Source organism: Zalophus californianus, chromosome 5 (genome assembly GCF_009762305.2).
Source record: "Zalophus californianus isolate mZalCal1 chromosome 5, mZalCal1.pri.v2, whole genome shotgun sequence".
In the NCBI taxonomy this organism is placed as follows: Eukaryota; Metazoa; Chordata; class Mammalia; order Carnivora; family Otariidae; genus Zalophus; species Zalophus californianus.
The window spans coordinates 49,550,214-49,838,571 of NC_045599.1; the positions used below are offsets into that span (position 1 = coordinate 49,550,214).

Genomic DNA, 288,358 nt, shown 5'->3' on the forward strand with positions numbered 1-288,358 from the left:
CCCCATTTTGCCAAACAGTTCTTTTGCTTGAGTGAAAAATCCTATTTGATGAACGAATTTTTCCATTTCATGTCATAAATTTAACATAATCAGTACACCTAAAAACACATTGCCAGATGTCCTTTTTTTAAAAGCGTGTTTTAAATTATTAGCAGGATACCATCTGATACTCATTCATCCTCTTCATTCATTACTTTAAAAAAGTATAACTGTCTTCTTCCCTATTACTACTTTGCAAATTCAAAGGTATCTCAATACTACAGAAAATGTCTCTTTTAGCAATAATAGTTTATAGGCTACACCTAAGTTTTCTCAGACATTTTCAAAAATAGTACTTAAAATTTAAAAAACGAGTTTCACTTTGTTTAATGAAAAATTTTAGTTCTATCAAAACATTAGCTAGAATATTAAGTGCGGCTTACACTGTAAATACAGAGTAAGTTATTTCTAAATCTTTAATAAACTACAACTCAAATTTGACATGCAAGTCAACCCCTACCCCATTTTGTTTTCTTTCTCTTAACCACAGCACAAATACAACTTTCTTAATTGGTTACTAGTTATACTAGTAGATGGTACACGAAACAGAATTTTTAGAATAATGATAGGACTTCTTTAAAATGATTTTAACATTTTATTGCTGTCTATATGTAATGCAAATAATGGCTTCTGGTGATGATAAAGCATTCCAGAATTACAGACCAAGGCTACATACTTGTAAAACCTGCTTTACATAAACCATACAGTATATTTAGGCTTAATACAGAAATTGAGAGCTAGGAGGCAAATCCTAATAGACTGGATTTAAAACATCTCTCTCATTATTAAGTTTGACATTTCCCAGAGGGAACTAGCAAAATCTTAACTAATGATTAGTGAAAGAATACCACCACAAATAGTAATAAGAGCCTGAGAAAAATATTTCTTAAAAAAAGAAATCACACACAAACACTATTATGTACATTATAATCAGGTCTAAGCACAATTTTTACATTGTGTTTAGTAATATGCTAAGAATGTGAATTACAAAGTTTAGCAAAATTGGTGAAATGAACTTAATAATTTACAAGGAAAACAAGTTTACATGTTAGTGTTAGACTTTTTTTTTTTCCAATTACCTAGTAGAGAAAACAGGTCAAGGGCTCACAAGCAAATGTTAACATGTTTTTTATTTTTCACAGTTATTGTAATTATTAAATAATTTAATTCATAAGTGTTACTTATATGCACAAATTACACTTGTAACAGCATGACTTTTACTTGAAAAATAAAGGATGAACTATTTACTTATTTACATACTGCCCATAATATTGATGGACTTCCTTTTAATGCTTTGTTTTCTAAAAGTTTTTGTTTATTTTAAACAAACAAAAGTACAAACAAAAGAACCAAAACAGTGCCACCTAAGAGGGACATCTCCTAGCAGTTCAACTAATAAGACTCAGGATTATTCAGCTTCATCCTAAAGGGTGAAGAGCATATTAAAAAAAAAATAAAACCTAATCTAGCTATGTTTAAATATAAATCGTACTGCCATGAGTATCCTTAAAAAATGAAAAACAGTAAAAAGCACAGAATTTTTAAACTTTTACAACACTGCATAATAAATGTGACGTAAACTTTCTGAACATTTCCTTCCTTAACTTCTCAAGGCCTTACCATGAAGAGCCTTAATAATGTCTTATTGTCAAGACAAATGTACTTATATTTTTGGGAAAGCATTTAAAGTAACTGATTCTCCACTGCTTAAATGACTTTTCTTAAGGTAAATGTAGTTTTCTACTTAGATCTCTTTTATGTAAGCCAACCCTCGTTCTATGTGTAACTTACATTTTACCTATAATCGTTCCCACTAAGGATGTGGTATTTTAAAAAGAAACTCTACTTTATACCTGTTGAAAATAGAAGGACCAATTTAGAGCTGTGACCTAGGAGATAATACATCCAGATTCAACCCTGGAAATGGGTCTTTCATAAGTGAAGATTAACTACAACATAACTGACTTTCACAGTTTTACTATTAATTGTTCTTCAGTTTAATACTAATCTGGCAGTCATACCTAATTAGATAACATTTCATCTGACTCACTGGGTTTTATACAAAAGGGCTTAGAGAAAATTTCAATAAAACATTATAAAATATTAATTTTCTGTAGCTTATAGTTCTTAGCATTAAAGGTATTCTGTTATACTGAACAAAGAAGTAAATTAATCCTATTTCTCCAAGATGCAGTCTGGATTCTATTTCATTAACTCACTGCTGTTTTGCTACAAATACTGCCAAAATCCAGTGAAAGGGCAAGATAAAGAAGCAGCTATGATTCACCTGCTTCCCACAGAGGTTCCATTAGGCATTCAGAAGTTGGTTATTCCTTTTTCATTGAAAGAATAAACCTTCACCTTACCCTTTCTCTGACTACTTCTTTGCCAACATACGGGTCACACATAATGTGAAAAACTTAAATAAAAACGTATGTTTTTTAAAAATGTATATTCAAGTCCCTATTTAATACAATTTAATTTGCTCAAATATTTAAATTTTACTAGAGTAATTTTTTAAAAAGCAATATTGTACTGAATTCCCCAACCAAGATCCCTTTTAAATATATATCCTGAATAAACTATCTTTGAGATGTAGAATTTCTTACAACATATTATGTGCAAAATAACTCTTAACCACAAAACTTTAAATAATTTCTGCATTTAAAATCAAGCAACATCCAATACTCCAGCAGCCACAAGTTGCCTTGAGAGCCAATCTAACCCCTCATATAGTCCCATGCCACTTCGAGCATCACAGCCCTGAATATACCAGCTACGGCCACAGCACAATTTATGCAGACTGAGAAGTTCAGTGATTTCTTCCACTGACAGAGCTCCAGCAACATCCTGAAAGACAGATACATATCAGACATTTTTTTATAATCAGCCCATCAAAATTACCATTTATAAAGAATTCTGTTGGTACCATTCTAAAAGAAACCTCAAGTTAAAACCTAGATTCACCCTTCAGTAATTATTTTGCGATTAATAAGTATAGAGAAAAGTACGGTTGTGATTAAGATCATTTATAATATAGTCTGTAAGAATAACCTTCAGTGAAATCAATATAGGTGATGAAACCTGAGCAAAAGATACTGCCTGAGTCATAAGGCATCAACTTAAAAGAAAAAGGTTAACACGTGTATCACAAAAATGGCTTATACATAGAATTTATATAATGAACAGTTATTAAACTCCCACTCCAAATACCTGAGCACCCCTACTTCCTAGAAGCAACCACCAATTATTATTTCTTATATATCTGTCCAGATAATTTCCATGCACATTCATGCAAATAAACACAAACAGAAACATACTTTAGCTTTTTTTTTTATTTTTTACTTAATACATCTTAAAGATAGTTATCTTTCCATTATCTGGACAAGAAGAACTTCTACATTATTTTTAACATCTGAACTGCATTCCAGGGTGTGGATGCAACATAATTTTCTTAACCAGTCATATATTTAATATTTAGATTGAGGTTCTGTTTATGTGCTATTACAAACACATACATATACATATGTAACATTTTTAATTACATTCATTTGCAACATTATCTGCAGGATAACCTTAGGATATTTGTATGCAGAATACATTGCTAGAGGTAGAACTGTGGAGTACAAGGGTATATGCATCTAAAATTTCGATATGTATGGTACTGTCAAATTGCCCTCCAAGAAAATGTCTCTGTTTAATAATCACACCAATAGTATGTGTGAGTCTGAAGATTATGAAACATTTTTATCTTTAACAATTTACGTGGAAAATGATATTTCACTTTGCCTTATCTGTGTCTTTTTCAGTAAGTAAAGCAGTGTATTTGCCCTTAGTGGTTTTTTATTAAGAGGGAAATCCTTTATTCTTCATCCTACCCTTCCCTTTAATGACATATTAGCCCCTCTACTGCACTGAAAAGCATTCTCATCCTCCTAGAAGCATAGGCTCAAGATCTAGGAATATGTAGCTTCTCCCTATCCTTTATCCTCCCCACTTGGACACCAAATTCTAACAAATCTACCTTCATAAACTCTTTTCAATCTACTTCCACCCTTCTATTCCTTTAATTCAGGATCTTGTTAACTCTCACTTGAATTACTACAGCAATTTACTGTATCTGCCTGTCTCTAGTCCCTTCCCCTGACTAATTCTATATCCTACCCCCAAATTACAGTCTTAAAACACAGATATGAGTCCAAAAACCTTTTGATGGTTTTCCTTTGTCAGAATAAAACCTAAATTTCTCAGTCTAGACCTCATCTGTTATTCTAGATTTTCTTCATCCTCTACTTGCCCCTCACATATAGATCTGCCGATGCTCCCTTTAAACACTCATGCTTTTATTTTCTCTGCCTACAGTGTTCTTTCTTTCACATACTAACTCAAAGTCCCATCCATAATTTCAACTCATATCATAATTTCAACTCAAATCCCACTTTTTACACATCTTTTACAAGATGCCACCTTTAGAACTATTCTAATTTTCCAAGACACGTTGTTACTATTATTGAAGTTACTTACCAGTTTTCTATGTATTACAATCTCATATACAGTCACTTACATGTTTTCAAACATATAAGAGTTTCTGGTAAGCATCAACCACCTTATTTCTTTCTATATACTTCAAGGTACCAAGTAGAGAACTTTCTATATATACTGTATTTAAAATACACGGCACAAACTTCATAAGTATCTACTGAATTATCAGTTTTGAAATGACCTTATGTTACCTAATGACAAAGGATGCACAAAACTACTAAATAAGTATTCTGAAATACAAACGGGTTACCTGTTTGTTAGCAAAAATCAGGAGCAAAGCATCTCGGAGTTCTTTTTCCGTTAACAACTTTGCAAGTTCACTATGTGCTTCACTAACTCTGTCTCTATGACTGCTATCAACAACAAATACAACAGCTACCAAAAAAAAAAAAATAGAATTAGTCATTTTAACTTTCAGTAAATGGACCAAATATTTTAATGCTCTCATTATTTTATTATGGTTAGTCTACTATCTACTGTTTTTCACAGAAACACTGCCTACTGTAAGAGCATCTAGAAATACTTAACAGTATGACTTCAAGTAGTTCACCTAACTTTTCGGCTCTCTTCATTTCCCAATCTATAACAGGATTTACAACACTTGTTCTACCAAACACAAAGTGCTGTATATATGAATTAATATTTTTCTTAATTAATGAGAATATACCTCTCATGACTTCCATAATCATGCTACTTGTTCCTTTTTTTGTAAGTTTTTATTTTAATTACCCGATGCTCATCTTGACAAGTGCACTCCTTAATCCCCATCACTTTTTTCACCTGTCTCCCCATATAACTCCCCTATGGTAACCATCAGTTTGTTCTCTATAGTTAAGAGTCTGTTTCTGGATTTCTCTCTTTTTTTCCCCTTTGCTCATTTGTTTCTTAAATTACACATGAGTGAAGCCATATGGTCTTTGTCTTTCTCTGACTTATTTCACTTAACATTATACTCTCTAGCTCCATCCATGCTAATGCAAATGGCAAGATTTCATTCTTTTTTATGGCTGAGTAATATGCCATTATACATACACACACACACACACACAAACTTCTTTACCCATTCATCAATCAATGGACACTCCAGCTGTTTCCATAATTTGGCTATTGTAGATAATGCTGCTATAAACATCAGGGTGCATGTATCCCTTTGAATTAATGTTTCTGTATTCTTTGAGTAAATACCTAGTAGTCCAATTGCTGGATCATAGGGTAGTTCTAATCTTAACTTTTTGAGGAAGCTCCATACTGTTTTCCAGAGTGGCTGCACCAGTTGGCATTCCCATCAACACTGGAAAAGGGTTCCTTTTTCTCCACATCCTCACCAAAACCTGTCATTTCTTATGCTGTTGACTTTATTCTGGCTGGTGTGAGATGATATCTCACTGCAGTTTTGATTTGCATCTCCCTGATGGTAAGTGATGATGAGCATCTTTTCATATGTCTGTTGGCCATCTGGATGTCTTCTTTGAAGAAATGTCTATTCATGTCTTCTGCCCATTTTTTAATTGGATTATTTGGTTTTTGGATCTTAAGTTGTGTAAGTTCTTTATGTATTTTGGATACTACCCCTTTATTGGATATGTCATTTGCAAGTATCTTTTCCCATTCCATAGGTTGCCTTTTAGGTTTGTTGATTGTTTCCTTCACTGTGTAGAAGCTTTTTATTTTATGTAGTCCCAGTAGTTCATTTTTCCTTTTGTTTCACTTGCTCCAAGGCACCTATCTAGAAAAAAGCTGCTAGGCCAATTCCAGAGAAATTATTACCTGTGCTCTTTTCTAGGATTTTTATGGCTGCAGGTCTAGCACTTAGGTCTTCAATTTATTTTGAATTTATTTTCATGTACTGTGTAAGAAAGTGGTCCAGTTTTCCCAATACCATTTGTTGAAGAGACTGTCTTTCTCCAATTGGATATTCTTTCCTGCTTTATCAAAGATTAATTGACCATATAATTGTGGGTTTATTTCTGGGTTTTCCATTCTGTTCTACTGATCTGTATGTCTATTTTTGTGCCAGTAACCATACTGTTTAGATTACTACAGCTTTGTAATTTAACTTAGAAGTCCAGAATTGTGATGCTTCCAGCTTTGCTTTTCTTTTTCAAGATTCCTTTGGCTATTCATGGTCTTTTTAGGATTGTTTGTTCTAGCTCTGTTGAAAAATGCTGTTGGTATTTTGATAGGAATTGCATTAAATGTGTAGACTGCTTTGGGTAGTACAGACATTTTAACAATATTTGTTCTTTCATTTTTTTTAAAGTTTCTTTTTTAGGACTTTATTATTCATTTGAGACAGAGAGAGCATAAACAGGGGAGAGGCAGGGGGAGAAACAGAAGCAGACTCCCCACTTAGCTGAGAGCCTGATGTGAGCCACGATCCCAAGACCTGAAGATCATGACCTGAGCCGAAGGCAGATGCTCAATCATCTGAACCACCCAGGCGCCCCATATTTGTTCTTTCAATCCATGAGCATGGAATGTTTCCATTTCTTTGTGTCATCTTAAATTTGTTTCATCGGTGTTTTATAGATTTCAGAGTACAGGTCTTTTATCTCTTTGGTTAGGTTTATACCAAGGTATCTTATTATTTTGGGTGCAATTGTAAATGGGATTATTAACTTCTCTTTCAGCTGCTTCACTTTTGGTGTATAGAAATGCAGAATTCTGTAAATTTATTTTGTATCCTATGACTTTACTGACTTCATTTATCTGTTCTAACAGTTTTTGGTGGAGTCTTTCAGGCTTTACACACACACACACACACACACACACACACACACACACACACACACAGTCTCATGTCATCTGCAAATAGTGAAAGTTTTACTTCCCCTTGCTAATTTGGATGCCTTTTCTTTTTTTGTCTGATTGCTGTGGCTAGCCCTTCCAGGACTCTGTTGAATTAAAGTGGTGAGAGTGGACATCCTTGTCTTGTTCCTGACCTTAGGGGAAAGGCTCTCAGTTTTTCCCCATTGAGGATGATGTTAGCTGTGGGTTTTTCATAGATGGTTTTTATTATGTTGAGGTATGGTCCCTCTATACCTACTTTGTTGAGAATTTTTATCATAAACAGATGTTGTACTTTGTTAAATGCTTTTTTTTTTTGCATCTATTGAAATGATCATATAGTTCTTATCCTTTCTCTTATCGATGTGATATATCATGTTGATTGATTGGCAAATACTGAGACACACTTGCAGCCCAGGAATAAATCCTACTTGGTCATGGTGAATGATTTTTTTTTTATATTGTTGGATTCGGTTTACTGGTATTTTATTGAAGATTTTTGTATCTTTGTTCAGATTGGCCTGTAGTTCTCTTTTTTGTGTATCTGTCTGGTTTTGATATCAGGGCAATGCTGGCCTCATGGAATGAATTTGGAAATTTTCCTTCCTTTTCTATTTTTTAGAATAGTTGAGAAGAATAGCTATTAATTCTTCTTTAAATGTTTGGTAGAGTTCACCTGTGAAGCCACCTGATCCTGGACTTTTGTTGGTTGGGAGTTTTGGGTTTTTTTTAAAGATTTTATTTATTTGAGAGAGCACGAGCAGTGGGGAGGGGCAGAGGGAGAAGGAAAAGTAGACTACCCATTGAGCGGGGAGCTGGTGCAGGGCTAGATCCCAGGACCCCTAGATCATGACCTGCGCCGAAGGGAGACACTTAACTGACTGAGCCACCCAGGCACCCCTGTTTCTTGGGAGTTCTTTGATTACTGATTCAATTGCTTTGCTGGTAATCAGACTGTTCAAATTTTCTATTTCTTCTTGTTTCAGCTTTAGTAGTTTATGCTAGGAATTTATCCATTTCTTCTAGGTTGTCCAATTTGTTGGCATATAGTTTTTCATAATATTCTGTTTGTATTTCTGTGGTTTTTTGTTGTTACTTCTTTTCTCTCATTGGTGATTTTATTTGGTTCCTTTCCCTTTCTTTCTTTATAAGTCTGGTTTATCAATTTTATTGATTTTTTTTTTCAAAGAACCAGCTCCTGATTTCATTGTTCTGTTCTATTATTTTTTTTTTTTTAGTTTCTATATTATTTATTTCTGCTCTAATCTTATTATTTCTTTCCTTCTACTGGTTTTGGGCTGTGTTTGTTTGTTCTCTTCCTAGCTCCTTTAGGTATGAGGTTAAGTTATTTGAGATTTTTCTTGCTTCTTGAGGTAGGCCTGTATTGCTATTAAGTACCCTCTTAGAACAGCTTTTGCTGCGTCCCAAAGGTTTTGAACCACTGTGTTTTCATTTTCATTTGTTTCCATGTACTTTTTGATTTCTTCTTTGATTTTTCAAAATGACCCATTCATTGTTTAGTAGCATGTTATTTAACCCCCACGTATTTGTGGTGTTTCCATATTTTTTCCTGTGGAGGACTCTAGTTTCACAGCTCTGTGGTCAGAAAAGATGCATTGAGGGGCTCCTGGATGGCTCAGTTGATTAGGTGTCTGACTCTTGATTTCAGCTCAGGTCATGATCTCAGGGTCATGAGGTCAAGCACCACATGGGGCTCTGCAGGGAATCTGCTTGAGATTTTCTCTTTCTGTCTCCCTCTCCTTCTGCCCCTCCCCAACTCACACTAAGTAAATAAATCTCTTAAAAGAAAAAAAAAGTAAAGAAAAGATGCATTGATCTTTTTTTAATTTGTTGAGGCTTCTTTTGTGGCCTGCGATGCTACTTGTTCTCTGATTACTACTTCCTTTGCCAAAAAATAATCTAAATAAATCACCATCTTTATCTCTCCAAAGTATTCTCTCTAGGTGCCTAGCACAGCACTTTCCACATATACTGTACTCAAAATACATAGCAGAAACTTCACAAGTATCTACTGAATTAATGCTCTTTTGAAATCTTTCTAGCTACCTTATGGTAGCTAAACATCTCAACTTTTCAACCATTCCTCACGTTCAAAATCCCATTTTTTTCCCTATTAATCACTGTATCAAAATCCTAATGTAAAAATAATTATCTAGTTTCTCTGCTAGGTGGAAAGTATGATGATATACGAAACACGTGGCATGAACATAAATTTCATGTTGGATATAGACAAAAGCATAGAATGGGGCCTAAATATAAAGTAATAAATAAATGCTAGGTGGAATGTGTGATAAAACACAGTTTGGCCAAAGCAAACCACTGCAGGTACTTTTGGAGCTACTGAGAGATTATAATGAGATAAATATTTTACTGTATTGAAGAGAGCAGCAGAAACATACACCAAGAATTCTACCCTTCATCACAATATTGCCAGTGATCACACTCATATGAATAGTAACAATGTACTTTAACTGTTAAGAGCAGCAAGCGGTATGTACTCTTAACTGCCTAGATATAAAAGGTAAGTATGGTTTTAAGCTATAATTATGATTTCTTCATGAAATAAACCAAAGTACATATCCCAGTCTTCCCACCTTAACGTTTTTAATAAAATAAGCTTCACTAGTTAAATCAATTCCACAGAAAACTGGCATCCTAAAATTCTGAAAAATTAAGATATCATTTTTCACTCTTACCTTGGGTATTGAGGTAATAATGTTTCCACAATGGTCTTAATTTGTGTTTTCCACCTACATCCCAAATAGTGAACTTTAGATTTTTATATTCTACAGTTTCCACATTAAAACCTGTTTTTTCAAAAAAAAAAATTACTTTAATACTGAACTTATATTTATAATGAGTAACACACCAAACACAGGTGACCCACTGTTTAGAATTGTGAAAATAAATTAATTATCTTCATACAGCAATATCTACTGCTGCCCAACCAACTCCACTCCTAATAAACCTATATGGGGAATATATACTTTTAACAGCTATTAGCCCTCGAAACCTCCACCAGGATCCTAATATCCTGAAACTCAAATACCTAACAGTTCTGCACCACTACCACTCTCTCCCCCTAACCTTCACCAATCCTTTAATCCTTCAACTGTCCCACCAACACTGTTCCTTCTTAATATCCCACCATCCACATTTCAATCCCACAGCCCTGAACCTTGCATTTTTTCTCAGACATGTTAGTGTCTTAGAGCCAGTGAAAAGCCCACCACAATGCCATACTGGCATAAAATAAGACCCCCAAGATCTCAGCTGTAAGCTAGGGTTTGTCTATAAAACATCCATTAAAGTAAAAAGCAGTACTCATACTTACCAATTGTTGGAATAGGCTGCATGAATTCATCCTGTTTTAACTTAAACAAAATAGTAGTTTTTCCAGCACCATCTAATCCTAACGTAACAACTCGAATTTCCATTTTTGGTCCAATGTGAACTCTATTGTCCTGTAATTTTTAAAAATTTAAATCTTATTTTGATATGGAGTTAAAATATATTAGCATTTATACTTTTATTTATAATACCTTTGTTAATTATTTCATCTCCTACACATTCCTCTGATTCCATGGACAAATACCAACCCGTCTTATTATAATTTTGTGGCATAAATCTATTCCTTAGATTTACAAACAAACGTTAAATAACCTATAAGCCTGTGGTAACAGGTATAAATGTACAAAGATGTAATTTGTGACATTAATAACAAAGTATGGGGGGTGGAGCTATAAAAAAATAGAGGGTTTATACGCAAAAGAAGTTAAATTGTTATCACCTCCCAATAGAATGTTATAAAAAGATGTTCTTTGTGATAGCAATGGTAAACACACAAAAATCCATAGAATATACACAAAAGGAAATGAGTAGGGAATCAAACCATGACACTATAAAAAATCACTGAGACACAGAAGAAGGCAGTAAGACAAAAGGAAAGACAAAAAAGCTATAAGACATACAAAAAACAATAAACAGAATGGTAATAACAAGTCCTTACCTATTAATAATTACTTGAAATATAAATGGGTTTAATTCCCCAATGAAAAGACACAGTTTGACTAAATGGAAAAAAAAAACAAGATCTAACAATATGCTGTCTATAAGAGACTCACTTCATATTTAAGGATACAAGAAGGCTGAAAGTGAAGGAAAAGAAAAAGATATTCCATGCAAAACATACTCAAAAAAGAGCAGGGGTGGCTATCCTAGAATGAGACAAAATAAACTTTAAATCAGAAACTGTTATAAGAGACAAAAGTTCATTATATATTGATAAAAGGGTAGATTTACAAATAACATATAACGATTACAAATATTTGGAATTTTTTTTAAGATTTTATTTATTTATTTGACAGAGAGAGACAATAAGAGAGTGAACGCAAGAGTGGGAGAGGGAGAAGCAGGCTTCCCACTGAGCAGGGGCTCGATCCCAGGACCCTGGATCATGACCTGAGCCAAAGGCAAACGCTTAATGACTCAGCCACCCAGGCGCCTCTGCATTTTAAATATATGGATAAAAATTCGAAAATGAGACCCAAAACTATAAAACTCTTAGAAGAAAACACAGTGCAAAATCTTCATGACAATGGATTTGGCAGTGATTTTTTTTTTATATCACTCCAAAAACACAGCTGACAAAAACAAAAGTAGACAAATGGGACCATATCAATTTTAATCTTTTGTGAATCAAAGGACACTATCAACAAAGTGAAGAAGCAACCTACAAAATGGGACAAAGTATTTGCAAATCATATATCTAAAAATGGATTCCCTTCCAGAATATATAAAGAACTCCTACAGCTCAATGAAATAAAAAATCAAATAACTCAGTTAAAAAACAGGCAAAGGACTTGTACAAAATTTCTCCAAAGAAGATACAAACTGGCCAATAAACATATGAAATGAGGCTCAACTTCATTAATCTTCAGAGAAATGCAAACCAAAACCACAATGACACCTATCAGGACGGCTACTATCTAAAACAAACAAACAAAAATTAACATGTGTTGATGAAAATGTGGATAAACTGAAACCCTTGTGCACTGTTGGTGGGAATTAAAATATGGTACAACCACTATGAAAAACAACGTAACATTTCCTCAAAAAAATAAAAATAGAACTACCATATCCAGTAATCTCACTTCTGGATGTATATCCAAAAGAAATGAAAGGTCTCAGAGAGATATGTGTACATCCATGTTCACAGGTACACTATTCATAATAGCCAAGATGTGGAAGTAACCCAAATGTCCATCAATGGATGAATGTATAAACAAAATGTGGTATATACAAACAAGGCAGTATAATTTAGCCTTAAAACAGAAGAAAATTTGGCACATGCCACAACATGGGTGAACTCTGAGGATATACTAATTGAAATCAGCCAGTCATAAAAAGACAAATACTGACTATATGGGCTCCACTTATACGAGGTATTTAGAATACTCAAATTCAAAGAAACAGAAAGTAGAATGGTAGTTACCAGGAGGTGATGAGAGAGGGGGAAAGGGGACTTATTGTTTATATGGTATGGAAGTTCAGTTTTTCAAAATGCAAAATTCCTGGAGGTATACTGAATGTGAATATACTTAACAATACTGAACGATACAATTAAAAATGGTTAAGATCAGGGGTACCTAGGTGCTTAGTCAGTTAAGTATCCAACTCTTTGATTTCAGCTCAGGTCATGATCTGAGGGTCATGAGATCAAGCCCTGCATCAGGCTCCCTCCATGCTGAGCATGGAGGCTGCTTGAGATTTTCTCTCTCCCTCTGCTCCTCCCCTCCCTCAATGTTCACTTTCTCTTTCCAAAAAAGGTTAAGATGGTAACTTTTATGTTTTTACCACACACACACAAAAATGTGATATATCTGCACAAAAAAGTGCCCTGAAGCTGTAAAAAAAAAAACAGAAAATGTCACTGAATACTGCTATGGAGTAATCTCCACAATGTACACTTATGTGAAAAGAACATAGTGAAGAAGTGTGTAATGTTTTCTACCTTTAAATGTGATGAATGTACATACAAATATATAAATAAATGTATTTCTCTATATTTTTTTAAATGAATAAAACTAAGAAAAAATTCTTGATGGTTTTCTATGGAGAAAGGAGGAAAAGTGCGGAGGGGTTAGGGATGGAAGCTGAACTTCTCTAAATGAATCCTGCTTTTGTAGATTTGACTCTGGACCATGTGAATGTTTCACAGAATTATAAAATAAGATTAAGTTCTAAAAAAAAAACAGACCCTAAAAAGGGAAAAAAAATGAAAACAAATGAACCTTTTAAATTAGGGGCAATTCACTTTAAAAGAGACCAAAATACATCAACTAAGTACAGGCCTTATTTGGTTGGGTTTTGTTGCCAGAAACAAAAAAAATCTCTTAGCCATCTGGGAAATTTGAGTAACTAACTGGATAATGGAAATATTAGAGATTCATTATTAAATTTTTTAGGGTATGTTTTTAAAACAGTCCTTACCTTTTACAAATACACACAACAATATTTCATAGATGAAATGATATGCTGGGATTTGTTCCAAAATAACCTGAGAGACTGCAGGTAGAAAGGGGAATGGGGAAAGGATCGATGAAATAAAGTTTTTAATTGTTAAAGTGGGTGACAGGTACATGGAGATTCATTACACCACTTTCTATTTTCCACTGATAAAAGTTTTTTTCAAAAAAAACCTATGAATTTCTTAGTTGTCTCTTCAAGCTGATTATCACAGAATGTAAAACAATTATGATTTATAAGAAGTCATACTTAAAAATGAAGTACTATACATTACCTTTGTAAAAGTGACAGGGATACTGGCATCCAACTGAATGTGATCTGCAACCTCTGTAAACTGCTGTTGCTGTTTTTGCAATGTTTCCAGTAACCTTGTAATTTCCTGTTTTGCCAAAACAACTCTACAATCATCCTAGAAAAGAGAATATAGTTTTCCGGTAAACTTGCTATTTGCTCTCTCTCTCGCTTGCTCTCTCTCTCAAATAAATAAATAAAGCTTTTTTAAAAAAGAGCCCTTCAATTGTAGAACGGATAAATTGTGGTATATTCAGAAAGGCAACACTATACCACAATGAGAACGAGCCACAGTTATACGTGATGATATAAATTTCACAAACATGTCGAGTAAAAGAAGAAATGACAAGAAGACTTCATACTGTATGATTCCATTTTTATTAATTACCAAAAGAGACAAAAATTAGATATGCGTTAGAAGTCAGGGTAGTAGTTTATCCTCAGAGGGGAAGGCAGGTGGTTATGAGAAGGGAGTCTGAGGGGTTTCTAGGGGTGCTGATAATGTTCTGTTACTTCATCTGGGTGCTAGTTACACAGGTATGCCCAGTCTGAAAATTGAGCCGGATGAACACTTATGCACACTCTATGTCCTTTGTACTTTTTTTAAAAAAATCTAATATATATGTGTAATGGTTTTTAAAAAATTGACCTAAGGTCAAATTGAAAAGCCTCCCTTGCCCTCTAGATCTCCAGACTCTCTTCAAAGTCAAGCACTTTCTAGTTTCTCAAATATTAATCCAGAGATATTCTACACACATACCAATATATTCTTCCTAAGACAGAGATCTCCTAACAGTACGTAAGTCCCATGAGAGCAGCAGTGTTTACAGTTTTTGCTCACTGTTGCATATTTACATTAGTTGGTTATGAACTAATAAACTTTGCTTATTATTTGTATGTTGTTCCAGGGGCTCAGAACAAAACCCCTGCAATTCTTGCCTTCTACTCTCTCATGCCCCACATACAAACAAGTCCTACTGGCTATCCAGAATCTGGACACTTCTCCCTCCTACTAGCCAAGCCACTATTCTCTCTCATGGGGAATTCTACAACAGCCTCCAAACTCCTTCTTTCCTTTAACTCCTTCCCTCCATCTTGGCCCTCCTTCAATCTGTTTTTTACACATCAAAGTCATCTTTTTAAGTAAGATCAAGTCATTCTTGTCAAAATTTCACAATGGCTTCTCCATTTCGATCAGTAAAACCTGAAGTCCTTCCAGTGACCCACAAAGCCTTCCTTACAGATAATTCCCTATTACTTCCAGATTTCAGCTTCTATTACCATTTCCTTTACTTACTCTGTTTCACCCACAGTGGCTTCTTTTGCTGTTCTTCAAATACACCAGGCAGACGGCCCTAGGGTTTCTGCTCTCATCATTTCCTCAGCCGGAGTGTTCTTCCCCCCATGACAGCGCGAACAAATCCCTTCACCTTCTTCCTTTTTGAGGCTTTGCTGAAATCTCACCTTTTCTTAATGATGCTTACCCTCACCATTTAATAATGCAGTCTGCTGGACCCTCATTTTTTTTGTCCTTAGTTCTTACCACTTTTTAACATGCTATATAATTTACTTATTTAGATATGGTTATGGTTTATTGTCTATCTTCTCCTTGCTAGAATGCTAATTCCACAAGATTATAGCTTTTTGTATGTTTTGTTTACCAAGATAGTCCATGTATCTAGAATGTACCTGGCACATGATAGGCACTCAAAACATATTTGCTAAATTAATAGACAAATCCTCACCACTTAGTATCATGCCTTGGACTTAGATGATGCATCATTTTTTTGGAGGGAAGGATGATTAAGCTTTGTTCTCAAAATTGGTAATAAATGTGTGATGTTCTATCCATTCCTCTGTTTAATTATCTCTGTGGCAGGAACTTTTAAGAGGACACCTGGGTGGCTCAATCAGTTGAACATCTGTCTTCAGCTCAGCCAGAATCAAGCCCCATGTCAGGCTCCCTGCTCGGCAGGGAGTCTGCTTCTCCCTCTCCCCCTGCTCTTTCTTTCATTCTCTCTCTCCCAAATAAATAAATAAAATCTTAAAAAAAAAAAAAAAAGTACATTGGTTGGGGTTACGGTTCTATGGCCATAAATCAAAGCAAAAGTTTGGGCACCTGCCTGGCTCAGCTGGAAGAGCATGTAACTCTTGATCTGAGGGTTGTGAGTTCGAGCCCCATGATGGGTGTAAAGATTACTTAAATAAATAAAACTTAAGTTGATATGAATAATGACTGTAATACCCTAATTTCATTTGCATTAACACAGTGAGATATCATATCATTAACAATTAGCAATCACTCTGATGAAATGCTTCAGAAACTCTAAAATACCTCTAAATATTTCAGTAACTATGAGCATACTTTTTAACATAATAAATATAAAAACACTTTGAAGTATTCAAGCAAATGAGATCTAGACATAATCCATTTCTGATTTTGCTGTGTAGCTTGATTACCCATCATGAGCCAAACAAGTATTTATTAAGCTCTTTCTATCCAGATACAAAGATAAACAAGATGCATCCGGTCAAACATCTAGAAGGATAAACAATGCCTATTATATCATTCAGGTTCAAATCAGGAGAGAATAACCATACCAGTTATGTGAGCAGAAAGAATTTAATATGAAGAACTGTTAACTGGGTGTAGTTACTAACTAGGTAACTGAAAGGGTAAAAAGAACTCTGAGGTATCATGGGGAAAGCAACTGTAAGAAACAGCTATCACTCCCAGGGCTGGGGGAATAAAAGGCACATGCTAGAATAATTAAAACTTAGAAACTTACAGGAAGGCCCCCATGAAGCCTAAACTCACGTCTCTAAGGAAAGTGGTCTCCTCATGTGAGCAGTAAAATTCACAGGAACCCCAAGCAAATGGGAACCCCAAGGAAACCACCCTTACCTTCCAGCCTTCTTCTCATGTCTCCTATTAGTGGAGCCTAGACTAACAAGAAGCCAGCTGGTAAAACACATTATGTGGTTTGTGGAGTTCCAGTCCCAAAAATCACAGAGCAGAGGAAAGAAGACTAGGACTGAAGCTCAAAGACAACTTAATAAATGGCATGTGATAAGGGCTAACCAACAGTTCAAGGCTGTTGTGTTTATAGCCTGGCCACACTCATATATAAGTCTAATCAGGTATTTAAGAGAAAAAGCTCTACTGATTTTGTAGTAAGTTTAGCTCTACAATGATTTGCAATCAACACAATTACTAGTAATATGTCAATCAAGATGAGATACACTACAGCTTACTGGGAATTCCTAGGGCAATACCCTTACATCACCCGCTCATGAGAGCAGATCCAAACAGAAATGAGTAAGACTGACATTTTTTGGCAAAATAACCTTAAATCTAATTTATTTTAAAAGCATATCATTTGAAAAACTGGGTAAACAAATTGCTTATGATACCTCAACCATCAAAAAACATAGGATGGGGCGCCTGGGTGGCTCGGTCTGTTAAGCATCTGCCTTCAGCTCAAGTCAAGATCTCAGGGTCCTGGGATCAAGCTGGCATTGGGCTCCCGGCTCAGCGGGGAGCCTGCTTCTCCCTCTCCCTCTCCCTCTGCCCCTCCACCCCGCTCATGCTCGCTCTCACACACTCTCTCTCTCAAATAAATAAAATCTTAAAAAAAAAACAACAAAACATAGGATTACCATGACATCAAAGTCAAGAACCAGTGAATTAGAGCAGAGATAGGTAGTACATGCTAGAGGGGCACCCAAGAAAAAACAGCAAGGAAGAGACAGTTTTAAAGAATAGCAAACAGGGTGCCTGGGTGGCTCAGTTGGTTAGGTGACTGCCTTCGGCTCAGGTCATGATCCCGGAGTCCCGGGATCGAGTCCCGCATCAGGCTCCCTGCTCAGCGGGGAGTCTGCTTCTCCCTCTGACCCTCTTCCCTCTCGTGCTCTCTATCTCTCATTCTCTCTCTCTCTCAAATAAATAAATAAAATCTTTAAAAAAAAATAAAGAATAGCAAACATTTGAGCTAGACTTTGAAGAAGGATTTCCACTATCAGAAAAGGGAGATATAAGCCCCCCAAGCAGAGAGAATAGTGCATGCTTAGCAAAGGAGAGTTAAAGGGCTTGGCATGAGTGAAGAACGACAAGATGTTAAAAAGCTTCTAGAACCTGTGGTTTTATGGTGTGGGGGGCACATGAAGGAGAGGACACTGATACTACTGGTGGAGCAATTCAAGGTTAGAGACCATGTCCTAAGCACAATGTTAATGCATACAGTAACATATAGTAATAATAAAATATTTACCAATAAAACAGACTAATGGTAATTATCTGCTTAACCTTATAAACCCTCCTTCTTAAAGTATGTACTAACCATGTTTAATCTACCTACCTGTTGCAACGTCTTTTCACAATGGAGACATGCTGTTGAAACCTGGGACAATAAAATAGTCATATCTTCTTGTTGCTGCCTGAGCCAAATCAGTTTTTCTCGAACATGAGCATCAACAACACTTAGAGCCATTTCTTCTTGACGACACAAAGTTTCATGTAGATCAGAAAAATAAGCTCGGACACATGACCGGGCATTCTCTGCAGTACCTGGCACCTAAGGAAATTAAAATTAGTTTAAAACAACCTTAAACATAACAAAGATTTTATATGTGAATTAATGAAATTTTAAATACTGTCTATATCCTTAAAAATTCCAAAATTGCTATCTCAACACTTGATCTTTCTCCTTAACCACAGCCTTTGGATATCCAACTGTAAGTGACATCTGAAGCAAAATGGAATACCCACTCTCCTGTCTCTCTCACGGCCAAACCTAGTTTCCTCCATCTCAGTAACTGGCAATGCCATCTTCCATGTTGTGCAAGCTAAAAAAAACTGGAGTCGCCCTTAATACTTCTCTTTCATATTCCATAACTAGTCCCTCAGAAAATTCTGACTTCAAAGTATATCCAAAATCTGATAAAGCTTCATCTCCTCCACCTCTACCAACCTGATCTATGACATTATCATCTCTCACCTGATTATAACAGTCTTCTAATTGGTCTCACTAGATCTACTCCTGCCCTCTACAGCGTATTCTCCACCCAGTAGCCAGACCGATCCTTTAAAATGTTAAGTCAAAAACAATTATTCTTTTGCCCAAAATTCTCCAATGGTGTCCCATTCCACTCAGAGTAAATGCCAAAATCCTTTTATGTGGGGTGTTCAAGGACAGAAGCCCTGAGAAAGGAACATCTGAAGATCTGAAGAAGCTAAGTGAGGAAACCACATCAGTATCTTGAAGAAGAGCATTCCTGACAGAAAGAATAGCAAGTACCCAATAAGACCCTTTCTGATCTCAACTCCTGCTACACTCTCTCTGTCATCCTACTCTAGCTGCATTTAGTCTCCCCACAGTTGTTTTGTTTGTTTTTATTGAAGTATAGTTGACATACAATGTTATATTAGTTCCAGGTGTACAACATAGTGATCTGACAATTCTACACACTACTCAGTGCTCACCACAATAAGTATAGTCACCATCTGTCACCATACAACCTTATTACAGTATCACTGACTATATTCCTTCCTATGCTGTACTTTTCATTTCTGTGACTTATTTATAACGGGAAGTCTGTACCTCTTAATCCCTAAAAATATGGAACACTTCGTAAATTTGCAAATCATCCTTACACAGGCGCCATGCTAATGACTTTTGCTGTATCATTCCAATTTTAGTATATGTGCTCCTGAAGTGACCACTCCACAGTTTCTTAAGTGCATCAGGCACCTCAGGGCCTCTGCACTTGCTCTTCTCTCTGCCTGGAATGCTCTTCCCCCAAATATTAGCATGGGTCTCATTCTCATCTGCTTTACCTCTTTGCTCAATGTTCCTTTTTCAGGAAGTCTGTCCACGAACACCCCATATAAAAGCGTACTCTCCCTTTCTCTTGTTTTTCTCCAAAGCATCTAATATACTTTTGCCATAAGTACTGACCCTTTTCCCATATTAGAATACAAACTGCAAAGGCAGAACTTTTTGACTTTTACAGCAGTATCTCCTTAGCTAGAACAATGCTAAAAGAGCGTCTAGCTCTTGTATGTGTTCAGTAAATATTCACTGAACAAAATATTTCCACTCTAGCACAAAATGTCCAATAGAGCCTTCTGTGATAATGGATACATTCTGTATCTGTGTGGTCTAATATGGTAGCCACTAGCTATACGTACTTGAATATACTTGAAATGCAGCTAGTGAAACTGAAAAACCAAATTTTGTATTTTATTTGATTTTTAAATAATTTAAACTTAAATAGCCATATGTGGGTAATGGCTACTATATTTGACAAGGCAGTACTAGTATTATTCCCCAATGACTTAGCTTTAAATTTGTTTGATTACCAAAGCAAAACATTGCATTATTGTATGTCCCTGTATATTCCATCTGAAAATACTTCTTTCTCCTCCACAATTCAATTTTTTTAAATTTTTTTTTAAATTTTATTTATTTATTTGAGAGAGACAGAGATAGCGAGAGAGAGCACAAGCGGGGAGGAGAGGGAGAAGCAGGCCTCCAGCCGAGGAGGGAGCCCGATGCGGGGCTTGATCCCAGGACCCTGGGATCATGACCCAAGGCGAAGGCAGACGCCTAACTGACTGAGCCACCCAGGCATCCCCACAATTCAATTTTAAAAAAGCAAGCCCATAACTACCCCCTTAGTTCCTTCCTTCTCTTTACAGCTAAACTTCTTAAAAGTTAAACACACTCACTTCCCAACACCCACTTACTCTTCAATTCACTGGAGGATATCTTCCTTATTATTTCACAGACATAATACATTCAGTATCTTAATTAAACTTATTACCTTGGTCCCATTATCCCTCCCAAAATTCTTCCTCCTCCCCCATTAATGCATGATATTACCATCCATTCACTCGGGCAAGAAAGAAATCCAGGCATCATGCCTGACCCTTCAAGTTACTTACGTAATCAATACTATCAATCACTAAGACCTACCTATTCTACTACTCTAAAATCTCAAGCCCATCTACCTCTCTCCATTCTCACTACTGTAGTATTATAGGCCATAAACATCTCTCAACCAGATAATTTCAGCAACCTATTAATAGGTTTTCCTGCTTCCAATTCATTTTCTACATTGAAAAGCTACCTTTCTTAATGCAAATCTGATTATTTTATTCCTACACTAATTTTTCAATTGCTCATCACTGCCCTTGGGATAAAGTCTAAACTCTTTAACATAGCTAACAAGATCCTGCATGATTTGGCCCTTAACTCTTCAGCATTTTTTTCTTGTCATGCTCCATGCAATACTCAAAGATCCAACTGTAGTGAATTGAGTTGTTTCAATAATGTGTCCAATTCTCACTACCAGGCATTTAACCTGTGCTTCCCTCAGTGGGACAATTCACTCTCGAGCCCACTCTTCTCCCTGACTAAATTTCTTCAAATCTCAATTTAATATCTTGTATTCTGGGAAGCTTTCCCTGACTCAGCTAAATTAACGCCCCTCTTATGCAATGCTAAGGCATCCTATACTTCCCCACAAAATAAAGTTACCACACTTAAAACTGGCTTTCTTCTACGATGGATTATAAATTCCATGAAGACAAAGCCTTTTTTAAAAACTTATTTTCAGTCACTAGTGCAGTACTAGCACAGTATAATTGCTCAATAAATATAAAAAGATGAAAAGGTTAGAAGTAAAAAGGGTAAGAATGTAAAGAGAGAAGAAAAGAATTCCATACATGTTCTGTGTGGGCCATTCCAATTCCATCTTCCACTATTTGTTCTCCTCCTTCAATGTGCTGAACGATTCCAACTAATTTTCTGGAATAATCTGAAATTTCCTCAGTGAAGGTCCGTATGCAGTGAGCCATATCTAAAATTGATGCTCGGATCTGGTTAGCTTCTGGTTCCAATACTGAATGCTAAAGTGCAACAAAATTACAGAAAAGAACTCACAGTATTGACTAATGATATAAAATGCTATTTAAATCACTCCAATGATAAAAAAAAAAGGCATCAGCCACAAGTAGCTTTTATAACACATTTACAAAAAGCACAAGAAAATAAATACTAATTTACTTTCACCCCAAAACTATTTATCCTCCAAAGAAATAATTTAGAATTTGGGAGTCCATTTATTGCTTAATAACAGTCCAAGATGGGGTACCTGGGTGGCTCAGTTGGTTAAGCATTCAACTCTTGATTTCAGCTCAAGTTGTGATCTCAGGGTTGTGAGATCCAGCACCCCCAACAGGCTCCACACTGGGCATGGAGCCTGCTTAAGATTCTCTCTCTCCCCTGGGGCACCTGGGTGGCAGAGTCCGTTAAACCTCTGACTCTTGGTTTCAGCTCAGGTTGTGATTTCAGGGTCGTAGGATCAAGCCCTGCGTCAAGCCCCACGTGAAGCCCTGCATCTGGCTCCATGCTCAGCACAGAGTCTCCTAAAGTTTCTCTCTCCCTCTTCCTCTCTGCCCCTCCCCCTAACACGTTCTCTTTCTCTAAAATAAATAAACCTTAAAAAAAAGATATTCTCTCTCTCCCTCTCCCCCCGTCACCCTCCTTCTCTCCCTCCCTCTAAAAAAAAAAATCCACGAGACTCACTATAATTTCACCATAAACAGCAGTTCATCAATAGACATAAATATTGTCAACACAATCCAGTGCATTATGAAAACATGTGCACAAAGAAATTTTGTTTCCTATTGGAAAGCTATTTTTCAGTGAAGAAAGAATGATAAGGCCTCTCTGAAATTTTTGTTAGGATATTCAAAAATTAAATCTCTCATTTATTTTCATGCCAAGCTCAACTCATTCATTACTGAACTCTTCTTCAATTCCTACTTGTCGTAAAGAACCAAATCAATGGAAACAAATGGTAGGTTGGTAAACTAGGTAGAGTCATCCAGTCTAATTATATTCATACCTTGTGACCTTGATGTTTTCCATATTCTTTGCAGACACAGCACATAAGTGGGCTAGTTTGACAGCCTTCTTCCAGGCAAACAAACTCAATGGCATGTACCTGATGCTGAGAGCACATGGTTTTCTCATGAGGTTTATCAGCTAGAGGCACCCGTCTGTGTTTTGCTAATGTCTTTGTAGAATGAGTAACTTGAGAACACTCTGAGCACAAATGAGTTGCACATACAGTGCAATATACAGATGCAACGTGAGCTTCATCTTCATCACAACGAATGATGCTCTGATAAACAAGAAATTAATGTCTTCAAACTGAACCTCAATCATTATACATGACAAATTTTAAAATATAAAAGCCCATAATCTTTTTTTAACTGACCAAGCTTTACATATGAAAATATGCTGGTAATTAAGTAAAAAGGTCATTTATGACTCATCTAAGAAAGTATTCATTTCTATAGGTAAGTGAGAAGCTATTTCCAAAATTGATTATTAATATGTGCTATGAATTTGAGGCCAAAAATAAAACTGTTCTCATAGGTTCACAGTCAGTGTAAAGGTATCTTCCATGAAAGCCCCTCATTTAAAAAAAAAAAAAAAAGAAAGCCCCTCATTTTATATAAAAGAAACTGAACAATACAGGCTAGAAATCTTTTTTTTAAGACTAAAAAAACTGATAACAAATACATCCCCACTTGCTTAAATTTTTTTTAAGATTTTATTTTTCAGTAATGTCTACACCCAATGTGGAGCTTGAACTAACAACCCTGAGGTCAAGAGTCCCATGCTCTACTGACTGAGACAGCCAGGTGCCCTGCGCCCCTCCTTCCCCCCAACGCTGCTTTAAATATTATTTATCATGGTGATGTATAGAAAAAAGAGAAATGCAAATGCTATTTTGAGAAGCAGGTGTATGCACAAGAATCAGCTGCAAAGTTTTTAAAAACATAGATGCCCAGACTCTAACCTAGGAAATACTTATTCCAATAGATTGTAGAAGCTTGAGCTGTGTATTTTTTTCTAAAACTCCACAGGTGAGTTCACTGCACAATCCTGGGTGAAAAAGCACTGATTTAAGCAAATAAAAAATAAACAAATAAAACCTATGTTATATATAAGCTTTTAAATATTATTTCTAATTTTCATGAGTTACTGAAAAGCACCCAGTTTGAAAACCTTTATATGTCAGATAATCAAGAATGTTTTGAAACTTATGCTGAATATTAAAAGGCCATAAATGGAAAGGGAGCAATCTGGAATAAATTGTTCCAGAAATAAAAATTAGAAAACACATCAATGGTGTTATTAAATATCACATTAAACTAAAAAAAGAACCCAAAGTTAAACATTTTTTATTTGCAATTATGAGAAACAGGTACATGTAAAATTAAAAATTCATTTCGTTTTCCAGACATGACAAATAATTTATAAGGTCAACATTAGACAATATTCTAATGTCTTTTGAAAGATAAAAGATATAGCACATGAAAGAACTACAAAAATTTTAGAAAACAGTGCTCCCTGCAACTGTATGGTCAACCAATCTTCAACAAAGCAGGAAAGAATATCCAATGGAAAAAACACAGTCTCTTCAACAAATGGTGTTGGGAAAACTGGATAGCAACATGCAGAAGAATGAAACTGGACCACTTTCTTACACCACATACAAAAATAAATTCAAAATGCATTAAAGACCTAAATGTGAGACAGGAAACCATCAAAATCCTAGAAAAGAACACTGGCAGCAACCTCTGGAACCTCAGCCACAGCAACTTGTTGCTAGACACATCTCCAGAGGCAAGAGAAACAAAAGAAAAACTGATAAAAAGCTTCTGCACAGCAAACAATCAACAAAATTAAAAGGCAACTGACAGAATGGGAGAAGATATGTACAAATGACATATCAGATAAAGGGCTAGTATCCAAAATCTATAAAGAACTTATCCAACTCAACCACCCAAAAATAAAAAAAATCCAGTTAAGAACTGGCAGAAGACACGAACTGACATTTCTCAAAAGAAGACATATAAATGGCAAACAGACACATGAAGAAATACTCAACATCACTCATCATCAGGGAACTCACACCAGTCAGAATAGCCAAAAGGAACAAATCAGGAAACAACAGATGTTAGTGAGATGCAGAGGAAGGGGAACCCTTTGCACTGTTGGTAGGAATACAAAGTGGGGCAGCCACTCTGCAAAACAGTATGAAGGTTCCTCAAAAAGTTAAAAATAGAAGTACCCTACACCCAGCAATTACACTACTAGATATTTTAAGGATACAAAAATAGTAATTTGAAGAGGCACATGCACCCCTATGTTTAGCAGCACTATCCACAATAGCCAAAATATGGAAAAAGCCCAAATGTCCATCGACAAATGAATGGATAAAGATGTGGTATGTATATACAATGGAATATTACTCAGCCATAAAAAAGAATGAAATTTGCAATGACATGGATGGAACTAGAGGGTATTATGCTAAGTAAAATAAATCAATCAGAGAAAGACAAATACCATATGATTTCACTCATGTAGAATCTAGGAAACAGAAAAGATGAACATGGGGGAAGGGAAAAAATACAGTAAGATAAAAACAGAGAGGGAAGCAAACTATAAGAGATGCTTAACTATAGGGAACAACCTGAGGGTTGCTGGAGGGGGGGTTGGGGAGGATGGGTTAATGGGTGATGGGCATCAAGGAGGGCATGTGATGTAATCAGCACTGGGTGTTATATGCAAGTAATGAATCACTAAATTTACCCCTGAAACTAATACTACACTACATGTTAACTAACTTGAATTTAAATAAAGTCTTGAAGGAAAAAAAATAAAAAGAAAACAGTGCTCCAGTTTGAAATTCACTTCAGTGATTCACCTTACATAAAGAAATCATGATTTAATGAGAGAAGCAGAAATCAATCAGATATTTTTTCCTTGATACTAAACCTGTTATTTTAAAGTTGATTGCCAAAATCATTACTGTTATTTACTACAACTATTCTTATATCTAGTACAGTAGTATGAGCTATGTGGACAATTCTTCAAGCATTAAAAATGTATTTTAAGGGGTGCCTGGCTGGCTCAGTCCATTGAGCATGCAACTCTTGATCTCAGGGTCATGAGTTCAAGCCCCACATTAGGCGTGGAGCTTACTTAATTGAAAAAATAAAAATGTATTTTAACCTGTGTTAATGAGCTTCGTTCTAATATTTACTGGACGATCAGCCTGTTGGATAAAGAGAGTATACTTATATACAATTTAAACTTTTCATGAAGATATTTAATAGTAGTGATTCCCTCAGGAGCTACTGCTATTTTTAAAGCATTTGGCCTCTATACTACCTGGCCTCTTTCAAGGAGTTCTCTTTCTTTGTGCTGTACTATTTATTGTTGATTCACTTTTGCACACTCTGGTTTAATATGTAGCTTATACCTTCTTCTTACCCTTCTGTAACCTTCTTCCTCTTTGACTTTATCCTTGGGTAGAAGTGAATTACAATAAGGAAATAAGTTTATACATAAAACATACTTTGGGTATAGTATTTTCAGAGAATTCAAGTTTAAGTTTTACTGCTGTTCAGCTAGGAATATTGTTGCCTACAAAACTGTAATGTAATGAAAAGTTGTGTTTCTGGAATCCTATCTGCTGGAGCAAGTGAGGTAAGATTGTGCTTTTAATGGCAAATACTTTAAATTAAAAGAAAAAATTCATGCTCATAATAAATATTTCACCAAGTTCATCAATACCTCTCCAGATATCCCAATGGCTTCTTCTGCAGCTCCATACTGACCAATATGTCCATTCTGCAGTCGTTCCAAAAGCTCCAATAAAGCAAAATTTTTTTTCAATCCCCAAACACCTGAATCTCCTAGAATATAAAAATAAAAACTAAATCTAACAAAATGGAATATTAATCATTTTATCTCATACCTCAATAGTAATTTGTCATATATTTTAATCATTAATAATGTCTAAATCTTCAAATTCAAATTTTCCCCATTATTTTTCTCTGCTAGAACTATTGTCTTGTTAAAATTCTCTTTAAAAAACAAAAACTCCTCAGCATTGTAAGTAGAAACATACTTAAAGTTCTACTATTTTTCTATCATTTAACTTTATAAATCCTAGTTTGTCAATGACTTTTAATATATATTAAAACAAGTGCTTTACAATATTTTTTACAGCAACCTACAGTAAGAAATACATTTTCCATTACAACACAGGATAACGTACATTTATTTATACATAAATATTTTTAAAATGTATATATTTACAGCTGAAACAAAAGTTTCACACACCAGTATTCACTCTAACAGTGTGCATACACCCACATTTTTTGTTCTATTTCTTCTTTAAAATACCTACTCAGAGCCAATTAAAGTGATTTCATAACTACAAATAAGTTCTGATTCATGTTTGAAAACCACTGTATGAAACATACACTTAATCTAAAATAACTCCTCTCAGTAAAATGGAACTCAAACAGCTAAAGATAACCTTTTTCTCCATCTCTCATCTCACCTAGAAGCTGCAGCGATCAATGACTATACAAACTCCTTTTCATACAAATAAACCAAACAATTTTAAATCTTAAATACACACAATATATTTTCCTACCTAGATCTGTTACTTGTCGATCAAAAGGGCAACGAATTGCTCTTCCATGAAGAGGGAGGCGGGTAAGGCAGTCATGACAGACTGTGTGGCCACAAAGCAGAAGGCGAGGAACTTTGTCTCCTTGCAAAGAAAAGACATCTTCACAAACTCCACACTCCAGCACCTAATATTTGGAAAGGAAACATGTGCTCTTTAAATGATTTTAATAGCACACATACTTTAGGCTAAAAAAAACTCAATCTAATATATTAAATCAATCTCGTTAAATTATCCCTCCATGAAAAAAAGTCTAGAGTGTAAAACTTTAAATCACCTTTTATCATTTCATCTGACAGACCCCATAAAAATTACATCATAGTGAAATCTCCTTGAAATGTCAACTGTTAGGGATCAAGATAATGTTGTAAATTAACATCATCTTTATCTTTTGAAAATTATGTCTTGATTCATTATATCTGAATCTGTACAATATGTAATTCTACCAAACTTGGGTTCTTAAACAATTTCTCTGCAATCACCTAGCCCCCAAAAGACCATCATTAATTTGAACAGAAATCATTTGAAATATGTACTAGGGTACAGTTACCCTTGTAAATGATCAAGAACTTGTTCAGAACAGACTGTAAGTAATATTCAAGTATTTTCTAGTATCCATTTATATTACATAATGTAAAGTTAAGAAAGCACTCAGCTAAGACTTAAATTTCAATTCGTTGTTCTCAATTAATAAATATGCCCCTGGGTTAGAAAGTATGTTGTCTATATAATTCCAATTTCAGGCACATTACTTGCCCAAGCCCAGGTGGTCAGTTAAAAGAAGTGACAAGAATCAGCATATTCTGATTCCCAAGCCCATGAGATTGTTTTATAATTAGTCAACAAACTACATTTTTACCAATGAAGCACTGTTGGTACCTTTATCCCCCAATATATTCAAAGTGTCATACAATTTTAATTTATTTTTTAAAAATACCCACACTGAACTGTTCAATTATATCAGTAACTACTATGTCAGCCATCCATGACCTGCTACAATCTGGCCTGCATCCCACTGCTTCCCTGCCACCACCTTCAGACTCTATTCTCAAACTGTATCAAACAATTTGTAGTTCCCAGAACATGACAAACGGTTTGTTGCCTCTTTTTTATGCTAATGCTGAGGAAATAGCTAAACAGACATTTTCCCAGTAGATTGTTCTTTTAACATTAATAAACAAATTTCTAAACAACCATATCTCCCAGTGTACCCACAGCTCATTCCAACTGAAATGACCACACCACCCTTTGGGCCATCATGCTTGGATAAGTGTTCATCTTAACACCCTAAACATGTTAATTCCATTATTGGCTTCCAGCCTGTCTTTCCCTCTTAAATCAAAAAGCCTTCAGAAACAGGGCATTACAAACAACCCAGTAGTAGTGTGCTTATATAAACAAAGTCTGACAAGATTAAAAATTAAAAACAGCTCAGGGCGCCTGGGTGGTTCAGTCGTTAAGCGTCTGCCTTCGGCTCAGGTCATGATCCCAGGGTCCTGGGATCGAGCCCCACATCGGGCTCCCTGCTTGGCGGGAAGCCTGCTTCTCCCTCTCCCACTCCCCCTGCTTGTGCTCCCTCTCTCGCTGTCTCTCTCTCTGCCAAATAAATAAAATCTTAAAAAAAATAAAAAATAAAAATAAAAACAGTTCAGCCCAACCACCATCCCCCAACAAATTCACAATGCAAGGTAAAAAGCAGAAAATCCACAGTGGAAATCAGATTAAATCCATTAAAAATTTAATACTAACTCTGTAATTAATTTGGACTTAGTGCATGAAATACAAACATCTTTCACTGTAAATTGATAATTCATAATTGACTTGCATCCCAGTATGGTTCAAAAGAGGCTTAAATGTAACACACAACTCACAAGAAAAGACATAAAAACAGCTCTTTAAGTATCTGAAAAGATGTTCAATCTCACTCAAAACACTTTGAAATGCACTTAAACCTAAACCAATATACTTTTTTCAGATTAGATCAAACAGGTTGATAACCCTTGTGTAACCCTTTGTGTTGGTGAAGATGTGGGAAAACAGATATACTTCTGCCTGCTGTGAAATATTTAATGACTAATATAGGCTTTATGAAAGGCAAATTGGCAATACCTATCAAAAGTTTACATAGCTTAGTAATTCTATTTCCAGGAATTTATCTGACAAATATATCACACATGTGTGTCAAGATCTCTATGTTATTCCTTACAGCACCATTTGCACTTGCAAATGATTGGAAACAAAATAAATAGATAGCAATACAGACTGGAAAATAAACTATAGTATATTCATATAAGGCAAAACCATGTGGTTTGTTGAGAAAAAGGAAGTTTCTTATGTATACACACAGAATAATTTCATATGAATAAAGCAAAGTGAAAAATATATAGAATATTTAGCTTTTGCATAAAACTGGGGAAAGAGAACATACATTTATATGTATATTTTTTACGCAGGCATACTATCTTTCTAGCAGGATACACAGGAAACTGATTACACTGGAATAGTGGCTCCCTATAAGGAAGGAAAATAGATGGGAAAAGTTACACATAAAGTGTATTATACACACTTAAATGTATCCTACATTTTTAAAAAAGGCAGAAGTTTCATTTAAATGGTCTCACTTAAATATCAAATTCATTCAATACAGAAAAGATATAAGAGAATTAGATATAAAATAAATGCAACATTTTTATAATGTCCTCATTTCTGTAACACCATAATTATGACCATAAACTCCAAACAATCAAATTAAATTTCAGTCCATTTATATCTTTTACCTCTGACCCCATAATTACACAAGATAAAAGAACTTAAGTTGCCAATACAGGTTTTTTCAAAAAGCACTAATAACATACCACAGATTTATAAACTAAACACGGGTCCAAAAATAAACTTACTAGACTATTTTGTATCAACTCAGTAAACAAAAGAGTAAGAAATTCTTTCTTCAGTATTTATGAACATGAACTGTGGCTAACAGCACAAGGAATTAAACCCTAAATAAGAAAAAAAGCTCTTAATTTTATCAACTTCACAAATATGCCAAAGAGAGCTTCAAACTTATTACATGTAGACCAAATTTTAATAAACCAGACCATATTTAATTTAAGTTTTTAACTTATTTTTTAGTAATCTCTACCCCCAACATCGGGCTCAAACTCACGACCCTGAAATCAAGAGTAGCACACTCCTCCAACAGAGACAGCCAGGCACCCTAACCAGACCATATTTTAATGGACTAAGAAGACTCACTCTTCAAAAGAAACTTTCCTGATTCTTTTTTTTCCTCTCTTTTTTTTAAGATTTTATTTATTAGTCAGAGAGAGAGAGAAAGAGAGAGCTCACGCACAAGTAGGGGGAGCGGCAGGCAGAGGGAGAGGGAGAAGCAGGCTCCCCAGTGAGCAGAGAGCCCGATGCAGGGCTCCATCCCAGGACTCTGGGATCATGACCTGAGCCAAAGGCAGATGCTTAACCACTGAGCCACCCACATGTCCCTTTCTGACTTTTTTGAATGTAAATAATTTCATAATATCAGATTTTTGTCTTTGAGTTTTCTAATGAAAAAACCCTCATTATCAACTTGTTCATTATTTTACCTTTTAGCATTATATACTTCAACTTTCACCTTCCAATGAATAATTTCTGCTTTCATCTATGAAAATGACAATGAGTTTTTTTTTAATTTATGCCACCATCCTCCTTACAAATTATGGCATAAGGATCTTGCCAAAAAGGACTACCCTACTGCACAACTCAGGCACATTTTACATGTGAAGATAAAAACAAACTGAACCTCTAACATATCAAACTCTGCTGTAACAAATTTGAGTAATATAAGGCTTTTGTGTATTTTTTGAGATTTTAAGACAACTAGGGTAACAAAAGTAGATACAGCAATAATATCCATTCTAATTACAACTTCTTGATTCAATCTAAATCACAAAATAATCTTTAGGTATTCTCTACTTAGGTAAAGCACAATTTAATAAATAAAATCTCAACCATGTAACATGCCTAGTAACAGGGCTCCTCTGTATCTCAGATATGCTGTGTACCTTCAGAATAACTTCAATATAAAAAGGCCAGATGAATCAAAAGCCATCAATAATTGATAATATACCTGTGAGCAGAAATGTAGCATTTGTTGTCATATAAAACCAACATTAAGTGAAAAATCATAGGTGCCTATTACCCAAGATCTTAAAATAACTTCAGATATTATCGGGTATAGTGGTTCTCAACCTTGGTTGCACATTAAAATCACTTCTGGGAATGTTTAAAAAATATAGTGATGTCAAGTTAATCAGAACTTGGAGAGAAGGAACGTATCAGTAGGGTTTTTTTTTAAGTCCTCAGTTATTCTAAATATGTAGCCAGTAATGAGAATTACCCGTAACTCAGATTACAACAATCCTGAAAGTTATTCTACAAACCGATGAGATCAGTTCTCCCTTGCAGATCTTCCATATGTTTATAGTGGAAGGGAAATGTGAATCCCACATATTTCAATTGATTTGTTAGTAAATACATTTTGAAGCATTTACGCATGGTAGAATTTCAAACCTGAAGCACAGGGCAATTCGTATATCCTAACGTTAATGTTCAGCCATGCTGCTGCAGGGACACTTCTCAAAAGTGTTGACAGACTATTCTAATAAAAGAGGAGTGGGCAGATCAACCATTACTACATGTCTGGTTATAAAAGTAGTGCAATATTGAAAACCAGATTTTAAAGGCAGTCAACCCTGGATCCATGACATACTGTGTTAACGTAAACCTGAGTTTCTTCACCTATCAAATGGTAATTATCATATACCTCATAAGTAGATATCAACGAGGTAAAATACTTAACATAATATCTGGCGATAACAATGGCTCAATTTAATAAAAATAAACTAATGCCTGTTAAGCTTAACAAAAAGGAGAGGACCTAGGCAAAGACCGGTCAAAGTCAGTCTCACAGGCCCAAAAAGCTCTTTTCACAAATGTCCCCATCGGCCAAGGAGAGGACTGGTATGAGCGGAAGACCAAGCAACTCCAAGCCCGAAGAGATAAAAATCGCGGAGGGGACGGCATGGCTTGTAAAGCCTAGAGGGGCGCAAAGGCCCAAAGACGGCCGGGGCGCGGCCTCCAGACCTCAGGGATGAACCGAAGGGAGGCCGATGGTGGAGAACAGATCACGCAATGTCCCTCACCTTCACCACGGCCGTCCCTCGGCTGCCCTGACGGCCACTGTCTAGTCCCGCTCCAGGCTTGTTTACAATCAGGGTAGCCATCCTACGAGGAGCGGTGCCGCAGAAGCAGCCGTCACGGCCTTCAGCTGAGGGGCGGGGTCGAGCCACCTACCCAGAGGCCTCGGCGTTCGCCGCCGGCGCACAGGCGCAGTAAGACGCGGAGCGCCGCTGGGTTGACCTCTGGGCTCCTCCTCCTGCCAGTCACTAGCTCTTTAGTTGCACAGCCTTGTCTATATGAGCGCTTTGCTATTTGTATTGGTATTATCCGGGAGTCTGTAACTGAGGGCAGGAATAAAATTAAAGGGAAAAAGAAGGGCTAAAGCAAGAAGTAAATTTGCGGGGTGAAACTCCCGTTTCAGTAACGATCTCTTCCTAATTGCCGAATAGACGTGGGAGCAAAGGGGGACTACATCTCCCTGCATACAATGCGGTTTTCTTTAAACTACAAATCCCAGCATGCAAAATCCGTTTCTTTTACTCCGCGTTGTACGGATTTGGGAAGCTACGTATTGTCACCGAGGAGTGGTTTCTTGAAGTCATGCTGTTTGACTGTGGCTTGAAAATAGGGAAGTATGTTATGTGTAGGTCTCTAAGAAGCAAGAGATGGCTTTGGTGAAAAGAAGCCTTTGAGTCCGTAAAGGACGTGCTAAGAAGAGAATTTACGGCATCACCAGCGCAGAGAGCCCGTTGGGAGTGATTTGATCTTCCCGAACGTCCGCTTTTCTGTTTTCTTCCGGGCTGCATTGAACCTCTTCAGCTGCCGTAAGCAGTGGGTCGAAAGTGCTGATCAAAATGGAAGTGAATCCCCCCAAACAGGAGCACCTGCTGGCCCTGAAAGGTAAACTTTTATGAACCTGAATCCCTTTAGTCTGTTTTCTCCTCTTCTCTCACTAATTCTCGAAGCCTTTGCCACTTAGATCTGGTCCCTGGGATGTAGGCCTCGTTTTTCTTAAACACTGTTAGTGCCTGCCCTCCTGCTCTGTCCTTTGGCGCCGAGTGGAAGGAAGCAATTTCTTCTCTTTGCTTTTTAGGTTTGACAGCCTCCCTCTAGAATGGAATAGATACCTGGCAAATCACTCATTGTGTGATATGCTTCAGTTACCAGACTGGTTTTAACCGCAGAAGCTAAGGTCCCTACCTTACCCGGGGAGAGCCCAGTGAACCAAGATGATTTACAATAGGCATCTACAGTGATTTCTCCTTGTCTATTGTGCCTTCATGTGGCACTGATAAAGTTACTAGGCTTCAGCTTCATCTGTAAAGTTAGTCTAGTATTGCAGTAAGCAGTGCCAAGGATTTGGAAATACATAGTACAACAACCTATAATTTAGATTTGTTAAAATTTCAGTTTACTTCAAAGTGTTGTGGATATGGGAAAATTAATGCCAACTTTCATTTTCTGCACACAGCAAAAATCTTTAATAAGTTTAATGATTTAATTGTATTTGGGGAAAACCAACAGGGCAGAGTTTTTCTGGAATTCTTACTGTTTTCTGAAAACCTTTTATTTAAAATGCTTTCAGCTTTATTTCATCTGTTTTCTACTTCCACGAACGCGCTTCTTCTTTCTTGGATGCTGTACTGTGTGGTTACCAGTAACTTCTTGGACTGAGCTGAGAAAAGGCTCAAGAGGCATTTGAATTCAGTTACACTGCACTTAACCTTCCTGGTGGCATCCATTTTGAGGGACCCTTATCCCCTCCCCAGTTATGATGTAGGCATCACACATTCTAGAAGCTTACCAGTCCCATCTGTAACATAAAATCATATACTGATAGCTGAATTTAATAGGGTTGTCTCTGATCATAGAACTAAAAAACAATATTAAGTAATACAGCAACAGGACCTGTAAGCTTAGCCTGAGCAAATGAGCTAGACTAAAATGGGTTCTTCTGGAAAAAAAGGAAAAGTAACTTGTCATGTTTTTTCTTAATCTTACATCAAGTATGTGGAATAGATTTTACTTAATATCTATCAGAAATTTAAGAAACTTTTTCAGGGTCACAAAGCTAGTAAGTGATTGGAGGCAGTATTTCAACAAGGCCTTCATCTTTCCAAGACTCCTTATTGCCTTCTAATGAAGGAAACAGCATTTTCAGAGAACATTCCTTCATCAATTATTTTGATGGGAATTTGGAACAGTTCTGTTAGCTCCTAGGTATGATTTTATGCAAGCTGGAAGCTATTAAACACAGTTATATTCCAGTGATGTGGAAGCTAATTGCCATTGGGTATTTTTAGTTTTCTATTTTTCTTTATTTTCTGAAATGGAAGATAACCTGGGAGACGATTTTAGCGGCCTAAAAGGATGAGTCCTTTGAAATTCATGAATAATTTCAGTTTTATTAAAGCTCTTTGGTACCATTGTTCTCCCTTGTTAATCAAGAATTTTCACAAGCTTTGGGGCGCCTGCCTGGCTCAGTCTGTGGAGCATGTGACTCTTGATCTCGGGGTGGTGAGTTCAAGCCTCACATTGGATGTAGGGATTTCTTAAAAAAAAATAATTTATTAAAAAACTTTTCACAGATTTTAATTTTATTGATTGTTGGATGCCAAGTATATCAGTTTATGTGATAATTTAAGTTTACTTTCTTATCTGTGTAAAATATTAAGGAGCTCTCAGAACTTCATCATCCTCAGAGTATGACATTGACTAAGTTCACAAAATGAAAGAATTCTCAGTGCCATATCTTACAATGTGAAAGTATAAGGAAGAGGAAAGAAAAAATAAAAGCATTATTAATGCTTTTAAGAATAGGCTCTCTATGTTTAGATTCATATTAAAATTATGGATGTTAAGGATCACAGTTATTTATGAATTTAAGTTGTCAAATCTGTTAATGGACATTAACAGTAGGTGAAAAGAATCATTATGAGATTAATTACTTCTGACAGAATCAGTGGTCAAATGAGTATTGTGACATCATGACAGGGGTCCCCATCCATGGTCATTCTGGCAATGGGAGAACCCCTTTAAAAAGTTCTCTAATGATTTGGGGGAGAAGAGATACAACCTCTTTTTTTTTTCTACAGTATTTAGGATTTGAAAGAGTCTGCATTATGGCTCATGCAGCTTTGGACTTGGTTAGGAAGCCTAACTATATGCTGGAACTTATTATCAATGACTTCATTTGGGGCAACTTGAAGACTTCTTTGTTCTAAGAGGACAAAAAAAATAGGGAAGGTCTAGTCTAGCCTTCTTGGTCCTCCTCCAAAGTGGAATTCAGGAGTCATGGTACTAAGGTCTTGATACTGTGAAAGTCCCCCATTTATACAAAGGAGACTTCGTCACAAACCCATTCCTAGCCTGTTTAAAATCAGAGTTAAACTATTTTCATGTTACTAGTGTTTACTACTGCGAATGAAATAAAATCATTAAGTACTCTGTCTATATATTTGGTAGAATTCATATAATTTTAAAGTATAAAATTATTTTTCTCAAGGCATTAAAAATTACAATGATTTTCATTGTCCTCAATTCAGAGTCTCAAATTTTTAAGTATTACTACATTTTTGGTAACTTCAAATGAATCTCCTATTCTAAGAATCACTAATTTACCCTTTGTTTCTGCTAGTCTTAATGTTATTCACCTAATATATTAGTAACAATAGTTCCAAATCCTTTATATCTGTTAAGTTAGACTTGTTGACTCCTAGCAGTTTTAGGCTGGAAGTGATCTTATAAGGCATCTAATCAGATCCCTTATTTTGGTGAGATAAAACATTTCCGGTTTTGTGGATTACATTCACATTTACCAATAGCACTTGGTAAAATATCATATTGGGATTGGTTTTGTTTTTTCTTTTTCCCTATTTGTGTGTAGGCTATCCCTACTATATCTTACTCTTTGCAATACTTCCACTTTAGGTCCTGTTTTCCTCTGATTTGGAAAGAGTCTTATAATTAAAAATTACATTCTAGCGCTGAGGAGCGCATCTAAGAAATGTTTTCTTCATTAAGAGTAACTGGATTACTGCAGAATGACTACAGAAGTAATATTACATTATCGACCATATGAGAATGATCCCACACAACTGCCAAAAATTGCAGAGAAAGCAATTCAAGACTTTCCTACACGTCCGCTATCGAGATTTATTCCTTGGTGTTTGCATGATGGGTCCAAACTTCCACTCAAACCTAAAAGATCACCACCTGTGATTTCTGAAGAGGCAGCTGAAGATGTGAAACCGTACTTAACCATTTCAGAACGTGATGTTAAATCACAGAGTTATGATTGCACAGTAGATCTTTTGGAATTTCAACCTAATTTAAAAAACAGGAAGCACTTAATCCGGTCACACTCACTGAATGAGCAGACTAATTCTGGAACTCTAGATAAACATTCAGAAAAGGGAAGACAGCACAAGAAGAGGTTTTGGAGTGTTTCACTTCCCAACAGTAATTGTACTGAAAATATTTTTCCTTTGTCTAAAAAATTGCAAGATAGTTTAAAGGCACTGAATTTGCATTCACTTTATAGAGCAAGATGGACTATAGAGCATGCTCTTTGTAACAACCAAACTCTGGAAGACATTTGGGCAAAACTCAATCAAATCATCAGGCACAATGAACTTCCATCTTGTAATGCTACATTTCAGAGACACTTAGGCCAAATTTGGGTGTTCTGTGATATTATGTACTGTGAATATGTGGGAAGTCTTCTTAAAGGAAGGTTAGCTCTTGCTGGGAAAATGAATTTATTTGTGCATAAATATGGTGTTATTTTTAGTATGTAATGAATTTCACTGATTGTTCAAGAGAATATTCTGAATGAACTGAGTATGATCTGAAATAATGAGATCAATTTTTATGGGATTTTAACTTTTTAACTTTTTAATTTGACCTCTCACTAAGATAGCCTATTCATTCTTAATATGGTAAAAAAAAAAAAATTGTGTGGTAACTTGTATACATTTGTTTTCCAGAAATAAATGGCCATCAGTTGAGTTCCTAGACATCTCTATTAACTCAAGAGCTTTCTGGGTTATACTTTTAGTAGTCTTCTAAAAGAATTGTGCTAAGTTGTTATTTATATTGAGTTTAGAGATAAAATGTTCTATCCCTTTTGTTCTGTTACTTTTCCAGTGGTTGAATTAGATATTACAATGAATTACAGTGGATAGTTTGGATTTTGGTAAAGCCCCAAAATGTAATTTTATAGTGTTTTTCCTTTACTCTTCTAAAGTGTAATGATTTTTTTAAAATAAATAAAACCAGTTCATGGCAAATGCTATTCAAGTAGCATGAACATAGTTCAAATTGGGAAACTAGCCCAGATTCTACCAATGTTTCCAAAAATCTGTAACTGACTATTTGATGTGGAATTTTGAAACAAAAGTACAAAATGTATAATTTGCCTAAACCATAATGTATCTTTAAGGATATAACTTATTTTGAAGAGAAGTATCAAATGTGGATAAGAGATCGTTATTTATTTAATCTATTACAAGTAGTTCAATCTTTATGATGGTTAATGCTGATTGCTAGTTGACTGGTTCCTAGAGTTATTGTAAGTTTCCCATAAGCAGAATGTTATAAATTGGGTTTACACATCTCCTCATGAAAATACCCAAAGTGATTTTACAATAAAGCTTGTTATGAGCAGTTTTTTAATCCAAGAACCATACTTTAATTCTTTATTTAAATTCAATTTAGTTAACATACACTGTATTATTAGTTACTGGGGTAGAATTTACTGATTCGTCAGTTGCATGTAACATGCAGCTCATTATGTCAAGTGCCCTCCTTAATGCCCATCACCCAATTAGCCCTTCCCCCCATTCACCTTCCCTTCAGCAGCCCTCAGTTTGTATCCTCGAGTTCAGCATCTCTTACAGTTTGCCTCCCTCTCATTTTCAGTTTATTTTTCCTTCCCTTCCCCTATGTTCATCTGTTTTGTTTCTTAAGTTCCACATATGAGTGAAATGATATGGTGTTTGTCTTTCTCTGGCTTACTTTGCTTAGCATAATACCCTCTAGTTCCATCCACTTCGTTGCAAATGGCAAAATTTCATTCATTTTGATGGCTGATTAATAATTCCATTTTATTTGTATACCACATCTTCTGTATCCAATCATCTGTCAGTGACTATCTGGGCTCTTCCCATAGTTTGGCTATCGTGGACATTGCTGCTATAAACATTGGGGTGCAGGTGCCCCTCCGAATCACTATCTGCGTATCCTTTGAATAATACCTAGTAGTACTATTGCTGGGTCGTAGGGTGGCTCTATTTTTAACTTTTTTGAGGAACCTCCATACTGTTTTCCAGAGTGGCTGCACCAGTTTGCATTCCCACCAACAGTATAAGAGAGTTCCCCTTCGTTTGCATCCTCGCCAACATCTGTCGTTTCCTGAGTTGTTAATTTTAGCCAAGAATCACACTTTATTAAAAAGAGCTTTGTCTTCACATGTGGCAGATTTAAAGTTTTCTCATTTGTATTGATTGCTTTCTGCCTCTTTCAGAAGCAGTGAAAGGGTAATTCAGACCTGGAAAACTCAAGATTGAGTTTTACTGCAAATAGTGCAATGATTTCAAAAGGAGGAGAGATCATTTCTCATCTATCTAGACAATACTTAAGAAGTAATCAAGGCCTAAGAATTTAGAATCCACTGCTACTCAAGCTTTTTTGGAGTATTTAGAACCTTAGGACTGATGATTCTAGCACAAGCTAATAGTAGGGCTCAGCAATATTTCTCATTTCTCATTTCCACTGTTAAGTCATAGATGTGGAAGTAAATTGGGGACACAGGAATGCTTACAGAAAGGTGGATCTGTAAGACCATTTGATAAAATACCGATGGCATTTTACTCTCTAGGAAAGTGGCAGCGATACCATAACTTTATTTTTCCCTGACAACCTCTCTACCATCAGATAAATGTTAAATTCAACCAAAAAAAAATATGTGGAGGGTATCATACGAATTTAACTTTCTTTACCAATTTATCAAATAGCTTAAAGACCATTTTTTGAGAATTTCAAAATGAGCTCCTGCATAATGATCACTTTGATAGAATTTGCTCAAAATGCCCAGGATTCACAGTTCACAAACTTGAAATCATTCAGGGACTAGACAGGCAAGACTAGAACGTAGTTAAGGACTTTGAACTTGGAAGAAGATTCTCCTTTAATTTTTTTATGTTCTTTTCAAGCAAAATGTATACACAAATTGAACTTGGCCCAGGTCATTAGTTTGTAACCTCAGGCCTATCTCTTTCATAAATTATTGAAGACTTATAAAAGTTTTTTTATAAGATAATAGGTGGAACCTGAATTTCATAAATGTGTTTTGTGAGTTCCAATTAAAATGGCACTACACGTGACACTATTTGCTGTGTGTAGTGAATATTTGATTTGGCACTTGGCAGAAAATCACATATTCTTTTTTGCCTCTTTAATTTTTGACAAAGAACCTGTTTTTTTAACATTCAACCTGAATATAAGATTATCATTTAATAACCAGTGCTTTATTGGGGCACTTCGGTGGCTCAGTCAGCTAACCTCCAACTCTTGATTTCGGCTCAGGTCATGATCTCTGGGTTGTGGGATCAAGTCCTGCTTCAGGCTCCATGCTCACTGGGGAGTCTGCTTCTCTCCCTCTCCCCTGCGCCCCACCGCCCTTGTGCATCTATTCTCTCTATATATAAAGTAAATAAATCTTTTTTTTTTTAAGATTTTATTTATTTATTCGTGAGAGACAGAGAGAGAGGCAGAGGGAGCAGCAGGCTCCCAAGGAGCAGGGAGCCCGATGCGGGACTCGATCCCAGAGTCCTGGGATCATGACCTGAGCCGAAGGCAGATGCTTAACCATCTGAGCCACCCAGGCGCCCAGTAAATAAATCTTTAAAAAAAAAATAACCAGTGCTTTATTATAGTTCCTCTGCCAGGTTTCTTAAGCCTTGCTTTTGTTGGTAGTTGCTCTTTTCCAACTAACATTACGTGTAATATTTGAGGTCCATTAATTTGCTATAAGACAGGAAACATTGAGTTTTGTTTTGTTTGTAGTTTGCAAAGCAATGCTCTTTTTTAAATTAACATATTATTTGTTTCAGGGGTACAGGTCTATGATTCATCAGTCTTACACAATACACAGTGCTCACTGCAACAATACTCTCCTCAATGTCCATCACCCAGCCACCCCATCCCTCCCACCCCCCACCACTCCAGCAACCCTCAGTTTGTTTCCTGAGATTAAGAGTCTCTTATGGTTTGTCTCCCTCTTTGGTTTTTGTCTTGTTTCAATTTTTTCCTCTTTTCCCCTATGATCCTCTTCCTTGTTTCTCAAATTCCACATATCAGTGAGATCATATGACAATTGTCTTTCTCTGAATGACTTATTTCACTTAGCATAATACCCTAAAGTTCTATACATGTCATTGCAAATGGCAAGATTTCATTTTTTTGATGGCTGCATAATATTCCATTGTGTGTGTGTGTGTGTGTGTGTGTGTGTGTACATATACACACCACATATACCACATTGTATGTGTATATATATATACCACATATACCATGTTGTGTGTATGTGCGTGTGTGTGTATATATATATATATATATACACACATATATATATCACAATGAGTTTTAATATGAGATACTTTTACATTACTAACTGGGCTTTCCCAGTTTGTGTTTAAGAATCTGCAGTATGACGAACTGTGCTTTATAGTAGTTTTCTTTGAGTCCATAGGATGATAGTATTTCTTACCAACTGCAGTCTCCCCCCACTAATTTTTCCCTCTTTGAAAATATGATGGAAACAGGTATTTTTAATACCAGTTTGGGAAGTTTTTATTTTTAATGGAGGGTTATTCTTTACCCACCCTCTATTATCTCATCCCCTAGAAAATCATAGAATCAGTAAAACTAAGTTTTGTAAGACTTTTGTACACAATGGAAGATTGAGCATATAATAAGCAAATAAGTTGGCTACACATTTGGGTGAACTCAAAAACACTTTGTTTTTTTTAAGTTTTTATTTAATTTCCAGTTAGCATACATTTAATATTAGTTTCAGGTGTAGAAAAGCGTGATTCAGCACGTCCATACAACACCTGGTGCTCAATACAAGTGCACTCCTTAATCCTTTTCACCTGTTTAACCCATTCCCCACCACCTCTGCTCTGGTAACCATTAGTTCTCTATAGTTAAGGGTCCATTTCTTGGTTTGTCTCTCTTTTTTTTCCTTTTGCTGGTTTGTTTCTTAAATTCCACATATGAGTGAAATCACATGGTATTTTCAAGGACACTTTTTTAAAAAGAGTGTTTTAGGATTCCCTTGAAGAGTGTATTTTTATCAAGATTAGGTTTCTTCTGGGGGCACCTGGGTGGCTCAGTCAGTTAAGCATCTGCCTTCAGCTCAGGTCATGATCCCCGGGGTCTGGGATTGAGCCCGCATCAGGCTCCCCGCCCAGCTGGGAGTCTGCTTCTCCCTCTCCCTCTGCCGCTACCCCCTGCTTGTGTGCTCTTTCTGTCTCTCTCTGTGTCAAATAAATAAATAAAATCTTTTTAAAAAAGATAAGGTTTCGGGGCGCCTGGGTGGCTCAGATGGTTAAGCGTCTGCCTTCGGCTCAGGTCATGATCCCAGGGTCCTGGGATCGAGTCCCGCATCGGGCTCCCTGCTCCTTGGGAGCCTGCTTCTCCCTCTGCTTCTCTCTCTCTCTCTCTCCCCACCTCTGTCGCTCATGAATAAATAAATAAAATCATTAAAAAAAAATAAATAAAAAAAAAATAAAAAAAAAAAGATAAGGTTTCGGGCGCCTGGGTGGCTCAGTCAGTTAAGCGACTGCCTTCGACTCAGGTCATGATCCCGGAGTCCCAGGATCGAGTCCCGCATCGGGCTCCCTGCTTGGTGGGGAGCCTGTTTCTCCCTCTGACCCTCTCCCCTCTCATGTACTCTCTCTCTCAAATAAATAAATCTTAAAAAAAAAAAAGATAAGGTTTCTTCTGAAATGAAAAATAAATGGGGAATAGAGAACACCACTTGGTGTTAAAAGTGAGCTTAGAGGGGTGCCTGGGTGGCTCAGTTGGTTAAGCGTCTGCCTTCAGCTCAGGTCATGATCCCAGGGTCCTGGGATCAAGCCCCCCCCTCACCCCCAGACAGGCTCCCTGCTCAGTGGGGAGCCTGCTTCTCCCTCTTCTCCCCGCTCGTGCTCTCTCTTGCTATCTCTGTCTCTCTCGATATCTCTCTCTCTCAAATTGAAAAAGAAAAAAAAAGTGAGCTTAGAGTCTTAGATATTTAGATTGTGAAAAAAAAAACTGTCTTTTCTTTATCATTTCTAGAGCCCTTTATTATCCCCTTCAGATTGTGCTTAATTTTAATCTGCTTTCCTAGTTAGAAATGAGTGAAGTAGAAAGTTAGAAAACCTCCCTCAACCACTTCCAGTGCCTCGTCAATGACCTGGTTAATTGGTTAATACTCTGCTTGACATGGAGTCCTATTTTGAATTCCCATAGGATGTTTCTGATAAGGCATGACATTCCAGGCCTTGACTCCAGTCTTATAATGAATAATAGATTTATTTTTGAACAAAGTGAATTTATCTGAATTCAGATCTAATTCTGCCACCTATCTGCTATAGTCTTTTATATGCAGATTACCTTCTCCAAGCGTCATCCTTATGTATAAAAGGTAGATAATGGTACCAAATTTGTAGTCATGAGAATTTAATATGTTGGTAGTTGTGAAGTATTTAGCATGTTCTCTAGCACTAGTAAATGCTCAGTATATATCAGTTATGCAAGTGACTTGAGAAATTTTAAGGTTAACATTTGTTGCCTGTTTCAATAGCCATCTATTTATATTTATATTATCTGTTTTTATTTTATTTTATTTTATTTTATTTTATTTTATTTTATTTTATTTTATTAAGTAAGCTCTGTGCCCAGCGTAGGGCTTGAACTTAGGACTCCGAGACCAAGAGCCAGCCAGGCACCCCTCAACAGCCATCGATTTAATATAACATTGTTTAATGGCCTCAGTTCATAAAACTTAACATCTTCAAAATAATACCAGTTAATGAGGATTTGGGTGAGGTGCTAATTCATTCAGCAAAGATTTATAGAATATACTATGTGTCAGAAACTATGTCAAGCAACAAAGCCAGAAAACTGAATATAGTACATAAGAGCCTCAACCTCATGGAGCGTGGATCAGAGTGCTGTAAATAAGTACATATATCAGTTCATGACAAATACAAGGGACTATGAGAGGGACAAGGTGAGCTGTTACTTCTTTTTTGGAAAAGATGACATTTAGCCTGAGACCAGGATGAGAAGGGCACTAAATTTGGTGTGAATGATATAGCTAGTTAATAGTTAGGTTGTACACGTTTACATATGCTAATGATACCACTTATATTGTGAATTGACCATTTAGGTCAATAGTCTTTAAAGGTTTTTGGGTTTGGGCTCCTGGGTGGCTCAGTTGGTTAAGCGACTGCCTTCAGCTCAGGTCATGATCCTGGAGTCCCGGGATCGGGTCCCGCATCGGGCTCCCTGCTCGGCAGGGAGTCTGCTTCTCCCTCTGACCCTCTTCCCTCTCGTGCTCTCTGTCTCTCATTCTTTCTCTCTCAAATAAATAAAATCTTAAAAAAAAAGGTTTTGGGGTTTGATTTGAATGAACATTTTTAATAGAGTATAAAGAAATAGTCTATAATTAATTTCCAGAAATATTTCACAAGTTTATATGATTTTTAATGTTATATTTTTGTCTTTATTTTGATGTGATCAAAGGTCAGTCTTTAGAAATAATTGAAAAAGATTTTTTTTTTAGTTAGAAAGTCCTAACCTTACTTGACTCGGTTTCATAAATTTTCACTTTTTAAAGTTTTTTGTGGCTTAATTTTTGCCTCTTAACTATCTGATACATAGGCAATTTATTTGATGCTTGAATTGAATTTGTAAATTAAATTTTTTATTTTTCCCAGATAGCCAACCAGTGTGCTAGCACTTTATCATGTTATTTTTTTTTCTGCATCCTAATCTTTTTTTTAATTATCTAATGTATCTGTGTGGTCTTGCATTAATAAGCCAATTAGTTGATTATAGACTTAAATCTTGTAATATATGGTAAATCCATTTCTTCCTCATTTTTTCCCATTAATTTCCTTAGCTTATTTTTACTTGTTTTTCTAAATTTCAGACACATTCTGTCATGTCCCAAGAACAAATCTTAGTTTTGGTTGGAATTTTACAAAGCTATACATTAAGTGATACTTTTGTAATTTCTATACAGAATTAATACTACTTAAAGGTCCACTTACTGAACTTCCAGTGGCCAGTGATTAGAACCGAGAGATGAAGCTCATAAAGATTCGTTTTTTTTGTAAAATTACCATCTCATATTCAAGATGGTGAATCAAAACATTTTTCCCTTTCAGGAAGATATCTTCTTGATATTGTTCATAGTCACTCAGGATTTTTCTTAAAGCCTATTCTCATATAACGTAAGCTTTAAAATTCCTTTATTTTTCAGCTTTTCTATAATGTGATATTCTACATTTACATTTAATTTTTATAATATATTAGGTTTTAAATAAATCATATGGAGATTTTCTGTTGTAAATTAACATTTTTAGTAAATCATTGGTGTGTGATTTTGGGAATACTTACTATTATGTTTAGGAAGCTTTAGGTTATATTTGATTTTAGTATAGAATTGATGGGTATCATACACTCAACTTGGAATGCTAGCCCAAAGCAATATTAATATTTTCTTCTTTTTTTCTTAATTCACAGTGATGCGGTTAACTAAGCCTACTTTATTCACCAATATTCCAGTAACATGTGAAGAAAAAGACTTACCTGGTATGCTTTGTTCTGCTTGCACCTAGGGAAAAGTTGAAACCTGGATTGCCTATATTACCTTGGAATAAGCATAATCTTGCCACTCTTATACTAACTTTTTGCTGCATTCTTTGTTGTCTCTTTTTGTATGATGTAAGTGGTGGCCGTCTTAAGTGTAGTAGGTCTTACTCATAATCTCTAAGTCAAGATACTGTTGATTTCCCATGGCAACAAGAAACTTTTAATTTTAGTAAGGGTACATTCATAGTCATGATATTAAAATTTTATTTATCCTCACATGTTCCATCAACATGTGTGTTAGCCATTCCCTTTATTTAAAATTATTGGAGCTCTCTATAATATATTTTGTATCTGATGACCTTCTTTTTCCTTTGTTTCTGAAGTGTTCATTCTCCATGAAAATAGAATTTTTTGGCATGCATTTGTTGTAGTGAAGATTATAAATTAGATATTTGTAATATAATTTTTGTTAAGATTCTTTTTTTTTAAGTATTTCTCCCAGCTGTTTCTTTATGGAGGTAAAACTTATTTACAAGATAGATGTTAGAATTTATGTTTTTCTCTTTCTATAGGAGATCTCTTTAACCAACTCATGAGAGATGATCCTTCAACTGTAAATGGTGCAGAAATTTTAATGTTGGGAGAAATGTTGACTTTACCACAGAATTTCGGGTAAGAATGAAATGTTGACATAAACCATTACAAATTATGTTTTCACAAAATAACTAATGAATGGAAAAATACTCATACATTTAAGTGGTTAAAAAAAAGGTTTTACTAAAATTATACTTTGTGATTCTGGGGTTTTTTTTTTAATTAAAAAAAATAAGATAGAAAAAAAGAAAAGGGGAGGGGCTCCTGGATGACTCCATCAGTTAAGTGTCCAAGTCTTGCTTTTGGCTCAGATTGTAATCTCAGGTTGGTGGAGATCAAGCCCTGCATCGGGCTCACACTGGATATGGACCTGCTTGGGATTCTCTCTGTCCCTTTCCCTCTGCCATCCCCTCCAAATCACCACCACCACCCCCCGCAAAAAAAAAAAAAAAGATAATACCAAAGTATGAATAATGGTTTCTAGAATGATAAAATAACTTTCTTCCTTAGATCTTACTGCATTTTTTAATGACCATGTATTCCTTTCCTTTTAACTGACTTAATCTAAATGTTTTTCAGAAGTGACTTTCTTGTTCAGTTTCTTAGTCCTCTCCCAACATAAGGTGTCAGACTTGTCAGCTCATTAGGAACTGTCAATTTTTATTCTTTCTCTTATTCTTAGCTCTTCTCTTATTCTAGGCTACTAATGAGGTAGAAGCCCTTGGTTTTACTCTGTTTGCAACTGAGAGAATTTAAGACCACGTGGAATTTTTCAGGTTTTTATTTATTTATTTATTTTTAAGATTTTATTTATTTTAGAGAGGGGGAGCACAGAGAGAGGCAGAAGGAGAAGCAGACTCCCCGCTGAACAGAGAGCCTAAAGCAGGACTCGATCCCAGGACCCTGAGATCATGACCTGAGCTGAAGGCAGACACTTAACTGACTAAGCCATCCAGGCGCCCCAATTTTTCAGGTTTTTAAAAAAGGTTTAGAGAATGTGGTCACTGACTGGTGTCTTGAAAGCTTGGAAATATATTCATATTAAAAAAATTACATAAACTATATTTATAGATTTTTGTGTAATATATATTTATAAACAGGTATTCTTATAAATTTTTACAAAAATATAAAGTAGTCATTATTTGTATTAGAATAACTTAGAAAAATAAAACAAATTGGTAAAAAATACTCAGATCAGTTACTAGGGTCTCTACTAGATTTAGGGCATAAGCTATTTCAAAAATTGCCTTTTCTAGTCTCTTCAGTAATAAATCCTAAGACTTTTAACATGGATCTGATTTCAGTGACTTATGTCTAGAGAAACAGGCTGTTTGTACAGTAGTTGAGCGTCAAGATATATATCATGTTTTATAGGCTATATCAGTATTTTGAACTGTACTGGGTAATGAATGAGCAGCCTAAGGTATACAAAGGAATGCTGAAGCAGTATTTAAGCAGATCACTATCCTTTACTAAATTCTTCTCCACTTTAAGTTCTCAGTGGTGCTTATATAGAATATTTGTGTTAAAACTTGAGTGGATTTTTGCCTAAAAGTTTATTTTATTTCACAGGAATATATTTTTGGGAGAGACCTTTTCCAGTTATATCAGCGTTCATAATGATAGCAATCAAGTTGTAAAAGATATATTAGTAAAAGTAAGTGGCATTCTTGTTTGGGATATATTTTTTTTTAACTTTTTAATTTGTATTCCTGTGGTTTTGAAACATCATTAAAATGCATTTTGATACTGGACTTTTTAATTGTCATTAAAAACAGGCATTAATTGAACACTTAAAGGTATAAGATAATATTCTGGGCACAGAATCATTTTTCCTTATCCTCAAAGATGTGATCACTTGGGTGAGAAAGTATACCAAAGGTTTAAGTTTTTATTAATAATTTGTGATTAACATGATAAAATTTGGAAGAAGAGGAAAGATCACAGAGAATTGCATCAATCACGAAGACTTATTGGAGAAGGAACACAACAGGATCTTCAAAGAATGGTAGGATTTAGAGAAAAAGAGGAACATGATACTCAGGAGCAGAGGCATAGGCATCCATAAAGTGTGCTTGTAGCAGAGAACAGAATTCACTTGATAGAAGAAGTAGGTAAGATACAGAGATGTGTAGTAGTCATAAAGTGGAGCATCTTAAAAGCCAGGTTATAGCTAAGGGTTTTAGCTTTTTTTTTTAAGGCAGTGGGCAGTCAGTGGGGACTTTTGAGCAAAGGTATTCACACCGTGTTGGAATTGGAAGACTGATATGAAAGCATTGTATGGGATAGTTTGTAGGAAATACACCAGTGAGATTTTTGCAGTCATTTAGAAATCAAAAGGTAGAATATGCTAACTCAATTAAACAATCTGAAATTTATTCAGAAAGAGAAAGGGCATAAAGAAAGTAAAAATTTACTGTAGGTCAGGGGCACCTGGGTGGCTCAGTTGTTGAGCATCTGCCTCGGCTTGGGTCGTGAACCCAGGGTCCTGGGATCGAGCCCCGCATCAGGCTCCCTGCTCGGTGGGAAGCCTGCTTCTCCCTCTCCATCTGCCCTTGCTTGTGTGCCCTCTCTCACTGTGTCTCTCTGTCAAATGAATAAAATCTTAAAAAAAAAAAAAAATTTTACTGTAGGTCAGGGAGAAGTCATCAAAGCTATTTTCACATGGTAACTTTATGTTACTAGAGCATTGCCAAAAGGGAAGTCCAATTAAAATGAGTTTTAAAACGATCAACAAGTATTAGAATTGAAAAGGTCCTCATAGAGTCAATATTCCAAATTTCATATATGACTCAACTACCAGAAACTGGATGCAAAATTTTTCATAGATGTTTGTATGTTTGTCATAATATGGATGGAGTTTCTGCCTTTTATTAAACTGCGGGTTGTCAGACTATAGCCTGCAGGCCAAATTTGGTCTCTTGCCTGTTTTTATAAGGCCTTGGAGCTAAGAATGGTTTCTACATTTTCAAATGATTCAAAAGAAACAATCAACTTTGGATGTGAAAATTATATGAAATTCAAATGTCATTGTCCATAAATAAAGTTTTATTGGCACACAGCCACAGTCATTCATTTATGTATTATCTGGGGCAGATATTAAGCTGCAACTGGGAGTACAACTGGGGAGTTGCAGAGTTGCAAAGAGATTGTATTATGACCTATAAAGTCCAAGTTATTTGCTATCTGACCTTTTAAAAAGTTTGCCAACCTCTGCATTGATATGAAAAGGTCTGACTGTGAGAACTTGGAGAACATATACTTTTTTCCTGGCATACAGTTGACATTCAGTAATTGATTAATTTATTTTCATAAGGTGAATAAATCAACAAGTACATATGATTTAAGTCAGTATTTAAAAGAGTAATATAATAGCATACTTAGTATAAAATATCTATTTATATTTATGTTGGCTTTATTCAGCTTTAATTTCCATAAAGGTAGTGGTATTTAATAATAATAGTAGCTAATGTTTATTGTGCAGTGCCCACCAAGAGTTATCTTAGTTTCTCAGATAAGACATTGAGATTCATGATTTACATATAAGCCATTTTTTTTAAAGATTTTTATTTTTTTAAAGATTTTATTTATTTGAGAGAGATAAGAGAGCACGAGAGGGAAGAGGGTCAGAGGGAGAAGCAGACTCCCTGCTGAGCAGGGAGCCCGATGTGGGCCTTGATCCCAGGACTCCAGGATCATGACCTGAGCTGAAGGCAGTCGCTTAACCAACTGAGCCACCCAGGCGCCCTCATGTAAGCCGTTTTTGACATCAGATAACTTAAGAGGATATAGGTAAGGAAGCACAGCATGATACGGGTTTATATTTTTCTTTTCTATGTTGTCTATTAACTTTTAGATGTCTCTATTATGGTTTCTTAAAAAAAGATTTAGGGGGTGCTTGGGTGGCTCAGTCAGTTAAGCGTCTGCCTTTGGTTAAGCATCTGCCTTGGGCTCAGGTCATGATCTCAGGGTCTTGGGATCGAGCCCTGCATCGGGCTCCCTGCACAGCGGCAAGTCGGCTTCTCCCTCTGTGATCTCTCTCGCTGTTAAATAAATAAAATCTTTTAAAAATAAATAAGTAAAAGATTTAGGTAATTTTCCTTCATTTTCAGTGTCTTGAAACAATGTATTTGGAGCATTTAGACTATCTGCTTTTTGTAGGGTTTAAAGAATTCTGTGAAATCATGTGAGCTTGTATGTCTAATGGGGGAAGTTTCTTAACATTTGCACTTTTTCCTGTGGAGATCAGTTTAAGCTTTTTGTGTCTAATGGCGTATAACAGTTTGTTAAACTTTTATTCCTGGAAATGATCCACTTTAGGTAGTATTTGCGTACAGGTCTAAAAGTAGTCTCTGAAAAATTTCTTCTCTATTGGTGTTATTTTTCCCCTGGTCATTTCTTATTTTGCATAATTTTGCTTCCTTTTTTTTCTCTCTTCGTTAAACTAGCTTTTGTTTAGTATATTTTTTTTTCAGAAAAGCTATTTTCATTACTTACATTTAATGTGTTTTTATTCTCTACCTCTTTGATTTTTGCTTTTAACAAGTTCCTTTCTTATGCCTCTGATTTTTTACTTTGTTCTTTTCTAGCTTTCTCAGCTGGGGATTTAATTTTTAAATTTTTATTCTTTTATTTCTGTTGATAAAAGAATTTTCTTCTGATTGACTACTTTAAACATATCCTACAGATTCTAATATGTAGCGTTTTCATTCTGATTACTTTTTGAAGAATTCTATAATTTTATTTTTATTTCCTCTTCTACCCAAGAGTTGTTTAATAGGTTTTTCAGATAGAAAGGAGGGTTTTTTTTCGGTTAATGATCTATAGTTTGTTTAATTGCATTGTGATAAATTTTGTTCTTGTTTTATTCCTGCTTACAGAACTTGATAGTGTTTTCTTTGTGACCTAATATTAATTTTTAATGAATATTCATGTGTACTTAAGAAGAAGGTGTATTTTCTATTATCCATTGTAAAGCTAGATACGTAGATCCATAAGATTTACCTTACTAATGGTGTTGGTAGGGCTCCCGTATCCTTCCTCCCCCCCCCTTTTTTTTTGGTCAACTTGATCTGTCTTGTCCTGAAAGTGACATGTTAATCTCATATTATTAGTGTGCTTCTATTTCTATCTTAAACTTTGTGCTTTATGAAAGGCTATGCTCTTTGGTTCATAGATATTTATGCTTGTTATTCTTCATTTTGAATTGTGGTTTATAGCACTAAAAGTTTCCTCCTTTGACAGTTTAATGCTTTTTGGCTCGAGTCTTGGTTGGGGTGTCTATATCACTACCCGGTTTTGTTACTGTTTCCATTTGCCTGGTGTGCCTTTGTCCATCTTTTTATTTTTAGCCTTTCTCATTTTGTTTTTATTTATGTTTCTTTTATATTACACATAGTTGGGTCTTGCTTTGTGAGCCATATTGAATATTTTTATTAGATGAATTAAGTCCATTCACATATATCTGTAAGTTTATATGGTCAGTTTCGAATATGTCACATTGTTTTCTATTTAAATAGTAAGTGTATTATGTTATATCTGCTATGCCTTTTTTCTCCACACAGTGTGTTTTCATTCCTTATTTTTCAAATAATTTTTGTGTTTAGGGAAGTTTATATTTTGTTTTACATTTTGCCTTTGTATTTATGCCTTTTATGATATTTACCCCCTTTGCTGTTTCTTACTTGGCTGCTTACTGTAGGGCTTTTAGTCTAATAGCATCCTTTAACTCTACCTATTGCTTAGACCACTTTCCTTTGCCCCCTTCTCGTATCTTCCCATTTTTATTTGCATGTTGATTGGATGGAGATTTCTCAAGTAGATTGCTCCAGACATGCTTGTGGGGGGTAATATCTTCAGAGCCTTGAAATGTCCAAAAGTGTTTTTATACTTGAAGGACAGTTTGGCTGGATATAAAATCCTTCGTTTACATTTTCCTTCCTTATGTTTTCTGAAAATGCTACACCTTTGTTACTTAGCTATATATATGCTGTTTTTGAGAGGACTGATGCCAGTCATATTCTCTTGCCTTATAAGTTATTTGGTAATTTTATCTGGAGGCCCTAGGGATTTTTTTTTTCCTGTATGTTTTAGAATTGGTCGTTTGATGTCATTTCTCTGATAGCAAGTGGACCCTTTCAGTATGTAGATTTAGATCTTTTATTTCTAGAAAGTTTTCATGGATTTTAATAGTAGTTGTATTCAGTTATTTCGTTTGTCATTTCACCTTTCTAATATGATTTGTGTCCTTTTCTTTTTTTCTTTCCTGAATTTAATCAACTATTTACATTCTTCTCTAAAAAAATTTTAGCTCCATGCTAAAACAACAACACCAACAAATTTAGCTTTAGTTTTAAAATTTCTCATTCTAGGTGTTTTTTTATATTTCATATGTTCTCTTGAGAGTATTTAATTCAGTTTGACTATTTTACTGTAGTTTTCTCTTAGTATACAGTAGTTAGTTCACTATTGGTTTTGGGTGGCAGTTTTTATCAGTGAATTGTCTCAGTTCTCATCTACTTTTATAGTATTTTTTGTATAGATGAAGACTATTGGTAGCTTTGCATTCTGTGAAATGTAGTTTGGGTGCTTTGATATTCCTAATTCAAAAACACCCTCTTAAAGCATTGTGAACAAAGTGTGGTTTCTTTACTGGATGGCTTTTGGGAAGGCTGATGAAGGAGGAAGGGGTTGTGTGTTCCTCAAATTTCCTTTTTTTTTTTTTTAAGATTTTATTTGTCAGAGATAAATAAAGCAGGGGGAGCGGCAGGCAGAGGGAGAAGCAGGCTCCCCTCTGAGCAGGGAGCCCGACGTGGGCCTCGATCCCAGGACGCTGGGATCATGCCCTGAGCCAAAGGCAGACGCTTAACCAACTGAGCCACCCAGGAGCCCCAGATTTTCTCTTTTCATGTGAATTGTAGTGTCCTAAATTTTTCCTCTTCCCTCCACAGTTTCCAAAAGGTGTCTCTCCTTTTAACTCTTTTTCAAAATCCTGATGTGTTTTCTTTCCTGTCAAACAACTGTTACGTCCCTTTCCTATAGACCATGCTCTCATCTTCCAGTAATGCCCTTTCTCAGTATTTTCACGCTTAGAATAGACTTTGTCTTTGTGGAAGTGGTTTAGATCAGTGTTAGACCTTCTCTTTCTCTTCAGCTCAACTTTTCCTGAACTTCTCTTATTCTTTGCAAAGGCTTATGGCAAGAGCGTGAGAAATAGCTTGCAAAAATTTGATATCGTCTCCTTGGGTAATTTGAAATTTGGACATTTGCTGCTTTCTGCTTACACTAACACAAGGTTTAGTATAGTTTTATTTGTTTTTGTCTTGTTTTTTGTTTTTGTTTTTGTTTTGTGGATGACTTGGGAGATCGTAATTATACTGCTACTATTACTTCAGCTACCCAGACTTCTGCCCTCAAAACTTTTTTTTATAATTCCTGGAATTTTGAAATCAAGAAGAGAGATTGTGAATCTGTACTTTTTTTATTCTTTTGCTGTCAGCTTAGTGTTGTTTTTGTTTTTTGTTTTTTTTTAAGATTTTATTTATTTATTTGACAGAGACAACCAGAGAGGGAACACAAGCAGGGGGCGTGGGAGAGGGAGAAGCAGGCTTCCCGCCAAGCAGGGAGTCCGATGCGGGACTTGATCCCAGGACGCTGGGATCATGACCTGAGCCGAAGGCAGATGCTTAACCAACTGAGCCACCCAGGTGCCCCCCTCTCTCTGAAACCCTCGGTTTGTCTTCTGGGGTCCAGGGTCCCTAGTCTCTCATGGTTCATCTCCCTTTCTTTTTTTTTTTTTTTTAAAGATTTTATTTATTTGAGAGAGAGAGAATGAGAGACAGAGAGCACGAGAGGGGGGAGGGTCAGAGGGAGAAGCAGACTCCCCGCCGAGCAGGGAGCCCGATGTGGGACTCGATCCCGGGACTCCGGGATCATGACCCGAGCCGAAGGCAGTTGCTTAACCAACTGAGCCACCCAGGTGCCCCATCTCCCTTTCTGACTCTTGATTTCAGCTCAGGTCTGGATCTCAGGGTTGTGAGGTCAGGCCCCTCTTGAGAAAAAAAAAAAAAAATATTCCCCTATCCCAAGCCAGCCTTCTATTTCTCCACTACTATTTTCCCCAAACATTTAAATTCAACACAGGTAGGAATTTTGGTCTGTTTTGTTCACTGATGTATCTCCAGCTCCTGGCAAAGCCCTGGCCTATAGTAGGTAATAAGAAAGTAAATGTTTGGTGCAGCATTATTTATAATAGCAAAAAAGAAAAAAAGATTCAAGTGTTCAGCCGTATATATATTAATACTGTAGTTATAACACTTAAAAAAATGACATAGAGGAAAACATACTGGACAGAAAGCCCATGGGTTTGAGTGTTTCTTTTTTTTAACCCCCTCTTCTCTGATTTCTAAAATGTTTAAGGAATTTTTAATCTTAGTTCCATTACTTACTAGTTGTATAACCTTAGGGAAGTTGTTACTTCTCTGTGCCTTGGTTTTATTCTGTGTAAAATGGGAATCGTATGACTGCCTACTTAGGATTGTAGATATTTTTTTTTAAGATTTTATTTATTTATTTGAGAGAGAGCATGAGAGGGGGGAGGGTCAGAGGGAGAAGCAGACTCCCTGCCGAGCAGGGAGCCTGATGATATTAAATGAATAATGAGCTTAGAACAAGGCCTTGCACATAGAGAGTGCCCAATAAATCTGAGTTCCTGCTATTTTATAACTGAATATAACGACCAAAGGGATAGCACAAATAAATATCCCGCTTCCCAGTGCCTAGCTTTAAGAATGTTAGATTAGAATTAACTGCAGAAAACCTGTTAGGTTTTTAAAAACAAAGACTTAATAGAATCCAAGCTTTTATTTTTTTATTTTTATTTTTATCTTTTTTAAGATTTTATTTATTTATTTGACAGAGAAAGACACAGCGAGAGAGGGAACACAAGCAGGGGGAGAGGGAGAAGCAGGCTTCCTGCCGAGCAGGGAGCCCAATGCGGGGCTGGATCCCAGGACCCTGGGATCTTGACCTGAGACGAAGGCAGACACGTAATGACTGAGCCACCCAGGCGCCCCAGAATCCAAGCTTTTATATAAAAACTTCCCCTAATCCTTATGACCTAGCATGATCTTTACTTTCTCTGAATTTTTTTTGACATTCGCCTCAAAGTTTCATCATAACATCATTCAGTATTCAACCCGTGTTTATTAATTACCTAGTATGGTGTCAGGCATCAGGTTGTAGTAGTGAGCAAGGGAAGACAAAAGAGGTTTGTGCCTCCATAGACCTTACATTTTCGATAGGGTGGGCAGAAACAGGTATACAAAATACTATAAATAAGTAACTATAGATTGTGGTAAATGTTAAAGGGAAGTTAAATTTGATTGTGACACAAAGTGAGATTAAGGGAGGATGCCATTTATGACAATTAGAGTGAAAAATGTTCGAAAAGAAATAAAGGGGGAATGTAATAGAAAGCAACTGGGTGTTATTTTAGAGAAGATAGTCCTTTGTTGGTGACCTTAATGCTGATCTCTCCTTCTACAAATAACATATGATATTGTTTTGAATAGTAATTTATCCTTTAGTGTTACAGAGTAGCACATGTGTACACATCTATCTCTGTTTGTTCCTGGGATACCCATCTGTATGTATGTTTTAAAACCATATATTCATATTGATGCCTCTAATTCCAACTCAATACCACAAGTTTTGTTGCAGCCTTCTCCCTTTCCTTATTTGCACCTTTTTTTCTCCAGAGGTGAGAAGCTTCTCTCTTGTTATCCATAGTATTTTTTTTGTTTGGTCCTGGTATACACATAACTGTTGCAGAATTGCTAATCCATACCCCTGTGAACAAGCAAACATACTAGCTAAAGTACAATATTTGTGTGCCATTCTTTTTGTCTCTAGCTTTTGTTAGCCAAACTAACTTAGGTTAGTTCTTTTTTTCCCCATTCCTCTTTCCCACTGTGGTTGTGTTCATTTGGTATTATTTGTATTCCATTACCTCTTCCCCCTACTTCCTGGCTGATTTTTATTTATTTAATTTGGGTGTGCATGTATGAAACATGAATGTGGTTTTAAGCTACAGAGCTCTATAGAAAGATTGACACCAAGAAGTGTTGCTCCCCGTTAACCCTGCTTCCTTGTTCCTGCTCCCCTATTTTTACTCATACCCAGTCACAACCTGTAGGTAACCAGTCTCATTTGGATTTTTTTTAATCTCTTTTTTTCAAGGCTGATCTTCAGACAAGTTCTCAGCGTTTAAATCTTTCAGCCTCCAATGCTGCAGTGGCTGAACTTAAACCTGATTGTTGTATTGATGATGTCATACACCATGAAGTAAAGGAAATTGGAACACACATGTAAGGATTAATTTGACTAGTTCTCAAAGGCTTTTACTTATGTATGCCTTTATTTGAAATTTTCGCTTTACGTACTTTTAGCATTAAGCCTAAGAGTCTACTTAGGAAGGAATTTAATGTTGTAAGCTTACGTGCTTACCACAAACAAACTTTAAACAAAATGTTTGTTTTATAGGGGAAAATATGTTAATTTATTTTCCTTTATTTCTGTTTTCATGTTTGCATCTACAGACAATCTTATCCAAAAAATAAAAAGCCGTACAAATGTTTAAAACCCAGGTACCACTCTGACTGAAAGTACATTTATTATTTTTTGAAATGCTAGGAACTGACATTATAGTGTTTATTTTTAAATTACAACTTTTCAGTTCTGTATTTAACTGTGTATATACACTTTACCCTGAGAATTCAGAAATACAGAACCAAAGTAAGACAAGCTATGAGAAAAAAATCTCAAATTCTGTATTCCTGGCCTATGTATGTATTTCAGTGTGAATCCTCTATTTTTCTTTGTCTGAGAGGCAAATATGAAAATTTCAGCCATTTAAAGTAATTTTAGACTTCATCTGCCTTACCATCCCCACATACAATCAATTTACAAAGTCCTGATAGTTCTAACTATATGTCATTATCTCCCCCTTCTTCATCTCCACCCTTGTCACCATTTTTGCCTCTCTTCTGTGACTTAAAGAAGTATATATCATTAGCTGTTAATCAGTTCATTGTGGTGACGTCTCTTTTGTAGGCACTTCTTGGTATATATTCTGTGGTTGGTATAAGCTTTGGAGTCAAAATTTAAAGAGTTCAAATTTCACCTCCATCATTTAGTAATTACATCGTCTTGGATAAGTCACTTAACTCTTCAGTGACTACCACTACCCTTAGAAAATTCTTTGTATTGGCTTTACAAAGTTCTCTAGAACCTAATCCTTACCAGCCGCTTTAGTTCTTACCTTTTCTCGCTCCTCGCTCCTTTATACTGTCATATTGGAAGTCTCTTTCTTTTGCACTCCTCTATGACTTGAGATAAATTCTTCCATTCCTAAGGAATGCCTCTGTTCTTTTTCTAGCTTACTTCCACTTCTTCATATCTCCGATTCACCATGACTTCTTGAAGAGGCTTTCCTGACCTCCAAGACTAAATTAAATATCCCTTTTAATGTATTCTATAACATCCACAACTTGTCATTTTTTTCAGTCTTCTACTTAAAATTAATTACTTAGGGCCTGTCATTTCCATTAGAGTATGAGTTCCATGAAGTCGGCTGTATCTCCATGATCTACCAGAGAAGAGTGGTCAGCATTTGTTGAAATAGAGTTTATTGAAATTTATTAAATTTTTATTGTATTTATTATAATGATTAAATTTTATTAAAAACTTGGTAAGTTTATTGAAGATTATTAAATGTTTAAAAACCTTTTAGAGAAAATGAGTCTTTTGTAGAATTAAATAGCAAATAATGACACGGAACTCAAATCTAAATCTGGCTTCAAAAAACCCATACCCTGCTATACTGCTTCCTACTGTGAGCACTTGAAAGCAGTTACTGTGTTTTTGATCAACTCTGTATCCCTAGTACCTGGCTTATGTACACTTAACTTATAAAGGAGAAATTGGAGTTCCTGTAATGTCACCACAGAGTGTAACCACTATTAAAATATTAATATACGATTTTCTAATTTTTTATGTGTGTTTATATAACAGATTTGTATAAATAATTTAAATAATATTTTTCAAAATTTTGATCAGATCAAGATGGTTTTATCTTTCCCAGTGCACTGTGAACATTTTCCCACTTGAATCAGTGTTCTTTGAAAACATTATTTTTAAGATAGTTTTATATTATATTCTTGGACCATATACTTTAATTTGTTTACACCAGTGTTGGACTTTAGATTATTTCTAGTCTCCTGCTATTATAAATAACACAGTGATGAGCACCTTAATATTTCCTGTGGTAGATTGCTTGTAGTGGGTTTACCACTTTTTTTTAAGATTCTTACTTAAGGCTTGTTTTCTAAATCTCTTATAACCACTAGCAGTGTAGAGTCAGTTTCTCTAAACCCTCACCAATCATGGTAACACCTGTAAAGAATTTTTTCCAATCTTAAGAGGTAGAAAAATTATATCACGTCATTTTATTTCTTTGACTTGTGAGGCTGAACATTTTCACATTTTTGTTAGCCATTTATGGTACTGTGATCTATCTATGTATCCTTTTCTCCTATTTTGAGCAAGATTCTAATGTTTTGCTTACGAGATTTCATTTTGTTAGAAGTATTTTATCCCATTTTGTCTGCTTTTTGTTTTAATGTGGTTTTGATTTATTCAGTTTATAAATTTATAAGACTCTTTTCCTTTCCATTGCCCATTTATATTAAAGTCTTTCCTCATCCTAGGATTTTTTTTGAATTTGTATTTTTTTCTTCTAATTTATATGAACACTTAATTTGTACATTCAACTATTGGATTATTCTGGGATTTGTTTTGGAATATATTTCACCATGGTATATTTAATTTTGCTAATCAGAGCTTTCTTGTTCATGGAATTATATTTTTATCTGCTAAAACTCTTTTTTTCCTACTCTAGGCTCATTTGGCTTCACTTTTACACCATTGGTATTAATATTTTCCAAATTTGTGAGTAGAATTGAGGTGTATTAGATTTATTATTAAACAAAATCAAAGATGATTCAAAGATACCTTTCCATTTCAGCTTGGTGTGTGCAGTGAGCTATACAACTCAGGGTGGAGAAAAAATGTATTTTAGAAAATTCTTCAAATTTCAGGTATTAAATGTGACAATGTAAATGGTTTTTAGATGCCTTTTTTCCCCCTATGAAGTTATTCCTATTAACTGCAGTGGAAACAGGCTCCAAATAAAGCAAGTAGCTTCATATGTTTGGATTTGTCATATTACTAGAAGTCTAAACTCAGACTAAAGTAAAAGCAGAGAAATTATCATTGTCAGTGTAATATTTCACCTGAAGTTTTTTTTGTTTCTTTATTTATTTTTTTTTTTTTGTAATCTCTGTACCCAGCAAGGGGCTCGAACTCCCACCCCCAAGATCAAGAGTTGCACACTCTTCTGACTGAGCCAGCCAGGCACCCCTCATTTACGGATTTTTATCCATAAAAAATTGTCCTCTTTTTATGCCTTGACAAAACTCACAAGAATAAACAAGAGGGATAAAATGAGTGTAAAGTCCAGATAAATTAAGTGTAAATCATATCAAATTTCTAAAGAAATATTTAAATGAGAGATAATTGACTTGGACTGAGTGGACCAAGCTTCCTTCCGGTATTCCATGAGTCACCAAAGTTGTAGGTAGAGTTCTGTATTATACACAGTTTTCACTCCATGATTAAAAATAGTTAAAAACCACTGGTTTAACATAGGCAAGTATATGCGAGAAGGGATGAGATGACCATATATAACTAAATTAGATCTAGATATTATGCTATATATATTTTTCATACCTGTTTTTAAGTGGAAGAAAAAGTACTATCGGTAGGAATAAATACATACATACATATATACATACATACATACATACATACATACATACATAAAATGTACCCAGATTTATTTTGGGGCACCTGGCTGGCTCATTAGGTGGAGCATGTGACTCTGGATCTTGGGGTCTTGAGTTCAAACCATGGTAGGCATAGAGATTACTTGAAAAAACAAAACTTTCTAAAAAAAAAAAAGGAAAAAAATTTTGCTATTGCTTTGCTGTATTGCTAAGATTTTGCATGCCTTTTAAAAGAAAATAAAAGATTTGTCCGCTTATTTTAATAAACATTTTTGTGGAATACATAGAGAAAAATACATAAAATACATGTATTCAGTTTAGCGAAATATTATGAAGTAAACACACATGTAACTCATGTGACTGTCACCCAATTAAGAAATGATGGTTGTCTTTTAGAAATGTATTTGAGATTGTTTGGTTTTCTTGTTGTTTTTGCAAAAATGTTGCATAGCTATTAAAAAAGCTTTTTACAATTAAAATTGGAAAATGCCTTTGACAGATTTAAGCCCGGTGATTTAAAATAAATAAACAAAAATAAATGGTCAAATGATAATCTCCTCTGATTGATATGCTTTATTCAACTAGGTTCTCAAACCATTGGATGTGAAAACCAAATTTTACAATGCAGAGGTAAGTGTTCAGCACTTAATAGGAATTCAGATTAAACAGTAAGATCTTATTTGACTAAAATTCTGATGTATTACATTTCATTTCATGTTGAAGTAAATTGCTGAGAGGACTGAATTATTTGTGAAAAATGAGCCTAAAATTCAATCAGAAGAAAATAATTTCATTGTAGATCTTTTAATCTGCTGTTTTTAAATTACATAGGATCAGTATATCATGAATTTTATTCTTGTTAATTTCATGATGCTTTCACCCCCTTTCATTAAATGATTGCCCTAAGCTTCCATTTAATGATTATTATTGCTGTCTAAAACATTAGCAATTTGTTAAATATTTACAGTGTGATTCTGATACCATAAAAAATTGAAGTAGTCAATCTAATCCTGCAAAAATTATTTAATATTCTTGGAAAATACTGATAAATAGAGCTCAGGAAATTAAATTCTTTGTCCTGGGAAATCAGTGTGTCAGCTGCAGTTTGGTTCTTAAGTTCAGTGAATGGTTAGAAATACTTTTTGGGAGAAACAAGTTTGGCAAAAATAGAAATATGGTAACTTTTAGAGTAGAAGTTTATCTTCTATTCGAACAAAAGAGGTAAAATAGACTTTGCCATAGAAGGTTTTATTGTTCAGATTTCTTTTTTAAAATTCTACTTAAAAAAAATAAAATAAAAATTCTTTATCTTGGCTTCTAGAGTTCCACAAAAAGCAGATTTCCTAATGGGCCCCTTACTCCTGCAAAAATCGTATCTTTCATACCACAGTGATAAATTAAAAAATATTAAAATACAGTATTTTGAAGTAAAAATTCTGTCTTTATTACTCTAAACCAAATGATCAGAAATTTGTAGTACCATGTCAAATTTGGTATGTATTTTTACCATCAGCATCTGAGTTTTTATTCAATGTAGTTTGTACTACAACTGGGCATACTAAGAGGTGTCTAAGATAAGGAATCTGACCTGCAGTAAAGCAGGAAAAAAAAAAGTGCATAAAGTAATTAAACTACCTAATATAGTATATATAGTGAATTTGAAGTACTATAGGAAGTCTGGGGCTGAGATTTTACAGTACTCTTCAGAGAAGATGAGAAGGGGAACTGGAGTGGAGTCTGGAAATAATAGATGTTGGAAACATAAAAGTGTCAAAGCAGTGAAGGCATTACAAACAGAATTACAAATGCACATGGAATATTGAGTACATAAGTGAAGAATATACATATTTCATGGGAGGATACAGTCTCATCAAGGGGATTACTAGATGTTTAGAGTTAACATTTCAGGGGGTAAGGGAGGTGCCATACTACATGTGTGTTCTGCCTTTTTTGTTTTCCTGGAATACTTTTGATTAATTATAGTATAGCTATTCCGCTTATTGAATTTTAAGTGGTCTTAATTTATTATTTTGCTGGGAAAGAGTTCATCCACAGTATGAAGGAAGATAGATAACTATTCTGCTAGAATACATATGTTTGCAAATTAGAAGCCAATAGGGCTATAGGAGGTCTTTTTCTTATAATTGACTCTTAGGAAGGCACATATTAAACTCTTTTAGGTTTTCTTTGCTGCAAATGTGTCATGGTACATTAAGATACTTGTCAAATAGTTTTATAACACTAATATTCAGAGTGATTTTTGCAGTTTTTTAAATTACTAATTATTCCATGAATAATATTATAAATGTGATATACTCCCCAAAAGGAAGGGGGAAAAATCCCCACAATTCTACCACACCTAAAGAATAATGGGCTTTTCATTAATCCATGTTCTCTTTCAGATTTTAGTCACTTATGTTTAATATTGGTTTTTTAATCATAGTAACAGTTTGCTGCTTTTTTCAGTTAACATTATAAGTAATTTGTGAAATTCTGAACCTTTGAAAATAGAGATTTCTTTAAAAACCAGGAGCGAACAAATAGTATTTTTAGGGTCTCTAGGATATTCAGTATTACTTATTAGGCAAACAAATACTATTCAGCCTGTAGGACCAAGCAGATTCTGTTGACCCCAACTAGAAAATTCAGGTAAATTATAGGAGTTCACAAACCACACTGATACCAGTAGGTGATGTTTATTACTCTGTGCCATAGTTCTTACACATTGACTTTTATTAGCCCCACATTTGTCTCAAACATGTTTTTTTACACTGTTTCTAATAATTCTAGTAATACGTGAATCACTGAAAGGAAAACAAGTTTTATGAGAAACTTTGTTGTAATCTTCTAAAATAGGAAAGAAGATTGGTGACATTAGCAACTAGGATTCAAACATTGGGTCACCTGCTGGGAATAGGGCTCCATGCCAGGTACTAGAAAGAAATAAATATAAACTGGACATCTTCCCAATCCTCAGGGTACTTAGATCTAGTGGAGGAGACAAACATGAGAAAATTGCAATGCAAGCACCACCTCGTAGATCATAAAGTATACTTAGACTCTGGGAACATCAGAGGTGAAAAAGTATTTTTAGCAATGGGTTGGACAAAAGAGGCAACATTTGAGATGAGCCTTGATAAATAAGTAGCCTTAGAAGTAAATATGAAAAAAAGACAAAACTATAAAATATATTAACAAGAAAAGAATAAACTCTCAGTTGTCTGATGTGGTCTAGCCCAGCATTTCCTGAAGAGTAATGAATGGAACTCTAATCACTGAAGATGCTCCTTAAAAAAATGCTTCCATTAGTAGATAAATTTAGGAGAAGCTGTACAGTACAGTGTATAACTACTCTGATTGTGGAGGAGAGTGTGTAACCATCCTAAGTAATCCATGAAGAATTGCAGTGTAGGTAAAGAATTTCTAGAACTAGAAAGGCATGCAATATACCTTTCTCACCCAAATGTATCCTTGAATATTTGCTCCTGTTTATATATTCACCTAGAATGTTCTTCTCTGTTCGTTTAACCATAGCAGTTTCACCTGTTTAGAAAAATGATGTCATATTCCTTTGTTACTTTGTTTACTTCTTTGTTTTACTAATGCTGTCTTGTTTAGAAAATTTAAAAAAATGCAGAAATGCATTTTATTTTAAAGTTAGTTATTCTTTTTCTTTAACATTTAATTCTGATTTTTCTAATTTTTCTTTTTTATTTTTCCATTAGAGTGACCTCAGTTCTGTGGTAATTTGATTTTTTATTATAAATTTATATGCTTTTCTTACTTACCACTTTTTGACTCTGCCTAATTAATCTCTGTTTACAAAACATAGTGGAAAAACAAAGTTAGTTGTGAATACCACCTATTGTGACTTTAAAAGATGTATCTAATTTGTACTTTTTATATTATATTGATTATCTTCCTCTCTGGGGAAAAATTAAATTGAAGATTAAATTATATTGAAACAATTATGCTCTCATTTTTAGTGTTTTTCCTTTGGGTGTTTTTTAAAAGAGGCATGTTAACCTTGTTAAAAATAGCCTTGGAATTTTCAACATTTTCCTATAAGATTCTTTACTATACTTTAATTCTTGGAGGTAAACTCTAGTTGAAATTTATCTTCAAATGCACAGTGGTTTTAGTTTTATGTCTGGGTCAGGTAAAGTTGGCCCCTTGACATTAGTAAACAGAAGAACCTCAAATGTCCCCAAGTTGACTAAAGTCATATATTCAAATTTCTATTTAATATACGCAGCATTTGCTTATCATATATGACTTACATAACAACATCAACTGCTGTAGCACAGAATTCTTAATCTTTCAAGTGTCAAATTACTTTGTACTAACTGTTCAAACTAACTTAATTTTCCATTATGCTGCTTTGTTTTTCTTTCATTTTACCTAAGCTCTTCCTAAATTTAAGCAGAAAATTGCATTTTTAAATTTGAAATGTGGGCTTGTGGTTATATTTTTAAAAGCAATGGATTGATGGGATATATTTACCTTTTTTTTTTTTTTGAGAAAAAGCAACAGGATAATGCCTTTAAGTGGCACATTCTTTTAGACTGATAAATCATTGTATTTCAGTTTTCATTTGAGCACATGTGCCAAGAACTAAAGAATCTGTTTTAGTTTAGATGATAATACATTACACTATAACTTCATCATTACATTTTTGCAAATGATTTCCATTTTCCTGGATTTAATATTTAAAATGTTTATTAGTGCCAGATTTCTTGGGTCATATTTTATTTTTTTATTTCCGTATATATATTACTCTGAAACTTTTGAACAAAATAATTATTGAATATCCTTAGTGTGTCACTTTCTATATAGGTTTATTTCGAAAATGAACCAAGTTCTGTTACCCTTCACTTATACACAAAAAAAGCCAAATCACATAAAAAGGATGTTTAATATAAATAATCTAAATTTAATCCCTAAATTTAGGAAATAAAAATTTTATATAAAAGTACATATTTAAATTACCCACTCATTAAAATATTGCTGAATAGCATTAGTTTTCAAATCTAAGGCTACAGAATACCTTATGTTTGATTTAGAAGCTCTATGACTGTCAAGTATAATTCACATACATTTTTTAGCCCTAAGTGTACATTTTAAATGAACCAAGAAATCACTAATGACCACTAACAAATTGCTTTAATTAAAAAGTTAAATCCTTTAAGATTATAGAATAGACTGATTATTCACTGTACTGGTGGTCCCTATACTTCCTAAACTGAAATAATATGACCATTGAAAACTGTATTATGATAGAATATATAATATATGTTATATTAACATGTCACTGAAAGGATAGGTACATAGGTATATTCATCTTACTAAATGGCATTTTAACATTTTAATGACTTACTAGAAGAATTAGGGTATCTGTGAATGAAATTCCAGTAAAATAACTATTTTTGGATGTTGATACAAAAAGTATTACAGTTATCCCCCATCCATTGTTTGACAAGTTATCAGTTAACTAACACTTGACTTTGCCCCTGTTAATTACGTTAGGATGAAGATTTCTTTTCTTGCATTAATTATGATAACTTTGATTTGCAGGCATGAACTAATCACAGTTGTGGTTAATATTTTTTCTTCGTATAGATCAGATATTTTTGTTGAGGTAAATATTTTAAATACCATTACACTTTGGTGGATATTTTTTTCATACCCTCAGACTGATGAAGTATTTCTCGAAGCCCAGATTCAGAATATTACAACCTCACCCATGTTTATGGAGAAAGTTTCATTGGAACCATCAATAATGTACAATGTAGCAGAATTAAACTCAGTCAGCCAAGCTGGAGAATGGTAAATATGAATTACAAAGTGTTTCTTTTTAAGTATATGAACTTTTCTAACACTTTTATTCTTGGATGGTTTGTAATTTGTATTTTAATTAATAGACCTTATTTTTCTTAGGGAAGTTTTTTTTTTAAGATTTTATTTATTTGAGAGAAAGACATGATCATGAGCAGGGGGTGATGGGTAGAGGGAAAAGCAGACTCCCCACTGAGCAGGGACACCCCCCCAACCCAACCCCACCCCCCGCCATGCCACTGGATCCCAGGACACTGGGATCATGACCTGAGCCAAAGGCAAATGCTTAACCGACTGAGCCAACCGAGCGCCCTCTTAGGAAGTTTTACGTTCACAGAAAAATTGATCAGAAAACAGAGTTACCACATGCCCCTCCCTCTACTCATAGTTCCCTTATTATTTACATCTTGTTCTAATGTGGCACATTTGTTACAGTTGAACCAATATTGATAACTTTTATTCATTACAGTCCATGGTGTCCATTCGGGGTTCACTCTTTATGTCCTACATTTTGTGGGTTTTGACAAGTGCAATGACATGTAATCACCATTACTGTATTACACAAAATAGTCCCAGTGCCCTAAAAATCAACTGTGCTTCACCCATTCATTCCTCCCTCCACATAAAGATACAAAGATCCTAGCCATTTGCATTTTATGTTTTGCTGTTGGAAGCACTCAGTCTTTTAATTTTTATAATTCAGTGAGGTAAATCTGAAACTGTTCATCCTTTCCTGCAAATGATAAAATTGAGGCATGGGAAGGAATGATGGAGAGGTTAGAAAGGATAAAGGTGAAGGGTGAGTTTTAAGAATATTCTGTCAACATTAAAAGGAGTGGGCACAGGAATAGATCTAGTATTCTACAAAAATGAAATACATATGTCTTTCTGTAGGTGATTTAAAAGAGGAAGAATAAATAAATATAAAGTTGACTTTAATATGGATAAGAAGGTAATAGCTGGAGAAAGTACCTGATTTCATTCATAAAGAATGAAACATTTACTTTTTATCGTATTATGATGGTTAAATGCAGTAAAGTTTGTAGCCTTCCAAATCCCCCCTGAGGACAACAGTAACTTTCCAGTCTTCCCCTGATCTTTTAGTTCATTTAAAAAATGATCACTTCCTTTACAATGGTATGTTTCTTTTTCCAAACTATTTTCTTTGAATTATAGAGAAACGGGACAGAATACTTTAGGTTTTGATTTCTGTTGCATTTTTTCAGGTAATTGATACATATCCAGTATTTTAGGTAATATATTGCATTCTATTATAAGGAACTTAAAGATTTTCCCTGTCACCTGAAAAATTTAAAGAAAAATAAATCCTCTCAGTTCAAGTCCTTTTTCATTTGTATTGAAACCACTGATCTGTTCTATTGAAGATATTTGGATGGTAAATCATTCAGTTCCTGTCCAAAGGAACAATCACAGCCATGGTTTTTCTTTTAAAAGACGCTAGAGAATTTTCTCCGTCTCTCTCTCCACCCCTCTCAGTGTAACTACGTTTGGGTCAAGAGCATATTTGCAGCCCATGGATACACGCCAGTATTTGTACTGCCTAAAACCCAAGAAGGAGTTTGCAGAAAAAGCAGGCATCATTAAAGGAGTAACAGTAATTGGAAAATTGGATATAGTGTGGAAAACAAATCTAGGTGAAAGGGGAAGATTACAGACCAGCCAACTTCAGCGAATGGTGAGTCTAGAAAAAACGGAGGGGGTTTTGGTGTTTGGGGGGCAGATAGTTAGAACAGCTTAAATTTTCCTAGGTGCATCACCAAAAATCAGCACTATAAAAGGCATTAATATTATCCATAAATAAGAGAAACAAGACTAATAATTTTACTGATCTCTAGGTAGAAACTTGGTATTGAGATGAATGAAAAATGTTCAAATGTTAATTTATCCATAATACATGGATTGTTACTCTGCCAAATTAAGTTACTGCTCACCAATTTTTCCCTCCTGTGGTATCTCATGCTCACTGTTCATCTGACTTCCACTACGTTAAAGGTTTTTTTTGCAAGGTCCTGATACTACATTCACCAACTCAGTTCATACTTTTTTAAAGACTTTGGGAATCTGAGTTGTCTGAGATTCAGAAAGTGAGTCCTATTAAAGTTATCTTATAAGCGTTACTTGAATATTTTTACCTAATTTCTGCTCTTAAAGTAGGGATGGCTACAGTCCTTTCTCTTGTGCTAGTGAGAGTATGCTACAGAATCTTCCCTTTATACTCAATATTAAATATTGTGATACATTCGTTAAAAATTACTCTTCTTTAACTATTTCAGGTAATAAGTGGGGGGAAGAAAGATTATCACTGAGCCTATTTTAAAATATAGCCGTTAGCTATCATCTTGCCATGGATATTCCAAGCTTTGATGTTTCTATGGTCTCTTGTGTATGAACATGTTTGTTTATTTTCCTGGATCTTTTCAAAGCAATCTTACTCTATGTGTTTAGGCAGTAACCTTATCTTTTTAGAGTTATGTATATATAAGCTATAGGATCTTTCAAAAGCATCCCTTTAAGATCAGACCTATTGAAATTTCTTTACTATTTTACCTATTGATCCTTGCTGAACATGGAATAATCATCGCAAACACAGCCAGGGTCCATAGTGTTGTTCCACAGGCAATAGCAGCAAAAGAAATTAGAACGGAGAACAATAGAATGACTGGGAAGTATTTTCTCCAAACATCAGCTTGGAGACACGCCAGCTGTTGAGGAGTGATTGTGCTAGTGGGGTACCTTTATTAAAGTGGAAAGGTTTTATAATAGATGTATGTTAACTCTGTTGCTTTTTCTCTTAGGCTCCAGGTTATGGAGATGTTAGATTGTCTTTGGAGGCAATCCCAGATACCGTAAACCTAGAAGAACCTTTTCATATTACCTGTAAAATAACAAACTGCAGGTAACGGCGGTGTTTGTGGATGGGTGTCCTTTCCTCCTCGCCTACGTCACAGAGAATTAACGTCTTTTGAGGATGCTGTCTTAAGTCTCCTCTTGATGTAAACCTCCTCTTATGTTGGTGTTGAATACTGTGAAGTCCTTCATCTGGTAGCTGTATACATTACATTTTTTGAGGTCCTACTTTGTTGGGCATTTTCTTTATTTATTTCATTCATGCATCGTACCCTGGGAGGTAGGTACTAGCTATTCACATTTTATGCAAGAGAAAATCCAACTTAGAGGTGATGTGACTTACTCAGGCTGAGAGAGCTAGAAAAGATGGGGCCAGAATTTGAAACCAGGTCTATTTGGCTTCAGAGTCCATGCTGTTTCCATTGTTTACACTTCCTCACACTTCAGATTACTAAAGCATGAACAAGTTACATTTTTATGGAATAATTATAGATTTAATGTAATTAGATTTTTCTGAATTATACTTATACCTGAACTGTATCTTTAGCATTAAGAAAGTAAAAATTGGTTATGAACTTAATACGAGGGCTCAATCAATCATAGATTGGAAAATAGGGCCTTGATAACAGAGTATAATCTAGCTGTTGGACGCAAAGAGCACGGGGCTTTGAAGCCAGAAAAGCCGAGGATCAAATCCCAGTCCTATCACTTGTAGTAAAACTCCTATTATTACTTGTTGGGGCATTTTGAAATTATTGCAGTGATGAATCCCATCCCATGTAATCTGAATATATAATCTTTTAAAATTCCATTTCCACTCCAACTTTATGATACAGGAAATATTTATCCTTCAGAATTACAAAAATACCTTCCTCCCTCTGAAGCTAGCGACCCTCGCATGCAGCTATCATTCCTTTCTCTGTCCTAGCAAATTTTTATATACTTTTTTAGTGACATTCATAGATTGCTATATAGTCTCTCCCGCACTAGATTATGCATTATTCAGCAAAAGGGATCATGTCTTACCTACCATTGGAAAAGCATTGCCTGCCACATCATGGAAGTTCACTAAACAGCAACATGCACAGGGTGAAGACCCTGTGTGTATAGGTGTGCTTTGCTTAAATTTTTTGAGGTATAGCAAATCAATTAATGGCCAAAATAAGGAGCCAACTAGGAGGAAAAAGAGCTAAAAACAATTGAAAGTTGCCAGAAATGGTGGTAGAGCAGATAATTTACTTTGAGCCTTGGTTATTTAAAAAAAAAAGTGTATACTGTCATTGAAAGTGTTTTTTTTTTAACATGTTTAAGCCACACTGATGATATCACTTAAAAGCAGAAGCAGTCCTATCATGTGACCAGTGAACAAACCTGAATAACATTTACCTAGAAATCTTGTCATTTTCTGTGTTATCTGCATGGTAAAGGAACATAGGTTAAATAGTAGAAAGACTCAGTTTATCTTTTTCTTTCCTGTAGAGTACCTAACAGAAATAGGAAACAGAACAACGAGATTAGACACAGATGTCTGGAAGTCTCCCAGAGAAATGGCAGAGCTGTTAACAGATCAGCACCAGGGAGCCAGGATTCAATAATAGAACCAGAAGGCTTATATCCAGTCAGGCAGATCAATCTCAGCACCACTTTAAACCCTAGAAGATGCCATCTCTTTTTATTTCCCTGATTCTACCTTAAGTGAAATAAAAATGACATTACAGCTTTCTATTTCTGATTCTGCTTTTTATTCTCCTGGATACCCTGAAAACAAATTCACTGCCACTAGTGGAAGAAATACCAAGTACCGCTGTGTGAAAGGAACAAGATTTATTCCTGTCTTTCTGATTCCTCCAGCAGTGAAAGGACTATGGATCTGGTTTTGGAAATGTGCAATACCAATTCTATCCACTGGTGCGGCATTTCAGGAAGACAGCTTGGGAAGCTGCATCCTAGTTCCTCCCTCTGCCTTGCCCTCACTCTGCTGTCCTCAGTACAGGGACTGCAGGTGCGCGCTCTTTTCAGTCATTTCGGTATCTGGGGACTATTAACCCATGGGCATTGACTCTCTACATTTTCTCTGGTAATTACCAATGAATGAAAATTCATGCCTCTGTCTTTCTCTCAATAGAGTGTCTCCGGCTTAAGACTAACAGACACGTTCTTAAAGAGAACATATGAATATGATGACATCGCACAGGTCTGTGTGGTATCTTCGGCCATTAAAGTGGAGAGCTGAAGAAGATTTCCAATGTTATGCTTTTCATTGAATTTCACAGAACTTTTTGTATTTTTGTCACCTTTGTGAAATGATCAAGTCTACAACAAAAATAAGTACCTATTATTTAAATTTCTTTTCTGCCAAAGTTAAAATATTAAATACTTGTGTTGAAAAGAACCATCTACAGATTTTATCTCGTGAGTTACATTCTGAATGGACATTTGTACATTTTCTACACTCAGCCTATTCCATTTTTAGATAACCATTGGACTTTGTTCTCCAAAAGCTCTGTATTTGAGGCTGTTTGTCCCTAGCAAGTATCTGGAATGGGAGGTTAGCAAACATTTTATGTAAAGGGCCAGATACTAAATATTTGTCTTTGCAGGAAATGTGGTTTCTGTTGAAAATACTCAACTCTGCTGTCATAGTGGGTCAGCAGCCAGGAGGCAAAAAGAGCAGGCAGTATTTACAGAAACAGGCAACTGGCCAGATTTGGCCTGTAGGCCATCATTTGCTGACCTTGGTCTAAAAGATACAGTTGTTTAAAACTTTCGACTCTTATACTTTATTTAAGTTTCCAATTAACCCCAGTTTTTTTCCTAACTCCTCAGTCAGCAGAAAAAGCTTAAGACAAAGGGAGTAGGGCTCATGTAACCTTATATTGCTAACACAGTATGAGTTCTCCTCAGTTTTCAGTTATTCTGTTTGTATGTACCTATGTTTGTAGTTACATATTAACCTACATGGTCTAAATTTCAGTTACTAACAGCAGATCAGAATTGGTTTAATTTCTTGGATTGTTGATTACTCTGTTAACTTTTAACTAAGAATCCTGATAATTTTCTAATTCTAAGCCAAAAAGTCCTGGTTTGTTTTTTTTTTCCACATTGAAAAATAAGCTCCTTATTTTCATAAGGCATGTTTAAAGGATTTCCACCTCTGCTATTTGATTTTGAACTCTACATCATGTATTAATACTATAAGACTGTCTCTGTATGTAATCACAGTGATTTACTTATTCCAGGAACAAAAGAGTAAGAAAGTTAAGATTGTAAACAAGTTTGCAACATGAATATATAAGTTTCAATATTTTGTAAGGAAACCAAAAGCTTATGCTGTTAAATAAAAGCTTATTTTGGTAAGTTGAAATTCAAGGATGTAAATATAATTGCTTAAATGTTAGAGTGCATTAAGTCAAATATAAAAATTGGTTTTTCTTAAATGCATAATTATTTATTGCCATGACAAATTATTTGGTCCAGAGTAAAGCTATATTCAAAATGAGATTTGCCCCTTAAGTTGCACTAATAATGAAATATCTGTGCAAAATAAAGTGCAAGCAGTATAAAGCTGAAGTCTGTGTTTCTTCCAGAATGAGTAAGGATGATTGAATGATAAGACTTTATATCCACTGCACTGTGTATTTCGATTGTTTTTTTAAGCATCTTGTCATGCCTGAACCTTCTGTTTCATTGTTCCAGATTTTAAAAGTAACATAATGGTCACTTGGAATCTGCTATATAATTTGATTTAATTAGAGTCTCTTTTTATGATACATATTGCCCATTCTTTAAGTAAAGGTTAGATAATGTCATCTTAGGATCTGTTTAAGCCATATTAGAAAAATTAGATAAACAGTTTGGCACATTAAATGAAAATGTCATTTGCATAAAAGGGACTTTTTAAGTTTTCCATAGCATCATGACAGCCACAGCTATTACAATGAAGTGTGGTTAACAGAAGCCAATCATTCCTAAGTAGAATGTATATAAAGATTTACTTTCATGTCCTCTTGTTCAGGACAAGCCAGCATAGTATTTGGGGCATCCCTTAAATTTTAAGAGTAGCTAGCACAATCCAACTGCACAAAACTTCCTTGAAATAATTTGCAGTGATTCCAAAGTGATGAAGGTATACGTAGATTGAATTTGTTATAGGTGGTATATCAACCAAGAAACAAACTAGAAAGTTGAAATGGAAGGAATATACCAGCTCTTCATGTAAAAAGAATGGCTTACCCCAACTATAGATATTAGCAAATCAAGACATTGTTTTAAAGTGTTTTTTCTTATAATGCCTTTGTCTGACTTTGGTATCAGAGTAAATAACTAAATAAAATGAGTTGGAAAGTGTTTCCTCTTCTTCTGTTTTCTGAAAGAGATAGTGTAGAATTGATATTATTTCTCCTGTCAATGTTTGGTAGAATTTACCATTGAAATCATCTGGGCCCGTAGCTTGCTCTTCTGGAGGATATCTGTTTCTTCACTGAGCTTTGGTAATTTTTATCTTACAGGGAATTAATGTTTCATGTAAGTTGTGCAATATATGGACCTAGAGTTGGTCATTATATTTTCTGATTATCCCTTTAAAGTCCGGAAGGCTGTGGTGATACCCCTTTCACGTCTGGTACTGTTGATTTGTATTTTCTTTATTTTCCTAGTCAGTTACCTAGAGGCTTACTAATTTTATTGATCTAAAAGCATTTTAATGCACTCGAGATAGTTCTGCTAGAAACTTTTTCTTACCACTGGATAAGAGTAGCTTTTTTTTTTTTTTAATTAAGCAAGCTCTATGCCCAGCGTGGAGCCTGAACTCATGAACTCATGACCCTGAGATCAAGAGTCACATGCTCTACCTACTGAGCCAGACAGGTGCCCCAAGAGTAGCTAATTTTTTAATTGTGGATCACCTTTTACTTTTTTTTTTCCAGAACAGTCCTACCTTTCATGTGAATAGTTAGTACCTCATTCTGTGTAACACTTGAACACTAGAACCTGAATTTAACTTTATAAAAAATTAAGTTGGCTTAGATAGAATATAGGAGATTTCATTCAGAGGGCCTAAAATTTTAAGTCCTGCTCTTCTCTGGCCAGAACTATAGATTTATATGGGTCTTCCTTGTAGCGTGAACACAGGCAGTCATGTATTTGCTGTTCTGAGGAGAAGTCTAAGAACTTAACTGTTAAAACTGTTAACTTAACTGTTCCTCTAAATTAGAGTCCTTGGACCTACATCAGAACCACCTGGTATGCTATTTAAAATGGTGATTCCCAGGCCTTACTCCAGGACCCATTAAAACTGCATTTTTAATGAATTCTTACAGTGAAATTACAGAACCACTGTTCTAATCTCACAAGGGAAAGAAAGGAAAAGTTGGTTTTTAAACTTACACATACCAGGTCTTCTGAGGACAATAGTTATAGTAAAGCCCTCATCATGAGCATTACTAACTTAATTTTGTATTACTTTTTCAGTTGTCTCTCACAACACTTGTGAAATTGTGTGTTCACCCAACTTTACCAATTCTGTAATTAACAAAAGAAACTCCAGTTAGAATGGTCTTTCCATCGCTGTAGTTAAAGCCATGCCATTAATACTTAATGCCACATTTCTTCATTAACTACTATGAGTTCTGATTTCAGTGAAATATTTTAAGTCCCCTGTTATGTTTACATTGCATCAAATTAAGATTAAGCATAAAAGCAACATGCCAAGCCAAATTACAGCAAAGGTCTACATGAACAAGCAATGTTAGTGATAGAAGCTTTTCGTAATCCATCAGATAATTAGTGAGTTTTTAAAAAATCAGTATTTATATGCACATAATTAAATGCCACTTAGAAAATCCTTAACTTGAGGGTCAAACCACTGGCTTATTTAAATGTAAATATATTTGAGAGTTTCCATGGTAAGGTCACCACTGGAGAAATTGTGTACATTAAATTGAATAGTTATACAAAGGACCTAAAGAACCATTAAGGATTTCTAAATGTATTTTATTATGTTCTTAGAGTAATTGGCCATGCTAATGTTATCAAGACCAAAATGCAGGCAAGATGAATTAAGAACTATGCAGAAAACCTGAACATCCTACCTTCACTCTCTGTACATTCACAGCATCTATTTTCCTTTTCAAAAAACAACCCCTGCACCAAATTCTGCTTCCCACCAGCTCTCAGTATTCCCTGTTACCCATCAGAACAAGCAGCATTAAAGATAGTACTGGCCCTGTGATCTATATTCAGTCCTGAGAGCACTTTCCAAATGAAATCTAGACAATAAATTTCTTCTCTCCAGACACGCTGTTCAGTGGCCAGGATATTTCTCCTAAACCAGCATGAGAAACCTTTCCTCTTCATCATCTCCATCTTTCAAAGAAGTTTGCTTAAGGGAATCTGGAGCTGGAGAGCTCACCAATAAACAGCCTTACTGTTCAATAAATATACTCTGCTATTAGGTCTAATATACAAATATGACGATGAAGATTTGAAAATGGAACCCTGTCCAGTACTACACTGGCACTCCACAGGGCTACTGATCATTTGTTTACAAAGGAGTCATGTTATGTTCAAGTCTTTATGATAAACCTATCATCTAGACAGATTGATTCTTTAGGTGTCTTTGTTTTGGCCACTATCTACAGCAAACACTCAAGAGCCATAATCATTTGTGCTCTGGGCCAGGGTTCCTGGTCAAGTCACGAATGTTCTTCAGTACTGCTGCTGAATGATCTGCTCCGGATGTGATTTCTAAGTTGCTCTATAAGTTCAGGATTCTGTTGCTGTATCTGCTGAGCAAACTGTTGTCCCCTATAGTAAAGAGGCAAAGTGGTATGAATTAGGGAACTTGTAGTCATATCATACCCATGCAAAGAGAACTGCAGAGGATGTGGGTATTACTCAAAGGGAAATTTTTCTACAAAAACAGATCTTAGACTCTGGATTTTAGTATCTTCCAGTTACAAATAACCTCCATATAGCACTACTACAGTGCAGTGTTCTTCATAAGAAACAAAACAACCCCACGCTAAAAAGTGACTTCCTGAAATCAGGGTGAAATCCACCCCCTCTAGGGCTTAACCACAAATAAACAAAGGGCTGAATAGTACATGCTTTCGTTGTAGGTGCTCAAATACAATGCAAGGAATTTTTCTTGTCATCAGGTATGATAGGTGCCACACCCATTCTCATCACCTATATGTCACCTGACATAACTGATTTTTACAAAGGCAAAGAATCTTAATACAAATTCCTCCGTGTGTAGTCTTCAACTGCAAGTGTTACATATCACTATAATCATGCCATGTAAAGATCACTGTAAAAATGCAATCTTGTAAGCGGGGTTACATAGTTGCGATCACAAAAAGCAAACGGTCCTTGTGTCTTCATATAAAATTTCCAATGGCAACATGACACACAGATTCAAAAGTCAATTCAAAAAGCAGAGTATCTTAAGCAACTTGGGTAGAAGTGAAGGTAGTGTGCTCAAGTAATGAGAAGATCAAGGAGTTCCTTTGGTGATGACATGCACTGAAAAAGTTCAAATAAAATAGTTTCCTAAATTGTAGGGACATTAATATATGGAATACATGATTTTTAAATATATGAGTCTACCTAAATTAATACATACTTTAAGCATATATTTGACTTTCATCTACATCCTTGAGTAGCTATTCAAATCTGCCAAAAAACTTTTTCATGGGTACAGATCTTCTGAATTCCTGCCCTTCAGTCTGAAAATTCCATGTTATGAATTTCTTTAGATTCAGTAACTAATGAGGCCACTGATACTAAGAGTCAAAAAAAATTTTTAAAAGAAAGCCCTGGTCACTTCAGAGACAAACTGTAAAACATAAACTTTTTTACTATTTCTATCTTAACACTTACGCTTGGATGAGGCTAGACAGGTCAGTTAGTCCCCCAACTCCAGCAGCAGGTCCCCCAATAGCATTTGTCATCATTCCTGACATTCTAGAATAGGCAAGAAATACATCACTGAGATAGGCATATATTCCTAACAAGTAGGACACTGGCTAAGGAGAAGTCAGTTAAATATACCCGCGCTGTGTAGGAAGGCCAAATGTGAATGGCTCTAAGTTCTAATTGGCTGGCATTCATCTACCATTTACCACTTATCATGTGGAGCCGATGTGCTCAAATTAGGAGCCTGGCAGATGGGAGGGGAAAATATACTTACAGCTGCTGAACTTGAGGATTCTGCATTAAACTTGCTGCCTGGAATTTAAAAATGGCATCTCCCATTAAAGGCAGTCAATATTTTAAGAGGCTTTAACAAAGATTTAAAAAAAAAAAACAGGAATGAAAGCTAAACCACACATGTTCTAACATTCTTTAGAGTTTTAGTGTACTGTTTTTGAGAGAGAGAGCACTTGTGCATGAAACGGGGGTTGTGGGAGGGGACAAGAATCCCACACAGGCTTTGCACCCTATGCAGGGCTCTATCTCATGACCCTGAGCTCATGACCGGGGCCAAAACCAAGAGTTGGACGCTCAACCGACTGAGCCACCCAGGCGTCCCTAGTTTTAGTGTACTTTTAAACAAAGTGAATGAATGTAAAAAAAGAGGAAGTACTAAGAAAAATGGCATTGAAAATACGTTGCAAATGGGACGCCTGGGTGACTCAGTTGGTTAAGCGTCTGCCTTTGGCTCAGGTAACTTGTAAAACTTTCTATTTTGAAAGCATATCAATTTTTTTTTTTTGGCCTCAAATGTTCTTGTAAAATTTAAATCTTTGAGGACAGTAATTTCGATTTACTGACCCTAAATGAGGTGTTGGAAAAAGCCATCACTCGCTTCATTGCCATAAAGAGAACTGTTTGACTTACTTGCAAGCAATTCAGTAACTTTCCTCAAGTCTTGGTTAGGATTGGTGCCTCTGCACCAACACACAAGTACTATGGGTCTTTACACAGAAAAAGCAGGATTTATGAGCTATAAATATAAAGCCTTTTGTTTCACAATCCTTTTAATCTGATTCTGCAAAAGCAGTTCATCCTCTTCTAGATTCTAGGACCTAGAAGAAATACAGAGCAGATTCTAGGGCTTTTCTGGTCACCTTTAAGTAAGCAGTCCTCTGGCTGCTTTCTTTTTTTTTTTTTAATTTATTTATTTGAGAAAGTGAGAGGATGAGTGGAGGGGCAGAGGGAGAGGGAGAAGCAGACTCCCCTCTGAGCAGGGAGCCCGATGTGGGGCTCAATCCCAGGACCCTGGCATCATGACCTGAGCTGAAGGCCACTGCTCAACCAACTGAGTGACCCAGGTGGCCCCCACTAGTCGCTTTAAGTTAGAAAATGACCTCCGGTTCAGTACTGCACGTCTTGCTCACTGTAATAACCAAATACCTAAAACTTCATTTACAGGCAAAGCGTTTCCCCTCCCTGGCCTGGGCCTACTTCACATGGGCCAGTTGCACTGGAAGAGAGAGGCACAACGGCCCGCTCTTTTTCACCACAGTGCTTCTACGCCTCTCCCCCCAGCTCGCTAGGCAAGAGTCCTGGTCCTCGAGGAAGCCAGAGAGTCAGGGCTACAGGAAAGTTATTTGATGACTGGTCCTATCTCAGTGGTTTTGCATTGGTGCTCTTTGGTTGTGCAGATTGTTTACTCGGGATCTCTCTTGGGGCTCTTTCTAAGGACCTTCAGAAACTTCTCCCACCCCTGCCCCTCTGGACATTTCTCATCTATCCTCTGAGAAGGATAATTTACTCTCTACATGGACACTGTGACTTTCCCTTTAGTCCCAAGTCCTTTGCAGTCCTCCTCTAGAGACTCTGTCCTGTCACCTTCAGGAGGCCTTTCCGGGCAGATTGCACTGGACTATCTTATGAGCAAGTGTGCTCACCCTGGTCCACCAAAAACACCCCTCCACTCCAATGGCATCAGTACAGTTACTTGCTAAACCACACAGGCTCCTTTAGCCAGCAGGTCAGACACCAGCCTACTGGGGGCCATCTGGAAAGCTCTCAGGAGTGGGCCAGAAAAGCCCTTTCTCTGGAGGCTTGAGAGGAGGACAGGCCCCCTTCACTCCCTCACACATGGAAAAAGGCTCTGTAACTCCAATAGCTTTCTCCAAAAATCCTCTTACTGCCTATCAACCTCTTTTTTACAAGTCACACAGTATGTTTTTAACTGCCACCTTTTGCAACACTTCACTTTGGTACATAGCATCTTGAGGGCTAAGACAAATCTGAAACTAGAAGAAATCCATTTTCACATCCTACTACAATAGCATAACCTGAGGCCTGGAAATGGGTAGCAATGCTAAAAATGTCACAAAACCTACAAAGAGCCATATAAATGCTGGCATGTACATAAGAAGACCAACTTAAATGTGATGGGCTCAATCCTGAGACTTGAGAAGAGTTACTGAATTATTTGCAAATCAAATAATTATCTCTCTGATAATAAAAGCAAGTAGTAGCTTTCCCAACACCTCAGTTAGAGTGAGTGATTCAAAAATTAACCACTGTCTACAAAGATCTCAACTACCAATTGTAAACTGCCAATTGCTACAAACCTACTAATTGTTTAAAAGACTTCTTTATCTCACTGAGAATGAGCCATCTGTGCATTTCAATTCAATGATTCCGTGGATGCATGACACATTTTTTTAAAGAACCAAAGATGAATTCAAGGGGTACTGCTGCCTTCCAAGGGCATGGCATGTGGTAGAACGAATCATTCTCAACCAGAAATAATCACTCAAGGAGCTTTATATGCCCAGGTAACATCCCAATCCACTAAATCAGAGTTTCCACAAACTGGACCAGAGTATGTGCATTTTCAAAAAGATCCATGGGTCATTTTGTTGTTTTTGCAGGATGGAATACATACATCTGAGGATTATACTAAAAGTTCAAATAAACTCTTAGGATAGAAAGGAAGCAGACCATGAGAGGAGAGCTTAGGGTACCACGACAGTCAAACTACTCAGACTTGAATTATTAGAGATCTTCCTAGGGCTGCTTTCATGGAAAAGAGTTGTTTTTGACCTTTTGTAGATATGCAGACCCCTTTGCCACTTGGATGAAAAATATGGTTCTCTCCATAGAAAAGTGCATATGTGCACATGTATAAAAAATTTTTTATACATTTTCAGGGAATCCATGGGCTTCCTAAAGTCTCTCCATGGCTTTCTCACAAAGAGGTACATAGGCAGGTTAAAAACCTGAGCCAGAGTGCTGTATCCCCACTCCACCATCACCACCACCACAAAAGCTTTCGTATTTGTTTCTAGAAGTTTGGGAACCATAAAGCTCTATGGAAAACAGAGCCAGCAGAGCAGAAAAGGAAATATACTCACCATACTAATGAAGGCTGGATTATTTATTAAGCTAGCCATGTCAAAGCTCAATCCAGTTCCTGTCTGTAAAACAATTATATCTGAGAATTAGTCCAACCACTATAATTTGATCTTAATAAATTGAGGATGACAGAAAATATTTCCCTCATCTGTCATTAATAACTTACAGGACTGGATACCTCTCTTAACTTCTGTTCTGCTATTTTCAGATTCGACTTATAAGAATCATTTTCAGGGTCAAGATCTAATGCCTTTTGGTAACTTGTAACTGCTTCTTCAAATTTATTTATGGCAGTGAGGGCCAGTCTGAAAAGAATAAAATATAGGAGTGTAAGATATATGATTGAAAAACATCAGGACATCACCAACAGTCAAACGTCTGTCTTGGTAATCAATTCGAATACAGACTACGCTTACTTGATTCACTGTACTATGTGATTCAGAGGAATATCACTAGAATTCCTTCTAATTCCAAGATTCTGTAAGTCTGGACTCTCTCCATTCTGCTTGCTGACAAGCTTAGCTGTCCTACAAGTCATGAATTTAATGCTTAGAAATGAAACTTACCTACTCTTCCAATTTTAAGCCTAGTATGTGAAGTAATTGCCTTATGAATGATAAAGCTCCACAAAGATGTGAGCTGACCAACAACCTGTGGCCATTATAACTCATGATGCTAAAACCATTTTAGGGACTCTGAATTAGATGTGTGCTTCCTAATGTCCCATTTTCTTCCTTCTTCCTAACAAAGACACTGAGCCACAATAAATATCAATTTGCCATTAAAAAAATAAAAAACAAAAACAGGCAATGGGGAATCAGTGGACTACTCATGAAGAAGACATCTTAGCTGTGAAGTAGATAAAATTAGCATCTTTACAACTCAACACATTTTTATCCGAGGCACAGATCAAAGAGTTTGTTATTAAATTTTGTTTTCCTCTTCCTAGTTAGAATTGATTTATCAGAAAATTACTTCAGAACTATACACTAATGGTATATACGGATAGATAGTATTGAGGTTTATTTATAGTATAGAGTTGTTTTTAACAAATTACTCCACTTCTTTCTTGGATGACTTACCTCCCAGGCTTCTGATCAAGACAGAATACAGTGTCTAATCACAGAAAAATTCTCAAAACCTGATTTGTTTTCTTCCAGTCAATGAAAGATACTTTTTCAGAGTCCTCAATGAATCAACAGTCAATAAATACTTATTAAAACCCTATTGCGTACCAGATGCTATTTCGTAGTTCACAATGAGAAAGATAAAGTCCTTGAGTTTAAGAAAATTCCATCCTAACTGGAAAGATAAGTAATAAACACACAAATAAAATCATAATATTAAAGAGAGGGGGAGCTCCTCAAAGGCAGCCACAACGAAATGATGTGAGTGATGAGTAGAAAGCAGTCACAGGAAAGTCAAAGGAGGAGCATTCTAAACAGAAGACACGGTAAACATAATGGCCCTGAGAACAATGTGTTTGGTGTACTTCAGGAATGGGACAAAAGCTGATGAGGAGGGAGCACAGAAAATAAAGTGTGGAAAGATGATGTCAGGGAATAATCAGATGCCAGATCATGTAAGACCATGGTTTGGAGTCTGGATTTTATTCTCGTCACAATGGAGTGACAGATCTGATTTATGCTTTAGAACATTCACTCTGGGGGGTGCCTGGGTGGCTGTCGGTTAAGCCTCTGACTCGTGACCTTGGCTCAGGTCATGATCTCAGGGTTGTGCGATTGAGCCCTATGTTAGGCTGCGTGCTGGGTGTGGAGCTTAAGATTCTCTCTCCCTCTGCCCCTTCACCCTTCTCCTCTCTCTCTCTCTCCCCATCTCTTTTTTTTTTAAGATTTTATTTATTTGAGAGAGAGAGAGAAACAGCATGAGAGGGGAGAGGGTCAGAGGGAGAAGCAGGCTCCCCGCTGAGCCAGGAACCTGATGTGGGACTCGATCCCAGGAGTCCAGGATCATGACCTGAGCCGAAGGCAGTCGCTTAACCAACTGAGCCACCCAGGCACCCTCTCCCCATCTCTTAAAAAAAAAAATAGAAGAAAAGAACATTCTGGCTTTTCTGCAGATGATCAAGATGGGTATGGGTAAAATGGTGGCGGGGGGACCAGTTATGAAGCTACCGCAGTAGCCTACATAAGAGATAGTAATTTGGACTAGGGTTAGAAACGAGATAGCATTCAATGCTTGCAGTAGCCTACGTAAGAGATAGTAATTTGGACTAGGGTTAGAAACGAGATAGCATTCAATGCTTGCAGTAGCCTACGTAAGAGATAGTAATTTGGACTAGGGTTAGAAAAGAGATAGCATTCAATGCTTGAGTTCAAGATACATGGAAACCAGAAACGACAGGACTTGCTGAGAGATTACTTGTGTCAGGCACAATAAGACTGAAGGATGACTCCTAGGCTTTTGACGTTTTGGCACTGGTAGGTGAATGATGGTACCATTTACTGAGCTGGGAAAGATTTAAGAAGGGAACAAAAGTTCTTTTGGGGGCATGTTAAGCTTTAAATGCCTATCAAACATCTAAGTGGAGATGAAAAGTGGTTGAATATATGAGTACGGAGTTCAGACATATAACCTAAGAGCTGCATCATCATATACAGTTGAGACTCATTAACAACAGTAGTTATATTCTATAAAGTCACCACAAACAATAAATTAGCAAATAATGAACAACTGCTCCTAGAGGAAATATAGGGTTGGGCTCCTGTGAGTTTTTGGTCACAACATTTTCATCAACAGATCAAAACCTAACCTTACTTTATGTGTGTTTCTTTTTAAAGAAACATTATTTAATATATACTAATGATTCATTAGTGCTGAACTAACAGCCAACAGCACTAACTCATGTCTGATAAAAAATGATCTATATTTTCTTCATAAGGCACATAGTAGCCTTCTTGCGATTAGGAACACTAGACAACACTTCAGCCTACATTTGGGGGCCACTGTAAACAGCGAAATCAACCACAAAAGGCATGAAAATGCAAAAAAAAACAAAAACAAAAACAAAAACAGCTCCAGAAAGACTGTGAAAACAACGCTCATTTACAGCATGAGAACTAAAACAAAAAGGCAGAGCATCATCTTACCAGACCTCTGCTGAGAACTGGCATGACAGGTGACTCAAATTTTTCACCCTTCTGTGAAAGACCACAAAAGCACAGTGATTACTGATTTGGAGGTTACAAGAAAACTTCAGCATGTAGGCAAATCCTATATACAGAATCCATGAATAATGAGTACTGACTGTAGATGGAATTTAAAAGCATGGGACAGGATGGAATCAGAAGAAAGAACAGAAAAATGGCAGCAGCAGAGGAGAGAGCCCTGAAGTCCGCCGTTATTTAGAGGCGGTACAGAAGGAAGAACCAGCAAGGGAGACTGGGAAAGAGCAACCAGTGAAACAGAAGGAGAACCAGGAAGTGTGATGTCACAGAAGTGGAGAGAATGAAGTATATCAAAAATCAGTTAATCGTGCCAGGGCGCCTGGGTGACTCAGTTGGAAGAGCATGTGACTCGATCTCGGGGTCGTGAGTTTGGGCCCCACATTGGGTAGAGAAATTACTTAAATAAACTTTAAAAGAAAAAAAAAAGTTAATCATGCCAGATACTAAAACATGGGGTAGGGTAAGGACAGAGACATGAACACTGGCCCTGGGAAAATATGGACAACCGGGGACTGAACGGCGCTGTCAACAGAGTGACAGAGATGAAAGCCCTATCAGAGCGAGCGGAGAGCAAATGAGACATGAGGGAGATGAGACGGCAAACACAGGCAGCGATGGCAGCGATTCAGAGAAAGAAGAGCTGGGAAGTGGCCTCTCTGGGAAAAGGACAGCTCCAATGGGTGATTTTCTATGACCTTTCCACATGGAGTCATTGTCACTGATGGAAGTAGGAAGTCTGGTGTTGCAGAAGATAAGGAGAGGATTCCAAGCATAAAGTCCTGGGGAAGGTACAAAGGGATGAGATATAAGGCATGAGTGAAGGCAAGTCTTAGAAAAGAACCCTTCCATTTGAACAGGAACAAAAGGCAGTCTGTGAGGATACAAATGCAGGTGGATTGGTTAATTGAGAAGCAGGAAGAGGAGTTACTTTTCTTCTAAATGCATCTATTTTCTCAATTAAGTGCAAGGCAAACATGAGCTGAGAGTCACCATGGAGCGTGTGGTGGAAATTTGAAGAGAGAAGAGAACGTGGGAAGAAAGTGGTAAGGTGAATATAGAAGGAAGTATAGTAGGATTGTCCACCAAAATACTGAGTGCCCATTTGAGATCTGTGGCCTTGAACATGAAACGGTTGTATGATTTTCTCCAACAACCAACCATTCATCATACAACTGGTCACCTCTATCCCAAGTCAAAGAAGTTACAGTCATTTCCTCTCTCAATGGTATATTGATCTTCCTTGCAATATTTAAGCAGGAAATTGGAAACCAAACCATTAAGAACAGCAAATCTGATACTCCCTAGTACTTCTTTGAACATTTTGCCAGAACTTACCCCATTCTCCCATATGCCTTGCTGTATTTTGAATCAATTGCTATTGCTTTCTCACAATCCTTTATTGCATCTGTGTAGTGACCTAATTTACTCTGAGCGGCAGCCCTAAGAGAAAGAGAAGAGATTTTTATTATAGGTAGCCCTCAAGGCACTAATTTAGATTGTCATAAAACTACATTTTCCTTGTCCCAATTTGTGTATCACTGCCAGTAAATATCTAAATCAAACTAAGATAGTTCTATAATCAAACAAAAAGGTAATTCAAAAGTAAATCTCAGAGAAAATATGCAGGCTGCCTTTCACCGTTTGCTTTGCTAGAGAAAAGACAAATAAGTGAAGCATACCAGTGATCTACCTACTTATTGCTTTTCTAATTTGCCCAAACAGAAAAATGAAGGCACCAGGACATGTGGGATTACTAAGGAAGTGTGCAGAGTGATGGCTACCCAGTGTTATGCTGTAAAATGGTCACTTTACTAGTAGGGTTAAGATCATTATCGGGCAAGTCTAAGATCAAAATTTAACCTAAATCTGGCTGCAAATGAAGGATGGCAATGCATTCCATCCACTTAGCACAGAATCTCAGAGCGATTAAATACTGTTGAATCCTTTCCAGTTACTTCTTTTGTTTATTTTGTTTTTTTTATGTTAATCACCATACATACATCATTAGTGTTTGATGTAGTGTTCCATGATTCATTGTTTGTGCATAACACCCAGTGCTCCGTTCATTACGTGCCCTCCTTAATACCCATCACGAGGCTAACCCATCCCCCCACCCCCTCCCCTCTAGGACCCTCAGTTTGTTTCTCAGAGTCCATAGTCTCTCATAGTTCGTTTCCCCCTCCGATTTCCCCCCCCCCTCCAGTTACTTCTAATGGAACTCTCCTGGAATAACTTGATTCCAGGGTGTGATGGTATAATGAAGCTACTTCCTACTCCTCCACACAATCCTGATAGTAGATAGCCCTCTGTTTCCCTGCTGTCACACTCACTTCAACCCTCAGGGCCATTCTAAACAAGCAAAATGACTGTCCTACATGCAAGCTTCTTCAAACTAAAACATTCCACCATTTCTCCTGCCCTCCATGCCACTCCCACTACTGCTCCATTCACTCTTCCCCAGACTAAATATTTCTACTTATTCATTCAACTAATACATCTATTGAGGTCTAGCTAATACACAGATACTTTTCTAGGCATAGAGCAGTAATCAGAATAATATTCCTGGCCTCAACAGTGCTTAGGTTCCTGGGAGGGGTGGGAGGTAGCTGGCAGGCTATAAAGGAAAGGTGGTGTGGTCAGTCCAGTTTTCTGTCAATTTTTCTTCATAGAGCATGACTGAGACTCTCTTTCCAAATTAAGATTATAAAATATTTTAAAAAAATAAACATACAGTCTCCTTTCTTTCAGTGAAAAAAAATTTAGTGTCAAAGTCCAGAATTCAACAAACCTCATTTGGTAGTTCATATGAAAAAGAGGCATGGGTTTATTTGAACATTCAACACACACTAACCAGCATGAGAAGGATGGCCATTAAAAATGACCATTAAAAGAAGAGATATAGAACGTATCACTTCCAAATAGTTAGAAAGAAAAAAAATGAACTAAAAATAACTCAATACCATAGAAGGCAAAAAATAAAAAATAAAAATAAAGAGCAGGGAAGGGGGAAGGGAGAGGCAGCCAAATAATATCATAGCAGAAAACCAATTCAAACATAAAAGCAACTACAAAGTAACGTAGATAAAAATCAGTTTCTCAAATTGTATGCATACCACCTAAAACATAATCACACACAGGTTAAAGGCTAGAAAAAGATAATCAGGCCAACCGGAAACAAAAAAGCTGATGTAGGAACACAAATATAAAACACGAAGCAAAAAGCACTGTTGAGGATAAAGAGAATCATTATTACCGACCATCCTGTCTTGTTTAATTTTATGGAAAACATTTACATGGCTCAGAAATCAAACTTATATGAAAAGTCTCACTCTCATAGATGATGGGTGGGCATGGGGTAGATGGGACAAAAATGGGAATAAGACTTCAAAAAGGATGAAAAAGCAAACCTTCAAAGTGAGTAAAAGAGAAACAAATGATGCTAACTGTAGATCAAAAAGAATTCAAGTAACTTGCAAGTAGTATTCTGAGTATACATCTTTAATGAGACGGATTCTAAGGAGAAAAGAAATTGTGAAATTTACTTAGTAGGCTGGCTAGTGGCATAATATTGGTATTATACTATCAGCTGAAGAATACTGAAGGGTAGCCCTAATGAGTAAACATACTGGTGGTGTTGGAAAGCAGGGTTTTCACTCTGGAAGAAAAGAAATCCACATAAAATGGGGGAAGGTGACAATGGAATACAAATTGAAGGTATCTGTATAAACCGATGATTTTTCAAAAATTATATTTCCTAGCTCTGTTCACTGAAGAAGCAATAACACTTCAGTAGCAATGATCATGTCTTGCGACCAGAACTTGGTTCCTAAATACTATTCTCCAATAACAGGAATAGGGGCTACTTGTAGAAACAGCTGAGCTCAAGGTCTAGGGCAAAGTACGTGCAGGACAATTGTGGAATACCTTGCTTTCTCAGGAAGCAAGAAAATGTTCAAAACAAAGTTATATAAAAGGACACACAGCAAGTTTAAAGGGGCTCGCACTAGCCAAATATGGGATAAATTTAAGTGCCAAAAATAATAATTTTGGCAATTTCTTATAACACATCGAATAGTGATTTTAAAAATTCATTAGTCCATAATGATACTCAAAAAAGTTGGGGTAGGGGAAAGGAGGAGGAAAGTGGAAAGGGGGGGAGTGGAAAGAAAGCTCTTCTTTACAGAAATATGTGAGAAAATAAATGTAAAAGAAATGATAAAATTAGAAAATCACCATTTTGTAACCATCAGTGTTTTAATGATTCAAGGAAAGATCATGAACGTATGGTAAAACATTGAGTAAAAGATTGCTGGGGAATGGGATATTCACACGATCTGACCCTAAAGACAATTTTTAATTATAAAAGGAATAACAGAGATGATGGTCACCACCCTAAGATATCAAACTTAGAATCACCACTAATGGACACTTTGAAATTATGTGCCTCCTATTTTAATGCAATACATGGTACACATAATTATTTATGTGGGCTTAATACCACACTTCAACCTAAAATTAATCATGAGGAAACAATCACACAAGTCCAGATTATGGCACATGCTATAAAATCACTGGTTGGAACTCTTCAAAAATGTCTATGTCATAAAAAAATAAATAAAAAACCAGTAACATTTTCTAGATTAAGAGACAAAAGTAACATCTCAAAATGCAACACACAAACATTGATTGGCTCCTGGATCAAAGACATAAGCTACAGAAAGTATTCTAGGGACAAATGAAAAAATGTCAATGCTAATTTTCCTACATGTGAATGGTATAATTATGCAGAGTATATTCTCATTCTTAGGAGATATAACTGAAGGATTTAGGACCAGCAAGAAAATTTTATACACCCACTTCACAAAACCCCCACAGAGAGAAAGAAAAAGAGGAAGTAAACATGGCAAAATGTTAGCTATTTTTGACTCTAAGGTAAGCATATATAGATGTTCATGTATTACTCTTTCAGTAAGTTGAAAGAGGTTTTAAATAGTTTTAAATTTATTTTCCTAAATATTTATTATATAACAAATTTACGATATTATTTATAATACGTATTTATGTGTGTGTGTATATATATATATATATAAAACATGCTGACATATAACTGCTTCACTATTAGAAGTCTTTCAAGTAGAGGCAATTCTCCCTCCTAAAATTCACGGTATCAGTTCAACTCAAACTTTTGTTGAAAACTATAATATGCTAAACCCTGAAATCCAAACCAAATACACAGAGATGAAGAGGATACATCTCTGCCCTCCAATCTTTCACTATCTACTAGAGAAAAACAGATGTAAATAAATAATAGTGTGATAAGTGCAACAATGGAGTCAAAAGAAGTATCAACAAAGTATCAAAGGAAGAGGCAACATGAGAAAAGTATAGTTAACCCTGTGCAGAGCTAAGAGAACTTTCTGTGATAAATAAGTTCTTCATCTGTGTTATCCAGTACAGTAGCCCCTTGCCCACATGTGACGAAAGAGCCCTTGAAATATGCTAGGGCAACTGAGGAACTGAATTTTTTATTTTATTAAGTTTAACTTACATTTGACCAGCCACATGTGGCTAGGGGCTACCATCCTAGACAGCACCACTCCACAGGGCATGGTAGGGAAGGGCGCAAGAGTATGGACAAGAGCTTGGGAAGAGAAAAAATTAAGAAAATTTTTCCAAAAGTAACACCTAGCAGGGTCCTGAACGATGGCTGGCAGTTGACCAGTTAAATAAGGTATGAAACATTCTAGGCAGAGCACATAAAATCATGGAGAGATGTCTCAACATGGTACTCTTAAGAAGTCAGCAAATACCACAGAGATGAAAAGTACAGTACAAGGGAATATAGCCAATAATAATGTTATTATATGGTGACGGTCACCATACTTATCAGAGTGAGCATTCAGTAATGTACAGAATTGTTGATCAATATGTTGCCCACCTGAAGCTAATATAATATTGTATGTTAATTATACTTCAATAAAAATTTAAAAATAAAATAAAGAAGACATTAAAAAAAGAAGTCAGCAAATTTCACATTCTATGTGCATAAAGTAGAAAGAAGAATGGAGTAGGAAGAAGAGTGAAAATAATAAAATTTTAAAAAGTAAAATGACAGGACACCTGGGTGGCTCAGTTGGTTTAAGCGTCTGCCTTTTGGCTCAGGTCATGATCCCGGGGTCCTGGAATAGAGCCACACAATGGGATCCCCGCTCGGCGGAGAACCTGCTTCTCCCTCTCTCTCTGCCCCTCCCCCCACTCGTGTTCTCTCTCTCACTCAAATAAATAAATAAATAATCTATTTTTAAAAAAGGAAAAAAATGAATGGCTAATAAAAACAGCCAAATATTTTTTAAATGCCTAGATTATAAAAGATCTTATGCTGAGGAGTTTAAATATGATCATATAGGTACTTGGGTCTAGCAAGAAGAAAGCAAAAATTAAATGATTAAATTCACATTTTAAAAAGACCCTTTCGTCAGAAGACTGGAGCAGGGAGTGCAAGTAGACACTGGAAGCCAAATGAAGTTACTATAGCACTAGTTTAGCAAAATTTAAGAATCTGGACTAAGGGAGTAGTGACGGAAATGGAGGAGGGAACAAATGAGCTGTCGGGAGGTATACGGAAAAGGTAAACTGAGCAGAAGACACCCTGATCTCTCACTTCAGATACTGATAACGAGACAGAGAATAAGGCAGGGAGAATTAGACCCAGGAAGAAGAGTGGGCAGAAGGGAAGAAGATGACTATTTCAATCCTGATAGCTTTAGCTTTAAAAAAAAAAAAAAAAAGATTTTATTTATTTATTTATTTGACAGAGAGAGCACAAGCAGGGGAAGAGGAAGAGGGAGAAGCAGGCTCCCCGCTGAGCTGGGGAGCCCGATGCGGGGCTCGATCCCAGGACTCTGGGATCCTGACCTGAGCCGAAGGCAGATGCTTAACTGACTGAGCCACCCAGGCACCCAATAGTTTTAGCTCTAGATCACAAACTGCAAGCTAGGATCTTTCAAAAGAGGACAAGCACCTGAACCTCTAAGGCCAGGAAAGGGAAGAGAATTTGGACTATATTCAAATCTTCTGTGAGATGAAGCCAAACATGCCAGTGTCTGAACTGAGTATCAATGTGGCCTGCTCTCTCTGCCCCTGCTGTCTGGTTATCAGGGCATAACTAATGAAATTCCAACAGAACAATACAGCCAGAGTCACCATGTTTTCAGACACCTTCGCCTACTTTACCCTGTTAGAGCAAGAGCATGAATATAACCTGTGTTCTAGTTTTATAGAAAACGAGGCAGGAAAAAAAAATCACAGGTAACTTAATCTCCCATACCGTAGGTCATGCATAAATAAGTTACAGCAAAAATTTATTTCTACAACTAGGAATTACACTGTTTTTAAAAGAAACAAATATTGAAAGCCTAGAACTATCCTAGGTAATTTATATAATTATCACTCCTCACAACTACCCTATCACAGGGTTAGTATTATCTCTATCTTACAAGATAGGAAACTGAAGCTCAAAAAGGTTAAGCGGCTGCCCAAGACCACAGAGCTAGTACATGGCTGACCTGGGATTCAACTCCAAATTCAACGAACCAAGTTCAAATCCAAGTGAGCCTAACGACTACATGCTGCTTATGGAGGTGAAGGAAAACAAAGTGAAGAACAGCACGGTCTCTGTTCCAATCTTTCTCAGAGCTCACACTGTCACTAGCATTCCTAATTGTGCCTTTTAAACTAGGTTCTCCAACTTAAACGCCTTCCCCTACCCCTATCCTCCACCTAAGTTCTACCTGTCCATCAAATCTAGCTCCATCTCCAATTCCCCATCACCTGAGAGGCCTCTGGATAAATTCTCTCAATCATGCTCTCTCTCCTGTACACCTTTAATTCCATTTATTGTCTCAGTCATTCAACCATCCATCCATCCCAGAAACATATGACAGTTATGGGTAAAGTAATGTACTCAGCAATGAGGTTGTACAAAAGAAATATGAGTACAGTTTAGGGATAGAAGACATAGAAATTTAGCTAGCTTAATATAAAATATCATTTGATATCATAAAGCACTTTAAATGTTTTAGATCTATACTCAATCATTTGTTGTTTTATGTCTACAAGTGTTAAAGCGAGTGTCGTCGCTTCAACATCACTGGAAATTTCTTATAATTCTTCTATAGTCCTCCAGGCATCCAACAAAAACTGGCTGAAGTCCTGGGAGGAACAGTGCTAGGTACTATAAGAGATACAAAAAGATACAAGATCCAATCTCTGCCCTTCACCTGAAGAAATAAAATAAGTGTGCAAATAAAATAAGGCACAACATATGATAAACTGACATAAATGTTATATATCATGGTCAGTGAGTAGAGAAAAAAAAGCAAAAATAAAAAATAGGTTTGCAAGGAAGGACTCAGGTTTTCCTGGTACCTAAGCTGAGCCTAAAGCATCCTTAGGATCCTAAAAGCTAAAACAGAAGATAAATACTAGAAAAGAAAGGTTTACGATTAAGAAATGTGCCAACTGATTATTTTCTAACATATAAGAAAGTCACTTCTATAAAAAGAAAACTACAGTTCATGCTAGCAAGTTTAATATATGAACAATATTTTGATTAGGAATAAAACTGTGAAAATGAATATCAAAAGGAATATTTAGATCTGCTATTCCAGGCTTCCAATTCTTGGCAGCCGGCTGGCTAATAAAAATGCAAGGGGTAGTTGGCAAGACTATATAGGCTATTGAGATATTTACAACTACTAGGGTCTAAAAAAATTTTTTTAACTTTTTTTCAATATTTGTATTAAATATACAAAAAAAGTGTTCTAATTATTTAATATGAAATTTCTTGCTCTATTACTGAACTCAGGAAAAAAAGATACTATTTAAATGGAAAAGATAAGCATGATTATTGATTTCAACTTAAAGACAGCTAAATGAAAAGCAAGCACAGGTATTGCCAAGAATCTCTTTCAGTCCAGTAGTAGTCAACATAAGACTATTCATGAACCCTAATCTCATTTGAAATAAATGATTTATTTAGGCTCCAATTTATCATATTCATAGTTAAAAGTGTACGGCTTACTGTGGTCTTTACCAGCAATTTTCTGATAACATCTATATCTGGTCATAACATTTAGTGACATTATTCAATGTTTTTGTTTCAGATATTTCACATGCTAAATTAAAACATATATATCCATCTGGGGACAGAGAATAAAAAACACAGCTTGCAGAATTCATTTTCCACAAATTATTTGGATTTTTCTGGGCTAGATTATTAGCACACATTAATAAAGGGATTTTTTGGTAAAGGAAATGTAGATTTCTAGTATGTACAACTAACTTCCTTATGGATCCAACTCTTCCACAAATAACAACTATAATTTCTGGACAAAATGCAAAACAAACAAAAAAAACCAAAAGCACCCAGGTGACCATAAATAGGAAAACGGCTCGGCAAACTGTGGTACACGCAAACAGCAGAGTATGACTGAGCAATTAAAAACAAGAACCACTGAGACAAGAAACAACATGGTGAATCTCGAAACCATTAACGTAAGCAAAAAGAGTCTCACACAAAAAAGTACATATGGTATGATTCCTTTTATGTGGAACTCTCAAAGAAACAAATCTAATCTATAGTAGGGAAATAAAGCAAAACAGTGGTTGCCTCTGGTGTTTTAGGCAACTGACTCTGAAGGGGCACGTAGAATTTTCCGTAGTTTGATAGGGGGTTTTGAGTTACACAAGTGTATGCATTTGTCAAAACTCAAGCAAAGTACAGTTAAGATTTGCGTACGTTATGACCTATAAATTTTCCCTCAAAAGAAAAAAATGCAAAATATTGAACTCTATTTATGACATGCATGATAAAGTATTTAGGGGGACAGTGTACTGATGGCTGCAATTTACCTTGAAATGCATCAAAAATAAGACAGACTAATGAACAGAGGGGTACAAACAGATGAATAAACATGTGACATAGCAAATATACTAAAATATTAAAGGCAAAATCTTGGTGTGGATGGATATAAGAATATTTACTGTAAACTCCTTTCAAGTTCAAAATTTTTCATAAAAATGTAAGAGGCCCTCCCCCCCAAAAAAGAAGATAAATGGCACTAGATTAATTCAGAACAACTCCTGTCTGACTAACATCATTTCCTTTCTTATTTTAACAGGCTTACTACCAGACTGGTAAATCGAGAAACACAACTGACAACATATTTGGACCTCAATAAATTTGGATCTCTCTTTATATTCTGATCAAAGCAAAAAAACCCAGATTGTATAAATAATGATAATATTAAATATATTATAACAGAATTAATGATACAATAATATTTAGTTAACAATATAATATATAATTAATAATATATAATTGTAACATACAATTATACAGTATTATTATATAACGATAAAATTGTTGTACAACACTCTTTACTAGACCGCCTCCTAGCCCTTCATATGTATTAACTATTTAATCTCTGCAAAAGTCCTCTGGGGTAAATACTATTATCCACATTTTACTAACGGGGAAACTAAGGCACGCATATGCTAGGTCATTTGCTCAATGTCACATACTTAGTAAGTGTCAGAGCCAGAAATTAGAATTCAAAGAGTCTGAGTCAGAACCCCTGCTCTTAACCACTTCCCTGTGATTGCTCTGTTAGTTGACTTCATAACTGACATAATATATGGCATTCTTAAGTTTGTGGATGACATGAAACTAGGAGCAAAAGCAAATATGTTACTTTACAAATTATCCAAAAAGATTAAGGGTCATACACATAAGAGACTGTAACAAGATAAAATTCCATAGGGATCAAATATACGATCCTGCATTTGAGTACAGAAAACCAACTATACCTCCAGTGAGAGCACTGGTACACAGCAGGTTTTTGGCAAGAATCTGTCAAATGAAAATATGATTGAACGACAAAATAAAGAGAATGTGTGAAATAGAGACACTTTAATAAACCAAAAGCAAAATATGAACTTAATAAATAATGCTATAAAATGCTAATATGTAATTATGTTATCTAGCAGTAGGTTAAATGAGAGCCCTACTACAAGACTATTGGGGTCAGACCAATTCCAGAAATACTGTGTAAATTCCTGGGAACTACATATACAGGTAAACTGGAACAAATTTAGAGCAAAAGTGCAGAACATAAACTGCATTATTTCAGGTATAACTGAAGAAGCTGTGAACATATAATGTGGAGAAAAGAATTCAAGTGAACAGGGTAACAAACTTCAAAATGTAAGGTACTATTATAAAAAAGGATCATAATTATTCTGTAATTGCCCTTAAGAATAAAAATAAAAACTGCCAACTGGGATTAGCTACAAGGGTTTCGGGAGAACAAATTCAGTGCCAACACAAGGAAGACTTTTCCGACAGATAGGACCACAAAAAAAAGGCGGGGAAGAAGGAACAACCTCACAAGGGTATGAATACCCTAAACGGGATAAGGATAACTCAGTGAAAGATTAGACCAAAATAACCTAAAGATCTCGCCCAAATCTAAGAACTTACTATATAATAAAAGGTAATTTTTATACATTTCTGTCACAAAGAGTTCCAGGTTGGTTAAAATAGATACCATTCACCAAAACACACTCGCGATGATAAAACTTAAATGTGAGGAAAAAAATAAAAGTTATTTGTCAAGTCTGCAAATGGGGAGAGCTTGAAGATGAAAAACATCGGAAGAATATTCAAAAGAAAGGAAAAACAAACTTGTCTACATCAATACTTAAAACTTTTACATATAAAAATATTAAAAGGCAAAGAGTAAGCTGTGCAATTAGGACAAATGGATTATATCTAATATTCAGCTACGCTCTACGGGACAGTAGCCACAAGCTACACATGGCTATTGCAATTCAAATTAATTTAAATTGATCTTCAATCGATTAAACACTAAAAATTTACTTCCTCAATTGCACTAGCCACATTACAAGTGGTCAATAGCCACTTGTGGCTACTGTACACTCTGACGAGTGGCTACTGTATCGAACACTGAAGATACAGAACATCTCCATCATTGCAGAAGTACTATTGGAACTTTAATATTTAAAACAGATTAATTTAGTTCAGGGAATTCACTATATAGTTAATCGGAGAGCTGAGACGCCGATAGGCATTGTTGTGCAGGAATCCAGAGACGAGGAACAACAGGAAGCCATTACTATCCCTAAGACAGAGGACAGAGTGCAGAGTCCAAAACCCAACATCACCTGGCAAAAGCTGGGATCACAGCAGGTGTGTTGGGTGGGGGCTGGAAACCAGGATAGGAAGCAGCCCCTGCTGGATAAACACCCTGTCGTAAAAAGAGGGGAAGAGATATCCCGACTTCTCTCCTCCTCTGCCCTCCAATCTCCTGCCAGCACCTTCTATGGCTGAACCCAGACACGACCCAAGAGGAGCGTGGGAAATGCAAACCATTAGGGTCAGACCCTCTGTTAAAAAGGGCAGAACAGGGAAAAAAGAACTAGAGTGTCAAACAGGCTAAAGCCTGGCACAGGTACAAGGAGAGAATTTAAAGAAGAAAACCCACAAATGCCCAACATCTAAGAAATGTCCAACCTTACCTGTAATTAAATATAAATTAGAACAATTACTATTAAAACAAAATAATATTAAACTAACAATAATAAATGATAATGCAGGTACTTCGTGCTGAAAAGGATATGGCAAAACCAGACACACTCATACACTCCTAGGGAAGGAAATCAAGTCTCAAAATTTTTCAGAGAACTGTGAACAAATTTGCAATTAGCGTCAACAATATTTTCACTGTTTACACTGTTAAACCAAATGAAAGCAGGTCCAAGGATAAAATCCAAAGTCCAGAAAATCTAAATTTCAGAAAATAATTTGAGAAACAAGGTTGCTCACAGCAGCTCCATCATATTGAAAAAAAATGAACAACCTCAAAGTTGGCCAGTAAGTCAGCAGTTATGTAAATTAAGGTACATTAAAAAAACAACAGTAAGATAAAATAAATTAAGGTACATTTATCCATTTATCAAAAAATAACGAGTGCTTCTTGCCAGCCACAATGATAGGTACTGGAAGTATAAAAAAATGAGCAAGTACTAATAGACTAATTTGTATCCATTTAAATAATGTTTAGAGAGTTTCAACAAAGTAAGGATGTGTTTATGACATGCCTACTGAATAACATTGAATCTGAAATTGATTATACTCACATTAAACAAAATATGCCGGAAGGTTAGTGAGTAACAGTGATTAGCTCTGAGCAGTAATTTTATGAGGTTTTATTTTTCCTTCTTTATACTTTTCTGAACTTTCAAAATTTCAAAATGAATTTTACAGTTCTCCTTCAGAGCTATTAATGCAAATTACAGTTTAAGAACTGTAAACTCTCCACAATAGTGCTAGTTTACCTGTTGCAATAATAAACCGCATTATTTGGATCCAGTTCTATTGCCTGTGTGTAACAATCCACAGCAGCAGCAAAATTCTCTTCTTTCATGTGGTTATTGCCTGAAATAATCAATATGTACAGTAAATACAATATACACAAAAAATATAAAGTCCAAAAGATAAATGTGAATCACAGAAACTACAATAATATGAAGGTCAGCAAGATGATTTTTCTTTTTTTAATTTTTTTATTTTATTTTTTTAAAGATTTTATTTATTTATTTGACAGAGATAGAGAGAGAGAGCACAAGTAGACAGAGCGGCAGGCAGAGGGAGAAAGAGAAGCAGGCTTCCTGCGGAGCTGGGAGCCCGATGCGGGGCTCGATCCCAGGACCCTGGGATCATGACCTGAGCCGAAGGCAGACGCTTAACCAACTGAGCCACCCAGGCGCCCCAATTTTTTTTTAAGTAAACTCTGTCCACAATGTGGGACTTGAACTCATGAACTCGAGATCAAGAGCCACATGTTCTAAACTGAGCGAACCACACGCCCCATCAACATGATTTTTCAGTGGCACTAGAGATAAATGTTATATACGGCTGATACTCCTCAGCCGTCAGTGTGTTTGGATGATTTTAATAATGCAAAGTCTTAAAATAATTAATGTTTGCATGCCTTATAAAATCCAGGTTTCAATCAGTGAGTAAATGCAACAATTATGAATATCTCGTGGTAAAATCGAATCTCTTCTCACCTTCCTTGTCTTCATCTCTCTCCTTTCTTTTTAGAGCTGCCCACCCCATTCCAGATGCAACACCCTTCTCAGCCATCATCTCAATCTGGACCCCCTTTTCCACTCCTTCCCTGTCAAAACATACACCTGCTGAAAAGCCAAGCCCTCAGAACTCTGTTGTGTGGGGAAGCTGGTAAAATTAATCATGTTAATATGTTATTGGCAGATATTTTTATGTGCTACTCCTTCCAGAGATAGATTTTTAAAAGGGGATTGTTGGACATTAATTTCTAGAAAGAATTTCAGATACCAGGGCTAGCCCACAGGGTACTAATCATCAAGAAGGGCATCTACAGATACATCTGGCAATAATTTAGCTAGTGTAACAACGGGCCAGCAAAATAAGGGATTTCCTATGGCTATCTTCTGTATTCCATGAAATGGAAGAAAGTGTCCTGCTCACTGAAGAACCACTGTTCAAAATCTAAATTTTAAAACACTGCTTAAGAGGAAGGATTAAATCACAAAAACCTGAATTATTCCTTCTGACTTTCTCTAAACCAGAAACTCTCTATTAGCTTGGTCTTTTAATAGATCATTGGCTACTTAATAGGAAGAGGAGGGTATATAACTTTATGAGGAACAAGAGCAGGAAGATTAAAGGAAACACAGATAGACAAAAGCATCTAAAATTATGCAAAAGTAGGGTAACTGGGAGGCTCAGTCTGTTAAACAAAGTCTAACTCTTGATTTCAACTCAGGTCATGATCTCAGGGTGAGATCGAGCCCCTGCATCAGGCTACACGCCTAAAATTCTCTCTCTACCCCTCCACACCTTTCTCCCCAAAATAAATAAATAAATAAATAAATAGATAGATAGATAGATAGAAAAAATCATGCAAAAAGTTACTGCAAATTAAGAATCAGAAATGAATATAAAGAGTGACCACTAGAGGCACCGGGGTAGTTCAGTTGGCTAGACATCCGACTCTTGATCTCCACTCAGGTCAGGATCTCAGGGTGGGGGGATTGAGCCTCACGTGGGGCTGTGCACTGAGCGTGGAGACTGCTTAGGATTCTCTCTCCCTCTCCCTCTGCCCCCACTCACGCTTGCACAGGCTCACATGCACTCTCTCTCTCTTAAAAAAAAAAAAAGTGACCACTAATAGCTACATGGTTTCTTTTTGAGGTGATAAAAATGTTCTATAATTGTGGTAATGGTTGCACAACTCAATGAATATACTACAAAACCAATGAATGTGTACACTTTAAAGGAGTAAATTGCATGGTATGCAAATTATAGCTCTTAATAAAGCTGGGGTTTTTTAGATTGATTTCTTTATTTTAGATAGAGAAAGAGCGAGTAGGAGGAGGGACAGAGACAGACGGAGAGAGAATCTCAAGCAGACTCCCCCTCTGAGTGCGGAGCCTAAGGCAGGGCTTGATCCCAAGACCCGGAGATCACGACCTGAGCCAAAACAAAGAGTCAGATGCTCAACTGACTGCGCCACCAAGGCGCCTCTCAATAAAGCTGTTTTGTAAAAACTCAAAAAAAAAGTAATTTAGATCCCCACCCCCCAAAAGTAACAACTATAAAACCTCTAAGGAAGCTAAGAGGATTACATAGTTTTTATGACAGAGCAAGATAATATTAACTACATGAGCCTAGGTACTTAAATAGGTTTGTTTTTCCTGTGCAAGAGGAATTTTCTGGGTTATGTGGATTTTCTTTTTGCTCTTGGACGTTTTCATCTTGGGTTCTTAGGGAGTCCTCTGGGTCCATTATAGACCCCAAAAGTTAAAACCAGAAATAGACAGGACCACTTAACTCATGTTTGAACTAAAATCCATTGTGCTTATTTCTTTTTTTTTTTTTTTTTTTTTTTTTTTTTTTTTTTTTTTTCCAGGTTCAACATCTGCTTTATTTGGGTCCGGGTGCCCAGAGGCTTGGGTAGCCTGTTTCACAGGAGATTTGGCAGCTGAGGGTCTTCCCTGCCCCCCGCAATCAGGAACACCACCCCTCCCCCAGGGATGGAACATCAAAACTCGTCTTTTGTGTCAAAATGGGGCTGGTCTTCAGGCTTGAAGTCCAGGTTGGGGCTGCCGTCCTCATTGAGAATCCTCCGGGCCGTGTAGCCCACGATGGGATACTTGGCTTTGTAGACTTTGGTGAAGACATTGTCCAGGGATTTCAGCTCCTCGGCCGTGAGGCCCGTAGTGTCATGGGTGAGGTCTGCGGGATCAAGGGACATCTTGGCCACCCCTCTGGTGGAGTCCTTCCCAGTCAAGGCATTGTAGGGGGCTCCTCGTCCATAAAACTCCTTTCCAGAAGTGACATCAAACACCACGCCTTTCACTGCCATGTAGATGGGCTGATCCTCCTCCTCCCCGCCGTAGCGGGCCAGCTCCTCCTCCGTGAAGAGCCGCACCGGGGGCCCCCGCTCGGCGGGGCGCGGCGCCTGCCCGGCCCAGGCTGCGGGCGGCCCCGGGGCCAGCGCCAGGAGCAAGGCCAGCGCTGCCAGCCGCCGCCACCGCCGCCGCGACGCGGGGCCCGCCATGGTGCGCCCATTGTGCTTATTTCTTACCACACTTTCTTGAGGCAACGATGAAGGTGTTGTGCAATGACCAGAACATTTCCACCGCCAGGCAAGAAAAGCACTGATAGTAAGGGAATGCCTAGAAGACCACACACCGCAAGTCCCCTTCCCTACCCATGATCATGTGCTGAAAACATACCGATCCGCAGCTGTGATCACGCACTCCCTGCCTGCTCTCTGGCACGTACTCCCCTAACCTCTCCCTGTAAAACTCTAGGTGTCCACCTTGTGGGCAGATAGGTGGGTTGTTAAGGCTTGAGAGGCCACCTCCCCTAGCTGCCGGTACCTGAAATAAATTTCTCATTTCTCTTTTCCAAACCCTCCTCTCTTGAGTTATTGGCTACTCCCGCAAGAGTGTGTCCGAGTTTGTTCGTGACAGTGTTGGCAAACCCAGCCAGGAGCTGTGCTTCTGATTGTCCAGTCCCCTTGGTGTTCCCAGAGACAGAGAAGCTGGTCCCAACAGCACCAGGGTTCACCCACTCCTTTCCTGAGTTAGCAGTTGTGACAGATCGTTCGCTAATAGGGTGGCATTGTTATCATCGTCATCATCATTATTAATTATTAAAATCTATTGTATGTCTTTTCCTGTAAACCAGCACATCAAATGTCTACATACTATATGTGTATATATATATATATATTTATATACATTAACAAAAAGCCTAAAGTCACAAAATATCTAACCTACAAAACTTCAGGACACAGATGAAGAAATTTGTAAAGATAAATATAACTGAACATTGTGTAGCACTTTATGCTTACGTGGTACTCTCCTATAAAATTGTCTCCACTGATCAAGACAACCTGTAAGATATGCCTAGACTTTTGTGATGTGTCAGGGAATGACAGAAATGAAACCATCTTGGTTTTGTCTGATCTTACTGAGGCTCTTCAGAAATAAAACACACAAAAATATTTGAAAGCAGCATTTCAGGAAGGTACTAGCTGGTTAGAAGCCTTGATTAACACAGATAAGTGGAACACACAGTCTGGAATAGCCTAATGCTTGACAATCTACAATGGCCTTGTGGGGCTCTGCACTGGGTGTGGAGTCTGCTTGAGATTCTCTCTCTCCCTCTCCCTCTGACCTTCCCCCTCTCCCCTCTCCTCCTTCCCCCCAGCACACACTCAAATAAAATAAAATAAAATAAAATAAAATAAAATAAAATAAAATAAAATAAAATAAAATAAAAAATAGTAATTGCTTTAACTTTGTGTGTAGCGTGTCTTAGATGTGACATGTCTTAGGGAAAAGAAAGAATAAAAGCTTTTGGTTAAAGGCAAAAGCAAGAGTAGTTCAGTTACCCATTCTGGAACAGTAAATGACTCTCTGCATATCCTCCTAATCCTCATCTTACCAACATTCACTATATCATAGCAAACTGTGTGGGCAATGCAATCTCCTGTAGAGGGAGTAAACATGAGGGACAAAAATAAAATTTCAATTTGCCATTTATTCAATATTACCCTCAGTGATTTCACACACTCCAAAACTGAGCAAGAAAAAAAAAAAAACATCAGGTTAAGTTGTTTCAATTAGAAACTAAATATATGGAAAATGTATTTCTATCTGGATAGCTTAAATTCAAATTCTTTGGAGAGTACTCTTGATTCCAATGACAATAAGGATCTGCTTCTTGCTTAATTTTTTTTAAAAGATTTTACTTATTTATTTGAGAAAGAGAGAGCACAAGTGGGGGCAGGGGGGCCTGCAGTGGGAGAGGGACAAGCAGACTCCCCACTGAGCAGGGAAACCGACGTGGGGCTCAATCTCAGGACTTCAGGACCACGGACCTGAGCCAAAGGCTTAAATGTTGAGCCATCCAGGCGCGCCTGGTTGTTGCATATAATTTGTGAAAGCCATCATTCTAAAATTTTAAGTCACTATAGTAGTATTTCTTAGAGGAAATAAGAAATTGAAAATCGAAAGCAGTGTGTTTGTTGGAAAGACAGAACTTTATGATGCAATCCTACGACAATAATCAAGTAATAGTAAAATGCAAAGATGTTAAGACAATGTTATTTAGGATTACAAAATTATCTATCTAGGTAAGTCAATCATGGTCTTACAGTACCATGGAATACTATGTGGCCATTAAAAACAGTGATATAGGTATGTATTTATAAATTTAATAGAGAGGTTAAGTCCTGAGGAATAGGAAAAGCATTCTCTCTTCCATATCTACCACTTTAGACACAACTATTTTTTTTTTTTTAATAACTAAACTACCTTCTTCAGTGTAAAGAAAAACTACCTCCTTCAGTGTAGGGAAAAGTCCAAAAAAATGGTTCTGAACCAATTCCGTATATCTTCGGAACGTGGCATATTCCCTAATAACTCTCTGCCTATAGGACAGGGAATTTCTTGGCTCTCATTCACTGCTAGTATCAAAACTGCTCCCCAGTTTCTTAGTACAAATCTTGTATGCCTGACCTGACTCTCCTCTATAGCTTAACATAAATGACATGATAGAAAAATTGAACACAGATCCTCAACAGCGACTTATTTATTAGAACCAAGAATGCTTCAAGAGCCACTATTAGAAGATGTAGTAATATAGTAGTTAAATGTGCTAGCTAATAGTTAAGTGCCATATACATGCATTAACAAATTTCAAAGAACTCAAAAACACTAAATATACAAGAGTTAAAATAATACTGAAAATTATTTTCATCTCTTTAAGCATAAAAATAATTTGGGATCCTAGAGTACACACAGCAAATTCAGTTATAAGTAATCACCCCTTAAGTTACTTGTTTTCCAAGTTTTATTCACAAGAGATCTGCTTCTCTTGAAGCAAAGCATAACTATATTGCTCACAAGCCATTCTATGTTTCTAGGCTTCTTCCCTATCACATCTATCTGTTTCACAAATGCCATGTGGTCTTATGACAATCCAGTCTTGGCAGTATAAACCAGAATCTTATCAACTGACAGTCATTTTCTCCAGAGTTTCAGAAAGTTTTACTAAATAAGTAATTTCTCTATGAAATCCTCACCTTCATCTTTTAATGGTCAGCTTTTTCCCACATCTTCAGGCACTGAGTTTGAGAGAGGCAGAATGTCATTCTGAAATTAAATAAAAATCAATGTATTTCCATTTAGCTACATAAAAGAGTCATCCCACAGAACTATAAATAATAATGAATAACTAGTACAGTAACTCATCTGTAATTACATGTAATGAAATTTAACTTGTAAATAAATGGGTTAGAAAGAAATAGGGTAAAAGTCCTCTCATACATACTTTTATTAGAAAAATGAATATGTAGAATTTCCCTAGAAAATAATGGACTACTGTGAATCAAAATTTTTTACTTGCTTTTCTGAGATCAAAAAATTCTACTTCATGCACAACAAATATAAATAATCAGTACACTTAAAATACTATAACCATAGGGCGCCTGGGTGGCTCAGTTGGTTAAGCGACTGCCTTCGGCTCAGGTCATGATCCTGGAGTCCCAGGATCGAGTTCCGCATCGGGCTCCCTGCTCGGCAGGGAATCTGCTTCTCCCTCTGACCCTCTTACCTCTCATGCTCTCTATCTCTCATTCTCTCTCTCTCAAATAAATAAATAAAATCTTTAAAAAAAATAAAATAAAATACTATAACCATAAAATAAAGGCAAATTATAACATGGGTAATGGAAATAAATTGACTAGTTTACATTTATGCTACAAGTTTATTATGTATTTTATTGACAAATACATTTTTAGTGAATGGAAATGCTTCACTGTTTTTATTTTTTTTTTTTTAAGATTTTATTTATTTGTCAGAGAGAGAGAGAGCACGAGCAGGGGGAGCTGCAGGCAGAAGGAGAAGCAGGCTCTCCACTGAGCAGGGAGCCCAATGCGGGACTTGATCCCAGGACCCTGAGATCATGACCTGAGCCGAAGGCAGTCGCTTAACCAACTGAGCCACCCAGGTGTCCCTGCTTCACTGTTTTTAAATGAACATGCTGTTGGAAATAAATTCATTATATTTATAAGTAAAAACAGGATATTTTGTTATCCAGATTATGTATTAGCTATAGTCGTGAAGCTTTGTTTTCTGAAATTCCTAATAAATTCTATTAAATTCTGGTAAAATAAATAAATAAATAGCTAACCAGTATACAAAGACTAGGAATAGAAATATGTTCAAGAGATTATTTATATTAGTGAAAATCTTGAAACATAATGTTTAATATCCAAAGAAATATCCTAGTAAGTCAAATTCACAGTTTACAAAAAGAAGCATTAATAATATGACCCTATTATTTAAATATGTGCACAAACACATACACATGCACACAGGCTAAAAAACAAAGACAGGAAAATTCTAACACAAAAGGTTAACTGTAATATTTGGAGGTAAAATTTTCAGTCTCTTCTTTATATCTTTCCACGTTGACTAAATTTTTTTAAACAATGGACATATATTAATTTCACCATAAAATAAAAAAACAATGTAAATTTCCTGTTTTCAGTAGTTACTATCATCCTCAAACCTCCTTTGCATTCATAAGGTTCAAACCAAAGGTGCATGCAGAAATATCTTGAGTGGCACTGGGAACACAATGCATTTTTCCATTTTTGAAAGATCTTTTTTAAAATTGTGCTCCTTTACACTTGACTCCGAAGTTCATGAGTGAATCTACAGTTTTTCAAGAAAACATAATTTGTAACTAATATACCTATGTACTACATTTAGAATATGTCCACCATGTTCTTTGTCTTGACTAAGGTTTCACAGAACTTGATAACTCTAATGATGGAAATATACTTCTCTAATTACACAAAAATTTCCACAAGTATAAAATCATTCATCAAGTACATGAGTTCTTCTTATTTTTTGTAATCTTTCTCTACTAATCAGTTTTTCTAAACATAAAGTATCGGAATAAAATGGAATAAAAAAGTACAGAATCGAAATGGGAATCCTTGTAACTAGAGGTCACTACTTAAAACTGACTATGGTCTCCTAGGATGTAAGTGTAGTTCAAGGACACAGGACTGCCCTGCGTACTTGCTGCCAGGGTTTCTTCCATTTCACATTCTTCTAACAAGGCTGGGCATTTAATACATGGGGAAAAAGTGGCTTTTTTGAGTCACAAAAACGGCATATTGATAAATGGACTCTAATCAGTTCTGTCTTCTAAATCCTTCTGAATTATTTTATGAAATTGCCACAGTTTTACATCTTTGAAAACTAATTCTCACATTCATTCAGTACATTTGAGCAGCCCATAACGTGGGGACGAGGGTTATCTACTTTATATAAAAGGAATGAATCCATTTAGTATATAAACTTAACTGGGGAGCAAAAACACAAGAGCAGTATCCTAAAACTAAAATGACCAACATAGCAACCAAGGACACTTGGTGAGACGAATAATTTCTTTTTTTCTAAAGTTTTTATTTTAATTCCAGTTAGTTAACATACAGTATTGTATTAGTTTCAGGTGTACAATATAGTGATTCAATAATTCCATACATTACCTGGTACTCACCACAAGTGCCCTCCTTAACCCACCACCTGTTTCACCCATCCCCCACCTTCCACTCCTCTGGTGACCCTCAGTGTGTTCTCTATAGTGAAGAGTCTGTTTCTGGGTTTGTCTCTCTTTTTTTTACCCTTTACTTGTTTGTATGCTTCTTAAATTCCACACATGAGTGATATCATATGGTCTCTTTCTCTGACTGACTTATTTCGCTGAGCATAATACCCTCTAGCTCCATCCACGTCATTGCAAATGGCAAGATTTCATTCTTTTTGATGGCTGAATAGAGACAAATAATTTCTTTAATTATAACAATTTTGATGCTGCTTCGGGCAAGTTTGAGACTCTCTCTAAGGTACTCTGCTAACAAACACGTATGTGATGAAGTTGCTGCTGTTAAATAAGAATAACAAAGAACGGACACCACAGATAACACTATGCAGACACACAATGGAGCCAGTTCCAGGAAATTATATTTTAAAAATAGTAAGTAAAAAATTTTTACAATTAAATATAATCAGAGGGAAATAGTAAGAGAGAAAGAAAACAGAGCCCTACTTAAACAGAATGTAAAGTCAATTTGAGCCTACTGGGAGGTAAAGAAAAAGTTCTGATCTCTTTAGTATGAGGTCAACAGTGACAGGCGCTAAGGAATGAGCAAATCCAAATGTTGTCTCAAGCACAGGCCTCTTGGGCATCTAGGAGTTAAATAAAGTCAGCTTCAACCATGGGCATATCCAACCACTGAAACAGGGCTCCCTAAGGAGGCCAGAAGCCCAGACAATCAAAGAACCACAGCAACCGAAGCAAAGCAAAGAGGAATTCTCTGATGGGGAGCACATAGACACGTCACTATCTCCTTACATCTTTGTCATAGAATTAGAATTAATCCGTCTGATAACTGCACTATTCTTTTTTCTAAGTACAGAAAGAGAGAACAGTATATTGCCAATTGCCATCTTCATTGCAACTCTCAGAACCTCTTCCAACAAGTTCTAGAAACAGTCAATGTGGTAGTCTCAGCAATGTCCCCGCCAGGCTGAAGCATACACTACATGCTGTAGCCTCTCGCCTCAGTTCCTCATTCTGTATTGAAGCTTGAATACAGAACTAGAATAACAAAAGGAGTTCATGAGGCACCAAAATGTAATGAAAAAACACAGGGGAGGTCACCCTGGGGCCCTAAAGTCAGTAACCTTAAAATTTTTCACACAGTTTAAGGACACCTGGGTGGCTCAGCTGGTTAAATGTCAGACTCTTGATTTCGGCTCAGGTCATGATCTCAGGGTTCTGAGACTGAGCCCTCCACAGGGCTCCGCACTAGGCACGGAGCCTGCTTAAGATTCTCTCTCTCTCCCTTCTCCTTCTACCCCTCGCTGCTCCCTGCTTATGCTACTCTCTAAAAATCAATCAATAAATAAAACTGTCTTTGAAAAAAATTTTTTCAGGCAATTTTATGGTCCATGTTCCCTAAAAAGGCCAGAAACCAGAGACCAATGTAAACAGTTCTCGAGAGCACGGATATCAGAAAACTTGGTTTTCAGCGTTACTTTTTGCACAATGACCTTGAGCTTTCCCCTGTTTTAAAGAGCCCTATCAATGGCCAAATTTGATGAAATCTGCTTCAAAATGATGATTCAATTCCTGACGAATCTATTTTTACATAGTTGCTTCGTAAACAGGAAAGTTTTGTTTTTAACCTGTATTCCATGTCAGAAATCTAAAAATGCTCAGATACTATAAAGGACGTAAAAAGCAACTAAGACAAATCATTAAATATAAAAGAAGGTGAGAGGATGTGAATAGCTACTAATATGAAAATCTAAAGCATGTTAAAATTATATTTTAGGTCCCCAATCACGTCCATGTGACTATCTAACTTAAACCCAGGAAGAAGTTAGTTACGTAAAGGCCTAGCCGCTCAAATGTTAACAACTCAACATAATTATCATAGTCATACTTAAATCAGATACTAATGAGAAAACAGTGACAGCTTACCTTACAGAAGGAATTGGTGAACATTTCTGTCAAAGGCTGTGACACTGCTAGATGGGTATCTTCTGGGCTGATTTTAAAAACTGTCTCCAAGCACTGAATTGCAACTTGAAATAAATTTGAATAGTGAAAAAAAAAATTAGCAACCTAAAAAAAGAAATGACCTTTTTTTCTGGTAGAAATCTGCACTCAGTGCAATCTGTGGTAATTCAGTATTTATGATCAGAGAACATAAGGAAAAAACTAAATGGTTCAGCTACATAGAGATTCTGTTTATAGACCAGCTGCTAAGGGAAGACAACTTGATTTCTTATTCCTTACTTAAGGAAAAATGTTACCTAGAATATAATTTCTCAATATATCCATTACCTCATATTCTTATTGAAGCAGGTCATTAACAACAACTGATTCCTCTCTGCCAACATCTGATTAACCACCACTGTTCTAACGCCTTGAATAAAACAAAAAATCTTCTTTTTAATGTGAGAAACAGAATTCTCAACCTGACCAAAAATAGTAACAGAAACAAATTCTGGCTCATAGGAGGCACTAAATATTAATCCTGGCATATTTACTTAGGTGAAAATAGGTGGCTTTAAAAAAAATTCATTCATGCCTGCAAATTTACCCCAAGCTCCTACGATGTGCAAGGTGCTGTTCTAAGGTGGTAGAAACACAGCAGTTAACCTGAAGACAAAAATCGCTATCCATGTGATGAAGCTTACATTTTAAGAGAGGTGGCAAACAAGCAGAAAAATACATGGCATGCTAAATGGTGATAGGTGTATCATCTGCATTCGGTGTATGACAAGAAAACTGATGTGGCCAGGGTACGGATGGGATGGAAAGATATGGTGGGAGATTATGCTAGAAAGCAAGTCTGTTGTTGGATGACAAGGTACCTTATATAACGCTCTCAAAGAATGTGCACTTCACACTACAGGCAAATGGAGAGCCATTAAAGAATTCACTGAAGAATAATATAACTGGATTTGTGTTTAGAACTAAAAGTCTGGTAGGAATGCTGAGAATGAATTAGACAGGGAATAAGATACAGGCCTTATCCTCAGAGACAGTCTAATGTGGGAGACAGACAGTTAAATGCATGTAATACAGTATAATAAGTTCACTAAGAGAAACATGTACCAGCTACACAACAGAGTAAAGGAAATGACCCCTCTGATCGGGGAGGGTTCCCACTTAAATGATCTAAACAAACAAGGGGTCCAAACCAGGGCAATTACAGGAAAGAAAGCTATCCTATCATTTCTACGAGTACTCATGGAGGGGAATGGAGGCAGAGTCTCATCTTAAGGATGCTCTCCTTTGAAAAGGAATTCTCTTCCGGTTCCATAAGATGAGAATGAAGCCCAAGTGTCCAGTGTACTTCCAGACAGTGTGAAAGAGATTCACTTACATTTGTGGAGGACTTTTTATTATTTGTATTCAATATAAGTTAAAAACAACACAAAAACAGTTCACCCACTTCTCTCACCCCACTCCCCACCTCTGACAACCACCAATCTCTTCTCTCTATCTATATGCTTGGTTGGTTTGTTTATTAGCTTCCATATATAAGAGAGATCATACAGTATTCATCTTCCTCTGTCTGATTTATTATAGATTCACTTACATTTGTGTATGACTTCTAAAAGATACATTATGTATTAATTGTGGTCTTGACAAAAATACCTCTGTCACAAAAGAAATACTATTATTTTTTCTATCCAGAGAACAATTCTCCTTAGAAAAGGGACTGAATAAGCAACTAAATTACCAAGTATAAGAAGTCAGAGTGTCTTTTACATAGAACATAATCCACTGTTTACCCATTCCTCATTCTCTCAATTTCTATTCTTGCCAAGCGGCTGTTCTCAAACTTCAGTCTGTACCAGCACTAAAAACACTGGGCCACAAGGAAACAGGCTCCCATTGCCATGAAGACAGTCAATGTAAACAACGACAATAATAATAATGGTAAATGTACGTGGGTGTTTATGTGTATATATTTATTCTTGATCAGTATTGTTCCTCCCTGATCAGAATGGTTATTGCCTTTACTGTGCCATGTTGTTGGTACCTGTTTCTACTATTGAACCTACCATACTATATTACCTGCGTTTAAACGTCTGTCTCCCACATGAGAGTGTCCCCGAGGATAAGGCCTATATCTAACTCATCTCTGACTTTAACAGATCTGGCAAATAATAGGTGTTCAATAAATTTAATCTACGTCTTTGTTTACAGTGAAGTAATAGTTTAATTACAGAGGAAATAACAACAATAAAATCTGTAGAGAAAAGCACTTCTCGCCTCCAGAACATTAATGCACGGCCATGGGAAAGAGGGATAGTACACAACCAAGTCCGTAGCCAAAACCCACAGTATGTAACTTTACTGTTAAACACTGACGGGTGGAAAGTCCATATGGTAACTGAGGGATTTTTATGCTCTATCCTGTTGAGGAAATTCAGTCCAGCTCCTTTATCTCTGCTGCCACTAACCTTAAAACACAGATCTGGTACATAATAGACACAATTAAATATCATTAAAGGAGGTGGCTGTTCTGTTTTGAACACAATTATTTGGCCTGTGTTTTTTCAAACCACTTTACTGAGGTATGGTTGACATATAAAAAGCTGTTCGTGGGGCGCCTGGGTGGCTCAGTCATTTAAGCGTCTGCCTTCGGCTCAGGTCATGGTCCCAGGGTCCTGGGATCGAGCCCCACATCAGGCTCCCTGCTTGGTGGGAAACCTGCTTCTTCCTCTCCCCTCCCCTGCTTGTGTTCCCTCTCTCGCTGTGTCTCTCTCTGTCAAATAAATAAAATCTTTAAAAAAATAAAAAGCTGTTCATATTAATGTCTATAACTTCATGAGTTTGGGGATAAGTATACACCCATGAAACCATCACTACCGTTGAGGCCGGAGACATACTCATCGCCTCCCAAAGTTTCCTCTCACCACCTTTATTCTCGTGTGTAGGTGCGTAGTAAGAACACTTAACCTAGATCTACCTTCTTACCAAATTTTTAGTACAGAATACACTTGGTGATAGGCACTAGGCAGACTAGTAAGTCCTCAGAACTCAATTATCTTGCATAACTGAAACTTTGTACCCTCTGACCATCACCTCCCTATTTTCCCCTTCCCCAGCCCCTGGCAACTATCACTCTACTCCCGATTCTATGAGTTTGACTATTTTAGATTCCTTATATAGGTAAACAGAATTGTTTGATAGGTAAATCCAGTTGCCAAAGTGTTTAGCCTTGATGATGATGGTGTGGGTGGAGAGACTGAGGCAAAGGCCCAACTGGAACAGGTTCAAAAAAGAATAGGAGAGGCATTAGAAAAGGCAAGTATAGACAGCTCTTTCGAAGAGTTTTCCAGCACAAGGAACACAAAAAGAGTAAGCAGTAGTGGCGGGGGTGGGGGGGAGGGGCTGGGAGAGGGTAGTGTGACAAGAACTCAGGACTACCTCATTACCATTTTTCATCCAATCAAAAAAAATCAAATAACCTAGGTGCAATAATTTATCTTATATTACCTCAAGATTCTCATTTATGAAACAAGGATTATTACATTTGATCCTCCTTTCAGGAGGTCATACTCAAGAATAAGTCATATAAATATAAACAAATACGGTATCTAATTACTGTTCCACTTTAACAACAAACAATAATTGTGCATTTGTTACTGATGAGGAGCAGGGCAAGTGAAGAGTTCTATTCAACACTACCATATCCCATCTGTACAGCACTTCATTCAAAAGCTACCATATGCTAGGTACCTGCCATCACTGATTCTGATTCTCTTGACAAATCTATCAGATGGAGAGGAGGCAGACAGCTTCACCTAACAGACTGAGAAATTAAGATACAGACCAACTGAGTGATAGGCCCAGGATCACTTGACTCAATTCATCAATTCAATTCAACAAATACTTACTGAGCACCTACCGTGTGTCAGGCAATTTTCTACATGCTTCAGATATATCAGTGAATAAAAGAGAAAAAATCCCTGACCTCTTGGGGCTGGCCTTTTGGGGCAGGGGTGGAGAGGTAGGCTATAAGCCATAAAAAGTAGAGCAGGGCGAAGAGATGCAAGTATGGAGAGCAGAGCAGGGAAGCAGGCTGCAGACGCAAGAGTGCCCAGCATAGGCCTCCTTCAGAAAAGAGATCTGAGACTCAGACTTGAGTCAAAAGACTCAAAGAAGATGGGGGGTATTACCATTAACTGGAGGAATAACAATCTAAGCAGCAAAAAACAACTACAACAGAAGCCTTTAGGAAAGAGGATGTCATGTATTCAGAATTAGGAAGCTAATTTGCCTCAAGACAAATGAGAAAGGGGAAGAGTCTGTGAACAACATATCACAGAAGACCAAATTATATAAATCCTTTAAACCATGACTAAGTAACATGAGGAGTCACTGTAAGATTCTGAGGAGAGAAACGACAGAATCTGACATACTGTTATACTTTTTAAAAATTTTTTAAAGATTTTATTTTTAAGTAATCTCTACACCCAACGTGGGCCTTGAACTTACAACCCCAAGATCAAGAGTCACATGTTCTACTGACTGAGCCAGCCAGGCACCCCGACCTACTCTGTTTTAAAAGATCACGGGCGGTTGTGTTGGGAATATTCAAGAAAGCTGCAAGAACAGAAGCAGACAGACTAGTTAGAGGCTACTACATTAAAACAGATGAGAAACACTTAATCCTACCCAGGGGTGACATAAGTGCACGTGGAGGAAATGGTAAGACTCTAGATATATTTTGAAGGTACAGCCAACAGGATTAACTAAATGATTAAATGCAGAGTCTGAGAGAAAAGAGTCCAGAATGATGCCCAAATTTTGGGCCTAAGCAACTGAAAAGACAGAGTTGCCATCAACTGAGATAAGGAACAGATTTTGGGTGGGAGGATCAGGAGTTCAGTCTTGGAAATGTTCAGTTTGAGATGCCTATTAGACAGAGAAGCAGAGATAACTAGTAGGCAGTCAGATATAAAAGTCTGCAGTTCAGAAGGAAGGTCTTGACTGAATGCCGAGAAACTGAAGGATACCATAAAGAAAGTGAGTATGGATAGTGAAGAGAAGACCAAGCACGGGGCCCTGGGCACTCCAGGTCAGGGAAAAGAAGAGACTAGTAAAGGAGATGGAAGGAGCAAGCAATGAGATAAGAAGAAAACTAAGAGAGTGTGAGGAGGTATCCTGAAAGCCAACTGAATCAAGTACAGGGTAGTGGCGGTGGTGGCGAGTGGGGGGGAGATGAGGGAGATCATCAGCTTTATCAATGGCAGCTAGTAAGACAGATGGAGACTGAGAACTGACCACTGAAATAACCCAGAAATCACGGATGACCTTGATGAGAACAGGGTAGAGAGACTGAGGATAAGGCCTAACTGGATTGGGTTTAAGAAAGAATAGGAGAGGAATTTTTTTTCTATTTTTTTTAATATTTTATTTATTTATTTGAGAGAGAGAGCAAGCGAGCACACAGAGGAAGATGGAGAGGGAGACGGAGAGGGAGAAGCAGACTCCCCGCTGAGCAGGGAGCCTGAAGTGGGGCTTGATCCCAGGACCCTGGGATCATGACCTGAGCTGAAGGCAGATGCTTAATGACTGAGCCACCCAGGTGCCCCAGGAGAGGAATTTGTAAAAGCAAATATATACAATTCTTTCAAAGAGTTTTCCAGCAAAAGGGGAAGACAATAAAAGTAGGCAGTAGTTTGGAAGCAGGGGGCTAATACGGCAAGAGTAATTAGCTGCTGTTTTTGCTTTTTTAAGAAGGAAGAAATGATGAAAAGTATATTCTGATAAAAATGATCCAGGACAGAGTGAAGATTTGCTGAGGTACAACAAGAAGGGTAGAATAACTCGAGTGATACCCCAGAGTAGGTGAGACAGGACAGAATCAGATCCAGTGTGCCAGTAGAGAGGTTTCATTTAGAAAAGACAATGGATGGTTCGTCTATGGTGTCTTAGTCTGTTTGGGCTGCTCCAACAGAACACCATAGACTAGGTGGCTTATAAACAACAAAAATTTATATCTCAAAGTTCTGAAGGCTGGGAAGTCCAAGATCAAGATACTAGCAAATTCAGTGTCTAGTGAGGACCTGTTTTCTGGTTCCCAGATGGTGCCTCTTCACTGCGTCCTCACACGGTGGGAGCAAAGGAGCTCTCTGGGATCTCTTATAAGAGCACTAATCCCAATCATGAAGGCCCCACCTCCTAATATCATCACAATGGGCATTAGGTTTCAACATATGAATTTCGAGAAAACACAAATACTTAGTCCATGGCACATGGTAACAGCTAGGCAGGCAGGCAGAGTGTGTGGGTGTGTAGATGCTGGTGTGTGGATAGGGGGGCTGGGGGAGTCTGTGGAAGTTATTTTCTTATTACTTTAATTCTCTTGGTGGAGTAAGAAGCAAGGTCATCAACTAAAAGTGAGTACAGGGGAAAAGGTTTGAAGGCTTGAGAAGACAGGAGAAAGTGTTAAAGTAGTGGTCTGGGAGAGCACAAGTATGAAAGAACTTGGAAGAGACAGTGTGATTGCCAGGCAGCATTAAAGGTCCACCTGAGGCTCATGGTCATGAATTAAAAGTGGGACCAATCGGCAAAGTTGTATGTTTTGTTCCATCTATACATAGTCACATGGATATGAACACAGAGTTGGTGGAGAGCTGAATTTAAGCAAGGTTGGGTTTTACAAGAAAGGGAGAGATATACAAGGGCATGAACATAATGATGAACCATGGAATCTAAGCAAGGGAAGAAGAGGGGTGTGAAAGGTAAGGGATCAACAGACGGGAGGTACCACAGGGTCAAAGATTGTTGAGGTAGGGATTATAGGGGGAATGAGCAGCACAGACAGGCTGTAGTGGTCAGGAAGTGAAATGTTTACAATAGAGATCATGGAGAGAATGCAGTTTCAATAATGAGAAGGTCCAGGGAAGAGTTTCTCACCCTTGGCACTACTGACAATTTAGACTTTGTTCTTGGGCCATCCTGTGCCTTACAGTATGTTTAGCAGTATCGATGGCTTCTACCCACTAGATGCCAGTAATACCAGCCCTCAGTGGTGACAATTAAAAGTATCTCCAGACATTGCAAAATCACCCTGAGTTGAGAACCACTAGTCTAGGGTATGACCATGCGGCTGAGTAGTTGAGATCACCGGATGACAAGGAGGTCAAGGAACAGATTGCTGAGAGAACTGAAAGAAACACCTATGAGGTGGTTGCAATTGCCAAGAATTCAGACAGAGTAGTACTAGAGAGAGTGACAGGGAACAGGAGCACATAAAACAGATGTCAGTAGGTGACAACAGTTAGGAGTGGGTGACACTAGCTGATGAAAAAGCTCAAAGCTGATAAGACTATAAGACCTTACCACTATGGTAAGCCTGGTACTAGAACTTTGGCTCCTTTTCTAGGGGTTTTTTAAATGTCTAGAAGGTGGGCAGACTTCTCCACATGATTTCATACTCAATTAAATTAGACTCACAGAGTCAAAAATAGGGGTCGGTCAAAAACAATTGGCACCATTTCTGACTGCCATATATAACAAACAGCTGAAGGCACATATTTTTGGCTGAAGACCATCCTAAAATTAAGACATAACATCTTGATTTTTAAAAAACCTCTCAATTTTCTTTCTGGCCCTTAGAAGGATGTATTATACTGCCTTTGATTAGAAAAGAAACATCTTTTATTAAATGGTTGCTTTTATCTGTTTGCTACTGAACAACCATAACCAGTGTTTTCTTTAGATAACCAGTCACCTTTACCTTCACATAGTTTAACCACCAAGGAGGACAAAAAGATCTTAATATGAAATGAACCGACTGCAATGCTCTCCAACTGTGTGTCACCTATTCCTCTGACTGCCACCTGGAAAGATAGCGTCTCACCAGATTGCAAGCAGATTTAGAGCAAATGCCCAATTTTCATCCCCACCTCTTAAAAGCATATTCACAATGAAAGTGCTTATTGAAATTAATAGATGCATCCCCTTGATAGGAGGAATAGCTTCAAGATGGCAATTCAAATTGTATTATAATCTATTAAATTCTCCCAAATGCAGTCTCATTGCAATAATTAAGTCTTTAAGGAAGCTACAGTCATTCAACCTCCATAAGCCCATCTGCAGAATTCTACCCTGTTATGGTTATACTGAATTTAAATTTTATAATGCATAAATGTGAAGCAGAAAAGATGGTATTCAAGGAAACACGTGATGCTATCATCCAAGTCCTGCTCAACTTCACAGATTACCAAATCTAATATTTAAAGCTCACACAGAACAGTGAAATCTCTCATTTTCAAATCCCCAAATAGAAAGTTGACAAAGCTTAATTGTGATGTAATTATTACACTTTTACATACTGCTTTTATGATGACTAAGGTATTTTCATATATTGATTCTAAATGGGATGCTTTCCTATTAGGAAGAGACAAGATCTTCAGAGTAAAAACCAGGATTTAAACCTCAACATGGCCACATTCCACTGTTATGTCACTCAATCTATCTGGTTTCATTTCATTATCTGTTAAGTGAGGATAATACTAACTTAACAGTTACTGTAGAGAAAAAATTCCCTACAGTATGAACAGCATAGTTCTGACACTTAACAGTTGTTCAATAAATGAACAATTGTCCTCGTATTGTGTTGTTAATTAAAACAAGCCTCAGAAAATGGAAACACAATCTTTCTTCTTGAAAGATCAATAAAATATTTTAATTTTGTTTTAATAGATCATAAAGTCAGGCTTATAGCTATTTTAGTCTTTGTTTACAATTATAACACAAATGAACATAAAGAGCAGGTGCCTACCTTCCAAACTTTCTTGTTCATCTGAAGTATAAGCATCCATCTGACTTTGTTCCCGTAAGAAACGAATAACTGCATAAACTAAGTGCTTGATAGATGACATTTTAAAAGCTTAAACACTTTTCCTTGATAAGAAAAACGGAAAACAGCGATCTAAGTTATGTTGAAGAATCTGTCAGGAAGGTTATAAATAACTAGATTATAAATTACATCAAAAGTAAAAAGCAAAAACAGAACCTCTATTACCTTCATTCTTCTTTTTAAAGAGTCAGGAGAACACAAAGTGTTGTTATGGCAACGTATTACATATTTTCACTTATACCCAGTAGTATTAGATTATGTTAAAACCTGCAAAAGTAAATTTTTCTCAAAACATGTAGAACATAAGCTTAGACTCTCACTGAATATCTCACTGTCTCTTAACAGTATATATAGCGCAGATACAGATCAAGACAGGGGAATAGATACAGATGTAGAAATCCCCAAAAGGCCTCCATACTAAGTTGAGGGAGATTTCATACTGCTGACTCAGAAGCTCATCTACAATGAGCATCTTCCTCTATTTCATGAGATTTTTAAAAATGTATGTATAATTTACCGTGCACCAACTTTTGTAGGGTTAGACTGTTATTTGAGGAGGAAATATATTAATGGAAGGTTGTTCAACCATTGAATGTCATTCTTAATAAAAATGGCATTTCTATTTAACCAAGACATGTCGGAAAATCATTGCCTAAGTCGATGGATACTACACACCGACCAGTGCTCTCTGCAGTAGCTGTGCTCTCGTGGACAAGCTGGAAGCTCCCGGTCATGTTCATTCACATGGAATACTATCGCATCCAAACAGTGGCGCAGGGCCAGCCGGCCTTAATGGCTTATTTCCACTAAATCGCATCATCCATCTGGTCCCCAGGTTCCCTAATCCAAAGCCAGGGTGTGGTACCCACCGCCAGGATGTTTATGGTTCCTGGGCTTATTTTAAAGGCAAGCCCAGTCTTTAGGCCATGGGCTTGCAAGTACTAAATAAGGCCCCAGAGCAGAAGGTGAAAAAAAGAATGGGGGCAGAGAGGGTGAGGAGGAGAAACGAAGATATTCAACCTCCTCCAGGCTTCTCCCCCTTCTTCTCCCCAGAGCACATTGACCTCCTTCTCCCTCCCTTTCTACCCGGGCCTCGTTTTGGCCCAGACGGGGTTTGCTGCGGGTGCGCGGTGCAGGCCCCATCTGGGGCAGGGGGAGAGAAGCACCCATCCCAGACAGAAGCCCCTTACCAGGCGAGAGGACGCGAGACAGTGGCAGCGGGCCCGGGGGCGTCCGTAAGCCGGGACGCCCGCCCCCTGGTCCTCCGGCTTCAGCCTGGCTCCCGATCGCAGCACTGCCAACGGTCGCCCAAACTTCCCCGGCTCCCAGGCCGCCGTCGCCCCTCAGCCCACCCGGCTGCGCGCTCCGTTCCCGGCCACTGGGTCTCCCCAGAACCGCCCCCCGGGCGGCGCCAGCGCGCGGGGCGGGGCGCAAGTCGGGGGGCGGGGCCGAAGTGGGCTCCGGCGTGGGGCTGCCGCACGTGGGAGGGCGCGGACACCGCTGGCCGCCGCCGCAGCTGTTGCCTCCTGCGCTAGGCCGCCTCTCGGCTCCCCGGCGCCCCGCATCCCCCAGCCCAGACCCGAGGACAGCGCGCCCGCCGCCGCCGCCGCCTCTCGTCCCTCCCATGATCGCCCAGTGCCTTTCGGCTGTGCGAGGCCTCCACAGGTACCTCCCGTGCGCGGGTTAACCTTGGCTGTGGGCCGGGCGTGGTGCCGTCCGTGCCAGGTGCCTGTGCTCAGCCTTTCCCGAGCGTACCCCTCCGACGCCCCTAGGATTCTACGTCCCCCGGCCCGCATGCTCTACCCTGAGGGACACCTGGCGCGGACACTTGGGGCCACCTTTCTCTCCTCCACTCCCTCGGGAGGGCATCCATTCCTCTTTGTTTGGGACTGTCTCAGCTGCAGCCAGCAAGACTGATCACAGGCCAGGCCCGAAATGAATGCAGAAAGATGGTTCGGATAAGAAAATCGTTTGACTTCCGCCCCCCATCCAGAACTGCGGACCTCATTAAAAGTGCCCGCAGCTGTAGACTCAGGAATAGCAATTCTGATTTGCCCCTCACGCATATCATTAGCATACAAATGGTTTAACAAACGCGCGCGATGAAACCGCTATGGTTTTGCTGCTTATCTCGGTCCATGCTTTCTAATTTCCTTTTTATTTACCTCTTCCCCATAAAACGTTCGGCGTCTTGCTGGGGCCAATTGACTTGGCCCAAAATGGAGGAAATTATTGCTAGGACACGGTTTGGGGCAGCCTCAGCTGCTGTTTTGGATTGCTTCCTGGCTCCCAAGCCACACCCCTCTGCCACAGACCAGTAGCAAGATGGTGAGAGAATTAAATTCTTTGCACGGATGCACTAGATGGAGTGGTTTTCGGAAACAATGCCTCTACCACCCCCATCCCCAAATCCAGCCTTGAACTGTAAATCCTAATGAAGATCCAACAGAAAAAAAGGAAATATGTGTTTCTGGCTAGATACTTATAAAACTACTTTGGAAAATGTTCAGCATTTAAGCTTTTTGACAGTTTTCTATTGTATATGGCCACTCATCTGTGTGGAGCTTTGTGTTTCTCAGTCCCTGTAATTATGGTGCATCCAAGGGACAGTAATAATTATAAAGAGTTAATATGATTTTTACCATATTTCACACTGTCCTTTTAGTCTGCAGACTGCAAGTGATACAGCTTCAAATGCAGCTATACCAACAAATGAAGATACATAACGCAGGTGTGAGAAGAGAATAAATTTTGTGTAAGACAGCCGTCCTCAAACTTTTTAGTCTCAGGACGCCTTTACCTTGCAAAAATTACTGAGGATCTAAGAGCTTCTGTTTATGTCGATTATAACTACCCATATTTACCATATTAGAAATGAAAATTAGGGGATTTTTAAAGTATTCATTTATGTAAAAAGAAAACAGTAATAAACTCATTACCTGCACAAATAACATTTTTAATGAAAAATAACTGTTTTCCGAAACTCCTCCAAAAAAATCAGAAAGAAAGTGGAATTGTGGTTTGGTTTTTTTTTTTTCTTCAGGTTTTTTTTTTTTATGGTTGTAAAATATACATAATGTAAAATTTGCCATTTTAATCATTTTTAAGTGCACAATTCAGTGACATTAAGAACATTTACGTAGTTGTACAACCATTACCATTATCCATCTCCAGATCTTTTTCATCATCCCAAAGTGAAACTCTGTACCCATTAAACAGTAACTCCTCATGTTCTTTCCCATCCCTGGTAACCACTATTCTTTCTGTCTTTATGATTTTGACTATATTAGGCACCTCATTCAAGTGGAATCCTACAGTTTTTGTTCTTTTGTGACTGGCTTATTTGAGTTAGCATGTTTTTAAGGTTCATCCGTGTTGTGACTTAGGTCAGAATTTTCTGCCTTTTTAAGGCTGAATAATATTCCGTTGTATTGATATACCACATTTTGTTTGTTTATTCACCTGTCCATGATCACTTGGGTTGTTTCCATCTTTTGGCTGTTTTGAATATTACTGCTATGATCATAGATGTGCACACATCTGTTTGAGTCTCTCCTTTCAGTTCTTTGGGCATGTATACTTAGAATTAGTAGATCCATATGGTAATTGTGTTTAATTTTTTGAGGACCCACTATGTTTCCCACAGCAGCTGTACCATTTTACATTCCTGTCAGCAGTGAACAAGAGTTCCATCTTCTCTGTATCTTCTCCAACATTTTATTTCTGTTTTTTATAAAAACTATCCTAGGAGTGGCATTGTTTTACACTTGTGCAAAACAAATGTGTAACTTAATAGAAAATAGCTGGATTCTTAGATCTGCTTCTGCATTTGATATGCTACACTTTTGTTTTGGTTTAAAAAGAAAATCCCACCTCTCACTTATATGTAGTTGGAAAAACAGGAGTAAGTAATCATGGATATGCTTTGATATCATATCAAAGTTTCACAAGTGGTAGTTTTTTAAAGATTAGTTGCAATGCAGAATATGAAACTATCAGTGTACTTTTCGTATTCTGTTACATTAAAATCCATGGATTTTAAATGGATCTTTTACACGTACATGATTTTCCAATATCAAACATTGGTTACTTGGAAAATCACAGTACACTGTGTTAAACAGATCTTCCTAATGTTGACACATTACATTATACAATATCAAATCATATTCCTTTATATCATCGTCCACTCCATCATAAATGTCTTGAGGTATTCGGAAGCTGGCAAGCTCACACTGGCAGATACAATTTTTCAAAATTCTAATTTTCATTTGAAAGCTGAAATTTTATCAGTGGTAACAAATACTATCCATTCCTCGACGTGACAGGCTCACTTTGTTACATTTTTGAGAGAACTTCCGCTGAATACTTCAGTCTGATCAATCATAGTTTGTCTGTCACTCATCTTTTCAAGTACAAATAGTGTTCCATGAGAAAAGCAGCTGTTTCAGCTCCAATTTAATCGGTTGCACAAGTGCTTTTGGTTTCAGCAACCAAATCTTCTGGACAGTTCTCGTGCTCAAGTATACAGCAGAAGTGCTTTATGCATACTTTGCCACACATATCATTCAGTGATTGAGATTTAATAAAATCAAAGATTTTACTATTTCATGAAAGTGAGATTGACATTTTTAGCATGAGTCGTGGCAGTGAAGAATATAATGACTGTTAAGACAGTCCGGTGCCACTGCCTTGACGTGTTCTAAGGAGCCAACAATTTCATCTACCATTGCTTCTTACCATCAGTACAAATGTCAACCAAGTGAAAAAAGTAAATAATATCATACTATTATCATGAAGTACTTGTAACCTCCCAGATGACTTGAAATGGTCTCAAGGACCCCTCCCCATATTCCCACCCCCAAGGATGGCAGAACACATCTTGAGAACCTCTGATATGTGTTACTCAGATTCTTTGTCTATGCGTGGAAGAAAATAAATATATAAAAAGCCATGCATTTATTATCTTGTTAGAAGCTGGTAACCAACTAAATATATCAACTATTTTGTTACTTAACAGCATAATATTACAGTTAATCAACATATATAGCAGTAGTAGTCATTAACTTATGGCACTTGTGAGTGACTTAATCACAGAATCTTTGTTTCGAACTGTGTCCTCTAAAAAACAGTCAATACTAGACAATGTGGAAGGCCCTGTGTGTTCTCTTGATTGTATTTTTTCCTGTTTCTTCCTACACTTGGGAGTTCGTTTTAGTGTTTTAAGAGTAACTAGGTTTTTGTTTACTGACTTAGGATTTCTTTTGTGTTTATCTCTTGGTAGAGCTGCTATACCCCCTTCCTAAAGCCAGTTAGACAGCCAGGATGATTGATGGGGTCCTAGGCCAATTTCTTAGGAATAAGGGGACAGAGAATCTGAAAACTGGTTGTAGTTGCCATTTAGATAATCTTGTGACCTTAGGTAAATCACTCAATATCTTGGATCTCTCTCAAGTTCCTTATTTTGTAAAATGAAAAGGACTGGACTCAATGATACTTAAGATTTCTTTCAACTTTTGTTGCCATAGCGATTAAACCAGGTGAATTTCTCCTTTCTCAGCCAGATTACACAGCATATGAGCCAAGCAAAATCTGATGCATACTGTAGAGTGAGGGATGGATGGCATTGTCAACAAAGCAAATAAGAAAGATGACTCAACGATATTTAGTCCAAATTTTATATATTTATATATATATATAAAATGGCCCTAGTTTCCTCATTCAATTAAAAAAAGAACCGTGGTTTTAAAAATTATGACAGCAATGCATTTTCATTGTAGGAAACTTAGAAAATATTCACAAGCAAAAGAAACACAATCCACCCATCCAGAAGAACCAATTGTTAACAGCTCCCAAAATCTTTTCCTCATATAGACACTTTTTTTTTTTTTACAAATATGGGATTATACCATATTTTTATAAGTCTTATGTACTGTAAACATCCTTCCATAATATAGTTACAACGTGGTCCATTTAGAAATGTGTGATAATTAATCCCTACTTTTGAACGTAACAACTTTTTCCACTTCCTGCGATGAATAATAGTGCTTACTTAGATAAATGTTCTTGCTCTTAAGTCTTTTGCCAAATCCTTAATTATTTCATTGGTATAAGTTCCGAGCAATGGAATTTGTACATCAAAGGGCATGTACATCTTCCAGGCCTTTGGCACTTACTATCCTAGTTTTCTCCAGAACATTCCACCAAAATTACCCTCTTACCAGTAGAGTGTGTAAATGCTAGTTTCCTACACCATTACCAACACTGAACATCTTAATAATTTTTACCCGTATCAGTCTATGAAGCGGGAAGTTTTCTTATTATAATTTGCATTGACTTGCATTTTTTTGAGAGTTTATTTGGTGAGCTTAAATCTTTAATGAAAATTCAGGACTTGTGATCTGAAGACCAAAAAAGTTGTTTGTTTCTGATATGAGAATTTATTCATATGGGAAGTCTCAGGAAGTTAGACAAATTAAATTATAGTTATTCATAAATTTAACGATATTTCTGTATCTTAACTGGAATTAAATAAAATTTCAATTGTCCCCCCAAATCCAGTAGCTAGAAACCCCAGAATTTTAGGACAATGGTGCTAGAAAAAAATACCAATGAGGGAAAGGTTTTAAGTTATAAATATCAAAGGCTGGACTGAGATTATTTGTAAAAATGGATTTTGAAAAGTTGTAAAGGAGGATTTTTGTTCTTTACCCCTGGTTTTGGACAGAAACATCTGGTACTTAGTCAGATTTAAATATTATCACCTCTTTGGTTAAGACAAAGCAGAGAACTTCTGTGGGGAGAAGTACTTAGATTAAAGTATGAAGAACCAAGGAAATTGATGCTTATTGGATACATATGTATATGCCAAGTTCTGCATTAGAAAGGCAGGTAGTGGGGCGCCTGGGTGGCTCAGTCATTAAAGCGTCTGCCTTCACTCAGGTTATGATCCCGGGGTCCTGGGATCGAGCCCCACCTCAGGCTCCCGGCCCCGCGGGAAGCCTGCTTCTCCCTCTCCCATCCCCCTGCTTGTGTTCCCTCTCTGGCTGTGTCTCTCTCTGTCAAATAAATAAATAAAATCTTTAAAAAAAAAAAAAAAAGGCAGGTAGCAAGTATAGTACTCTAGACTAGAATAGACTAGGCTCTAGTAATCTGGACCTGTCCCTGCCACTGGCTAGCACTGCAGTCTCAGGCAGAGTTACTTGATTTCTCTGCGTCTGTTTCTTCATCAGTAAGTTGAAATTAATTGGCTGATTTTTTCACTCACCAAATATTTTTTGAGTGGCTGTTATGTGCCAAACATTATTCTAGTTTTAATGATACAGCAATGAACAAAGCAGCCAAAAATCTTTGTGTTCATGCAGCTTACGTTCTAGTGGGAGAGACAACTAAGGAAAAATATAGAGTATGTTAAATGGGGACATGTGCCAGGGGGCAAAAAATAAAGCAGAAAAGAGGGATATTCGGTATTGGTGAAAATGAAATTATAGCGTTGACAAGAGAGGGCTCAGGAAGAAGTTGATAACTGTGCCTGGTGTGTTTGAGAAATCGAAGAGGCCATTGTGACTAGAATAGAATATCTTTCAGACAGGTGAGTAGGATATGAGACAAGAGAGGGAAAAATTGTACTCATCTGTATTAGAAAAACAATTCTCCCTTCTGGGAGTCCCTTTACTACTCACACAGAACTCTTCACTTCTGACACTGAACAGTCACCAAATGTGTGTGGAGGTTTTCCCCACAGCAAGCCATTCTCTGAGTCACCAGCTGGGTGTCCTACATTTTAACTCAATTCTGATACTACCTACCTAGAGATATCGTCAGATCCCACAGGTTAAGGACTGGTCCCCACACTCCACATGCCAGTTGTAAGTCCATGTTGTTACCTGTGCTTCTGACCAATTGGCTATAAATCTGAGCTTCCCATGGCCCTCTCCTTGGGTTCAATTAATTTGCTAGAGAGGCTCACAGAACTCAGGAAACATGTTTACCAGTTTTTTAAAGGATATTATAAGGATATAGGTGAACAGCCAGATGAAGAGTTACATACAGTGAGGTCTGGGAGGGTCCTGAGCACAGTAGCTTCTGTCCCTGCGAAGTTGGGGTATATCACCCTCCTGGTACATGGATTTGTTCACCAAACTGAAAGTTCTCCAAACCCCATACCATAGGGATTTTTATGGAGGTTTTATGAGGTAGGCATGATCTATCATTAACTCCATTTTCAGCCCTTCTCCCTTCTCAAGAGAATGGGGGGAGGAGCAGGGCTGAAAATTCCAAGCTTCTAATCATGGCTCAGTCTTTCTAGTGACCAGTCCTTATCCAGGGAGCCTACACAGAGTCACTTCATCAGAGCAAAAGACACTCCTATCACCCAGGAAACTGCAAGGTTTTCGGGAGCCCTATGATGGAAACCAGGGTCAGAAACCAGATATTACAACAAAAGATGATCCAGTGCTCTTATCACTTAGGTAATAACAAGGGTTTTAGGAGCTCAGTGCCAGGAGCCAGGAACAAAGACCACTATATATTTGCTATTATCTCACATCATCTTTTTTAAGATGGAGAGTAAATAGAGTACTTTGAACATTGCCTAACTATGTCCATTACTATTGCCACAATAATGCCATGTAACAAGCTGCATCTCCGCAGAGTATAATGACAGATATTTATGTTTGCTGACAAATGTTATGTTTGTTGGACAGTTTTTCTGGTCTTGACTGGGCTTATTCTGCACCTACAGTTAGCCATGGGCTGTGTAGGCAGCTCTGCTGATCTTGGCTCATATATATGGGAATCTAGGATGGTGAAAACTAGGGCCACTTGGCTCTCTTTCACATTCTCTTGAATTCTCTGGGAGACTAACTCTGACCTGTTCTCATGGCCATGGCAGAATTCCATGAGAGTGAAGTGTATATAGGCCTCCTGAAGCTTAGGCTCGAACTGGATGGAGCACCATCAACTCTGCCACATTCTACTGGCCAAAGCAACTCACAGGGCCAGTCCAGGTTCAAGAAATGGGTAGAAAGACGTTGTATCTTGATGGGAGGAGCAGTATAGGTACATATAGAGGTGAGATGGAGGTCATGTTAGCAGTTAGTCTACCACATTGGCACATAAAATCTCGATAAATATTAGCTATTATTAGCTATTAGCTATTATTTCATGTTTGTGAATTACCTAGTTGTATTTAGGAGGTTTTCAAATTCAGATCATTAATTTGCTTTTTGGGTTTTTTTAAAGATTTCATTTATTTGAGAGAGAGAGCACAAGCAATGGGAGAAGGACAGAGGGAGAAGGGGAAGGAGAAGCAGACTCCCCGCTGAGCAGGGAGCCTGATGCAGGGCTCCATCCCAGGACCCTGGGATCATGACACAGACACTTAACCAACTGAGTCACCCAGGCGCCCCTCAGATTATTAATTTGTAATAGCCCTTCATAAACATTGCAGGGTTTTTTTGTCTTTGAATTCTGGGGTGGATTGTTACTGCTTTTTTGCCCTACAAAAGTTTAAAGTTATTTTGTAATCAAGTATATCAGTCTTTTCCTTTATGACTTTTGCCTTTGATTGCATGCCTAGAAGGTGTGTCCCTACCCCAAGACTATAATTTTTCAAATCACCTGCCTTTTCTTCTAGTACTTTTATGTTTCATTTTGCACATTTGAAACCTTTACCTATCATGAAGTGACCTTTCCAATTATTAAGTGAAACAAAAAGGAAATCAGCATAAACTGCAGGAAGTATGAGAAACTCCAGCTTACAAAACAGGGTTTCTAATTTACCACAGTGTACTTTGGAAGATCCCATTTCACCTACTGTGAGATTATCTATACCTCCTGCTTGGTGTTCAAAAGGATACCCTCTTATTTCCCAGCCACACATAGCTGGTACCTTTGATACCTAGTCTTATTTGTGGTCAAGACCCAAGAGGAAAACTTCTTTCCTGCCTCATGTCTTTTATTTTTCCTTCCTGTTCCCCCACCCCCCTCCCTTCTGGAAACCGTCAGTTTGTTTTCTATAGTTGAGAGTCTGTTTCTTAGTTTGCCTCTCGCCCTCCTTTTTTTCCCTTTGCTCGTTTGTTTCTTAAACTCCATATGTGAGTGAAACTCATGGTATTTGTCTTTCTCTGATTGACTTATTTCACTTAGCATAATACTCTAGGTCCATCCGTGTCATTGCAAATGGCAAGATTTTATTTTATTTTTTTGGCTGAATAATATCCCATTCAATATGGAATAGAATAGTGTGGTGTGTGTGTGTGTGCGTGTGCACACATCTAACCCATTCATCAGTGGATACTTGGGCTGTTTCCATAATTTGGCTTTTATAGATAATGCTGCTATAAATATCAGAGTGCATGTATCCCTTTGAATTAGTATTTTTGTATTTGGGTAAATACCTAGTAGGGCAATTGCCAGATCATAGAATGATTCTATTTTTAACTTTTTGGGGAACCTCCATACTCTTCCAGAGTGGCTACACCAGCTGGCATTCCCACCAACAGTGCAAAAGTTTTCTGCTTTAGGAGTAGGTTTTTTACCCTTTGAGTATGCCATACCATGCATAAGATGTAGCTACAAAAATATTTTTGGAAGCATTGCTCTCATTCACCTGGTGTTCTCAAGTTTCCAAGCACAACAGAAGATAAGCTCCAGTGCTTAAAAGCTTACCAAGTCTCTGTTTTGTATTTGCTAACATTTATTGACTAAAGCAAGTCACATGGCCAAACCTAGAGTCAAGGGTGAAGACACCTCTTGGTGGAAAAAAACTGCTGAATTATATTACAATGACAGAGATAGGAAGAATTTGTGGTCCTTTTTGCAGTCTATTACAGAGCTTTTGTAATGCTCAGGAAAAAAATATGTGTCTTTAAGTACATTAGCAAAGAAGGAAGATTTGAGTTTTTATCTCAAGCTAGAAAAGGAACAGCAAATTAAACCCAAAGAAAATAGAAAGCAGGCAATAATAAAAAGTAGAAATCAATGATACAGAAAAGAAACATGCAATAAGGAAATTCAACAAAGCCAAAGTTTGTTCTTTAAAAATATTGATGGGGCCCCTGGGTGGCTCAGTCGTTAAGCATCTGCCTTCGGCTCAGGTCATGATCCCAGGGTCCTGGGATCAAGTCCCACATTGGGCTCGCTGCTCAGCGGGGAGTCTGCTTCTCCCTCTCCTAACCCCCCTGCTTGTATTCCCTCTCTCGCTGTGTCTGTCTCTGTCAAATAAATAAAATCTTAAAAATAAATAAATATTGATAAAATTGATCAACTGTTTAGCAAGAAAAATGAGAGGAAACACATGAATAAAAGGAGTAAAATAGGGACCATCACTACAGACTGTACAGATGTTACAAAGATGAGAGTATTTGTGAAGAAGTGTTTGCCAGTACATTTGAAAATTTAGGTAAGTGGAAAAATTCCCTGAAAAATACATTAAAGTGGACACCACAAGAAATAGAAAATCCTATATTTATTGAAGAAACTGTGTGTGTATTCAAAGACTTTTCCACAAAGAAAACTCTAGAACCACATGGCTTCAGCAGTGAATTCTTCCAAATATCTAAGGAGTAATACCAATCATATATAAACATTTCCAAAGAATAGAAAAACAGCTGACGCTTCCCAATTAGATTTATGAGATCAACCAACCCTCATTCCAAAAATTCAGGAGGACACTACAAGGGAAAACTAGTGGGTTCTTGTAAGTTTAAAAAAATTAGAAAATCAATGAAATTAACCAATTAATGGAATAAAGGAGAAAAATCATGTGATTATTTTGCTAGATTCAAAAATGAATTTGATAAAATTTAATATCCGTTCATGATTTAAAAAAAATTTTTGGCAAACCAAGAATAGAAGGATTTCCTTAACTTCATAAAGTATATTTTTTAAAACCTACATAAAACTTTATGTAAAATAGTAAAGTTATTTTTTTTAGTAAAATTATTTTTAAAAAGGCTTCCTGAGATCAGGAATGAGGTAAAGATGACCATTTTTACTATATATATTCAATGCTGTCCTTGAGGTTTCAGCCAATGCAATAGTTTAAGAAAAAAAAAAGATTAAAAATTGGAAAAGAAGAAATAGAACTGCCATTTTTCACAATGACATAATTGTGTGTATAGAAAATTTAAAGGTTAAAATATTAGAATAAGTGAATTTAGCAAGGTTCCTGGATAAAAGATCAATATAAAAAATTCAATTATAGTTCTATCTTAGCAAGATACAACTGGGAAATGAAAATTTTAAATTTTATAAGTAAAAATAGAATTAAAAACTTTATACAGGAATAAATCAAATAAAAAGTGTGTAAGACATCAGCAGAGGAAACTACAAAACACTACGGAAAGAAATAAAAGAAGATCTAAGCAAACGAAAGGATACGTCAGTTTGAGATTCGACCACTGAATGTAGAAAGTCTTTATTTTCCGTCAACTTTATTTCCATTTTGTTTGCCTTCAGCTGCTCTTTAAGACCACTCAGTGGTTGGTCCCATTCAGCGGCCTGAGCAGTGGGAGCTGCAGACCAGCCTTCAGGGGCAGGCTGAGCGCTCTGGTCTTCAGCAGGGAACTGCTGAAGGGGGCAGAGAGGGCACCTGCACACCTTCAGACCAGTCTGTGACTTCGAGTAGCAGTGAACTCAGGACCTGGAGCAGTCCATTCACCCTGAATTTCCTCCTTGGTCACAGCCTTTTCAGCAGCGGCCTGCTCTTTTCAGTCTCTTCAGGAACTCTGTAGAAGTAGAGATCAGGCATGACCTCCCATGGGTGTTCAGAGGAAATGGTACTACACATGCCCGGAACTTCCCTGGGCCAGCATCCACCACATCAGACACCCTGAGTGAGCCCCCTTGTTGTTGCAAGGGATGGCAATGTCCACATAGCACAAAGGAGAATCTGTGTTACACAGAGCAATGGTAGGCAAGTTGATGTAAGATGCCTTTGTGAGAGGCTGGTGGTCAGCCCTGTGAGCAGTAACCACCAGAAGTCTTGGCTCCCGGAAGTCTTCCTGGGTCTGGTTAGTGAAGGTTCTAGGAGTGCTAGCCATGGGAGTGCCTCCAGTAGGAGCCACAAATTTCAGCACAGTTGGCTTGCCAGTATTCCTGAGTGATAGGACACTGACATGAGCCAGGTTTTCAATGGCAACAGTGGCATGAGCTCTCAGCAGAAGGTTCTCTCGGGTTCTCTTCAGATTTGTGATGTAGATACCATCACTTTTGTAGATGTACTGTTCCATCAGGAAGTCAAGGTTGGTGCCAGCTAAGTGGGTTCCTGCTGCAAGGAATTTGAGGACATCCTCCTGCTGCATTTGCTGGACATCAAGGGCTCTAGACATTGTGATAGTTTCCCTTTACGTTGCAGTGGGAATGCAGAACAACACTATATGGATCCCTTCCTGGGGAGCGCAGAAAAGTGGACTACTTAATATTGTAAAATTGTCAATTTCCCCTAGATGAACCTTTAGATTCAATAACATTCCAGTCAATATGACCTCACTGATATGAGGAATTCTTAATCTCAGGAACAAACTGAGGGTTGCTGGAGTGGTCGGGGGTGGGAGGGATGGGGTGGCTGGGTGATGGACATTGGGGAAGATATGTGCTACAGTGAGCGCTGTGAATTGTGTAAGACTGTTGAATCACAGATCTGTACTTCTGAAACAAATAATGCAACATATTTTAAGAAAAAAGAAAAAGAAGAAGATAGCAGGAGAGGAAGAATGAAGGGGAGTAAGTCAGAGGGGGAGACGAACCAGGAGAGATGATGGACTCTGAAAAACAAACTGAGGGTTCTGCCTCCTACACTGTCGGTGGGAATGCAAGCAGGTGCAACCCCTCTGGAAAACAGTATGGAGGTTCCTCAAACAGTTGAAATTAGAGCTACCATTCGATCCAGCAATTGCACTACTGGGTATTTACCCCAAAGATACAAATGTAGGGACCCAAAGGGGTACGTGCACCCCAATGTTTATAGCAGCAATGTCCACAATAGCCAAACTGTGGAAAGAGCCAAGATGTCCATCGACAGATGAATGGATAAAGAAGATGTGGTATATATACACAATGGAATATTATGCAGCCATCAAAAGGAATGAGATCTTGCCATTTGCAACGACGTGGATGGAACTGGAGGGTGTTATGCTGAGTGAAATAAGTCAATCAGAGAAAGACATGTATCATATGACCTCACTGATATGAGGAATTCTTAATCTCAGGAACAAACTGAGGGTTGCTGGAGTGGTGCAGGGTGGGAGGGATGGGGGGCTGGGTGATAGACATTGGGGAAGATATGTGCTACGGTGAGCGCTGTGAATTGTGTAAGACTGTTGAATCACAGATCTGAAACAAATAACGCAACATATTTTAAGAAAAAAGAAAAAGAAGAAGATAGCAGGAGAGGAAGAATGAAGGGGAGTAAGTCAGAGGGGGGACGAACCAGGAGAGATGATGGACTCTGAGAAACAAACTGAGGGTTCTGGAGGGGAGGAGGGGAGGGGGATGGGTTAGCCTGGTGATGGGTATTAAAGAGGGCACATTCTGCATGGAGCACTGGGTGTTATGAACAAACAATGAATCATGGAACACTACACCAAAACAAATTATGTAATATATGGTGATTAACATAACAATAAAAAAGGGGAGGAGGGTAGGGGGATGGGTTAGCCTGGTGATGGGTATTAAAGAGGGCACATTCTGCATGGAGCACTGGGTGTTATGAACAAACAATGAATCATGGAACAGTACACCAAAACAAATTATGTAATATATGGTGATTAACATAACAATAAAAAATTTAAATTCCAGTCAAAATCCCAGAAAACCTTTTTGTAGAAATTGACACATAGATTCTTTAAAATTTAAAATGGAAACACAAAGGGCTGAGAATAGCAAAACACAAACTTGAAAAATATCAAGTTAGAGGATGTAAGCTACCAAATATCAAGGTATTTCAAAGCTACAGTTACTAAAAAACAAAACACGATGTGGTATTGGTGGGAGGATAGAAAAATAGATGAAGGAACAGAGTCCAAAAATAAACTTACACATACCTGACAACTATTTTTTACAATAAAGGTGCCCCAGTGCTATAGTAGGGGGAAGGAGGGCTTTTTTCAATAAATAATATTTGGTCAGTTGCATATCCATACAGAAAGAGATGAACCCTTTTTTTTTTTACCTTTATTATTATTTAATTTAAATTTCAGTTAACATACAGTATAACATTAGTTTTAGGTATACAGTGTAGTGATTCAGCACTGCCGTTCAACACCTGGCGCTGATCTCGGCAATTGCTCTCCTTAATCCCCATCACCTATCTCACCCATCCCCCACTCACCTCCCGTCTCATAACCATCAGTTTGTTCTCTATAGTTAGGAGTCTTTCTGGGTTTGCTTCTTTCTCCCTTTTTTCCCCTTTGCTTATTTGTATTGTTTCTAAATCCCACGAATGATTAAAATCATATGGTATTTGTTTTTCTCTGACATATTTCGCTTAGCATAATGCTCCATCCATGTCATTCTTTTTGTATGGCTGAGTAATATTCCATTTTATACACACACACACACACACACATGCACACAGCACATCTCCTTTATCCATTTTCAGTCAATGGACACTTGGGCTTTCCATAATTTGGCTATTGTAGATAATGCTGCTATAAACATCAGGGTGCATGTATCCCTTTGAATTAGTGTTTTTGTATTCTTTGGGTAAATTACCTAATAGTGCAATTGCTGGATCATAGGGTAGTTCTAATTTTAACTTTTTGAGGAATCTCCATACTGTTTTCCAGAGTGGCTGCACCAGTTTGCATTCCCACTAACAATGCAAAGGGTTCCCCTTTCTCCACATCCTCGCCAACACCTGTTTTTCTTGTGTTGTTTATTTTAGCCAATCTGACAGATGTGAGATATTATAGTTTTGATTTGTATTCCCCTGATGATAAATGATGTTGAGCATCTTTTCCTGTCTGTTGGCCATCTGTATGTCTTTTTTTGAAAAATGTCTATTCATGTCTTCTGCCCATTTTTAAGTTGGATTGCTTGTTTTATGGGTGTTGAGTTTTGTAAGTTGTTTATATATTTTGGATACTAATCCTTTATTGGATAGGTCATTTTCAAGTATCTTCTCCCATTCTGAAGGTTGCCTTTTAGTTTTGATTGTTTTCTTAGCTGTACAGAAGCTTTTTATTTTGATATAGTCCCAGTAGTTTAGTTTTTACTTTTGTTTCCCTTGCCTCCGTAGACTTATCTAGAAAGAAGTTACTATGGACAATGTCAAAGAAGTTACTGCCTGTGTTCCCTCCTACGATTTTTATGGTTTTAGGTCTCACATTTGGGTCTTTAATCCATTTTGAATTTATTTTTGTGTATGGTGTTAGAACGTGGTCTGGTTTCATTCTTTAGCATATTCCTGTCCAGTTTTCCCAACACCATTTGTTGAAGAGACATTCTTTTTCTTATTGGATATTCTTTCCTGCTTTGTCGAAGATTAATCAACCATATGGTTATGGGTTCTTTTCTGGGTTTTCTTTTCTTTCTTTCTTTTTTTTTTTAAGATTTTATTTTTGAGTAATCTCTACATCCAACGTGGGGCTCGAGCTTACAACCCTGAGATCAAGAGTCACATGCTCTACCAATGGGGCCAGCCCAGGTGCCCTGAACTGCTCATTAGTGGGTTTTCTATTCCAATTTTTTTATCTTTGTGTCTGTTTTTGTAGCAGTACCTTACTGTTTTGATTACTACAGCTTTGTAATATAACTTGGAGTCTGGAATTATGATGCTTCCAGCTCTGCTTTTCTTTTTCAAGGTTGCTTTGGCTATTTGGGGTCTTTTGTAGTTCCATACAAATTATAGGATTGTTTGTTCTAGTTCTGTGAAAAATGCTATTGGTATTTTGATAGGTATTACATTAACTGTGTGAATGGCTTTGGGTAGTGTAGACATTTTAACAATATTTGTTCTTCCAATCCATGAGCATGAAATGTCTTTCCATTTCTTTCTGTCATCTTCAGTTTCTTTCATCAGTATTTTATAGTCTTCAGAGTACAGGTCTTTCACCGCTTTGTTTGGGTTTACTCTTAGGTACCTTACTGTTTGCGGTACAATCGTAAATGGGATTGTTTTCTTAATTTCTCTTCCTGCTGTTTTATCATTGGTGTATAGAAATATAACAGATTTCATTATATTGATTTTGCATCCTTTGACTTTGCTGAATTCATTTATCAGTTCTAGCAGTTTTTTGGTGGAGTCTTTCGAGTTTTCCTGCCCCACATCTTAACAATGGTCATAGTGACTGAAATAATCACAGCTTTCAGGCATAGCCTGCTTTCTACAATGCGATAACATACATACAATAAAGACCCCATTGTTAGATCTTATCATTCTAATACAGTGGTTTATACATATATACAAACTTCAGATTTCAGTTCTCAGAGGAATTCTTCTATGCCAAGGTACAACATAGAGAAATACAAATTATTTATTTGAAAGAAATAGATGAATGATATTAGATTCCAACTGCCAATTATGAAATTCCTTTTAGAAGTCTTATATTCAGTCCACTTTTTCATTTTACAAATATTTATTGAGTACCTGTTATTGTTTAATCTCACTATCACTTTATCCTAAACCAATTTACAAATCTTATAAATCTGTTCTTTTTCCATTGTTCTCTGTCGCAATGAATGTTACCATTTACTGACCTCAGAAGTCTAGGAGCTGTCCCTGGCCTTTTTCTCTGTCCCTATCTTTTTCATCAATTACCAGGTTTAAAGGCTTTCTCTTTTCTCTATTTGCAGTACCACCGCTATAATGCAAATCCTTATCATGAATCACAGCCTCAATTTTTGCTTCCTACTAATTACTTTCCTTATGAAAACAGAGACCTTTATGCAGTCCAAATGTGACATGGCGCACTCCAGTTTAAAATTCTTTAGTTCAGGGGCTCCTGGGTGGCTCAGTCATTAAGCATCCGACTCAGTTTCTGCTCAGGTCATGATCTCAGGGTTGTAAGATCAAGCCCTGCATCAGCCTCCACGCTCACTGGGGAGTCTGCTTGAGATTCTGTCCCTCTCCCTCTGCCCCTCTCCCACCTTCCTCCCTCCCTTCCTCCCTCTCTCTCTCTTCTTTCTCCAAAATAAATCTTTGAAAATAAAATGAAAATCTTTAGTTCACCATTAACCTTAGGATAAAATCAAAACTCTGATTGGTTTATAAATCCCTATACAGTCTGACCACTACTTAGCTATCCCAGCTTTTCCTCTCACTCAGTGAATTCAGTGTTTCAGCCAGAGAGTTCATGTCTTTATCTCCTCGTCTTAAATTAACACATGCTGATCCCTTATTTGGAACATTCTTCTCTCTCCCTACTTTTCCACAACCTGGCTAATACTTGTTATTCATCTTAAAAGTTGTTATAAAGTATTATATATAAAAGTTAGATATCTATAGTTAAAAGAATGAAAAAAGAGTGTGTATCTAAAAGGAGATTTCTAGTACCTTTGAAGTCTTTTATGTGCCCTTTCTGACCATATCTCTCCTCCTTATTCCAGAGCTAACCACTGTCCTGTATGTTTATTTTCCTGTTGTTTTTCTTTATAATGTCATAACACAAATATATGTTTTCCTTAACATGTGGTTTGGTTTCACATGATGAAACTAGTTTTACATGGCTGTGGTTCATTTTTATTGCTATAAGACCTTTCACTGGGTGACCATTCCAAAATTTATTATCAATTTCCCTGTCAATGTTGTTTCCAGTTATTTGCTATTATAAACAACTGCTATGAATATTGTAATTTCTCCTGATACGTATGTGCAAGGGTATGGGCCTAAGAGAAAAGTTGCTAGGTTGTATGATCTATACATTCTCTATTTTATCAAATGATATCCAGTTTTCTTCCAGAGTGGTAATACTAATTTACTTCCTCTCCCTGTATAGTGTTCATGAGTAACCACTGATTCTTTATCCTCAGCCACTCGGTGTCAGACCTTTTGCCAATCCAGTGGTTGTAAAATGGTTTCTCTTGGATTTTGTACACATTGCCATGTTTACCAATGAGTTTGAGTATATTTTCATGTTTATTTTCCATTTGTATTTTATTCATATGGTGTTTTTTGTCTGTTTTCCTTTTGGGTTTATTTTTTCATACTGGATTTGAGCATTATTTATATACATACAGATATATTTCATTTGATTTCCACTCATAAAAAATACTTATAGGTGTGCCTTGGTAGCTCAGTTGGTGAAGTATTCAACTCTTAGTTTCGGCTCAGGTCATGATCTTAGGGTCATGGAACTGAGCCCCATGTAGAGCTCCACTCTGAAGGCAGAGTGTGCTTAGGATTCTCTCTCTCTCCCCCTCTGCTCCTCGCCATGCTTGCACTATCTCTAAATAAATAAATAAATAAATAAATAAAATATTTTTAAAAGATACTTATATTTTACCTATGCTAGATACTGAGCTAAACTGAGAATATACATGTGGACAACTATGCCTTGGAGCTAGAGAGTATAATGCTAAGTGAAGTGAGTCAGTCAGAGAAAGACAAATACCATATGATTTCACTCATATGTGGAATTTAAGAAACAAAGGAACAATGGGAAAAAAAGAGCCCATCCAAAAAATAGACTCTTAACTTGAAATAACAAACTGATGGTTACCAGAGGGGAGGTGGGTGGGGGGATTGGGTGAATTAGGTGAAGGGATTAAGTGTGGACTTATCATGATGCGCTGAGTAATGTAGAGAAGTGTTGAATCACTATATTGTACACCTGAAACTAATGTAACAATATATGTGAACTATACTGGAATTAAAATTTAAAACTTAATAAAACAAAAAGGAACCATCCCTGCTCACATGGGTTCAGGTCCTCACTCTATTGAAGGAGTCAAAGAATAATGAAACAGATCTCTAAAGTAGTTAGATTATGGGATACCTGGGTGGCTTAGTTGGTTAAGCGTCCAACACTTGGTTTCAGCTCAGGTCATGATCTCATGATCCCCGAGCTGGGCTCCATGCTCAATGGGGAGTCTGTTTGAAGATTCTCTCCCTCTGCCACTTCCCCTGCTCACGCACGTGCATGCTCGCTCTCTCTCTCTCTCTCTCTCTCTCTCTCTCACTATCTCTCTAAAATAAAATCTTTAAAAAAAATAGATTGTAATAGGTGCTGTTAATATCAGCTTACTTTACACTTCCTCAGAATGAACTTACCTGACTCTTACTAAATTTGGTCCCTTTGAATACTGTAAGTACTTCCATAGCACACACATTAGTAGTAGTAATGTTTGCCTTTCTCACTAGTTGACACGTTTTCCGAGATCAGGAGCCTCTTGTTATTGTTGTTTCTTTCTACATCTCTAGCACTTAGCTTGGTGTTATTCACATGGTAGATGCTTAATAGATATTTATTGAATAAATGAATGAATGGATGGATGGATGAATGAAAAGTTGTTATCAGTGATAATACCTGAAAATTCAGCATTCTGTGGTGACACCTAAGAAGTATAGGCCCCTGGATTTGGCATTTTGATATTGACAACAGGTAAAATACAGTAGAAAGTAACTGTTTCAAACCCTATGTGAAATAAATAGCTTATTGCACATTTTTTTTCTCAAAAAATAGAATTTCCAGGGGAAAGTACCTATGTCTAAGTATTAATTTAAGCCTAGTTGAATAATAAAAAATTAGAGTAGAGTAATACACAATAGGAAGTTAACTTAACCAACAAATACAGAGGAATTTTTAGTATATACTAGGTGAGTATGAGGCAGAAGAGAAGCCATATATTAGAAAAGATCATGTTGGTCATATTCCCTTGTCATAGCTGGGGGCATTCACACAGTGACTTAGTGCCCTACAGACCTAGTTGATGGATCTGAAGAGTAATAGTCTAATCTAGTGAATATTCTGGGAGCAAGACTCATTCTAAATATGTCAACTTGGATACTGAAGAAATTGAAGGAGGTGCCAGCTTGTGAAGTACTGGGTCAGAAGCAACCAAGCTGAGAAAGAACAGAAGGCAAACTTCTCGTGAGTGAGCCTGGGGTCAGCCGAGGGCTCAAAAGCCAGACTTGCTGGACTTGTATGATTTGGGAGTTACTTGGGTCTGGTGAAACATGCCACTGAGCAGAACATAATCTTGGTCTGGACATGTGCAGCAAAAGTACTTATTGGTCAGACCAAGAAGGTAATGACGTGGAGTTTGACCTATCTAGTGGAAAAAATACCCAGGAGAACCCAAAGAAGATGGAACACATCTTATACCTGCTGTTAGATTTAGACCCTTGCTACAAGTACTATACTTCAATAACTGCACAGAGGTACCTGAGAAAAAGTAAAAGCACGAAAACTTTCTTAGCATGGCAGAAAGGACCCACAGCTACTGATTTGTAAAGGTGTATTACAGCTCATCAAAAATGTTTCTAATGACATTGAAAAATTGCAAAATTACAGGAATGGTGGGTAGTAGAATGTGGCTGATTGAAACCTATATGTAACTTCCAAATCTATATTCACTCATAGATCAACTGAGTACAGTTACTGTATGTCATGGGCTACTAAATACCACGAGAACAGATGTGTCAAGCAAGGCACCTAAGTTGGCATTATTTGCTTGTTGAAATTTTTTTGTGGTCTCCTCTTTACCAAAATTAATTTGTGATTGCTTACCTAAAAAATACACATTAAGATTAAAAAAATAAAAGGAAAACAATATTAGACAAAAAAAATCAAAAGGAACATTAGGGTTAGCCTAGTTAATTTAATGGGGCCCAGAATTTTACTGTAAGCTTTCTGTCGATAAGGGCAAAGGGAAATTATATTGTTAAGAAACAAACTGAGGGTTTTAGGGGGAGGGAGGTAGGGGACGGGTTAGCCCGGTGTTGGGTTTTAAGGAGGGCATGTACTGAATGGAGCACTGGGTGTTATTCGCAAACGATGAATCATGGAACACTACATCAAAAACTAATGATGTAATGAATGGTGACTAACATAACAATAAAATTAAATTAAAAAGAAGTATCAGGAACACAGTTTTTCCTGGTAGTGTTCGTGAGATAAATTTATCATGTGGATGCCTTGTATAAAAGAAATTAAATAGGGGTGCCTGGGTGGCTCAGTCATTAAGCGTCTGCCTTCGGCTCAGGTCATGATCCCAGGGTCCTGGGATCGAGCCCCGCATCGGGCTCCCTGCTCAGCGGGAAGCCTGCTTCTCCCTCTCCCACTCCCCCTGCTTGTGTTCCCTCTCTCACTGTCTCCCTCTGTCAAATAAATAAATAAAAAGTCTTTAAAAAAAAAAAAGAAATTAAATGCAATGAATGATAGTCTTAAGAATACTTATACAGTAAGTGCAGAAGTGAGAATACAAGGTAGAAGGTGATAAGTACCAGAAAGAGTAATAGAGAAATTGATAGGGGAGTTCAGGGGAGGGAGAGATTATAGTTCCAAGATAAAAGGGAGGGACAAGGTCATAATTGATCCTTGAAGGCGGTAAAATTTGGACGTGTGAAGATCAGAGAAGGGTGTTCTCATACCCTCAGACCTTTATCAGAATTTAGAAATAGCCACATTGAGTAAGTTAAATATCCAAGGCAAACATGCTAAAAACTAATGAAATGACTCCAAGAAAGACAATGTGCTACACCTTAAATTTATATATATTATGTATGAATTAGTCTCAACAAAACTGGAAAAAAACAAATCTCAGTATACGGAGATTACACAAGGAAGGAAGGAAGGAAGGAAAAGAAATGTGCAATAATCTCCATGGCTTTGAAAGTAGACCCGGTATCACATGCTTGCATAATCTCACAAAACCTCTGTTTCCTCAACCCTATGTTGAGATAGTATTAACTACCTGACATTTTTGTAAGGATTGCAGGAATTAACGTACATGAAAATGTCTCGCACAATACTTGATACGACCTGGCTACATAGTGACTTATAATTTCTTCCCTTCCATTCAAGGTAGAAAAAAGTAGACCTAAGGATTTGGGTAATAAGAACTGACTGTATGCGGTTATTGAAAGTCACAAATGCTTCATCAGTGTCTGGTGGAGGATACAGATGACCCACTGATAAAGTTTTCAGGTGACTCTAAGTAAAGGTGAAAAATTAAAGTTCCAGAGGATCACATCTCACTAGAGCACCATTCTAATAAAGAGATTCTGAATGATATTAAATAGGAAGTCTTGTATTTAAACAAATCACACCTATACGAAAGCAGGATAACATAAGAGCAGCACATAGGAAAAAACTCAGAACCTCTTGTTGTTTCCAAATTCAATATGAATTCGATTCATTTAGCTGCCAAAGAATAAGAGAGAGAAGAGTCACTTAACAGATGACACATTGAGTCTTGGGTGTCAGTTGCCAAATCCAGTGCATACTTTCCAGTCCTGACTTGCCTTAGTCTTTATGTAACATTTACACTGTTGGCCACACTTCGTGACTTCCAGAGATGCAAATTCCTAATTTTCTCTACTATGAGCATTCCTCAAATTTTACCAAGTTTCTTTTTCCTGACACCTGCCCCTCAAATGCTAGTTTTTCTCAAGTTTCTTTCCTCAGTGTCTACTGTAAAGCTCCTTTTCTGTATCCTTTCCTTGAGCCTACATAGATGCTGAAGTCTCTTCTACACATACCATCCTGTCTGAAACCTTCCCCAATCCAAGCTAGTTTGCGGTCTTTTTTTCCCCTCCCTACTTTTCCACACTAACCCCACTGTTGTTGTATGTGTGCTCTCTGAGATGTCCCAGTCTGCTCTAAGGACATCTGAAGACATCACTGTCTGTGTCTCTTACCAAGAGCCCTGTCCTGTCATCAGGTTCATATATCCAGTTGCCGAATTACCACGCTTCCACATCCTGCCATATCTTCCAGGCATTCATAAAGCAACCTGTCTGAAATTTACCTAGTACTATTTCTCCCAGCCTGGTCTTGCTGTTGTGGTTTCTATTTGCAATGGTAAGTTCACTGTATTTGATCAGTAATACCATAATACCATCCACCCTCTCATCCAAATTACAAACCACTGCATCCTGTCTTTCACAAAGTCCTGCCAGTCTTACCATTTGAATATTTCTTGAATTCATTGTTTTCTCTCCCACTCCTATTCGCACTTTAAATTCTCATTGTCCATCTGGATTAGTGAAGCCTCCCAACTACTCTCCTTTACCTCCTAAAATTGGTCTCCCACACCCTCCCACCCCCACCCCCACCCTCAGCTATCTGTGGAAAAAGAAAGAAACCTACCTGGCTAAATGATAGATCTTACCCTCTCACTGAGGGCATCCCATTGCCTACAGGATGAAGTTCAGAATCTAGTCGAGCATGATGTAAAAAAAAAAAAAAAAAAAAAGTCTTGCCTATCAACCTCTCCAGCTTCATTTCTCTCTGATTTCCATTTCTAACTTCTACATTGGCTGTGATTCCTAGAATACACTACCCAGTGATTAAAAATGGACCTCTGTTAGTCTTTCCACTATTCCAGGCTTGCTTTTAGGCTTCTTCACGCATCCTAGTGCGTCCGTTCCTAGGTAAATTCCTATTCATATCCCTTCTCCAGGAAGCTTTCTCTGACTCCCCCAGTCTGGGTTGAGTATTGGTCCTCTATCCAACTGTAACATCTTGATGTAACACTATATATAATTGCATTTACAACCCTATATTGCCTGGTACACGAAAATGATCAATAAGTATTTGCTAAATTCTTTTTTACTTTTTGAAGGTTTTGTTTTTAAGTAATCTCTACATCCAGTGTGGGGCTTGACTCGCAACCCCAAGATCAAAAGTCACGTGCTCCACCAACTCCAGCCAGGCGCCCCAGTGTTTGCTAAGTTCTAATGTGTTTCTCTGCCATACTAGCCATTAACTTCCTTGAAGCCATTATTTTCCTTTCTCACATAGTCTCCCATTTTTTTATCTTTACCAACTAGCTTTGCATTCACTTTCTTCTGAGTTCCAAATGCCTATTACGTATCTCCACTTGGATAGCTTACTGGTGTTACAAACTGCATATTTCTAAAATTGAATACATGTAAAGCTCCTTTTTCCTCCAGTCCTCTCACCCTCCCCCTATAAAAGAAAAAGAAACAGAAACAGTCTAATCTGCTTCTCCTCCTGAATCCTCTAGCTCTCACTCATTTCTATGCAAAACAGAAAAATGGTCATGGATGCCCCTTCTCCTTCTATCCTCACTTAACCAAATCTTGTTGGGGCTCCACTAGAAAGTAGAATCATTCTGAGTGACTTCCAGTTCTGAAATTCTATTATTCTACCGATAATCAGCAGCTTGGCTTAGTAAATAGTTAAGCTATCAGATTCTGGAATAAGATTGCTTGGTTCACATCCCACACATGCCACTTACTTAGCTACGTGACTCTGGAGTTCATAATTGAATGTTTCTCTGCATTGGTTTCTTCATCTATAGGGTGAGGATTAAATGAGGTGATGCCGAGGAAACACTTAGCGTAGCGCATAGACATGGTAGGACTTCACAAGTCAGTAAAATGACCTAGTGTTATATTCAGGTAGGTGCTTTCCTTTGCTTTCAGTGTGACTTTGAAATCTAAAGGACCGAGGGTTGGTAATTATTCATCTTCATGTTTGTTAGGAAAAATTTTTTAAACCTACCTTTTATCTTTTATTGGTGAGGAAACTCTTCTCTGCTTTAAAGAGTAGCCTTTTGGTTATGTAGGCAGTCCTAGAATTTGAAATCATTTTTATCATGTAAAATTTGCTAAGGATGTACATATCTGATAGAAGTACAAGGTGTCGTCATTATTTTCCTGTCTCACATAGTCTCTTGACTTCTTTATTTCTCACAAAAGTACAGGCAGCTGGCTGATGGTGCTGGTATTGGTGGTTGACAGTGGCCCACAGCTGCCAGAGGCTTACTCCTAACTAGGTGAAGTAGCATGCCAGCCATCTGATAGCTATACTCAAAGTTGTTGGCCATGTCCCTTGAAGCGTCGCTAACAACCCATTTACAATGGAACATTCATTATATCTACAAGAAAGTAAAATGCTGAAGCCTAAGCCCATAGTTGGCTTCACTGGCCTTCATCCCAAATTAAAGGATTTGAACTGGCTGGTTTCTAAGGCCCCTTCAAACTGTGAATTTGTAAATCTTCATTCACGGGTTAAATATATTTATTCTTGTGCTCTTGTTTTCCTTTAAGGTTTGCTCCATTTAGTATCCCTTTTCTTTTTATTTATTTATTTTTAAGATTTTATTTTTAAGCAATCTCTACACCCAGCCTGGGGCTTGAATTTACAATCCTGAGATCAAGAGTTGCATTCTCTACCAACTGAGCCAACCAGGTGCCCCTCGTGTCCCTTTTACTATGCTTGTCAGCATGAGTTCATATATTGAGTTCATGTTAAGTTCTGTTTTTCAGACCATGTCTGAAGTGAGAATAATAACTAGAGCTAGGCACATGAAAAGTCATTCATTTTAATTTTTTTATTATGTAGAATTTCAATCATAAACCAAAGCCAAAAATTAGTAGACGCACCTCCCTCACCAAGCTTCAAAATTGTCAGCTCATGGCCAGTCTATTTTCATATACTTCCTCCTTCAATTATTTTGAAACATATTCCCAACATTATATTACCTTAATCATAAGTATTTCAGTATATAGCTCTGAGAGATAAATTATTTTTCAAAGATACATAATCTACAGTAATTGATAGATAATAGATACATAATCTACATATCATCATCACATGTAATGACAATAAACACCTATTTGTGGCTGAACCAGTCTTTAAAAAGAAAAACAAGCTAGTTGTTAGCTAGGCCTAACAGGATTTAGCCATCATCATTCATTCAACAAAATGTCTATGTGAGATGACCCCCAAAAAAGGGCCTAAGTATTAACTAATGTACCGAGGAGAGAAGTCTCCTGAGTAATTAAGTAAGGATTTCAATTGTGAAAAGTATACCCCAAACACCAATTAAATGTGCCGGAAATGATTTATTCATCCTCCTAGAGAAAAATAAAAGTGGAATGTCTTTTTTGAATTGTGGTTTTCCATGAGTGTGGGTAGGCCATTTACTAATGAATTATTAAGGAAGTCTTGATTTCATTGGTGAGGCAGCACTTGATTTTACATGCTCTGATTCTCAGGTGGCTTTACTTAAGCCAGTTAAAGCATTTAAGAAAAGCAATCTTTTCATGTTCATTTATAGTGCATTTCTTTAAAACCTATAAATATTAAACCACATGTCCTATATACAACATTAGGAGAAAAACAATTAGACTAATATCTTCTGCTTCCTATTTTTCAGAACCTGAGATTTTTCTATTTCCTTCCTTATAACTTTGTAATCAGCCTTCTCTATAAGTTCTCTTTGCCAACAGTAGAAATAGTACAAGTATTTCTAGTGTCACACAGTTCTTCGCATGACCTTAAGCAATTTCTTTCTAACATTTTATATTTTTATTCCTATTTCTTGGAAAAGATGACTTTGAAGAGTCCCTTCTCATTTATTTACAGTGAAATTTGGGAACAAGAACTTATTTACATTACATTCCAAAATCTAAAAATTTCCTTTTTTTTTTTAAGTGGATCACTAACTTTTTAAAAAGATTCATTTATTTATTTTAGAGAGAGACAGCACAAGGGGCAGCAGGGAAACAGGGAGGGGCAGAGGGAGAGAGAGTGAATCTTAAGCGGGCTCCAAGCCCAGCCCAACTCCAGGCTCAGTCTCACGACCCTGAGATCAAGAGCTGAGCCAAAACCAGGAGTCAGTTGAAACCAGGAGTGGGTCACTTAACTGACTGCACCACCCAGGCACCCCAGATCACGAATATTTTAAGAAAGAGTTCACCAAACTGTATCATCATTCTTTCCTAGGGGAGACTTTGTACAATATAATTAGTTCTGCTTTTAAGCCTTACTGATAATAGGAAGTTGTACACAACTAAAGTTGTATGTGGCATTGGCTCCAGAATAAATAGTATATTTTCATTATGTAAGACCAAGATTGGACCTTTATAGCTGCCCCAGTCATTTTAGTCATCAAATTTTTGTTGATATTTAAAAATAAACTTTTTTTTTTAAACAGTTCCAGGTTTATAGGGAAGTTGCCAAGATAGTACAGAGAGTTCCCATAAATCCCTTACCCAGTTTCCCCTGATGTTAACATCTTACATTACTATGGAACCAAGAGCGGTTCTTTAGTACGACTAAGGAACCAATATGTGTACATTACTATTAATTAAATTCTATACTTTATTCAGATTTCACTTATTTTTCCCAAATGTCCTTTTCCTCTTTCAGAATCCCTTTTCAGGAGATCACATTATATTTAATCCACATGTTCCCTTAGGCTCCTCTGGGCTGTGAGAATGATTCAGTCTTTGTTTTTTAACGGCCTTGAGAGTTCTGAGTAGTACCAACAGGTATTTTATGGAATATTCCTCAGTTTGTGTTTATCTCACAATAAGACTAAGGTTATAGGTTTTGGGGAAGAAGATTGCAGAGATATTGTGCCCTTTTTATCATATCATGTTTAGGGGTACACAGTGTCTACTTGACATCACTGATGATGTTAATCTTGGTCAGTTGGCTGAGGTAGGGTTTGCCAGGTTTCTCTCCTGTTAAGTTAAGTTACTTTTCCCCACTTCTCCATGCCCTTCCTCTCTGGGAGCAAGTCACTAAGTGCAGCCCATACCCAAGGCAGGAGAGAAATTAATCTTCACCTTCACCTTCTTGAGCATTTTGGAGTGTCTACACCAAATATTTGGATTTCACCTGTACGGGAGCTTGTTTTTTTCCTTCCTTGGTTCCTTACCTCCTTCCTTCTTTACTTCCTTCCTTCCTTCCTCCTTTCTTTTTCACTCATGTATGTCATTGTGGAGTCATGGATTTTATACTTTGGAAAAGCCAGTCATACTTTGACTCTCCCTCCCCTTAAAGGAGCCACAGTGGTATATACAGCACTCAGCCACCTTTTTAAAAAACTTCAAATTTTGAGGGGTGCCTGGGTGGCCCAGTCGGTTAAGCGTCTGCCTTCAGCTCAGGTCATGATTCCAGGGTACTGGGATCGAGCCCTGAGTCGGTTCTCCCAGCTCAGCAGGGAGCCGGCTTCTCCCTTTCTTCCCTGCTTATGCTCTCTCTTGCTCCCTCTGTCACTATCTCTGTGTTTCTCTCTCAAATAAATAAATAAAATCTTAAAAAAAACTTTAAATGTTGAGATACAGATTTACATGCAGCTATGAGAGATAACACAGAATGGTCCCATATCCACTTCATACCGTTTTCCCCAGTTACAATATGGAATTGATGCAATCTGCTAACCTTATTCACATTTCACCAGTTTTATATCCACTCATTTCTATGTATTTGTGTATTTTCACATGTGTGAATTTCTGTGACCATTAGTCATCAAATTTAAATGCTACTTCTGTGAGTGCAAAAAAGGGACTGTACAATGAAAGAAAATAGATACTGCTTTTAGCTTTATCAAACATAGGAGGCTACTCAAAATAAAGGCCACTGGAATGTCTCTATGTTTAGGGTAGTTCTGCTCTGTATTCAAAGTATTTGTGGCTGAGATCATGGTATACGTTTTTGTGAATGGATTCTTTATGGAAAGCGCGCTATGTTACCTTTGCAAGAGCGCTTTGAAAGTTCATTTTTTTTCAAAGTTTTCCTAGAGCTGCTAAACATTTTCTGTATAATCTAAGAAATTACTTTCCCATACCAGCAGGTGGAAGCAAGAGCAGTCTTATTGTGTGCTTCACTTTCCAAATCTACTGGCATATTCTGTAGATAATGTGTCCATGACTCAAAGTATCTTTATGATAGATCCCTTACTTAATTACTTTTCTTCAACAACTTTATTGTCTTGGCACTTTCTCTTGATTGCCTTATTACCTTATTTACTTGGTGTCTTGGGCTGAACTTAATAGTCATTCTAGGACAAATTTAGATTTTTCATCACTTTTCTATCTCATTGATTCAACAATTACAACATGTATACTTTGAACTAAGACATTCTTCCACATTTGCCAAGAAACACAAAGGTGAGTAAGACATGGAGTGTGTTCTTAAAGAGCTTACATTCTAGTAGAATTAGAAAGAGAATGTCTTCATTCTTCCCCTGACCTAGGAGAAACAGATCAGTCAGCCTTCTGAGTGTTTCACCAGCCAATCTATGGCTGGTATTCGATCTTCATACTGATTTTAATTCATTCAACAAACATCTACTGAGTATCAGGTACTTCATAGGGACTTAACTTATAAATTCATGCTTTTTTCCTAATAGATTGAAGAAAGACCAAAGCAGTCTTTAGATGTGTCATTTATTTTTTAGTTTTTTAATACAGATTGTATAGAGTAAGTATCCAGTTGACATATAGACCCAGAAACATTGAACTTAAGGAATTTAGAAGTTAGAAGTAGCTAATGTTAGGAACATTTCCTGGAATACACGTGGAAGACCTTCCACAAATGCTAATTGAAATAAAATGGAAGTATAGTAACTCTAGATCAATTCTGTTAGCTATTTAGCAACAGCTAATAAGAACAAAAAATAAAATATTGAAAATAAAATATTTTATACAAAGGATATAAAAGAAAGAAGTGTGTGTGTGTGTGTCTGTCTGTCTGTATGCAGAGAGTGAGAAATACAGAAGAACTTCCCCATGGCAGAGTTGCTTGCTCTGTCCTCTAAATTCCCCATCACTTTATTCATATAAAATTTGCTGCCTTATATTCTGTCTCTTTGTCTCTTCCTCACTAGTCTGTAAGCTCCTGCAGGGCAATAACTGTCTTATTCACCTTTGTAACTTCAGTAAGTATTAATTAAAGGAATGACTGAAACAACTAATTTACCTCATGGGAAGTCCCTTTATGATGAATCTTTTCTTGATAATATAATCTGGAGTGTAGGCATATTCACAGATGATGGTAATAGCTCACTGTATCTTATCTGAGAAATCACCAGGGAATAAAGAACTAGCATTTGTTGCATAAAAGTTTTCTTAGAATGCTTCAGCTGAACCTTATCTACGTGAAATGTAAAATTGTTTTCCTGAGTACATTAAGAATGTGTTTGCAGCTTCTGGTGAGTACACTTTTTCAAGTAGTTTACTGCTTACCTAAGAACAGTTATCAAAGGGCTCTGGAAAAGAATGAGACCTGGGTGCAAAGAGTAACCATCAGGTTGTCCCAATTTGAGGTGTTTTAGTCTTTGAAAATGGGTGACTCTAAGCTGCCTATGCCTACATGGCCTGTTTTTCAGAGCTGGATGAAAGCTGAAGCTGGGCACTCCTCCACAGCCCTTGCAGCATTCCTTCAGGGAGTGGTATGGATAGCAGATGAGACAAGTGACGCCAGTATGTATGCTTGACTTGCCTGATTCTCTCCCATTACGAGCCGGGTGGACAATCATGGAGGTGTGACTAGTGAGAAATCTACTGTTTTCCTTCTCTAGGATGTGTTGCAACATGAGTATAGCATAGTAGTTAAGAATATGGGCTTTTGCATGCAGATCTAGGTTTAAATCCCACCTCCACACCTGCTTTGTGATCTTGACACTTTACTCTCCATGCCCCATACAAGTAGGTTATTAATATGTGCCTCTTGGCTTCTTGGGAGGATTAAACAAGAAAAATCATGTAAACTCTTGATATAATGCCAGCACATTAACAGGCTCTTAATAAATAGTGGGAGTGATGATGATACTTACCAGTCATATATGTGGCAAGTTTCTAGCTTCGGAGCCTAGATGATGAGTAAACTGGGAGTAGGAATTCATGAGAAAGATCACATTTTGAACATGTTACATTTGAGATGTCTTCAGGTCTAGAGCTCTAGGTAGGCATCTGGATGGAATCATGGGAGACACCAACTTTTTTTGGTGGGTACGGGAAGAGAAGCCAGCAGAGGAGACGGAGAATAAATGGTCAGAAAAGTGGAAGAAGGACTAGGAAAGAGTAAAAGTGAGCTTTGCCAGGGAACTTTTAGTGAAATAATGTAGACGAATTAGTGATAAGACAAGGAAGTGGAGACAGTAAGTGGAAAATTTGCAGGACGTGAAAATTGAAGACCATAAGTTGGAAGACACCTCTTTCTTTAAAACTAAGAGAAAAAACACGGGAATGGGTAGAGGTTCAAGAGATTATCATACTTAATTGCATTCCCTGTAAACTCAGTAGTCAAGCTAGAAGGATTTTTCTGGACATCAGTTCTGCTAAAGAACATCAAAAATAATTTTGGCTAAGACTCTGAGTCTCTGTTTACTGGTAAAAGGTGACTTATTCTAAGGCATGTAATTCTATAACATTCCGTTCATGGAACAGGTCTATCCTAAGCCAAATTAAAAGGTCCTTAAATGGGGGCGCCTGAGTGGCTCAGTCGGTTAAACATCTGCCCTCAGCTCAGGTCATGATCCCAGGGTCCTCAGCGAGGAGCCTGCTTCTCCCTCTGCCCCTCCCCCTGCTCATGATCTCTCTCTCACTCTCACTCTGTCTCAAAATAAATTAATAAAGTCTTTTAAAAAAAATAAAATACAAAAATAAAAAGTCCTTACATGAAAAAGCTGTTGCCTAGACCACTAGTAACTCAAATACCAGGTGCTTACCTTTGTTAGAGAGCTCTAAGTACCCAAACTGGAGGGCTCAATAACAATTGAGTACTAATCCTGAATTTGTTTCTCCAATTCAGCAGTCGATTCAGAAAAAAATTATTAGCAACATTCAGGATGCTTGAGTCCATCCAATACGTGCTGTCTTCCTGTCTGTACCATCTTCTCTAATTGCAGATCAGAGCTTTATATAATGCTCAACAGAGGCTAAATACTCTCAGATGGAACTACTTGTATATTGGACATGTAGATAATAGAAGAAAAGTATTAAATAACCTTAAGTGGAATTTTTTGGGTAAGCCTGTCACCGTTAAAATATACATGTACCACAAACAATGTTAGGTTCAGGGTGTGCATGTATCACTAAAACCCAGTCTCTGCTCAAGGTCTGTTGGACACACAACCAAGTCAATAGGTGATTACCCTTCAGTATGGTAAGTGCTTTGGTCATTGGACATGTAGAGTGCTATTTGTTAACAGAGGAATGGTTCCTAAAACAGCTAAAGATAGTCAAAAAAGGCTTCCTGGAGAAGGTGAAGTTTGAGTTGAGATCGAAAACATAATTCCAGTCTGGGAACATTACAGTCCTCAATAGCAGCTTATAGATAAACATTAGTTCTAAAGTCAATACTAGGACTGTTTGCCAGGTGTTTTAAGGAATTGGGGAAGTTTCAGGAAATGCTATGCCACCACTTTAGAGAAAGGATGAGGACATGGATAAAGTGTAAATTTTGGGGAATAGAAGTTAGGACATTTTGCAGAATGATCTTCACTCTAGTCCTGGCTCTAATAAAACACGTTTTCCTGCATGGGTATTTATTTGTGACGTTGAAGGAAGATAGTGTTGCTGCAGTGTTTTAGCCACATCAGTCCCATCTCAAGTACAAAATGAGCATCTACTGTGTGCTCAGCAGTGTGCAGTGTGTTAGGGTTGGGGATTTTGACAGAAGATATGTACAGTGGTTATTGTGCTTGGGAAAGCCCTAGTCTAATTCAGAGTATGAGTCAAGCCAATTGAACAGGTGGATGATAGTAATTTAAATGCCTAAAATGAATGGCATAAGTAAAAGGCGATAGAAGCTCAGATTTGGATGAACAGGAATGGTCAAAGAAGCCCTGATGGCAGGAAATGGGGGCCTTTAAACTATGCTTCAAAAGAATATGATCCAATAAGTCAGAGCATTTCTGAAAGTACATTCCATAAAATGTTTTGCAAAAATTTTAAAACAGTAATTAACTCAGAATAATTGTAGCATGCTCATTTTTCCTAATGAAATTCTGCAACCTGGTGATCTCTTTCAAAATCTGTGCCACTTGTTTTTTGTTTTTGTTTTTGTTTTTGCCAAGCCTTATTTGTTTGTTGGACACAGGACACAGCAGCCCTAACAAATGCACCTTCCTGTCAATTCCATTGTAATATGCTGTATTATTTCTTAGGTAGAAGTTTGAGTTTTGTGTTGAAAAGCGCTTTAAAGAGAGAAGAGACAATGAAGAAGGTATGGATGGTACAGAAATAATAGAGCCTGGAAGTTTATAGAAAGAAAAACAAACAAATTAGTGTTTAATTACATAGTAGAAACCTCAGCTTTAATCTAGAGTCTCATTTTCAAATAATTACATGTAATAACTCCTGTAGAGAAGACAGAATCATGCTGCGTTGCCTGCTTTCAACTTTGGTACTTCGTAGTTGCAAAAAGTTACCAGAAAAATCCTCACCAGAGTCTCAAGGGTACAATCACATTTGCTAGAGTGATTGCAGGTGTACTGGTTCTCCCACACAGGTGCAGTTCTCCAGGGCTGCGGAGCCACTGAAGGGGAAGAAAAGATAAACGTACCAGCATCTGAAGTGTTGAGTGAGCTTGAAATCATAACAAAGGGGAATAGGGATAATTCAGCAAAATGACGAAGGAAGAGGAAAAGCAGAGACGATGCAGATAGAAAAATTCTTAATAGATCAAAATGTTTTAGTTACAAGTAGGAGGGAATCCTTTTGTCTCCTTTTCTTTGGTAACAAGAATTATAAATCCTGAAAGAGATTAAAACAGAATCCCAAAAGGTTAGAAAAAGTATAAGGTAAAAAAAATAGGGGTGCCTGGGTGGCTCAGTCGTTAAGCGTCTGCCTTCGGCTCAGGTCATGATCCCAGGGTCCTGGGATCGAGCCCCGCATCGGGCTCCCTGCTCTGCTGGAAGTCTGCTTCTCCCTCTCCCACTCTCCCCACTCCCCCTGCTTGTCTTCCCTCTCTCACTGTGTCTCTCTCTGTCAAATAAAATCTTTAAAATAAATATATATATATATATAATGTGTTCTTTTGACCCATAAAATTATGGTTTCTAACTTTTGTTCCTTTCTTTTTATCCCTTCCATATTCGGGGAATAGTATCACTTCAAGGAAGGGGTAGTTTTTCATTAATTGCAACAGAAACCATACAAGGGTGATTATGAGTATACCTTTTCAGCCAGGGTGGAGGTGCTCATATCTTTACCAGTTTCACTGAGTTAAAATCACGTATGCTGTGATCAAACACTCAACCTTTAAATAAATATTAGGAAATAAAGGAAAACTAGTGGAGGTTTATCTTATCAATAAATGTTTGAAGTAATTTTCTCTTAAAGGTGTTTAACAGTGGGGTGCCTGGGTGGCTCAGTCGGTTAAGCGGCTGCCTTCGGCTCAGGTCATGATCCCAGAATCCTGGGATCAAGCCCCTCGTCGGGCTCCCTGCTCAGCGGGGAGTCTGCTTCTCCCTCTCCCTCTGCCTGCCACTCCCCCTGCTTGTGCTCTCTCTCTCTCTCTGACAAATAAAATCTTAAAAAAAAAAGTGTTTAACAATAATGAAAATTTGTCTGTAATAATTGGTTTGTACTTGGAAGAGTCGAGAAAAGAACAGGGTTAAGCTGCAGAAGTGCTATGTTTCAGTCATCAGTCCACTTGCTGGTCATTACATCAGCAATCCCATGACCAGCCTCTTCACTCTTACTGGAACTTCCTTGGAAAGCCGGTCAGTCGTGGTCATGGCTGACTCCTTGTGGCCTCAGTTCTGTGTTTCCATGAGGGATTATGGAAATAATTATTTTGGACATTTTCAGCCAACTCCACACACCGAACTTTTCGTCCATATTATTTTCAGCCACCACCAAGCATTTAAGACCCTCCAGTCATCCATTATTTCTTGTTGTGACCTTCATACTTGTTTGTGTGTGTGTGTGTGTGTGTGTGTGTTCATTCCTTTATCAGTTTTCATTCCTGTATCAGTTAGGATCCTCTATGAAGTAAATAACATGAAACTGTCTTCAAACCGGCTTAAACATAATGAAAGTAGCTCTAGGTCAGGTTTCAGAATTAACTGATGCAGGGGCTCAGGGATATCAGTAAATATTTGCTTTCCTTCCTTCTGTTCACAGTGTTTGTTTCATCCTAAGTCAGGTTCTTCTCTTTGTCCTAAGGTGGATACCAGCTACTGTCCAGGACATAAGCTTGTTCACTTACACACATTGGGAACAGGAGTTCTGAGGGTAAAGACAGCTACCTTCACAGATCATGGACTGGGGCAGGGGCGTTGGTGGTGCATGGGTACCGGGAAGAAAAATGTATACATACTTAGTTAGACAGAAGCAGCAAATGGCTGGACAACCAACACCTATCTAGCTATCTATTCTACTCTTAGATTTCTCCCTCATTTTTTCTGGAACCCTTGTCCCATAATAAACAAACTCCTCCACTTTTTTATACTCTCCGGATTGTCTTTTCTTCTATTAACCTTTACTGGAATACATTCAACCCTGGGGAAAGTAGTTTCTCTACATCCCTTTTTCTTCCACACCCCATATAGCACAAAGTAAGGAGGAAAGACTGCATCTTCTTTGTTCCCCAGCTCCTGCCTTCCCCCCCCAGTTATGCTCCCGGTGAACACTTCTTCACCATTGTATGAAAACACCTTTGAGGCTCACAGTCTTGTTTTATCATTGTATGCCCTGCTTATGATGTCCTCCACCAACTACCTGGTTGGTCTTCTCCAGTCTTTGAAGACTTTGGTTTCTGGCTCAGTCTTCCTTTCTCTTCCCAGGCTCAGCTATCAAGCTGCTGACTCTATGTGTTCACATAGATGATTTTTTTAAAAAGATTTTATTTATTTATTTGACTCAGAGGGAGCACAAGCAGGGGGAGTGGCAGACAGAGGGAGAGGGAGAAGCAGGCTCCCCGCAGAGCAGGGAGCCTGATGCAGGGCTCGATCCCAGGACCTCGGGATCATGACCTGAGCCTAGGGCAGCCGCTTAACCAACTGAGCCACCCAGGGACCCCTCACATAGACAATTTATCCAATACTAGATGGTCGGCCATTTGTACTCTTCCGCCTCGTTTATATCAACCGCCCACTTCTGGGAAAATGTCCTGGATCTTGTCAGACTGCTTAACCTTTGAATTCTTAAATTCAAACTCATACTTTTTTTACTATAACCTAAGTTCTCCCACTTTACCTGTTTTATTTATTTTACTGAGGCTGTAGTCTCTCTTCTTATCTGAAATATATCCAGCTCTAGAGAATTGCTTAGATGCACTCTCCAGTTCTTTACCTTCTTCCTCCCCCTCAGTCATAGGATTCTGACTTCCACCACTAACATCCCACTGACACTGCTCTCGCCAGAGCCATCAGGGACATTCCTGCTGCTAAATTTAACAGACTCTTCCATCTTTTTTGAGATTTGTACATTTAGCACTTATGCACTCCTTCCCTTTTTCTGTGCGTACTTTTCACAACTTCCTAAATCCATTCTGGCTTGTTTCGTTCTACCTCAATGACTAAATTAGAGTTAAGGCTCAGTTGTTCTGTTCTTATTCTGCAAACTCCCTTGGGCCAGTTCAACCAGCCCTTTAACTCCAATTACCATCTAATATTAATGAACTCCACTTACATGTGCTGCAGCCACTTCAAACTTGGCAAGTCCAAAATTGAATTTCTCCTTTTCCCTGCAAAGAGCCACCTCCTTCTGAATTTCCTAGCTTAGTGATGGTACCACCACCACCCATCCGTCTGTTTCAAGACAGAACCCTGGACAACATCCTTGACTCTCTCTCCCTCTACCCACACCTAAACCAAGTACCACATCATATTGATTCTAGTTCCTGAATATCTTCTAAGTCACTCCAGTTCCCCCTATTTCCTAGTTCAGGATACCATAATATTATGCCCCAGTTACAGTAATCGCTTTCCCCTAGTATGATCTCTCTTTTCCAAACCTTTCAACTCACTATAATTCAGGCGATTTCTCTAGAATGTGTACCTTACTTCATGTCTTACCTGATTAAAACCCTTTGATGGCTCTCTCACTGCCCTCAGGATAAGGTTGAACTCTTCAGTGATTCCCAAGGCTCTTCATTCTCTAGTTCCAACTGACCTTATCAGACCTCTCTCCTTACAGCTTTTGGCATTTGGATAATTTCTGGACACGTCCAGATCTTGGCTTGCTCCTTGTACCCTCCGGAAAATCTTCCTAGAAAACTTCCTTCTGTGGTCTTTCAGAGTTCCCTCTGTTTATCCCTGTCATAGGGCTCATCTCAATATAGTATAATAGTTCATTTATCAATTCGTTTCTCCACTGTATTATAATAGCAGGGTCCTACTCAATTTGCCTGTTTCTCTTTGATGCCTGTCACAATGACCAGACAGTATATGCTCAGAAGTATCTGTTAAGTGAATGACCTTAGATAAGTCACTTAGCCTCTCTGAGCCTCAACTGCATCTTCTATTAAAAGGGAATAATGCGCTGCCTACCACATAAGGTTGTTTTGGGATCTTGTAAGATAATAGGAATGAAGTTTAGCATAGTAGTTAAGAGTGCGGGTTCTGGATCTCTACTATGTTTTTAATCCTAGCTCCTACCATATTACCAACTGTGTGACCTTGGACAGGTTACTTAACTTTCCTGTGTTTTAGTTTCCTCTTTGGTAAAATGAGAATAACCACATTATCTGCCTCATAGTTTTGTTGTGAGGACTGAGTGAATAAATGGAAAGCCTTTAGTACAGTACCTAAACACACAACAAATGTTAGCTATTAATTATATTTTTATTTATAGACTCTAAAATTATACTATATGGTATATATTACATATATACACATGTATGGCATCAATTATTAGTTTAAAGTTTTATGGAAGTGAAAGCTTGGTACCATACACTTAATCTCCTTTTTCTTTTATCTTTTAGAATAACGTCATAGCAATACCAGAGTTTAATTCCCAAGTCTTAAATTCAAATTGCCATAGTTGATTTACATGAAATTTTTGTTAAAAAATCTTTACATTGTTCATTATAAAAAGAGCATTTTTGAAAATGTTTCCTTGCTGAATCCCAAAATATGTTTTGAGTCTGTTACATTGTAAGTGGATGTTGGCACAGAAAAAACATTTAAAACATTTATTTCTTTTTAATTTTTATTTTTTAAAGATTTTATTTTTGTAAGTAATCTCTACACACAACATGGGGCTTGAACTTAGAACCCCAAGATCAAGAGTCACATGCTCTACCAACTTGGCCAGCCAGGCATCCCAGCACAGGAAAAACATTTAAGTAAGAAAGATTGCTGGTTTAATTTGTAAAGGACAATATTATGTCTTTGACACTAACTTTATTTCTCAACATGATTTAATTACATAACCAATTCAGTGTTTGGTAAGTACTAATTCCATTAAATCTGCATTCAAGGAGGAAAAAAAATACAAAGGCATTTAGTTTTGTGCTTATGTGTTCACCTGAAAGAGATTTGCTCAATTTTATGAAAAAGTCCTTTTTAATTCGATTAGATAATACGCATTTGTGTATTGACTTTGGACCAACAAGTGCTTAATTTTTATTCTTTTTCTGATTCTTTTTAGAGTTGGTGGTTCCAGGATTTTATTCAGAATGACTTTAGGAAGAGAAGTGATGTCTCCTCTTCAGGCAATGTCTTCCTATACTGCGGCTGGCAGAAATGTTTTAAGATGGGATCTTTCACCAGAGCAAATTAAAACAAGAACTGAGGAGCTCATCGTGCAGACCAAACAGGTGTACGATGCTATCGGAATGCTTGATGTTGAGGAAGTAACTTATGAGAACTGTTTGCAAGCACTGGCAGATGTAGAAGTGAAGTATATAGGTGAGTGGGATGCAGAAACACCTCGACAGTTCATTTTGTAGGCCTCATAACCCATCTTATGCATTCTGTTTGGGCAGTCCATTTTCCAATTTTACAAGACATTGATTTTTCCATAATCATTAATTAATTGTCTAGAATTGAATTAAGTAAGATTAAAATGTTTTTATTATGTTGGCAGAGGTGCTACGAAATGTACCTTCTCGTTACAGCTGCTTTCTAGAGAGTATTTTGACATAATACACCAAAACTCTTAAGAAGTTCACATCCTAGCCCTCCAGTTCTGCATCTAGGCTTTTAATCTAAGGAAATAATCAGATACAGGAAAAATTGTGTATGAATTCATGTTTAAACAGGTACTCTGTCATAGCAAAAGCTTGGAAACAACCCCTGGGTGCCAACCAGTAGAAAGGCCAAATAGTGATACATTCAGCCTCTGCAACACTATGTAGCCATTAAGATCATGTTAAGGAACAGTGTTTAATAACATTTTTAAAAAATCACAGAGAAGGAAACCAGAAGAAAATACACAGATTTAAATAATAGCTAATTTCTTAAGTTTTAGGTTTACAGTTGATTTTTAAAAATTTATTCTTTCTGCTTTTCTCTATTTTCCATATTTCCTACACTTAAAATATATTATCTTTGTAATATAAGTATTAGGCCCTTTGAGTTAAAAGGAATGAAGATTCACGTCAGTTGCCCCTAAGGGTTAGGTGTACTCTCGAGTGTATTATGACTAAGCAACCTTGGCCATGTATCCAGGCTTTGTAAGAACATAGGTTATCTGTAGAATTGGATATCATAAACATTTGTATGTATTCTGGAATTTGGAAGGTTGTCCAGAATCCTGCACAGCCCTAGTGACGTAGTCCTCTCTTTACCCCCATCAGCCCCTCATCACCAAGAGTTCCCTTCCCTACGTCCCACCGTAATAGGGACTCTCTTACCTCTTCTGTTTCATTTTCTGCCTCTTACCACCACCTGCTTCACTCTGATTAATGACCACTAAATCTGGCTAAAAGTCTTGAGTTTAAACTGCTGAATAAGAAAGACCTGGTTGGTCTCATTAGTCAAAGTCAGAGGGATAGATGGGGCGCCTGGGTGGCTCCGTCCGTTGGGTGTCTGCCTTCGGCTCAGGTCATGATCCCAGGGTCCTGGGATTGAGCCCCGCATCCGGCTCCCTGCTCAGCGGGAAGCTTGCTTCTCCCTCTCCCACTCTCCCTGCTTATGCTCTCTCTCTCTCTGTGTGTCAAATAAATAAATAAAATCTTAAAAAAAAAAAAGAGGGATGGAATTGGTCCCCATTTGGCAGAGTTTTCCCAGAAGGCAGCTTCATGTGTATCTCCCTCCCTGTATGTGGTTTTGTCCTTCGTTCAGAGTGTCAATTCTTCAGTCACATATGGCCAAGATGGTATACCAGCCTGGTGACTTACGCATTTAACAAATACAGAAATCAGTGGGGAAAAAACAAAATCTTTTTAAAAATTATCTTAAATTCTGCCTCTTCCCCAATAATACATCTTTTTTTTTTAAAGATTTTATTCATTTATTTGACAGAGAGAGAGACAACAAGAGCGGGAACACAAGCAGGGGGGAGCGGCAGAGGGAGAAGCAGGCTCCCTGGCGAGCAGGGAGCCTGATGCGGGGCTCAATCCCAGGACCCCAGGATCATGACCTGAGCCGAAGGCAGATGCTTAACGAGTGAGCCATCCAGGCGCCCCCCCCCAATAATACATCTTTTGGATATACTTTTAGTTGTCTGGTATTCTTGCTATCCCATAAGTTTAGCTTTTTGAGTTAATCATAAAAATTTTTGAGTTTAGGAGTAGCTTTTTTTTAAAAGACTAACTTTCTCTTATTGGTACATATTCTCAGAGTTCGATCTGCCTCCTGCAATGGCTGTTAAAACCTCATTTGTCTAGTGTCAGGTACTGTTTATAGTTTGGCAATGAGAACATAAGTCTGGTTCAGGTCTTTGTGGCAAAGTAAGGAAGGAAATGGTTTGTTTAAGAATATGTTAACGGGGTGCATGGGTGGCTCAGTCATTAAGCGTTTGCCTTCAGCTCAGGTCATGATCCCAGGGTCCTGGGATCGAGCCCCACATTGGGCTCCCTGCTGGGTGGGGAGCCTGCTTCTCTCCCACTCCCCCTGCTTGTGTTCCCTCTGTCGCTATGTCTCTCTCTGTCAAATAAATAAATAAAATCTTAAAAAAAAAAAAAATATGTTTCCAATTTTAGGCTCCTGCATTTTGTTCTCTTCATTTTAGTTCTGGAGCAATTTTGATTTTTTTCTTAATATCTTCTTGAGCTAATTTTAAAAAGTAAACAAATTGTAACTATATAGTTAACTCTATCAAACAAGTGCTGTGTATATGAAATTTTAATTCTGTTCCATTCTTTCTTTAATCAAGAGACATAAAAGTGCATATTTTACATGAAATACTTAAAGAATAATTATTTAACTTGATTTTTAAAACCATACCTTATGAATTTATTCAGATGTTTTAGGCAACTTTTTATAGCTTTATTTGTAGCAATGTTCGAAGAGGACCGACCTAAGTGAGGTAGCTGGTTTAACTAGACAATTTCTTGGTATGTTCTACTCTCTACTGTGTATCACATGTGGAAGTTTTACCTCTTTAGAATACCGCCCAAGTACTAAAGACAACAAACATGTATTCACTGTCACAGCATAGCTGTGACCTACAAACCATACTCATTTTTTTCCTGTAAGATGGGTTATTTTACTGACATCAGATTTTTGCCCGATTAAAGTCAAAATACAAATATATGAAAAACCCAAGAAACAATTCTAATATGTGAAAATTAGAGCAGACTGCATTACCACCATCATGTAAGAGGAATAGCCCCAATATTGAGCTGCTTACTGGTTGTGTCCACTGAGATTTCTGGGAATCTTCTGTAACTGTATGGACCTTTTTTACGCTTGTATGAATGTTAGCATTTGGGGGAGGGTTTTTGACATGATTCTCTAAGGAATCTGTAGTAAAGGTTAAGAATTTCTATTCTAAACAAACCCCCTCCCACTAAATTGGTCTGCCTTTTTCGTTTTTTCTTTTTTTTTTTTTTTTAAAGATTTTATTTATTCGACAGAGAGAGACACAGCGAGAGAGGGAACACAAGCAGGGGGAGTGGGAGAGGGGAAGCAGGCTTCCCGCTGAGCAGGGAGCCCGAGTGGGGCTCAATCCCAGGATCCTGGGATCATGACCTGAGTCTAAGGCAGATGCTTAACAACTGAGCCACCCAGGCGCCCCTAATTTTTTTTTTTAAGATTTATTTATTTATTTATTTGACAGAGAGACACAAGCAGGGGGAGTGGGAGAGGGGAAGCAGGCTTCCCGCGGAGCAGGGAGCCCGATGTGGGGCTCGATCCCAGGACCCTGGGATCATGACCTGAGCCGAAGGCAGACCCCTAACAACTGAGCCACCCAGGCGCCCCTGGTCTGCCTTTTTCTAAAACATCCTCTGTCTCTTCCAGTCCCCATGCTTGTTCTAGTCTCCCCTCCAATCCTCTCCTGAGATCTTCCTCTTACCCTGCCCATACTAAGGTCCAGCCTTCCCCGTGAGGCATTACATAGTGCTCCAGTTCTCAGTACTGCTGTCTTTGAGTTACTATCCCGTTCGTTGACAAGTAAGCTGCTCTATCCTGTATTGTTCTTTATCTTTTCACAAACTATTCCATACTCCCACATCCCAGACTATAAAACGCGTCACTATGAGAACTATGTCTTTATCCTTCTGCATTCCCAGTTAATAAATTACACCCTAAATATACTTTGTTAAGTGCTCAGTGTACACCCTTATTGTCCCTAATAATGCCAGTGCCACAGCCAAGTCCTGCATTAGATGCTGTTTCTTGATAGCCTTAGGAACCTTTACAGAAAGTATAAAGTGAAAAGTTAAATTGGGATAATCATTCATCTAGGTAGGAGGTATTTTTCTTAGTACTGATTTGATGAGTCCTTATGGTTTTTTCCTCTATTGACAGTGGAACGAACCATGCTAGACTTTCCCCAGCACGTCTCCTCTGACAAAGATGTACGGGCAGCAAGTACAGAAGCAGACAAAAGACTTTCTCGTTTTGATATTGAGATGAGCATGAGAGAAGATATATTTCTGAGAATTGTACATTTACAGGTAAATGACATTATAAATCCCTTTAAAGATTTATTTATTTATTTGAGAGAGCGAGAGAGCGCGCACATGTGCGTGCAAAAGGGGGGTGGGGTCAGAGAGGGAGAGAGAGAATCCCAAGCAGACTCCCTGCTGAGTGCAGAGCCCTTCATGGGGCTCGATCTCACAATCCTGAGATCATGACCTGAGCCAAAATCAAGAGTCAGAAGCTTAACCGACTGAGCCACCCCGGCACCCTAACATTATAAATCCCTTTAAAAGAAAAATGAAATCTACTATAAAAAATAAAAATCTTTGACCAACAGTAAGAAATATTTGAAAATTTCTGGATTTTGTTTCTAATGATTATATTAATGGGCATAGCGTAGCATTATATATTGGTTTTTTTTAGTGTTATATATTGTTATACCACATAGGTTTATGTTGAATTGCCAGTTATATTCACTTAACACTGAAGACCAAGTGTAAAAGAAGTGTACATCTATAAATTTAAGGATTTTTAACCATCATGAACGTAATGGTTCAATGTAAAAACCTCTTAGAATTTTCAAAATGTTGCAGGGTTTATATTAGATCAGGTCAGCTACAAGCATATGGAATTGTGAGTTTATCTGCAAATATCATGTGGTTTTGGCCATCATGTTGATGACCTAACTGTTGATGCTGCACACATCATTCCTGTACATTTTTCAGGACTCACAGAAATGATGGCTAATGAATATTTTAGGTGGGTCTGTCTTGAATGTTTTGCTTTTTTCATTACCAATGTTGATTTGCTTCCTAGAATTTCATTATGTCTTTGCTTTGAAATTTTCATGACACTCAGCAGTTTGTTAGGAAAACAACCATTTTTTTATAATCTTAGACATTTTTGTTTAATTTTGCATGTGTCTTTAATGCAAAACCTCAAAAATTTTGTTCTTTTTAGCAAATAATGGCAAGAGTTTAAATAAAAAAGCAGTTTTATTTCAGATGTTTTATATGTAACTTACTAAAGAATATGTAATCAAGACTTTATTTAGACATGTAAAATGTTCATGCTATCTGTCCTCATGTCAAACAGGCACTCTTCCCCCTGTAATTTATATTCATCTCTGTGGTTCATAACTGTTCATCTTTAGCACTATAAAAATAACATAAATTGTTATAACTGTTACAATGTAACAGTTATATTGTTACATTGTTTATTCTTTTGACCCCAGTTATTATTCTATGTGATTCAAATCATGGCCCTTACAGTCTCTCTTTTTTTTTTAAAGATTTTATTCATTTATTTGTCAGAGAGAGAGAGAGCGAGCTCAAGCAGTGCGAATGGCAGAGGGAGAAGCAGGCTCCCTGCTGAGCAAGGAGCCCGTTGCAAAATTTGATTCCAGGATCCTGGGATCATGACCTGAGCCGTTGCAAAATTCGATTCCAGGACCCTGGGATCATGACCTGAGCCGAAGGCAGGCAATTAACTAATGAGCCACCCAGGTGCCCTACAGTCTCCTATTTCTTATTTCATCCCCCCAAAATCTAATTTCCTTTCTAGCTCTATATTATATATGTATTTTAGAACTTTTTCCCAGAATTTCTAATTTCCTTTGATCAACTCTGTTTTCATTCTGACTTCTAAGTTTTCATTTGGGACTTTCTAGCCTCAAGAAGGTATTGCAATCTTAATGTTATATGTCCTATCTAATGCTTTTCTCTGATTTTTATGAATATTATCACAATATGGGAGGTTTGTCACTTTAGATTTCTGTTACACTTTTAAATTCTGTATGTATTGTGATCTGATCCCATTAAATTGGGAATAAACTGCTGCCTGCATAGTATACTAGTGTTCTATGCCAACTAGACGCCAGTGAATTCATCATATTTGTTCATGTGTTTGGGCAGGTTCACTTCAGCGTTTTATTGTGGTAATTTACAGTAGTTGCAGAATTGTTTCCATAGTTTTTACTTTTTCCCAAAAGAGTAATTAATTATTACTATACATGTCGATTGTTGTGTGACCATTTTTAAAAGCTTTTACAATGTCTGTTAAGGTTAGATCAGAATAATAAAAAATAGCTGTTGTGGTTTTTTTAATGCACTAAAGCTTATTTAGTGAATTTAGTTACCTTCAAACACCTTCCTTGACAAATAGTTGTGTTTAAGCAGTATTTATTTTATTTTATTTTATTTCTTGTATAGTTAACATACAGTGTTAAATTAGTTTCAGGTATACAATATAGCGATTCAACAATTCTATATATTGCTCAGTATTTAGGCAGTATTTTTTAAGATCTGAAACTATCAGTATGAGCTTTCTGGTAGCATTGGACACTTTAACAAATGGTAAATCTCATCCCATTCATAATTAAAAGACAAAGTTATGGGCACCTGCGTGGCTCAGTTGGTTAAGCGTCCAACTCTTGACTGTGGCTCAGGTCATCATCTCAGGGTTGTTAGATCAAGCCTCAAGTCAGGCTCCATAGTGGAGAATCTTAAGATTCTCTCCCTCTGCCCCTCCCCGCCAGTTGCTGTGTGTGTGTCTGTCTCTCAAAAAATAAATTAATTTAAAAAAAGACAAAGTAGGAGCACCTGGGTGGCTCATTCATTAAGCATCTGCCTTCAACTCAGGTCATAGTCCCAGGGTCCTGGGATCGAGCCCCGCATTGGGCTCCCTGCTCGGTGGGAAGCCTGCTTCTCCCTCTCCCACTCCCCCTGCTTGTGTTCCCTCTCTCGCTGTGTCTCTCTCTGTCAAATAAATAAATAAATAAATCTTTAAAAAAAAAAAAGACAAAGTATATCTAAGTTATTCTATTTACTTTTCTCTGTTATGTTGTAAGTAAAATATGGCAACCATGATGTAACACGTAAAGCCTTCATTAAGCTGGATAATAGGATCTTAAATTTATATGAAGTCAGCAATTTCAGGCATGATCTACTAAAATGAAGGTGCTTTGAATAATACTGAGGTCTCAAGATACCACCAATGTAGACAATAATCTATAATGGTCTTAATTCAATCTAAAATGTTATTTTAGCTCTCATGTCATTCTTCACTTAGGACTGATGAATAGAAATACGACATTACTTTTCACAGTTCTTTATGTAAAATCTGTGCTCAATAAGTCTCCCAGTTGTCTACTGATGTATATAACCTATTCAAAACTTACTGGCTGGAAAGAGCTGCAATCATTTTATTTTCTGTTATGGTCTCTGTGGATCAGGAATTGAGAAAGGAAGCATTTGGGTAGCCCTGGCTTGGGGTCTTGCATGGGTTGAAGGTAGTGGTGTCTGGAGCTGAAGCATGCAGAAGCCAACCAGAGATACCTCTCTCTCCATTTCATGTCTGAGCATCTCCACATTGTCTCCTTATGTGCTTTGGGCTTTCTCATAGCATGGCAGCATCAGGGTAGTAGGACATGTTTCGTGGAGACTCAGGACTCCAACAAGAGTGTCGCAGCGCACTCGACAGGGGCTGCATTGCCTTTTCTGACCATCTCAGAAGTTACATAACATCACTTCGGCCATACTGTATTGATTGACTGCAGTCTGCCCAAATTCAAGGGACACTACATCTCAGCGTAAGAAGTATCAACTAATTTGCAGTCACGTTTCAAAATCTCCAAAATAAGTCATGTGTTGACTATAGATGGATGAAATTATAATTGAGCCTGAGACTAGTGTACCATAGTCTTCCTACCTCCTTCCTAACATGTGGTTAGTAGTTTACATTGGCACAGCATTGTAGTTATCTAATTTAACTTTTATACCAATCTTGTGAGGCATCCCTTTTTATAAATGGAGATAGTGAAGCTCAGAAATGGTAATTTCCGGGTGCCTGGGTGGCTCAGTCATTAAGCGTCTGCCTTCGGCTCAGGTCACGATGCCAGGGTCCTGGGATCAAGTCCCATATCGGGCTCCCTGCTCGGCAGGAAGCCTGCTTCTCCCTCTTCCACTCCCCCTGCTTGTGTTCCTGCTCTCATGCTCTCTCTCTGTCAAATAAATAAATAAAATCTTTAAAAAAAAAAAAAAAAAGAAATGGTAACTTCCTAGGAGTCACAGAGGTAAATGTTTAGTTCCTCAAATGAAAGTGGGAACAGTTGGTGACAGATCTAAAAGATAGGCCTTCAGTAACTGGTGCTAGGACATGGCTTATCCATGAAGGAAAAGGAAAAATTGGATCCCCTCCTCACAACCAAACTGAGAAACAGCTTCTAGAAGTTTATATAGAAATATATCTTTATGACACCTGAGCAGGGAAATATTTGTTAACTATAAAGTATTAACTGTAAAATGACTGATAAACATGACTAGATCAAAATAAAGAACTTCTGGGGCGCCTGGGTGTCTCAGTTGGTTAAGCGTCCGACTCTTGGTTTTGGCTCATGTCATGATCTCAGGGTCCTGAGATTGAGCCCCTAGTCAGGTTCCCTGCTCATCAGGGAGTTTGCTTAAGGATTCTCTCCCTCTTCCTTTGCCCCTCTCCCCTGCTGCCCCCCCTTTCTCTCTCTAATAAATAAATCTTTTAAAAAAAATAAAGATCTTCCATTAATAAAGGGAAAAGACACTAATACTGGGGCACATGGGTGGCTCAGTTGGTTAAGCATCTATCTTCAGCTCAGGTTATGATCTCTGGGTCCTGGGATCGAGCCCTGCATTAGGCTCCCTGCTCAGCTGGGAACCTCCTTCTCTCTCTTCCTTTGCCCCTCCCCCTCCTTGTGCGCATGTTCTCTCTCTCCCTCTCAAATAAATAAATGAAATCTTTAAAAAAAAGACTAATACTAAAAATACTGAAATACTTAAATACTAAATTAAGAATTTGTAAAACGTGAAACTAGCAAAGCATTAGTACCTAGGATATATAAAGATCTACTACAATCAATAAAAAAGGCAAACATCCCAAAAGAAAAATGAGCAAATGACATGAAAAGATATTTCAGAAGAAACACATATGGCAATTTAACATGAAAAGATGTTCAGCCTTATTAATAATCAGGGAAGTGCAAATGAAGGTCACAATAAGATACCATTTTTACTCACCAGACTGACAAGAATAAAGAAGTCTAACAGTGGCCAGTATCTGCAAGTGTGAATCAGTGGGAATGTTTATGCCCAGCTGGTAAAGGTGTAAATTAATTCAAAAATTAGAGTAGTAACTAATTTGGAGGAAAGTTGGATCTCACATTCTCCATAACTCAACATAACCTCGCTGTCCCCCTCACTGTTGACCTAGAAATACTTTTGAGTTTGTACACAGGTGAAATTGGACAAATGTTCATAGCAACATTATAATAGCAAAACACTGAAACAACTCAGATTTCCATCAGCAGGAAAATGCACCAATGCATTTTAGTATATTTACATTGGAATATTTTATAGCAGTAAATAAGCTACAGCCACATGCAGCAGCAGGGCTGAATCTTAGTAACAATGAAAGAAAAAAGTTGCAGAACACTACATACATTGGGATATCATTTTAGCAAGCTCAAATAGAAACAAAACTACACAATATACATGTAAGTGGTAAAACTGGAAAAAATGTTTAGCATAAAAGTCAGGAAAATGAGGGCTCCTGAGTGGCTCAGTCGTTAATTAAGCATCTGCCTCCGGCTCAGGTCATGATCCCAGGGTCCTGGGATTGAGCCCCGCATCGGACTCCCTGCTCTGCAGGAAGCCTGCTTCTCCCTCTCCTGCTCCCCCTGCTTGTGTTCCCTCTACGGCTGTCTCTCTCTCTATCAAAAAAAAAAGAAAGAAGTCAGGAGAATGGTTTTTCTGTTGCACAGGTAAATGCAGCAGTGTTGTTACTATTGTATTTCATAAATTGAAGGGTGGATTTAATTTGTCTTTATAACGTATGTGTGTAATTTTATTCATTTGTAGATTAAAAATATTACATGCAAATTTAACATGTTAAATTTAGCCTTAATTCCACCAGAAGAAAAAAAATAAGAAATTAAAAGAAGCATTTCCTCATTCCTTTAGCTAAAAACTTGTCCAATTATCAAAAGCCAGCAGTCAGGGCCATAGGTCTTGGCATTTCCCAGTCTTGACAAAGGTTTCTTAGTTGTTGGCTCAGAAGCCAGTAGAGGCTTCATAGACCCTCTTTCAAGCCATGTTGGTGAGAAAAATATGCAGTGTCTCCATGTTAAAACAATCCAGGCGAGTGCCTGGGTGGCTCAGTCATTAAGTGTCTGCCTTCAGCTCAGGTCATGATCCCAGAGTCCTGGGATCGAACCCCGCATCGACCCCCTGTCCCACTCCTCTGCTTGTTTTTCCTCTCTTGCTGTCTCTCTCTCTGTCAAATAAATAAATAAAATCTTTTTTAAAATTTTAAAAAAAAAATAAAACAATCCAGGCATATAATATTTTATTCCAGTGGATTGCTAACCAATAAGCACAGAAGAGGGTTTCTTTAGTGAAGTTGGAGTCTCAGTGATGTCAGCTGAATCGAGAAATACAGGTATCTATTGTAATATTGTTTATATTTTTTTCAGAGCCCTGGGCTTTGGTCAGTCCAATTCATCTTCAATTAATGACTTAAAGTTTTAATGTTAAAGTGTAAAAGAATAAGTCATGGGATTAAGTAAAGATGCTTTTAAGCATTGTATGGTCTCCTACTCTACCAGCCATGGAGACCTTATGCCAAATTAAAATCCACAAACCAGTGTCTTAAGACTATGGCAAAAAAAAAAAAAAGAGAGAGAAAGAGAGAGAGAAATGGAGAGAGAAGAAGAAGAAGAAGAGGAGGAAGAAAAAGAAAGAAAGGCAAAGAAAAAACTAAGTCCAAAATTCAGCGTGGTAATGGTAATTTTCTTAACCTATACCATCCCTTCCTTTTTTTTTTTTTTTTAAGATTTATTTATTTGACACAGAGAGAACAGGCAGGGGGGTGGTAGGCAGAGGGAGAAGCAGGCTCCCCCGCAGAGCCAGGAGCCTGATGTGGGACTCGATCCCAGGACCCTGAGATCATGACCTAAGCCAAAGGCAGCCACTTAACCAACTGAGCCACCCAGGCACCTGTACACCATCCCGTCTTGATTTTGAAACATGTAAGTCTAGTTATTGGTCATAATCAGTACTACTGAAAATTGTAGCTGGAGACCTAATACAAAGCATCAACTACCTTGCCTTAGTTTCCCCATTAGCCAGACACCACTCTTGTGCTTCCCAAGTACTTAACTCTCTCTTCACTCACTACCTACTACTGATATTACCTGCTAAAAATTTGTTTTCCTTCATATTACTTAGAGCACCTCAAGGATATTCATCTTTGTTTCTCCAATACCTGGCATATGAGTAGGAGCTCAGTGAATGTATGCTGAATGCAACTGAACTGGCCCCCGTTTAAATGTGTCTTCATGAAGTATGGTTCCCACGCCCAGTGTCCCTCACTGGGCCTCTGGCTCACACCAAAGCAGGGGCTTGTAGTAGTATGCTGAATATGTCAGCAAGCAGGCCTTTGTGTGGCCCCCCTCTCTGGTAGCACAAGCAGCTACCTAAGAATGCCCTTTTCACAATAGTCAGATAGAAACCTAACAGAAAATATAGCATTGAAAAGAACAGGAAGAAAGAAAGAAAACTGCAAATATAACTCATTTAATTAAGTTATGCCTCTGTCTTAGCTTTTGCAATAGGATCTGTATTCTACTCTGTTGTTATGTTCTATTGCTTTAGCATATTCAAAGCTTATAAATCCATTTTCCTAAATGATATTCAAAGAAATATACTATCTTAATTTCCAGGGTTCTTTTAACAATGTATTTTTCTACTTTGTATAACAATATAGAAAGTCCCACTGAAATTATTTTTTATTTACATATTTTAGAAACTGGAAATGTGAGGGTCTTAAAAGAAAAGGACACAGTTAAGGGATAGACGGTGGGGAGGATTGGAGAGAAATTTAAAAAATCTTCACTTATTTGTAATGAAATTTTGAAGAATGATAATAAGTTAAGGTGTTGTAATGTAGTGGTATAATATATTGGGGAAAGTACCAACGTAAGAATTTTGGAGAATTTGTTTTCTATCCATTTTTCCTAATAAATAACTGAGTGATATTAGGAAGATCATTTAAACATCATTTTCTTGTCTGTGATATGAATATACAAGCCACATGTGTAAGTGTACACACAAATGCGTGCACACGCATTCAGACTTTTATATAAAACCTCTCTGTTATAGGAGGAGGTTAGGAAGAAACTAAATCTTGTCACCACAGAGATTAAATAAAGTTAAGAGCCTCTACTGTCAGATGATATAAATTACAGAAGAGTACTTTAGGCCTTCCCCCACCCCTAAAGAGGAGAAACTTCACCCAAAGATGTCTGAGACCTGGTTCCAATTCAAGTGGATTAAATTCTTAGGAAGGAAGGTGCAACTACAGCAGAGCAGTCTAGAAGTACTGGCTGATTCCCTGCTGGAAAATCCTTAAGCTGTCATTCTGATCTTGCCTGGAGATTATAAGGGAGAATATTCATATGATCAGCTCTGGGACAGGAATGTGCTTTAGAAGCACATTTTAGAAGTGTTTTACTCCCACGAGAGCCCTCCAGAGATTTCTGAGACCTCAGAGTCTGACTGGCAGATGATGCCTTGTTACAATTGAGTCAGAATTTTAAGTGTCATTTCTGTGGTAAGTCAAATATTTCAGTACAGATAGTCATATTTTAATTAAACCTGATTCGGAGCAGATTTTTCTCAGAACATCCTTCTACCTGTTTATGCTTGTCTTACCTTTTTGAGGAGTCAATAGTTTTTACCTCATCAAGACCATGAGTTTTAAGTTTACTGTACTGAGTATGCTTCTAGGCTTTCTGAAGTAGCAGCCCAAGTACTCACTCCAAGATACGGCAAGTCCAGGCGCTCATCGTATGTGAGCCCTTCCTGATTTAGTGTAGCATAGAGTGAGAATTCTGCTCATGTCAGCTGCTGAGACTTGTCATGAGCCTAAGCTCAGGGCCATTGTGACCAGGTGAACCCATGAACCCAAGTACTAGGACCTGCTGTCCAGCACTGTGCCCAGCTTCTGCCTTGGCTCACTGCCCTGCTGGGAAGGCCCTCTGCTCGGGATCTCTGCCTGCATATTTGGGTCCTTCACAACTAACCAGCTCTTTCTAGGCCCTTCTCATGGGGGATTTTTTTCCTCTGTCCCTGCTACACATAGCTCGTGCCTAGACGCTCCCCAACCTTACAATACCCAGTATTATACCTTCTAGAAACTCCTATTCCTGTGCCCCACACCTCAGGACATACTTCCTTGTGCTGTTAAAACCAGCCTTGATCAACCCAGGTTAATCACTTGCACATGAACACTGTGACTTGAACTGTTAGCCATCCCTAAGGGAGCCAGCCCACAGCCCTGTTATCTCCCTAGACATTATGGGTTTCTTCCTGTTGCAAGCACCTACTGCTGGGATCCCAGCGTGTGCCAATACCAGTTAGGAAGGGTTCCAACTCCAGTCATGCCAGCATGCTCAGAAGTTCTCCAAGGATATAAAAGGAGGTTATTATGGAAAAAGGTATCTAACTGTTCTCTGCCTCCACTGAGAATAAACGCAGAGGAAACAGTGAGTGATGTGCACAAAAGTGCTTTAGTACTAGAACATAAAATTTTGTATTGATAGGCAAAGTGAAATACAGATCATTGTATTAAGTAGTACCCTCAGTTAAAATACAGCTATTTGGGGGGCCTGGGTGACTCAGTTGGTCAAGCATCTGCCTTCGGCTTAGGTCATGATCTCAGGGTCCTGGGATTAAGCCCCTGTGTAGAGCTCCCTGCTCAGTGGGGAGTCTGCTTCTCCCCCTCCCTACCCTCCCTCTGCCTCTCCCCCCTACTCATGCATGTTCTCTCTCTCTCTCTCTCTCCCTCCCCCCAAATAAATAAATAAAAGCTTTAAAAAAATAAAATAAAATACGCTATTTGCTTGCTGCAACAAAATGTGAAAAATTACAGAGTTACTGCAGCAAAAGCCTTAACACCAACAATCTAAAATGCAGGCTCTAAAGCTAAACATTGTTCTTTCAAAGATGTATTTAGTTGGGAAAATATAAAGCTGAGAGGTGGGTAGCCCAGGTCTTGATGGAGAGAGAGAGTGTACCCAATGGTATGTCTCTAAGGCTCTAGAGACAGATGTCCCTCATTGGCTCTCACCCAAACTGAATCCATTACACCTGCTGAGTCTGTCCGGAGTGCAGAGTCTGTCCGGAGTGCATTTCCTCCCAGGGACATGAACTGGCCAGCCATCCAGATGTGCCATGTATATTCTGCCACCTGTTTTGAAGAAACATCTGGTGTTTTTATTACCTTGCTATTGCCGGGGGAATTTTCCATTCTCCTCGAGGGCCCTCCATTCTTTTGAGTGATGTTGTTTGTGTTGCTGCATACAGGTTCAAATGTTCTGTCCAGCTTTCCTCCTTTTTGTGCAGTGTTGACTCATTTTCCCCAGATACTTGTTCATATGCTGCTTGCTGTAGTCTCTTGATCTCTCTTGCCAAATGACAGTAAAGCATTTTTGAAGTGTTGGAAGCCTTTGGCTGGGGTTTTATCCAGCTGTCCTTGTTTGGTATGTTGGCAAAAGAGTCCCACTCTGCATTTGTGTAGAATTTGCCCATTATTTCTCTTTTGGCCTCTCAGGTGGAACCAGGTTAGCAAATGATGGAAAATTAAATCCAGATGATTTGTGATAAGGAATATGTTTTTTGAAAAAGACCATGGTCATAGAGAATGCTGAGAATGAGATTATGCAAATGTTTCTTTTATCACACTTCAAGTGGTACAGGCACTCTTGATTCTGATGCAAGGCAATTCTGGTTAGCTTTTTATTTATTTAATTTTTCTCTTTTAAATGAGCAAAGCTAACTAAAGCATAAAAGAAATTAGGTCTTCAAAAGAACCTGCCTTGTAATCACCTATGTGCTTCATAACTCAACAGAGATGATGAATAAATTTGCTTTGGTCTCACAGTTTATAATTACCCATGCGCTATTGTAACAGAAATGGTTATCACACTCTTTCATTTCAGGAAACATGTGATCTGAGTAAGATAAAACCTGAAGCCAGAAGATACTTGGAAAAGTCCATTAAAATGGGAAAAAGGAATGGGCTCCATCTTCCAGAACAAGTACAAAATGTGAGTTTGTGTTTCTTTTTCTTACTGGGAAAAAAATAAATAAATAAAATACAACAAAAAACAGGTGGGGAAACAACACATTTGTAATATGGAAAATAATGCATAATACAAATCCATTTACAATGTATTTGGTAGTCAGTGGTTTTAAATTCTACAACTCCTCTTAATCTCATGGTGACTGACAGACAACTGATAATCGTTTTTTTTTTTTTTAATCCTTTGCAAATTATATCTGTTTCATGTGTGCTGGGCTTATTTTCCCTGCTCTATTTTACATTTTCTTATTGCTGTTTCCAGGTCTTAATAGTTGATTTGCACTCTCCACACTCCCTTGGTCACTGGTAATAAAATTTTTATGATGGAGAGTTTTAACATAAGCACTTTGGAATGGAATACCCTATGATTAAAACAGTTGGCCCTTGAACAACCTGGGGTTGAGGTGGCAACCCCGCTGCACAGTCAAAAATCCATATAACTTCTGACTCCTCAAACACTTAACTACTAACAGCCTGCTATTGACCAGAAGCTTTACCCATAACATAGTCAATTAACATGTGTTTTGTATGTTACATGTTTTATATACTGTCTTCTTAAAGTAAGCCAGAAAAAAGAAAATGTTGTTGAGAAAATCGTAAGGAAGAAAAAACACATTTAACACATTTATAGTACTGAACTTTATTTATTGAAAAAAATCTGTATATAGGTTGCCCTAGATTGTTCAAATCCCTGTTGCTCAAGGGCCAACTGCATATGCCCTTTAAAGGCAGACAGATTAGCTACTGAAAAGTGCTTCTCAAACTTTTTCTTTTGTCTAATGCTGATCCCATCTTCCAGTTTCAGAAGTAAATCCAGCTACAGAATTAAATCATTCTTCTTAGACAGGACATATAACCCATGATCTGTTTCCAGGTCATTCGTCTATTTTTTTTTTTTAAAGATTTTATTTATTCATTCGAGACACGGAGATACAGAGAGACAGAGAGAGAGAGAGCACGAGCAGGGGGAGAGGCAGAGGGAGAAGAAGCAGGCTCCCTGCTGAGTCAGGAGCCAGATGTTGGGGCTCGATCCCAGGACCCTGGGATCATGACCCGGGCCGAAGGCAGATGCTTAACCATCTGAGCCACCCAGGCGCCCCCAGGTCATTCTTCTAAACAGTAGAACAGGAAACAAGTGTGAAAGACATCCAAACCAAGTGATGTCAGCATAGTAGATATAACTGAAGGTACCACTGAGATACAGGTACCTTTCTATCACGTAAATGCCCTTCGAACACCTTGTATCCTCTTCAGCCTAGTTAGAGGAGAAATGTGTGACTGATCTCCCTTACCTTACCTTTTGGTCTTCCAGGTCAGTCATCATTTCTGTTGAGGCATTGTATTAGTTGCAATGTATTTACAACTGACAAAACCCTGTTGACCACAGTTTAAACAATAGAAGAGATTTATTTGCTTATATTAACTAGAAGATCCACCATCCAGAAGGATGTAGAGAAGCTTCCCTCGAACCTCCCCTTGTGTCTTAATGGCCCAGATTGGATCATATGCCTAATCCTGAATCCCCCTTTAGTCAGGAGAATGCCAGGCCTGGCTTACCCGAACCAGTCAATACTCTAGTGGGGATGGGATTACCTAACTATTGTAGAGTTACCCTGGAGCTTCAGATAGGGTCAGATCCCACCCAAACTACAGGGCTAGTGTAGAATGGGGGAAAGGTGGAAGGGAGCTTGGGGTGACAACTGGAGTGTCCAAAAACAGTGCTGCACAGTATGTGTTCAGTCAGCAGACCCCACTTTAGTGCACATCAAAATTACCAGGTCATTCTTCTACACAGTAGAACAGGAAACAAGTGTGAAAGACATGCAAACCAAGTGATGATTTACAGCAAAGCTGTGAAAGCTCTGAGTACAGGGTCCCACCTCTGAGAGTGTGTTTTAGTTGGCTTGGTGTGGGTCTCAAGAATATTCATTTCTAACAAATTCCCAGGTGATGTTGATGTAAATTTCATTATCTAGCATTTTTAGAAGATGGGACAGGTTAATAAAAATATTTCGTGTTTTTTCTTGTGGTTTCCTTTTTTGCTTCCTTTGATTTCACACCTAATAGTTTTTATACAAATGTTAAGGCCCGTATCACCTTAGTTTACAAAGGTCTATAAAACTAAGACATGACCTTTTTTCCAAAGCAACCATAGAATTAATTGTCTCTTGGTTTACTTCAGCACCAAATACTGATGTCTACATTAAACTTTGGAAAAGATTGAAAGATGTTAATTATTAACAGCCTACTAGAATCATTTATTCACCCAGCAACTATTCATTTTGTGTATATATTATGTGCCTGAGTCTGCTTTGACTCTACCTCCTAAATTTATTTAGTTCTTACGAGTTATGACTAATTTCTTTTTTTTAAGATTTTATTCATTTGAGAGAAAGAGAGTGAGAGAGAGCATGAGAGGGAGAGGGTCAGAAGGAAAAGCAGACTCCCTGCTGAGCAGGGAGCCCAATGCGGGCCTCGATCCCGGGATTCTGGGATCACGACCTGGGCCGAAGGCAGTCGCTTAACCAACTGAGCCACCCAGGTGCCCCAGTTTATGACTGATTTTCTAACACATCACTGGGATTGCCTTTTTGTATATGTTTTGCATACAGATCCTCACAGACACAGCATAGAATATGGCAGGAAACATTTTATGAAACACATCATTAAAAAACATACTTCCTGAGGGTTGGGCATAGAAGCCAATCTTCATATAAAAGTGAAACTTATTTGATGGCATTAAAAATGAAAGTTTCTTTTTATTGTTAATGTTCTATATTTGTATCTTCTGTTCAGGAAATCAAAGCAATGAAGAAAAGAATGAGTGAGCTATGTATTGACTTCAACAAAAACCTCAATGAGGACGATACCTTCCTTGTATTTTCCAAGGCTGAACTTGGTAAAATTCTGGTTTTTTTCTGGTTAAATAATATAATTTAGAGAAATAATCTTACCTCACAGTTTGCCAAATCAAAGTTGAAAGAATTCTTTAAAAAAATGATCCGGTACCTTGTACAGAACCTATCACCCCTTCTACAGAAAAGACAGCCAAACCATGCCTAGATTTTACACTAATAAAAGTGTGTATACTATTTCTAGAGATGCTCCAGAGGAAATTTCATAATATTTTTTGGTAACTTATGCTGGTGTTTAACAGCCTTCAGTGCCTTGAAATTTTTTACCTTATAATATCCCCTACATTATAACTTAAACTAGTCTCTTCTTAATATGTTCTGGATCTTTCTTGGCTTAGTTTTTCCTGTTCTCCATCAAAACACCATCTGCACAAGTACACTGAAGCCTATTCATAATTTGAATTACCACCTCCTAAGCCACCTGTCCTCTAATGATCACCCCATTCCAGTAACGTCAAAATGATATTATAAGGATTGTCATTATTTTACTTGAATTTCAATTACTCCACAGAATTCCTAGAGCTTCTTAAAGGCACCATGCCAATGCTAAATAAACTAATAATGAGTGGAAAAATCGATGTATAAGAAAATGATTTCTTGCAGGTGCTCTTCCTGATGATTTCATTGACAGTTTAGAAAAGACAGATGATGACAAGTATAAAATTACCTTAAAATATCCACACTACTTTCCTGTCATGAAGAAATGTTGTATCCCTGCAACTAGAAGGAAGATGGAAATGGCATTTAATACAAGGTGCAAAGAGGTACTCTGAATGTTTGTCTTTCTTTCGTTTTTATGGAAGATTTTAAGAAAAGGGTTTGCTTTGTTCACCAGTGTTGAAGTTAGCTCAGAGACCAACATGCCTATTTGAGTATTATGCCTCCTAATTCCTGAAGGCTTTTAACTTTTCCCTTGCTCACTGGTAGCCTTGGTGTGGCCACAGCCTAAGCTGTTCTAATTAAAATAGAATGGGTTAAATAAACTAAAAGTTGTATTCTTTCACCAAGTCAACAGTCCAGGGCTAGTGGAGCACCTCTCTGCCCTTAACAAGTGACTTCCAAGGCCATTCCAGCTGTCACCATTTCCCGGCCTATTCAGAAGTGGGAAAATAAAGGACAGAGACACACCTTAAGAAGACCTGGAAATGACATACATCCACTCCATTCACCTCCTATTGACTCAAATACCATCATCTAGTCGTACCCAGCTGCAGGGGAACCTGGGAAATGTAGTCTTCAGTTGACAGCCATTTGCTCAGCTGAGGGGATTCTATTACCAAAGGGTAAAAAGGAAGAATTAGAAATGCATTCTCAGAGTCAGCTAGACAGCTCCACCACAGTCTCCCTCTCCAGATAACTGTGAGTGCCTTTTTTCCCCACACGTAGAACCCATTCACCATATGCCAGACCATGACCAGTTACTGCCTTGAGCTCAAAGACCATGACGTCTGGAGCTCTCCCCACTTGGAGCTTCCTCATGATCTAGCAGTCTATGAAAGAGAGGGCATGCTGTCTGGTCCATTCATCCCCAGGACACACGCCCAGTGGTAGAATAGGAACACAGTAACCACACTAAAAACTCCTATATGGAAAAGGAAAGAACAGAAAACATACAGTAGGCCCGTACCAATTTTCAAAAACTGGCAGGAATTGTGGGGATTCCTTGCTCTGATGAAGTTCCTTGAAGAGCTCATTAAAGTGATTTGGGGTTTTTTTTCTAGCAGAAATTTGTTTAGCAATTGTACTACATGATCCCTGGTTTTGCCTGCCAAGAATTTTTTCTTGTCTGTTACCCTCCACGACCATATCCTGGGCGGCTACTAGTAAAGATTCATGCTGGTGCTGGTTTGAAGCCTGGGGGTTGCTTTAGGGATCAAATAACCACAAGCTTTTGCAGGCCAAGCTCGTGATGCCTTTGGTAATATAATACGCTCAAAAACTTAGTAGGTTTCTTGTCTGTTTGTATCCAGTCCGATTCATGTTAAAATAATTCAACCCAAATAATATTTTTGGTCAGTCGTTCTTAAACCTACCAGATCTTTTTATATTGGTTCCTGTACCCTGTCCCTCTTGCTTTTCCTCAATTTAATGGAATCTGCTTTGGGGCCTTCTGAAACAGTAGGCTTGAGGAGGGAAGGCAGCATTCTCAAACTAATCTCTACAATTCAGTAAATCTGACAGTCTTTTCTCTGGTATTAGGAGGACAGAGCAATTGTCTCTGCCATCCATCCGAAGTCCTAGATTGTAAGCCACAGACAGAACCTCTGTTAGTAGAAGTCTTTTCCTTCCACCTCTGCAAACTGAACATTCTCAAGTGAGTTCATCTCTCTCATAATCTTTCTAAAAGTCACAAATAGCAACAAAACATGCACCAACATTAGTTTTCCCCAGAAGTTCCCCTAGAGCTAAGCCTCAGTAGGTAATTGTTCTCTTCCAAGTTATGACATGAAATCGTTTTAACGAATGTTACCCATGGTATAATGAGGATTGCCAGCTTCCCAGCCAGCATTGTATCTGTCCCCACCTTCTCTTCCTGTACAACTTTCATTTTTCTTATAACAGTACCCTATTCCTAATATCAGCGTCTGTGGGTGTAAGGATACAGGTTAAGCAGCTACACAAAAGCCAACAAAAAGCACAGTGACTCAAATAAGATAAAAGCTGTTTCTCTTCAGAAAGGATTAGTGGTTGGCAGAAGCTGGGGCCACTGGGGAATTACTGTTTAACGGTTACCAAGTTTCCGTTTGGGGTGTTGGAAAAGTTTTGGAAACAGATAGTGGTAGTGGTTGCACAACAGTGTGAACTGAACGCAATTAGTGCCATTGAATTATACACTTAAAAATGGCTAAAATGGGAGTTCCAGCAGATGTGGGAAGGAGAGTGGACCCCAGAGAGCTCTGAGCAGCCCCACCCCCATGGCCTAGTTACCATCACACCCAGCAGGAGGTGCAGCTGGCCCAGTCCCCACCACTGTCACTACCAGCAGCAAGTGGGGGGAGGTGACCCAGCCCCCGCTCACCCTCTGCTCTTTGAACACCAGGCTCAGCATCCTGGGCAGTAGCCTCCGTGGCACCCACTGGCAACAGCAAAGTCATTACAACAAAGGTTCTGGAAACAGTAAAGTGGTTCCATCGACAGGAATGAGACCGAGGAAGATGTGTTTGTATACCAGACTGCCATAAAGAATAACCGCGGGAAATACCCGCGCAGTGTAAGAGAGAGCGAGGCTGGAGTTTGATGTTGGAGGAGGAAAGGGTACAGAGGCAGCAAACATGGCCGGCCCTGGTGGAGCCCCAGGGCAAGGCGGTAAATACGCAGCAGATGATCACCATTAAAGATGTTCTCTATCACGGGGATCCTCCCCACAGTTACCCGCAGAAGTACCAGAATTGTGAGGGTGGGGAAAGAAGGAGGGCCCTATCGTGCCGGCCTGCCTGCAGGCCACAGTTCACACCTGACTGCACCTGGCAGTGGGTGGCAACCACTCTTCCAGTCTCCCCCACCCCCTACACCCCCTGTGCAGGGAGAAGTGCTGGAGGGCGCCGGCAAGCAGGGTGCAGGAGAGCAAGGCAGACCAGTGAGACAGTGTATATGGGGGTAGAGACCACGATTCCGCAGGGGACCTCCAGTTGAAGAAAGTAAGGAAAATTAAGATGAGACCCAACATCAGCAGCCACCTCAAGATCCCTGCCAATGGAACTTTGGTGACCCACGCAGATGCCCATAAAACCCCAAACTATGAGTTCACAGAGACAAAACCAGCCAGTCTACAGCTGAGAACTGGTTGGCTTGTAAGCCTGAAAGAGCAGGGCTAAGTAAATGTGGGCTTACCATCACTGACATCATCCGGTTTAGTCATCCAACAAGAAGAGGTAAATAAGAAATTCCAGCAATAAGAAATGAGCAAAAGACTGGAGCTGAAGACCTTAAGTGCTTGCCTTTTGCCCATTGAGCAGATAACCAGAATTTCTAATCTGCATTATCTATGCAGCATGGGGTTTCTATTATTTTTACCTGAAGAGGTCCATTTTTGGTAATGATAAATGTGCTTGGGGTTTTTTTTTGTGTGTGTGTGTGTCTGTTTTTAAGCCTGGGTGCTTTTCAATACACCATTAAAGGTTTTTAAATTGTTTCATATCTGGTCAAGTTGAGATTTTTAAGAACCTCATTTTTAATTTGTAATAAAAGTTTACAACTTGATTTTTTTCCCAAAAAGTCAAATGGCAAACACATGTTAAAAGGTCTAAATTAATTTTTTAAATGGTTAAAATGGCATTTCTTGTGTTATATATGTTTTACCACAGTTTTTAAAGAAAGGCTTATTTTTCTTGCAACTGACAGCACAGAGGTGAGTGATCCAAAGCTTGGTATTGTGACATCCTAAGTCTTTGTTGTCATATGCAGTTCGCAGCTCGAAGGACAGGCCTCTGTAAAGAGACGACCCAGGAATTCTACTCATCACTTCTTGGAGAGTCCCCTGTCCTATTGTAGATCATGTGGCCACAACTAGTTTTGTTTTTTCTCTTAAGCAATATGTTTAATTCTATGATTTCCACAAACTATACGTGAAGTTTCTAACCATCACAATTCAGTTAAGAACAAAACACTAAGTTACAGGCTGTGGGGAGAGAAGGCAGCACCAATGGTGGCACCTTCCAACCCTGGTTGGTCTAGGGGTAGGGGGTGGAGGGGTCGATATTAATTTGTATTGAAAACGAAATGGACTAAAAAGTAACTACTCCTCTATGTTGGGGTGGAAATGGGAGGAAAGAATGAGTCCTTCAAAGCAGGAGGGGAGGCAGGTGGGGGAAGTTTCTGTGGCTGTGACCCCAGGTGGTCACTCACACTGCTCCAGACTGTCCCTGGTGTGTGATCTTCCTTAGAAACATGTCTATAAATATGAGTTAATTATTGGGGGTAATTTTTCTTTCACCTCAATATTTATTACTTTCTCCAAGAGATAACTTTTCCTTTTATTGTTAATAAAATATGGGGCTCCTGGGTGGCTCAGTTGGTTAAGCGACTGCCTTCGCCTCAGGTCATGATCCCAGGGTCCTGGGATTGAGCCCCGCTTTGGGCTCCCTGCTCAGCGGGAAGCCTGCTTCTCCCTCCCCCACTCCCCCTGCTTGTGTTCCCTCTCTCGCTGTGTCTCTGTCTCTCTGTGTCAATTAAATAAACAAATAAGATCTTCAAAAAAATAAATAAAGCAGTATCATTATTTGTGTTCTTAATACATACAAAACAAAGAAAAAGTTTGTAATGATTTGAAACGAATCTCTGAAACATTCATAAGTGTAGAGAGTTCTGTGGCATTAACTATGTTCACATAGCTGTGCAGCCATCACCACCATTGTCTTCACACTCTTTATCTTCCCCAGCCAAAACTCTGCACCCATTAAATGCTAACTCCTAGCCCCCCTTCCCCCCACCCCTGGCATCCACTGTTCTACTTTCTGGCTCTATGAATTTGACTCCTCGAGGAACCTTATGTAAGTTGGAATCATGTAATATTTATTCTTTTATGACTGGCTTATTTTACTTAGCATAATATCTTGTTTTAGCATTTGTCAAAATTTCTTTCTTTCCCTTTTAAGACTGAATAATAATCCATTATATGTGTATACCACATTTTCTTTATCCATTTATCCATTGATGGACATTTGGATTGCATCCACCACTTGGCTATTATTCACATAATGGTGTAGTGAACACAGGTGTACAAATCTCTCTTTGAGTTCCTGCTTCCACTCTTTGGGACACATACCAACAAGTGGAATTGCTGGATCATATGATAATTATGTGCTTAATTTTTTAAGGAATTGCAATACCATTTTCCACAGCAGCTACACTTTTTACATTCACAGCAGTATACAAAGTTTCCGAATTCTTCACATCCTCATTAACACTTTTTTCTATTGTTTTTATAATAGCCATACTAATGGATGTGAAGTTAAAGTGGCAAACTTGTGTTTATATGTATTTATAACTCCCAAAAACAAATTTAAGTATCAATATTTGTTGCAGTCTTGCCAATGAAATTAAATGGGGAATCACTGTAGTCCTTAAGAATACATTTTCACTCTAAGTTTATAATACCTACAATTTTATTAAGACCTCATAGCAATCTCCTGAGACTTAAAAAGTCAAGGATTTCAGAAATAAAATTGGATCATGAATTTTAAAAAAGTCTTTAACACTGAAGTAGAGTCATTTATTAGGAGGTTGAGATGGTTTAAAAATAATTGACGTTTTACCAACCTAAAAATACATGTAATAACTTCCTTTTAATGCTGTGGATCCAATTAATGATTAATCTTTGTTTTTGTTGTTGTTTATTACTAGGAAAACACCGTAATTCTGCAACAACTACTCCCACTGCGAGCCAAAGTAGCCAAACTCCTCGGCTATAGCACACATGCTGACTTTGTCCTCGAAATGAACACTGCAAAGCGTACAAGCCATGTAACAGCCTTTCTAGGTGGGGTCTTTTTTTAATCAGTTGTATATTTCCATTTTTCTTCTTCTTTGACTGTTTTCACTGTATTTGCCTAAATGCATATGCTCTTGTTATGTATTTGTCCTGCACGATTTGTCACAAATGTAAGACAAACATGTATTTGGCTCTCTATGGGACATGGCAGTTTGGGAGGCAACCCCAGAGTGTGAGGTGAAGGCTACAGCCTGAGAAGCCCTCTAAAGAGAAAGAAGGAAACTTATGGAAGATACAAAGTGATCTAATTCTGATTAGGCCTGTGAGAGAGTAGGTGAGTACAGGCAGCCAAGAGGGCAACTCAGATGGGAATATGCCAATTGTAAATTAAAATAAATTAGGGAGAATGTGAAATAGGCAAAATTAACCACAGTATATAAATTATGGTATCCATCTAAAAAGTGGAATTGCTGTATCCAAATAGACATTCTTTATAGGAAGGGATTAGCGATAAACAAAACCCATGGCTGTTAAAGGTATTGAGCAGTTTTTAGTAATGGTGATCACAGGTTGCCTCTGATTTCATTTCTCTGGCTTTTTGAGGAGCCTGATCTCATTGAAGAATAATCATGGACATGAGATGGTTTCACTATTGTTTTGTTTCCTGAATTATAACATTCTGGAGTCAGAGTTCTCTGAGATAAACTCGAGCTTTGTTGATGGTGTGAGAAAGTTGTGGCTTGGTTTGGCTGGTGCTGAAAAAATGGGAGGGCAAAGAGCCACGAAATAAATTACCGGGAAGAGAACAGCAGGGCTGTCATAGTCGAGCCTGCTTTCCTTCCCTCCCTCCTTCCTTCCGCCCTTCCTTCCTCCCGGTTATCTGCATCAAGTACTACAAAGGAGGAAGCACCATGCTAAAACACTGGTATGTGTATGAATGTGCTTGCTCCCAAAAGCAATAAATCACGGACTTTTCCCACTTCCCGCACAGATGATTTAAGCCAGAAATTAAAACCACTGGGTGAGGCAGAGCGAGAGTTTATTTTGAATTTGAAGAAAAAGGAATGTGAAGAGAGAGGTTTCGAATATGATGGGAAAATCAATGCCTGGGACCTACATTACTACATGACTCAGACAGAAGAACTCAGGTACTCCATAGATCAAGAGATCCTCAAGGAATACTTCCCAATTGAAGTGGTCACTGAAGGCTTGCTGAACATCTACCAGGAGCTGTTGGGTCTTTCATTTGAGCAAGTGGCAGATGCTCATGTATGGAATAAAAGTGTGACGCTTTACACTGTGAAGGATAAAGCCACAGGAGAAGTTCTGGGACAGTTCTACCTGGACCTCTATCCAAGGTACTGAGAATCACATTGTGGGAAGGGACCTTAGGGAGGGGATTCCTACCCAGATTACGACCCTTGTCTGCCACAATGCTCATGTATGGTTCTTAGTGATGGGAGTAAAGATGTGGGCTCTGAAGCCAGAGTGTCTGGCTCCGTCACCTACTAGGCCACTTTACTTAATGTTCCTGTGCCTCAGTTTCTTTACCTATATTATAGGTTCAGTAAAAGGGGAATATTAATTCTACCTGCTTTGTAGGGTTGTAAAGATAAAACAGTTGGTTAATTATGTACAAAACATTAACTGGAGGACTACCCTGCTTATAGCAATTGCTTAATAAATGATTGCAGCCATCATCATCGTTACCATCATCTGGTGTGTGCACTGCACTTATTTAATTTAAAATTGGCCCTCCAAATATTTATTATTCAGGTAATCTGTCTGCCAGTACTCTTCAGTCTCTGGCCATTTCCCTGAGTCTGGCTGAGGGGCAGCACAATACAGTAGGAATAGCAAAATCTTTGTACTCATTCAAATTGAGTTGGACGCTTAAGTGACTTAAAATCTTTGAGATTCTGTTTCCTCCTTGGTAGTATGGGACTGGTGATCCCTTTTTAGGATTGTTTTGTGCATTAGGCCATATATACATATCACCCAAGCTAGGTAGTCCATCATTGGTAAGAATTGAAAACATTATTGTCTCTGAAACATGTGGTAACTATGGACTCTATAGTGCTTCATCAGACACGAAAGGATTTGGATCACTTCCTCTCTAGGCTGTTTCTAAAACAAAGCCAGCCTGTTACAATTACCGATTCATTTTACTAACTAGGCCAAAGGAAATTACAGTAACCCCCTACTTTTGTAGCACAAACAAGTTTTTAACCCACAGACTTGGGATGACTTTGGGTGGCTGCTGGGAAGGAGGTTGGATAACTGTGTCATCCAGACAGTGGACAATGGTGCCTTATCGCAATGTTTTATGCACTTACTTTCAGTTTCGAAATGATCTAAAAATAAACCCTTGTCAAATGTAGATGGGTCTCTTTTTAATAAGAGTGTTAGCATACTGTGTTAAGCCAGAAATTCTTTCAGGGGAAATCCTTCAACCTTGGAGTCTTCTAGAACTGTCCCCAGATTCTACTTCCAGGGTCAAAGATAGCAGCTCTTGCCACCCCAGCCTGCTCTCTCCCTGCCAACATATAATTGGTTTCTTCTGTACTCTGAGATCTGGCCATTGCTACCAGCACTGGTATGGGAATCAGAAGCTGATCTCTTGTGAAAGTAGTGACCTACTTAATATTCACTTCCTGTCACCTTCCTGTCACTTCCTAAAAGTGAGATGGAGTAACTTGTTTTTTCTTAGCGACTCAAAAAAGGATATTTGGAGTACGTTTAAGAAAAACCAGTTACTTTTTTCTTTTAATCGCATTTCAGTATTTATTCATTGAATACTGAGATTCTCAAACAAAACAAAACCAAAAATATTCTGATGGTTCCAACATAAGGTGCTTGATAGGGACATTTTTATTTTTTATTTATTATTATTTTTTTAATTTACATTTATTTTATGCAGAATTTACTCCTGGGACATAAGTTTTTGTTTCTTCAGTTTCTTCTGGGATATCTTTTTCTTCTGTGCAACGTCCTGTTCTGGTTTAGGAACAGTCTGCTCTTTTTCAGTCAGGACCCTCTCAGTGTGGCAGGGAACACTCATGTATGGGTTAATCTGACCATGAGCCCTGTATGTTCTATGCCACATCTGGGGGGCTTTGTTCACCAGAGAATCTACATTTAAACCCTTAAGGTACAGCATTACTCTCTACATTTTTAAGCATGTGCCGTAAAAATTCACTCTTCTTGGGTCATCGACCCTGTGTCCAGCCCCACTGTTTGGCCCGGGCACACCTCCCAACTCCACCATTGTGGAGACAGAATGGCACACACTGCTTCTGCAAAGTGGCATCCTTCAGATACTTGGGGGCTTTTTGGATCTGCAGACCCTTGATGACCTGGGCGGTTTCACGTGTGTTCTTAAAGTGAACATGCAGATTTGAACCTCTTGATTTGCATGATTTTGTAGGGTTTTCTGGGTCAAGTGAATAGCAAACCATTTTCAGAAATCATCTCAGGCTGCTTAGGGGAGGAGCGATAGGGACATTTTTAAAAATCACCATCATTTTATAGACAATGTGAAAAGGTGAAACGTCAGAATATAGAATCCTTTAAAATTAAATAAATCAAGTTTCTTCTTACAAGGAAAGATTAAAGACCCCTCAATGCCATTGATTTTTAAATCAGTAGAAAGTCTTTGATTTTAAGCTATTCTTTTTTTTTTTAAGGTTTTATTTATTTATTTGACAGAGAGAGAGCGTGAGCACAAGCAGGGGGAGTGGCAGGCAGAGGGCAAAGCAGGCTCCCCACTGAGCAGGGAGCCCGACGTGGGGCTCAATCCCAGGACCCTGGGATCATGACCTGAGCCGAAGGCAGATGCCTAACGACTAAGCCACCCAGGTGCCCCGATTTTAAGCTATTCTTAGACTTTAAAATTTCTCCAAATATCTCAACCCTTGTCTGTCTAACACAGTAGCACCCGTATTATTCTCAAATGAATATGCTTTTGGGGAAAAAAATACGTTTTGGCCTTTCCTAATGTACTAAGAGGTATAAAATATAATAGGATAAACATGTCCAGATTACTTTAGTTTTCCCCTGTTAAAAATAAGGTTTATAGGGGTGCCTGGGTGGCTCAGTCGTTAAGCGTCTGCCTTCGGCTCAGGTCATGATCCCAGGGTCCTGGGATCGAGTCCCACGTCGGGCTCCTTGCTCCGTGGGAAGCCTGCCTCTCCCTCTCCCACCCCTCCTGCTTGTGTTCCCTCTCTCGCTGTCTCTCTCTCTATCAAATAAATAAAATCTTTAAAAAGAAATAAATAAATAAGGTTTATAGATCTGTTTACACATTTACAACTAACTACATGAAATTGTTGTAGAAAGCACTGACTAGCCCATTGAACCACCGGAATCTGGGCTCGCTGAAAATATTATCACGTTCCTGTATTGTTTCTCCTGTACCCGTTCATGGCTTCTGTCCCCTCCTTTGTCTGCCTTCCTTCCCATGTCCCTGCTCAGTGCTGACTTAGCCGGACTCAGCAGACTCATGCCCACACTGCGTTCCTGTCCTTCCTTCAGAGGTAGAGGGTTTTTTCTGTTCTTCTGGCCTCGGCAGTGGGTTTTCACCAGCGCTTTTAGGGCAGCAGAGTTCCTTGCCCTTTCTCCTGGAAGCAGGGCAATGCTCCATTCCTCCGTCAAGGCAGCCGCTTCCTCTCCAGGCCTGCATCAGGACTGATGCTCTAGCAGGGTGTCACCCTGCCACCATCTTTTTGTGTGCCCACAGCGAGGTTCAGGGAGAAGACCCTGCAAATGGCTGCACAGGGTCCTTATCTATAGCTCCCAGTGGCTCCCTGCTTTTGCTGGTCCACCATGGCCTTTATCAATGTGTTAAAAGACTTACTGGTTTCTGCAGTATTTTCCCCAGGTAAAAAAAAGTACTTGCTTCCTCACTTCCTCTATCCCTGGAGGCATCTGTCTTAGATCATAAGTTAGTTGATTGCCTTCCCATTAGTGATGAATTCAAGAGAAGTTGTGACTTGGAGATTGTGTAGCATATTGTTGTTGTGTGGATAGGAGCAATGCCCTTTCCAGCTCTATACCTCATCATAGGAAGCTGGAAAAAGCTAATTGTTGTTTTGGTTTTTTTTTTAACTTGAATAACATCAGCAGGGTAAACAGATTAATAAGGAGTCACAAAGAAAAGATAATATAAAAAATTTATATATCAGTCAAAACAAAAACTAAAAGTTCTACCCCCAAAACCTTAATATACTGTTAGTCTTCTGAGCAAAAAAAAAAAAAAAAAAAAAAAGACGGAAACCTACTTCTAGAATAAAGTCCAATTGCACATAGCTTTTGGGGAGACCATCACTGATACCCCATTGTCCAAGAATAGATAACTTTATAGTGTAATTTATGCTTTTTCCAAAGCTAACTAAAAGCGTTCTGTTTCAAAAAGGCCTGACTAGTTTATAAATAAAGGAGCACACTTAATTGTGAATATTGATTCTTCCTTCCTTGAATAAAAGGAACAACCTTATTGTCTGGTATTTGGTTTTTATCAATTTTAATTTTAAGAAAAATCTGCTTAGTAAATCAAACTATATCTCTTATCTCAAATTTGCTTTAACACAGTTGTGTTTAGTGACACCATCTTTGAAGAAGAAAAGCAAGATCCCATCAAAGTAAACACTGGGCTCTGCACTAGGTGTGGTGTATATTCTTGATTCTGACGTTAAGGTTTTTCCACAAAAGAAACCTTGGAGATAACACGTGAAGTGATAGTGGGGTTTTTGTTTGCTTAGTTTCAGTTTGTCCATTTTAATAAAATGTGGACCTACTTTCTCAAGGGTGGATTACATGTTTCAAAGTGTCCTCTGGTATCAAATAAGACTTCATGACTGAGAGAGGTCACAGCAGTGTTGTTGCTACGGAAGAGTGTTCCTATCTCACCAGTGATGCTTCTGGTTCCCAGGGAAGGAAAGTACAACCACGCAGCCTGCTTTGGTCTCCAGCCTGGCTGCCTCCTTCCTGATGGAAGCCGCATGATGTCGGTGGCCGCCCTCGTGGTGAACTTCTCGCAGCCAACAGCGGGCCGTCCCTCTCTCCTGAGGCACGATGAGGTGCGGACTTACTTCCATGAATTTGGACATGTCATGCATCAGATTTGTGCACAGGTGAGAGATTTTTTTTTTTTTATCATAAACCTACCAATTGTTTTTCCGGCTTTTTATTTTTTCTACTGCTGTTAGGTTCCTCCCCTTAACATGTTTTTTCGGAAGCTGAACATGCTCAGGAATCTCATAGGCCAGGCGCCTGGGTGGCTCAGTCGGTTAAGTGTCTGCCTTTGGCTCAGGTCATGATCTCAGGGTCCTGGGATCGAGCCCCTTGTCGGGCTCCCTGCTCAGCGAGGAGCCTGCTTCTCCCTCTCCCTCTGCCTGCCGCTCCCCCTGCTTGTGCTCTCTCTCACTCTGTCAAATAAATAAATAAAAATCTTAAAAAAAAAAAAAATCTCCTAGGCCTTCTGTAAAAAAATTTTTCTTACTGTATCCTCTTATATAGCATATCTTTTACTCAGAGGTTAATCCACAGATGAAGGATCTTCATTGAATACCACCCTGTGGAAAAAGATGATTATCATTAAGGCATACAGATAGTCTGTTTTTTCCTTTTTATTCTTTTCTTCTCCGTAGGAGTTTAGTGTAAGTTTCACAGATAAACTGTGCTGTTACCTCTCTCTTCCGCTTGTTTAGTTGAGTGGTTTTCAACTGTCCCAGACTCTACTTCTTTTTTAATAATAAATATGTTGAAACACCTCCCATGACTAGCCTCAAATTAAAATCGTAGGTAACATAGTATAACCATGTGGAGAATTTGCCAAAAAGGGCGTGTGCGTGTGTGCAGTGGATTGCAACTGATTTCTCCACTTCTGAAAAGGAAAAGTACCTTTTTTCTCAACTTCTTAATACAGTTCAGTAAATGAGGCCCATAATATTCGAGGATAAACCATATGAACTTGTTAATATTTAGCTGTTATCTGACATAAGAAAACATCAAGTTAGTAGTTCAACCTAACAGTTTGGAAAACTGATATTAACAGAAATGGAGGAACAGTTTTCCAAATTTGAAATCTCTATACATCTCTAAAGGCAAACTTCTTAATAAGAAGCATTTTTTTTTTAAAGATTTTATTTATTTGACAGAGACACAGTGAGAGAGGGAACACAAGCAGGGGGAGTGGGGGAGGGAGAAGCAGGCTTCCCACGGAGCAGGGAGCCCGATGCGAGGCTCGATCCCAGGACCCCGGGATCATGACCTGAGCCAAAGGCAGACCCTTAACAACTGAGCCACCCAGGTACCCCAATAAGAAGCCTTTTATTAGAATAGTTTTCAATTTACAGAAAAGATGCAAAGATAGTACAAAAATTGCCCACATGCCCCTTACCCTGTTTCCTCTACTGTTAACATCTAGTATTATTATAATAGATTTGTCACAACCAAGAAGCCAATATTCCTACAGTACTCCTAACAAGACTCAGCACTTTATTTGGATTTTACTCATTTTTCCCTAACAGCCTTTCTCCATACAGAGAATTTTTTTTAGTTGATATAATGTCCTCACTGAATTATGTTTTCCAAATAGTGATGCCTGGACATGACTCTGTAGTAAGACATGATGAAGTCTTCATTGTGAATAACCCTGAATCCAGCAGCAAAAACTACAGGCTGATAAATGTGGTTTGTGTTGTCAACTCAGGCCCTAGACTGGTATTGCCAACTGTCTTGGTTCAGGTTGCTGTAGCAGAATATCATAGCCTGGGTGGCTTAGAAGCAACAGAAATTTATTTCTCAGCCAGTTCTGGAGGCTGCAAGTCCAGGATCAAGGTGCTGGCAGATTTCTTATCTGGTAAGAACCTGCTTTCTGGTTCAGAGATGGAGCCTTCTCACTGTCGTTACCTAGTGGAAGGGTGGGGGAGCTCCTTGGGTTCTCTCTTGTAAGGACACTACTAATTCCATTCATGGAGGCTCTACCTTCATGACCTCGTTACTCCCAAAGGTCTCATCTCCTATTATCACATTGGGGATTAGGTTTCACCATAGGAATTGGGGGGAACAGAGACATTCCATATTGGTCTATAGCACCAGTGGTGACATGATTTTCCAAAATGGTGAACATTTCTTGGGAAACTTATGAAAAAGCAGTCTTGCTTTGACTTACATAGGTCATCTATACATCTATACTTACATATAGATCCCAATAGTTAAGTGTCCCGGAAATTGGGGCGCCTGGGTGGCTCAGTCAGTTAAGCATCTGCCTTTGGCTCAGGTCATGGTCCCAGGGTCCTGGGATTGAGCCCCACATCGGGTTCTCTTCTCAGTGGGGAGCCTGCTTCTCCCTCTCCCCCTGCCTGCTGCTCTGCCTACCTGTGATCTCTCTCTGTCAAATAAATAAATAAAGTCTTAAAAAAAAAAAAGAGAGTCCTGAAAATTAAAAGTTGGTACAAAATACTTTACAGAAATATGTGGAGTTAGTTTAAACCCGGGCTCACTTAATTATAGAATTTTCACTTATGTGAATGTCCAGTAGGACATAAGAATGGTGTGCAGCATATGGGACATTTTTTTTTTTTTGGTCCTGACATGTGCAGTTCAGTCCGGGACATCTAGCATCCCTGGACCTCAGAATATCCCCTAATCATCGTAATAACCAAAAATGTACCCACTCAATTCCAAAATATTACTGTCACTATTATTAAAAATCTGTTTAGTGGGGCACATGGGTGGCTCAGTCGTTAAGCGTCTGCCTTCGGCTCAGGTCATGATCCCAGGGTCCTGGCACCGAGCCCCGCGTCGGGCTCCCTGCTCCATGGGAAGCCTGCTTCTCCCTCTCCCACTCCCCCTGCTTGTGTTCCCTCTCTCTTAAAAAAAAAAAAAAAAAAAATCTGTTTAGTTCTTTCAAACATCTCTACATTCTGGTGTTTCCATGTTTATTAAAAAAAAGGGGGGGGGAATAAGATATGAATCTATTCAGATACAGAAGTCCTCATACACTGATAGAGCCATTTTTATCCTGTTTTTAATCTAAGGAAATCTTCCAGAATAACCTAAATTTTCTTTCTTACATAGTTTTAAAGTACTTTCACAGCTATAGGGTTCCTGAAATATTTATTTTCAATCAGTGTCCATTCTATGGCTGTTCCTTTTTTTTTTTTTTTTTTTATTGGTCAGAGAGAGAGAGAGAGAGAGAGCAAGCGCGCACAAGCAGGGGGAGTGGCAGGGAGAGGGAGAAACAGGCTCCCCACTGAGCAGGGAGCCCGATGCGGACTTGCTCCCAGGACCCTGAGATCATGACCTGAACCGAAGTCAGACGCTTAACCATCTGAGCCATGCAGGCACCCCAGCTGTTTCCTTTATTTAGGATAAGTCTAGTTTCCATTTTTCTAAAATGTTTTTATGAGTAATTTAGAAAAGTCAAATACCTTTTTAAATTTTAGACTTTTGGAATATTACTTAGATTATCCAAGATCCAGTTATATATTTGTACATACATAAACTGTAGCCTGTTTTTAGAATAGTGGATCTTTTTTGAATATGAGGATTCTATGAAAATCTGATTTAAGCTGTGGATACCTCTTCTAGGAAAATGTACGTACACCTCATACGCTCAGATTTTTTTTTTAAGTTTCTTCTTCTTCATCGTCTTCTCTTTCTCCTTTTTTTTTAAGATTTTATTTATTTATTTGAGAGAGAGAGAGTGAGAAAGAGCATGAGAGGGGAGAGGCTCAGAGGGAGAAGCAGACTCCCCACTGAGCGGGGAGCCCTATGTGGGACTCGATCCCGGGACTCCAGGATCATGACCTGAGCCGAAGGCAGTTGCTTAACCAGTTGAGCTACCCAGGCACCCTACACTCAGATTTTTACATGGGATTCCAAAGCGCTCACAGATTCCTTGAAGCCCAGACCATAATGAATTCCAAGTTAAGAACTCCTGGGTTATAGCAGTTTCCTCCTTATTTGTATATTGATTATCAGCTAATGATTTCATAAGAAAGTAACTTGGTGTCTTGATCACATTTATTAAAATAATAGTGATTCTCGGATCAGGTTTTCAGTGCTCTTCATGTGTGTTCTTGTTTTCAGACACAGTCCTCTTCGAACCTGAGTACCATATGCTTACCCTGTGCTCATAATGCATTTCTCTACCACTCTGTTATTCTCATGATCTTTTATGTTATTTTTGATCCTTTGAGATAGCCACTTTTAGTGCTGGGAAATAATGTTGCTGGTATTATGTCATTTTACAGCTCTTTGACTCGGGACTGAAATATATAAACTATATGGAAATATATTTACATGATCAGTATATATACTGAAATACTGATGACAGTATTTTGGTGATGATAGTGTTGGTATATGGTGTCTCTGTCTTGAAACAGTGGACTATATTCAATTCTTAGAGTTTGCCTAACTTCCTTCATGAACACAGAATGTGTCATTTAGTTAAATAGTATGTAGTACAGTCCTTTGATTGGTCATCTGCTCCTGAGATTATCTTTGAAAAATCTTTTTGTCTATTAATTCTTTCAAATATACTGTAATGTTTTAAGAATTTTTAAAGATATAAACATTGAATTACTATGTTGTATACCTGAAACTAATATAATATTGTATGTCCACTACAGCTCAATTGAAAAAAATTTTTTAAAAAGAACTTTCAATCGTATATGGAACCAATAATCAATACTTTTGTCTCAAAAGTAATAGGCACAGAACCACTTTTTTGCAGCTTTATAATAATTTCAAAACCTCTTGTATTGACCTAAATTGGGTGGTAGTGAATAAAGAGCATAATAGCTTCTGTGGTTAGTAGTACTTCTGACTTCTTTGAGAAATACATAGTGAATTAAAAATTTGCCATACAGGGGCGCCTGGGTGGCTAGTCGGTTAAGTGTCTGACTCTTGATTTCGAATCAGGTGATGATCTAAAGGTTGTTTCATCAAGCCCCACATCAGGCTTCACACTGGGCAAGGAGTCTGCTTAAGATTCTCTCTCTCTATTTCTCTAGTTAAAAAAAAAATTGCCATACACATCCACTAGATTGATTTTAAGATATGGCAGCTCAGTGTTTGGGTTCCCCACTTTGGCATTGTGCAAGTGTGATGACCAGAAGAGCTCGTTGGAGCTTGTCGTAGTAATATTTAAATGTGACTGCCAGAACATCCAGTTTTCAGACATGTAGGTGCACTAGTTCAATATGTGTACTATTTCATCATTCAGCAGATGAGTTTCACTTGTATTTTCTTGTGTTAATACTATGGGGCATATAATTTTGAAGATAGCAATCAAGAGGTGGCATCTCTAGTATCTGTTCCTGTTTCTTGACTTCATTGTGGTTTGAGCTCTCAGTAATCACTGGCCTTTTGAACTTAGCTAGAAAAGAAAAGTAATGCTTCTTAACAGTTTCCATAATGATGTCTGTGTTGGTGTGCACATTAGAAATAGTGAGTTGTAGACTGTTAAAAGATCATTATTTTAAAGCAACACAGGGGCACCTGGTTGGCGCGGTTGGTTAGACAGCCGACTCTTGGTTTCAGCTCAGATAATGATGTCATGGTTGTGAGATCGAACCCCACATCAGGCTCCGCTCACAGTGGAGTCTGCTTGAGGTTCTCTCCCACTCCTGCGTGTATATGCGCACGCTCTTGCTCTCTCTCTCTCTCTGTCTCCCAAAAAATGTATAATAAATATGTCTTAAAGCAACACAGAATCACAGTAAAGCCTTAGTAATTAAAAGTGAAAAGGATGCAAGGGCAGAAGAACTTCAAATTATGTAGTTCCAAATAATGTATTAATTTGGTCGGAAGACTAATAGAGAGCTTCTTGTCTTGTAAATAAACCCTGTGGTACAGGGGTCAGGAAGGCACCCTCAGTTTAGGATAAGAACACTGCTTTAGGGGCGCCTGGGTGGCTCAGTTGGTTGAGTGTCCAACTCTTGGTTTCGTCTCAGGTCTTGATCCCTGGGTTGTAGGATCAGATCCCCATGTGGGACTCCACACTGGACAAGGAGTCTGCTTGGGATTCTCTCCCTCTGCCCCTCCTCCAGCTTGTAAACGCTCTGTCTCTCTCTCATAAGTAAATCTTAAAAAAAGAAACAAAAAAACACTATTAAAAATCATCCATGTACTTGTGGGCCTGACTATGTGACTTTTAGTAAGTTATTATGCCTTCTTGAGCCATCTCATTTTTTTCATTCATAAATGAGGACAGCAATTCTCATACCTACTTCCCTGTGTGCCTGCAAGATTTAATAATGTGTGAAAGGTACTTGGGAAAGCATTAAGTGCCATACATATTTGAAGTGTTCTTCTAAATATATTTATACATAACTCAACCCTTTGGGGATCAACACATAGCACACGAGTCATAATTTAAGAGGAGGAAAAAAGTTGCCACGAGGCAAGGTACTGTCACCTCCTGTTTAAGAAATTCACAAATGCCTACCCTCAGTAGAGTTTTGGGTAAAGATCTGTGGAAGGTGATTAGAAACCATCTGGTTTAGGGGCGCTTGGGTGGCATAGTGGTTAAGCCTCCGACTCTTGGTTTCGGCTCAGGTCGTGATCTCAGGGTCCTGACAAGGATCCTGTCTCAGGCTCTGTACTCATCATGGAGTCTGCTTGGGATTCTCTCTCTGCCCCTCCCATTCATGTACACTCTTCTGCTCTCTCTCTCTTAAATAAAATTATAAAAAAAAATAAACCATCAGGTTTGTGTTTGTTTTTCTGTTGTTTTAATGTTTATTGCCTATTTGGAAATTTGATTCCCGAAGCTAGAGCAGAATAAGCAGTTTCGAGTATTGTGAATGGTGGGAAATGAGTTGAAAAAAATGTGGGTTTGTTTTATCTTCAGTATTAATACTGAAAATAGATCCTTGGAGGAAGCCAAGGACAAGCATGATCAGACCAGCCAAGACCATACCTGGTTAGGTAAACTGGGCAGGCTGAGAAGGATAATAGCAGCCAAGATTTAGTGGGCACTGACCATGTGCCAGATGCTGTAATCGGTGTGTTACGTTCATTAATTAATTTTATCCTCACAGTATTTCCTGAAGTAGATTTACCAACCTACTTCTCTTATTAAACTCTTATTCCCCCCCATTTCCAGATGGGGAGAACTGAGACTCAAGAGGGTTCAATGGTTCGCCCACGATCTGATGGTCACGCTCTTCACCACTCTGTTGCCTGTAACCACTTTTGTGCTCTCAGTCCCACGCCCTAGAGACAGCACTGTGTCATGTGGTCAGAATTTGATCTCCCAAGTATGTATTCCTGTTGGATGGACTTTTTTCTCCTTAGCCCCTTAAATGACATTCCCTCTAAATCAACCGCACGTAAGCATGTGTGGAATGAATGAGTTTATCTAGTTCCACATCTCCCTCTGTGTAAGGTGACCTTTCAGTTTTAGTCCTCAAGTACAGTAAACACTTACCAACAACCTCATTGCCTCTGCTCCCTACCCCCAGCCCTGCACAGTTAGAAGTGTTAGAAGTGATTTCTTTCAGGATCTCTTTTTTGTTACTTTATTTATTTGTGTGTTTATTTCCATACACACACACACACACACACACACACACACACACACACGTACACATGTGCTTGATGTCAGCTCAGGTCATGATCTCTCAGAGCCTCAGGCTCCATGCTGGGCGTGGAGCCTACTTAAGATTCTCTCTCCCTTTCCTTCTGCCCCTCCCCACTACCACCCCCGCCCCTACTTGCACGTGCGAGCTCGCTCTCGCTCTCTCTCTCTCTCTCTCTCTCTCTCTCTCTCAAAAAAAAAAAAGAAAAAGAAGAACAGTATTTAAGACCTCTGCAGATTGTCTTTTAAATCATGGTGGTGATACTGATCTGCTGAACTATGGGGCTGCTGTGAAGATTAATAAGCAAGTTAACGAAGTATTATTCAGGGTCTCTTTATTACTCTTACTTCCATTGATGTGTAGGTGTATGTGAAGTTAAAAGTATGAATTTTAACTCTCTATTTGTGGCAAAGTCTGGGAGACAGTGGCACTTTTATTTTTTTAATGTTTTGTTACATAAACATCTGCAGCATCCCCGGGTTTAGGGGTAAATCAGACATGTCAGGATATGGAATGACTGCTAGGAAATCAGTAGGGGATCACCTCAGACAGCCAGAGTCCATTCTCCTGGGGCCTCTGAACCGCAGGACACTTACTGATTTCAGCAACTGCTTTTTCTTTGAGTTGGGATTTGGTATCATGAATATAAAACTTTAGTTGTGGGACGCCTGGGTGGCTCAGTCGGTTAAGTGTCTGCCTTCGACTCAGATCATGATCCCAGGATTCTGGGATCGAGCCCCGCATCGGGCTCCCTGCTCCGCGGGAAGCCTGCTTCTCCCTCTCCCACTCCCCCTGCTTGTGTTCCCTCTCACACTGTGTCTCCCTCTGTCAAATAAATAAAATCTTTAAAAAACAACAACAAAAAAACTTTAGTTGCAGCCCCTAAAAGCATTCAGTCACTTAATTAGAACAATAGTCCTTTACGACTTTGGTCTTTAAATACACCAAAAGCTCACATGACTTTTGAGCTCTAGTTTATATAATTTTGCTCCGGTTCCTGCTGTGTTGTCTGAATGAGAAGTTAATCTCTATAGCATCAAGTGATCTGTTGTAAAAATCTGTAATAGTGTATATTTTAAGCATCCTGTTGTCTGTTTAAAAAAGTAATAATGAAAAATCTCATCATTTTAGACAACTTTCTGCCTCTCAAGAAATTATAACCAAACAGAAATCTGAGTTTACATTGTTTTCTAGGCTTTTATTGTCAAAACATTTCTTGCAGCAATAATGCTCTTGAACTTTTTGAAGTATCACCTGCAAAGTGATTTGTTAATCAGATTACTTTTATTTCACAATGCTCTGCTTTATCTGGGAAGTGTATTAACATCAATAGTTACTATAGCCTATAAGCTACTATATATCCAACACCTTCAAATTGTTCTTACTGAAAACTATATAAGGACTTTTTAGGGTTCTTCGGAACCTACAGTTTAAAACGAGGGAGTGGTGTTTGCTGGCTGGTCAACAGTGAGTAATCATTCAGAAGTCATGCTGTTTTGAGTGTCAGACCCCCAGCGGGCTACTAGATCCTAAGACTTGTTCAGGGTTTCTTTGTAGACTTATACAGTGGCTGACTGTGGAGTCCTTTCTTTTCAGAATTTAGTTGTTTGCTGGAAATTGAGCTTTTGCGTTTCCCCATAGGTTCTTTGTCCTCCTCATCTGAAAAATATTTAAATCATACTGCTCAAAGGGCACACAGAGAAAACAGCGTGACTGACTTTCGGGAAATTAGTAAGCAGTAGGGTTATTTTTAGGTTTTACTCTTTGCAAACATTTCCTTTTGTTCTTTAGAAGACATTGTTGATCTGTTCATTCATTTGCTGTGCTCTCTCCCCCACCACCCAATGGCTCTGGACAGAATAAGCCCTCTCTTCTCTACTCTGAATGACATAACTGCGTTAATTTTTATTTTATTCAATTTTAGCTCATGAATTATTCATTTGTTCATGTTTTTCTAGGTTCTGAAATACCACCGTCGCCTCCAAACACACACACACACACACACACACACACACACACACACACACACACACACACGCATTTTGTTATTTGGGGTTGATTTGCACCCTCATTTGCAAATGCTGATTGAAAAATATTCACACAAGCAGAATATACAAAATAGGTATTTTTGTCAAAATAATTGTATAGTGGTCGCTGATGGTGTGATTTATTCGCCTGTATTTGCTCTGTTAGTACTTATTTAAAAACTGTAATCTTTAGAAAGTCATACAGTTAGTGTAACAGAATCCCAGGAACAGGGTAGGTGGTTACCAAGGCTGACCCTACACGCAGCCTCAGGTTTGGTGCTTGAAACATCTTCCAGTGTAGAGAGGAAGTAGGATTTCTAAGGAAGCACAACTGAAACCTCAGTTTTGCTCTTCTTATGAAAGCAAGTTTGATATAAGACTTTTCTACTTTAAACAACGTCCAGGAGGATTTAGCCACTTTGTAACATCCTAATTTAACCTTTTATGTTTTTCATCTTTCTTATAAGATAGAGAGGCATTATAGCATTTGTGGTTAAAACCGTGGGTTTCAAATCCTCATTCTCCTGTTCATGTCAGTATGTTTCAATTTCCTTATCTCAAAACAGAGATTACAATATGTACTTCATACAATCATTTTGGAATTTGAATCAGATAATCCATGTAAAGGGCCCAGCCTAATGCTTTACCTGGTAAAGTCTCAATAGATGTCGATTATGATTATTGTATCAGGTTGTTTTATCTAAGTGTAGGATGTTTGTTATTTTAGAAGATTATATACCAGAAAGAGGCAAAGTATTCAGTTTTCTGGAACCTTTGCCTCTTTCCTAGAAGAACTTTTTATTGGGATGTCCTCAAACACAGGTGGCCCAATTCCAATGCCTAGTGAATTTCATTCCCTTTGGCCCTTCAGTATTTGCAGCTCTTCATACCTAGAATCACCGCAATTATAATAGGAAGTCAAGCAAAACAGTTTTTTGCATAAAGAGAGGAAGGCAGAATGTGGAATGGCGTTGACATCTGTGCTTCTGCCCTGGGCCAAAAGCAGAATCGTTCTTTGCTGCTGATTCGGCATCCCATCTGCTGCCTCCTCCGGTGCTTCGGCCCTTCCTTTCCCTTCCCTGCAGAGCCCCAGGGATGATGAAGTCAGGGAGGGGTTGGGGTGTCACACATCTGTGAGGGAAACAGGACAGAGGTTCAGGGAAAGACAACACAACGATAACACCATTCTGCAGATGACCCAGTTGGTTTAATGCTAAATCTCCTCTGCCCGTGTCAATTTTACAGAAGTTCTGTGGCTGGTGTGCAGGTTAGAAAACATCAGGCTCCTCTAGTGAATTCCCCTCTTTCTGATCAAGAGCTTTTCTGACATCTGAGTCAACAATTTACTAAACTTCACTTTAAAAAAAAAAAAAAAAAACTTTCTTTTTTTTAACTCTTAGCCCACACCCTCAGAATAAGCCCTTTATTTTTACAAGGGATGCTTTAACTTCTGAGCATATCCTTTATTTGTCCAGGAAACGCATTTCACTCACCCCCCTTGCTGGCTCATCCACAACTCTAACTCCCACTGAAGTGGCTTCTTGTGTTAAGATAACCTCTTCTACCCTGTGAGGTACAACCAGGCTTTCCACAGCACAGTTATCTCAGAATCATTTAAAGTTTAGAACACAAAACATAACACACATGCGAAGGATATCTGCCTGCAGTGTTGTCATTTAACTCGTTGATTTTGATTGAAACTTGAATAGTTAAATAATAGTGATGAGTGCCCCAGAAAGGCATGTATTGAATAAACAAAAGGAAGCAAACAGAAAAGAAAAGTAGGGAGAAATTGTCTTAAATCTATTCATTTTTAATGGAAAAAATTTTTTTAATATTTTTACTTCCAAAGCTTAAGGCTCGTTTTAACTCAGACCGATTTTTGTTTTCAGTTATGTTTCCTGATGATTGTTCCAAGTTTGTCTATGATTCAAAAGAATGAAATATTAATTTAACATAGAGTACTTGGTGGTTATTTTTCAGGCTGCTTGGCTACTGCATTTGCTTTCATTTAAATTTGAAGTTATCCTAACCCTTTATTCAAAGAGGCAGTTGACTCTGATTCTGACTTAAGTTTTAGAGTCTTTTTTTTTTTTAATATTTAAGTAAACTCTGTACCCTCTGTGGGGCTCAAACTCATGACCCCAAAATCAAGAGTCGCATGCTCTACCAACTGAGCCAGCCAGGTGCCCAAGTTTTAGAGAGTCTTAATTATGATTCATCACATAGGTAGTTTTCATTCAGTGCTTTAAAAAAAAAAAGAAAACACTTCTATGTTTACTTTCTAGACTGATTTTGCACGATTTAGTGGAACAAATGTGGAAACTGACTTTGTAGAGGTGCCATCCCAAATGCTTGAAAATTGGGTATGGGACATGGATTCCCTCCGAAGATTGTCAAAACATTATAAAGATGGAAGCCCTATTATGGATGATCTGCTTGAAAAACTTGTTGCTTCCAGACTGGTCAACACAGGTATGACTTGTAATTTTAGAAAAGGAAAATACATTAGAATTGCTATCTCCTTTTAAATCTTAAATGAGATACCTTGCTCCCATTTTGTAGTATGTGCTACAGGCATCAGTTCTTGAAATCTTTGATCTTGTGATATTAGAACACATAGTTCTCTCTTCTCCAAAACATGCCCAAACATTCTTATGTTATTAGGTCTTCTGACCTTACGCCAGATTGTTTTGAGCAAAGTTGACCAGTCTCTCCATACGGACGCATCGCTGGACGCTGCAAGTGAATATGCCAAATACTGCACCGAGGTTTTAGGTGTTGCTGCTACTCCAGGTTTGTAAATACCGAGACTTGAATTCATTTTTCTGTCAGGCGCAGGGTAAACACCTACCAGCCCTGCCAGGGAAGGGAGAGTTGGTCAGGCAGCTTACCTCATGTAATTTGTTTCTGATTCCTGTAATCAGGCCATGACTCTCAGATAAGCTTACCATGTCCATATGAGTTATCCTATCCAAATGTGCTTAAAGGAGAGGTGGGTCCCACTTTGCCCCATTTTCGTGTAATCAGGCATGAGCAATTGGCCTCCACCCCAGAGCAGAGAAAGCCATTCACATTTGGCAGTACCCACCTGGCTCCTCCCTCCGTGTATAGACAACTGACTTCCCAGTGATTTCACTAAGAAACTGGCAGAAGGGGCAATTTTAGAGAGAAGCACAAGCTTCTGCCATGTTTCTGTGTTTGGTTCTGAGATCGGTTAAGGTAGTTTAGCACTTTCTAACCCAATATTTATGTTATTCATGTGGGTGGGTAGGTGCTCACACGTGTGTGTTCACATTTATAGTTATATATATTTTTTAAGCCAACATGTAGTTGTTCATGTATACATAGTTTGGTACGGTGACTTTTTTCACCACCGAGGTCGTTATTTAAATGGGTCCATCACATTTATAGTGGTACCGAAGATCAGAAGAGTTAATTGAGTCAATCCAGGCTCCTCACTTCCTTTTGTGATCTGTTTAGAGTAGACCATAGAACAACTTTGTGCCTGAGGCTACTTTGACAAAAAAAATCCTTTTTTAAAAGTAGCCCTAGAGGTAGATTGCGTTGGTAAAACCTTTTTAGCTTTTTAAATAAAGAGTTATTTTTCAGTAATTATGAACCTAAAATAAGTGCCATTCTGACACATTTTAGATATAAAGAGGTATGATGCAGAGTAGGCTTACGATCAAAGTATCTGTAAGACACATGTGTCTAAGGTATAAGAAAGGACTGAGTAGTTCTGAAACACTGAGCTATCTGATGGGTGTGGACAAAGCCTCTGAAACTATTGTTAGGCATTCCAGAGCTTAGGGCCGAAACCATCTCCGAGGTTGAGTCATCATAGCAGAGAAGTTTGTAAACATCTTGGCCAAGGGCACAGGTAAACCCAGGGAGTACTACAGGTGAGATCCTGCTTGTCTCTTCTCCCCAGGGTCTGGACTCCCCATAGGGGAACCTTAGCCAGCTGATAACCTGATTATTAACATTGGCCATCACATTGATTGAAATGTATCTTTCTTTAAAGGCACAAATATGCCAGCCACTTTTGGACATTTGGCAGGGGGATATGATGGCCAATATTATGGATATCTTTGGAGTGAAGTGTTTTCCATGGACATGTTTTACAGCTGTTTTAAAAAAGAAGGGATAATGAATCCAGAGGTATTGTATTTTCTTTTCTCCTTTTGTTGATTTCAATTGCTCCCTCCCCTTTAATTCCTAGTGTAAAATATTTATTACACCTAGATTTTAGAGCAAGAGATTTGGTAACAGCTTTTAACTTTTAAGTCTTGCTTCTTTTCATATCATACATCAAGTTGTAGTGTACAAGTGACTAACTCTAATTCTGTTAAGTTTAAAAAAAAAAACCTACTGCATTTTCTTGCTTATTAACATTCCAATATATTGCATAATTAAAATTCAAAGCTTTGTTTATGCATTTGAGCATTTATAGCAGCTAGTTTTGACATGTGCCGTACAATATTTTAGTTTTATAAGAGGTTGGGAAAGAAAGCTAAACTCCTTCCTTATAGAAATGGTCTGCGTATGTTGCGATATTCTCTACACAGATTCTTTATACATTTTCTGTGGGAGGTACCCTTCCTCTGTGGCTGGCATACCCCACCTACTACGTAGTTTGTAACCCAAATTCCTCTAAGTAATTTAAGCTGCTTCATTAACCTGAGCCATTCCTTTCTGTGTACAGTGAATTGGCTGCCAGGTGGCTACCAGCCAAACCTTCCTGAGTTACAGTCCCCCAGTCTCCGCTCTTGTTGAAGACTCAGCTGTCAGATTATTTCTAGGGCTGATGCATTTTCCAGTGTGTTTTTTATTCTGTTTGATTCAGAAATTAGAAGAACAAATTATCAAAATCAGGCTCTTTGTGCTTCTTTTAGCCAACTGATTTGTTCCCCCAAACTTTATGTTTCTGGATTGCATAGTGCCTCACACATATACTGAAATACATTGCTGTAATTTAGATCACCATCCCCCCAACCTCCCCCACCCACCCCAGAAAAAACCACTCCCAGGGCACCTACATTCTACACTAGCCTTTCCAATCACACCATCTTCTATCCCACCCTACCCAGGCTCTTAGGTCACTGTATGCTTCCTTCCCTTCCCCGGCCAACCTATTGCCTTGGTCAACCACTGACTGTGCTCATAAATATCTTGACTTCTGCATGACCTTCAGCCAAGTGCCCAGCCCTGGATTCCTCCACCATCTCACTTAGATATGGTGCCCTTGGGATTCAGAGCTTTCTGGAGAAGATGGTGTGAGTCCATTAACATGCCCTGCTACAAAGTCATGCTATCTGACCTGTCTGGACACGCAGTGTTACTCTGCTGTCCTGTCCACCTCCTTTATTGAGTTCCCCTGAGTCTCTCACTACCTCTCTCCTCTCCACTAAGAAAAGTAAGGCCATCAAGACTGAGTACTTCATCTTTTTTTCTCCTCGTATACTTCACTACTTCTTCCCTTCTGCTCAGGGATGTCTCTCATACCAAGCCTTACTGGTTTGCCATCTTGGGGAAAACACTGGGGTTATTGCTACTGACTTTGACAACCCTATTGCTACTACTCAACTGTTCTTCCTTCTACAGCCTAATTTCTCGCTGTAAGAAACAGTCTTGGCAAACCTCTTTTATCTGGCTTTTGCCTCCACCAACTGAACTGGAAAGTTACTTTCTCTCCAGAGTTACCACTGATGACCCAGTCGCCAACTTCCAAAGGCCCTCACCTACCATTTTTTTCTTTTTCTTTTATTTCCTCCTTCTTGTTATTCCTCTCCTTGTTCACAGCCCTCAGCTTAGCCATCCAATCCCTTCCTTACTTCTCAGAACTCTGTGTCAGCCAGATGTGTGTGTTCCTGTAGCTCTTTGCACCTTCACAAATTGTTCGTTCTCTTTCTTCCACCTAAAATGTGTGCCTTCTCATCTGTGCCGCTTAAAAATTTTACCGTTCTGAAAGGCCCTACTCAAATGGCCACTCACTTCGGAAATCTTCCAAATCATTCCAACCCAAAGTGGCCTTTCCATTTTTTGAAGAGCAGAATGGACTTGGGCATGAGGGAGGGGCTCCAACAAGCTTTTTCTTATGTCTGGAATTTTTAATATAACTCTTACACAGAACAGAAAAAAAAAATCAGGTTATAGAATATTTTATACCATAGAATGTAAGTTTTTATTTTAAAATGTATGTTTAGAAAAAGAGTACATCAAAATGTCCATTCTTAGCTTCGGGTGATAACTTGATGAGTGATTATTAAATATTTTCCTATGCTTTTTGTGGAGAATTTCCTTATTTTTGCATAGAGCACGTATTAGTGCAGAAATCAGAAATCAATGATTAAAGAGACACAAGGTCTAGTTATATAAAGGTACAATTATGACCTGTTACTGGCTCTTACTAGTTGGTGAGGCTTCCTGGCATAAGTGCTCCGGTACCTTTTTCAATTAGGCTTCCTCACTCACCTCCTCTGTGCTTCCACTCACGCGGCCACATCTCCAGTACCCTTCACCGTGACCTCTTCTCTTCCATCGGTCAACAGAACAGCCAAAGTACTGATCCCAGTGGACCCCAAGGAACTTGCAATTCCAGCAGACTCAATCCCTGCCACTATGCTTCCATGTACTTCCTCTTATTCTCAAGTTTCACAGCTTGGCAGGCAGCCAGACTACTTTTAATTTAGACCAGGGACCTGGGTTGAACTTGGAGAAAGCAAAATTCCCAACAACTTGGAATTGTTGCTTTGTAATGTTAAAAACAGTTTTCAGTTTTACTATAATTCTGGATTTGACATTGCTATATATTATTCATTTTACGCCGTGAAGCTAGCTTTAATCCCTTCCTTTTTGTTTTCCTGTCAAATACTCTGGGATATCATGTCATTTCTTGCTCCCCTGCTGTCACAACAGTAGTGAATCTGGCTCCAGTGACAAGGGGAATCCCTGTGCACCTCACCCTCACACTCTTCCTTGCAGTGGCAGATACTAGAACAGCTTTTTAAATAGCCGTTTTGTTCCCTCCTACAGTGCACTGTTTGTTTGGTTTTGCTTGCTTTAATTTTTTTTTTTTTGCAAATGTTTGCTTTAAAGTAATACCTTATTTACAAAATTCAAATACCCATTTATTAAAAGTTAGTACTTTGAGACAGTAATCCCATTCTACAAAAACATCAGTCATTATTACAGGTTTGTTGTGATGAAGAGAAAGAATTTTTTTTGTTTATTTATTTATTTATTTATTTTTAGTAATCTCTGCACCCAACTTTGGACTTGAACTCACAACCCCAAGATCAAGAGTTGCGTGCTCCTCCAACTGAGACAGCCAGGTGCCCTGAGAGACTTTTCATAGTATAAGGAAATACTGAATTTGATCTGAAGTCATGGGTACCACAGCAATCACAGTGTATCTGTAGACTATGTTGTCTCAAGGCCCTCACCCTCCTGAGTGTGTTTTATGTTTTTTTTCCTTATCATTGAATTCTGCTATATTTTCTAGAATTACAAAGTTTTCAGTAGAAAGGGACCAGTTATTATTGCCCAGCACAGTGAGTTAAAAAGATTGTTTCCCAAAGCCATTATAAAAATTCTGTAATAATAAGGATAAATAATAAACTCTAGAAACTTTCAGTAATAAACCACAATAAAAGCAAGCAAACAAATAAAAGGACACCTTGAAAGGAAGGAGAATTAGACTGTCTTAGCTTTCTTAATAAGCATCACAATTGAGTACATATTGGTGCCACTGTAGTATATAAGGTTGACACCTTTTTTTTTTAATTGAAGTATAGTTGACACATAATGACATGTTAGTTTCACCTAGTAAGTGTTTGAATCATTTTGAGAAGATAGTGGTGTGGCCCTTCAAGGAATCAGAGCCTGCTGTTCTTAGTCCCCAGACTCCACAGAGGCTGGAGACTGAAAGATGGCGGACTGTTGACATTATTGGTCCTGGTCATTGATATCAACAAAAGAATATCTCCAGGCCTTCTCTCTGTAACCTCTTACCATCCTGCAAAGCTCAAGATCTGCTCTGAGAAACATTCCAGATCTTAGCAATCCTAACTAGAAAGTGCCCTACTCACTGGGAAAACCATAATAAGGAGGATCAAATATAAAGCTTTTTGTTGTTGTTGTTAAGGTAATCTATACCCCCAGTGTGAGGCTCGAACTCACAACCCCAAAATCAAAAGTCAGATGCTCTACCATCTGAGCCAGCCAGGCACCCCAAACCTATATATAGTCTTCTTAATACCAAATGTAGCAATAGGATATTTTATGGTACGATGGTTTCGTTCTGTTTTGAGGGCTTCTATCGAAGTATTAGAATTGGCCACTTACCTATAATAGCCAGAAGTTTGCTACCTCTGGTTTTATTTGTGATTTTCTCTTTTCTTCATTATAAATAGATAGACCATTCTAACTATTTAATTAGTTTGTTAAATATATTCTAAAATCTATGTTTCTAGTAGAATATGTCTCATTATCAGACATATCTTTTCCTTCTCCAACTCATCTCTTAAATAACTACAGAAGGGAGCTGCTGGGGAATAACACTTTTCCAGCAAGCTGTAGGGGCTCTTTGAAGATAACTTTAAGGTCGCCAAATGTAGTTTCAAAATACAGCAGCTAATCATAGGGTTGAAAAAAATGGGGGCATTTTAACTAGGACCATTTCTTTTTATAAGGCAACTTCATTGTGGGAAAATTTCTTAAGAGGTAATAGACATTGTGGATTCAAAGACAATTATATTATTAAGCTAGAATTATCTTTCACCTCTTTTGCGTTTAGAAATATTGCTAACCTTTGTTTTTCCGTCAATGAAGAAGAAATGTATTTTATTCTGTAATGCCATAAGGAAGTAGCTAGATCTTTACTTGCAGTAACAGACACAGAAACATGGCGAATTTGGGGTTAACATACAAAAAAGTTACCTGACAGAGAATGTGTAATATAAAGCTAAGTATTCCAGTGCCTTTCAATCAATTCTGGTCCCGGCTCCTGCTATAATGTGTTGCTAAGGGAGAATATGAAATTTCCTCTCCTGCAGGTCCTTCCAAATGGATTAACTTCTGCTTCAGCTCTCCTGATAAGCACCCCAAAGCTGATTTTTCTTACACTTCAGCCTTTTCTAACAGACTTAGATTTTGCCTGATTTAGGGATAAAGGAAGGAAATGGGATTGATTTCCAGCTTACTTCTTGCATATTTACAAGGCCAGATCTTATAAGTCTTGAATCCCAACCAACTAGAAGCAGTTTTTCTTCCTCTGTGTTCTTACAGCCCTTCTCTGTATTTCTCTTTGAACCCTAATAATCTACATTGTTAATTGTCTATTCCTTTATCTCACATCCTAGATCATAAGACCCTTGTAATAGCTGTTTTATTCACTTTTGTGTGTCCTCTGCTTCAAAACTGTTATATTTAATTATGGTCGTTCTATACTACTGCCCAGCCTGCTTTTTTTTTTTCCCCCTCATCTCCCTCCCCATAAATAAAGATCTGTCCTTCTACCCTCACAAATTGAAACTTTGCTTAAGGTTTCCAGAAGGCCTCTTCTAATGAAGCAAAGATTCCTACCCACTGTCCTCGTTTCCATCTCCCTGACTACCAGCACCAGTCTCTGATTCTCTTCCTTTTTCTGTGTTGTTGTCCAAGGTGTTCCTTTTCCACCCACGATCTCCCAACTGTCACAGAAAACAAAGGGTGTGCTGTTGGGAAGGAGTTCACCCATGGGCTGTGGAAGGAAAGGTTTCAAAGTCCACCTTTAAAGCTGCCCAGTGAGCTTGTTGGATGCCTGATTGTCATCACCTGTGTTCTTTGCCCTGATGTCTGTTCCTCAGAGTAGGAAGGAGACAACTCTGGCTCTGCTCCCCAGAGTCAGTCACAACAGGAAGGAGGGAGGGTTGGAAGGCAGTGGAAGTTGGCATGTGCTGCCTCACAGATGCCAGAGATAGCAAGAGACCCAGGTTATTGGCTCTTTACATATTCTCATTACTGATAGATGATGGCATCCTTCCTTCAGGTCATTATATTGTTCTTAAAATATTACCTCAAGGGGTGCCTGGGTGGCTCAGTCAGTTGAGCATCCAACTCTTGATTTCAGCTCCTGTCATGATCTTGGGGTCACGGGATTAAGCCCCGGGTTGGACTCCCTGCTCAGTGGGGAGTCTGCTTCTCTCCTTCTCCCTCTGCCTCTACCCCCCCCCACTCGTGCTCTCTCTTTTTCTGAAATAGATGAATAAATCTTTTAAAATAATAAATAAATAAATAAAATATTACCTCAAATAAAGGGTACATATTCTTAGATCAAATGAGTGCCTTGTCTCTCCTACTTAATATTCCTACTGAATTAGGGAGTCTATTTCTTCTTAATAATGGAGATGAAGTCTCTTGTGATTTTTTTTAGCTTTATTAGGAGACAGAACTAATTTTAAGGAGATGCCAAGCCAGGAATGCATCCGTGTCCCTGCTCTGTACATGAGACACTGAACGTAGGGCCAGTGAGAGAGGGGCGGAAATGAGAGGAGAGATGGATGACCACTGAGGGTTACTGAGTGCCCCTGGATGCCATGTGTTACACTAGGGAGTGGGCAGTGTACTGAAATCATCTCTAATTCCCCATCGACTAAGTGAGGGAGGCATATTCCTTCTTGACAGGTAAGGAAACCAAGGCCCATGGTCACAGAGCCGAGGGTGAAGCCAAGATTCGAATTTGGCCCTGACTCCCAAACTCCTGACCTTGCTTTAGAGAACATCATGTTAGAGAGGATTTGCATAGTTGCCAGTAGATACACTCTAATCTTCCAGGATTAAAAACCACACAGGTGACTAATGTGACTTACCTTCATGGAATAGTTAATAGAAGCTCTTACTATCTGCAGATCGTCCTGAAGGATTTTTTTCAGCATGAAAGATCTCCATGGTTGTCTTAGAACTTCTTTTTGCTTTCCTCCCAGTTCAAGGTTCGTTATTATGTAAACAAACTAGAACAACTTAGGGCAAAGACTCCTTCCATCTGTGACATATGTCTCCCAGACGGTGTTCTCTCACCCAGAGAGCCGGTACCTTCCGAAAACACGAAAACTCACTTAACTTTTCTTTTTTTGTTGGTTTGTTTTTTGGTTGGTTTGTTTTGTTTTGTTTTGTTTTATTTTTAAAGAAAAGCAAGATCCTATTACCAAAATGACTCTTCAACTGTTCTCCAAACTTCATTTTGAAGGAAATGAAACTATTAAAAGACCATTGCTCTGTAATTCAGGAAATTGAATCTACTTGTTTGGAGCCGTACTCAGGGCAGGACTGGAGCTGTGCTGAGCCGCGTACCGTGCGTGAGACAGAATAGCACCCAGCTCCACGGTGGCTGGACTGTTTGGAGGAGCCCTGAGCCGCTTCTGCACAGTGCCGGGCAGCTCCCTCAAAGGCCTCTTTTCTTTGCTCCCTAAAACCACAGTCCTCTGTAACAAATGACACTGTTTTGTGAGACATCAGCATTGTGGGAGATTTATTCTTTATCTTAATCTAGATTTTTGTTGACGTTCCTGTAATATTTGTAGAACGAAATAGGTCTTTTTAATAAGTAAAAGAGTCTCAGATCTTGAGCATTAAGAATTCCTGCAGGTAGGGTGCCTGGGTGCCTCAGTTGGTTAAGTGACTGCCTTCGGCTCAGGTCATGACCCTGGAGTCCCAGGATCGAGTCCCACATCGGGCTCCCTGCTCAGCAGGGAGTCTGCTTCTCCCTCCGACCCTCCCCCTCTCATGTGCTCTCTCTCTCTCTCATTCTCTCTCAAATAAATAAATAAATTCTTTTAAAAAAAGAATTTCTGCAGGTAAATATTAATTATGGAGGTTGGATGGTGGGTACATAGGGTTCATGATACTGCTGTCTCTGCTATTAGTATATACTTACATTTTTTTCCATTAAAAAGGATTAAAATATTTTTGTAATTCTGCACATGAATTTAATTCACGTTTTCTAAGTCCTTCCTGTATCCCTACAGTCTTTCTTCCCCAGCCTGCCCAGTCTCCCTGCTGATTCAACACTGTAGGCAAATGTAAGCACATTGGGCAATGAAAGAAGGGGAAGGGAGGGAGACTGTGTTGGGCTCAAGACCCCTGAGCTGCTACTTCTTAGAACAATAAAGTCTCTGGCAGGAGTAGGCATCATTCACATTTTAGGTTCCCTGATTGCTGTCCTAACAGTCATAAATTGCTGCAGACCAAGTAAGAAACTACACATCATTTTTTTCCCCTAAAGAACATTAAATCTAGATCTAAGCCTTCATTACCAGGTTTTCAGGAATTCAAATATCAGTGATTACAGGCCCTACCCTTTTTAAGAAAATTAATCCAAAGTTTATAAATAAAGCAACAAGATTACTACATGCCTTTTCAATGTCAGACTAGAATATTGTCCAACAAGCCCCTCTAAGGATCACTGCATGTTCTAGGCCCTCCACCTGTCCACTGTGGTAGCCACCTGTGGCTGTCAAGCACCTGAAATGTGGCTAGCGCCACTGAAGAATTGAGTGTAAAAGTAAAAAACACACTAGATTTTGATGACCTACAACAAAAAGTAAATCTCAGTAATTTTTATATTGATACATGTTGAGATAATGTAGATATAGTGGTTAAAATATTTTATTTAAAATTTTACCAAGGGTCTTGTTGTTGTTGTTGTTTGTTTTACTTTTTTAAAAAAGCAGGGAGTCTGCTTAAGGATCCTCTCTCCCTCTTCCCCTCCCCCTGCTTGCTCGTGCGCCCTCTCTCTCCCTCTAAAATAAATAAATCTTAAAAAAAAAAAAAACTATTAGTCATATTGATCAAATGATACAATGGATATACATTTCCAAGTGTTACTCTGTGAAGTATTTATTTTATATGTATATTTAGAATTAGGCTTCATGAATTGTCTTGCTTTGCTTCCCCAAAAGATACTGATGAAAAGGAAGTGAAAATATTGAATAGCACTGATTCTGCATTGCCATCGTTTTCTTTCACTTATTTGCTCATGTATTTATGTAAATAAAGGCAGAGTAACTGCAATGTGTTTTAAAATTCCAGACCTCCTCCCCAAAGAGGACTTTGCACAAACGTCCTTATTCCCAGCTCTGGGCCCACAGAAATACCTTACCCTACACCATGGGACCTGTGCTGTTCTCCCACTATCTTTCATAAAGATGAGGGGTTTTCTATAAGCCCCTCATAAAAACATTTGGCCATAGTTGTGCCACTGTTTACAGGTACACAGACCCCCTGTTTGTGGCCTTCTTGAACACTTGCTTTGCTAACCCTTTAAAATAGCATGGGGAGATGGGCTAACAAATAAGAATCTGTTATACATTCCATTTGGCTATTTTTTGTTCATCTGTTTGCTCACTGTTGAGACTCTAAGGAGACAAGACAATAATAAAGAGGAATGTAGAAGACCAGAGTTTGTAAGCTTCAGATCTCATAGCTACCAAAACAAGTAAGTACTACAGAGCTGTAGTCTAGGCAAAAGAGAATATCCAGAGTAAAGTCCCTTTTTCTTCACCCTTACCCCTTTCTCTTTTTGCATCTAGGGATTTGGAAAATTGCTTTAACAATGAATTATTAGGCATGATGTTTTATTTTATTAGGTTGGAATGAAATACAGAAACCTAATCCTGAAACCTGGGGGATCTCTGGACGGCATGGACATGCTCCAGAATTTCTTGAAACGTGAGCCAAACCAGAAAGCGTTCCTAATGAGTAGAGGCCTACACGCTCCTTAAACTGGGGATCTTTGGTAGCAGTCCATGTCTGGAGGAGAAGTTGACATCGCCATGTGTTACTGGCCTGGAAACTGAAGGGAGTTTTACAAATGAAAGTTTAGATTTCTATTGACTGCCTTTTGTTTTTCGCTTTGAAAAATTTTGCAGATGTAAATGGAACTATAAATACCATGACCTAAGCAAACACCCATTAGAAAATAATTGTACTATAAAATTTCATAAAAATGGATTTGATTTCTTTTTATAAAAGTTTCATATGAATGTAATTTGATTTTTTACTATTGTACTCTAGATAATATAATGTAAGAGGGCTAAGAATTTTTAAATTGAATCATATACATTATATAATTTGATCCTTCTTATATCGCAAAGCTTTGTACTTGAGATTTCTGGACTGATAATGAATCATCACATTCCTCTGGTAAATATTTTCTTGGAGCCCTGCATCACCTTTGACCCTCTGTCTCATGGTAAAGTGTGACCTCTTTGCCCACATACCTCAGGGCCAGGGGAATATGCCTCAGTAATGCATTTATCTTTGCATATCAGGTCTTACGATTTCCACCTTTCTGCCACACTTAAATTATGTTCCGACATTGGGGTTTATCTTTTCTAAAGTCCTGTCAGAGAGTACCAAAAAAAGTACGAGTTTTAACTGAACTGTCCTAATGTGTATTGTTTCTGTATCTGGTGTTAGAGGATTTTCGATCTTGATTAGAGGTTCCTTTCCACCTCAGCATATGAAGATTGTTAGTCTTTCGACATATTTGCCAACTAGAGCACTAAAGCAAGTCCAAGGATATGTTTCTTTTCTCATGTTCTGGTAAGTGGTAGGGACTTTGCCTCCTTTATCTCCTTCACGGTGGCAGATAAACATGTCACAAATGGCAGTGTAGTGAAGAGAGCTAGAGCTGATGTCAGGCAGAAAGAGTTCAGAAACTCCAGAAGAGGAGTAAGTTCTGGACAGAAGTGTTTGAGGACGGCTGATCCAAAGTGTTATGTGTTCTTTAACTCAGCCACAGGGAGGAGGCTCTTCGTAGCCTATCTTGTCTGGTGATTTTTATTTTAAGTGAACCTTTGGATCTCTCTTTAACTTTCTTTTTTATGAGTCTAACTTCTACTTCTATGGCAGACCAATAAACTTACAGTACTTACTTTTCCCTAGGAGCCTACTCAATAAGGAAACCAAAACAGGATAATAAAAAAAAAAAAAATTTAATTAAAAAATCCAAACTCTGAATGTACTCTGATGGGTCTTCCAGTTGTTTTCCACTGTGTATCTGAGGTATGACTTTGCTGGTGAGGTACAAAATTAGACAAATGGACTGTGTGTTAAATAAAAACATATATACATATGTTTATTATGCTGCATAATAAAATTATAGACAGTGGGAAAAATTAAGAGCTCAGACAACACAGAAGAAAATTCTAAGATTATTATTGCCAAGCACATGCATTAAACATGCACATGAAATCTTACCCTCCCCCTGAGACAATTGCGTGGCCCTTCTCTCCCCCAAAGTAGTTTTTTTTCTAACTTGTACTTTTCTCATATCTTTTGTTTTTCCCCCAGACTGTTCTGTTTTCCAGTTTCAGACAAAAACTCTCTTCAGCTTTTTCTGTTGCCTTTCTGTGTGTCTCCTTAACAATAACTTTATCACTTTAAATCTTACTTCACATGGAAAAATAATACTTGGTGTGAAAAAGGCTGCACACAATAAAGTTGCATTATTATCCATGACAGTGAGCTCACATTTCTTTCATACTTTAATGTTAAAACTGAAATGCATAAGAAAACAAAAGCTCTATGATGTTCTTTTTATTTAAAGTCCACATCTGGGGCGCCTGGGTGGCTCAGTCGTTAAGCGTCTGCCTTCAGTTCAGGTCATGATCCCAGGGTCCTGGGACTGAGCCCTGCGTCGGGCTCCCTGCTCCGCGGGAAGCCTGCTTCTCCCTCTCCCACTCCCCCTGCTTGTGTTCCCTCTCTTGTTGTGTCTCTCTCTGTCAAATAAATAAATAAAATCTTTAAAAAAATAAAGTCCACATCTGATATTTAAAATCTTCCAAAGCATAGCAGTAAATTCAAATACTTATTCTTTAGCATAATTAAAAACTAAGGACTTATTTTTTAATGTCTTTTTGAATATAGCCATTCATCTATTTTTTCTTTTTTTTTTTTTTTCCAGATCAGAGCATAGAGTTTTGGTAAGGCATTTTGAATGGTGGATAAACTATAAAAATTGTCATTAGCTAACTTACACTTCAGATTTGTGAACTGAGCAATGTATAATAAAGTCTCTCTCTTGATTATTGATCCAGGAGATTTAGGGATGTTTTGGGTAACTACAGAGAAGAGAAAGAAAAGGCATGATGTTATGCCACCTAACATAGACTTTTTTCCCTTTAGTAGGAATGCTGCATGTTACCTAGATGAATTAACTAAAAATTATCTTGAAGAGTTATCACCTGAGCTATTTACGTGAAAATCTTGCTTTTCTAAAGCTAATAGGATGACAGGTAAATATCTGTAGCTCTGTAGAATTGACAAACTGCATTGTGTAAGAAGGCAAAATAGAGAAAATATTTTTTCAAAAATTTTTAATTGATACGATTTAGTACTTGTACTTTCCTTAACTAGTAGGGAATGACTTAACTTTCTACTTTCTCATTTTGCCTTTAGCCTTTGTGTATGAATTAATGTGTATAACAATCCTGCCTCCTCAGTGGATCCTCTGGTTTGTTTATGACCATTTTTCATTTTTTCCTTTGCTGTCATGCACAAGAAGAAATTTTCATGCTCTGAAGGAATTGAATTAAAACTGGGTTTAGCCATGGTTAACTGAGCCCCTAAAAGTGTTAAAAGAGAAACCCTATTTCATCTGAATAGATGCAATGACCAAGGCTTCTTTCTTCTCTCAACACAACATTATTACAGTTATGTGTCTCCCATCTGAAATTGGCTAGCCCCTCAAAATCAAATATGCCTTCTCTTATGAATGTTTGGTGAGAATAAAAGCAAAAAAAAAAAAAAAACATACTTTCAGTTTCTTTGAAAAACCATCAATGTCCAAAGTTTACTTCTTCATTTGTCATTCATGGAGAAATTTACATGGGAAACACATCCACCTAAGTACCAGCTGTTATCAAAGGCAAAGGGTAAAGTTATAAAATCTAAATACTAGATCAATGTAGCCTTTTCTGACACACCCACAGTAAGACTTAAGATTTTGTCTGAAAAAAATCTTGACAACTGGGGTAATGAACAGAACCCCTCTCATATCCCTCTCCAGTGAATGATTCTTGAGTTTTTATTTGGCTGAATTTACCTCATAGTTGCTTTTCCTAATAAAATATAGATCCAGTGCATCTGGTCCACTGTGTATGTTCAAGAAAAGGGAAATGACACAGGCTCTCTTGTTTCTGCTCACATGACCTGGCACCCATTCTGGCTGCTTATTTCATAGACCTTGGAGGCTCACCTAAAATTTTACTGCAATGATAAAATGTCCCTAGCGTTTGTTGTCAGAGAAACTGTTTGGCTTAGGCTGGTTTAAAGGTACCAGATTCATTGAATCCAACAAGATACTTGACATCTCTTTTGAAATCTTTGTGGCTTAGATGGATAATCAGCCAGGTGGATTCCTAGCTATTGAAACAACTAAGAGAGTTGAATAATGGTTCACATTAAACTGAAGGAAATTTCCAATCCTTTGAATGAAGACACAAGAAATTCCATAAAGGGTATTATCAAATTTACAGATAACAGATCTGCAGTGGTTAAATAGGATCTTATTAAGATTTAAAATCATTTCAGTGCTGAGGCAAATTTAAGATGAAATTGGACACACTCCATTGCCAAGGTGAACGGAAGGGAAACTTGACAGTGATACTCAGGAAAAAAATACACTGACAGTTTTTTTTAACCAAATTCCAAATTTATTTGCCCACAATACAGCACACCTAGGAGGGGAGCAGGAGGTAAGAATGAAAGTCTGTAAGAGTGGGTTGATGGAAGGTTGTGTCCAGATCAAAAGAATTCCTCTGGACTCAGATGTGCTAAGATCAGTCACAGCTAGAATATCGTGTTCTGTTCTAGGTGTCACATTTTAAGCAGACTTTGGCCAAGTATTACGGTGTGTGAAAGAATAGGAACAGGAAGGTGATGACTGTGAAAATACTTCTCAAGAGGAATACATTGAAGAAAGGGAAGTGCAGCCTGGAGATGAATTCAGAAATACAAATGATGGCTGTGTTCCAACATTTAAGGGTATGGGAGAGAAGATAGGATTATCTTCTCCGCATTGCTCCAGAAGCCAAAGCTTAGAGAAATGGTTGGAAAATACAAGATTTTAGTTCAATATGAGGAAGTGGTTTCTAATAATTACTGCTGACTGCAAATTCATCCTGCTGCTGTTAATGAGGATTCAAACAAAGCCTGTGGCTTCCCAGAGTGTTATGGAGGGCATTCCTCCTTTGAGTAGACATTCATCACACATCAGCTTTGAGGTCTCCCCAAAGTTTAAGATGCAACAAACATATAATCATTAGAAAGACCTCACTCAGGTGAAAGAAACGTTTACATGCTTGGTCTTAGAAATGGCATGTAGATGGTTGTAGCTACTCATATCACAAAGATAGAGTTGAAGCACTTATAGTTCAAGTGTTGCCTTACTCCTCATCTGTAATTAGTCAGTGCTTATCCAGAGGTTATCATCAGACTCCTTGTGGGTAATCTGGGAACAGGATGGGAAGCTAATAGTTGTGTATGACCGTAATAAAACCAAAGGTTCTTGCAATTGCATTTTCTTCCTTTACAGAATTTATAGTTGCTCTCTGCTCATTCCACCCATCATTACCTTCATTACACATACACAGAGGCAAAAATCTAACTCAAATACCCAGTTCATTATGCACACGCTCTACCTTAGTAGGATTTGAGTCATTGTTTCTAGCCCCTGTCCTCCACAGTCCTTGACTCAGTGAGTAGTCCCTAAATGTTTGTTAAATAAACATACCTTCTTGGGCCACCTTGGTGTCTCAGTCAGTTGAGCATCCCACTCTTGATTTTGGTTCAGGTCACGATCTCAGGGTCCTGGGATTGAGCCCCACACTGGGCTCCACACTCAGCAGGGAGTCTGTTTGAGGATTCTTTCCCTCTCCTGCTCCTCCCCCCACTCACGCACTCTTTCTCTAGAATAAGTAAATCTTGGGCGCCTGGGTGGCTCAGCTGGTTAAGCGACTGCCTTCGGCTCAGGTCATGATCCCGGAGTCCTGGGATCAAGTCCCACATCGGGCTCCAGCTCAGTGGGGAGCCTGGTTCTCCCTCTGACCCTATCCCCTCTCATGCTGTTTCCCTCTCTCTCTCTCTCTCTCTCAAATAAATAAAATCTTTTAAAAAAATAGAATAAATCTTTTAAAAAAATACCTTCTTTAAAACTATTTTTTGCTGTAAGGCTGTTTTTTACTATAATAACTGCACAGTATCTATAGGTGAATCTAAAACTACATAGATAAAGAATTTTTTACACCTTCCATATGAAGAGACCTTTTTCCTTAGAGACAAAGAGTTTCTCCATGAAGTTTAGATGAAAGAAACATGCTTTTTGTGAAAGAAAAATTGGGGAATAGGAAATATTTCTAAAGATTCTTCCATTTCTCTCTGTGATCATGTACTCTAAACCCAGGAATTTCTTAATCTAGAATCTCTTGTTGCCTAGAAGATCTATGAAAAGAAAAGAGAAAGCAGACCTCCGTGATTGCCCAGAAATTCAATTGAAATTTTTGTGTATGTGGATATGTGTATTTTTCTGGGAAAAGGATCCCTAGCATTAATCAGAAAAACTTAAGGACAATCTTAAACAATTGGCTTTCAAACTGTTATTTTTTAATTCATTTTGAAGACTATCAAGTGCCATTAGGCACTGTGCTTGGCTACTGAGGAACCAAAAAAAAATGACAAAAAATCCTGAGCTCAAGTTGCTTAAATGTAGGGGGGAAGACAAATACATTTATTTTTTTTAAGATTTTATTTATTTATTTGACAGAGACAGACACAGCAAGAGAGGGAACACAAGCAGGGGGAGTGGGAGAGGGAGAAGCAGGCTCCCAGCTGAGCAGGGAGCCCCATATGGGGCTCGATCCGAGGACCCTGGGATCACGACCTGAGCCAAAGGCAGATGCTTAACCGACTGAGCCACCCAGGTACCCCAAGACAAATAAGTTTAAAATACATTGAGAAAAATTTTAGAAGAATATGTATAAAAAGCCTTTCTATTGTTTTTCTCGACACTGGTTGACTCCATTGTATAGTTTGACTTTTGTGTCACCAAATTTTATGATTTTCATGCCACCTGCCACCACAGACTTATTTCTAACAAAATGGTTGATTTTCTCTTTTCAGCCTGTCAGCAATGGAACTAAATGGTGCTCTTCCGTCTCTGTTACATCCAGGAGTTTCTTAGGCCCTGTGATTACGGGATTTACAAGTAAGAGAGGAAAATACTCACTTTAACCCTATCTATGTGCTGTGATCAAATGGTTATAAACCAGGGCGTCTGGGTGGCCCAGTCGGTTAAGCATCTGACTCTTGATCTCAACTCAAGTCTTGATCTCAGGGTTGTTGAGTCCAAGCCCCACGTCAGGCTCCATGTTGGGCATGGAGCCTACTTAAAAATTTTTTAAAAAGTTGTAAACCTCTAGCCCTTTGAGGACTGACATGGGACTCCTCTTGACCTGGTAAGTATAATATACCCAAGAAGCACTGGTACATCCTATAAATCCAGAAAACACACTGTTAATTAAGATGAGCATTGAGCTGTTTAGATATGGTCCAGAATGAGTCAAGATTCCTTACTTCCTTCTCCCATCACTGTTAATTTTCCATTACTACTAATAAGAGCTGAAGGAAAAGCACCCAACTCTTCAATCCCTTTACTGCCCATTGTAACTTCTCTAACTAGGGATAGCAATTAATTAAGCAGATCAGTGCAAGACAAAAAACTTTAGAGTTCCAAGTTTCATGAAACTTTTATACCCCATTTCCTTGTGTAAATGTACTGTAATTTATTTAATCAGTTTCCTGTCGGTGAGCTTTTAGGACATTTTCACTCTTCAGACATTACAAACAATGCTGCCAAGACTATCTTTTCAAATATATCGTTTTCTACAGCTATCAGTTTATCTGTTAAATAAATTCTTGGAAGTGTAGTTCCTGGTTCAAAGGGTAGAAACGTTTTAAGTATTGACAAATATTATCAAATTAGAGCCATGTCTCTTAATACTGTTTACTACAATTGTTTAACATTGAGGCAGTCACTAAAGATAAATGAGGAAAAGTGATGATTAGCAAACAAAGCAAAAAAAAAAAAAATCTGGTGTGATATCTTTTATATTGCTTTCTTTCCCCCATTGGGTGATGAGAACTAAAGTATACTTCTTTGGGAAAGTGGTAGGAGTGATTCCAGACAGGAATTTTCTTTCAGTTAGTGATTGGATAAGTCCTACAAGGAATGTAAGACTTTATCCCAGAACAAAGCAGTCATCAGTCCTTTGTATTCAGGGATAAGTGGGGAAAACCAAAAGATCCATTTTGTCATCCCTGTCCCAAATCAGATGCCTTTCTATGGTCTTAAACATTTGTGTGACTGACAAGTGGGACTTGTGTTGTAATTCACAATGCAATCACTGTTCTAAACACGCACATGGCCCACTCTGCCTCAGCTTCAATTATAAAATCTTCAGCCAGAGGCTATTATCCTCTGTTTTGTTCAGTCAGCAGCAGAGTTAGCCAGTGAATTTCCAACTGGGATCAGGTGGCAAGAGAGAAATTTCTCACACTTCATCTATCAATCCCTTATATACCCCAGCATATTTCTTCCTTTGGGGGGCCCATGTTGAGGGCAATTTTTCTGAAGCCATTCGGGAAAGTGATCCAACTTTACATTTCCTTTTTTTAATTCCGCCTTAATTAAGGAGGGAAAGAGGACTAGTTGAATGTGACTTATCTAAATGAAGACAACCTCCAAATTCACAGAGCTCAGTCCTTCTGTGTAATGATTTACCTGTCACTAATTCTTCAGTAGATAAGCTACACCCTGTGGTCTAACCAGCCCTATGAAGCCTCACTTTCTCTCCTGCCTTCCCTTTATTTCATCTGTCTTTCTCCCAAAAGACTAATTAGATAAATGGAAGATCTACACAAATGTCTCCAAATCCCAGGAGGAGCATGACAGAGGTCTGAGGCAGAATGAGCTAGTGAGGCCATGGACAAAGATCGGGGTGCTTTTTAGTTTGAGGGCGGGAGCTTGGAGGGCTTTTCTCACAACATCCCATTTTAATTACAGTCAATATTCTAATGCCTGCATGCTAAATAAGACGTTTGGAAGGACTAGAATAGGGTAAATTATATACAACCACGCCTATAAGTAAATGCCATTTTAAAATGTTTGCAGAATTCCTAAGAGCTCTCAAAGATTTGGCTTCTTTCATAGCTCATCAACCCAATTTTAAGCAAGGTTATAGACTTGTTCTAGAAAGCCAGACTGCTGCTACCTGGTTGACCTTTTATCTACTGAAGATCAGGTTAAGGTGGAAAAAACATTCATTAAGCCCTAGTTAAATGTCTTGAATCCTAATTTAACTTTCCCCTAGTTAAAGCCACCTGCTTTTATAAGGGCGGTGTGTCTGTGTGTTACCTTCTGCAGAGACCCGAGTAGTTCCTCTGTCTACCTAATAAGATTCTCAGGACCATATCCAGATTTAGCCGGGCATGTCAGTACAGCAACCCACTGTCGTCTGGGGTACCAGTAGACAAAATGTCAGGACGCCTGCTGCATTCCTCTGGGATAATAGACATGAAGTCATTACATCAGAAAGTGGATCATGTGCTGAGGATACACTTCTCTCCCCCTGAACACACCGGCTCTCCCAGCTTAAGGTCACTGAACCGACAGCTGGAAGGGTGCTCGTAGCCGGGAAAGGGTGAGGCAGACGTGCCACTTAGCGACACAGAGGTTTCTGATATTGGAGACGGGAATGACAGGTTGGTATGGAGGCTGCGGTTTGAAGGTAACTGCCGGGAGGTCAGTGTTAGACTGCAGGGGCAAGAACCTGACAGCAGGAAGTGGGGGCTGCTAACCATTGCAGGACTCAAAGGGGAGGGGGGCCGTGATATTTAAGAAAAGAGTGTTTGGCTTCAAGATATACCTGTTTTTTTGTTTTTTTTTTTTAAGATTATTTATTTATTTATTTATTTGACAGAGAGAGAGAGAGAGAGAGAGAGACAGCGAGAGAGGGAACACAAGCAGGGGGAGTGGGAGAGGGAGAAGCAGGCTTCCAGCCAAGCAGGGAGCCCAATGTGGGGCTCGATCCCAGGACCTGGAATCATGACCTGAGCCGAAGGCAGACACATAACAACTGAGCCACCCAAGCTCCCCAAGATATACCTTGTATATAATAATATACAAATTATTATTCTAATTCAAGATAAGTAGGGAAGTTCTCTTTTCAAAAATAATATAAGAGAATATCTCATTACTTTCCAACAAATGTTCAGATCTTACCTTTAATAATAAAAAGGTATGAAGTTAGAAGAAAACTCCCAGAGGCACCTGGCTGGCTCAGTTGGTGGAACATGCAACTCTTGATCTCGGGATTGTGAGTTCGAGCCCCATGTTTGGTGTAGAAATTACCTAAAAATAGAATCTGAAAAAGAAGAAAAAGAAAACTCCTAAAAACTTCCTTATTACCTCTTATGTATAGAAACTTTTGTAGTCTTGTTTTAATGGAACATTACCAAAGTTGACCTTTACTGTGCATGCCAGAAGAATCTAGCTGTCATCTTGAGACTCTAGGGGAAGCAATAAAAGGAGCTGTTTGACAAACTTGACAACCGTTTCTAAGATTTCTAAACAGCCTAATCAATAAACAAAAGGATAAATGGTGTGGGTCAACTCTCTAGGAACCTATAACCAACATAAATAACTCTCCCCAATCAAACTTGTGTCTCAAGTCTTAGTAATTATCCTTTTTATCATGATTTTTATCTTGAATACTTCTTTGTGCCCACAAAGCTCAGCCTGCACCTCCACCCTCTCATACAACATTCTCACACCACATTCTTTGGGTAAAGAAAATACAGTTTAAGGGTGGGTGCTTCTTCTGATGCTAAGACACTTAAAAGGTAAGTGTGGAAAGCGAGAGAAGTAAATGCTTATTCCTTTCCCATCTGGATTTTGCAAAGCAAACTGCAAGAGAAAACAGCACAGTCTCAATCAGCGTGTGTTTAATTTCCTCTTGTCTCTCTCTCACTGTCCTCAGGATTAAATGTTCCCCTTGTCCTCAACCAAAATGGAAATATGATCTCATGTTTGTTTATTGGGTTGCCTTTGCATTTCCTAGGACAATAGGGTGTATATTTTTATTTACTGACCTTACTTCTTCCCCCAAACAGGGAAAGTCCCCAGGGAGCTTGCTGTAAGCATATCCAAGTGCAGCTGAATCTCTTAGGTGTAGACACTGTAAAAATAGAGTGGTGCTTTAGGATGCTAAAGTGGCATCATTCAGTAGTGTCATCTCTATACTCCAGGTGCAAGTCCAAGGATTCTGCTAAACAGAGTTGCCAAATACTAATTAAACTAATTGGTTATCAGTGCTATTCTTAAGCCTTCTGACCTTGGGATTTCTCCCGTGAGAAGAAAGAGGGATATATTTATTCCATTCTCCGTACAAGATACACAAATTCTGATTACATTGTATATTTAGTTAAGTGAGTAAAAAATTATCAAGAAAAATTACTTTATCTCAACAGTTTGGAGAGAAAGTGATGAGTGTGTTTATTTCTTTTCTCTCATTGTCATTTCACTGTGTCTAATAAATAATAAAATATATTTCAAAGGAAAAAGCAGCCTAACCTAAAAAAGACATATCAAGATGAAGAGACTCATAATAAGCACTACAATTTTCCATGATGAGGGAAAGAAAACAAATTTCCAATCTAGAAAATGGGATAAATTCAAGAAACTGTAGAGTTTCAAATGCATAGGAAACAGAAGGGAAGAAAGAAATTACTTCTGAAACCAACAATGCTATTCCACATCACAGGTGGCAATACGAGACCTATTAAGGTTGAAGACGAACATGTCCAATAATTCCACTCCAAGATAGGTACCAGACAAATTCTTCTAAATGTGTATCATGAAATATCTACTAGAATGCTCAAATAGCTTTGTTTGGAATTGCAAAATAGTGAAAACCAAGAAAATATCCATCAACAGAAGAGTGGATAATACCCTGGGGTATATTTGAATAATAGGCTCTATTGCAATCAGGATGAGTGAACTAAAGGTACGTATATCAATATAGGTATTACTTAAAAGAATATTGAATGAAAAGTCCCATTGCAGAAGGTTATGTTCAGGTTTGTATTTATATAAAGTAGTGTATGTGTGTGTGCATGCATGTGTGTGTGTGTGTGTATATATTTAAAATAATACTATGTATCTTAGATCTATCGGTAGTATTAAAAGTATAAAAACATCCACATGAAAATGGACACCAAATTCAGAATATGATTTCCTCTGGTGAGGGAAAAAGAATGGATCTGGGAGAGATGCTCAGAGTGCTCCAACTATAACTGCAGCAATTTTTTCTTTAAAAATCCAATGCAGGGTGCCTGGGTGGCTCAGTTCGTTCAGCGTCCAACTCTTGGTTTCAGCTCAGCACAGAATCTGCTTGAGATTCTCTCTCTCCCTCTGCCCCTTCTCCACTCACATTTTCTCTCTCTCAAATAAATCTTGAAAAATCCAGTGCAAATATCGCATAACATAAAGGTTTTCTAAAACTTTGTTTTTTTATTCCTTGAAATATTTTTTAACTTAAAAAAACATAACACTTTTGAGAGATTTGTCAAAGCAAATTTTTACCAGTCCATCCAACCTCAGTCTTGCAAGGTGCAGGCATAGATAATTCCCACATTCAAGCATTTTAAGGATGCTCCGTGGGTGTCCCCACAGAAGTCAAGAATGAGCTTTTTTTTTTAATTTTATTATGTTATGTTGTTAGTCACCAAAAAATGAGCATTCTAATCCAATGAAAATCAAGTTGAGATTGTTATAGGAAAAACATGAGAGTGAGAGGACCCAAGTCCTGCTCTCATGGCCTCCATGGTACTCTTAGCCACAGGACTTAACCTAAGAGAGTTGGATTTGACTCCTGACTGCTCTTTCCCAGGTGGTAGTACTCAACCAGTGCTCATTACCCTTCCGCTTTCTCCTCTTTCCTAACAGAGCCCAGATTCTCAAGTATCTTGATTCATCTAAGGGTAATCCCATGGCCCTTGCCAATAATTGACTCAGGAATGGGGATATGAATTTCTCCGGGCCAATGATAAGTGAGGGAAATTTGCTAAGGACTTCTGAGGATGGCTTCCTCGTTTTCAAGACAAAGGGACAGAAAGAAATGGTCTTCTCCTCTGGCATTGTCGTGTAGAGTGTTGAGGCCGAGAACTGTATGAGGCTCAAGATGAAGCCAGTACTTCATGAAGGGCAGACACAAGAGAATTGCAAAGAAATACAGTCAAGTGCAGCTAGATGGTGTCAAGTCTGAAGACCACCTCACCTCTGGGCATCCAAGTAAGTGAGCCAGCATATCTCTGTGTTATTTAAACCAGTTAGAATTGGGTTTTATTACTTGTGACCAAAGACATTCTAGCTGAAGCATACACCCAGGATTCAGCTTCCTCAGCCGTCTGCGATGATATTAATGTCTGGCCTGCCCTACCACCTCACTGAGTGGTTTTGAAGCTCAAGATGAGCCAACCTGTGTGAATGTGCTTTGTAAACCGTAAGTTACTATTCAAGGGCAAACTGGTGCTATTATTAATAATTTTGCTATAAAGTTGGGATAAAAATTTTAGTTCTCTATGTGAATTATGTATATCTTAGAATGGAGTTATTTGATTCATTTATTTTAAATGATACTTCAGAAACCTTATGAGAATGTGTACGTCATTCTTTCGAATCACATAGAACAGTTATATATTTATAGTATCAGTTGAGAATATCCTCAGTAAAGAGTTTTTACACGAGTACAGGACCGAGGCATTTTAAATAGCCATTTATGTTAAAGGAGTTTTAAAAAAAATTTTTTTAAATTTGTCCATAAAATATGGTCTCCTTACTTAAAAATTGTGGGATCTTTGGTATAACGTGTCTGTATCTGCTGTATCTGTCAGGGTTAAGGGAGAAAATTTGTGGGCGCCTGGGTGGTTCAGTCCGCTGAACGTCTGCCTTCAGCTGAGGTCATGATCCCAGGGTCCTAGAATCAAGTCCAGCATAGGGCTCCCTTCTCTGCAGGGAGCCTGCTTCTCCCTCTGCCTGCCACTCCCCCTGCTTTCTCTCTCTCTCTGTCAAATAAATAAATAAAATCTTAAAAAAAATGGGAGAAAATTGGTGTAGAGTACTTAGAGCTTTATTAACACTAACTACATTCTAGACATGCTCTATGCACCTCACATTTATCAACTCATATACCAGAACTGGATTGTAGAGTGGTAGTTTTAATTTTTAAAATAGCTTTATTCTTTTGGGGAAAATGTTATGTGCTTGTTACTTTAAAAATTAAAACAATATAGAAAAGTATACAAATTACATGGTCGTCTTACTCCGTGGGTGCTGAATAAGCTGGGTAAGCAACCAGACATATCTCTGTTTAATGTGGCATGCACACCTGCGTGCACATGCATATATACACACAAGTATATGTATGTACGAGCAAATGGTGTGTGTGTGTGTGTGTGTGTACACACATACATACCTATACATAAGTTATACACACATGTACACATCTCTTTTTAGTAGGAAAAACAAGTAGCATTTTAAGTACATATCTGATTACACCTCCTAGGAGATAAAGAAGTAAGATTTTTTTTTTAAGATTATTTTAGAGAAAGCACACATGCGTGAGTGGGGGGAGGGGCAGAGGGAGAAAATCCCAAGCAAAGCCTGATATGGAGCTGGACGTGGGGCTCCATCTCATAACCCTGAGGTCATGACCTGAGCCGAAATCAAGATATCAAGATTCAGGGCTCAACCGACTGAACCACCCAGGTGCCCCAAGAAGTAAGACTTTTTCGTATTGTTTGGGATATTGCTTGTAAGTGATTAATGTCTAGTTAGGCAGCAGACACCTAAATACACCTTTATATAAATAAGGTCATGCTTTCCTTTTTTACTGGTTTTAATTTGTTTTTAAAGGAGCCCTCCAGTCACAGTACATCACCACTATTTTTTTCATCATAACTACTTATTCCTACCTAACACTTCTCTTGTTAATTTGTTGGATAACTCCCCTAATAGTCTTTTCTCTTTTTTTCACTTTTTAAAAAACTTTAAATCGTATTTTTTCATCAAAAAATTTAATTGTGGTTAAATAAAAAAACAGAACATAAAATTTACCATTCACCGTGTTCAAGTATATGGTTCAGTAAAGTATATTCACATTTTTGTGCAGTAGATTTCCATACATTTTCATCTTGCAAAACTGAAACTGTACATACACTACTCCATTTCCTCCTCCCCCATCCCGGTACAATTCTACTTTCTGTTTCTATGAATTTGCAGCAATCGTATCTTCCTTTAACTCAACATTTATTCTCCAGCACCCAGTATGGACATGTTCCACAAATATGTGTTGGGTAAATGAATGGATTTGTATTTGCACTATACAGAAACAAGTAAAGAAACAAAAAGAGATCACAGCCTCATTTGTGCTAAGAAATCAATAACCCCCAAATAGCTAAAATGTATCAAACATCTACTGTGTATCAGGCACATTACTCTAATTCTGCACTTGGTCTCTGGGGTCAATTCCCAACATAGCCAGAGTGATTCTTTTGAATAAGTCAGTCCTCTACTCAAAACCCTGCAGTGGCTTCTAATGACACTAAGATAAAAAGTCAAAGTGGACTATGGACCTTATCCTAGCTGGACCTCTTTACTTCTCCTACCTTTTTCTGCTTTCCTTCTCTGTCCCTTCCACTCCGAACACACTGGATTCTTTGCAGTTTCTCAAACATTCCAGCAACACTCCCCAGTGGGCTGTTGTGCGTGCTGCTCTTTCTCCCTAGACCATGATTGTCCTCATATCCGCATTTTTCATGCCCTCACTCCCATCTGCAGCTTGTTCGAACATCACCTTCTGGTGAGCTGGTCCCCGACTACCCCCAGGGAAAAGAGCAACATGTGCCCCACCCCCACTCCCACCCTGGTTCTCCCCAATTACTTTCTCTATTTTCATCTGTGGAAGTTACCACCATATGACCTACCTATATTTTCCTTATAGATTTTTGTTTGCCTTCGGTTTCTCTCTCCATAATGGCAGCTATTTTCATCTGTTTTATTCACTACTATGTCCCAGTGCCCAGAACGATGCCTGACACATAGTAAGTGCTCAATAATATTAGTTTAAAATGAATGAATTGATAAATTGTGACAGAACACACGTCAGTGGTGGCCTTGGGCTGGTGAGTAGGGGCAGTTGACTGCGCAGGAGTACAGGGAACTTCTTCTACATCTTGATCATGTGTATGATTACACACGTGTAAATTTGTTACAACTCATTGACATATACACTTAAATTATATCGTATGTAAATTATACCTCAAGAGATGGATTTTTTTTTTCACATAGCAATTTGTTTAAAAGTCAACATTTGCAGAGTAGTAAAGCTGTAATTCAATCCCAGGTGTGTCTGATTCCAAAGTCCATCCTCTTTTTATGAGGCTGTACCACCTCCCCTAACCTCTGCCCTACCTAGTTTCCATGACTGGCGCCACTGAGGTCTTCACCAGAAGGCTCAGTCTCAGTCGATTTCAGGTTTATAAATCTCCGAGACAGGCAATACATTTTTGGGTTTTATCTCTCCCACATTTTTAGATCTTAGGAATGATAATCATAACAGATAGGTGGAATGCATTTGTCTCTCCCAGGGAAGCATGGTGTAATGCAAACTCAATGATACCGAACTGGTGTAATGGTCAGTTTAATTTGTCAACTTGACTAGGCTATAAAGTACCTGGTTATTCAATCAAACACTCATCTGGGTGTTTCTGTAAAGGTATTTTGTAGATGTGATAAACATCTACTGTTGTTTGACTTTAAGGAAAGGAGATTATCTTCCATAATCTGGGTGAGCCAGAACCAGTCAGTGGGAAGGGTTAAGAACAGAATTGAGGTTTTTCCAAAGGAAGAAGAAATGCTGCCCGTTGACTTAAGGGTCGACTCCTTCCTGAGAGTTTCCAGCTGTCCTTCCTCATGGCTTGCCCTGCAGATTCTGGACTTGCCCAGTTAGCCCTCACAATCACATAAGCCAGTTCCTTGTAATAAATCTCTGTCTCTGTCTCTCTGTCTGTCTGTCTCTCTCTCTGTGTGATATAAATGAAAAGCATGCAGGAGTGCTGAAAATGTGACTTCTTCCAACTATCAATGTCATAATGATAATGCCTGGGGCTAATTAGTCCCCAAGTATTCATGTTCTTAACTGGACTTAGGGTGTCTGCAGGGATGAGCCCTGAACGAAAATGGTAATGTTACCATCTCCTCCCTCCCCCTGTCTACGGTAAGGTCAGCTCTGTATTGATCTTTGTACTTAAATTATCCCCCTATCCTTCCCTGTCCTTCTAACCCTTGCCCCTACATCACCCTTTAGACTGAGTCCTGAGTGGTGAGTACCTCCTGAGTTTCCGACAGCTGTGTCCAGCCTGCTTTATTGGAAGCCCAGTGGTTATCACTTCTGGAATTGAAATGATTGTGTCCTTTGGACACTGCATCAGTGGCTCTGCCTGTCCCAACTGGCTAGGCTTCTGGAGTCCACCTTGGCAGCCAGGTCTGTCTGCTGTCCAAACATGATGGGCAGATCTTAAACCTTCCCCATCTCTCCAACTTCATTCTGCGGCCACCAGCAAAACATCAGGCATGCTAGTCTTGGTATAAACTGTGAAAGATGATTAGAAAGACAATTCCAAGTAATTATATGTGGTTCAGTCACAAAGAATAGGGCCTTTTCTAAAAGCAAATCAAACCCAAAATCTTCCAAAGCTGAGATTGAAAACATGCTCTGTGTGTGTGTATGTGTGTGTGTGTGTGTGTGTGTACATGCCTAACTTTGTGACTTTGATTATTTTCAGAAACTTATTTTTCAACTAGCTGTTTTGTTGTATTATCCATAGTTCTTAACCATTCTATCTATGCAGCTAATAGCCCGATATGCTGAATTCTGTTAACTCTTAAATATCACTGAGAATGGGAGAATGTTACGCAAATATCAACTTCTTAAAAATTATTCATTTTAGTCAAGAATTTCAACTGCCTTCACCACAAAAACCTTGCCTCCAAGTTGTGAACAACTCCCAAGAATAACTATTTGAGATTCTTTTTCTCTTCTCACTTCTCCCTTCATAATACTTAAAGCAGTGATTGAAAACAAACAACAAAAAGTGAGAGATCTTACTTATCTCTAGACTTAATGTTGGAGATTCCTACACCTAATAGCCGCGTTCTTGGCCAGATCACTTAAGGTCCTTGAACTTCATCAGCAGCTAAAGCAACTAGACTGGCTGTTTTTCAAAGTCTCTTTTAGCTCTAAAGTCCTGTGAGGCTATGTGCTCTGGCCTTGAGAATCAAAGCAGTGTTTGAATTAGCCCGAGGAAGGAGGAGGTACAGGGCAGGAAGGCAGAAGCCCTGCTTGCATAGGTTCTCCTGGGCTCCACCCACAGCGAGTTGTAGGTTAAAAATATGGCCAGTGCACGGTGCCCCACCCCCGCATAAAACAACAGAACACCCTTCTTTTCTCTTTCTAGATGAAAAGCTGATTTTAACTAAGTAAGAATGGGGTTTTAGAGAGTGAAACGGGGGAGGGGACTGGTGTTTGTTTTTGTTTTATTTTTCTCTTGGTGGTTAGAAGGGAAATTGCCACAGAATGGAAGATACTCTAAGGTAGATTTCTTATCTGGATCCTGTCACAGGGGCTCATCAGGGGAGCTGGGGTGCTGCTGACCTGCCTAGGTGTGACCGAGCAGAGGCCAGGTCAGGTCAGTTGTGACCCAGCCCTCCTTCATGCCATTACCACTCCACCGTCACCCAGTCCTAAGCCAAGCACTGTCTGCCCACCTTCGTGCCACCATGGCCACTGAGAGGAATAGCAGAGGGGACTTGGGAATGGAGAGCCTCCCCACCAGAATAAGGTTCTTCCATCAGCGGAGTTGAAAGCTGCCCCCACCTGTGGAGAGACGGTCCCTGAAAAGGATAGAAACTTACCGTCAGATTGAAGAGAGGGAGGTACATGCTCCTTTTGAGGCCAGGAGCTGAGGTTGTCGAAAATGCCTGAGAGAGTGGCACAGGCTGGGGTCACAGCAGTCGTGGCCATGACTAGCTCGGTCCCTGACAAAGATTAAAAACTGGTAAGAGCCAGACTACTTCTGAGAACCTGGAGAGCTATAATCGCTGACAGGCCAGCCTATTTCAGGTGGGCTGAAAGAGCGGACATGTCTGTTGAAAACATCTGCCTGTTACTACCCACAATCTCCCCATGTCTTTCAGGTATCTGGTAGAAGCTGAAGAAATAAGGGTCACATATAAATAAACCTAATTGGATTGAAGGAAATGAAAAGGATTAACTCAATCCCTATTAATTTGGATTAAGGTCACTTATACCTTCCAATGAAGGCCAAGCCTGGTTAAGGGAAATGAATTAAGATGAATAACAGTTTTCTGTTTTCCAAAGTCTACAGGTATTTTTCTGACAAGTTAGATCTTTGTTAGTCATGACAGAAATAGTGCTAGGTAGGAAAAGAAAATGTTTTTATTGTGGTAAAATAATCTATAACATAAACTTTACCATTTTCACCATTTTTAAGTGCACAGTTCAGTGGCATTAAGTACATTCACATTGTTGTAGAACCATCACCATTGTACCCATTAAACACCAACTCCTTATTCCACCCTCCCCATCCCCTAGCAACCAGCATTTTACTTTCTATGAATTTAACCACTCTATAGAGCTCACAGAAGTGGAAATATATAGTATTTGCCCTTTTGTGTTTGGCTTGTATTATTTAGCATAATGTCCTCAAGGTTCATCCACATTGTAGCATATATTAGAATTTCTTTCCTTTTTAAGGCTGAATTAACATCCCAGTGTGTGTGTGTGGGTGTGTGTGTGTGTGTGGGTGTGTGTGGGTGTGTGTGTGGGTGTGGGTGTATCACATTTTTATTATCCCATCATTTTTTCTCAAACATTTGGGTTGTTTCCACTGTTTGGCTATTGTGACTAATACTACTATGAACTTTAGTGTGCAAGTATCTGTTCAAGTCCCGGCTTTCGGTTCTTTTGCATATATATATATATGGAAGTAGAATTGGTAAATTATATAGCAATTCTATGTTTAATGGTTTGAGAAACCACTGTATTGTTTTCCACAGCGACATTCCCACCAGCAAAACAGAAGTGTTCCAATTTTTCCACAAAATTGTTATTGCCACATGTTATTTTCTTTTTTTTTATAATAGTCATTCTAATTGGTGTGAATTGGTATCTCATTGTGGGTATGAATTGCATATCCCCTAATGATAAGTGATTTTGAATATTTTTTATGTGCTTGTTCATTTACATATCATACTTGGAGAAAGGTCTGCTCAAGTCCTTTGCCCATTTTTTAGTTGGGTTGTTTATGTTTTTGTTGTTGAATTGTAGGAGTTCTTTATATATTCCAGATATTAATCCCTTAGCAGATATATGATTTTAAGTACTTTCTCCTAAAACAATTGTTTAAGTTGGCATGTTTTAACTTTTTTCAAGCCAGAACACATGTATTGTAGGACTAAAGAAATGAACAGGCTCATGATATGGTTTAAAAAAAAAAATAAAAGGAATAAAAAAGTAAAAACCACTTGAAACTGCACAACCCAGAGATAACATTATTTTGCTGTATATTCTTCCAGGCATTTTCCTATGCATGTAGAAAAATTTTCACAGCCCAGACTATACATGCTATTCTATAACCTTTCCTTAGCATTAAACGCAAGTATATATGATTGGTCTAAAGTACCACAAAGTACTCCACTGAATAGATATATCATAATGTATTTAATCACTCTACCAGTGATAAAAGATTGAGGTGGTTTCTAACTTATCCTTATTGTAAACAATGCTTCATGAAGACCCTTTATGTATCTCTTTACATACTTGTTCAATTTGTTCACTGGGATAAATTCCCAGAAGTTGAATTTTGGGGCCAAAATATATGCATATTTAAATTTTTGATATCCTTTATATTGCCAAATTACCTTCCAGAAAGGCAGAACCAATTTATACTCTTACTGTGTATGAGAGTACCCATTGTCCCACACCCTTGCCAAATTGGCATGCTTTCAACAATGGTAAAAATAGGTTCTTGTCTGCTTTCCTCCCATGAATCCTGCCAAAGTGCATGACGTGAAACTAAATGAGAGGAATATAAAGTTGACAGATGGGAGGTATTTTGGTCACTGTAATGTTTTATCTAAAGCACACCATTTTCCCCTCAAAGCAAATGTGATAGATAAGTCCTCTTCATTTTTTAGTACAAGTTCTAGGAAGCAATTTCCTAAATGGATTGATTCCTTAGAGAGAGAATGTCTCTGAGGATGTAGAAATTATTCAAACCAAATGTGCTTTCGGTTGATAGAGGATATACATTTTTTTGACATAACAGTATCTATCTTTTTTAAAAAGATGCAACGTGTTTCACTCTGTACTATTTATTCAAAGTGTCATATCACAGCTGATTCTCAATGTACTCATTCATTTGTCTAAAGTTCCTGCAAAGAAATTTTTTTCACCGACCTTGTTTTCTGTTTTGTAAGTTTTTTAATTGAGGTATAATTTACATTTAGTGTAAGTTTTTTCTCTTTAAAATCTGATTGCACATAACTTTTTTTTATAATTTTATTTTATTATGTTAATCACCATACATTACATCATTAGTTTTTGATGTAGTGTTCCGTGATTCATTGTTTGCGTATAACACCCAGTGCTCCACGCAGAACGTGCCTCCTCAATACCCATCACCAGGCTAGCCCATCCCCCACCCCCTCCCCTCTAGAACCCTCAGTGTGTGTCTCGGAGTCCATCGTCTCTCATGGCTCGTCCTCCCCTCTGATTCCCCCGCCTTCATTTTTCACATAACTTTTAAAGATAATCCTTTTACCTCAAATTAATGAGAGAGAAGTATATATTTAAATATACCCTCTTTGTAAAGCACAGAAAGAAGAAAAGGGAGGGTTTTTTTTTCTTAAGATCTCACTTATTTATTTGTCAGAGAGAGAGAGTACAAGCTTGGGGAATGGCAGGCAGAGGGAGAAGTGGGCTCCCTGCTGAGCAAGGAGCCTGATGGGGGACTCGATCCCAGGACCCTGGGATCATGCCCTGAGCCCAAGGCAGATGCTTAACTGACTGAGCCACCCAGGCGTCCAAGAGAGTTTTAAATCAGCTATTTCACTCTGTGGATATATAATCCCAAGCGTTGAATTTAACATAATAGGCTTGTTTTCTCATCTGATAACCTAGAAAAATGAAATCTGTTGTACCTTCTCCATAGAGATGTTGGAAAGACAGAGATGTCCCAATCCTATAGGGAACTGAATTGTACGTTTAAAAAAAAAAAAAATGTGTAGCCAGTCAAGTATATCTAATTGACTTATATCTGACCTTGAAGTTTTTGTGCCCAAAGGGATGTCTTTCTTTTTCAAATGAAAACATGTAAGTCAGATGTATGCTTTACAATACAAAATTATCCTCTTGTTTTGGCATTCATATCAATTAAAAGCATTTTGAAACTGTTTAGCTTCACTGATAGAATTAATGAAACATAACAAAAAGCCAGAAAATAGTTAATTATAAAATGAGAACTGTATATTAATAATCCTTTTTATTTTTCCCCCTTTTGGCCACTTAATAAATTAAATGTATCAAATTATTATTAATGTAGCACTTCCAATGTTAGCAAAATTATATTTTTAAAAAGGCACACCAATAAAATTATTTTGAGAAAAGAGAAAGACCCCTCCAAATCCTGTTATCCTAGTAACAAAACTATGAAAAACTTTGCCATTTTTCATATTCCTTCCCAGGCTATATTCTAATGTGTTTTTCTTTTAACAGACTGGTTAGGAATAAATGATTATCCCCTGAAATCTGTCTGCTTCCCGGTGAGGACAACTTGGAGGAACTCAGGCCTCTCCTTGCTCACTCTTGCCTTGGGAAAAAAGCACCTTCTTTGGTGAGACTGAGTGAGGGGAAGTGTTAATGTGTCACTGGGCCCTTCTTTTCTTTCAGAGGGGCCTGTCCTTAAAGACTGACCTTGTGATAACCTTACTACAGTAGGTCCTGTCCTGCAAGAAGGTCTGAAGTTGGAAGTTTATTTTAAACCTGCAAAGTATTAGTAAGCTCATTTGACCACAGATCTACATCACAGTCTCCTATCAGCTTTATTAGTTAAGAAACTGACTTCTATAAAAATTATTTTTGATTATGGTGAAAAGCACAGAACATAAAATTTACCATCTAAACCATGTCTGAGAATACAATTCAGCATTGTTAATGATATTCCCATTGTTATGCAAAGAATCTCTACAACCTTTTTTTGTCTTTCAAACTGACACTATCTGTTAATCAACAACTCCATTTCCCCTTTCTCCCAGCTCTTGGCAACCACTGTTCTACTTTCTGATTCTCTGAATGTGATTATTCCAGGTAGCTCAGATAAGTAGAATCCAACAGTATTTATCTTTGTTGTGATTGCCTCATTTCACTTAGCATATCTTCAAGGTTCATTCATGTGGTAGCATGTTTCAGAGTTTCCTTCCTTTTTCAGGCCGAATAATATTCCAGTGTATGTGTTTACCACATTTTCTTTCTCTATTTATTCCTTGATGAAGCTGACATTTTGAACTCTTACCTGACTGATTCTGGCTTCTCTTTCTACTTCTCTGTTGGTTCAAAACAGAGGATGGGAAGGGTTGGTGTAATTAATTTCCATCCCCTAAGACGCAGCAGACTGGACAATAGAGTGTTTGCAGTAAACATCTATTGTTTTGTGTGGCCAGTGTCAAGTAAAATACAAATCTGGAGTGAGGTAAGGAGAGACTTTATTCCGAAGGATTACTGCAGTGAAGGGAGGGGGACTGTTGGAATAGGGAGTGCTCTAATCATAGACCGTAAGATTTGCAAGCTTCTCAGAGGTCAGGCAGGTCAAAGGTAGGCCAAGTTCAGGGACCAAATTTAGGGGGAAGGAGAGAAACCTGATTAAAGTTTACTCAAGTTAAGTTAATGGCCATTTGTCCACCTTGGTCAGTGGGGTAAACAGTTCAGCGAATCATTTATGAGACAAAGAATGGAAATTCATACAGTCTGTGTCTGGCCTTGTCATAGGTAAACAAGGTGGTCACAAGTCTTCTCTAAATCACATGGGGAAGGGTGGTTCTTTGCAGGAAGCCATTTCTTGGAACACAAAGGATGAGTGGGTGTGTATATGGGGGAGATTGTGTTCCAGGAGCACAGGACTCAGATAAATTTCAACATGGTCACCAATTCCCTTTGCCATTCCATGTGGTAACAGAATGCACCTTGTGGAGAATCCACTTCACTTGGTTTGAGTGAGGTTGATCCCACTTCCCTCTTTATATGGATGAGTATATGCCCAGGCATTGACCATGTCCTGCCAATTCAAATATTTTTCTCCTCTGGTCGCTTATTAATGATCCAGGATAGGGTACATGATCCAAGCAGGACCACCTGGTCCTCTGAGATTTGATCACATGGGTGCTCAGAGAGAGAACCCTGACATTATCTAAGACCCTGGACTCAGCGTCGCCCATTAGTTCTACCTCTAGACTTCCCAGTTATATGAACCAAAACACCCTTAACTATGTGGTATTTCCCCCCCCCCAAAAATAACTGTGTTTGTAGTCCCCAAGGCAGTGGTTGGTTTGGGATGGTTGAAGGGCCCTGGTTATCTCTGATTATGGAAGATTCCAAGGGTCTTGTTTTAATTCCAAGAGTAGGAATATTGACTACAGAATTTTGGGTATATTTCAAGCTTAAGTAATTCCATCTGCCCTCCCTGAAAATTTTTACTGAAAAATATTCAATATTCTTTACTTCCCTCACTGGACTTCTAAGCATCATAAGATCTCCTGGATCATTTTTCACTAATCAAAGAAAGTCCTGGGGCCGTCTGGGTGGCTCAGTCAGTTAAGCGGCTGCCTTCGGCTCAGGTCATGATCCTGGGGTCCTGGGATCGAGCCCCACGTCCGGCTCCCTGCTCAGCGGACAGCCTGCTCCTCCCTCTCCCTCTGCCTACTTGTGCTCTCTATCTCTCTGTCAAATAAATAAATAAAATCTTAAAAAAAAAAAAAAAAAACAAAGGCAAGTCCTGAATTTGGGGGAAAATAATTAGTAGCCCAACTTAAATTTTAAAAAGAAATCATGGTTTTTAAGGAGAAATGAGCTGCAATGCCCTAGAGTTAAACTGATTTTCAAGTTCTGTTTTGTAAGTTATGTGAACAAGAGATTAATGTAAGGAATGGAAGGAATTGTTTTTTCAAATATTCAGGAGAATGCACAAGGAGGCGTCACAGAAGAAATGCAATGTGGTGTTAATATAAATCATGAAGATTTTGTTTACATTTGACATTTTCCTAATTTCAACAGACATTTTTTATTTAATGACTACATTGTTCTGAAAAATAAGAACAGTCGTGAAATGGAACATGAAAAGGAATTAAAATGTTTTAATTATGAGGAGGAAAAAATAAAAAGTAGCAGCTAATCTTTGTGAGTAAATGTGAAAAAAAATAGCTAATTCAACAAATATTTCTGGAGTGTCTATTATGTGCCAGGCACCAGGATATAGCCATGAACAACACAAACAAAATCTCCGCCTTCGTGGAAATTCCAGTGGGAAAATGCACCAGTAAAATAAAAATGACAGATCTCCAATAATAAACACCACCTGGGTTCCTAGAGCAGGAGAGCTTCTGACCTGCTCTTGTTGGGCTGTTCTCTACCTATTAGAAATCGTCCTATACTGAAATGCTACGGTGGTCATCTTGTGAGTGATTTTTGGTTTCTCCTTAAAGTTCTTCTGTATTTCCCAAATTTTCTACAATGAAACTCTGTTGCTTTTTAATTTAAAAAGAGAGAGAGAGAGAGAGCTTATCAAGAGGAAAGAAAACCTGACAGACAATAAGTTCAAAGTATTAAATCTTGGGAACGTGGAGGGCTTACCTCTTGTTGGCACCTTACTGCCTCTCCGGAACCGGCGGGGGAGGGGAGGGGGGCGGAGAAAAAAAGAGTCTTTAAAAAGCAGCACATATTGCTTTCACTTTGGGTGACTCTTCCTGTCCTCCTCTTGATCTTGAGCTCCTTGGATCTAGTCGAACACGGCTTATTTTGAAGTTTCACACACATTTTAAATTCACTTGTAAACATTCTGGCTGCCAAGAGCCTTGTCTCTTCCTTGCCCCTTTCCACCTGGTTCTCCTGTCCTTTCCCCCACCAAGGTCACCATTGCCCTGCCTCTGTGTGCCAGGTAAACCTTAGTTACTCATTACCGCCCTTGTCGCTTCCATTTCAAGCTGCCGCTTTTCCACAAAGTGAGCTCTGTCTCCAGGTTCCCGCGGTGTCTCCAGATAAAAGGTCAGTCTAAGTTCCCTTTTATTCACCTACGTTTCTAAAAGTTGCCTAATAAATGTGTAAAAGAACTCCTTACCCCTGGTCGGTTGAGGCATTACATTACAGTCTTTTCAGCTTTTGGATTATGATAGAAAATTCTGATTTTGTTTCTGTTTTGTAATTTTTTACAATCAACAGTTGCTTCAAACATCTCGCTTTCTTTAATTTAAAGAAGTTTTTGGTATTTTCCTTATTGCTGTGTTTTTTCCTTACTGACTTTTAGTATGGAAGTTGCCTTGACTTTTGTCGATGTAAAGGGAGAAATCATTTTCCATTTGGGTGAAATTTTAAAAAATTATTTTATCTACTTTTTTTCAAATTGGTAACGTATTTTTATGCTTTTTAAAAACTTTTAAAAATTCCATTAACATATGTACAGTAAAATACACTCATCTTTAATGTAATGGTCAATTATTTTTCCATATGTATATATCTGGTATATAATCATATTTTACATGTGTATATATCATTCTAACCATCACCTGCCTCAAGATATAGAACACTGCCAAGAACCCCCAAATTTATTCCTTCCCAGTCAATATCCTCCATGCCCCACCCTCCTCCATACCAGAGGTAATCACTCTTCTGACTTCTGTCACCATTGATTACTTTTGCCTGTATTTGATCTTGAAATAAGTAGAACCTTCCAGTATTTACCCTTCTGTGTTGAATCCTGTGGTTCAACATTCTCTCCCTGATAGAATGCATCATGGTTTATTCTTTTTTATTGCTACATGGTATTCCATTCAATAAATATAATTCAATGTGTATATCCATTTTCCTGTTGATGGACAGTTGGAATGTTTTCAGGTTTTGCCTATTATGAGAAAAGCTGCTACAAATATTCTTGTCCGCATCTTTCGGAGAACATATGCATTCATTTCTCTTGTGTTTATACCAATGAGTGGAACTGCTGGTTCATAAAGCAGATGAATCTTTCCCTTTAGTCACACTGTTGACATATTTACATGGCACAAAATTCTGAAGGCACAAAGGAGTATAGAGTGAAAAGTCTTTCTCCTACCCTTATATCTCCAGTTTCATAGTTCTCCTTTCCAGAGGCAACCAACATTGCCGGTTTCTTGTGTGTTCCTGTGGAAACACACTCTGCATTTGGGAAGCCTACGTATGAATCATTTCATGTTTTATACCAAAGCAACCACACAATACAAACTCTTTTGTCAACAGCTGTGAATTAATCCCCCCCAGATAGAAGGATCAAGGTTTTCCAGGGGGCCATAGTAATTTGTACAGATAGGTAACTCAGGTAGCTTGATGTGACTAAAGCGAGGCCATGAGTGTCCAGGGGCTGGGGACAGACAATACTGAAATGATAGCCAGAGAGGACAGATCCTGGAAGTCCTTGGATGCCATCCTAGAAAATCGTGGTTGTTATCTTGAAGGAAATATGGAACCACCGAATGGTTCTGAGTTGTAGGTAGAGCGGGGGTGGGGGAGGGGCAGGATTATTTGTAATGTTAAAGATGCCCCTGGAGGATTAAAGGGAGGAGGACCAGCCTGGCAGCTGGGAAACTGTTAGTCTACACAACAGTTGACGATATAGCAATATGAGAACAGTGAAGAACACACGCTGGCACTTGATGACGGATCAGATGTAGGCAGTGAGGCAGAGCTGAGAGATATTGGGGTGTGGAGTACACAACTGTTTTGGAAAAGATAAAAGAACTCAGATATGTTGTGTTTGAGGCCAAGTGTGACACCCAAATGTAATTCTAAGTAATTTCCAAATTTCCTGAGGTCACAAGAGACCACATCGATATGGTTAATTAAAATTGATCTGGGTCATTCCTAAACCTCCTTCTTCCTTTGTTCACTGATTTTCTGGGAGTTGGCTGTCTTCCTGGGAGCCCTGACCGAGCCACACTTTCACACAGGCACTCCTAGGAAAATGACAGCCCAGGATAGGCCCAACGGCCTTGAGCTTGACTCACAGCTTTTTCTCCTGGCAGAATTAAGGAGGAGATTAATGGCCACAGTAGAAAAGAGAATAAAAAAGGACTGAATAATTTGAAGTACAGATAACTGATCTTTGAATAGACTTTTAGAAAAGTATAAGTTTACCGATTTTTGAAATATATTTTTCCCCCAAATGGGAAAATAATGGAATGAGGGGAAGTTAGTTCTGATCTAGTCCTTCCAATGTAACCACAGTAAGCATTCGGGAATACTGTGCTCCCTCCCATTTCTTCCTTAGCCCCTTTTCACATAGCTGTAAATCATACTGCAGTCATTGGAAGGATAAAATAGATTGTGGGATCCTAGTGCCATAGGATGATTTTTTTTTTTAGGCTAGAAGAATATTGAATATAGAGGAGTAAGTTATCATTGTTCACTCCGTACCCCAGTAGAAGCTGTTACTCTCTTTAAGAAATAAAAGGAAATGTGGGCATACGTTGCACGTATTCTAATATATAAACAGGAAGTGACATTGACGCTGAGACAGTCTGGCTTATCAGCACTAGAATGGAACCTACGACTATTTTTTAAATTAGTAAGAACTTCTTTTTTTTTTAATTTACAGAGATTATGTGGCATGATGGTATGAAAAGAGCAGTGGTGCTTGGAATATAGCCCTAGTTTGGGCATTAACTTTGTGGTCTTGGATTTACTTTAACCTCTATTAAATCATTTCAGATTCATGCCTGTCAGTTAACGCTTAGTGTGACCTCCTTTGTCCATGCCTGGTTTATTCCCGTTCCTGGACTTAGGGCTGGGATCGGCCCTCTAAAAACAGGAAGATCATGAATCAGAGAGGAGTACCAAAGAAAATTCCATGAGATGGGATGTTACCAGAAGGGGAAATAAATTCTGGGCAGGCAAAAACGCTAGATAGATATCCATCATAATCTTAGTAATCTTGTAATCTTAGTTTCTTTATCTGTAAAATGATGGGGTTGGGGTAAAAAGTTATATTCCTTAGTCCATGTGGATCAGTTTTCACAGGATTGAAAACACAATATTGCCCAAGTTAAAGTAGGAGAAAAGCTATGTTCTTCTCAGGACTTCTAATTTGTTATCTCCATTCCTTGTGACTTTAGAGCAATTTCATGCATTCAGACCAGGAGTATTAAAGCAGGTTCCTGAGTGACTTTCCTGTTTTTGTGTGCTGTCTGTGTATACTTCCTGCAGAGAGACTGTTTTAATAATAGCAACATACGCCCTGAAACAACATACTTCTTTGACCCCATCACCGTTTTTATCTTTGGAAAGGCTATGATGTGTTACTGGGTGTTAAGAATAGTTTCCTTTTCAGTGTGCAGTGGCCAAACTGAATTTATTTTTACTCAAATGGGATAGGGCCTGACTAATACAATGACTCCCCAGAATTCAAGTTTTTTCATAGCATGTCTTGTTATCCTACAGCTCTGGGGGAGGGGTAGTATCAGGAAAGGCACAAACATACTTGGAACAGAATTTTGCTCCAACAACTATTTTCTCTCCAATCTGTACTTCAGTGATTATTTTTAATGCAACTGGCTCTGGAAAGATAATCCTTGCAGGACCTTTAAATTATGTAATTACACAGAGATGAGGCCTAAGAAAAAGTTCCCTGCTCTATAATTCCAGCAAATTTGTCTATATATCAAGTTCATTAGCAAACTGGAATAGTAACATGGTATCTCCCTATCTCAGAAGGTTGTCAAGCTGCTTAAAATGAGACAATACATGTAAAACACTTGGGCACCGTGTCTGGCATAGAGTAAGCGGTGGTAGTATTAGCTATTACTGATTATCTATACAAAGAATAGAATTCTGTCATAGAGGGTTGTTCTGGGGATCAAAAGGGATAAAGCTGTGAACATAGCATTCAGCACAAAGGAGACAGTTAGAAATAGTTTCTGCTGTTGCAACCAGTAGAAAAAACTCATGGTTGTTTTTAAGAAATAATATTTCCAAAATCAGTAGCTAGCAATCTTTACATTACTTGTGAATGAAAAAAAAGTTTCTGATTAGAATACTGCTTTTCCTGCTGTTTGTCAGTTTAGCCCGATTTTGAGTCAGCAAAATAGTATTATGGTTAATTATATATAATGTATTATAATGAAAAACCCATCCCAGGTTGCCATTTACCAGCTGTTACATCTGGGGAATTCGAATCAAACCGTTGATTTTTCTAAGCCTTCATTTCTTATCTTTAAAAGGTCTATAATAGGGGCACCTGGGTGGCTCAATCAGTTAAGCATGTGACTCTTGGTTTCGGCTCAGGTCGTGATCTCAGGGTCGTGAGATCCAGCCCTGCATCAGATTCTGCACTGGGCGTGGAGCCTGCTTAAGATTTTCTGTCTCCCTCTCCCTCTGCTCCCCACCCCCCCACCACTCACACACGCTCTCTCTCTCTCAAAATAAATAAATAAGTAAATAAAATTAAAAAATAAAAGGGCTATAGTGATATTTGCCTTACATACTTCACATGACTAGAATAAAAGATCATATGAGATTGGATTAATTAAAGAACCCTGAAAAGGACAAAAGAATAGCACTGCAAAAATAAAGTTTCTTGATTTTTATTGTGCATCTACTAAATGCCAAGCTTATGCTAAGTGCTTTATTCATATTATCTCATTTAATCCTCGAAATATCCCCATGAAGCAGGTATTATTTTTGTGTTTGTTTTTACAAGGAAGGATACTAATTAACACATTGAAGATACAAGTGAGGATACAAACTAACATTTATTCAGACTCCTGAATACTCTCAACCTTTTTACAAATGCAAGGTGTTATTATTATCTTTGCATGGTGATATAATAAGCAGTTTTTATGACATGGTGGTGTAGAAAGCACATACACATGATTATTTCAAATAGTAATTAACTGACATGTTTTACTTACACATTTCATATACTTTTAAGGGAATAGTGCTAAATAAAAATAATGACTACCTCTTACAAACTGATATATTAAAAAATGATCATTTTCTAAGATGATGTAGACAGTTCCTTTTCCAAATAGGAACCAGGCCAAACAGTGCTCCTTTCTATTCTGGAAGGCATCCACTTGAGGGACACAGGACTTCACAAGGAAAATAAATCCTCTCTCTAAAGTAAAGAGATTACAACTTATAGTTGGGTCAAACAAAATGGGATCTGGAACAGCTGCTCTCTTCTCAAAGAGCATTTGAACTTCATGAGAAAAAAGGGGCATGGTCAAGCATGCAACCATTACTGCTAATAAGTTGATTTAGTTGTTAGATTGAATATCCTTTAAATTTCAATAAATTCCATGGTTCTAGCCCCAAATAATCAGTTTACTTTAGATTATAATTCTTATAAAAATTCTTATAAATAAACCTCCTAAAAGTGCTAATAGCTTAGCTTTCACATTGTTAGACCTTAGAGTCTTTGAAAGTCCATGCTGAGAAACTTGTGACCTAGGTGTGAGCTGGGCTTTGCTGCTTACTTACACTGAATTTTAAATAACAAAATGGCCTCAAGTCTAATAATTGCAGTGTATTTTAGCCGTCAATCTATAGTTACTCACCAGAAAACCAAGATTGTTGATTCTTGGTGAGGTAGAATCCGCCGCATACTAGAGCCAGATGGTGAGAGCTGATTGTTAAATATTCATGATTTTGAGTGCTGGTTATTAGACCTTGGTAACCTAAAATCAGTCACAATGGAAGCATTTACACCACAGAAATTGGCAAATGCTGGAAATCAGCCCCCTTCCACCTGGCTTCTGCCCCACAGAGCTGGTTTACCATCACACCCAGGGACATCCTGTTTGCAGTGAGATGCTATTGCCAAAGATCAGCAACCTGCTTCTCCTAATACCTAGAAAGTTACCAACCCAGGCAAATGTGAAACTCAGAATAGCAATGTTTAGAGATCAGTTTCCATCTCTGAAGGGCAGAAGCTCTCTTTCAAGTGTCAGCTGCTGCTTGGAAACGAGAGGTTGACATGGAGTACCAAAATATCCTGAGGTCTGTGGCAAGTGAGTTACTCATTCTCCTGGGTGGTAAAGTGAGGGGACATTCATCCCTCCCAACATGATGGGATTATCCTTCCAATACTGCATATGTTTGAAGATCATAGAGTAACAAGATGGGAAAAATTGGAACTCACACAGTTGAAATACTTGAAGAACAATTCTCCACTAGACTAATCATTCATTATTCTACTAATATTGCCTTGTATAAACGCTGCTTTCTCTGTATGTCAGTCAGGCCAGAGCTTCTAACTTAACATTTCCCCTTCCAAGGAATGTTCTAAGAACCATGTTTGTCATTTTGTTTGTTTTCTGCAGATTAACCAGACCTCTATTTAATTCACCTGAGTCCTAACAGAATGTCTGACTCAAAGCTGTGAATACTTAAATTTCTTAGCCTTTGTGGCTTAAAAGTGTAGAAATGAAATTCAGCCTTGGAATACAATCTAGGGTCTTTGCCAAAAAAGAAATATAAATTTCTTCAGACTGTTACTATATAGTGCCTGGTTTGAATCTAGTGAGATCTCCCCCAAATGTGGAACGCATATCATACTTTCAAGACAGCCTCAGAAAAAGGAAGCTACATCAGGCATATTTATGAGGTGGGTGGGCATGGAGTTCTAGAACTTTTAAAATTAACATTTAAAGCAGGAATCCTCAATTGTGGCTCATGTTAGAATCACCTAAGGGGATTTAAAAAAAAAATCTCAATGCCCAGGCTCAGACCAATTGAGAATTTTGGACCCAGACATTGGACATGAGACCCAGACATTGATAGTCTTTAAAGCTCCTCAGATGATTTCAGTGCACACCAAGGTTTGAGAACCATTGGCTTAACGTAGTAAGATTAGTTTTCTGGCAGGTGAGATTTATTATGTTCAGTCGACTTCCTACTACATTAGAAATCTTCATTTCTAAGATGTCTGATTACCCCGTTGTTGGCTTTGAGACTTAAAATAGACAATGAATCATGCATTAAAAATAATGATCTGGAATTAGCCAGCTACCTGACATACCACAGTTAGGATCATGTCACATCCTTGCTCAAAAAGCTTCTCTGTTGATAAGATCTGATGTTGGTGAAGGTGCAGAGAAAAAAGCATTCCAAAACACTTTATTTGACTGTAGAAACTGACATAATTTTTCCAGAGGACAATTTGAAAACATATATCAAATTTTAATGTATATATATATTCAGCAATTCCACTTTTAGGAACATAGCCTAAAGAAATAATTGGGCAAGGAAGATAATCATACAAAGATATTTATTGCAACATTGGTTATGTTAATATATTTTAATATATTTTTTCTAATTTTTTTTTTCATTTCAGTGCATCCAAGCTTTGAAATGCTTGGGGCAGCCCAAGAGTCCTCATAGCATGTATTAACATGCAGCGGTATTCCTGGTACATTACTGAGTGAAAAAAACAAACTAAAAAAAACCCACAAAAAACAAGTGGGCAAAAAACATGATGGTATATCCCACTTATGTTAAAAAGTAGATCTAGGGCGCCTGGGTGGCTCAGTTGGTTAAGCAACTGCCTTCAGCTCAGGTCATGATCCCAGAGTCCTGGGATCGAGTCCCACATCAGGCTCACAGTTCAGCAGAGAGCCTGCTTCTCCCTCTGACCCTCTCCCCTCTCATGCTGTTTCTCTCTAATAAATAAATAAAATCTTTAAAAATAAATAAATAAAAAGATCTATATTTTTATGAATTTTAAAAGGTTGGAAGATGGAACCCAAACTATTAACAGTGACTGTTTCTGGGAAGTAAAATTATGATATGATGGGAGGGAGGAGAATTTTTGCCTTATTCTTTCTATACTTCTGTATTATTGAATTTTTTAAACATGCATATGGTACTACTATCATTTAAATAATTTAAACATTGTTAAATCATTTTTGAATCACCACTTCCTGTGGAATAAGTCTAAACTCCTTAGTTTCATACCTAAAGCATTCAACTTGTCCCCAAACCACATTTGCCTGTCTTTTAGAAATGTTTGTTGACAGAATTTCACCTTCACTCTCCTACTTATACTCACTTGAGCCCAACTGTTCTCACCAAATTTGCTTTCATGTTTTCGGCCTCTGGGAATACGTTTCCTCTTGCTTGCTTGCTTTCCCTCTTCTCCATGAGCTAAAACCCAACTAAGCTACAAAGCTCAGATTGAGTGCTACCAAACAGAGCTCTCTGTCCCTCGAATTCTTATATACTATGATTCTGATACTCAAGAGGTGATCATTATTGAAGAAAGGAATAAATCTTCACAGTCATGTTCAAAATTTCTGTTAAGTTTGGTATTCTCATTTGTAAAATGGAGACATACTACCTATCATGTGCGGTTATTGTGAGGATTATAGTAATTATAAAAAGCACTTACCATATTAGCAGAACATAGTAATCCATAAAATAGCTGGTATTATGATTATCTTTTATATCATCTGATGACATCTCATCTCTCCATCTAGACAGTCAACTACCAGGTAGCAGAAACTCTGTGCCGTATATTCTAGTATCCTCCAAACTCTATGCAGTAGGGCTTCCTATATGATATGCACTTAATGCTTGTTGTTAATGATGATCATGAAGATTGTGAAATATACATACTATTAACTTTCAAAGAAATAACAACTCAGTTTGGAAAAAATTATGACTTCATGGTCCTAAGAATAAAATATTAACAGGAAATTATAACAGTAAAACAATGCTGACATGAAATGCACAAAAGAAACAATATGCTCTTTCATTTAGTGAAATCCCAGAAAATAGGATAAGTCATTCCTAGAATTCTATTTTCCCAAACACAGTCAGTACTTACAAGATGCTAGACAACAATAGTGACTTATTTACAGAAAACACCAGATGAATTTATTTTAATATCTTGTTGGCAGATAACACATCATGCTTCTGTAGAAGGCTCCATGTGTTCAAGATTTTTGACATAATGGGATTTTGTATGTTGTCATAGAAGTAGAACACTCTACTGCAAAGACATAACAAGAATCCCCAAGTCTTGTTATGTTCACTTCCTCAGTTCTAGCTTAAAATCACTACGAGATTACTGCTTTCAAATCTCAGTCAAGTTATTGGCAGCTTGACTGGGAGAGTTTCTGTTGTCACGTAATCCCACGGGACAGATGTGATCCATGTGGCACAGCAAGAGTAACACTGAAACAGTTGGAATCACTTGCTACACTACATTACCCAAGGACAACGCACGTGAGGGTGTTCGTTTATCTTCAAAGGCCTCACAGGTCTTTTGCTGAGCGTGGCCTCTTCTTGTGTTGTCTGCTCATGACTTTACACTTGAACAGACTCGGTCCCTCAGCATGTGTGCCTCACTCTGTGTCCTGTCCAGTAGTCAAACAAGTCAATCACAGGGTGAGTCATTAAAAAAAGATACATAGATACCTTAAATGTTTTTTTAAAGATTTTATTTGTTTATTAGAGAGAGAGAGAGAGCAAGAGAGGGAACACAAGCAGGGGGAGTAGGAGAGGGAGAAGCAGGCTCCCCACTGAGCAGGGAGCCTGATGCGGGGTCTGATCCCAGGACCCTGGGATCATGACCCGAGCCAAAGGCAGACACTTAACGACTGAGCCACCCAGGCAGCCCAATACCTTAAATGTTTTATTTAAACTTAATACTTATGTAACTAGTTCAGCAGTCTTTTCACGAAGGGTCAAGGCCTTCACATTTGGCCTGCTGACTAGCCACAGTTTTTGTCTTTTTCAGGAAGAAAGCATTCAAACCAACCAAGCAAAAAAGCCAACTAGCATATGTGATATGAGCTCATCTACGCAAAATGTATAAAGATATTAGAAAAAGGGATGGAATAACGGAACTTCATTGTAATAGGCAAGGGGAAAAAACAGGTTGCAGAATAATGTGTTTCTTATGGTCTCATCCCAGTAAAAGCAAATAAAGTTCCCTGCATACTGGGACACACAGTGAAAGAACAAGGGGAAATGCATGGGAGGTTGTTAACGTTGGTAAACTCAAGAAGATGAAGACGCAGAGTGTGGAATGTGGCAGCGGAAGAGGGAAATAATTACTTTGATTTTACACTCTTTGTATTGTAATGAGTTATTACAGAAACATATTGTCAATTTGATAATATGAAATAGATGTAATTACTAGAAAACTGAGAAGAATCTACAGAGAAATTATTAAAATTAATGTAAGAATTTCGGAAGATTACTAGATCAAAATAAAAATTTACTGTGTTTCTAAACACTAGCATGGTGTGGAAAACACCATTTACAATAGCAACGAAAAGTACAAAGTATTGGGGAATAAGTCTAACAGAACATATGCAAGACCTGTATAGAGATAATTATATACTTTATTGATGGACATTAAAGGAGATTTCAGTATCTGGAAAGATAAACCACTTTTTTAGATAGGAAGACTCAGTATTTTAAGGAAATTCTCACGAAATGGGTCTATGGGTCCAGTGGAGGAATAGTGATTGTGCCAATGTGGTATAAAGAGACAGATGGAAAAGAATGGAGAGCCCAGACACAGTCGGCACATTATGGGAATTCGGTTTATGGCCGTGTCACAAAACCGTTAAAGACAATTGTCTTGCCCACAGTGATGCAGTCTCCCTGTGGCATCCTATAGCTAACACGTGGCCACGTGGGATTGTGAAGGCCTAGCCCCCCAGCCCCAGAGAGGGACAACTCTGAAGTACCTCAGATTCAAAGCTCCCTGTGAGTGAGCAGAGGCTTTCCTCAAGATTGCTTTATAGCCCAACTTCTCCCTCTGTCCAGCCCGGCTTCAGCCCCTTCCCTCTCCCATCCACACTTGGTCTGATCCCAAGAGTTCTCCCTAATAAATTTTCTGCACATAATCTCTGTCTCAGAGTCTCCTTCCCTAGTGGAATATAAATTGTTATGAGCACTTTATAAAACCATTGGGGATTACTTGGTAAAGTTGAAGAAATCTTAAAACTTCCATTCCAGGTCTTAGGTATATATACTCGAGAAATTCTCACCCAAAAATTTACGATGGGGTTCTTCTTGGTGGAAAGAGATGAAGATGTTATCAGGAAGGGGCCACATGGGCTTCTAAGGTACTGGAAAAGGTTAAATTACTTCAAACAATAAGAAAATACAGAAGATTGTCCCCATAAAATGAAGAGAGGGAGGACTGACTTGTCTGAGGGATCATGGCTTTGTTTTCAGGTGCTGAGGGAATTGAGGATGAACTCACTGACTGAACTCTCTAAGTCACGGGTAAGAGAATCCAGAACAGTTGCACATCTGTAGAAGGGAAATCTAGAAGTTGGTTCTGAAGCCGGCTTTGCATCTGAATACACAGGAGGCAAGTTGAGGGGGTGGTCCAGGTAAAGGGAACAGCACCAGCAAAGGCTTTCTAAACTGGACAAAGCAGAAAGAGTCCCACAGAGAGTTAGAAATTTTGCTATAAAGAATGAGGCCAGGGGGGTGCCTGGGTGGTTCAGTCAGTTGGGCATCTGACTCTTGATTGCAGCTTGGGTCATGATCTCAGGGCCATGGGGTCAAGCCCTGAGTCGGGCTCCACTCTCAGCAGGGAGTCTGCTTGTCCCTCTTCCTCTGCCCCTCCTCTCTCTCTCTCTCTCTCTCTCTCTCTCTCAAATTAATAAATAAATCTTAAAAAAAAGAATGAGGCCAGGTAATGGAATATCTTGAAAGCCAATTAGAATGATGCATATTTGATACATTGGAAAGAAGAGCCAGAACAGTTGAGTACAGGAAGAGCATCCTGGAAGAGGTATTTCAGGAAGAGGTAACCAGCACAGTTCCTATTCCTGGGAGTAAGATTTTCACCTTTATAAACATGTACTCTTGTCCTGACTGGGGGGAAAAAAGCCTTCTATTAAATGGCATTGGTGAATAATAAGAGCAGCAGCTAACTTGGAACAATCTCTAAGCTTAATTAATTACCAGACTGCTATGTGATTGCCCAGTTTGGTGCTGGTCTCTGATGAGGAGTGTATTCTCAGACGCAGCTGTTGTTTCGGACAGCGTTGTTGTCTTTGCATGCTAAAATGGCTAACGTTGTCCTTAAATGACTGACGGAGAGCTGCTCTGTCTTTGGGGTTACAATAGCATCTATGTCTGATCTTACACAAGCCATGCTTATGTTCGTGCATCTACTGATTGCAGCGGGAGAGTCCATCCTGCCATTCTGTTATGTGCACTGTGCCAGTGACACATTCTATTTTTCGCAAAGCTAAAAGCCATGAAGGTAATAGACAAAGTCTCACATCCTGAAAAGGTTCAAGGTTGCTTTTGTTTCCAGTGCCTCTTACTACCTTTTGGAAGACACATGATTAAAATACAATGTTATTGGGGCGCCTGGGTGGCTCAGTTGGTTAAACGACTGCCTTCGGCTCAGGTCATGATCCTGGAGTCCCGGGATCGCGTCCCGCATCGGGCTCCCTGCTGCTCAGCAGGGAGTCTGCTTCTCCCTCTGACCCTCCCCCCTCTCAGGTGCTCTCTCTCTCTCTCATTCTCGCTCTCTCAAATAAATAAATAATCTTTTTAAAAATTAAAAAAAAATAAAATACAATGTTATTGGGCCTAAGGTTTCAGGTTAATCCCTTGGTGAGAGTGAGTTTCCTTTAGGTTCTCTGGCTTTGGATGGTATTTCTAATGATTGCCCTGGCTCCTTTCACAAAAATGGGGCCACACAACAATCCTTCCCTGTAGTTTAATTCCACTGCAGATTCTGGAGCTAATCCTCTTGTGAGACCAGGGAAATCACAGAACCTGGGATATTAGTTCTATGGCGTGGAGCAAAATTGTCGCTGTATCTGGTCCCCTTCTGTTATTGCAACCTCCAGGCAGGAAAGGACACTGGTCTACCTTTTTGTGACTGAGGCTCTGTAGTCCCTGTTAAGTACCTAGTCCTATCTCTGCAGATGTCCCTTTCCTTTAGGGTTCCAGACTTTCCCTCCTCACTTGCAAATTTCAGGAAGTGCGCTCTACGCATACCGATTGCCCCTGTCTGGGACTGTGTTACTGCCAATGCATCCCTGGCACCCTGCAGCCACTAGAGAAGATGCAAAGTGGCCCCTCCCTACACTGTTTCCCGAGGAAGAGGAGCTCAGATGTAAACTGGCCAATGTCCTTGGTCTATATAACTTGTGTGGTATGAAGGTGTGTTGCGGGGGTGGAAGGAAGGAAAGGGAAATGGGGTGAAAAATAAGTGATTAAAAAAAGTAAGTAAATTAAAAAAAAAGGTAAGTAAATTAAATTTTTTTCTACCCCATCTTGAGGTGTAACATACATGAAGCACAGACTTTTTAAATTTATATTTTAATGAATTTTTACATATTGGATACACTCAGGAAGCCCCTACCCAGATCAAGATACAGAACATTCCTCACAGCCCCAAAGAGATCTTGAATCCCTTTCTAGGCAATATCTAACACCCCCACCAGCCTGTACCCAGAGATAACTACTATTCTGACATCTGTCACCATATGTTAGTTTTGCTCTTCTTGAACTTGATATAAATGTAATCATACAGTATGTTCTTTTTGTATCTGGCTTCTTTTGCTCACTGTTATGTCTGTGCTATTCACCCATGTTGTTAGTCTTTGTTCTTTTAACTGGTTCATTTTCCTTAGGTTTATCTCCCCTTGGCTCATTTCACCATTGGAGTGGGGAGACCAAGAGTTAGGAGAGAGCATGCTTTCAGGGTGGACCTTAGGTCAGAGGAAAAGCAGTCTCTGTGGCTCCCACACAATCTACCCAGTTGTAAGACACAAGGTTCCATGTAGCTTTAGGACTAAAGCTTAATAGGGACGTTCCTAGAGCATTGCAGTGGACACCTGGATGATGGCCAACTTTCCATCTTGCCTCAATCAGTGCTGTGCTCCGTTTATCTTTTGGCATCTTCCTTAGTATATTCCTCTGACTATGATGCTTGCCTAGACAGGGTTCTCCCCTGATCGTGTGATCTTCTGTGAGTGCTTAAGTACAGATCCTGCTGATTTCCTAATCTGTTCACTGCTCTCGCTCCTGACCAAAGAGTAAAAGAGTAGAGCTGGTTTAGGACAAATCCACGATTATTCTTCACAGAGCAAGTCCTACTGATGGGGGTGCTGTAGCATTCTTAACTGTTGACAAAGGGCAACTCATTAATTTAGTGTAAAATTTATTATCTTGCTGATGTCAGCTCTTGTGCTAGTCTTCCAGAAGATGCATTAACTTTCTGACACTTTGTTCTTTTTCCATGTGCAAGTAATTAATTCATATCCTGGTACAAAACTTTGTATCCCTCCTGTTCTATCCCTTTAAACACTTAATTTAAAGGTTAGGTTCTCATTTTGTAAGAAAGGACTATGAATCCATTCTTTGCCTGCTCCCTGAATCCATATCCCCCTCAAAGTAGAGAGAAAGAGAGAACATGAGTCTTCTGGTGCCCCCCATTGATCCCTGAGCTCATCTTTGGTACAATCTTCCTAGAACTTTTACTGCACAAACCCTTCGTTGTCATCTAATCACCTAATTTCTTTTCCCGTAAATAACCTGCCCTTTCTATTACTATCTTCTTCTGGAAAGGTTTGTGATTCCTTAGCTACTTACCTATGGAAGAAAAGGGGTGGGGGTGGAGGTGGGGATGGTTTGGTTGTGGGTATGTGTGTGTGTCTTCAATGAAACTCTACTTACTGTTGGCTTTTATTACTTCATTTCAAAGAAGGCTTCACATTTCTCTCTTGTCCTGCTACTGATGCTGTCACAGGTGTTTGAGGAAGAACATGGCTTATCTGCATCCAAGTTTTATTTACTCATCTGTCTTCCTCATTAGGTTAGTCACCAGTGAATGGTGACTGCATGTGTCAGCACAGAGGTACTGACTTCAAGGATAGTGACGAGAGTAGTGGACGGGACTCAGTCACACTTCACCCCTGCTTGGAAAACCGGGTCCTGCTCTGCTGCTGCTGGTAGCCATTTACCACTTGATTCATAATCAACACAAAGGGAAAGTAAGTTCCAATGTGATCAGTATGACTTTTTTTGACACCGAGTCAAATATAGAAAATAGTCTGATGATGATCTTTTTTGTTTGTTTCTTAAAGGGCTTAGAACTTCAAGAAGGAGTGAAACAAAAGCCTTGTTGAAAGTGAAGACTTTTTCTTCCCTTCATCCCCATTCAACCGCATAGTTTGAGCACTGATTATGCATTAGACACTGGGAACACAAAGGTTGGTGAGGAGAAGGTCCCTTGTTTCCAGACTGAGAGTGGCAGGCCAGAAAGGCAGACTGACCTGGGGCATAAACGACAATTGAACACGAGGTGGTGAGTGCCGTAATGCAAGGAGGAAAACTTCGAGGTGTGGCGGCAGAGGCGAGAGGCCAGCTCTGCCTGGGCAGTCTGTCCACCCCACATAGACATGACTAACCAGAGAAATTGGCTAATAAGAAAATTCATGAAAGCAGGATTCTCTGTAACCAGTAATCACAGTTTGTGTAGTCCTCCAGGAAGTGGACCTTCAGACGCAACTTACTGGTTGGTATATTTGCCAGGGGAGAGAGAAAGAAGGATTGAGCAGAGGGAGAAGCCAAACTTCAATGCACGCCTCAGGCAATTCCTTAGGAAGCTCTGGAGCTTCGATCAGATCACCCCTCAGACTTGTCCCACATTGGGCCAAATGAGCCCGACCTTTATATCCTTACCTTAACCCTTCACTGCGTATGGGCTACCCTAGAAGGGTGTGACCTTGGGGAAGGCGGATCTCTGCAGCTAAGGCAATCCCTACTAGAACCGACAGCTGAGGGCGGTCTGTCAGATGCACTGCCAGATGACCCCTTGTGCTTTGTGTATGTCCAGCAGGCCTCCCTTCCTCAGGAGGGGAAGGCTAGCAAAACAAATTACACCTGCTATTGCTGGGCCTAGTCTTGGGCCTGCAACTAAGACTCAGTATATCTCTCCGCCACTCACCATTCTGGAATCCCCTCACTCTCGGTAGCATCTCTGCTGGTTTCGGTGGCTTAGCTGGTGGCATGACCATTCCTAAGGGGAATGAGCCCCTTGTCTCCATGTCCTTCTCAGGCTAGGAGTACTTACTCTCATCTCTCTCATGTTTCCACCACCATCTGCCAAGACTGTAACGAGAGGTACCCAAGTAGATCACTGAGTTCCACATGTTCCTCCATGCCCCCATTGTGTAATAGTGGCCCTGCCTCCTCTTGATCAGGGTCAATTAGTCCTGCCTGAATAGTGACTCCTCTTCACCTTTGCTGGTCCCTTAGCACAAGAAGCTTGAAATGCTCAGGGATAGCCTGCTTATAGTTTAATGAGGTTCTTATTGTTTTCCCTGGGGGAAAATGGTTCCCTTTGGGGATCAGAATCGCTAACCCTGAAGAACCTAATGTAAGGAGATGGTCAGCACAAATTCCCTAGGTGGGTTATTGGAATGGTGGTAAGTAGGATCATTCCTGCTTTGACCTTTTATCTCCCAGTGTCATGAACTTGTTCTACTGGGGACACTGCACCCTGAGAATGGTGCCCTGTCCTTACAAACTATTGGCTCTGAGCTGGTACTTAAGCATATCTTCAGCAAACCATTCCAAATCTCTATCTGGCCAGTAGCTTCTGGTTGGGATGGCATGTGATAAAGCCAAGGGAATCCCATGGTCATGGGTCCACTCTCACATTTCCTTTGCTGTGAAGTGGGTCCTTGGTCTGATGGCTATTATGTGGGATCCCATGTTGGTGGATCAAATGTTCCATAAGCTCTTGGACAGTGGTGCTAGCAGAGGCTCTGTAGGCAGAAAAAGCTAGCATATAACCAGAATATTTGTCTATTACTGTCAAAAAAAAAATGAGTGGAAGGGGTCCAGTGTATTCAACTTCTTACCAAGGTGCTATTTGGTGTCCCTTCTTTGGGAAACAGTATTGCAATGGTGGCTCAACATTGCTTTCTGTTACTGACATGTTGCCCATTGGACAGTGACACCATTAGATCAGATTCAGTAAGTGGTAACCTGTGCAATTGGGCTCATACACAGTCTCTGTTTTTCCCCATGGCTCTGTCTATGTGCCCCTCATGCCAGCTGCGGGGTGATCAATGACATAGGCTGACTGCCATCAACCAGCCAAGTCATTTTGTCTATTTGGTTGTTTAGTGCCTCTTTCATGGTGGTTTCTCCCTAGTAGGTGTTAATGTGTGAAACAAAGATCTTCACATTCCATGTCAACTCCCATATGTCCATCCACAAATATATATATGCTACTTAATGAGAAGTACTCTCAAGACACCAAAAATCAGTCATTTCCATTTAACCTCTGGGAACTCATTATTCAAACTTTCCCAGTCTAACCTTTGGATAACTTTCCCCACAAGGACTGTCTCTACATTGACAGCAGAAATTTAGTGTCAAGATTTAGCTTTTCAACTGTTTTTAGAAAAAGACACCACTGAAGCTTGCTCTCCATAAAAGGTCAGTAATTTATTACTCCCACCTGTCTTCAAATATTCTAAGACCTCTATCCCTAATGTTGTTTGTCTTTGAGGAATGTTAGGCTGTGTTTAAAGATTTGGTCTTTAGAATGTGTAATTTGGCAGAGCAGTCTCAAGTTTTATACTTAAAGGGATTAATATCCATTACAGGAAGGTGAATGAAAAACAAAGCATTCTTATTCTGAGGGATGATTTTTAACATGAACTTTTAAACCATTCAGAAAATATTGTCAATTAACCCTTTTAATTTGGGAAATATCTTTTATGTTATGTAACTATCTCTAACATTAAAAGATATTAAAATGTTAGTATCCTCTTCATTGCTGAAAACTAGTCTCCCAACTTCGTTTTGTATATGAGCAAAGGATGAAATTATTTCTGACACCTACAATAATTGTCGTTGAATAAAGGGTTGTTATTAGAAAGAAGTTATCCAACCAGTTAGGCCTGTGGCAGTTGCATAAACAGGGCCTTGTTCCCTGTTAATGGTAGTATCCCACAAACCCTGTGGACTCATAGGTAAACCAAAAGTACAATCCAACTTGGCTTATGGGTTTATAAGGATATTTCATCTTGTTCTGATGTACAACATGAAAGGTTTAGCATTGCAAGAAGTCTTGGTCATCAGCATCTCCCCATTTTAGCTACTCTCACCAATTAATTACACAATTATTAAGGCAAGAGACTGATAAAGCTCAGTGTTACGTACCTTAAAGTTATCAAGAACTTCCTATAGTTGGTTCATTTCCTTCCAGGTTGCAGATAGTATAGGAGTATTTTTTGGTTCCTTTGTATTTCTTTTTTCAAGGATGCTTGCTTTGAACCACGAGTCACAATTCTACCCCTCCTGTTTGTACCTGCCCTTTTCCCCCTCTTTTTCCTCCTCTTTGGTTGCTACACCCCATTCATACCCATGAGAGAGTGAAGGAAAGCCAGAGGAAACAAAAGAAAAGGCTCAGTTGAGTCAGGGAAGTACCTTATACTAGAGAGAAGTGCCTATGTGCTCTTCCACTGCTTTCTCCAAAACACAATATAGATTGTTTTATATTCTTCCACTGTCTGCTGCTGTTAGAAGTAAAAATTCAGTGCATGAATTTGAGTATCAAGAAAAATCATGAATACAGTTATCTGAAACCCACTTCATTGGACACCGATGAATGTAACTGGGATACCAACCCCTTGTCAAATCAAAGGAAAGAATTAAGCATCAATTCTCTGTTTAAGCTAATAGGTTTAGTTGAGGAGGAAACATTCTTCTTTACAGAAGAATTTCAGCTAAGTGTGGAAGGAATGATAGGTTTGTAAAATAATTATTTAAAATCCCTGAAATAACTGATTCAGGCAAAGATCCAAATGGTTGATACCATTATTGGAAGGGCCGATGGGGAACTTTACAAGGGAGGGGTTGGGCTGTCACTACATGAACCCTCTGATAATCTTAGCATCACCAAGAGTGGAACAACCAGACATGTGGGCCTCCTCATACAATGGTCTAGGAAGCTCACAGTGTCTCTGTGAAGTGTTCTTGCAGCAACAATTTTTTTTTTAAGATTTTATTTATTTATTTGACAGAGAGAGAGACAGCGAGAGAGGGAACACATGCAGGGGGAGTGGGAGAGGAAGAAGCAGGCTTCCTGCCAAGCAGGGAGCCTGATGTGGGACTCGATCCCAGGACCCTGGGACCGTGACCTGAGCCAAAGGCAGACGCTTAATGACTGAGCCACCCAGGCGCCCTTGCAGCAAAAATTTTTTTAAAAATGAATATAATAAAGTCTCTGGAGTTTACTTCCAACAGTAGCAAATATGGGAGATAGAGAAATAAGTTAAATGATGCCACAAAGAAGCAAACAGATAATTTCAGAATGTGGGACATTCTTCAGGGCAGCTCACCTGGTTTCTGCCACTAGTTAAGAGCAGTGGGTGGAGAAAAGCTGCTCCAGATTGGGCTGCACAATAACCAGATGCCATGTGTTTGCATCCTGCTTTGAACAAACCAACTATGAAAAGGCTTTTTTTTTTAATTTAAATTCCAATAGCCAACCTATAGAACATCATAGTTTCAGATGTAGTGTCCAAGAATTCATCAATTGCATATAATACCCAGTCCTCATCACAAGACTTTTTCAAAAAAGATTTTATTTATTTAAGAGATAGAGCAGAAGTGGGAGGGGCAGAGGGAAAGGAGGAAGCAGACTCCCTGCTGAATAGGGAGCCCAACAGGGGGCTCGATCTCACAACCCTGAGATCACGACCTAAGCCAAAACCAAGGGTCCGACACTGAACCGACTACACCACCCAGGCACCCGTATGAGAAGATTTGGGTTTTTTTACTAATCTGAGAAACTTTATTAAGGAATGGATTTTAGATCATATAAAGGCATTGTTAAATTTTTGGTGCAATAATGGCAGCATGAGTGTTATTTAAGAGTTCCTAATTTGGGGGGCACCTGAGTGGCTCAGTCGTTAAGCATCTGCCTTCGGCTCAGGTCATGATCCCAGGGTCCTGGGATCGAGCCCCACATCAGGCTTCCTGCTCGGCGGGAAGCCTGCTTCTCCCTCTCCCACTCCCCCTGCTTGTGTTCCTGTTCTCACTGTCTCTCTCTGTCAAATAAATAAATAAAATCTTATAAATAAATAAATAAAAGAGTTCCTAATTTGGGGCACCTGGGCAGCTCAGTGGGTGTGACAGACTCTTGATTGTGGCTCAGGTCAGGATCTCCAGGTTGCAGGATCCGCCCACATCTGGCTGGCTTGGGCTCCGTGCTCAGCATGGAGTCTGCTTGGGGTTCTCTGCCTCTGCATCTGCTCCTCCCCCAGCTTGCTCTCTTTCTCTCTCTCTCTCTCTCTCTCTCTCTCTCTGTGAAATGAATAAATAAATAAATAATAAATAAATAAATAAATAAATAAAATCTTTAAAAATTAAATTAAAAAATAAAGTTCCTAATTTTAGAAATTCATAGGTCAGGAATGCAGGGATGAGGTGACTTGATGTCTGAGATGTACTTTTTGAAATTTCAGCAAAGGCAAAAACAGGCACAAATAAATATTGCAAAATTTTATAGTTATGTGATTATGATTATATGTAATTATAATCAGGGTGAAGGGTATATGGAGGTTTATTGTACTATATTTGCTATGCTTATGTGTGTTTGGATTTTTTTTACACATATTCCAAATGGGAGAGAGAGAAAAGAAGGCAAAAAAGAACATATACTAAAATGAGAGGACATGTAAACACTTTAAAACCTAAGAACCAAAGCTTAAACAACTTTTAACTTTTTATAGGAGCTCACAGGTTTCAAATATCCTATTATGGAGGAAAAACATTTCATGAGAAAACGATACAATGAAGTGTGTGTATATGTGTCTGTGTTTACATTTCTAATTCCTTAAAGAGCGAGCAACAAATCTAGTCTTTAACAAAATGATAAAATTCCTATATCCTATAGGGTATGTTCCTAGACAGACAACCCCCATGCAATATATGAGATTAATATTTTAATCTTACTGCATTTTTAACCCCCCCAAATGTCTTCATTTGAAAATAACAGTTAATAATTATTGGGGCATCTGGGTGGCTCAGTTGGTTAAGCGTGGGACTCTTGGTTTTTACTCAGGTCATGATCTCAGGGGTGTGAGATGGAGCCCCACCTTGGGTTCTGGGCTCTCTGAGGAGTCTGCTTGAGGTTCTCTCTCTTCCCCTTTCCCTCCCCCTCTGCCCTTCTCCCCACTCGCACTCTCTGTCTCTCAAATAAATAAATAAAATCTTTAAAAAAATAACAATAATTATTGCCTATGTAAACAGCAAACAGAGATACAGCTTAGAACAAATGTATTATTAGTTCACTGTAATTGTATACGTGGGGATTCAAATGTACCAAACTAAACAAGAACTGGTTTGGTACCTTGCCCTGCATTACAAAATGCCAGATCCCTGGGAATTAGAAGACCTGAGATTCATCCCTCCCCTGCCATGACGTATTATATGACCTTGGGCATGTTCATTCACTTCTCTTGGCCTTGTTCCCCCTTCTACTGAACGTGCATAATACTTTCCATCTACTTACCTTGGGGAAATGGTGAGGACTAATGAGAAAACATCAGTAAAGTGCTTTGAGCTCCTTAGGAAAAAAAATACTGTTTCACTATTACAGTGTATTACATTTTTATTTTGACAGAGAACCATATAAAGCTTCTGAATTATAGACAACAAACCAAGCTTTACAGTCATCAACAAACACCATGTAAATCACATTTCCTAACAAGGAATGCCATCCAAATAACTTTTTAATTGAACTCAGATTCAATTCACATTTAAACCTCATAGTTTCACTAGAAAGGCTGTGTAAATTGCAATTAAGCAGAGATTTGCAAGATTTCAGCTATTCACTTAAAGGTCTAGAATGAAAGGTTTTAAAACCCTGAATTCCAGCTGGATGTGACTGTTACAGATTCTGATTTTAATTGAGATAACCACATGGGAGCAGAATAGGTTAAAATTAGTAATTACTTTAATTTTAATTCTTAAACAAAATTACTTTCTAATCTCCCCATGGGTAGGAATAATAAAAAAAAATTAAAATGTCCAGGGAATGTTGATTCTTCACCTAGAAACACTATTGGCAGGGATATTTCTAAATTCTCCTTCAATTAAGGGAATGGAATGTATAATAAATGCATTTTAATATATCAACAAATCATTCTGGGTCCTGAAATGCTGAAAAGCACAAACACATGGTTTTAGTTTAAGTAAGAGAGGTTGAAAAAATACTTTTTCTTTCACTTTTAACTCCTTCCTCCTTGATCTATAAATTCAAGAATATTTAGGTAAAGCCAGTCACTGGCTTAGAACCCTCCAGTGGCTTCCCAGTACCCTGTTTATTCAACTGAACTCCCCAGCACAAGCTGAAGGCTTTGTACCATCAGCTCCCGCCCACTTCCTTGTGCTCATCTGCCCTGCCACATTGTTTTTTCTTCTGTTCCTTGAACTTGCAAATTTATTCTTTGCACTTGCTATTCCTTCCAACAGGATTATTCTTCCTTCATTTCTTTACATGCCTGCCTCCTTTTCATTATTCACATCTCAGCTCAAAAGTCCCTTCTTTAAAGAGGCCTTCGTTGACCCCCTATTGTAAGCAGCCCCCTCCCTCCCCCCACCCTCTATCACATCATCCTGTTTTGACACCATAACATTGATCACTTTCTGATTTTATCTTCTTGATTTATTTGTTTGCTTGTTGTCTGACTCCTCCCTTCTCTACAGCAGGGGCTTTATCTCTTGTTTGCCTCAGTTTCTGGCATATTCCCATAAAAATATTCTAACTGTTCAACCCTTCCATTCAAAACCTCTGTCACTACATTGTTCTGTAGCACTAATCTTCTCCTATCTGTTTTTCTGGAATCTAAGGTTGAAACCATCTAATCCCTAGAAGAATACTCCAACAAGGAAAAGAAAAGCAAATTCACTCTGCCTAGTTTATAACCTAAAAAATACAAGTTTTGAAGATGAAATTATTTCTTTTGGAATCGGGGATTAGGGGCTTTTTACAAGTCACATGCCTCAGATCCTTAAGGAAACAACTAGCTCTCAAGTCAGTTTAATCTAGGCCAGGCTCTACCAAAAATCAGAGTCTTGATTTCCTCCAATCTGGCCTAGGTCTACAGGTTTACTTGCTAATCCAAGCAGTCAGAATAACTTAACGTTTATTTATAAATGTTCCAGCAGCCAGGGAACCTGTTATTTCTATAACTTTTTATTCGTTCATTCAACAACTGTTAGTTGAGAAATACTGGCTCTAGAACTTTACTAGGTTCTTTACAAGACCTTTACAATATCACTTTAGAAGCGATGTAAAAGTAGACAAGACACTATTTGTCCATAGGGAGCTACTGATCTAGTAGAAGGACACAGACAAGTAAACCAAAAAATGAAAACACAAGGGTAAGTGGGGAGCATTACAGGAATATAGTAAGGTACCTTACTCAATCTAGGGCAGGAGTGATTCTGGGAAGGCTTCCCAGGGAACATGCCACTTACACTGAGATCTGAGACTGAGTGTAGCAGATAACCAGTATCAGGTGATGCAGAGAAGCCGAAGTGTTCCAGGTGGTGAGTGTGGTATATACAAAGACCAGGAAATAATAGAGCACGCAAAAAGAAGCTCATTGTGGCCATGACAAGGTTTGGGGGAAGGGGAGGTGGAAGGGGGCTGAAACTGTAGAAATGATTAGGGACCAGATCATGAAAATCTTATAAAGCCAGGTTGAGAAATTTGGACTTAATTCTGAGGGCAGTGGACATCCAATACATCATTTGTAGTACAAGAGTGACATGATCAGATTTGTGTTTTAGAATGATCACTCTAGCTAGATTAGATCTTCAAGGACAGAGACCAAAGGCAAGGAAGTGATTTAGAAAAATTTTGCAGTAATTGAGGTGAGAAATGTTAGTGGTCTAAACTGTGAGTGGCAATGATGATGAAGAGAAGTGATTTGAGATCTGTTTAGCAAACAAAATCAACAAGACTTGACATTTGGATGTGGGAGATGATGGACAGGTATGGGTCAAGATAATAGGTTGCTGGCTTGGGAAACTAGGTCAATAGTGGGGCCATTCACTTGGGTAAGAAATTAAAGATGAAAGAAGAAATTAAAGTATGGAAAGACGGTAAGTTTTGAATACATAGCATTGAGGTGCTTCTGGTACATTCAAATTGAGAAATTTAGCAGGCAGTTTGTTGTCGGGGACTCAGGAGAGAGAGATCTGTCTGGGTAAGAGATGGAGAACTGGGAGCCATTGGTGTAGAGGTGGGAACTAAAGCCACAAGACTGGATAAGATCTACTGTTCTTCATGGGGTATAGTGGACAAAACAATCAGTTGACTTTTTTAGAAAGCAATTGATTTTTCCAATGAGAATGGCTAGAAAAGAATAGAAATATGCTACCCGAAAGACTGAAGCAGTGTATTATTACTACTCTCAGAATTTAGAGGCTTTTAAGTTCAAGGCTAAGTGCCCAAGATGGCTCAAAAGTTCAAATGACCAAGTAGTGAACAGGTAAGAACACTGTCTTTTGAGCGGGGGCGGGGGGGGGGGAGGGTCCTACATTATTGATTGAGAGAGCTCATGCTTCTTCCCATATTTCTTCCACCTAATGAGCTTTTAAACAAGCGCTCTAAAATGTACAAATGATGATTGTACTGGCTATTTCTCCCAGAATATTACCTCTGTCCTTCCACTTCCAAGAGTTCAGCGCCCCTACGAACCAGTATAGCGGCTCTCAGGCAAACTGTCAAGAAATGAAGTTAACTTTGCTTTACTTGAAGGGCCATTTTCCAAGATATTTGTTTAAACTTTTATAAAGGAAAAAGACACATAAAATCTGGAGACTTTTTGTTGGGCTAAGAAATGCTACAGGAAAAAAGAATGGAAGGTAAAAATGGTTGTTGAGTTTCTTTCTTGTTTTCTCAGGTATCACGAACATGAGAAGGAAATAAGAGCATTTACAGAATACCTACTTTCTCTACCATTACCTAATGTAAGCAAATAGTCACAAAATCTAGTACCATCTGCAGGCTCTTGGAAACTGATTTCTGTCATATCCCATTTGTGTAAGATGTGTAGTTATGTCAGAAGCCCTAATTCATGTTCTGAATGTCCTGAAACATACACATGCAGATTAAGACAAAAATTGGTAGCCACACAAGGAATAATGATCTGAAGACTATGTACAAGCTTTCTATGGAATTACATCCAGAAAGAAGAATCGCATTCCTGTTAAAAGACTAGAAGCAGAGCCATTAATGCTAGGTTCCTATGGGGACAGTATGTCACCCAAAGTTAAGACAAGAGTGTGTTGATTCACTTCATAAATTGAGAACTCAGAGACTTCAAGCATCGGGAGAAAAGAAAAAGATACATTAAATACATCAGACCTATTTTTAAAGTTTATTGATTTTTGTTAATTATATGAAAAATACAGCCCTCCTCTTTGTAGAAACATTGGAGGAAAAAATTAAAGAAAACAAAAACTATTCATAATCCCACATCCACCAACCTTAATATTTTGTTGTGCTTTCTTCCATTCTTTTCTCTGTGTAGGTCTATGTTTATGTGAGTTCACGTGTATTTAAGACATATTCTTATATTACAGCTTATCTGATATGCTAGTAAGGCTTAAGATTGTTGGCTATATCTAATTTCATATTTGCTTTTTCCCTGAAAAGGAAGAAAAATGTTTCAAATTTTAAATTGAGGAATTATAATGTGTGATTTTATAAGAATTGAATTTCATACCATTTTATTTAGAGGTAAGAGTACTTGTTCATACTAGGATAAAATACTATAAACTGAAAAGAGGTTATTTCAAAGTATTTTGTGCAGAGGTAGGAGCTATAAGAGAAAGAGTGGTGGCAAGCAAGGTGACTTTCAGGAAAATTTAATAAAGTCCTAATCAAATAAATTAGATGTCCAGGTATTCTTATACTATACAATTCTCTAACCACAGAGCCAACCTTATTAATGTGTGTCCTGGATATAAACAGACCCTCAACTCAAAGGAAATATTCTAATGCCTTCCTTCCAGGAATTCAATAAAGACAATATCCATGAACAAAACTATATTAACACAATTTAATAAATTAAACTGATAAGATCCCTCTTTTCCATGGTTCCTGCCAGGCGAGTCTCTACTACCAAACAGGACAATCTTGTTTTTCAGCACATAAGAAAGAATAGTTCTTTTCGGGGTGCTGGGTGGCTCAGTCGGTTAAGCGTCTGCCTTCGGCTCAGGTCATGATCCCGGGGTCCTGGGATCGAGTCCTGTGTCAGGCTCCCTGTTCAGCGCGGAGTCTGCTTCTCCCTTTCCCTCTGCCACCGCCCCCTGCTTATGCTCTCTCTCTCTCTCATACTCCCTCTCTCTCTTTCAAATAATAACAAATAAATAAAAACAGTTTCCTTCTCCTGAATATGCCTGTAATTGGCTTAAGTGTTTCTCCGATCCAAGACTTGTGCTAAGGTCTGGGGTGTAACTGTATATGATCCCTGTCTTCCTGGAGCTGAGAGTCTTGTGTGGAAAGCAGGGGAAGTGGAGTGAGTACAGAGCAGTGAAGTAACAGACAACAAAGGGAGGTACAGGGTGCTCCCGAAAGAGAGGGTGTCTTCACCCAGATTTCGGGGGGCTGAGAGGCTTTCCTTGGGATGTGATATCTATAAGAACTCAAGAATAGGAATTAGCCAGGCAAAGATGGTGTAGCAGACTCTTCTGCTATCCCAAGAGTCAGAGAACGCATGGAAAGTCAGAAGGCGTGCCAGAGATGGAAAGCTCAGATGGGGAGGGTGGCAAGAGATGATGAAGAGACAGGGACCACATCCTGAAAGGCCTTGTAAGTCACATGAAGGAATCTGGATTTCCTCCTGAGGACAATGGTGAGCTATCCAAGGGCTTTGAGCCGGAGCGATATGATTAGATCATTGGCCGCAAAGTGGAGAAAAAGGTCAGAGACACAGGACTAAAAACAGTGTGTTGAGGAGACTAGAGGCAAACAGGAGAGAGCATCTGATGTCCCAGGTTAAGATAGGAACAACAGGAATGGAGAAAATTGGACATTTTGAGAGGTGGTCATTTAAACTACTTTTAGCCATTCCTGCCTCAGTAATTTTCCCATCAAGGTTCCACAATGACCGATAGCAAGGAGAAGATAAGTCTGGTTCAAGGGCTTGCCCTCAAATAAGGTAGATCAAATAGCTATTTTTAGTTAGCCGTGTTCCTTGTTAAAAGAAGCTTATTGGGCGCCTGGGTGGCTCAGTTGGTTAAGCGACTGCCTTCGGCTCAGGTCATGATCCTGGAGTCCCGGGATCGAGTCCCGCATCGGGCTCCCTGCTCAGCAGGGAGACTGCTTCTCCCTCTGACCCTACCCCCTCTCATGTGCTCTCTCTCTCTCTCTCTCTCTCAAATGAATAAATAAAATCTTAAAAAAAAAAAAAAGAAAGCTTATTAAAACAAGATCCAGGGCGCCTGGGTGGCTCAGTTGGTTGGGCAACTGCCTTCGGCTCAGGTCATGATCCTGGAGTCCCGGGATCGAGTCCCGCATCGGGCTCCCTGCTCAGCAGGGAATCTGCTTCTCCCTCTGACCCTCTTCCCTCTTGTGCTCTCTCTCTCTCATTCTCTCTCTCAAATAAATAAATAAAAAATATAAAAAATAAAACAAGATCCAAATTATGTGGAAAGGGAAGGAGATGAAAACCCACAGTCAGATCAATGGAAAAATGTATATGGAGTTTTTTTTAAACTTTTGATACTGACTGAAACCTGTATCAAAGATTTCCTTTCTTATTAATTAATAATTCAGTTAAGGTTGACTAGATAATACATACATATGATATAAAATTTCAAGTAGTACCAAACAGGTGTGAAATGAAAATTCTCCCTTCCACCTCCATCCCCTGCCCTGTAAGTTTCCTTCTGAGAGGCAATTAGTACCAATTTTTTGTATCTTCTTCCAAAGATATTCTTTTTTTTTAAGATTTTTTTTTAATTTATTTATTCATGAGAGACAGAGACAGAGAGAGAGAGGCAGAGGGAGAAGCAGGCTCCCAAGGAGCAGGGAGCCCGATGCGGGACTCGATCCCAGGACCCCAGGATCATGACCCAAGCCGAAGGCAGACGCTTAACCATCTGAGCCACCCAGGCGCCCTTCCAAAGATATTCTGTGAATAAAAAAATATTAAGCATAGGATCTTGATACTTTATATATTATTTGATATATTATTTAGAAATCTCAGGTCTATAAATATTATCATAGACTTATTGGCAAATTATCCAATAATGGGATATTTTAATAACATATTGATATGTTTTTGTATATAATTATTTTCCAGATAAGCCGATTTCATTTTCCATATAAGTAAACATTTAAGAACTTTTTAGGAATCTATGATCTAAAGTGTTTCATAAATACCATGGGAGGTAGATTAAGACTGACTCACCATGTGTTCTGCCACTCTCTCAAATTCCCCATCCTTTCACTCTTCATCCAATATACTTCTTGTTCCAGTCTAGTCAAACAGAAAACCCCTTACTATACCCATTATTTTCTTCTCTCCACTGCAGCTGCATTGTGTCAAGCAGTCTTTCATTGTGTCCCTGAAAGTCATCTCTATTTTATTCTTCAAAATATTTTAAAAACCAACCTCTTCCAAGAAATTGAGGCTAAAACACTCCAACCTTTGGAAATAATTTAAAGTGACTCAGAATGTTGTGGAATCTTATGCTCTGTTGTGTTTTTGCCCTGTGTTCCCCTCAATTCTGAAGCCAGCATTTCCCATGAATTTTTCAGTTTCAAAAGACAGTGCATTCCTTGAGATCTTGCCTTTTGCAACAACATGGATGGACCCAGAGAGTATAACGCTAAGTGAAATAAGTCAGTCAGAGAAAGACAAATACTATATGACTTCACTTGTATGTGGAATTTCAGAAACAAAACAAATGAGCAAACGAAGAAAAAAAGAGACAAAAAGAACCAGACTCTTAAACACTGAGAACAAACTGGTGGTTGCCAGGAAGGGAAGGTGGGGGAGGGGTGAAACAGATGAAAGGGATCAAGGGTACACTTATCTTGATGAGCACTGAGAGATGTATAGAATTGTTGAATCATTATATTGTACACCTGACACTAATGTTACATTGTATGTTATTTATGCTTCAATTTAAAAAAAAAAGGAAAAGTAGAATAACACTACATTCTCTTCAGTGTGTCAAAAATGACTAACATAGATGGCTTTTTATGGTTAAGTTCTTCCTCCCATCAGATCCAAAGTGTCCGTTAAAGCTTCCATCCATTTGTATTTCCTACTAATGAAATGAGATTAACTCTTCCCTTATCTGCATAACAGCTGTTCAAATGCAGAACACAATCAGGCCTACCATACACCATTTCCTTTTCTTGTCCGTAATAAACTCCTCCAGCTTCTTCAGTTTTTCCTTTTGTAACCCATTCTTTTGCAGTCTTTTGGCTAAGATCAAACGTGTACATGTGGCGTGGTTTCTAGATATTTCATCATCTTGATTGCCCTTAGCTTATCATTATGTTTTAACAAGACTCACATAACCAAATATAATGTGCCATCTTAGAGCGAACTGAGACATACCGAATCCCCTTTCCAAATTATTAGGGCCCAGAGGGTGATCCAGGCCAGAGGATTTAGGCTGGTTGTGGGAGTGGACCTTGCTGGCTTGGGTCTGTGAAGTACAAGCAGAGATACTTCCCATTTAGGTGTGGCCCAGAAGTAAGGGACAATTCAAAATGTCAAGTAAGGAGAACAGAGGGCAAGAATTGGACCTGAAGCAAAAAATTAGTGATCCAGAATGGTTGAATTGAAGTGACCTAACGTGTTCTTGTTAGTTGTCTGTATGGGGTAAAGCCTACATATTTCCAGTGACAGTAAAACACAAGAGGGGCGCACCTGGGCGGTTTGGTCAGTTAAGTTTGTGACTCTCCATCTCAGCTCTGGTCTTGATCTCAGGGTCGTGAGTTCAAGCCTGCCTTAAAAAAAAAAAACCCACACAAGAACACAGGGATAGGAGCTGAATCTTTTTACAGCATCCTATCCGAGACACTGGTCAGAGAGAAGTCAAAGATGCTGAGCTATTTGGAACAGAGCTCGTATTGCTTTGACTGGGATATTCTCTCGATTAACATAGCCTCAGGCAGCATCTGCTTTTTCACCTAGCACATCGCTCTGTGGGCTCAGCTGTGATGTGGTCAACTAAAGTCATCAGGTCTCTTATATGAAGTGTGGCCATTCACAGTACACAGTTCTTCCCTTGTGTGATTTATTTTTTCCTCTTAAATTCAGGAATTTACATTTATCCCTCTTAGAATTACTTTTCTGAGCATTGTATCTGCTTTGGAAGTTAAGTGCTTTGACGTTAGACTGCTTGGGTTCAGAACTCAGTTCATCCATTTTCTGGCTGTCTGACGCTGGGCAGACTGTTTTGTCTTGTTAATATTTTCTTAAATAACATTTTTTTCTTACTAACCATATTGGCTTTGTCTCTTAGTCATGCGACGTCTCTTGCCATCCGTCCATTTAGTTACTCACTTATTCAACAAATACGTGCCTTTCTTGTTCCAGGCACTGTGTCAGATATACAATAAATGTTTTTTTTTTCTGGTGGTCTTCATTAAATTCATGAATAAAATGATTGCACACATTAGATTCAAGGATCAACCCCTGGACACATCTCAACTCTTAATTTTTTTCTCTAAGTAGATACCTATCTATTCATGAACATACAAAGAGTATGGTTGTTGAACCTGATAGAAATACAAGTGAGTAGACTTTTCCCATTCCACAAGCACATCTGTTCAACTTTTTTGTTAAATGCTTCACACCAGGCAGACAACAGAGTTCAGGACCCAGTCAGTTTCATTAATAGAAGAACAAGAAGAAATACAGTCAACATGTGTAGTCTCCTAAAGAATGTACCCTTTGCAGCCTGTATTTTTTTTTTCAGAGAATTACTATTTTTTTATTTTTTTCAGATTTTATTTATTTATTTGGCAGAATGAGAGAGCAGGAGAGCACTAGCAGTGGAAGCGGCAGAGGAAGAGGGAGAAGCAGGCCTCCCACTGAACAGGGAGCCCGATGTGGGGCTCTATCCTAGGACCCTGGGATCATGACCTGAGCTGAAGGCAGTCGCCTAACCGAATGAGCTACACAGATGCCCTGAGAATCACTATTTTTAATAATTCCAACTGAAAACAACCCACCAATAGAGAAATTAATTGTGGGATATTAACTCATTGGATTAATACATGGCAACAAAAGAAGAAACAATTACAGTTACACACACACACACACACACACACACACACAAACCTGGATGAATCTCACAAAGTAATGTCAAGAAGCCAGACACAAAATAACACACATTATATTATTCCACTTAAATAAAATACAAAAACAAGCAAAAGTTATCGACACTGTTAGAAATCAGTCTGGTGACTATCCTTGGGGGAGTTAGTGAGTAGAAGGGGGCATGTAGGGGATTAACCTGTGTTTTGTACTTACTCATGTACCATCCTGCTATCAACAATTAAGACTTTCTGATAGAAATAGATTTTTGACCATAAATTATATATAAAACACATAAGAGAGGCTAAAACATACTTTGCTTAAGTGCATCAGAAATACTATCAAATGTATATTTCAGTTAGAAGTGATTACTTCTTCTTTGTGAAAATCTTTATTCATCAGGCCTATAGCTTCTCAGGTTCAATATGCTTTTTGGAATTTGGTTGCCTGACCCAAGCGTCTGGCAGACTTTCTGCTAGACCAGCTGTCAATGAATGAAAAACAAGCAAGCTCTCAACTGCACAATGTGTATCGAGTCATTCAGTTCTATAAAAGGAATACTTGATTTGATCATCAGTGGCTGGGGTCTGGCAGCCGGAAGGTGATTACAACCATGTCCTGTGTTTATATCAACCTCAATCATTCACTGTCTACCAGTTGAGAACCTTGGTTCTAATAAGATGCTTTCAGCCCTATATTTAATTTCCATAAATTACTTGTTTATTATCTACACTGCAGATTATCTGCAATAAATTTTCTTTGTCCCGGGTCAGCTTCTTCTTCTCCTCTTTGCCACTTCTCCTACCACCCAGCTGGTGCGTGCCAGCAGAAGAGACAAATTAACTTTGATATTGGTGTGAATCAGTGGGTTTCAGTTGGGACTGGTTTTGCCTTGCAGGGGACATTTTAGGTTGTCAAAACTGGCATCTGGTGATAGAAGCCAGAGGTGCTGGTGACATCCTACAATACACAGGGTACCTGCAACAAAGAATAATCAGGTCCAGAATGTCAGTAGTTTTAAAGTTGAGACATTTCGACCTACGTAAAGATACAATAAAGAAGCAATTTACAATGAACAAATGTATTTCAAATTGAAATATGAGTGATTTGGGGGTTATCCTCTGTTTTGAATGCCCTATTCCATAGCTTCTCTTCATGGACAAGGATAATGGACATTGAATATGAACTCATTATTCCTTGTGCATGCCTTCCCCTGGTAGACACCCCTTCTTTTTAAGTGGGAATGTCTAATGCTGGTCATGTGTACAATGGCTAAGGGCATATTTGTGGGCAGTAGAAATTTATGTGAAGAACTTTTCAGAGTCTTAACTAAGAGTGTGGAAAATATTCTCAGTGTCGGATCTTTTGGACTCCAAGGGGGTAAGACCTCTGGATTTTTTGGTTTCTGCATGTTCACCCAATTTTTACATGTTCTTTTTTTTTTTTAACCTCAAAGGCATATTTAATTATCCTCCTTTGACCCTGATTAACTGAGTTACTTGCATGCTCAGACTTCAGTTCTGCACGACTGGACAAATTCTTGGCGTGAAACTTACTTTCTCATTCTCATACTAAAAGTACTGTTAATATTGATAAATTTTAATTGTTTTTCACATTTCTTTCAAGAGTGGCCTTGTATTGCTCTTAAATTTACATTTGTCTCAACAGCTCTGGAAATGGCATTCTTTCTTTTAAATGAATAAATTACATTTTATTTGGGAAAATTAAGTCAGTACAATGCAAAGTTATAAGTAGGCTCCCTGTAGAGACACTTTTCATTTTGTGACTGCTTGTGTGCACCCAAATCCTAGGTAGCTTACTGCTCCCCTAACCTGAGTCTTCAGTGTCTAAAGGGTCAGTTGAAAGAGCCCAAGAAATGTGATCTTATTAATAGTCCATCTAGGAGTGTGGCCACAGGTCTGGTTCAGAATTGAAATTCATAACAGCATCCAGGGGAATGGATTGACTCCAGGATCCTTGCAGGAGCTCTAAGCCATGCCAGAACACCATAATAGGTCCAAATACTACCACCTCTTAACCAGAACTCACTCCTGAGAACTTTGGAGTATGAGGAAGAAGTAAGGAGTGGGTCTTAGGAGCAGCATGCTGCCGTAGGAGTATACAAACAAAGTACACTTCAAGCTTCTAAATTAGAAGAATGTGAGAGGTGACTACATTTCTTAAACTCAGATCTAACCCAAACCCTGATCTTCTCCCCAGACCCTGGAGACTCTAAAGTTGCTGGGTTTAGAAAGCTAATTATGTAATTTCCCTCCCAGCATTTCCAGAAAGCTGCTGACCTCGTCTTGGAAAAATGTGTTCAAAATCCATCCTAAATTGCACATTCTTGTTGACTCTGTCTCTCAGCTGAAATAGAGCAAATGTACCACCATCATCATTATTTGACATGACTATGAAATTAATAAGAATAATAATCTTAGTAATGATTTCTATGAAAACTTAATTAACCAATTTTTAAACATCGCAGAAACACAAGTTTAAAAGTAAACATGGCAGACATCTTAAGTCAACTCATATCTGAAAAGTTATGAAACAATATAAGCACAAGAATGTGTAACAGGTCCCTATAATCCAGAGCTAGTATAGTCAAAGTATTATAACATGGTGGTTAAAAGTAGTGATTTGGTGTCAAACAGACCTTTGGTGAAATCCCGTTTTTGCCACTTACTAGCTGAGTGGCCTTTGACAAGTGATTTCAACTTTCTTAGCCTCGGTTTCTTTGGATTTAAAATGGAGGTAATAATGGTACTTATCTCATGGACTTTGGGGAATATTAAATGATATCTTATGTGTAACATGTTTATTCAGTCCCTCAGTAAATATTAGTTTATATTTATTCTTTCTATGCAACAAGCAAGTAATAATGTTTTGGACATCTGCCTAAAGAACATAAATTTATGGGGCATCTGGCTGGCTCAGTTGGTAGAACGTGCGACTCTTGATCTCAGGGTCATGAGTTTGAGCCCCACAGTGGGTATAGAGATTACTAAAAAAATAAATAAATAAATAAACTTTCAAAAAACATGACTGAAATATGGCAAGATCATGGTACTTGGTGAGTTTCATTTAGTACTAGGGATAATATGCAGTAACTTTTTTTACTTTCTTTAACTTTATTTTTTTATTGTAGTAAAGTATACATAACATAAAACTTACCATTTTAACCATTTTTAAGTGTACAATTCACTAGAATTAAGTACATTCACGGTGTTATGCAACCATCACCACTATCTATTTCCAGAACTTTTTCATGATCCCAAACAAAAATTCTGTATCTATAATACTAATTTATCATTCATCTGGTCATTTTTAAAAGATTATTTTATTATTTTTCTATATAAAGTAAAGCACATTTCCCTATAACATTATGCAAGTATATCGTCATTGGAAAAATAAGAAAATATAGAAAAAAATTAAAATTAAATAATCTAAAATTTCATTCTTCACAAATAAGTACATTGTTATTTTGGTATATCATGTCACTGCTTTTTTTTTCTTGAAAAATATATACAAAATGGAATCCTATTATGCATTTTGTTTTCTAACCATTAAAAAGAATCCTTTAGGGGCACCTGGCTGGCTCAGTCAATGGAGCATGCAACTCTTGATCTTGGGGTTGTAAGTTTGAGCCCCATGTTGGGTGTAGAGATTACTTAAAAAAATAAAATCTTAAAGAAAAAAAAAGAATCTTTTAACTAGGTAAGCACATTTCTGTAGAGGTGGTAAATAACCATGAAGAAGAGAGCCAGAGAAGTACTTCTCCATTTAAAAAAGGCTTTGATGGCGGGACCCCTCGCTGCCTCAGTCAGTAGAGCATGAGGACTCTTGATCTCCTGGTGGTGAGTTCAGGCCCATGTTGGGCACAGAGCCCGCTTAAAAAAAAAAAAAGGCTTTGATGGTGAAACCATGAGAGAAAAGCCAAAATGAATTGTTTGTATGAAGACCACTGCATCTGAACACTAATTCTTCCTTAATCTACAGCTGTCATGATCCTAGGAATTAACTTTAGCAATTCAGCCTAAAGACTAATTGTCATCCTTCACAGTCTCTCAAAAATAACATAAGTGAATGAAAATATTTTAAAAACATAGCACTAAACTGAAACTAATAAAAAATCACCATCTCGAAAAAGAAATGATTGGAGTGGTGGGGAAAAAAAATGAACCGGCTTCTCTGCATGTATTTTGTTAGATCATTTGGCCATGTAAAGTATATGAATGTTGCACATACTCAAAAAATAAAATAAAAACATTTTTAAAGCAATCTATAAAAATTACAAACAGACTGAAACAAATGAAGTTAACTTGAACTGAGCTGAATGAATTGAAACAAATGAACCTAATATCAAGTCAGTAACACAAAAGATACAACTAAAAAGATACAAAGAAAGTAATTATTTCAAAGGTATACCTTAACAGAACATATTCTAAGAACAAGTACAAAGAAATTGTAAGCTGTGTTCTGTTTCTAATTGTTAGAGACAATATTGATATTATTATTCTGAAACTATTTTAAACACACTGTAGATTAATGCAAATAAATAATTATATTGATCTTAAGAATGAAGGTTTTCAGTGTAAGGGAAACATGTAGAAAATCAGAGAATTTAAGAGAAATCCTACAGGATTATGTTGTTATAATGTCACAATATTAATTTTGAATTGGAATTATCACTACTATCAGCATTTTTTTCTTTTTCTAATTTACATGTTTCCTACTACTAGCTATTGAAAAGGTCTAGGAGCAGTGACATCCCAGTAGCAATGATGTAATACTTGACTCAGGCAACAATCATCATTGAGTGAAACCATTAGTTGAAAGGCAGATGAGAAAGAACTTTACCATGAGGGATAATAAGGCTGTCAGCATGACTAATCAATCTTAGCACTTTAACAGTGAAACAACAGATACCTTGTGCCTCCCGATGTGATGTATTATGATGCACATGGCATTTATCAAGTATCCTTGTGGGGGGAAAAAAGTTGACCCTGAATCTAATCAATTCTTTTGATCCAAGTTTCATTTATAGTAACTACCGGGAATAAAGGTGCAAGCTAAATGACACCACAAGAAAGCAAACATTCTTCAGACATTATCTGGTTTCTGCAAATAGTTAATGGCTTGGGGGGAAAGGGTGGGAGAAGTGATTTTTTTTTTAGGAAAAAAAAAAGGCTAACAGGCACAATAACCAAACGCTATATGTAGACATTGTTTGAATTCTTATTCTGAGAACTGTAAAAACACAATGTTGAGGCAATCAAAAAATTTGATTATAATCTGGATATTAGATGATGCCAGAGAATTTTTGTTAATTTTGTTAAGTGTGATGATGACATTTTCATTATGTAAGAAAATGTCTATTTTTTTAGATATTCATACTTCAGTATCATGTTACTTGACATAACACATTGTCTAGGATGCAGTTTAAAGTATTTCAACAAAGAAGAAAAAGGGGAAGAAATGAAGCAAATGTGGCAAAATTTTAATGTGTTGAATCTGCATTATATACATGAGAGTTCATTGTATAGTCTCTCTAGACTATATTTGAAATTTTTCAATAAAAAATTTTTTGTTTCAACACAAAAAAATTTTTAAGTAAAAAAATTTGTATCTGTTCTGGTTACTATTGCTGTGTAACACAATACCCCAACATTTATTGGCTTAAATGCTATAAATATTATATCTCGTATTTTCCCTGGGTCAGAAACTTGGGGAGGGCGTGGCTATGCAGTTCCAGCCTTCATAATTTCTCGTGTGATTGTGGCTGGAGCTGTGACAGTTGTGGGGAGGGGAGGGCTGGAAGGAGAAGGGGGGCTGGCAGAACTTGAGACTGGCTGGTCAGCTCTCTCAATTCCTATTTATAGTCACAGGGCCTCTCTCTGCGGTCTTGCCATGTGGCTAATTTGACCTTTCTCATACATGATGGCCTCGGGGAAGACAGAATGTTGAGTTGGTAGCTGATGTCTTCAAAAGCTAGTATTCCAGTGAATAAAGTAGAAGCATATTGCCTTTTATGCCCTCACCTAGGGAATCACTTAGTGTCATTTTCTCTGTTCTCTATTGGTTGAAGCCAAATCAAAAGCAGCCCATTTACAAGGACAGAGTACATAGATCGCACTTTTGGTGAGAGGGATATCAAAGAATTTGTAAATGTATTTTATTTTATTTTATTTAAAGACTTATTTATTTATTTTAGAGAAGGGGTGGGGCAGAAGGAGACGAAGAGTCCCAAGCAGACTCCATGCTGAGCGCAAATTCTGACGACCCTGAGATCACAACCCCAGCAGAAACCAAGAGTTGGTCATTTAAACAACTGTGCCACCCAGGCACCCCAAAGAATTTGTAGATATATTTTAAAACTGCCACACCATCCCAGATATCTGATGAACAGTCCCCAACTCAAAAGACCACAAAAGAATTGATGGTCTGTTTGTAATGGTAACTCCTAAGTGGGGACTTTTCTGATTCCTAGGACCATAGAACAACTGATTCTTCCTGAAATTCTAAAATTGCCATATAAATCATAGATTTCTCTAAAACTTCTTAACTTGATATCTCTTAAATTGCCTTGTGAGATATCGCTTGTGAAATGCCTAGCCTCATACTGGATCTGTGATAGATATTCCACAAATGCCATTGATATCTAACGTCTGTTTGAATTCCCGAAGAGGTTTTTACTGTTTGAGTGTACCATTAATAAATAGCAGGTGGTGTAACTTTGCGATTTTTCTAAAAGGCCTGGCACAGTTCCAATTTGAAGGAGTGAACCTCTGTAGAAATTTATTCTAGGGGCGCCTGGCTGGCTCAGTCCATAGAGCATGCTACTCTTGACCCCAGGGTTGTAGGTTCAGGCTCCACACTGGGTGTAGAGATTACTTAAAAATAAAATTAAAAAAAACAAGAAAACAAGAAATTTTGAAGTTGGGCAATTGTTGGACATAACAGGGAGTGAGTTGTTGCATAGGCCAAAGTGCCTATTTTGTTTTTACCTTCTATCAGCTCTCTTTGTCCTCAGATTGCCTTTTTAAAAACTTTCCTGAGCAACAGAAAAGTAAGAGCATCTCCCTTACATGAAGTATGAATGTGTCATGCCAAAACTTTTTATAGAATACTAATGATGTTTAGGATCCAATCTGTTTTAAAATATTTCTGAAGATTAAGCAAAACATACACCAGATTTTCAAGTCTATAAGAAATTGCAGATTTCTTTTTAAATCTTAAAAGTCAAAGAGAACCTTACATTATGATATTAGACATCAGAGTGAATTTGTAATGTAAATTAATGTCTCATTTTACAAGCTGATAGAAGTGTTAATCAGATAATTACTATAGTTATTCAAAGAAAAATACCTAATATTTTATTTCCTTTAAAAGGAATTTAATATTTTACTATTCTAATATTTTCTTTCCCACAAAAATTATAACTCACATAAACAATGGGCTAATTATAAATTATCCATATTCATTTGTTGAAGTACATTAATTTTTATTGATGTTACTGTATTACTTAAGAACAATAAAATTACACTGTAGTGTTCAAACTCTTCACTAATATAGATTGCCTACCCTTCCAACAATTCTATAAAATTCAGTACCTTCACTTGTCCTGTTTAGCAGGCTTTACTTACCTAGGGATGTTTGTGGAATTGATACTTAGTTCCACATACCTTAGTCTAATAGCTTAGGAACTCCATGTTCCCAATCAGTCAATTATGATATATCATAGTGCATAAAATTTCTTTGGTTCAAAGCCTTGTTGACTGAATTCATTTGTGATGTTTATATCACAGGCAAAAAAAAAAAAAACAAAACCCTTTCAAAACCTGTGAATAAGTGAGCCTAGATTGATTGAAAAATCTCTTTACATTCTCTGCACTGGCTTATTTACCTTCTAAATCATGTTCTATAAGAACAATGCTTTTTTTGGAGATGACATGTTATTGAAATCAAGAGTAGGGATAAAAAAAGAGAGGTACTACGTATATTTCCTTTATTACATTCTTTGTGGAATATGTTCTGGCAAAATAGAAGGCATTACAGAAATCATTTGACTGAGGAAGAAATTCTACTCTGCACAAAACTCTCATTGATGTCAGTGGGAGATCTGTGAATGGAACAAATGTTGAACTTGACCCTGTAATGTTTAAACTGCAGTCCTCCCAGCTCTTGGCAGAGCCTGGCTTCCCACTGAAAGGCGTTGTAGTCTGTGCAGGGATTACACAGCAGGTTAATAGTCTAGTTTTTCGCTTCTTTTGGAGCAATAGATGAAACACATAATACCTTCCTGTAGGGCTGTTACATACTTTTAAACACAAAAGACTTTAAATGAGGTGGTGTGAGAAAGTAAAAAGTAGAGTCTCTGGATGGAAATTTATGTTGGTAATGATTTTTTTTTTTTTTTTTTTTTTGACAGAGAGAGATAGCAAGAGCAGGAACACAAGCAGGGGGAGTGGGAGAGGGAGAAGCAGGCTTCCCACTGAGCAGGGAGCCCGATGTGGAGCTCGATCCCAGGACCCTCTGATCATGACCTGAGCCACCTAGGCGCCCCTGTTGGTAATGATTTTTAAACTACCTTCTCTGCCAGTGGCTTAGAAGCATCAATGAGTCATATATACTTTAAAGGAAGAGAAGAATATCAAGATATTAGACACCACTTGGTACATCGGTATTGAAGCCATGCTCACTCTGTTTCTGTCATACTCCATTAAGCATGCATAAAGAATAATTATCAGCAAGGTTCCCATGGAAATGGTTTTTGGTAAAATGAGATGGGATGATTATGTAAGAGGTTAAGAGAAAACATAGAATCAACACTTGAAAGTAAACTACTGCAGTACCAAATTGGAATGGCTTATTTTTTATCCAATCCCACCAATAAAGATGTAACTCCAGTTGTCAGTCTAGCACAATCTTGGCCGCTACACAAAAATGAGCATTGGGTTCTGCCGAAAAGGCCTTAAAACCATCGAGTCTCTACAGATATGTTCAGGCACTTGAATAACCTCATTACCAGGGTCCTATTTTTAATTGTTTGTATTCGGTGGAATATTTTTTTCTTGTTTTGTATGCTTTGTAAGCCCTTTATTCTCTACAATGTATACACATGGGTTTTATGATAGAGGGAAACAAGAAGAAAAGAAAGGGCCGAGCTTTTGTTTTAAATGAGCAGAGGAAGAAGACTAAGAAACAGGAAGTATTTCAAGATGAAATTAAAACTGCTTTTGTTTTTCTTCTACGGAAGGTTGTGAATTATGAAAAAAATCCCCAGTGATTAAAAGTGAGAATGTCGGCTTATAAATGGCTGTGGAAAAGCTACTGGTACAGGCATTAAAAGTCATTACGGGACACCACAGAATTTAATGGTTGGCATTGACACTCTGGGTTCAGGTTGCTGGGTTCATACTCTAGCTCTACAAATTCCTACCTAAGTGATCTTGTACAGGCAGGTTATCTATTAACTCCAATATAACTTACTATGCCTATAAGAAGAGGAGGGAAGTCAGGGCTTGGCTTGGGAGAAGTTCATGCAGGCCACGTAATGCTGCTTGAATCAGCTGTAGAAGTCAGATCTTTGCTTCCACAGGTAGTTCAGGGTCCCAGGGCAGCTTCGGAGGAGCCCTCTGTTCCATTAACCTAGGAGGTCCTGGTACAGCAGGACCCTGTTTCCTAGAGATATCAGACTTACTCAGAAACTGAATGGCCTCAAGCAGTTTCTTTCTTTCTACGCATTCACAAGTATTATTGTTTTATTATTTTTTTATGTTATAGATTTGGGGGGTTTCTTTGTCTTGTTTTGAGTTTATCCAATGTCATTCATCTTTTATAGTATGTTGAAATCAATCTCATTTTCTGGCTTTTAGGAAGGTTTAAATGTTTTTTTTTTTTTTAAGATTTTATTTAGGGGCACCTGGGTGGCTCAGTCGTTAAGCCTCTGCCTTCGGCTCAGGTCGTGATCCCAGAGTCCTGGGATTGAACCCCACCATCAGGTTCCCTGCTCAGTGGGAGCCTGCTTCTCCCTCTCCCTCTCTCACTGGCGTGGGGCTCAATCCTAGGATCCTAGGATCATGACCTGAGCCGAAGGCAGATGGTTAACCGGCTGAGACACCCAGGTGTCCCTTAAACATTTTTTTTCTATTTGCTCTTTTTAGTGATTTCTGACTCTTATTTTCTCTCTCCCTTCATCCATTGTGTTTTCTACAAATTTTTTTTTATTTTTTTTAAGATTTTATTTATTTATTTGACAGAGAGAGACATAGCGAGAGAGGGAACACAAGCAGGGGGAGTAGGAGAGGGAGAAGCAGGCTTCCCGCCGAGCAGGGAGCCCGATGTGGGGCTTGATCCCAGGGCCCTGGGATCATGACCTGAGCCGAAGGCAGACGCTTAATGACTGAGCCACCCAGGCGCCCCTGTTTTCTACAAATTTATTTCAATCTTTTAAAAATATTTTGCTTCACTTTCTGGTTTTAGGTTTGGTTTCTTTTTAAAAATCGTTTTAGGACTACTTTTTTCTCTTCTTGTCCTACCTGATCCCATTTTTTCCCTATTACTTGTCTTTGGAACACTTGCCAGGAAGCAAGTCCAAGGAGGTGTGAAGAGTAGGGAGAGTTCACATTAGAAATAGAGGCCAACTTTCTTCTGCCTCTTCCCCACTCCTATGGCTGTTCCTGCACTTGACTCCTTGGATCCTTTCACAGGATTCCCCAGCGCTAAACAGAACCTCAGTCTGTAACCCTAAGGGAATTTGGGAGTTAATTTCAGGGCCTTAAACTCATTACATAAACACAATTTTGATTTGCTAGAACAATTTGCTACCATTTCACACTGTTTAGCACTTATTTGAGAACCCTAGTATCTTAAAATCCATGGTTTTGAAAGTATATAACCTTAATTTGAGCACAATGTGGCAAATGCATATCGAGAAGCCTGGTGGTCTGGCCTAGGGGAATATGCCCAAAGAGAGGCCCACTAGTGTATGCCCAGCCCTGACCCTTTCCAGTTGGTGCTGTTGAGCTTCCCTATAGACATTCATGGAGAGCAGCAGCACCAGAAAAGACTAGTTTCTGGGACCATGTTTAAGTTGTTTTTTTTTTTTAAGATTATTTGAGAGAGAGAGCATGTACATGTGGGGGGGGGGCAGAGGGAGAGGGAGAGAAGCAGAGGCAGGACTCCATCTCACAACTCCAAGATCATGACCCCAAGATCATGACCTGAGCTGAAATCAAGAGTGGCCACTTAACCAACTGAGCCACCCAGGCGCCCCATAAGTTAATTTAATTCCAATTTAGTTGTCATCGGAATGGCTCACTTCCCTTTTTATCAAAGTCATAGGATCATCTTTTGCTATAGCCCACTGGGGTTCCTTTTGCTCATTGAGAGAGTTGAAAAAGAGCTATCACCCCAACTATAATACCAATAGCAAAAGCTGACTGGACTTTCAGTTATCTTGTTTTGTTTTATAACAAAGTTTATTTATTTTAGTAACCTCCACACCCAATGTGGGGCTTGAACTCACAAGCCTGAGATCAAGAGTCACATGCTCTTACAACTGAGCCAGCCAGGTGCTCCAACTTATCTTGGTTTTTTAAATGAGATTGTTCTCTACCTGCTTTTTGAGGCCATTACATATTTCAAATTTTTATTGGTTCTTTGTATTATGTATGTGTGTGTATTAACTGTTGATTTATGTCTTCTGTAAATACTTCTATTGGATTATTATTTTGTTCTGGATTTATAAAAGCCCTTTATATATTATATTAGCTATTGTTTCTTATATATGTTTTTTTTTTTCCTCCAACTGTCATTTGTCTTTTAACTTGGCTTATAGTGGCTTTTGCCAACAGACGGTCTATACATTTAGGTAATTCTGTCAAACTTTTCTTTGGCAGTTTCTGGTTGTTTCATGTTTAGATTACTATATGGTGGCAGTATGGTATAGAAGAACACATACTGAAATGGGGGGGGAACTGTGTTCTAATTATGGTTCTGCCTCTAACCAGTAATATGACTTTGGGCAAGTCTTCAAATCTAAGTTCTCTCACCTATAAAATGCAGCTGAACTAGGGGCACCTGGGTGGCTCAGTTGGTTAAGCGACTGCCTTCGGCTCAGGTCATGATCCTGTAGTACCTGGATTGAGTACCTGGACTGAGTCCCGGGATCGAGTCCCGCATCGAGTCCCACATCGGGCTCCCTACTCGGCAGAGAGTCTGCTTCTCCCCCGACCCTACCCCCCTCATGTGCTTTCTCTCTCTCTCAAATAAATAAATAAAATCTTTTTAAAAAAATGCAGCTGAACTAGAAACCAGATGACCCACCTCTTAAGGTCCCTTCATGCTTATTCAAACACTACTAAAAATGTTCAGATTCTAGAGTTTTAAAAGCTTATTATCTTTAAGTAGGCCAAAGATTCTCCCTAAAATTAACACTTCTAATTTGCCTAGCAACATTTCATGGTGTAAAATCTAGCCAGTGTCTGAATAATAAAGCTTCTGAATTTTGGACAGCTGAATTAATGACTTGAATTTTTATATAGAATTTGATGAGTTTATACCTACCTCTTCTTTTAGGTTACAGACTTTATAGAAAATAAACCCTGCATTTAATATGTAATCTAATGTATGCATACTATTAGAGCCACTAAGTCAATGGACATAGAATATGGCTTATGATATTTTATTGATGATAATGAAACGTATTACTACTGATAGAAAAAAGACAGTTTTTATTTATGTAATATTTATAGTGTGCTTTCATGTACCTCATCTCATTTGCTATCTACAATAACCCCATGAGACAGATAAGAAAAGGCTTATCTTTCCATTTTATAGACCATGAATTATTACACAGAGATTAAATCATTTGTCCAAGGTCATCAGCTAATAAATGCTAATGTCAGTGCCAGAACTTTTCCGAAAGATGACAAGATTGATGACAAAGAACTTATTAGCTAAGGTTTCATTATGACAGAAGACAAACTAGAAATATCAGTTATCTATGAAGTAAAGTGGCTGGAAATCAGGTAAATGAAATAAAATATCAAGAATGAAAAATAAAAATTATGTTGAAATTATCACATAAAATATTTGAAAACCATTTCTTCTCTACATATTTATTTCTATGTAAAGAATTACAAATCCTTTGGAAGGAAAATGACATCTCTATTAATAGTTTGGCATGGTGTATAGCAGGAAATATGAAAAATATACAATAAAAAGTTTTGTATAAGGAAAACATAAACCCTCGGAAGGAGTTTCCAGAGGTAGAAGGAAGACAAATTTAGTATCTATTTTAGAGGGAAACTGGAAAATTTAAAAACTAAGAAAACTAAAATACTACATGATTGATCTGATGGTTGACATTAATGGCAGAAAAATAAAGGGATTGGGCTAAGGAAAACAAGATAGAGGAAACATTTTAAAATATGCTATTGTTTACCTCAACATCTTTGAAGGAAAATTTACACTCAATTCCCAGAAAATACATTTTTTCCCCAATGGAAGAAAGTATGAGTGTTAAAGTATATCCAGAATTATTTTAGAAAATCCAATTGAGAAGTTTCATTTTCCAAATACTGATTAAGCAAGATTTAAGTGAGATTTCTCCAGTATTCTGATGATATTGTCATCAACAACATAGAGATGATTTATTTTGAAATAGGAAAGGTATGTTGCTTAGTTAAACAAGTTTTTATGTTACATAGTTGCCATTGAGAGCAAGGCATTTAGCCTCACACTATATCTCAAATTATGCTTCACACTCATGTATTGGCTATTTTCATTCATATTTGATGCTAAACAGTTTTTTAAAAAAAACTATAGAAAAATATAAAGTTACTGTGCGTTTGAGTAGGAAAATAGCTGTTTCGTTACCCAAAGAAAGATGGTATTCATAAGTGAAAGCCTGCATTGAAAGGCAGCAGTATTTAAACTTTTCTGTTGATTAATACTGTTATGATTTAGAAGGAAGTATGCATACTATAATATGATTGACATATATTATGGTTCATACCAGGGAAGATATGAGAGGGGAAGTGATCAGAAGGAAGTAGTAAAGTTGGAAATAATTAGGGTGACTATTTGTTTTAGTTGGTCCAGGACAGTCATGGTTTTATATTTGTTGTCTCTGTGTAACTGTTATTAATGTATACTTTTCCTTTCAAAAGTATTCTGGTTTTAATAATACACTATGTGGCCATCTTAGAAATGATGGAAGCATGGTACATGTTATCAGTGCATTTTAAAGTGAACTACTAATAGTAGTTAATGCTTTTATGTGCCAAACACTGTGCTGAGCAGTTTATGAGCATTGTCCTATGATGTCCTCCCAATAATCTATGAGGCAGTTAATATTATAGTCCCCATTGTAGAGATGAGGAAGCTCAAGTTTATGTTTATAGATATTCAGGAACTTGCCCAAGGTCACTCAGTAGCCAAATTTCTAATTCAAGCTGTCTTGTTTCAGAGGTCATATAAATAACCACCATGCATTATTTATTTTCTCTCCACTTTAAAAAAATTCATAAGACATCTGAGGAGAAATTCAATCCTGTCAGGCTACAAAATGTATAGGATGGAAAAAAAGATTATCAAGTATATACAAGGGCAAAAAACTTGAAAGCTTTTCATAAAGCTTTTCACAAGAGGCAGACTTACCTCTGTTCCAAAAAAATATTATTGAAAATATGTCAGAAAGGCATGCTACAGGAGGGATGATTCCATTCCCAAAGTATTATAAGATCCCTAATTTTGGTTCCTGCATGTATTGCCTCTTTTGAACCCAAGTGTCCTTTTCCCACACACTTGCTACCCTAACCTCCTGCCCTCTCCCTATGAAGGGGCTAAGAGGGAAGTGAAAATAGGGAAGTCAATCCTTATTAAAAATACATGTTATAATACATTTTGATCTAGTTGATCTAATGCTTCCAGACTTTTAAAAAATCTGACTTTATTCTAGATTATTTTTCCCCTAATACTACCGTGATAAAGACTTTGGTTTTAGGTAACCAATTCTTCACTAGGTGTTGAGAAAGGAAGAAAAGAAGAATGATCATCCTGAACTTACCTTACTTTCTTTTCACAGTGCTTCTGCATAGCTGCCTAGCTGGTACAGGGAAATGACAGCGGGACCCTTTTTAAAACAGTAGACAGGCTCTTTGCTGAGACTTTTTTTTTTTCCCCTGATGGATGCTATGTGCATTCACTGGAATGCTTAAGACCTTAAGACTTTCCTTCAGATATGTGGCTTATCTCTAGCAGACAGTAATTCCTCTCCTGAGCCCAGCCATTGGGAAGGGGAATCCCAAAGAAAGAATTCCCTGCCTTTCACAGAGAATTATTTAGAGAATCACAATGGGGAAGATGAAGCTAGAGTATCAACATTTAGCTTTCTCTCTAAGGTGGTCTTGGAGTTCAGTTAATCATTACAGAATCACAGTTAGGCAGGCTTGTTGAAGGTGGGGTTTTAGTTCTCCTTTTAATCATAATTGAAATGTTAAGTCCTTCTTAGTTGAACTGCGGGAGGATTTTCAAAGGAAACAAATCTGTAAAGCACAGAACAAGAATGCCTTATAATAAGAGAACAAATGGAAGATTTGGCTATATCTGTATGTGCTGCTCATGTGAGTTAGAACTAAGTAGTCACTGATGAATAACAAAGATGAATCATTATTTCTGATTACTGAATACCCTGATCATATATCTGTCATTTCACTCTTCTATATGAGCACAGATACAGAATTCCTGCCAAAGATATTTTACAAAGGCATCATTAAAGAAATATTTGTCAAAATAATTAATATTGGTAGGTGTATCCTGGCTTCCAACCTCTTAAGGTCAGTGCTTTGGGGCTCATTTTGCAGTACACGTAGGACTTATTTAACAATCAAATGGGGGCACTTTATTGTCTATACTTCTCTTCATGTATTTCCCCAAAGAATGGAACCACATTTCCCTCTCCTACCTTTTCAGCATCATCATATGCAATCTCTATATTCCCTCCCATCCAAAGCTGCTTTGGGGAAGCAATATGATGAATTAGGTATAAATGACTAATAAGGCTTAAATATTACCTTTCCCAGGATTATGGCTTTGTGCTAGAGAAATAAACGACTCAAAGGGATTAAACTCCAGCATTAAAATTTTAGGTGAGTTGGAGGAGGGGTTTTGATTATAAAAACTTTTCTAGCCTAAATGGTAATCGGCCAGATTGGACCCCAGGAGGCGTTTAAGTAGGGGTGGAAAAGTCCCTAACCTAGGGACTGGTCTGGTCCTATTATTTAGGTTTGGGAAGGGGTGGTGGTGGTTAGGCTTAGCTGAATCTATGATGCCACATTTAAAGGAGTCTTGAACCAACCTGAGACTAAATACAACATTGAAATTCCAGATTCCAGCCGGTGACAGGCTGGTATGGGAGATACTACATCTTGGGACGCTTTAGTAGAGGGACCCTTTGAGTTCAGGGCTATGCTACTGAGTTTGGTCAGAGGCAAGCCTGTCTTTGAAAGGGGAGCAGGAAATCCTTCTTGTGAGATTAAAAATAGCATAAGCAATATACCAACTTTAGATTTTATACAACGGCTACGATTCATATTCTCATAAGACGGCTTAACTAGCTTGGTGTTACTATTACACCTGGCTGTCGTTTCATTTCCTAGCTGTAGTTAAATGCTCTCTTACCTCCGTCCTGCACTGAGTAAAACTGAACACTTTGGTACTATTTGGGAACCTTCAACTTCTGCTCTATCCTAAAGAACTACCTGTGTTAATTCCAGCAGTTCTGGAAGTAGTTAAAATGCTGTCACACTAACAGAATGTCTTGAACACCTTTGGAGTTATTTCAAGAGTTTTCACTAGAGTACAACTCACTTTGGTAAACAATTCTTTGATGGACTTTATGAACTCCTTCCTTTGGATGCAAATCAGTAATTATCTATAGGGCATACAGGTCTTTATTCAAGCTAGGTAATAAATAATTATGTCTGGAACACAGACGGAAGAACTGAAGCAATGACTTCGGGGACACAGAGACTAATGACCATCATTGTACAGGGTTAAGAACAGCAGAGACTGGAGGCGGGGAATGGTTTGTTCCGTATTACGTTCCTTCTCCGGTAAAACAAGGCCGTCTTGTCTGTTAACATATTTAAAGCGGTAACAGCAAAAACTGGGCAATGTTATGGTTGAAGCGTTTTATGCCATATGTGTTGATGGAATGCTTAAGAGTCTCTCTCCGCAATAAACGCAAACCCTGCCAGACTGAATTATTAGGGCCAGCGCAATTCAAGACTGCACCACCGAAACCGCTGGGGTTGGAAGCCTACGTCGCCTTCGGAGTGTGTCCAACGCGTCCTCTAACAAAGGCACTATCTTGAGGCAATTTCGCGGGCCATTTTCCCCCTCCCAGCGCCAGCTTTGTCTCCTCGCCGGTGTGAGGCTGAGACTTGGAGGAGCCCCAGCTGCTTTGCTGTGCGAGCAAGCTCCGAGCGAGGGCCGGCGTGGGAAGCTCTACCGAGCCGCCTCTGTGGTTTCCTGCAAACCAAGCGTGCCATTAGAGGAAGTTGGGAGTGCTGCAGTTGAAAGAGATACCTGCAGCCTTAAAATCGGGGCTGGACTTGAACCCTTCGCACCGATTACTGTCTTACAAAGAAACTCAATCGGCCGGGACGTAGGAGGCTTGGGGGCTCTCAGCCTCCCCGGCGGGGCGCAGAGGAATCGGGGTCCGAGTCGTCGGCGTCCCCCACCTCCAGCGGCTGAGGGGCGGCAGGCAGGCCTCCCTGGGCCTGGGCCTGAGCGGGCCTAACGCCGCGCCTCGCACGCGAACCCCCGCAGCCGCCGGCCCCTCCCCCGCCCGGCCCCGGGTCCGCCGCCCCCCCGCCGCAGCCGACGTCTGCCCGCGCCCCCCCCCCCCCCCCCGCGCGCGGTGACTGGCTCGCGCCAGCCTCCAGCCCGGCTGTTGGCGGTTGGGGCGAAGCCGGCGGGAGGCCGCCCCGCCCCCGCCCCCACCGCGGAGCAGCGGCGTGCAGTCTCTTCCCCCTCACCGCCGGGGCGGTGGCGCTGTTGCCGCCGCGGCCTGTGAGGCAGTAACTCCCCTCCGCCCCAGCTCCCTTCCTCCTCCTTTCTCTCCTCTCCCTCCCCTCCCCTCCCCACCCCTCCCCTCCCCTCACAGTCTCTCGCTCGAGTGAATGTGGCGCGGCGGCGCGGGACGCAGCCTCGGCCCCTGCCGCGGCCCCGCGAGCTCGTGAGGAGACTCAGCCGCCGCCTGCCCCCACCCTCTGCGCTTCCCGGGGGAGCCACCAGCGCCTTGGAAGAAGAACGAGGAGGGGAGCGAAGGGACGGCGGCGGGAAAACGGGAGAGGGAGAAGAGGGTTCGAGGGCAAGTAGGAGAGGCGGGGAGGGACGGACGGAAGAACGGACGGCCAGACGGACTGCCCGGGGAGGGGGCCGCCTTCTAGCTTGCCGGCCCTTCGGCTCCAGCCCGGGGCGGCCGCGACGGCGGCGGCGCGGGCGAAGGGCGCGGCAGGCGCTATCGAGACAATAACCCCGCCGCCCGGCTCTGGGGGCGGCGGCGAGGAGGAGCTGGCGGCCTAGCGCGGCCGAGGCTCGCCCAGCGCCCCGGCGGCATCTTGGTCCCCGCCGGCCGGGTTCCGCCGCCGTCGGGTGTGCGGGGCGCGCCGGGCGCCCGGAGCTCGAGGCTCTCCGCGGACGCCCCCTGCCCTCCCCCTCCCCGGCGCGCGCGGAGCTGGTTTTTCCGGGTTCCCGTGGACCGAGCTGGATCCTGCTTCTGCGCCAAGGCAGGAAGTGAGTTTCGCACGGTAATTCCGGGCGGTGTCACGAGTGAAAAGTTTTTTTTTCGGCGGAGATCCTAGTTGGGGTTGGGAAACTCCTGTATAACTTGAGACCAGGAAACCAGCCCGCTTCCCAGCCCCCTCCAAAGCCACCTACTCGTCCTACTGCGGGAGGCCACTCCACATCCGCTCTCACTGGAGAGAGAAATTCGACTGGATCCAAAGTGACTAATGAAGGGAAGGAAATCATGTCAGGCGAAGCCTTGAAAAAGCTGCCTTGAGACACTGCCCGACCGAAAGGTAATTTTCACCAAGTGTGTCTAGAAGTTACAAAGCTCTTGGGCCAGGAAAGAGAGGGTCCTTTAGGGTGTCTCACTTTTTCCCCAGCTGCCCTAAATTAATCTTTTGTAGTGTCGAAGTGGATAGTATTTCAGTTGCTAAATGGTGGAACTGATTTTGACCCCCTTCTACCATCTGGACTCTGGTTACTTTAGAAGAGATTGTAAGAATGTGGTGAGACGAAAAGTTTTAAGCAATCGGAAGAAAGAGTGCCTTTGTTCAGCACTAGGTCCAGAAGTTTTAGTTTCCTAAAACATATACAATGTATTTTTTTTTTTTTTTTATTAAGTCACTGAACCTGGCATCTTCTGTTTTGGAAAAAAGTTAGGTCGCTGCAGCGAGGGATTTACTGTTGTTGAGATGGCTGCCACATTTGTTTATACTGTTGCCGATTATTTGACTTTTTGCGTTGTGTATAGAGTTATTTTTAGTTGCAATCCTTAGAAACGTATTTGGTTGGATTTTAGAAACAAACACTGCCATTCTTAGTTTTTGTTTTTTAGGTGGGAGATGTATTTTTTTCAGTAACTGGCTCCTTTCAGATGTTTACAATCTTGGGATACTTGTTTGGTTAATTAATCGAAAGGAAGTGTCTGCTTAATTTTTCTTGTAAGTGGACCTAGGAAGGAGAAGGAGAGAGTATTATGGATAAACAGAGTTGTAATTAAAAAACAAAAAGAAAAATACACCCGTAAGTACTCTAATCTGTTAGGACTTCTCTGTAGTTAAGAACAGAATATATAGAGAAAGGGAGGTAAAACGCTTTAAGCGATTTTTATGGAAGTCGTATTGATTATAATAAACATCAGTTCTTTTAGAATAGTACTTTTTTACATTTTTGTATTGGTCCAAATGTTTTGGCCGGTTCTGTCTAGTAAGTGATAGGTACCTACAGTGGTGGCAGGAATTAGTGAAGCATGAGAGACATTCCACCAGTCAGAGTTATAAACACTTTTGAACCAATCAGTAGTCCTTAAAGAAAAAACTAGTTCACAACAAACACAAAGGGCTTTTTTATTGGTGTTTTAGTGTGTCTTAATGTTTTTCTCGTATTTTTGTGGTAAAGGAGGTGAAACATAATACCGTGCTTTGGAATAAATATTAAATAAGTATGGCATCCTGTTGGTAGGTGTATCTTAACTATAAATTAATATTTAGTTTGCTCATGCTACCCCATGAAAACTAGTTGACATTCTTTAGTTCAAAGAAAAGATAGCTTTTGAAGAGCAGGATCAATTATTTCACAGCTTGTTTGTTATTATGTTAAGGACATTTCAAAATGGGAGTCTTTTAAATATTACTATATATTCTTTTGATTTTTTTCCCCTCGGAGTGTAGTCTCTGGAGATCCTTTTTAAAAATTTGTTTGTTTGTGTTGGTAAGATTGTGAGCCATCAAGTCATTCCTGTTAAATCGAAATAGCTTTATGAAGGAATTTAAAGTGTATAAGTGATCTGCTTTATGATTTGGGGACCTAATATTAAGCAACGAAAGAGGTTATTCTTGGGCATCGGAAAGAGCAGAACAAAATAAATGGCATTGAACTTCAGTTTCCTTATATGGCTTATACTTGGCCTCAGAGCAACAGAACCTTAATAGAGCATTATCAGTCTGTGAAGATGTTTCTCTGCATTAGTAAATTTTACAAGTGAAAAGTATTGTAGCACTTGAAAATGCTTAAATCCGTTCTTAGATAAAGTTCTTGATTTTTTTACTTTTAGCATCTGTAGTAGTTTAGATGCAGACAGCACACTTTAAAAATGTGAAATGTTCACCTTT

General features: G+C 38.3%; 6 protein-coding genes, 1 long non-coding RNA gene and 1 other non-coding gene across 15 annotated transcripts; 4 read left to right on the plus strand and 4 right to left on the minus strand.

The window, feature by feature from the left end:
- Positions 1-621: 621 nt before the first annotated feature.
- Positions 622-33,102, minus strand: TRIM23 (tripartite motif containing 23). Of its 3 annotated transcripts, XM_027604628.2 has the most exons (11): positions 32,973-33,102; positions 27,742-27,904; positions 26,871-26,992; positions 23,122-23,400; positions 21,938-22,120; positions 18,567-18,782; positions 14,192-14,326; positions 10,724-10,853; positions 10,086-10,196; positions 4,832-4,956; positions 622-2,889 (listed from the first exon to the last, which is right to left on the minus strand). In XM_027604628.2, exons 1-11 carry the CDS (start codon positions 33,051-33,053, stop codon positions 2,710-2,712), a joined length of 1,725 nt encoding a protein of 574 aa, XP_027460429.1. In that variant the 5' UTR covers positions 33,054-33,102; the 3' UTR covers positions 622-2,709. The 3 variants fall into 3 exon arrangements, with proteins under 3 accessions (XP_027460429.1, XP_027460432.1, XP_027460431.1); XM_027604631.2 differs by lacking the exon at positions 23,122-23,400; XM_027604630.2 differs by lacking the exon at positions 4,832-4,956 and having other exon boundaries at positions 2,706-2,889.
- On the minus strand, positions 19,821-19,930 carry LOC113930026. Its single transcript, XR_003522407.1, has one exon. It is a non-coding gene; the product is annotated as a U6 spliceosomal RNA (small nuclear RNA).
- Positions 33,103-33,710: 608 nt separating the features above from the next.
- On the plus strand, positions 33,711-72,231 carry TRAPPC13 (trafficking protein particle complex 13). 5 transcript variants are annotated; one of them, XM_027604632.1, is made up of 13 exons: positions 33,711-33,849; positions 45,751-45,819; positions 46,392-46,491; positions 47,986-48,070; positions 56,653-56,780; positions 59,498-59,570; positions 60,903-60,947; positions 64,043-64,060; positions 66,010-66,143; positions 67,650-67,848; positions 68,969-69,069; positions 70,872-71,022; positions 71,146-72,231. In XM_027604632.1, the coding sequence occupies exons 1-13, from the start codon at positions 33,804-33,806 to the stop codon at positions 71,251-71,253; spliced, it is 1,257 nt and encodes a 418-aa protein (XP_027460433.1). In that variant the 5' UTR covers positions 33,711-33,803; the 3' UTR covers positions 71,254-72,231. The 5 variants fall into 5 exon arrangements, with proteins under 5 accessions (XP_027460433.1, XP_027460434.1, XP_027460435.1 ...); XM_027604633.1 differs by having other exon boundaries at positions 70,875-71,022; XM_027604634.1 differs by lacking the exon at positions 64,043-64,060.
- On the plus strand, positions 33,713-38,633 carry SHLD3 (shieldin complex subunit 3). The gene is made up of 2 exons (XM_027604640.2): positions 33,713-33,849; positions 36,880-38,633. Exon 2 carries the CDS (start codon positions 36,993-36,995, stop codon positions 37,746-37,748), a length of 756 nt encoding a protein of 251 aa, XP_027460441.1. The 5' UTR covers positions 33,713-33,849; positions 36,880-36,992; the 3' UTR covers positions 37,749-38,633.
- Positions 71,777-118,057, minus strand: SGTB (small glutamine rich tetratricopeptide repeat containing beta). The gene is given in 11 exon segments (XM_027604637.2): positions 71,777-75,824; positions 76,902-76,985; positions 77,212-77,249; positions 80,336-80,398; positions 80,503-80,641; positions 84,860-84,964; positions 96,944-97,043; positions 103,255-103,324; positions 107,736-107,839; positions 116,575-116,696; positions 117,843-118,057. Coding segments are annotated over 10 exon segments (915 nt in total). The 5' UTR covers positions 116,675-116,696; positions 117,843-118,057; the 3' UTR covers positions 71,777-75,712.
- LOC118356977 (neudesin) lies at positions 99,521-100,215 on the minus strand. The gene has a single exon (XM_035727547.1). The coding sequence runs from the start codon at positions 100,213-100,215 to the stop codon at positions 99,697-99,699; it is 519 nt and encodes a 172-aa protein (XP_035583440.1). The 3' UTR covers positions 99,521-99,696.
- A 44-nt stretch (positions 118,058-118,101) lies between the features above and the next one.
- On the plus strand, positions 118,102-212,146 carry NLN (neurolysin). 2 transcript variants are annotated; one of them, XM_027604624.2, is made up of 13 exons: positions 118,102-118,317; positions 156,125-156,384; positions 160,393-160,541; positions 171,536-171,643; positions 174,475-174,577; positions 175,197-175,357; positions 180,936-181,071; positions 182,015-182,381; positions 186,953-187,154; positions 198,931-199,117; positions 199,310-199,438; positions 200,670-200,806; positions 210,271-212,146. In XM_027604624.2, exons 1-13 carry the CDS (start codon positions 118,277-118,279, stop codon positions 210,403-210,405), a joined length of 2,115 nt encoding a protein of 704 aa, XP_027460425.1. In that variant the 5' UTR covers positions 118,102-118,276; the 3' UTR covers positions 210,406-212,146. The 2 variants fall into 2 exon arrangements, with proteins under 2 accessions (XP_027460425.1, XP_035583439.1); XM_035727546.1 differs by lacking the exon at positions 118,102-118,317 and adding an exon at positions 150,724-150,749 and having other exon boundaries at positions 210,271-210,405.
- Positions 212,147-235,439: 23,293 nt separating this feature from the next.
- Positions 235,440-254,129, plus strand: LOC113929244. Its single transcript, XR_003522135.2, has 4 exons — positions 235,440-235,549; positions 236,076-236,136; positions 250,928-251,105; positions 251,199-254,129. It is a non-coding gene; the product is annotated as an uncharacterized LOC113929244 (long non-coding RNA).
- Positions 254,130-288,358: the final 34,229 nt, after the last annotated feature.

Bases quoted from the DNA above. Each gene is read 5' to 3' on its own strand.
- TRIM23 (XM_027604628.2), bottom strand. From the start codon at position 33,053: ATGGCTACCCTGATTGTAAACAAGCCTGGAGCGGGACTAGACAGTGGC. The intron at 26,993-27,741 runs GTAGGAAAATAT...TTTATATTCTAG, and splicing joins TCGACAAGTAACAGATCTAG to GAGATTCAGGTGTTTGGGGA. The intron at 10,854-14,191 runs GTAATGTATAGT...TAAAAATTACAG, and splicing joins TCCCTGTCACTTTTACAAAG to GACAATAGAGTTCACATTGG.
- TRAPPC13 (XM_027604632.1), top strand. From the start codon at position 33,804: ATGGAAGTGAATCCCCCCAAACAGGAGCACCTGCTGGCCCTGAAAG. The intron at 46,492-47,985 runs GTAAGAATGAAA...TTTATTTCACAG, and splicing joins ACTTTACCACAGAATTTCGG to GAATATATTTTTGGGAGAGA. The intron at 59,571-60,902 runs GTATTAAATGTG...TTATTCAACTAG, and splicing joins GAAAATTCTTCAAATTTCAG to GTTCTCAAACCATTGGATGT.
- SHLD3 (XM_027604640.2), top strand. From the start codon at position 36,993: ATGACTACAGAAGTAATATTACATTATCGACCATATGAGAATGATCCC.
- LOC118356977 (XM_035727547.1), bottom strand. From the start codon at position 100,215: ATGGCGGGCCCCGCGTCGCGGCGGCGGTGGCGGCGGCTGGCAGCGCTG.
- NLN (XM_027604624.2), top strand. From the start codon at position 118,277: ATGATCGCCCAGTGCCTTTCGGCTGTGCGAGGCCTCCACAG. The intron at 118,318-156,124 runs GTACCTCCCGTG...GATTCTTTTTAG, and splicing joins GCTGTGCGAGGCCTCCACAG to AGTTGGTGGTTCCAGGATTT. The intron at 175,358-180,935 runs GTACTCTGAATG...GTTTATTACTAG, and splicing joins TTAATACAAGGTGCAAAGAG to GAAAACACCGTAATTCTGCA.